This window comes from Hippopotamus amphibius, chromosome 11 (assembly GCF_030028045.1).
Source record: "Hippopotamus amphibius kiboko isolate mHipAmp2 chromosome 11, mHipAmp2.hap2, whole genome shotgun sequence".
Classification (NCBI taxonomy): Eukaryota; Metazoa; Chordata; class Mammalia; order Artiodactyla; family Hippopotamidae; genus Hippopotamus; species Hippopotamus amphibius.
In genome coordinates this window covers 34,059,799-34,303,591 of record NC_080196.1, presented here as the reverse complement: position 1 = coordinate 34,303,591, position 243,793 = coordinate 34,059,799, and the positions used below count along the sequence as shown (strand labels likewise).

Here is a 243,793-nt window from a genome sequence, read left to right as displayed (position 1 = left end):
GTTTAATCCTCAGACCCCTTGTCTTTTCTACCTTCACCCACTCCCTTCATGATCTTATCCAGCCTAATGACTTTAAATACTAGCTATAAGCTAATGAATCCCAAGTTCAAGTTTCTAGCTAAGATGTATCCTTGAAATCCAGTCTTGTGTATCCAACTGCCTACTCAACATCTCCACTTGGATTGTTCAACAGGCAACTGAGACTTAGCATGTCCAAATGCAAATTCCTGGTTTCCAGCCCTAAATAGTCTTCCTAGGTCAGTCTCACCCATATTAGTGAATTGCCAAGTGTTTTTTATTTTATTTTGTTTTATTTTATTTCATTTATAAAAAATTTTTTGGCTGCGTTGGGTTTTCATTGCTGTGGGTGGGCTTTCTCTAGTTGTGAGGAGCGAGGGCTACTCTTCGTTGTGATAACTTGGGCTTCTCACAGTGGTGGCTTCTCCTGTCGCGGAGCTCAAGCTGTAGACCCATGGGCTTCAGTAGTTGTGGCACATGGGCTTAGTTGCTCTGCGGCATGTGGGGCCTTCCTGGCCCAGGGATCAAAACTGTGTCCCCTGCATTGGCAGGCAAATTCTTAACCACTGCGCCACCAGGGAAGTCCCTGGCTGAGTGTTTTAGACTAAAATCCTTGGCATCATACTTAACTCTCCTCTTTCTCTCACATCCCATATCCTGCAAATCCTGTTGACTCTGCCTCCAACTGAGAATTTGTCCTCTTTCCACAATCTGACCTCTAACACTTGGGTCCAAGCCCCACCATCTCCTGCCTGGACTACTGCAACAGCTTCCTAATGGGTCTTCTATTATCATGTAGCAGCCGGGGTGATTCTGATAAAGTGGAGGCCAGCTAAATGCCATGTGGCATTTTAAATTGAATCTTGAAACAGAAAGAAAAAAAAAATCATTAGTAGAAAAACTGGTGAAGCCTGAATAAAGTCTGGAGTTTAGTTTACACAAGGTACCAATGCTGGCTTCATAGTTCTGACAAATGTACCACAGTAATGTATAAATGCATAATGTTAACACTAGGGCAAACTGGGTGAATGGTATATGGGACCTCTCTTTACTATCTTTACAACTTTCCTGTAAATTGAAAATTATTCAGGCACTTCCCTGGTGGTCCAGGGAGTGAGACTCTGTGCTCCCAATGCAGGGGGCCTGGGTTCGATCCCTGGCTGGGGAACCAGATCCCGCATGCATGCCACAACCAAGAAATCCACATGCCGCAACTAAGAGCCCACATTTCTCAACGAAGATCCCGCGTGCTGCAACTAACACCCAGCAGAGCCAGAGCAAACAAACAAATAAATAAATTTTTTCATCTTTATTGGAGTAAAATTGCTTTACAACGCTGTTAGCTTCTGCTGTATAACAAAGTGAATCAGCCACATGTATACATGCATCCCCATATCCCTGCCTCCCAAACCTCCCTCCCACCATCCCTATCACACCCCTAGGTCGTCACAAAGCATCGAGCCGATCTCCCTGTGCTCTGCAACACCTTCCCACTAGCTATGTATTTTACATTTGGTAGTGCATATTTGTCAATGCTATCCTCTCACTTCGTCCTGGCTTCCCCTTCCCCTCTGTGTCCTCAAGTCTGTTCTCTGTGTCTGTATCTGTATTCCTGCCCTGCCACTAGGTTCATCAATACCATTTTTCTAGATTTCTATGTATGTGTTAGCATACAGTACTTTTTTTCCCTCTTTCTGATTTATTTCACTCTGTATGACAGACTCTAGGTCCATGCACCTCACTACAAATAACTTAATTTCGTTCCTTTTTTATGGCTGAGTAATATTCCATTGTACATATGTGCCACATCTTCTTTATCCATTCATCTGTCGATGGACATTTAGGTTGCTTCCATGTCCTGGCTATTGTAAATAGAAAATTATTCAAAATAAAAAGTTTATTTAAAAGATAGAGGTCAGGGATTTTCTAGGTGGTGCAATGGTTGAGAATCCGCCTGCCAATGCACGGGACATGGGTTCGAGACCTGCTCTGGGAAGATCCCACATGCTGCGGAGCAACTAAGCCCTTGGACCACAACTGTTAAGCTTGTGCTCTAGAGCCCATGAGCCACAACTATTGAGCCTGTGTGCCACAACAAGAAAAGCCACCACAATGAGGAACCTGCACACCACAATGAAGAGTAGCCCTTGCTCGCAGCAACTGGAGAAAGCCTGTGTGCAGCAACAAAGACCCAACGCAGCCAATAAATAAATAAAACAAATAAATAAATGAATTTATTAAAAAAAAAGGATAGAGGTCAGATTAAGTCACATCTCTGCTCAATACCTTCCAGTGGATCCCATCAGACCTTGTTCCCTACACTCCCCTCCCTGTCTTGCTCTGCTGCAGCTAAATTGGCCTCTGTGTTGATCCTGGAACACATCAAGCATGTTCCTTGCCTCAGGAACTTTGCACTAGCTCTTCCCTCTGCCTGGAATGCTCTTACTCAGATATTTTCATAGTTCACTCCCCCATTTCATTCAGTCTGCTGTTCAAATTTCATTTTAGTAAAGAGGCCCTCCCTGGTTATCCTATGTAATAACACCATTCCCACCCTTGGCATATTTCCATTACATGACTTTATTTTTCCCCACAACACTTTTCCCACCTGACATGTATACGCATTAGCATATTTATATATTGACTGGCTCCCTTTACTAGATTATAAACTCCACGAGGGGAAGGACTTTGCTTTTCTTTACTGCCATAACCCAGCTCCTGATTTATCATATCACATCTTGTACTGTTTAGCAATGAATTTGTTTTTCTGTCTTTATTGTGACTTGGGTTTGTTCCATGGTCAGGGTGCAAGATTTAGATTGATGGTGTGTTCACTGCTTTCTCATAACTTGGAAGAAGAAAATAAGATGAATTTTCTATGGGCCAGGCCCTTCCATTTAATCCTTACCACAACTCTGAAAGATAGGCATTACTATTTTTTTTTTTTTACAGGCAACACTATTGTTCTGGTTTTGTGGATGAGGAAGGAGGAGGTACAAGCAGTTAGGTGACCTCCCCAAGGTCACAGAGCTAGTTAGTGATAAAGCCAGGGTTCTGACCCAGGCTGGCCTTTGCCCTGTGCCAAGCTATTGATCTAGGCAGCTGTGCAAGGGTATAGCAGATTGTGGTCTCCAAAGGCGGCTGCCACAAAATCTCCCACTCCACATGCTCTTCTTATGTGACTTTGACTCCTCCCATCGAGAGGTAGCGTCTGTATTCCCTTACTTTGACTTTAGACAGCTTGTAACTATGGTGGAAGTGATGCTGTGTGACTTTTGAGGTTAGGTCACAAAATATGATTCCAGTTTCACCTGATTCTCTTGAAACACTTGCCTTTGGAGACCTGAGTTGCCGTGTAATCAGTCTGAGTGCCCTGAGGTCACCGTGCTGTGAGGAAGCAAACTAGCCCCAGTGGAGAGGCCACATGGAGAGGACCTGAGTCTACGTGGTGAACCAGAGAGGCCCAGAGAGCCCAGCTGCTCCAGCTCCTGCTGTTTCAGCTCCAGCCACTGAATAACCACAGTTGCATGAGAGACAAAGTCAGAACCGCCCAGCTGAGCCCTTCCTGAATCACCCGCAGGAATCTGAGAGATAATACAGTGATTCTTGTCTTAAGCCACTAAGTTTTGAGGTGATTTGTTATGTTCGGTGATAGATACCTGGAACAAAGGGAGTAACAAAATGTCAGAAGCATTCAGTGGGTAAGTCCCTTATTTCTGGCCCTAAATTTCCCTTGTAAACAGTGGGTCGTAACTCAGTGGTTGCTAAGGATGGTTCCATCCCTGATGATTGGTGCTTATCCATAATGATGCCACATCCCTCATTGTCCATTTTTTGCTGCCTCCTAATATCCAGTCATTATCCCATCACTCCATTATTCAGAGAGAGAACACTAACACCCCACCCCCCACCCTCTGACACCAAGAAATGCCTGTGGATCTGCTGGGGAAAGGAGATGGGCACCTCTGGCCTTAATCTGCTTGAGATGTCTTGAAGTGGAGGTGCGGTGTAGTGAAGTAGAGTGAACAGGATTTGGAATCTGGCCGCTGATCGGCATTGGCTGTGTGACCCCTGAGAAAGTCTCATAATCTTTTTGGGCATCAGTTTCCCTGTTTGTAAAATGGGGAGAACAGTACCAGCCTTCCTCTCTAATGGGGTCACTGTGAGGGTAGAATGAGATAGTGTGTGTACAAGTGTAGTTATGTGTACAGGAGGTGGGAGAGTGGAGGCTGGGATGAGTAGTTGCTGAGGCTTTGCGGGGGGAAGTTCCTGGTAAAGTCAATTCCCTGCCTTGGAGTAGGAGAAGGGGTTAGTGGCAACACCAGTGATGGAAAGTTGAACTGGGCTGTGCTGGGGCTTGTTTCTCAGCATCTGTTTTCATTCCAGTATATTTGAGAATCCACCCACTGCTGGGGTGGAAGCACATTGACATAAAAGACACCATTGAGTCCAGGCTTCATTCTCTGCAAAACTCTTTCTAACACGCTCACCCCTTGCCTATTTAACAGTCACCTAAGAAAGAGGGCTGTCTCACTTCTTGGATTTCCAAGAACTGCCCCCCTGAAACAATTACCTATTTCTGGAGACCCCACTACTCTCTGGGTAACAGAGGCTTCAAACCTTAAAGCCATCCTTGCCTCCTCTCTCTCCTCCATTCCCTTGTTCAGGCTGCTCACCAAACGTTGTCCAATCCTCCTTCTCCTGCGACCCTGGGTCCATTTGGTCTCACTGTCTCAGTCCTTGTCTCACCCTCCTCACCATACCAGACTCAGGACAAGCGTTTCCTACCTAGTCTTTCAGCTCCAGAACCACCCCCTCCTCCCACGCACATGTTCTGCAGGGCATCTTGAGGTTAAACGCTCTGCCTCAGCATCCTTATCACCTCCCTCCCTGGCTCAGCAGCCTGGGATTGCTCCTATTACTCTTCAGGCCATGTGGTGTCAAGGCAAGAGTACCAGAAGCTCCTTCAAATCCTGGCTCCATCATCTGCAGCTGGGTGACCTTCAGGAGATAACTAACTTCTCTGAGCCTCAAGGTCCTAGCTGATAAAAGAGAGGAATATCCTATGTATCAGGCACTGTTCTAAGCACTTTATGTGCATGAACTCATCTGAGCCTTATGACTCTGTGAGGTAGGTACTATGCTTAACCCAGTTTTACAGATGGGGAAACTGTAAACTCACAGAGCACTTCAGTCATTTGCCCATGTTTTGCAGCTAGTTAACTGCAGGATACAAACCCAGGTAGACTGTGTCAGAGACCCTGATCTTTTTATTTTATTTTATTTTATTTTTTTTGCCACGCCTTGTGGCATGTGGGACCTTAGTTCCCAGACCAAGGATCGAACTCATACCCCCTGCAGTGGAAGCACAGAGTCCTAACCACTGGACAACCAGGGAAGTCCATCAGAAACCCTGCTCTTATCCTTGGGAAAAGTGACTGGTATGGGTTGTCTGATGCTAATAAACTCTTGGCTTCAATTTCTGCTTCACAATACAACTCAGTGGCTACTCTTTGGCAGACTTTGCGAACAGGTTGGGCTGGAAGTCTGATGACTTTGGCGTCCTCCTAAACCTGCCTGAATGGTGGCCTCCTTCAGATGGGTGCCAGTAGACATCGGAGGTTCATTTCTGGCTTTAATCCCAGACTCTAACAGTAACTACTGCTCTAGAATACCCTGGTCTCCCAACCCTCTGGATTCCCCACTTTCCTGAGCATTTCCTTTCTGAGTACCTGCCAATCACTCCCTCCTCCAGGGCCCCTAGCCATGTAGATTCATCTTTCTTGGCCTCTCAATCCATCATCTTGGGGGTGGGTTCCCAAGTTCCCCTCCTCTCTCCCCTAACCTCCTTTCAAACCAGAAACGTTGTGTACTACCAACACCAAATGAGGGTGCAGAGACAAGAGAACACGGAACAAGAGAAGCCCCTCATTCAATGACCCACCCATGATATTTCTCTTTCTCCCTGTCAGAGCCTAGCATGTGGTCAGGAGCTGGAAGGGACCTCAGATGCTCAGTAAGCATTAGTCAAATGAGTGCATGAATTAATACAAATGAAAACAGGTACTAGACCTTGACCTCAGGCAGCTTACAGTCTAGCAGGGCAGGCACACCCACGCATCACCTACACACGCCAAGTAAACAGGGACCAGATGCACTCATGGGGCCTGGACCTCACGGAGACCCGAAGGTATGCAGTCCTGGCCCCTGTCCTCACCAGGTAAGGGACAATCATCTGCCTGCTTGTTTGGTCCTGCCACTGCCTCTTCAAGACAGTTCTGGTCAGTCCAACAAGTTGGGTCTGCAGGTGGGCACTGAATGGGCGCAGAGAGGGAGTCAGGCATATATGTGTGTAGTCCCACCCTGTGCTGGGGCTTTCTGCCAGCACTGGGCCCTGAAACAAATGCCCTTCCCCTCTGGTTGTTTCCTGACCTCCACTCCCACCTCGTCCTCATAGCAGGAGTTGGAGGCAGCTGCTCAAGGCCTGAAATCTAAACCAGCTATTGTGCCCCTCCTTTTGGCTTTGTTTGACTGCAGGGGGCGGGGCGGGGTGGGGGGTAGGGCTTATTTGTGCCTCAGGGGCTGGAGTGCCAAGTCCCAGGCCCCGGAATGCCATGCTTGGGGTATCTGGAGATACCTGCTTAGGGAAAGGGGGGGAAGCTGGATGAGGGTAGATGCTGACTATGGGCCTTGGGGTTAGTTGAGAAGTGGCAGAGGGGGTTGCTTTGCCCTCTGATGGGCTAAGTGTGCAGTCATGCAGCTAGTGTTCAAATGTCAAGAGAGGGGATGCATCCATCTGGAATCATGAGAGTGTGCAGATTCCTGTGCACAGGCCTGGAAGGGCAAGAGGTTCACCTATACCCAGAGCTATGAGTGTAAAGCACAGCAGTACCAAGTGTTCACACAGCTACCCAGTGCCCATGAGGGGATGGGGGAGGTGATGGCCCAGGCAGGTCCTACTCCAGCCTCTCCAGCAGCTGCTAAAGGAGCCATCCCAGGAGGTTTACCTGAAGCTGCTGGGAGCTGGGCCTCCTCTTTTAAAATTTCATGTATAAACAATTACTTGGTCTATGGGACACCACGTACATTCAAGGCCAGGTTTCAGGTTCAGACCTGGGATGGAGGGAAACCCTTCTGATTTGGCAAAGAGACAGGGCATGGCAGAACTACCCAGCTGCTATCAGGTCAGAGTGAAACTGGGCCTGACAAATGGGCCCTGGCACCATCCAGAAGAGGGAGGTAAGCTGTTGCTGCTACACCTTTTGAGCTTTCCCAGGACTCAAAACTGAAGCCTGAGAGGGGAGGCACCTGCCCAAAATCTGAGTGGGGAGACAAGCCCTGTCCTCAGGGAGTCCCTGCCTTAGAGTTGGCAGAGGTGGGACTCCACCAGAAGCAAGAAAACAAGACTTGGTATCATATAAAGATGTATGGGATGTATATTTTATTTTATTATTATTTTTTTGATGTATATTTTAAGGTGTTTTTTTTTTTTACTGGAAATATTTTTATTTTGGTAAAATACATATCACATTTGCCATGTTAGCCAACTTTAAGTGTACAATTCCTTGACATTAATAGTGATCGCCAACATTCACATTGTTGCGCAACCACGGCCACAAACCAGCTCCAGAATTTGTCATCTTCCCAAACTGAAACTCTATACCCAGTAAACAGTAACTCCCAATCCCCCATTCCCCAGCACCTGGCAACCACTGTTCTATTTTCTGTCTCTAAGAATCTGACTACTCTAGGTACTTTATATATGTAGAATCATGGAGTATTGGTCCTTTTGTGACTGGCTTATTGTATGTAACACAGTGTCTTCAAGGTGTGTCCATGTTGTAGCATGTGTCAGAACTTCCTTTTTATGGCTGAGAAGTATTCCATTGTATGTATATACCATATTTCGTTAATCCGTGTATCCTCTACAATTGGGTGGCTTCCACCTTTTGACTGTTGTAATAACGCTGCGGTGCGTTAGCATTATTGCACATATCGGTGCAGAAATATTTATTTGAATTCCTGCCTTCATTAAGATTCTTTTAAGAGTTAAGTGGCTTTTAAGAATATTACAGAATGCAAGATCCTACCCAGTTTCAAGGCCTTTAAAATTATATTTCTTAGACTTCCATCAAATTCAACATCCTGAGTTAGGAAAAAGACATTTATACATAAGAAAAGCTTACCCACCAGGGTGGCAGCTGTGAACTTCTATTAATAGACAGAAGAGTTAGGAAACGAGTATAATTTAAATCTAGGGAAGCAGACTATGTTATCACCTCTTGAGGTTTTGAAAGCATTGTCAAAACAACCATGTAAATAGGGTTCAACATGTCTAATCAGGTCATAAACCAGAAGATAGGCAGCCTCCCAGCTTTAAACTACTAGTAGATAATGTCAACTGCAACCAAAATGGCTGAATATGGTTTTAGGCCCTTCGAGCTAACATGATGAACAGTTCCAAAGAGTATGGGGCTGAACTCAGGGTGGTTTCAACTCTTTTCCCAACAGTTTCCTCCAATACCTGGCTCTCAAATTGCTATCTTATTCCAAGACCCACTTCTTCCTTTTTTTAAATTTTATTGAGGTCTAGTTGATTTACAGTGTTGTGTTAATTTCTGCTTCACAGCAAAGTGATTCGGTTATACACATATATGTACATTCTTTTTCATATTCTTTTCCATTATGGTTTATCACAGATATTGACTGTAGTTCCCTGCACTATACAATATGACCTTGTTTATCCATCCTATATATTAGTTTACATCTGCTAATCCCAAACACCCAATCCTTCCCTCCCCCACCCTGCTTCCCCTTTGGCAACTATAAGTCTGTCCTCTAAGTTTGTGAGTCTGTTTCTGTTTCGTAGATATGTTCATTTGTGTTGTATTTTAGATTCCACACATAAATGATATCATATGGTATTCATCTTTCTCTTTCTGACTTACTTCACTTAGTATGATAATCTCTAAGTCCATCCATGCTGCTGCTAATGGCATTATTTTGGTCCTTTTTATGGCTGAGTAATATTCAGTTGTGGAGCCTGCCTGCTGCAACTAAGACCCAGTGCAATGAAATAAGTAAATAAATATTTTAAAAAAAGCAAAAATAAAAACTCTGGAGGACTGTGACTCCCTTTTTTTTCAAAGGTATATTTATGTTTACTGACACTTTCCCTGTTTACAAAATATAAACATAAATCATTTTTCAGATTTATATAGCCTGAGTTTGTTTATCTGACAGTCCATGGGCCTCCCTCTCCCTATGGATCCCAACACAATCTCAGGAAAGGTAGAGAGACAATCTTTTCTCTTTCTTCCTTCAGACAGATTCCTTTTAGTAAATAGTAAAAGTCATGTTAAAAAAAAATCTGAGTTTGTGGTCTTTTATCACAACAAATGTCACATTTTGAAAATATTGTATGGGCAATTTAAAGGGAACCATGAGGAAATGTACAATGATTGGGAAACCTTATTTGAAAAGCTCTGCAGGAACCAATATAATCGATTCCTTTTGTATGAGTTCATTAAATTAATAATAATAAAAAGTTCAATGGGATTGAAAAACATGGATGAGATGAGAAATGAAGATGACTGATCCCTCCTTCCAGTGGCCTGGGACTCCGCTGAGGTTTTATTTGTTGTGTTGTTAGAGGAGTAAGTGCTTGAGGCCAGTTCCACCAAGGGACAGACCCAGCTCCCAACCCTTGGCCCAGGGAAATGGGACACCTCTCCACACTGAAATGTTGACGAGCTGTGGAGGGGAGAATGACAGGGGACCAGATGGAATTCCTGGACAATTGTTCCGTCTGTCACCAGAGAAGACAGGCAGGAGGGAGCACTGGATAATTTACAGAGGAACAGATGCTGAGGCTCCTCCGGAACCATATGGTCAAAAGAGGCCTGGGCTCGGGGTGGGTATCGTCTTTAGATCTGAGTAAACTCCTCAGCCTCCTGCCCATCCTATTTCCTCTACCTGAACTGGGGCTTTTCCAGGAGAGTTCTGCTCCCTGAGGTCCTTGCTCCAGAGTTCCACCTGACTCTCATCCTACTCCCTCCCTTCCTTGATGAGCCTGGCTTCTGTCTTCGCTCCCATTCCTGATATGGCCAAGTCTGGCCTTGGGGACTTGTGCCTTCCATTTCTGCATTTCCCTATTTTACAGTATTTTCAATCCCTTTTCCCCATGACTACATTCCAAAATCCCTCTATCATTTATCTCCACGCCATTTATTCATTCAATAAAGATTTACTGGGTGCCTACTATGCCAGGCATTGTTTTAGATACTGGGGATACAGGAATGAATGAGAAAAAGTCCCAGAGCTCTGGAGTTTGCATTATAGTGGGAGATGGTCAACAAACAAAGAAAAATATATGTCAGACAATGATAAGTGCTGTGAAAGAAAACATTAAAATAGGGTAAGGGAGAGTGATTGGGGGATGTTGTTTTAGACACGGTGGCCAGGGAAGGCTTCTCTCAGGTGGTAACATTGGAGCAGAGACACAAATGGGAAGGAATATCTGGAGGAAGAGCATCCCTGGCACAGGCAATAGCAAACCTAAAAGCCCTGAGGCAGAAGTATTCTTAGTGTGTGGGAATGTAAATGCTCTGCTATTTACTTGTGAAGCATTTATTGTGTGCCAGCCACCTGCTAGGGAATATGAAGATGTAATCAGACATAGTTTTTGCCCTGAAGGAGCAGCAGTTCAGTGAGGGGAACAACATGTAAATAAATAATTACAGCACTGAATAGCTACAATGAAGTTATGTGTAAGTGGCTAGAGATACCCAGCAAAAGAAGCACCAAATTCAATCTTGGAAATTGGGGAAGGCTTCCTGGAGGAGGTGATAATTTGAGTTGAAGCCTGAAGGAGGAGTAGGAATTCATAACACAAGGGGAGGAGAGGGCTTGTACATTTTCAGCCCTCGTGGCCTGAAAACAGACCAATAGGGAACCTGAAGTCTCCGGGAGAGGTGGGAAATGAGGCTGGTGAAGGGGTGAAGAAGCTGGGTGTGGCCGATTTCCCTGTGGCAAGCTGAGAAGCTACCTTTCATCTTTCGGGTGATGGGGAACTAGTGCTACAACTCTCTCACTATATTTTTGTGCTGTTTTCCCCCCATTCTGTTTTATTTTTTGTTTTTTGAATACCAGAATCTTTCTCCACCCTTCTCGCCATCGCCCTACTCCTGACACCTCCCTCCTTCTGCTGCCAAGCCGCCAAACCCTGCTGTTACAAGTTCCCGGTCCTTCCACCTAGTCCGGCGCCGCAGTTCCCACTCGTAGGCTCCGCCCCTGTGACCACGCCCCCGATGACGCGCGGCGCCTAGTGCGTGGGGATTCCCGCAGCGGTGGCCACTACCCGGCCTGCCCCGCGGCAAGATGGCGGTCTGAAGGCAGTGGGGAGCGGCGGAAAGTTTGTTGTGGGATTGGAGTGGTCGGGCCGGGAGTCGAGAGTGACAGGGGATCGTGGGGACACCAACATGGAGTTGGGGCGAAGGAAGGACTAGCTCCAGGGTTGAGAAGAGGAAACGGAGTGGTGGAAGGTTGGAGGCGGAGAGAAAAAAAGGAGCTAGGGATGGAGGGGAGGGGGCCTGGATTCCAGTGGTAGCCATGGGGGAGGGGGTTCGAGGCGGGCGAACCAGAAGTAAGTGTGCAGCCCCGGAGAAGCAGAGTCATGAATTGGAGCGGAACTTCTTAGCGGAGTGTTAAAGCCTGGAGCGTGAGGCGGAGGCCCGACCGTACCAGGCCGGTAGGAGAGAAGAAAGGGGTCTTTTCCGTGGAGGATAGTAGGGGAGAGGGGAAGAGAGACCTGAAGTATGCTGGGCAGGTTTGGTAAGGAGGGAGCTAAAGCCAATCAAATGACCCTCTTCTAGACTTAGGTCAGCCTTTTCACAGTTCTTATAGCAACATCTGCCCCAATTTCAGCTGAAGACTCAGGGGTCCCAGGGACTGGAAGAAATCACAGTGCCTACTTGGAAAGAAGAAGAGGTAGCGATTTGCCCCAGCTCAACCCCAGAGCGGGTAAGGTGGCCTCCGGTGACAGGCTGGCATGCTCCTTGGGAGCAGGATGCATGGGCTACGAGTGCTGCTGAAAATTATTTAATCTGAGAAGGGCACTGTTCTGTAGAGGCTGCCCTTTGCCAGTGGTTCCTAAGTTAGTGTTCTGTTTCGATCTCACGCAGATTTTTGAGAATTGGGTGTAGAGTTGAGTCTTGTATGCCTTCACCTGTGCAGGTGAACGTGGGCAAGAGCCTAGAGATCAGGCTGAAAGTATTTTAACACATCCCTGTCATAAGCAGTTTCATTCATGCTCACTGTATTTTCTTTGCTCTCCCCACCGCATCTTCAGCTTGGTATCCTGCTGGAAGTGGAGATTTGTGGGTGACAGATGGTGGGGAATCATAAGAAAACAAATTTCTGGTGGTCACTAACCATTTAGGTACCTGCTGTCACCAATTCCTGAATTCACTCTTGCAGCATGTCTGCCTCTTTTGATCTTTTCTCTTGGTAAGAAAGGCTTATTAGTGTTCTTTGGGGGTGTGGATTTGGTGGGTAGGTAGGGTCAGAGGAGGGAGGAAGGCAGGTTGGGATTAGGGAGGAGAAACCCAGATCAGTTTATGGTAAGAGGTCAAGTTGACTGGTGTAAAGCTCTGCGAATGTTTTTCACATCATTTTGTCCCTGAGACCCCTGATATTTGAGAGCTGCTTTACAACCTGGACCAGTGTGGTGATGGAAGGAAAGGACTGTAGAACTTGCCCCTTTCTCTTCTAGTAGTTTTCTTCTCTTCCTTTATATTCTTCCCATCAAACCACATTTTAAAAAAATCAGTTTCATTAGCAAAACTAAGCATAGCTTGAGAGATGGTGGACTTGGGGTTGTAGAAAAGAGAAAGGATCTGGAGCTACAGAGTGCTGTGAGTATGGGCCTCACTTCATTTGATGCGCTGTGGTTATGCACAAGCCAGAGTTGGGAGCATGCTTCTTACCGAAGCCTGTGTCAGGGCCAGCATCTGCTCCATGATTGGACTGGCAAGTGTGGTTCGATCTAGGATTCCATACTAACCATCTCCTGCTTCCCACTCCCACCCCATCCCCACCCCCAAAAGGCTGACACCAGGCAGACCAGCCAAATCACTGTAACCAGACTAGCTTCAGTACCTTCAGGTATCTGAAGAACTGGTGTTATTTAGCTGTGACTTCATTTCTAGAAGGTTGAGAAACTTCTCTTTGTGAGAACAAAGGATGCCCCTAGGAAACCGTGATCAGCAAGGACAGTGTGGTGAGCGCACAGAGAGGTTAAGAGCACTGACTCTGAAGCCAGATTGCCTTTGTTCAAATCTGGACTCTGCCATTTGTAGCTCTGTGACATTTAGAAATTGCACAGCTCACTATGCCTCAATTTTCTCATCAATCAAGTGGGGATGGTAAGAGTGCCTACCTCATAGGGTTGTGTGAGGGTTAAAGTTAGTACGTTAATGTATTTAGAACAGTGCCTGACACTCAGTATGTATTTGTTGTTATTATGCTAGTCAGATCTCAGCAGTAATTTCTGCTTCATGTTTGAACTTGGTGTCTGTCTGTGGAGGACCTGTGCTGGTTTGAGCTGCTGTCCTGATGTTAAAGAGAACAGGCACAGCTTTTGGACAGTATAGATTTTGCGTGTAGTGAGAATATCCTCATTAAGCCATTTAAAGTGATATTTAAAGCTATTTAAAGTGATTTCCTATTTGAAACTGTGAGGCTGTAGAATTGTCTAATTTGCAGTTGAGCGATAATAATAGTGCTTATTGAATACACTGTATGTACTTGGCACTGTTTTAAGTGCCTTATGTGTATTAAGTGGTTTAATGCTGTTAGTATCCCCATCTTGCAGATGAGTAAGTAGAGGTGCAGAGTGGTTAAGTAATTTGCTCAATGTCACCCAGATAGTAAGTGGCAGAGCTGGGATTTGAACCCAGGCAATCTGGCTTCAGCCATTGAGCCTTTTTTTTTGGCATTTGTTATGAAGTTAACTTTTAAATATACCTACTGGCAATGCATATCTCTTGTTTGCTTGTCCTGATGGTTAGGTATATACCCATATTGTAGTAAAAAATTTTTTTTATTGTTTAAAAATTGTTTTAGGAGCTGAGCTCTTCATCCCAGCTCCCTCCTTCCTCTTGGAGATAGTAACTGGTGCAGGGACTGGTGAGGGAGTGCCCTGTGCCACGTTAGCCAAATCTGGACTCTCTCTTCGTGATTCAGCTTGGTGACTGCCCTTTGGAAACCTTTGGGCTGGGTTGGATGAGCAGACAGAGTGACGTTGGGATCCATTCTTAGCATGCATTAAAGGTGTGGGTGTGTGTGTTAATGTAGACATAAATATAAGGCTCATTTCTGACTATGATTACTGATATGAGCAACTGAAGTAGCCATAGTATTCAGTTCATAGATGGTCTGGATACATCTTTTAAAAATAACAAGTAGCAAAGTACACGGGAGGGGGAAAAATGTCGCATTTTAAAGAGCTCCCTCCCTCTAATGTGAGAGGAAAATGGAAAATAAATGTGCTTCTGCTGAAGCCTGTGTTGTTGAGGAAGGCCCTGCTGCCGAGCCCAGGTCTCTTTGCTTTTAGCCACGCAGGAGGCCCGTGTACAGCCTTGGGGCAGAGGTGTGCCCAAGGATTGACTGACAGGTTTTCCTTTGCCCTGTATCTTCCCCTCCTTCTGAGTCATGCATGTCCTGTCTATTTAACATGCCCTCAGGGCCCATCTTTTTCTTCAGTAAATGACTCTTCACTCTGCCATCAGGGTAGGCATGTGCCTGGTGTCAGGGACTCACGAGCTGGGGTTTGCCCTGGGAATTCTGACACAGCCCTGCAATGAACTTTTCTATCTGTTGTGGCACCTGTGATTTTGAGAGTTGGACAGCATCTGTCTAGTCTCTGCTCCCCTCTGCCATCAACAGAGGAGCCATGTATCTCAGGATAACGTACTTTATCTTGACTCGTGCCACAGTCAGCGTGCTGAAACATGTTATCTCTGTAGAGTACACCTTTGTGTTTTGGTAGACAGCCTCAGGCTTTCTAGATTCAGGTCACATTTTAGCAAATGATTGAACTTCAGGGTGAAGGCTGATGGATTTTGAGCTGATTCTCCCCCTTTAGCGTTTTCTTTTTGTTGTTGTCTAAATCAGTTTCTTCTCATAACACCCTGTATTCATATATTACCTTTGAATCAAATCCCTTCACCTCCTTCTTACCACCGTATTTTGAGTGCCAAGGACCTGTGGGTAAACTGGGCCTTCATTTCTCCACCTGGATTCAGCCTCGTAACAGCTCTCTAAACTTATTCTCTGTAGCTTCTGGGCCTTTGCACAAGCTGGTCGTGCTGTCTGGAATGCAGACATTCCAGACTCCCTTTGCCTTCCTTATTGCTCTTATTGTCTCAGTTTAAATGTCACTTCCTTTGGGAGCCCACCGCCCTTTACTGTCCTCCCTCTGTGCTTGCTTCTTTTGTATTTATTTATTTATTTATTTTATTGGCTTGTTGGGTCTTTTTTTTTTTTTTGCTGTGTGCGAGGTTTCTTTAGTTGCGGTGAGTGGGGGCTACTCTTCGTTGTGGTGCACGGGCTCCTCATTGCCATGGCTTCTCTTGTTGCAGAGCACAGGCTCTAGGCGTGTGGGCTTCAGTAGTTGCAGCACATGGGCTCAATAGTTATGGCTTACGGACTCTAAAGTGCAGGCTCAGTAGTTGTGGCGCACGGGCTTAGTTGCTCCGCGGCATGTGGGATCTTCCTGGAGCAGGGATCGAACTCGTGTCCCCTGCATTGGCAGGTGGATTCTCAACCACTGCGCCACCTAGGAAGCCCTGTGCTTACTTCTTTTTTAACATTTAGGCTGTATTGTGGTTGTCTTTTTACTTGTCTTACTCTCACAATACTGTAAGTGCCCTGAGAACAGATACTGTGTCTTACTATAGTTTTCTAGCATTTAGGACAGTGCAGGGCACATAAGAGGTACTTTATAATGCTGAGGTGCATATAGAATGAATGAAATGTGGTGGGCAGTCTCCCTACTCTACCATGCTGCTCTAAGACTATTTTCCTTTTTAAAAAAAAGTCTCTTCCCTTAGAAAGGCTGTGGTTTCTCCTCTGTTTGGGATAAAGTCCACCCTCTTTAGCATGACATGCAAAGAGGTTCTTTACACTCTGGCCCAAACTCAGCCCTCTAGCCTGAGTTGCTACCACTCTACTTCATCTGTCCTGTGTTTCCTTGCTTCCGAGTTTCCTACTGCTCCTGAACCTTTTACTTTTTTATTCTTGCCTGTGCACTTCACTCTCTGCATAATGCTCACCTCTGTCCCTGAAACTCTGCTTATCTCCTGAGACCCAGCTTCTCTGTCTTCTCCCATGAGAAGACTTCCCTGCTTTCCTTTCTTCCTCTTGGTCCCCACAGCACTTTGAACCTCTGTTCTGGCCCTTACTGTGTGTTGTGTGGTGATTGCTTTGTTTACATGTCTGTCTCTTTCACTGAGCTGACCCCCTGTAGAGGAGGGACCCTCCCTGATCATGAGGTAGGGGGATAGGGGAGACTGGGAGGGTGGGGGTGAGGGGAGTTGGAAGTAGGATGAGCAGTATGGTAGAGTCTGGTTTTGGATCTGGGTTTCGGTCCCGACTCTGCCCCTTACCAACTATGTGACTTTGGGCAAGTTGCTTAATCAGTGGGATCCCTGGTCTTGTCCCCTATAATATGAAGGAGACATTGCTTTTTTTGCAGGAGTATTAAGCATTAGAGATAATGAGTTCATAGCCTATAGCCAGGAGTCTGGCATATGAAGGATACTCAGTAAATATTTGTTAAATGAATGAATCCCATTTTGGAGAACTCAGTGGATAAGGAAAGGCTTTGTTTTATGCAAGCTGGACTAAGCCTTTTGATTTTTGCCAGGTGGCCAGGAACATTTTTGAGGTGGGAGTAAAATTGAGTCTCCTTTTTTGTGATGAAGCAACAAAAAAGGTGATATTGGGGATGGCGTCAGTGTGCAAAATACGATTGGCAATACTGCTCCCCATCTGTGATGTTGAAGTGACTCCTCTGATGGATTGTGACATGCATGCGAGGTTGGTGATGACCTTGTGGATACAGGTGGGGGCCGGTTGGTGGTGGATTTGTAATGTAGTTAAGGCTGGGGATGACTGAATGGGGTGTTTGAGGATCCATGTTCCCAGTGTTTTACAGACTGTAAAATGTTGGGTGAAGCTGGTGGAACACATCTAGGTATTGAGAAAGCCAGACTTCTTGTCCTAGTTTTCTTAGGGTTTCGATGATCTTCTTGTGCCCTGGAATAGGCTTAACTCAGGTGCTCCCCAGAAATGGGGCTGGAAGCTGAGAATTGCTGTCCATTCTTTGCCTTTTTGTTTTCAGTATAGTTGATGGAAGTAGTTCTTAGGGCAGCAGTTCTGAGCAAACACCAAAGGAATTTGTTTCCAGAAGTCTAGACCTCTTAATTGTATAATGCCGGGTGGTGCTCCAGCGTGAGTTTACAATCAGAGGAAGATTTGTCTGGGTTCTTGCGAGGTCAGCCTTTTTGTCTGGTCCTTAAACTCCTGCCCCAGCCAGGTGCCTTTCCTCTTTGCTCTCCGCGCACTCACCACACTGTGATGCAGGAGGGCAGTTAACCTGTCTCTCCCCACTGAGGGGCAAGTTCTTCTTTCTTTGAAGCTTCTTAGGGGCAAGGTCATTTATTGAAGCCTGAGCGTTTAGTTAGACCCTACGTAGTAGGCGCTGAGCAATCCTGGTTCCCGTGTGACCCAACCCAGTCCTTCCTTAGACTAAAGCAGATAAGATCTTTCTGGCAAAACTTTTTGAACTCTCAGGAAGGAACGTCCTGCGTAAACAAAAGGCGATAGTATTAACAGTCGCATTACTAATCATTTTCCAGGGTTGAGTTGATGTGGTTAAATGATCTTCCAGGTGCTTGGCTTCTGCTGTCTCCCTTTTCAGCCTTATGTTCTAATCATCCATCCCTAAGCCAGTAAGAAGGAGTTAAAAGAGGGATCGAAGTACACACAGGTGTATTTTCTTGCTTAATTAGTATACTGTAAAAAGTCTTTGGCTGCTGGTATCCTCTTTGTTGTTCATTAAGCTCCTTTTAGCGCCCGCTGTAACAGGCTTGCTTTTCTCTTGTATCACTGGTCCTGTTTCCGCATGCTCCACACTCACAGCCGGGACTGCAACCTTGTTAGTGCCTAGATGAACCAAAAGGCTGAAACCAGGAGGCAGGAGTGGGTTGAAGGCGCTTTCCCCGGGCTCAGCCCCTCGTCCCGTGGTGTGGGGTGCACGCTGCAGTGTGGCACATCTTCATGGCGGCATCTTGGCAGGAGTGATAGGCTGCATTGTATGTCAGGCAGGTTTGAGAGGAGAGCGGGTGAGCCAGCTGGACTGGGTTGTGTTGTGTGCTTTTAGGCTTCAGAGAGACTGAGTCCTGTGGAGTGTCCATGAGTAGAAGAGTGAGACCTTCTTTGTTCAGTCTGTCTCATAGACCAGCTGTTTGCTAGGTGACATTTGGCATCTATAAAGAACATGGCCCCCTATTTGTGAAGAGCTTCTGTGCTCTCACAGGAAACTGTGGCAGGGAACTCCCTGAGGGGAGGGACTGCCTTGCGGGAAGTCAGCCTAGACCCGAAAGCCCTGTGCTTCTACTCAGCCAGCCGGTGGGGTAGAACCCTGTGCTTATCGCCTTGGGTACTGAGCAGTGACCTCTCTGCACCTTCGCAGGTAAGCCAAGTGGGGAATTCAACCTCAGAAGTCTTTGAGGGGCTTTACATCAGGGCAGAGTTGCTGTCGCTTTCCTGTGGCTCCCTGGAGGAGACAGCTTTCCAGGCTTTGCACTAGAATTGGATATGGAGGGTTCTGTCCCAGTGTGTCTGTGGTCTTGGGAAAGTCACTTGTCCTCTCTGTCACTTCAGAATGAGAGAACTCCACCTGTTCCGTGGGCCTCACTAGGCTTTAAGGATCAAAGGAAATATAATGGAAGGGAAAGCACTTCTGGATGGTAAAGCACAGTGCAGTTGGAGAGATTTTGCCCATTTGTTAAGGAACTGTATGTTTTCCTCATAAACATAATGTATGTCCTCCTTTAAAATGCTCATCATACAGAAAAATATATAAAATTGAAAATAAAGTAAAAAGACCTCCCCTTTCTTCCCCCACAGCTCCTGTCTAAGCCTTTACGCAAAGGTGGGGAACTAGTGTTAACCATGTATCATGTGTCCTTCTGATTGTTTTTGTGTACTTCCAGGCATTCCCCATTGTGTATTGCCTGTAAAATAAACAAAACTCAATAGTAATACATACTGTTCTTCAACTTGCTCTGCCCTCCTAACAGTTAACCCTGGGGCGGGACTTAGTCCCTGTTGGAGCCTTTGAGGAGCCTGCTTGCAGTGGTTCTTGGGGGCTGGCTCCTTGGGAGGGATGGAGCAGCTTTCCTAGAGGTTCTTGCCGCAGCAGGCACCCTGCTTATCTCTGTAGGATTGTCTTTTATTCTGGGACGACATTTTCTGGCAGGAGTGCCCTTGAGTGGGAACCAGGGTGGGTGCAAGCGTGACATGGGCATCGACACTTCCATCTCACGTACGTTTCTCCCCTTCACTCTTCTTTCATCTTTGGCTGGGAAGGGAGTAGCCTTAACCTGGTTTCTCAGCCCCTGTTACACTGCAGAGAGAGTCTCCCCTGGTTTCTGGAACCTTGGATTAGCCAGGTCACTTGCTGTTCTACCTTTCAAAAGCAAACCAGACCCAACTGGTATTTGTTTATTTATTTGTTTGTGTGTGTGGTGAGGATGTGGAGGGTAGCCTGCCCGTGGCCATGCTTCCTTGCCAGTCCAGGGAAGAGGTCAGAGCCCAGAGGAAGAGCTGTCATCTTCTCTGTCAAATGGTTATCTCACCCTTCGTGGTCAGGCCTTGGCCTTTTGACCTCCGGGGCTGTCAGAGCGATGGCGGGGGGCCCAGTGAGGAGGCAGTTGGGAAGTCTGTTGGAGGCTTCTCCTGTCTGTGTTTATCATTGACTTGGGCTGGGGTGAGGGCCAGGCCCATATGTGGGGCCAGGGTGGTCTCTGTTCTCCCCTTCCTATGCGGAGTCCTCTCATCATCTGCAGGCCTTTCAGACAGAAGGGGGATCCTTCTCTTGCTGTTTCGCTGCCAGCCCTTCTCTATGAATCATAAGCAGTATTTGCATGTGTTTGCTATTCCTTTTCTGCGGATCCAGGGGCTGCCTTTGGGGGTGGGGGGTGTCTCCGGGACGCCACTGCTGTGGCACATTTGCCTTGAGATCTCTGAGGCAGGGTGCATCACTTCCCCTGAGTGGTTCTGGAGGCTTCAGGAAAGAGTGTTCCTTGGGCTAGCTGTGTGGGAACGCTAGCTTCTCTCAGGGTCTGGGGAGCCTGGCGGTAGCACAGCCCTGATCCTTGCTGTGTGGGTTCCTCTGGGGCCAGCTCCCTGGGAAGCACCATCCCCTGGCCCTTTGGGATACTGAAAGGTGGCAGTGTGTCACCCGTTCCCTTGAGTGGCCCAGCTCTGGGTCAGGGCACACACTGCCCCATTGTACTGTGCTTTCCATGCAGCTCTTGTTGCAGCCTCCAGTCCCTGAGCCAGTTCCCTTCTAGCCCCTTTCCTCAGAGCCCTTGGGAGGTGGTGGGCTGAGCTCTGCTGGCACAGGCCTGGGCTGGGTGGCAGCTGCAGCTGTGGGTGGTTTTGTTCTTACAAGAAGCTTTCAGGGCTCTGGTGCAGCCTGGCAGCAGTGTTCTGGGACTAGGTGAGACAGGAGAGCTGCCCCCTGGTAGCCGTGCCCCCCTTCCACAATGGTGGTTCTCTCTTTCTGTTGACCAGAGAGCCTTATTCCCTGGGGTCACGAGCTGGGCTCACTGCTTGGCAGGGGGAATGCTGTATTTCCACGTGGCATGCTTTCCGGGGGGGAAGAAAGCCCCTGAGGGTCTAGTGGTAAGTCTGGAGGAGCACCCCTGTCAGGAGAGTGCAGTGTGTACCCTTGGGCATCCTGCAGCTTGGCAATCCTTCTGCTCTCTCTTTGCAGCTCCGGAGTTGGGCTGCTCACAAACCAAGCTGTCTGTTTGTATGGAGTGCCTGGAGGGCGTCTGCCATGAGTCTGTCGCTAACCGTGCTAACCAGGAGAGCTGGCTGGCTGGGGAGAAGACACTAACCCTGTGAGTGTGACCTGGGCCAGCTAACCTGCCCTGAGGGTGCCGCCAGCCACGCCTGTCTTCTCCCTGCCTCCCTCTGGCCTGTGCCTCCTCCCCTTCGCTTACATCATGCCGTCTCCTCTGCTCCTTGTCCTTACTACTGGGTTCCCTCCATTTTCCCAGTCTCCTTGCTGTGGGTGGGGCTGGGCACGGGCACCTGCCCATCTGCCAGCCTGCTGCTGGACTCTGCCCCTCCTCCTCCCCTCAGTCAGTACCGTGCCTCTCAGTTCTCCCTTGCAACAGCATGGTTAGCATTTCTGTTTAATCTGCTTTTAGCAGCACGGAGTTTGAGCACATCCCTCAGTTACCATGCTGTTGGTCTCATTCCTCAGAGACAGATGGAATGAGAGTAGGAAGGGAATTTTCTGCTAGACCAGATAGTTTCCTCCTTTTATCAAAAGGAGGAAATCCAGGGGGATTCCCTGGGGGTCCAGTCGTTAGGACTCGTCACTTTCACTGCCGTGGCCTGGATTCAATCCCTGATTGGGCGACTAAGGTCCTGCAAGCTGTGCAGCAGGGTGAAAAAAAAAAAAAAGGTGGGGGGAGATTGTAGATGGTGTCCCCATTATTCTCATCCCAGGATAAGAACTGAATTTAGGATCAATTGCAGGTTCTTCTTGGGGGTGGGGAAGTTGAGGAAAGCCTTGGCCTGGCTGTGGGAAATTGCCTGGGCAGAAGAGTGAGGTTACTTAAACTGAAAGCTGGAGCGCAGAACCAGGTGTCCATCTGAGATGTAGCGACTGTTGCTCTGGGAGGTGGCGTGGGTGGAGTTAGTCCCCCCACCGCCTTCCCTGTCTGGAGTTTCAGGTGGACTTTGACAGAAAAGAGCTGGGAAGGGCGCCTCAGCCAGAGGGCGAAGGACCTGGCTTTGGACTCCGCAGTGGGCCAAGGAGAGGCCTTGGGCTCAGCCTGCCATGGAGAAGCTCCTGACAAGCTCCCTCCTCCCTCCAGGCTTGGAAAGGAGAAGAGGGGCCCAGAGGTAGCAGGAAGGCTGATTGCTCGGGGCTCCCTGGTGCTCTGCACAGGTAACTCTGTAGACCGAGACTGTCTCCGGCCTCTGGAGGCAGTGCAGGGTGGGGTGGCTGGATGGGGGAACTTGAGACCTGGAGGTCCTCTAAGTGGATCGTTTCCCTTGAGCCAGGAGAGAGATGTCAGGGAGCTGCCTGCGACCATGGGGTGGGCGTGTGTAAATGGGAGAGGGTGTAGGTGCTATGTGGATGTGTAGGGACCCTGAATAGGGATGTAGCAAGCTGGAGGGGTCTGTGGCTTGGCTGTGACCAGGAGAGCAGAAGGGGCGTGGAGCGGAGGGCTGCTTCAGAGCCACCCTCACTTTGCCCTTCCTTAGGGAGGACGTGGGGACTGAGGTCAGGCGCTGGTTATGACCCTGGGGAGGTTTTGGCCTCCTTTGGGTGAGGGTCGGTTTGCTTGGTCATTATCAGTAGTTTTTTGCCCCTTTGTGCCTGTCAAGTGTTTGCTTGAATGAGAGGCCAGGTGGATAGACTTGAGGTATTTACTCAGGTGGGGAGCCAGGTGAGCTCTCACAGGTCACCAGCACTAGTTCTGAGGCCTCAGGATGACCCTGGAGCAGACTAATTCCCACCCCTTCTGGCTTTTAAAAACCTGTCAGTCTGTTCCGCTTAGAGCGGCAGGGGGCCAGGTGAGGGCCGCAGGCAGCATGTCCCAGGAGGGTGAGGTTGTACTTGCCCAGAGGGGTGGCAGGCCTGCCTGGGGGAGGGGCAGCGGGGCTGGTCTGGGCACAGACTGGCATCTTCCAGCCTTGTCATCGGCCCAGAGCAGAGCCTGCCTGGGCCCCACCCGTGCTCTGCTGGCTGCTTGCCTGCCACGCGCCCAGGATCGCTGAAGGCTTTGCTCAGGTATCTCAGGAACAGCTGCGCCGGAACCTGGGGGCCAGTGTGGGGAAGGCTGAACCCATCTTGCTTTGGTAGGATCAGCTCACTGTGTGGCTGTTCATTGACAGTCGAGGTGGAGAGGTGGAGAGGAGCCGTACTGATGCGGGGGGTGGGGTCCTTATGGGCAATCTCAGGGGCCCCTGCTGGGTCACCTGGTTTCAGGGCTGGCCCTTGCAGGGTGGTGGTTTGTTTCTTGGGCCTCAGCTGGAGGCAAAGCCTGAATTTCAGAGGCCTGAGAAGCAGCTGGACTTGCACGGCAGGGTTGTGTCCTGCCCCGAGGCGCAGCTTCCTCCAGGCCTGCAGGGTTCAGAGACTACATCAGGGCTCAGCAGCTGAGGACAGTTCCCTCAGGGGAGGCACTAGTCCCTGTGATCAGACATTCTTGTTTAGCGGTTGATGAGGGGCTTCAGGAAAGACCCGTGTTTGTTTTTATTATTTATTTATATCCTGCTGGGTTACGGCAGCACACGGCATAGCTGGAGTATTCTGAAAAGGGGCCAGTTTTCCTTTCACTTTAAAAGCAGCAATGATTGCTGATGTCCACTTGACTTTCTTTGGGTGAATTATGAAAGAAGAGCTTTAATGATTTTTGTGGTGATGTGTGTGCCTTCTCTGATTCAGAAGATTGGGTTCATTGGTGCCTCAAGGTCCTTCACGTGCTTGATTCAGTGACGGGAACAGAGAAACATCAGTAAGGTCAGAAATGGTCTGAGCCCAGATAAACTGTTGGGGCCATAATTTCTTAAAGAGAATGTGGGTGATGTGGGGAGTGGGGGAGGCAGGCAGTCTCTCTGGGCAGGCAGCTGAACTGGGCGGGTGGAGGGGGTGTAGCGCAGAACTTGGGAGGTTAGAGGAGACCTCCAGTGGGGGAGGGCAGAGTTTGAAAAGCCAAAGAGCCACATCTGTTTTTGATTCAATCCTGTCTCCCTCTGCTGGGCCAGTGTTGAGGGGATAGCCTCTGAGCCCTGGATGCTGGGACCTCTCTTCCTCTCCTGTACCTTTGACTTTGCCCTGGGGCTTGGGCAGAGCCACAGAAAGGATGGCAGAGGGAAGTAAGAGGGTGTCCTTGGCTCTTGGAATTGAACCTTTTTGCTGCTGTCTCTGTGGGTGTTTACAGGGAATAGGAGAAAGGATAGTGGTTTGGAGAGAATAGAATTCTGAAGAGGTTTCTCCTTATCCTACTCCGTCTCCAGCAGCGTCATCCCTGACCTCGATGGAGACCCCAGGTCACATACGCACACTCTCCATATCCACAAAGGGGAGCGGGTAGGAGTCCCATCTCCTGGTTTGGGAGAGATGCTTGGCAGATTTTTTGTCCTTTGATTAAAGGGCACCGCTCGGCCAGCTCCTGGCGCACATTGCGCCTTGTATCTGTCTCTGATACATGCTCTGCTCAGCTGTTCAGTGGGTTCACAATGCAGGTTCGTTGTGCGTGCCGAGTCCCATTTCTAATGAAAGTAGACTTTGTTCTCTGGAGGCAGCTAATCGTGCCCCATGGGCTGTAATCAGGGAGAAGGTATTTAATACTGGGCAGGCGGCAACAGGCGGCCTGCGCTGACTGGCAGATTGCAACATGGCAATTACGAAGCTGTCACCGCCCCCCCCACCCGGCCCAGCAGATACGGGGTTGAGTCTCTCGGAACTGATTTTTGAGCAAGTGAAGAATGAATACTATGCAGGAGAGGGAGGAGGAGGCAGGGCTAGGTGGGGTGGGGGCAGTGAGGAGAGCTGCTTTCCTTTCTCGCCTCACCTCCACAAGATGGGGAGGGGTTACTGCTGCTCTGGCTGTTTCCCTCAACAGTGTCTGCGGGTGCAGCCCGAGGAGGCCCGGACCAGACTGGGTCAACCAGGGGTTTTAACGTAGGCCTCAGCCTTTCTCCCAGAGCAGAGCTGTTCTGTAGTACAAACCCAGCATGTGATCTGGTACCTCACATCCTGAGTCATCTGCCTCCAATTCCTTGAAGCTCAAGTAGTTTGTGGTGAAGGGTGGGATTCCTCCCTGTCAATTTCTAGCCCTTCTAGAAGACTCTCTTTCTTGGAGGTGCCCTGGAGCCAGCTCAGCATCCAGAGGCCAAGGCCGCCTGTTTGCTCCTCGTGGCCCTTTCTGAGTTGTCCAGCTTTCCCTTGGGGGCTCTTTTTCTTGACATGGCATTGGGAGTCCTCCTTGGGCTGAGACACTCCAAAGCAACCTGGGAATCTTTGGGTGAAGGAGATCTGGCCGGTGGAGGCTGCATCTAGTAGCTGGGTCTTCCTGGAGGGACTGCCCTGCTGCCTTCCAGCTCACCTTTCCTTTTCTGCCAGCTTGTGGACCTGCTGTCCAGCTGCTTCTCACTTTGTTCTGCAGTGCACCTGGCATTGCTCTCACCCAGCCTGCCAGGGCCATCATGTCCCTGTTCAGTGCTGGAGTGGTGGTCCCCTGTAGGCTGGATCTGGGGCACTTAGCAGATCTCAGGATTTGGAGCGAAGGCCCCAACATGTACTGGAATTTATGGACGCGGGGCAAGAAGTGGCACGGACTCTTCCTCGTGGACTTGTGTTGGGGTCACTGCAGACTCCCTGGTTGACTGTCTCCATAGTGGGCATTGTCTTCTGCTTCCTCAGTTGGGAGTCCTTTCCCTCCCTGTGACTCTGACGCATATGAAAAGAGCAGTCTCTGGCTGGGAGAGAGAAGCTCCCGTCACTACTGCCGTTCATCCCGGAGTCTGAGCCTTCACTTAACGATCCATCTCACTGCCAGCCACATCCACACTGTCTCTCTCCTCAACAGGCCAGAGTGTCTTGCCATGAAAGCCCTGGGGACATGTCCTGTGGGGCCAGGAGGTCGAGATGAGGCAGGTTGAGCTTGTAGGACATGTGACAGCTAGAGCTGGGGCAGCGGGGCATGCAGTGAGGCCACTCTCTCTCCGCACAGGTAGAATGACCAGATACCTGGGCATGTCAGTGTCCTCCCTGCCTGCCCACTGCCCACACAAGTGTCCCAGTGCCTAGAGGACAGCGTGGGCATTGGCAGGAATAGGGAAGAAAAGAGGCTGAGGATAGACAGGGTATGTAAAGGGGCCTGCAGGGAGACAGGGCTGCTCCGCTGACCGGGGAGCAGGTGGGGAGGGAGCAGGGGCCTGGCTGCTCTGTAGGGAGGGAGGCAGAGGCCAGCTCTGGAGCGGCCTCAGCGACTGTATCTCTTACTCCTGTGGCTCTGGCTCTTCCCCCTTTTTTAACTCACACACACCCCCACACTGAGACCCCCTGAGTATCGGAACCCAGGTGCCCAGGCTGGCTTGGGGCTTTCTGGGCCTCTCCTCTGGGCCAGGGGAGCTCCTACCCAGGGTCGCACTGGAGGGGTAGCCCTGGGGAACCTGTAGGGGTGACTTGTTTGCTCCCCCACACCTCAGGAATGTGCTGTCCCTTGAGGCCTGCCCGGATTCCTGCGCAGGGAGTCAGCTCGACACAGCCTGCTGCATGTGCCCTGTGGGGACACGCTCTGCCTCACCATCAAAGGGCTGGGGGGGCGGCTCGTGCCTGCTGCCACGCCCCAGAACCCCGTGCCAGAGGCCAGGCTGCCCAGACAGGGGAGGGAGGCCGCTCCTGCTTCCCGCCCTCCCCACCCCCTCACCGTGCTTCCTGCCTCAGGCCCTGTTGGAATGTGCCAGGAGTTGTGGCCAGGGCATGTCCTGACAGCAGGAGCACATGCTTTAGCCCGCAAGGCTTCCCTCAGCCCCCGGCTCTGGTTAGGTAGACGGCACAGCGGGATTGTTTATGCCCAGAAGGCCACCCGAGGTTACTGCCTCCATTGGTCCCTGTGGTGGCTGCTGCCCCCGTGCTGCAGCCCAGCTTATTACAGGTGGGGGAGAGGTTGGAACCCCAAGAACCTGGAGGGAACCTCAGAGGTCACTCAGTGCAGCCACCTCTGTGCAGATGAGAGGGAGGAAGGGACTTACCCAGGGCCACGCTGTGTGTCAGACTCAGCACTTAGCCGGGAAACCAGGCGTCTCAGCTCCCCAGACTGGGGCTATCTACACAGAGTTTCACAGCCCAGGCACTATTGACATTTTGTGCTGATAATTCTCTGTCATGGGAGGCTGTACCTGCAGACTGTGCCTTATAGGATGTTTTGCAGCATCCCTGGCCTCTACCCACTAGGTGCCAGTGCCACCCACACCTGGTGTGTCAACCAAAAATGTCTTCAGACGTTTGCCAGATATCAGGGGTGGGGGGAAGAGGGGGCAGAGGAAGACCAAAATCACCCTGGCTGAGAACCGTCATTGCTATAAGATGCTGCCTTTTCTGATCTTCTGTCTTGGACCTGCCCCTCCTCATCGCACCGTCTGTTCACCACCATTACCCACAGAACTAATGTTTTGGCTCCTTCTGGAAACATTGCTAGGAGTTTTTTCCCCCAGCATCTTCTTGGGCTTCTACTAGGTTTTTTCCTGGTGTTCTCTTCTGCGACCCATGTCCCCCAAATCTCTTAGTTGCTTCTAGACTCTGAGAAGCCTGGGAGATGAACAAGACAGATATGGTGTAGGATAGGGACAAGACAGGACCAGACCTATCCAGGAATCAGGCATGTGGTAAGCCTAGACCATGAACACACACACAGACACACGTGTCTCCTCTGGGCCTGTGACACAGCTTTCATGGGGAACCCAGTGCTTCCACTCCTGTCCAGCCTCCATGGCTTTCCTGCCCAGCTCTCCCTAGGGGCACTGACAGGCGGCTGACACCTGGTTTCCACTTTCTTCCCTTCTCTGGTTTCAGGAGCTATTGGCTAGAGGAAGTGGTGGGGCTGTGGGATGCGGAGAGCCGACCGCTGACTCCTGGACAGCGGAACAGGGAGAGCTGCCGACAGACAGACGGTATGTTCCTGGTGAGGCCTGCACCCCCACTGGGCTCCCTCCTGGGGAGGCTGGCAGGTGAGGGGGCAGCAGGCAGCCCCTCTTGGTGGGGGCTGGTGAAGAGTGGTGGAGGCCAGAGTGGCTTGACCTTCAGGGCCCTTGACCTTGGAGACCACCCCCACCCCTCCACCCCCAGAAGAGCCCAGGTTGGGCGCACATCTCAAACCCTTACTTCCTGGTTATGATTTTTTTTTTTTTAAAGCTAACATTTATTGAACGTTTCCTGAGTGTCAGCTCCTGTTGTTAGTGCTTTACATAATCATTAAAACAATCCTATGAAATTGGTGCCTTTCTCAACCCAGTTTAGAGCTGAGGAAACTGGTGCTTGGAGAGCAGCTTTTCCTCTTAGGGTGCCTTCTGAGCCTGCAAGGGCAAGGGGTGGGCCTCTCCTTGGGCCCAGTCTGCACTCCCTCACCCAGTCTCTGGACCCTGCCTTTCCCCTCCTCTGTCCCTGCTGGACCTGGGCTCCCCTTCAGCATGCCCCTGACCCATGAGCACTGACACACCAGAGTCCAGCCCTTCGAATGACCCCAGCAGCAGCCCAGGCCTTGTCTGCCTGCCTGGTGGCTCCTACGTGTGCTCCTTTTTCTGTAGTTCAGAGGCCTCTTGCCACATTTCTGAGCCTCCTCCTTCCTTGTTCCCCTCAGCAGGTTGAGGAGCTCTCACCTCCCAGAATGACCAGTGCAGCCCCTGCTAAGAAACCCTACCGGAAGGCACCACCCGAGCATCGGGAGCTGCGGCTGGAAGTTCCTGGCTCCCGGCTCGAGCAGGAGGTGAGCAAGAGTGGTCCCCCTGTCCTGGCTGGCAGATGCAGGCCCATGAGGCAGGGGTCTGGCTGTCCTAAGGGGACATCTGGTCCCCCTAGTTAGGGTGAGGATGTGGCATTGCTGGTACACACTTGGGCTCTCAGCTGCAGTACTGTTGGTGGGGGCCATGTAGACTCACAGGGGGCGGCTCTGACACATGTCCATGTGTCCAGGAACCCCAGAGTCTTTGTAGCTCAGCAGAAGTGATCCCACGCAGTATTGTTCTTCATGCAAGAGGCAGCCCACCAGACAGAGGGGTCCCAGAGGAAGGCCTCTGGTCTTCCACTGGTGCAACAGAGCCACTTAACTGGCGGCCCTTCTGGGGGCCATTAGGAAGCAGTGCTCCAGCTGCTTGCCCCAGACTAGCTGTTCTTCGCCGTCCCCGAAAGTCGGGCCCTCCTCCAGCTTTGCTTTGTCTGGCTGACACTTATGAACCATGTGCTCCCTGCTAGGAGCTGCATTAGATTCTCAGGAGGGCTTCTTCAGGCAACTGCATGGTGTTCTCTGGGTTGGTTTTCCTCCCTCATTATGCTGCAGGAGGGCACGAGCACTGCATTTAGGCCCCTTGCTGCCGCGTCTCTACCCCGTTGCGTGTGTGGAACGCACTTAAAGGACCTGAGAGATGGCAGCGCGTGTCGAGCATCACTCTGGTCAGATTCAGGGCAGAAATGCCATCCATGACTTGCCCATTTTCAGTTCAGGAAACATGAAATTAAAAGGCCAGACATTGTGCTAGGTACCACCCACTGGGCATCCCCCTGGTTTTGTAGATGAGGCCGCTAGGGTTCAGCAAGATTGGCGTGACCAGTGTGTGGCAGAACAGGGTCAGTCCAGGTGTCGGCGGCTCCCAAGGCCATGGCCCAGGCCACCCACCCACCTCGTTGTCCTGCCTGTGGTTGGCATCCTGAAGCAGCCAGGCCAGTCAAATGCTGCTTGACATCTTCCTCCTGCCATAGCACAGGTCTGCTCTGCTTTGCGGTTGGCTGAGCTCTGACTCTTGGGCTTGTGACCAGTGTGGAGGCTTGAGGGGGATGCGGCAGGAGGGGGAAACCAGGACAAGATGTTTCACATGTCTCAGTCAGGGTTAGCCCGAGGCTCTGCTTCCCCTGTGCGCTTGTGCCTCCCGAGCCTCGAGCCTCCATGAGGGCCTGGTTCTGCCTAGGGGGCAGAAGGGCTTTGTCAGAGCTCAGAACCCTACTCTAGCTCACCTGGCTTCGTCACTTCTCTGGAAAGTCTTGGGCCCACTGCAGGGCCCACTAGGAGCCCAGTGAAGAGCTGAGAGGCTCTCTTCAGCCCTGGGAGAGGTAGCATGAGTACCAGGACTCATTTGCAGTTGGCTCTAGGATTAAGAGGGGTTGGAGCTAGCGTGGGTAAGGGTGAGGGTTGGAATCTGGTTGGGGTGGGAGAGAGTAGGCTGGCCTGGGTGTTACTGGATTGCCTCCATCTCTCCGCAGCCCACTTCTGCTCTGAGAGTCTCTGGGCTTCAGACATGGCCCTTTTCCAGGGCTACTTGGAGGGGGTGGGGAGCAAGCAGGAGGCCAGTAGTCCAGAGCTGAGCCTCAAGCTTCTGTTCTTTTGTGCCCAGGAGCCCTTGACTGACGCGGAGAGGATGAAGTGAGTACCCGCTGCCTGAGAGCCGGCTGTGCCTCAGCTCTGTCCCTCTTAGCTGCAGGCGAGGCCGTTGGTACAGTTGGGCTTTTCCTTGGATTAGGTAGAGGTAAAGGTTGGGGTGGGGTGTTTTAGGGACTCTGGGAGGAGACTTAAAGTTTTGGATATTCCTTCTGGAAAAAGAGTTTTGTTCCATGGACTCCAAGAGAACCCGGCATCAAGGAGGTGGATGGCTAGGAGGGGCCTGCTCTTGCCAGAGAGCCCTTCCCCAGCTCCTGGCCCTCCTGTGCCAGCCGCCTCCCTGCAGCCCTGTCTGTCTGCTACACGAGATCTCTGGAGAGGAGGGCAGCTCTAGGCTGAGTTTCCAGGGGATGAATAATGGAGCAGCTGAGTGTGCAGTGGGGAAACTGGAGCTGGGGCTTGCTGGCCAGCTGGCTGGGGCTGTAAACAGAGACAAACTAGAAACTGTAGCCCCTGCAATTCCGTCTTCTCGTTCTTCTCCAGTGAGTGGGGCAGCCTGTCCTCTACCATCCCCTCTGCCTCCGCCACCCTCCAAGCTGAGCTGTATTTCCAGGGCCAGGAGGCCTATGGGATACGCTGCCCCAGACTCAGACTGAGTCTCAAGGAGTCCCATGCCCGCAGCTCTGTCATCATGTCACCCCTACTCCTTCCCTCCTGAATCCAGCCTGGCACTCTGGGGTGGCCCTTCTACCTCTGATGCCCCCCTGCCCTTGACCCCTCACCCTTCCAGGCTTTTGCAGCAGGAGAATGAGGAGCTTCGCCGGCGCCTGGCCTCAGCCACCAGGCGCACTGAGGCCCTGGAGCGCGAGCTGGAGATTGGGCAGGAGTGCTTGGAGCTGGAGCTGGGCCAGAGCCGCGAGGAGCTGGACAAGTTTAAGGACAAGTTCCGCAGGTATGAGAACGAGGGGCTGGGACACGCATGCACGCATCTCCCTGTTCATAGGAGGTTGGCCAGGAGAGGCTTCAGAGATCATCTGATTCTGATTCGAAAACTGAAGTTCTGGGAGAGGCACTTGCCCAAGATCCCATATCAAGGAGGGGCTGAGCAGGGTCTGAAGAACAGGATCTTGATCCAGGGGTCTGCCTTGTGTCCCTCTGCAGGCTACAGAACAGCTACACAGCTTCCCAGAGGACCAACCAGGAGCTAGAGGACAAGCTGCACACGCTGGTAATCTGTCCAGGAGGGCAGCTTGGCTGGTGCTGTGCTCACAGCCTAGCAGGGGGCTGGGCCTTGCCAGGGGACCGCCACCCTGCCCTGGGCTCAGGGAGGGGGTGGGCCATGGTGGCGGGGGGGCCGCAGTGTGCTGTGCACGTCAGGACTGTCTTAATGCTCACACTGTTTCTCTTCTCTCCTCGTCTTCCCCTCATGCTGCCACCGTTGCTGCCGCACTCTCCTCTCAGGCCTCTCTTAGCCACAGCTGGATTTTTGCAGTTGCGTCTGAGTTTGTGTGTTTTCTCCCTTGCCCTTGCCTCCCCCTTAGCTGAGATCTGGGATTGCAGGGGCCCAGCCATTGCCCTCTGCCCTCTCCTTTCCTCTTCCTCATGTGAGGCCTGTTCAGCAGTCAGTGCTTCCCTCCTGGGGGACAGCTGGGGAGCCTGTGCTTGGCTTGAGCAGAGGTATTGATTGATGTCACCACTGAATGCTCACAGCTTCTCGGCTGCAGTGACAGCAAGCTTCGGCCATCTGGGGGAAGGGGGCCAGTGGATCCGGTCCATGAGCTAAAATTCAGGAGACTTGCTTTTGAGCTGCAGCTCCCTCCATGCTCAACTAGATAATCTCACAGGCACCCCCAGCTGCCACCCAGCCCCACTCCCTCCCTCCTCCCTCTTCCCAGCCTGATCCTGAAAACAGCAGCATAGGCTTCAGCCCCTGGGTTTGCACAGTTCTTGCCTCTCAGGTACCAGCTGCCTCGCCTGGTGTGTAGGAGCCCCTTGAGTCCCCTCCAGGGCCAGGCAGCTCCTAGACTGCTCTCTCCTGGGCCCCAGTAGCTGTTAGTCATGCTCGGAAAGCCCCCACCCCACAGCCAGCCTGGACTGCAGGAGAGGTGTCCCGTCTCCTTCTCTCTGTCCATCGTCTGTCTTTACTCCATGTGCCTTGGCTGCCCCAGCACCTGTGGCTTCCTGTGTCTCTGGGCTGGGAGGAGGGGGAGGGGAGGAAGGGCTGGCTAGGGTGTAGGCTGGGTTCACCCTGAGTCTTGTGCCTCAGATCAAGAAGGCTGAGATGGACAGGAAGACACTGGACTGGGAGATCGTGGAACTGACCAACAAGCTGCTGGATGCCAGGAACACCATCAACAAGCTGGAAGAGCTCAATGTACGGGTACCTTGGGGCCTCCCTGCCTGTGCCGCTGTGTCCAGGCCCCACCCTGGGCTGTGCCCGGCTCTTAATTGTGTCTGTATCTGCAGGAGCGGTACCGGCTGGACTGCAACCTGGCTGTGCAACTCCTGAAGTGCAACAAGTCCCACTTCCGTAACCACAAGTTTGCTGATGTGAGTAGAGTGCCCTCCCTGCCAACGCCCATCTGCCCTTTTTAGGACCCCTCCAACTCCAATTCTGTGCCTCTTTCTATCCTGGTGCCTGCAGCTCTCTGCTTGCTGCTTTGCCTTCCCCTCGCCTCCCTGTGTCCTCTCAAGCCAGTCAGCTCGGCTGCTGGTTGGTGTCCTGTGTGCTCTCAAGGGCCCATCACTAGGGGCAGGGCGGGGACTGGCCCTGTTGGTATTTCTGGAACAGAGACAGGGAGAGAGGATCTCATTTTCCAGATCCCATGCAGGAAGAAGGGGGTTGCGAGGTATGGGCCATAAAAATAGTTGAGAGGGGCAAACTCTAGACCCCAGAGCTCAGGCCCAAGGTTAATGGGGCCTACAGAAGGAGTGGAGGTATTTCCAAGGCTTCTGGTCAGTACTGATTCTCAAGCTTGTGTCTGGTTTGGCAGAAGCTGCCGCTGAGATGGGGGAGTTAGACGTTTGAGACCATGTGGGCCCTAGCACCAGTTCTGGGGTCAAATCCTGGCTGTGTTAATCAAAAGCTTCAACTTATTTTACCAGTACGAGCCTCAGTATATCTGTGAAATGAGGATAGACCTGGGCGTGCTGTGAGAACTGGTTGATAGCAAAGTGCCCGGCACACGGAGGGCCTTTTACGTGGCATCATTATTTTTGCCCTGAAGCAAGTTGTCGTAGGCTGGGATCATTCATGTCTCTCCTCCCTTGTCTCACTCCTTTACCCCAGCTGCCCTGTGAGCTACAGGACATGGTTCAGAAACATTTGCACAGTGGTCAGGAGGCTGCGAGCCCGGGGCCTACCCCCAGCCTGGCCCCGGGGGCTGTGGTGCCCACCTCAGTCATTGCCCGTGTGTTGGAGAAGCCGGAGTCTCTCCTGCTCAATTCGGCCCAGTCAGGCAGCGCCGGGCACCCCCTGGCTGAGGATGTCTTTGTGCACGTGGATATGAGTGGGGGTGACCCGGGTGACCCAGCCAGCCCCACAGCTCTGGGCAGCCCCACCCCCCAACCCAACGGGGAGTGCCACTCTCTGAGCACTGTGGGGGGCTCCCCAGAGGAGGAGCTGCCCTTGCCGGCCTTTGAGAAGCTGAGCCCCTACCCCACCCCATCTCTACCGCACCCGCTGTATCCTGGCCGCAAGGTGGTAGAGTTCTCTGAGGATAAGGTGCGGATCCCTCGCAACAGCCCCTTGCCCAACTGCACGTACGCCACCCGCCAGGCCATCTCCCTGAGCCTGGTGGAGGAGGGCGGTGAGCGGGCACGCCCCAGCCCAGTGCCCAGCAGCCCTGCCTCGGCCCAGGCCTCCCCCCAGCACCAGCCCAGCCCCGCCCCCCCGGCACTCAGTGCCCCAGCCAGCTCCGCCAGCTCCGAGGAGGACCTGCTGGCCAGCTGGCAGCGGGCATTTGTGGACCGCACTCCGCCCCCGGCCACTGTGGCCCAGCGCACAGCCTTCGGACGGGACGCGCTGCCTGAGCTGCAGCGCCACTTCGCTCTTGGCCCTGCTGGTGGAGATGAGGAGGTTCAGGCACCTTCTTCCCTACCTGGTGAAAGTGGCCTTTTGCTGCCGACAGAAGCTGACCCTGGCTTTCCCAGGGAAGAGGAAGAGGAAGAGCTGAACCTGCCCATCAGCACTGAGGAAGAGCGCCAGAGCCTGCTGCCCAGTGATGGTGGCACAAAAGAGGGGCCTGGCACTCCTCACACTGAGGGCAGGGCCTGGGCACTCCCCAGCTCCAGCCGCCCCCAGCGCAGCCCCAAGAGGATGGGGGTGCACCACCTGCACCGGAAGGACAGCCTGACCCAGGCCCAGGAGCAGGGCAACCTGCTCAACTAGGGCCCTGCTTGCTTTCCTGCCACTGCTGCACTGGGAGTGCAAGGCGCCCCAACCCTTGCAGCTCAGGGTCCCCACCCAGCCAGGCCCTTGACCTCTGCTCCCTGTGTGGATAGGGTCAGGCTACACCAGGCCTTTCAGCTACACTGACTGTAACTGGTACCAGCTTTCCTTATGGTTTTTGCCTCCTGGAATATTTATTCTCCAAAGGTAACATGTAGCTGGGGCTCTTGACCTCTCTTCCAGTCAGCCCAAATTGGTCTGTTCTGGGGAGCTGAGGGGTTTATTACATCAGTGTTTATCCTTCATCTTCCTTTCATATCCACCAGTGTTTTGGTTTTGGTTTTGGTTTTTTTCGGGGGGGGGGGGGGGGTCATTGGGATTATTAACCTCTAATTTCAATTTTCACCTGTTTCCCTCTCCCCCCAAATCCTCTGCATGAGCTGTTGCCTTCAAGGGGCCTGGCACAGCAGACCCTCGGGGGATGAGGGAGGGGACTCACTCAGGGCTCCCCTCAGCTGTTTCCTTCCTCCCTCTGGAAGGGAGTAGAGGGTGGGATTCAGGGGCCTCAAGCTGGGTTCTAGGTGAAGCCTGGTCCCGCTCCCAACCTTGGCTCTAGACTGTTACTCTCAGCTTTGGAAAATTTTCATGTCGATAACTATTTTAAAATTAAATAAAACTATTTTACTGGTATGGCCTAATTTGTCTGTTAATGACCGTCCTGCCATTATTCTCCCCATTCTTGAAAATTCACAGTCCTAGTCATGTCCTAGTCTTTGCTACTGACTCCTCCCTACCCCTACTCTGCCTAGGGCTTCCCTGGGCACGGCATCAGGTGGTGGGAGAGGGCGTACCTCAAGTAACCTTGGCAGGGCCCCTGAGTCCCTCCTTGAGGTAGGGTCCAACCCAGCCTAGGGGGCTCTTTACTTCAGTTATGATCCTTACAGGGCCTGTGTAAGGTGTCACCCCAGAACCCAGGTCCTAGAGCCGGGCCTGTTTGAGACATTTGGGGCCAGTGGACGCTGCCTGGAGCTTGGGCTGTGGGGTGGCACTGCCCCCTAGTGATGTTTAGTGGTAGTTCCAATTCCTCCCCTACTGCCAGCCCCCAGTGACCAGAGCCACACGCCACGTTGTCGAGTTCATAAAATCTCTTCCGAGCCAGCGGGCTGCAGCCAGAGCTGCCAAAAAGTCCAGACGCATTGCCTTGGGTTCCAGTGCCCCCAAGGATTTTGTTTAGTCACAGCTTCTAGAGCCTCCCACCATGCTGCCAGGAGCTACCAGAGCCCCAGGCACACCACCCCCCACCCTCCTAAGCCCCAGGGCCTGAGCCTGATATCTGGGGCAAAGTGCTGGAGACACAAACATAATGATGTGCAGAAGCCCAAGTGGAGAGTCACATCTCCGTCTCAGCCAACAGACTGTCCCCTAGTCCTGACGTCATTAGCACCATCTGAGAGCTGGGATCTGCGGAAGGGCAGAGGGGTGTTCAGACCACCATGCATTCCTCCACTGGGGACCACAAATAGAAGTGGCCTAAGTTTCCCACACCCACTCTCCCTGGTCCCAAGCCTCTTCCAGACCTGGCTCTGATCAACCCTTGGGGCTCTTACCACTGGGGCACATCCAGGAGCTACTGCCCCTCTGGTGGGCAGCAGGCTCCCGTCCTCTCTCTCTTTCCTGGGTGTCACCAGCCCCTCCTGCCACCTCCTCCTCCTCCTCCCCCTCAGAGAGGAGGTCACAGATCTGCTGCTGCAGCTCCGGGCTAATGCTGTTCTCAGCCAACACCAGACTCCGCAAAGCTGTGGGGTAATTTTCCACCATGTCCAGCAGGGTCTGCAGTGGGGAAGAGTATGGAAAAGGATGAACACAGTTAAGGCGGCTCCTCAGTGTGTCCACATACACACTGGCTAACCTCAACCCCTGACCCATCCCCAAACATGCAGACTGCTTACCTGAGCTGACTGGTTGGTGAGCCCTGTGCCCTCCAAGTCTAGGACCTCTAAGGTGCGGCTGGAGGCCACAGCTACGGCCAGCATCCCTGCTACGTGGTCACCTGAGGAGACAGCACACATGCACACACTCACCTGCAGTCATGTGCAGGCCTGCTAACCCTTCCTCCCCACAGCCTCCCCATTGCCCTGACAACCTTAGATTCTACCCCTAGGCCAGGAAACGCTGGTAATTGGTAGGTGGCCAGGAGGGAAGCACAGTGACTGGCAAGTGAATGGGTGAAGCAAGCCAGGCCCAGGGGTGGTGATTGATGGCTGCTCTGTTCTACCTGTTGGTCATCTGGTCGTCCACACAGGTGGCTCCTCTGCTTCCATCCAGAAACCCCCTTTTTGTTTCCTTCCCCAGTGTGGTGGTTACCATGGCAACTGATGGCCCCAGGTTCTTGGATGGGGGTGAGGGGTGGTGAGAATCAAAGGGGCCTTTACTGAGCCTCACCCAGGGGGTTGTAGTCCAGATTGAGGACGCGGACCTGGGAGCTGTGGGCCACAGCAATGGCAAGGCGGCTCCAGCCCTTAGGGGTGATGCCAGGGTTGGCGCTCAGCGTCAGCTCCTTCAAGCCTGGGCAGTATCATATGGAGAAGCCAGGATGGAAAAGGTCAGGCCTGTCTCAAGCCCCTCCCCCACCCGGGGATCTCTGGGGTGTCCCTAGTGACTGAGAGCCACCCCACTCCCTCCACAGAGCTTCAGGGACATTAGCGACCCATGCCTTTCCTGCCTGCTGCAGTCTAGATCCCTGAGTCTCCCTCCTGCTCAGCACTCAATCCTTCTCCCACTTGAGAGGATTTGAAAAACATTCTCACCCACACAGTCAGAGCTCTTGTCTCTGGGCCGCGCCCCCTGCCCTCTGCACTTTGCTTTTCATCAAGGCCACAGCAGCCCATGCCTTCAGCAGGGCCCCGCTCACCAGACTTGGCCCCGTCAGGGGGAAGGAGGCCACAGATGAGGTTGATAGCTTCATCACCCAGCATGCAGTCCCCCAGGTCCAGAGCCACGAGGGCAGGGTGGAGGGCCAGGGCTGGATTCAGCAAGGCCAGCCCTGCATCTGTCAGGGGGCTCCCATGCAGGCTGGGGGTGAGGGGGTGAGACAAGAAAGCAGAGGTTACTGTAGTCATCTGTAAGGGGGAAGGGGCACCGCCTCTCTAATGGTGAGCCCTAGAGATGAGGACATTCAGTCATAGCACTTGGGAGAGGCCTTGGGAAGGAAGAAAGAAAATTCTAGATTCTTAAAGAATGCAGTTAGAAGGCGAATTCAGTTTCTTTTCTGGGGCAGGGACTGGGAACCAGATTAGAACACAGAGAATGGGTGTGTGGGTGATGTTTTGGACAGAATGTAGGGGCAGGGATCTAGTCCTCAGGGGAGTATTCCTTCTTGGATACTGAACAGCTGCCCCGGAGAAGTCAGTGCAGGCGATTAGACTGGGAGGTACACGGGCCCTGCCAGGAGGGGGTGGGTATTCTATCTCACTTGGGGTGCGGCTGGTGTTCAAAGCCTGGAGATGAGGCAGGAGCTTGGAGGGTGTTGTGGAGGCATGGGCAGAGGAATGAGGTGTGTGAATAGGGGTGAGAAGGTAGGTTGGTGCAAAGACAGGTACAAGTAGGTTTGTGGAGGAACAGGAGATGGCAGGGGGAACGCGAGGAGGGGTGCAGTGCCGGGGACCCCTTTTCGAGGGAGCGCACTCACAAGAGGGACTGGATGGAGCGGTTGGTCCGCAGCGCCTCCGCCAGCTGCTTGATGCGGCTGGGGCTGGACACGACGCCCAGGTTAAGGTTGAGCTGCGCCAGGGACGTGGCCCCGGCCAGGGCCCGGCAGATGCGGCCGAAGTCGCGGTCGCAGAGACGGCAGCCGCGCAGTGAGAGCAGGCGCACGGCGTTGTCGCGCAGGCCGCGGCAGATGTCCCGCACCTCGGCGCCTGACAGCGGCTCCCCCGAAATCTGGATGGAGCTGGGCAGCATCGTACCCACGGCTGGGCCTCCGGGGCCGGGGCCGGGGCCGGGGCCCGGGCCGCGGCCGAGGTTGGCGGGGCCGCGGGCGGGGTCGGGGCCGGGGTCGGGGCCCGGGCTGGGGTCGCGGACGCAGCGGGGGCAGAGGGGGAGGCAGAGGCGCGGGCGGCGGCGGCGGCGGGGGCGGGGGCGGGGGCGGCGGCGGCGGAGAGGAGCGCCGGGGCCCGGGCGGGAGCCGGCCGGGATTGCGGAGGCGCCGAGGTCGCCGGCGGGGCTGACACCACGCGGCGCTGGGGCCGGGGCGGACCGTGCCGTCCGTGTCTGGGCGGCGGGCCGGGGCGCGCGTTCCCGGGCCGGGCGGGCGCTGCTCCGCGCTGGTCCTCGTCCCTCGCGGTTGCGGCGGCTGCGACCCAAGAGCCTCGGTTTAGGACGCACGGGACCGGTCTCCGCTCGGAGGCCGCATCGGTTCCCTCCCTTCCTGCAGCCCAGCTCTCCCTACCGCCCCGCAGGGAGAGCCCGGGGCGGGCGGGCCGGCGGGCGGCGGGCGGCGGGCGGCGGGCGGCAGGCGGCGGCTCTGGCTCAGGCTGAGGCGCCGGAGCGGGCGGCGGGTTCCCATGGCAACGGCCGCGTCACCGCCTCTCGCCCCGCCCCCTGCCCGGCCTAGGCCACGCGGGCCCACGAGGTTTGCGCTCACTGGGCGCTCAGGAGCGGTGGGGAGTCACTTCCCCTGGGTGTGGGGCCAGACGACAGGTGGAAAGTAGCTGGCGGGGTGGAAGCCTGGGACGGGCAAGGGATGGGGAGAGGAGAATGGAGGCACGTCACGCGGAGGTGGCGTTGGAGACTTAGCGTGCAGGGTTCTTTCGCTCATTTTCTCGCCGTTCCCCGTTCCTAAGGGCCAGAGCCTCGGTGCCTTCGCCTGGATTCCGGGTACGCCCCCCCTGCTCCCACCCCCTCGCCCCCGCCGCCGCCTTGCAGTTTGGAGGTCCCTAGGGCCCTTTAATCCGCGCCGCGCCGCGCCCCGCCCTCGTGACCAAAGCCGCGGCGTCTGCGGGGATTCCAGCCGCGAGGACCCCCCCCCCAACGTGCTCCTCGCCAAGATGGCGACCTCGCGGCGGCGGCCCCCGAGTTGCCAGGCACAGAGGCACCCCGAAGGGTCTTTGGAGCAGGTGAGCCGCAGGTAGATGCAAGGTGCTGGTGCCGTTCCTTTACCAGGTGATTAGGGCACTGCTGATGCTCTGACGTTCTCAGTACCCGAGACTGGAGTAGCCAAAATGCCACTCCAGCAGCAAAAGGGGATGCCAGGATGAGCAGCCTGGAGTGGTTGTGAGGCCGTGGAAAGTGCGCTGGAGCTTTCAGGAAGGGCACAGTGCACAATACAGGCATTGCCCTCAGAACTTTGTCCACTTGTGATAGTGTAGGGGCCTCATATCACATAGGGTCACATAGGACAAATGAAGGGCACATCTTTCATAGTCCCTTTATTAGAAGGGAAAAATGTTGACCCAGATTTACTAGGGTAGTGAATTTTTAAAAAATGAATATAAACATAGTGAAGGTAAGTCAAAGATTCTGTTCCCTCCATTAACCACCTGAATTAACTCCTTCAGTGGAACAGATTAAATGGGTACTGGGGGTGGATGGTGCTGTGCTTGGGGTGGTTATTGCTTTTAAGAGTAAGCAGCACTCTTGAAGGACTGAGAGAACTGAAGAAAGCATCCTCTGGCCCCAGTATAAACAGGGCAAAGCCAAGTTTGGCTTCAAATGTGAGCTCCCACAGAAAAATTAGCATAAGGGCCTCATGATGACATGGTGTTGAGTCTGTAAGTTTTTGTCCAATTGTCACTGCTCCACAGGCACCCCAAGAGTGAGGCTTAGCCCAGACTTACGATGGGTGCACTGTTCCATCAGACTTACAGTTCTTGAGTTTGAGGCCTCCCTGATGCTGCATGGATCTTGTGCCCCCTTGCCCTGGGGGCAGCCTCCATATTCAGTCTGCTTTCAGTGTAGTCTGGGCTGTCCCACTTTCATTATGTTCGGACAGGGGTATAATGAAGGGAGCATGTGACATTACTGCTACTCACAGAACCGGAAAGTGTACAGGAAGCCAGGTGGCAAGGAGGACCACTGGAATGGGTAGCTGCAGTTCCAGGCTTCAATCAATATTTTAATTACCAAGTCTATATTTAGCAAGACAATGTGGGAGAGAGAAAGAGGAAAGAAGGGGTAGGTGGTAAGAGGACCTCTGAGGAGCTGACCCACTTTCTACACTGGCTGCAGAGCCCTGCAGTCCTGGTCAGGAGTTCCTGGCCTTGTGCCCTTCAGAAGCCCGCCAGGCATCAAGGAGGTGCTTAAGTGGCTATAGCTCTGTGGCAGCTGCAGACCCCATCAAAGAGACACAGGTCATCAGTACTGTCCTTTAATCTTCCTCTGCTTCGCAGCTGGGGGAAAGGGGGTCGGCCAGGGATTTCAGGTGGGGTCAGTGTGACTGTAGGGTCATCGCGACAGCCTTGGCTGTGGCATTGAGCACGGTGGTGGGAAGCCTAGCAGCAGGGAGCGCAGCGGGGATGTCTCTGGGGACCCTCTGCATGGGCGGGATGTTGGGGCCCTCCAGCGTGTCCAGGATCCCTGAAAGAAGGAAGATGGAAAGTGAGTGAGGGTTGGTGGGGCCCTGCCCTCGGCAGCTGTCCTCCCCCTCCCCCATACCCAGGCCCTCTGTCACTTACCCTCTACCACCTTGTGGTAGGCAAAATGCAGATAGAGCAGGAAAAGCATGTGCAGGGTAGCCAGGGTGCCACAGAGGAGCAGCCGTTGTGTGGGGCCCACAGTCCGTGACACCAACACTGCCACCTAGGGCAACAGGAATACAGCTCAGAGGGCCTGCTCCAAGTGAGTGGTGTGGAGAAGCCACTCTTACCCAGAGCAGGACCATCTTTGGGCTCTTCCCTCCCATTCAGAACCCTTTGTGGGATTGGGTCTGAGCTCTGGGCTGTTTTCCCAACTCCCTGGGAGGATAGCCCACCCCTGGAAACCTTCTGCCCAGCTTACCATGCGCAAGGTGGACAACCCACCCACCAGCAGCCAGAAGAGGTAGAAGAGGGCATGGAGGTGGATGTTATAGGTGATAAACAGGACAATGCAGTGCCCAAAGAGGCCGTAGCCCTAGGAAGAAGGAAGGTGGAGAGGAAAATCACTCAGGCTGGGCTGGCCTCTGGACCTTCATGGGGACCCTGGGAAGTAATGGTCCACTGGCCAGGGCGCCCCAGGATAGATGCAGACCAAAGCCTGGTTGCTCTTTTAAGACCACCCTTGCCCACCACGTGCTGGACTCCTTACCAGCAACGCCAGCATCTGGAGCATGGTGATCTGGGCGTTACACAGGTAGGCGAGGAAGTAAATGAAGGACGAGACGCCCAGCCAGTACCCGAAGCAGGTGCCAATGGCTGTACCCATTAGGGTGCCCTCCCGCTGTGGGGTGAAGGCTCTAATTAGTCCTGGGAGGCCTCTGGTCTCAGCCTCACCCAGGGCCTTCCTTAGAGGCTACTTCTAATTCAATCCACTGTCTCCTTGGGCAGCTTTCAACTCATTTCAGCCACCCTCCCCCCAGTCCCGTGTCCCGCTTACAATAATGGTGTCAGACGTCTTCATTCCATGGAGGAGGATGGCCACCAGCGTGAAGACAAGCATGAGAGGTCCATAGAGCTCACCTGCGATTTTCTGTCAACATACCAATTCACTCAGGCTGGAGGGTACAATGGCTCTTCTGTTTATGCCTTCCCAGGCTTTGGCTGGTGGTGCCACCCTCTGCCCTAGTGCCTCCCCCGGCTCTTCCAGACATGCCACCCCCTATTCACCTGGGGGAAGCTGACCATCTTGATAGGGATCATGGATTCCAGGAGCCTGGGAGGGGAGAGGAGACATGAGAGCAGAGACAGCACTAGGCTGTGAGGTTCTGGAAAGCCTGAATCTTAGTCACCTCACTAACTGAAGAGAACATGCTGGATGGTAAAGGGAGAAGAGAGTAGTACAGACAGACAAGGAATTGAGGAAATCACTTTCTTGCCCCTGAAAATACTTCCAGAAAGAACACCCTCTGATGCTGTGCTGATGCAGCAGCAACATGGAGAATTTAGAGAGCCCCGCTGGGCCTTGGGAGAGGGCTTGGCCACTTATTTATGTGACCTGCTCCCCTTTAAAAGAAATGCAAACCTTAGCAGAGAATGCCCCAAATTCAAGGCTGTGATTGTAAAGCCCTGGGAAAGGTTTAGAAGGAAAGCTGTTACCTGAGGGAACCAGTGTGCCTCCTGCCTCTTCCTGCTTACCATTCCTACAGGCACCACTGAGCGTTTTCTTGAAAAATATATTTGAAGTGGTATGAAAATTCCAGGAAAAGGAATAAAAGTGCCCACTTCTTAAGTAACTAGCTCCTAATAATACCTTGGATCTTGACTGGATTTTACTTCCTCTGAGAAAGTTGCCTTATCCAACCCTCCAGCCAACCCTGGGTCAGGTGTCCCTCCTGCATGTCCCTTCATGGCCAATGAGTGCTCGAGGGCTGCACTCCAGGGTAAGGCTCCCATCTATCTTCACCACAGAATCAGACACAGCCACTATAGTGCCTGCTGCAGAGCAAAAGCTTAGTAAATACTTGCTGAGTGGTACTGGGTATTTGATAAGCACTGGCTGAATTAAAGGATAAACAAAGAACCAAACCAAGATTAAATCCAGTTCTTGAAAAGCCATTCAACAACTATGTACTGATATTCCAGTTCAGAGACTGTTCTGGTGCTGGGAATAAAAAGGTAAACAAAACAGAGCCTGCGTCTGAGGAGATCTCTGGGGAGACGGACCCAGGAATAACAAAGTACAGCACTGCTAAAGTATCATCTGTTAGAGGAAAGCACAGAGCCCTACTGGAGCACCAGGAAAGGACAAACTGGGAATGGGGAGCAAAGGAAGTGACATCTGAGCTAAGCTTTGAGGGAAGATGAGTAGTTTCCTAGACGGAAAAGAGGAAGGCAATGTGTTATGGACATGCCCTGTTCCATGACTAAGAGGTATGATGTGGTTGGGTCATGAAGAGGGGAGTCTAGGGGTCTGGTGTCTGGTTGTAGTTTAGATGAAGGACTAGGTGTTAGGAGGGCAGCTTCTGTCACGAGGAGGATCCTCACCTGCTTCGCACCTGGGCAGGCTCCACATCAAAGTAGGGTCTCAGGATGTCGATGTTGGCATACAAGCTGAAGGCCCTGGAGGCTTGTCTCTTCCCTGCCTGCCACATCTGAAGCAAGGAAGACGGGTGGGGTGGGAGGCTATTGTGAGACTCTTGGCTCTATTGCTTATTTTCTGTTGGATTTCTACATGGTTCTAACTGAACTTCACCAACACCAACTCCAGAACCAGGGGCCTCCTAGGTATACGTTTTCACCTGTCAGGGAGTCCGTCTTGCTTACCTGATCAGCCACCTGCCGGCTTAGCTGTCCCTTAAAGCCCTTCATGCCCAGGAACTCCCCATCCTCTTCTTCAGCAGCAGCTGCATCAGCATCCACTTCCTCCTCACGCAGGCGCTGATGCAGCTCACCCATGTCCTCGAAGCTGGAGCCTGAGGTGTCATCCATGTTCTCCATGTCAATCACAGCTGAGCCCCCGCCCTGTGAAGACGACAGATCCTAGAGTGCAGGACCTCACTGTTCCATCCGTTAAGTCCTTCTCTGTTCACCACTGAGTTTGGGGCTCTGTTCTCCCACTGCTGGGGATATGGCTTGGAATTACCATAGATCATGCCCCTCTCTTCCCCTCGTTTGCTCTCTGGAACCCTTGGTTGTTTGGCTCTCTTTTCTGGCCTGGGAACCCTATTCCCTGTCTTCCATACACATCTTTCTCCTACCTTCCCTACCAAAGCCCCAAAGGGCTGCAGAGTACCTATTTCCTTTGTCTTTCCCAACCCCCAAACAAGGCTGTGCGCACACAGTGTCGTTCTGGCCAGTGAATCCCGCCCACCCCCAATCCCCCTCCCGCCCCCCGCCATACCCGACCCGGACCGACCTTCTAACTTGTGCGGAAAGCAAGAGCAAGCGGGCCCAGAGACCCGAGGCCCCCTGCCCGGAGTACCAGTCTGGACCTTTTAGGTCAGCACTAGTCCCACTGCCCTTCGTGTACACGAAGGCCCAAAGAAGAGAAAAAGGGTTGCAAGTGGAGCAGACTTCCAGGCTCCGAGGGAGCATCCCCATGACACTTCAGGACGGCTGGCGGCCCTGGTGCTGCTGGCAGCCGGAGCCATGGGGCCATTACCTGGATGTTTTCTTCGAACCCTCCCCATTCCGGGCCAGCCGCGTTGCGGGAGCCGCCGGCCGGCGCCGCCGGAGTCGCCATGTCCCTCGAGGGCTCCCGTCGCTAAAACCCGCGCTAGTCCCGCGCAGAGGAGGAGTGGGAGAGACGGGGGCCTGAGATAAGGACTGGTTCAGGGACACGAAAGAAAGATGAGATGGGCCGGAACGCAAAAAAGAGAAAGCCGGATGTTTGGCCCAAACTGACTTCCGGTAGCTGAGGACGTGGACGGAGGCGGGGCAGAGTCTCGCGATATTTAAGATTCCAGGCGGTGGTGCGTCTCCTCGGAGACAGAGGAGGGCGACTAGAACATAATCACCAGTTAGGTACCCTGGTCACGTGGAGGAGTTGAAGATGGCGGCTGCCCAGGCTGTGGAGGAAATGCGGAGCCGCGTGGTTCTAGGGGAGTTCGGGATTCGCAATGTAAGCCTTGTGGCTTTGCGCTCGGGAGGAGAAATGAGAGCGGAACAGGGATGAGTTGGGGTCAGAGTGGGGACGGGCTTGGCCTCGCTGCCGCTTCGCGGACAGGCTCGTCTTTCTTTGCTGTAGGTTCATACCACCGACTTTCCCGGTAACTATTCGGGCTACGATGATGCTTGGGACCAGGACCGCTTCGAGAAGGTGGGTGGACCTGGAGGTGTCCGGAGAGGGTATGGGGATCGGACTTTGTGATCTGAGCAGCCTGTGCCTCGGTAGCTGTCCTTGTGATGCCGGACAGGCTAAATTAAAGGTCCAGGTTCTTGTTCTACCCGCCCAAGAGGATTTGGACAGGGAACACACAAAAAGTCACACACAGACTCTGAGGCGTAGAGAGAAAGAAAGAAGCAATTTATTAAGGGGCAGAAGCGAAAGTACGCACTCAGAAGAATGCGGGCGTCCTCGCGAGTGAGGAGCACACCCGAGGGGCTTTCTGAGCACCCCACCCCCTTTTATTTCATTTTAATTCCTCGAATGGGTACATGTTTCTTTGATTAGGGGCGGAATATTCATTGTTGGGAGAATGAGGTGGGATCTTCATTGCACCTGGTTACATCAGTTTCTCTTGCACGTTCGTCTCCTAAAGCCACCGCACTTTTTTTTTTTTTTTTTTTTTTTTTGGCACACGGGCTTAGTTGCTCCGCGGCATGTGGGATCTTCCTGGAGCAGGGATCCTCTGCATTGGCAGGCAGATTCCCAACCACTGCGCCACCTAGGAAGCCCCACCACCGCGCTTTTAAAAGCCATTTTCCCTTACTAGTCAAGCGCCAGGTGCGGAAGGTTGTATAGCAGTCAGCTGCAGCCTGTGCGTTTTTATTGCGCATGCTCGGCCAAGCTCTGTGGGTTTTCTCGTCAGGGTTCCCTATTCAGATGTCACAAAGCTTAATCTAGGTGTAATTTATGTTCTTGTTGCTGATGCCATTCCTACATGCTTCGTAATCTCATTAAGTGCAAAAGAAGGAGAAGAGGTGGCTTTGCCTTTTGCCTAACGTCTGTGTATGAGGAGGCTGTCCTTGGGTTCGTCCCTGTCTTTCCTGCCGCACTTGGGGTTCGCTCCGTATATTGAGCAATGTGCTAGGTACTCGGTGTACACGATTTCTTCGCTGTTCTGTGAACAAGATGTTCAGTTTTGTTGAAGAGCGTGCATAAACAAATGAGTCCAGTGTAATGTGGTAAAGGCGGTTGAAAGCAAAAAAGGATGACAGGGATGGGGTGGGGTATCCCGCACAGGCACTTAATTCAGAATGAGAAGAGGGGAGAGAGGTATGGAAGATTTCTTGAAGGAGATGACATCTAAGTTCAGCCTTGAATGATGAGCAGAAGCTGAGAACAGTGGAGGGTGAGGAGTGTCCAAGCAGTTCATTGTTGCTAGAATATAAAGTGGGTCAGCGTGAGTGGTCGGCAAGACTGAAGTGCATTTTAGGCACTGTAGGTGATAGGGAGCTTTTGAAGAGCTCTTAAGCAAGTATGATCACATCTGCAAGCTTCATGGTTGGGAGAGAATGGATTTGAGGATCATCATATGGGGTGTGCAGATTTGTGACAGAATTGCACAGGAAAGCTGAGGCTGAAGGCAGAAACTAAGATTGTGATCATGGAAATAGAGCACAGGGGAGACAGAAGGTAAATTTGGTAGTTGCTTGGATGTGGGCTGTGAGGGGGGGTGTAAAATTACTTAGCTTGTTGGTGAACTGCTTTGATGGATGGTGGTGTCATTTAGTGATGAGAAATGGGTCTGGGGATGGGCAGTGTTGATGCATTGTTTCCTGTGGGTGGAGAAGGCTAGCAGGCTAGTAGGATATATAAATATATGAGATAAGAAGTGAGATACAATTTGGAGAGTTGTTTGTAGATAGTTGCTAAAACCATGAGTGCGGATGAGGTCACCCGGGAGAGAGAGAAAAACTTGGGAAATAGTAACATTTATATAGTAGGTGCGAGATTGTGAATTTAGGATTGATCAGAGAAGGAAGAGAACAGAAGATTGGTGCTCAGAAATCAAGGCAGTAGAGTGTGGAAATGGGATTCTCTCAACAATGTCAGATGCAGCAGAGGTGTCTAGTAAGATAAGCATTGAGAAATATCAACTGGACTGAGCCATATAGGAGTCTGTTCTTTAGTAAAATAGCCTCTGTGGATGGCCCGGCTGGAATCCACATTGCAGACGGTTTTATTTATTTATTTATTTTTCTTTTGCAGACAGTTTTAAATGAATGGAAAATAAAAATGAAGACTTTTCCAGAAACTAATAAAGGATTGGGGGAGAAAGGAACATCTAATGAGGGATATTTGGGCAAACGGAGGTTCTTGAGGGGACTATCTGGGGGCGGGGAGGTATATTGACTATACAGAGAGCAGGCCTCATTTAGTGTTTTTCCTGTCCCTTTAGAATTTCCGTGTGGATGTGGTACACATGGATGAAAACTCATTGGAGTTTGACATGGTGGGAATCGACGCAGCCATCGCCAATGCTTTTCGACGCATTCTATTAGCTGAGGTATTGGTGGGCACGGTGGCAGAGGTGGAGTTGTGTGGGGAAACCTCACTTGTAGAATTGTCTCAAGGGGTATTTTTCCTGCAGTTTTGCTGAGCATTCCTCCTGCTCATTCTTTGTAAACTTTTCATCAAGCATTCTTCTAGGAAGAAGTCTCTATCTCCCTATGTCAGAAGGCAGGGAGTAGATGGGGCGTCTACAGGGTCTTTGTAGATGAGTGCCTCTTTTCTTTTTTTTTTTAAATTTTATTTATTTATTTATTATTTTTTGGGGGGTACGCCAAGTTCAATCATCTGTTTTTATACACATATCCCTGTATTGGTGCCTCTTTTCTTGGGCAGGTGCCAACCATGGCTGTGGAGAAGGTCCTGGTGTACAACAACACTTCCATTGTCCAGGATGAGATCCTTGCTCACCGCTTGGGACTCATCCCCATTCGTGCTGATCCCCGTCTTTTTGAATATCGGAACCAAGGTGAGGGTTTGAGAAAATTAAATTTTGGGGAAAGAGGGGTAGCTCTCTGAAGTGGATTCTAGAATTAGACTGCCTGTGTTTGAATCCTTGATTGATGACTGTATGACCTTGGCCCATTACCAATCTTTTGGTACATCAGTGCTGTTGTCTGTGAGAACACTTGCCCTAGCCTTACTAGGTTTGCCAAGAGGATGAGAGAAATGTATTGGGTTGGCCAAAAGTTCCTTCAGCTTTTAAGTAAAAATAAAAGACATTTTTCATTTTCACCAAGAACTTTATTGAACAAGATATTCACCGTTTTGTTCCACTACCTTCTGCCATTTTTCAGGCAACTTCATAATTCCATCTCCCCAAAACTTTTTATCTTTTTGAGCAAAGAACTGCTCCAGGTGCCTTTTACAGTCTTCCAGGGAGTTGAAGTTTTTTTCCATTAAGAGAATTTTGTAAAGACTGAAATAAATGGAAATCCGAAGGTGCAATGTCTGATGGATACAGCAGATGAATCAGAACTTCCCAGCCAAGCTGTAACAGTTTTTGCCTGGTCATCAAAGAAACATGATCTTGCGTTATCCTGATGGAAGATTATGCGTTTTCTGTTGACTAATTCCGGACACTTTTTGTCGAGTGCTGCTGTCCGTTCGTTTAATTGGGAGCAGTATTTACTGGAATTAATCGTTTGGTTTTCCGGAAAGAGCTTATAACACAAGACTCCCTTCCAGTCCCACCATATATACAACGTCACCTTCTTTGGTTGAAGACTGGCCTTTGGTGTGGTTGGTGGTGGTTCATTTTATTTGCCCCACTATGTCTTCCATTCCACATTATTGTATCCACTTTTTATCCCCCGTCACAATTTGTTTCAAAAACAGAACATTTTCCTTATGTTTAAGTAGAGAATCGCATGCAGAAATAACAGCCAAGAAGGTTTTTTTCACTTAAATTATGTGGAACCCAAACATCAAAGTGATTAACATAACCAAGCTGGTACAAATGATTTTCTGTGCTTGATTTGGATATTTCGATTATGTCAGCTGAGGTATAACGTTGATTTTTCTCAGTTAATGTCTCAATTTGATCGCTTTCAACTTCAACTAGTCTGCCCGACCGTGGAGCATCATCTAGAGAAATCTCCAGCACAAAACTTCGCAAACCACTTTTGACACATTTGATCAGTCACAGCACCTTCTCCATATGCTGCATAAATCTTTTTGTGCATTGCAGTTGCATTTTTACCTTTCTTGAAATAATAAAGCATAATATGCCAAAAATGTTGCTTTTTTCCTTCCATCTTCAGTATTAAAATGGCTACAGCAAAATGCACCACTTTTGATAGGGTTTTTTTTTTAATGCACAATACGATCTAACAAAATTGTTTCAAATGAAATTAAAGACAACTAAGCGCTACGAGAGATCTTATGGAAAAAACTAAATGAACCCTTTGGCCAACCCAATACGTAAGGCACTCGGTGTAGTGCCTGGCACTGATGTCCACTAGCTCTTTAACAGCCCCCACCCCCTCCCTTTGTGCAGGAGATGAAGAAGGCACAGAGATAGATACCCTGCAATTTCGGCTGCAAGTCAGGTGCACTCGGAATCCCCATGCTGCTAAAGATTCCTCTGACCCCAACGAGCTCTATGTCAACCACAAAGGTGAGTACCGGTGGGGTGAGGAAGAGGGCCCCCCGTTGGTGGGTGCTAATTTTAGGGGTCGGGTCTGATATGCTTCCTCCTACAGTGTACACCAGGCACATGACATGGGTCCCCCTGGGGAACCAGGCTGATGTCTTCCCGGAGGGCACGATCCGACCGGTACATGATGATATCCTCATTGCTCAGCTGCGGCCTGGCCAGGAGATTGACCTGCTCATGCACTGTGTCAAGGGCATTGGTGAGACCCTTTGATTACACTGGGGTGAGGTACGACTAAGGGATTCAGCCGAGATGCCCCCAACAGGCAGAAAGCCAATGGGCCTTTGCTGAAAGTAGCTTAGGGAATGTGAAGGGTCTCCCTCCAGGCTCTGAGTTCCCTCTTCCCTCCAGGCAAAGATCATGCCAAGTTTTCACCTGTGGCAACAGCCAGTTATAGGCTTCTGCCAGACATCACCCTGCTTGAGCCCGTGGAAGGGGACGCAGCTGAGGAGCTGAGCCGGTGCTTCTCACCTGGTGTTATCGAGGTGCAGGAAATCCAAGGTATGGGATTTAGGATGCTGTTTAGGTCAGGACCTAAAGTGTATTTTCTTTGAAGGTAGCAAAGAGGGATAAAAGTTCTGGGCTCATGCATTTATAATATGGTTTGTTTTCGTTAGGTAAAAAGGTGGCCAGAGTTGCCAATCCCCGGCTAGATACCTTTAGCAGGGAGGTCTTCCGGAATGAGAAGCTAAAGAAGGTGGTACGGCTTGCTCGTGTTCGGAACCATTATATCTGTGAGTTTCAAGTTGCGGGGGGAGGGGGCGGGTGGTGAGAGGTGGGGGTTCTTTGGTGCTGCAGCTTCCTTGCAGAGTTCAGATGTGGAGTCTAGCGATACCATATAAGGAGCTTTTGTAAGCCCTCCTGGGCTAAAGTGTCTCTCTGGTCCCCAGTCTCTGTTGAGTCAACAGGAGTGTTGCCACCAGATGTGCTGGTGAGTGAAGCCATCAAGGTGCTGATGGGAAAGTGCCGGCGGTTCTTGGACGAACTGGATGCAGTTCAGATGGATTGAGGCTGCGCTGGACTTGGGATGGCTGGGATTGGATGCTCCTGAGGCAACCTGAAGATTTAGGTTCTGACCTGTCCCCACAGGACTGGCGTAGAGAGCCCAGTGACACTAGGGGTCCTGAGTTTTCTGGGGACAATTCCAGCTTTATTTCCAGTCAATACATTTTGTTAAATGTGCCACAAAATGTGACTTCTTTGCCTTTGTAAAAGGCCTTAATGTAAATAAATTCACAGCCAGAGAAAGATCCTTTTGTTGCAGACCACTTCAGTTTTCGTCCAAAAATATGGGGCCTCACCTCAGAAGAGATTTGGCATCATTTAGCAGTTAGGTAGGAACATTGGGCTCAGACATCACTGCAGGTCAGGGCCAAGTCCCTCTTAAGCTTCATGAGAAATGCCAAATGAGGTGATTTCTGGGGGCACAGCCTGAGCACAGAAAAATACTATGTGCTGCTTAACCTATTTCCTGGATACCAGAAGTTCCTGAGAGAAAACACTGGTGCTCTGTGGCAGTCATGTCACATTACTCTCACGAGCCCCACAAGGAGGAACAGCAGTTCCCCTTGGAAAGCCCCTCTGGGTTAGGTCCATGGCCACCAGTGACAACACTGAGAGGATGTAAGGGCTGCCTAGTCTACATGTCAGGAATAGAAAGCTCGTTCTGGCTGGCATGCTATTTCAGAGAGCTTGACAGAGCAGGCCCACCAGTCACAGTTCTTCCTGTCCAGCTCCCTTAGCAAGATGCTCATGTGGAACAGTGACCCTGGAGTATGTCACCGGTTTGAAAAACAGATGGGGCCCTTTCTGTATGAAACTGAGATTTTTACTGACATGCAGATGTGCTTTAGAGTTAATGTTTCTACAAAAATGTTCTATAAACAATAGAAAACTTCTAGCATGAAGTCACAGGATGTTAAAAATATTACAACACAATAAATACAACTATACCCTCCACAGCCCCACTGCAGAGAAGAGTAGGCAACTAACAAGTTTGGAGGGATACATGCTGAGATGGCCTTCACAGTGGACAAGAAGCCCAAAGCACCACCCAGGAAGAGGGGACGGACCAAGTCTGTGCTGTAGAAAGCGCTAAATGGGACTCCAAGTCGTCTCCCCAGCTTCACCTCTCCCTGACCCGCCCCTGCCTGGGGGCCACACCAGCTAAAAGCTGCAGCTTCAGCCCATGCTGCTCCACCGGTCCTCACCGAAACCCTGGTCAGTGGACTGGAGAGATCCCAGGCCTCTGGGGAGCACATGGACACACTCTCTAAATGGGTTCCACATGGATTAACTAGAGTCCCACATCTGTGTCCCCTCTGCTTATAGGGCCATCCAGTGATGTCTAGAACAGACGGGAGACTCACAATACAGGTTGCGACAGGAAGGCGTATTCCTTCTTTTGGAAATGGCCCATGAGGGAAGTGACCAGGGCCCTGAAAGACCATGAGATTTTTGAAGGCACCTGGACTGAGCTAGTCCTAGGAGAGGAGACCGGCCAGTGGCTTTGCTAGCTGCTGTCACAGATGTAGCCTAGTTGGTCTGGATTATCCTTAAATGCCAACGGCATCACGTGACATTAGATAGGGTACTGTGGCTCTTGTGCCTGAGTGGACTCTGGGAGCTGGGGAAACCACAATGAGGGGTCATTCATGGAGGGACAAAATGTGTGAGCTCTAAGGGATGTTAGCGCTACAGACCCTGGCCCAGCCCTGGTCCCTGAAGGTACTAACATTTGATACTGTGCCCAGAGCTTAGCAGTGGCTCAAACCATGGATCCCATCAGGTGACCAGATTCTTGCTCAAAACCAAGTGGGAACTGGCCAGATTCAGCTCAGCACCCAGCACCTGACCCAGATACGCCCCTGGGGGATGGGGGAGGTCCCTGTCAGCCCAGCAGCAAGGGAGCTCAGTGGAACTTTCAATGATCCAGGAGAAACTAGTAGTAGTAGTTCAGGGCTGAGCCCTTGCCGCAAGCCTGGCTAGTTGCAGCATCGGGTATAGCGCCCCTAGTTACCACTCTGCACAGGTGTATGGCTGCCTGGGGGCGGGAGGGCCTGGGGGGAAGGGCCGCTCTGCTCTAGCTTTTCTCTCTTGGAAAAGGCAAAACTCCAAGTAGGATGGGAGTTACCTGGGAAATCTAGACAGAATGGTATAAGCCCTAACTCCCTTTCTTGATACTTTAGCATAATGACTTCTGGCCCTGCACAGGGCCCACTCTCTCCAGCTCCAGACCTGGATCTCTCCAGGCTGACAACGGTGAAAAGTGAGGTGGCAGTGGAGAGGGGCCTAGAGATTAGCTACAAAGGGGAAGAAGAGATGACAATAAAGGTCGAGGAAGGATGCCCAAAAGCTTGATTCAGGGTTCAAAGATGGTGGCCAGGCCGCCCTCCTCATTGTCCAGCACCTCTGTGTCCAGCATTGGCTTTGTTTTTTTGAAAAGTGAGGGAAGATTCTTAATGTGAACTTCTTTTCGGAACTGCTCGCCCAAGGGTTTCTGTGGAAGACAAATGAGAAAGAACTAATGCTAGGTCTTGAGTAGTGGGTTGTCTTACAGATCATCTTACCATAATAGTCATGGCTACAGCTGGTTTCTGGTTTGCCTGTACACATGGTCTAAGAAGACCACAAAGGTGGTTGGGAGCACTAAGGAAGGTGCGTGACCTACCCCAATGCACCCAGCAATGAGGCGTTTGAATTGGTCCTTCCGACGCTTGTCAGCCACTTTCTGCAGAGAGGGGTTCAAAAGCTTGCAGTCAAACTGGTCCAGCGAATCCTTCTGAATTTCAGGGATCTGCTCCATCACAGCTCTTATCTCCAGGTACCTGGGACGCTGAGAAATAGGGATAAACCCACTCAATGGCGTAGGCTTGGGTCCCATCACCTTCCCAATTCCCCGCCACACCCACGTCTCAGGGGCAGCACTAGCAATCTGGCAGCTGCCTACATTTACGATTAAGGCCCAAGCGACTGGGAGCAGGCTGTGAGGGATAAGCCGCAGCCATCCTGCCCCCAGGCTTTCTCCACTCACCAGCGCCTCATATATCTGGAAGGCCAGGTGGACCAGGGAAGCCATGCAGCCGTCGTGCTGCCCATGTGTCTGTAAGCCCTTCAGCACGCTGGTGAACAGCCACGTGACAGCATCTGCGAGCAGTGTCCCTGACAGCACCTGGGGAGACAGCTGTGCTTAGGGCCAAAGGGGGACTCTCTGAAGGCCCCAGCACCCCATTCCTTCCAACTTCAGTCATCATGACCCAACCGTTTCTTAAGGGGCAAGGAGAAAGGGTGAGTAAGCATACTTGTTTGAGGAGAGGCCAGCAGAGCTGAGTGGTCGTCCTCTGGCAGGACAGAGTATCCTTCCAGGCCAGGGAATTGAAGGCTGTAATTAATAGCGCTGTACAAACATCCTAAGGAAAAGGATGGAGGATTACAATGGGAAAATAAGCACACTTTCTGTATTCTTGTGCATCAGGAGCTACAGTTTTAATAGGTAAGCAGGAAAATGATAAAAGCAGCTACTAAAGAGATAGGGGTTCATTTCCTCTATGTCTATCAGGCCATCAAGAAAAGATAAACCAACCAATACAGAAAAGAAAACTGATGTACAGGAAGGAGATGGAGCTCAGGCCTGAGAGAGGCTGAACATCAGGGACTGGCAGCAGTGTGCTTGTGTGTTTTTCTTCACCTTTGCCCATGCCAGCATGGGAACACCAAGGCCTTGTGCCTTTCCCACTGTTTTCTGGGGGCTTTAGGTACCAGAAACTTTAACTCATATAAAGAAGTATTACCAAAAAACCCTCCTGATGGCATCAGAAAGTGAGAGAAGTGAAGCGAGCTCTCCCCAGCTGGGCAAGGAGAAAATCTCACCTTCCCCTCCACCCACCTCATGCTTCATTAGACATTTTCCCAGGTCTGTAAGCTCTGCCATGGCTGAGGGGGTTACCTCTGTGGCCATCATCTCTTCATCTGTAAGTAGAGAGCAGAATGTTAAGCTCCATCCTTTCAGAATAGAGACCATCTTTTCTGACAGAAGCCCACAGAGTGAAGGAGACGTGAGTATCTTGGGCTGACTGGTGGTTATAGGTACTGGGACAGCCCCCCAGCCTCATGAAGGTAGACGCCCCTGCCCATGGCAGATCTAGAGATACATCTAGCTGTTCATCTGCAAATCAAGGGATTTTTCTGGACAGTTACTTAAAAAGCTGAAATATTTCATTGTTGAACAAGTATTTGAGGAAACACTTCAACAGACACTAACTTAGCTACTGAGAATATAATAAGAATAGGACAAAGTCCCTTCCCTGTTGGGAGTCAGGGAGTGATCAGTGCTGGGAAGAAAGAGCAGAGGAAGAATCTAGAGGCTGCTGTTGCCATTTTTGATAAGCTAGTCATAGAAGACCTCTCAGAGGTGACACCTGAGGAGAGACCTGAATAAAAATGAGGGGATGGGCCAGGTACACTGTTGGGAGAACAATCATTCCAGGTAGAGGAATTACTGAGTGCAGAGGCTCTGAGGTGGGACTGTGCAGGGGAATAGAGGAAGGGGGCCAGCATGGATGGAAGCTAGATGTACAAAGTCTCCTCCACACCAGACTGCTAGGCACACAGCTTCTATGGGAACTGACCTGGTTACAGAAGTAACAATATTTAGGCGCTGAAGGGCTGACCTCCAAGAGTTGCAACAGGCTCACTTACCATCTCCATCTGCAGGGGGAGCAGTACCGTGGTCAGCACCTTTCTTTGCGACACAGCACACCGCTAAAGCAAGAAAGCAGGGTTACTGGGCTTATCACCACCAGATGACAGCCATCTCAGGCCAGTGGATCCCAAACTACCTCTGGGCAAGTGAGGGCAGGGGGAGGTGGGATACCGTCCAGGCACAAAGTCAGCTTCACCAATAGAAATAGAGGCATTTGACCAGAATGCGTTCTGGTCCCTCTTTAAGTTCAATCAACTGGAGGGAAAATACAGAATTATCTGAGAGTAAATGACCAGGAGAGGATGCCTGATATGTATACTTGGTCTACTCTGAATTGCAAACAAATGAACTGACCAAAAAATAAAAAAGAAATATAACTACCTTCATATCTAAGAATTAAAAATTTTTCCTATTTCGACAAAGCTAGTAAGTTATTCCTACCAATAATTCAAATTCCTCCTGCTATTTTAGACCATTTCCTCATATTCTGGCCTTAGTATGAACAACTATAGTTCATTCACAATTCATAAAGTGTCCTTAAGCTGACTTAAAGATTACCTAGTTTCTACTTAATTATTTTTCATCAATCTGTCAGTGTTGCTGCAAACATGGTAGGTGAGTGACCAGTTGTCTTTCCAGAAAAAGTCTTGTCTTCTGCCCCTGGTTCCCATGCCACTTACTGATCAGGTCCATGACTTCTCGGGTTAACATCCTCACCAGTTGTTCCTCCAGCATCTCTTGAGACTCTGGGTTTTCATCTGTCGTTTCATCTTCTCCACTGCAGAAAACCAAGTGCCATGGGAATGCAAAAGCAGCAGTGACCCTAGCCAGACGCTCTGCCCCACTTCCTTCTCCTGACTTCCTCTGGTCTACATTCCACTCAAACGTCAGGAATGGGCAGCAGTGATCCACTGAGGGGCACTGTTACTTGTGACTATACCATTGGCTCGAGGGGACTGGATCAAAATCCTAAGTGGGTAAGAATGTCTCAGCATTCACCTAAGGCAGCTGAAGGTACCCCGAGAAGGCTTCAGCTGTCTGCCTAATGGTCACAGAAAAGCCATCTACCATCTAGGCTGAGAATGACTGTAACCCACTACTGTTCTAGCCCTGGGATGGCAGAGTCCTTCCTCCCCCATGTCTATCTCCTCCCACCCCAAACCTGGCTGCCAGCTCATCTGTCAAGCAAGAAGAGATATTCCCTTACCACAACAGGCTCCTCTGGTTGATGACTTGCCATTTTTGGGAAAGCCTCTGGGAAGCAAAGAAGAAGTAAGTGCTACACTGGGGAGAAGGTTGGAAAAGATAATATCTAAGGGCCACTTTATGGTTAGAATTAGCTGAGGATGAGTCCAGGTAACAATGACAGAAACTTGGGATACCCCACAAGGTTTTTTAAAAAACCACATAAGGTTTCTGTAACCTCTCTCACACCAACGACAAGGGCAGCATATCAAACACTTCTTTACTTGGAAAGGATCAACGACATTTTAGAATTCCTGAGTCTCTCTGGACACACCTATTCTCTGCCCAGCTGGTGCCCCTGCTTAATCTCAGAGTCAGGGAAACAGACCCAGGAAAAGCACTCCTCTGATCACCTCTCCTCAGTTAACAGGAGGACAGGAACAGAATCTGAGTCTGCAGGCAACAGAACCAGTTTAGTTCTTGGGGGAGCTGCTCCATCCAGGGCAGCAAGGATGGGACGACTGTGCAGCCATCCTGGCAGGTCTAGGAGACGATGCTTTCAGGAGCTCTTGACTTGTGAGACTCATGAGAGGCCACCCACTCTAAGAGACCTCTTTGTTACCCTTTCTTGACCAATCTCTTACCATGTGGAGGTAGGTGAAAAGGGGTCCAAGGATGGGAGACACCAGGGCTTCATAGTGCTCCGGGGGACAGAAGAGCACCAGAGGCTTCACAAAGACCCATGCCACAGCAGGTTAAGAAGCTTTAGCACACAAGCACACACCCCTGTCATTCTAAAGCACCACTCCCCTGCCAGGCTGGAACTGTAATAAACTCTCCTATATTATAACTTCAGGGAAGAAGTATATTCCCAAAAACAAATGAACAAAAACAAAGAGTCTGAATGACAATGCAGCATGAGAGTGCTTCTTCAAACAGAAGCACCTGACAAAGTACAGAAAAGGGATGAGCTTCATTTTTCATCTTTCCAAGAAACAGGATGGTAAGAATTTCCCCTAAGGAGATAGAGCTTTCAACACCCCCTGGACTACTTTCAGGTTTTTCCTTCTATTTACTTCAATCTTCTTGTCTTTTTAATGTGGTTACTATATACTAACAGAAACGTTTCCATCTATTCCATACAGCTCAGCTCTGCCTCCCCTGGTGCTTCTGAGCTGTTCCTGTCTTCAGTCTTCTGGCCCTTTGGGATATCTAGGGACTTTTGAAAGGATATGAAGCATGGGTCTGAGCCGGTAGTCAGGAATATTGTTCAAGTTGACGAAGGCAGAGCTGAGCAGCTGGGTGGCCAGGTGCTCCACGGTGTAGAAGTCCTGCTGCATGGAAGGGCCTGCCTTCCCTAGGATATGGAAACTGTAAAGGAAAATCATGGACAATGTCAAATCCATTATCTGTTATCGCCAGCCCTCATTGCCCTGGGAATTTCTCGTCTACAAGAAGAGCTAGGAAAGCAATCAATTGTATTTCCTTCTTAAGAGAACTGTAGCTTAATCGGTATACTTCGAAGATGTGGACTTAATCTTCTATCAGAAGTAAAAATAGGGCTTCCCTGGTGGCGCAGTGGTTAAGAATCCACCTGCCAATGCAGCGGACATGGGTCTGATCCCTGGTCTGGGAAGATCCCACATGCCGTGCAGCAACTAAGCCCATGTGCCACTACTGAGCCTGTGCTCTAGAGCCCACAAGCCACAACTATTGAGCCTGTGCATCGCAACTACTGAAGCCCATGTGCCTAGAGCCTGCGCCCTGCAAAAACAGAAGCCACCGCAAGAAGCAGCTCACGCACAGCAACAAAGACCCAATGCAGCCAATAAATAAGAAAAAAAAAAAGAAGTGAAAGTAACAGCATCCCCCCTTTAATGAAACTTCTTGATAGCAGATTCAGCATCTTTTAAAAGACTGATGTTGGTACCCAAGATCAACATTAGCCTTTCACTACTTCATAAGTAATATGGATTTGCAATGGAGAATCTTTTGTTAGTTGGCTGATTTAGAGCACTGTGTTAGCGAGGTCAGTGCCCTGGGAATGCTGGCATACAGAAGGACCAGTACCCCCTCATCCCACAACCAGGACCCCAAGACAAAATATGGCCAGCTACCTCCCAGTGCCCATGAGTAAGTGGGCTATGAGTCGTGAGGGGTCTGAGAAAATGCTTCTCCAGCACTGTATCTTCTACTTTGGTCTCATCATTTTATGCACTGGAAACAGCCAAGTTGGGCATTAAAATATCAAGTCATGGCTAGGACTAAAGGCACACGTGACAATTAAAAAAAAATGCAGGAAGCCAGTCTGTTCATTTTGATTTGACACTAGAATCATTAGTTTCTTGTCAAGTTCTTTCCTCATGTTACCTGTACATGAGAATGCTAGATCAGATGTCCAATCCAAGGCCATCCTATACCATGCATGTCTAGCAGGAGAATATGAAAGGCAGCATTGGTTCCTTACCAGTTTTCATAGAGGGTGCAGAAGAAACGCTGCATTCTTTCTAAGACTGTTTTGTAGACAGGAGAGTCATTCAGTTCCAAGAGAGGCTGAGGTAATCCTACAGACAAAGATGGGTCAGGAACCTGCTGCTCCACTGCTGAGGGTCTCAACCTGCCAACATCCTCCCACAGGCAGAGGTGGTTTAGGGGGCAGGGAGGTGCTAACAGCTTCCCTAAAGTGGCTGCTACACTGTGTTTGCAGGGAAAGGCAAAAGCTATTTAAGTGTCCAGGTCTGAGTACTCCAACTTTTGCCAGATGGAATTTGTACCAAAACACACAATGATAGCCCCAAATGATCTCTGCTTAAAGCACTGGGAATGTCCCCATTCCTTTTTAGTCATAGAACCTCTTTTTCAAGCAAAATTTTATGCAAAAGCCCAACATGTATAGCAGATCAAAATGAAACCCACTTATCTCAGTATAACAATTGCCTTAAAAGATCTATACTTCTAATCAGAGGTGATTTTCTTTCCAATCTTGCTCCAGGTTGGAAGCTGCCAGAGGGAACTGTTTGTCCATTCTAGTATGTTTTGGTTGGTCATACATTTCTACAGCAGGAGTTCCTGGCTTAATTTGAATAACTGAAGGGGGACTAGAGGGGAATGGGTAGTGAAGCAACACCTAATTTTTATATTCATAGCAAGACATTTCTTGGACATTCCATTTTTACTGGTGTCTCCAACAGGGAGCTTAAGTGTAGTGGTGCCAAAGGAAATGGCCCAGGATTATTTAGGCCAACAGACAGACATGGGCCCTGGAAAGATAAACTAACAGTCTTCTTTTCATTAAGTCATAGCTGAGGCATGCTCGCTAGATTGCTTACTCATGGCCAGGCCCAGGCAGAGGTGATAGCCGGGGCCAAACAACCACTGTCGGGGCTGTGATGGTGAGCCAGCCTGAAGCTTAAGAGATAAGCACAGTGTCTCTAGCTCTGCTTCTACCAACTGCCCTGCTCTCTGTGTTCCAGCCACACAAGTCACCTCTCTATTCCCTGGACACATCAAGCTCTTTGCTGCATGCCTCAGGGTCTTGCACCTGCCACTCTGTCTGCCTGGAATGCTCAGCATCTCCTTTTGCCCCAACCTGGGTGGCCCCCGTTCATCCTTCAGGTCTCCACTGGGAGGCAATCTTGTGACTCCTATCCAAGACTGGGTCAGGTCTCCCAATAAACACTCTCACAGTCACTTGCCTTCACAGCACATATCACAATTAGGATTGCAAAATTATTTGCTAATGGGAGAAATGAGTTAAAGAAACATTCTGATCAAGGTAAAAATTGGGAAACCTGGCTCAGAAACTATTCCTTAAAAAATTGATAATGTATAAAATATTTTACTGATTAAAGCTATTTAAGCTTAATTGTTTGAATACCTTTTCCCCCCATATACAATAAAGGTAGGAAAGTATGCTAATATCCTTCAGGTCAAAAACCCATGGTTTATTTATAATCTAAAGACTAACTGGCTGGCAGCTAAAGTGAAGGAGGCGGGTATGTGTGCTTCTGAAGACCTTCTCTGCATGGTAAGATAATGAAGTAAACACACTTGTTCCTAGAGAGCCTGTAGGAACTCCATATGTGCATTTCTGAACAAACAGGTGGTCAAGGTAGTGCCACGTAAGAAGGTGACAGAAGGCACACTGAAGCTGCGTTAGAAATAAGGTGAACTTCAAGAAAAAAAAAAAGGTTAGATTTCTTACCTAAAATAGCAGATTTTTCTGCTTCAAGCATATCTAGAGCCCTTGTGAAAGGTTCTGCCATTTTGGCTAGCATTTCTGGTGCATATAAAGTATTGTGAGTTCTGAAAAAAATAAGAATGCTATGTGAACTTTTCTTAGTCTGCTGAAGGAGAGAGTGGGTTTCCTCTTGTAATTCAGTGATGCTACATTTCCACATAGATACCTCTCTGTCAACACTATTCGTGGCAGTGGAATTTAAATGTTTCCCTGGAGAAGGGGATAGACTTGAAGCTATTAAGATTATTTGTACAGTATACAACACCTAACAGCAATCAACCACAAGAAACGAATTCTGAGAGAGCTGGACAACATCACAGTCTAAAACTGGAAAGCAAAATTCTTTCAAACCTGAGACAATGCCTGGGCACTCCCAGTTTTCTGACAGCTAGTGACAGAGGATGAAATGTCAGAGGCATCGTGGTTCATAGACAGGAACACAGAGCAGGTAGTAATATACTCCCATTTTTAGGATGTTTTATCTCTGATCCAAGAGCATGGACCCAACAATGCTCGGACAGCTGTTTAGTCTCCTGGAGGCACATCTGCAGCTCCCAACATGAGCATCTGTTTCCCACCAAAATGACTTACCTGAGCAGTTATCGGCTTTGTTTGACTATGGACCTGAGCTACCTGCCTTCCACAGCAATGGCACCATTGAATAATCTAAAGCCAGAGAGCATAACTACCTATTTTTCTTTTAAAATTTAATTATAAAACATTTCAAATGTATAGAAAATTACAGAATATAACATGGACCAGCAAGATTAAATATTTAAGACGAACACTGAACAGATCATTTTAGACCATCCTTATTTTTTAAAAACCCTCAATAACCTTTTTCTAAATACAGCCACACGCGTTCATCAGTATATTTGTTTAAACTGCCTTTTTGTGACTGGCTTATTCCACTTAGCATAAAGTCAGGGTTCACTCATGCTGTAGCACATTGTAGAAATGCCTTCCTTTTTAAGGATGAATTATATTGCATTGTTTGTTCAGACCACATCTTACTTATCCATTCATCCACTGATGGACACTGGCTGCTTCCACATTTTAACTATTGTGAGCAATGCTGCTATGAACATGGTGTATAAATATCTCTTTAAGACCTGCTTTCAAAAAAAAAAAAAAAAAAAAAAAAAAGACCTGCTTTCAATTCTTTTGAGTATATACCTTGAGCTGGACTTGCTGCTTAATATGGTAAGTCTATTTTTTTAATTAATTAAAAAAATTCATTGCTGCACACGGACTTTATTTGCAGTGAGCAAGGTCTATGCTTCATTGCGATGCATGGGCTTCTCCATGTGGTGGCTTCTCTTGTTGTGGAGCACAGGCTCTGGGTGTGTGGGCTTCAGTAGTTGCAGCACATAGGCTCAATAGTTGTGGCTTGTGGGCTCTAGAGCACAGGCTCCTTAGTTGTGGCACATGGGCTTAGTTGTTCCACGGCATGTGGGATCTTCCCAGACCAGGAATCAAACCCATATCCTCTGCATTGGCAGGTGGATTCTTAACTACTGTGCCACCAGGGAAGTCCCAGTAATTCTATTTTTAATTTTTAAATGTTTTTATTTTTTTGGCTGTACTGCACAGCACAGCTTGCAGGATCTTCGTTCCCCAAGCAGGGATTGAATCTGGGCCCCCTGTAGTGGAAGTGCAGAGTCCTAACCACTGGACAACCAGGGAATTCCCACTATTTTTAATTTTTTTGAAGATCTGCCAAACTGTTTTCCACAGTGGCTGAATCATTTTACATTCCTACCAACAGTGTACAGGAGTTCCATTTTCTCCACATGCTTCCTAACACTTATTTTCTGATTTCTGGATAGTTGCCGTCCTAATGGGTGTGAGGTGATTTCTTATTGTAGTTTCTTAAAACTATTTATTTATTTGGCTGCACTGGATCTTAGTTGTGGCATGTGGGATCTTTGTTGCTGTGTGTGGTACCTTTTTAGTTGTGGCATGAGGGATCTAATTCCCTGACCAGGGATTGAACCCAGGTCCCCTGCATTGGGAGTGTGGAGTCAACCACTGGACCTCCAGGGAAGTCCCTCTTACTGTAGTTTTGTTTTGCATTTCCCTAATGATTTGTGATGTTGAGCATGTTTTCATGTGCTTATGGGTTATTTGGAGAAATGTCTATTCAAGTCATTTGCCCATTTTTGTTTTTTTTTGGGCACACGGGCTTAGTTGCTCCGTGGCATGTGGGATCTTCCTGGAGCTGGGATCGAACCCGTGACCTCTGCATTGGCAGGCGGATTCTTAACCACTGCGCCACCTAGGAAGCCCTGCCCATTTTTGAATAGGATTTTTGTCACTGCTGTTGAGTTTTGGAAGTTCTCTATGTATTCTGAATATTAATTCCTTACCAGGTACACAATTTGTAAATATTTTTCCCATTCTTGGGTTGCCTTTTTTACTCTGTGGAGAGTGTCTTTTGATGCACAAAAATTTTTAATTTTTCATGAAATTCAATTTTTGTTACCTGTGCCTCTGGTGTCATATCCAAGAAATCATTGCCAAATCCAATGTTGTGAAGCTTTCGTCCTATGATTTCTTCTACGAGTTTACTGTTTTGGTCTTACATTAAGGTCCTAGATCCACTATGAGTTAATTTTTGTATATGATGTTAGATAAGGGTCCATCTTCATTTTTTGCATGTGAATATCCAGTTTTCCCACTGCTTGAAAAGACTGTCTTTTCCCCACTGAATGATCTTGGCACCTTTGTCAAAAATCATTTGACTATATATGTGAAGATTGCTGGGCTCTCTACCCTATTCCATTGGTCTATATGCTTGCCTTTATATCAGTATCACACAGTTTTGATTACTGAGGCTTTGTAGTAAGTTCTGAAATCAGAAAGTGTGAGTCCCCCAGTTTTCTTTTTCAAAATTGTTTTGAGTACTCAGGGTCCCTTGAGATTTCATAGAACCTGCAGAACACTTTGGGTAGTATTGTCATTTTAATAATATTAACTCTTCCAATGCATGAACATGGTATGTGTTTCCATTTATTCAATTCTTCTTTAGTTTCTTTCAGCAGTGCTTTGTAGTTTTCATTGTCTTTCACCTTCTTGGATAAGTTTATCACTAAGTATTTTGTTCTTTTTTATGCTACTATAAATGAAACTGTTTTTGTAAGTTTCCATTTCAGATTGCTTATTTTTTGTGTATAGAAATGCAGCTGATTTTTGTGTGTTGATTTATATTCTGCTACTTTGCTAAATTCATGTATTACTTTAAGAACTTTTTTGGTGTAATCTTTAGGGTTTTCTACATATAAGATCATATCAACTGCAAATAGAATTTTACTCCCTTTCCAATTTGGATGCCTTTTATTTCTTTTTCTTGCCTAATTGCTCTGGCTAGAATTTCTAGCAGTATGCTGAATGTTAGAATCCTTGCCTTGTTCCTGAACTTACGAGGAAAAACTTTCAGCCTTTCACCACTGAGTAAAATGTTTGTTCTGTGTGTGTGTGTGTATACACACATACGGCTTTATTTATTTATTTTTTTATTTTTTGGCACACAGGCTTAGTTGCTCCACGGCATGTGGGATCTTCCTGGAGCTGGGATCGAACCCGTGACCTCTGCATTGGCAGGCGGATTCTCAACCACTGCGCCACCTAGGAAGCCCGACACACGGCTTTTATTATGTTAAGGTAGTTTCTATTCTGTTGAGTGTTTTCATCATAAAATGGTGTTGAATTTTGTCAAATGCTTTTTCTACATCTATTGAGATGATCATGTGTTTTTCTCCCTTGCTTTTGTTGATGTGATATATTACAAAGATCAGTTTTCTTATGCTGCACCATCCTTGCATTCCAGGAACAAATCCCACTTGGTGATGGTGTATAATCCTTTTAATATACTGCCGAACTGCTAATGTTTCCTTGAGAAATTTTACATCAATGTTCATAAAGGATGTTGATCTGTAGTTTTCTTGTAGTTTCATTATGTGGCTTTGAATCAGCGTTACGCTAACCTCATGGAATAAGTTAGGAAGTGTTCCTTCTTCAATTTTTTGGGAAAAATTTGAGAAGGATTAGTTCTTTAATTGTTTGATAGAGTTCATCAGTGAAGCCATCAGGTCCAGGACTTTTCTTGACTCAATCTCCTTACTAGTTACAAGCCTATTCAGATTTTTTATTGCTTTGAGATTTAGTCTTTATAGATATTGTGTTTCTAGGAACTCATCCTTTTCATCAAGATTATCCAATTTTTTAGTGTACAGCTGTTCATAGTACAGAGTACTGCTTTTTATTTCTGTAGAATGGTAGTAATATCCCCACTTTAGTTTGATTTTAGTAATCTGAATCTTTTTTTCTTAGTCCATCTAGTTAAAAGTTTCTTAATTTTGTTGACTTTTTTCAAAGAATCAACTTTTGGTTTTACTAATTTTCTCTATTGTTTTCCTATTCTGTCGCTGCTCTGATCTTTAGAATTTCCTTCCTTCTGCTAGTTTTGGGTTTAGTTTGTACTTTTTTTAGTTTGTTAAGCTGTAAGGTTAGATTGTTGGTTTGAGCTCTTTCTTTTTTTTTTTAATGTAAATTTCCCCCTCAGCACTGCTTTCATTTCATCCCATAAGTTTTGGTTTGTTGTCTTTATGTTTTCATTCATCTCTAAGTATTTTTTCTTTTTTTTCTTTTAAGAACTTTTATTGAGATACAACTGACATACAATAAACTGCATATAAAGTGTACAATTTGATTTTTTTTTCTTATTAGTAATGTATATATAGCAATCCCAATCTCCCAGTTCATCCCCCCCACCCCCTCCACCCCTGCTTTTCCCCCTTGGTGTCCATGTTTGTTCTCTACATCTGTGTCTCTATTTCTGCCTTGCAAACCAGTTGATTTGTACCATTTTTCTATATTCTGCATATATGTGTTAATATATGATATTTGTTTTTCTCTTTCTGACTCACTGCACTCTGTATGACAGTCTCTGGGTCCATCCATGTCTCTACAAATGTCCCAATTCCATTCTTTTTTTTTACAGCTGAGTAATATTCCATTGTATATATGTACCACATCTTCTTTATCCATTCCTCTGTTGATGGACATTTAGGTTGCTTCCATGTCCTGGCATTGTAAATAGTGCTGCAATGAACACTGGAGTGCATGTGTCTTTTTGAATTATGATGCTCTCTGGGTATATGCCCAGTAGTGGGATTGCTGGGTCATATGGTAACTCTATTTTTAGTTTTTCACGGAACCTCCATACTGTTCTCCATAGTGGCTGTATCAGTTTACATTCCCACCAACAGTGAGAGAGAGTTCCCTTTTCTCCACACCCTCTCCAGCATTTACTGTTTGAAGATTTTCTGATGTTTTGGTTTGTTGTGTGTTATGTTTTCATTCATCTCTAAGTATTTTCTAATTTCCCTTGTGATTTATTCTTTGATCTGTTGTTTACAAGTATGTTTATTCATTTCCATAGTTTTCATTTTCCAGCTTTCCATTGTTACTGAGTTCTAACTTCATCCTATTATGGTCAGAGGTCATCTGCATGCTATCTTTTAAAATCTATTGAGACTTAATTTGTGGTCTAACAGTTCTATCTTGGAAAAATGTCCTGTGTGTACTTGAAAAGAATTGTTGTTGGGTAGTGTTCTGTATATATCTGTTAGATCTAGCGGGCTTATTGTGTTATGTCCTCTACTTTCTTATCTCTGTCTAGGTTTCCTATCCATTATTGTAAATGAGATATTGAAGTCTCAAACTATTATTGCGCCCTTCAATTTTCTCAGTTTTTGCTTCATATTTTGATGGCTGCTGTTAGGTGTGTAAATGTTTGTAACTGTTATATATTCTTGCTGTATATATTTTTTAAATTTAAAGTCTATTTTGTCTGATATTAGTACAACCCCTCCTGCTCTCTTTTGGTTAATACTTGCTTGGAATATCTTTTTCCATCCTTTCACTTTCAACCTGTGTTTTTGGATCTCGAGTCTCTTACAGACAACATTAAGTTTAATCATGTAAGAAAGGACTTACTTCTGTCAGTATGCTATATTTTTTGTCCCTCATTTCCTGCATTACTGTCTTCTATGTTTATCTTGTTTTGTTGTTGTTGTATTTAAAATTTTTCTCTTGTGTTTATTTTTTGTAGTGCAGTATTCAAATTCCTTTCTCATTTCCTTTTTAAAAAAAAATTCAGATATAGTTGATTTACTATATCAGTTTCAGGTATACAACCTAGTGATTCAAAATTTTTTAAGATTATACTCCATTTAAAGTTTTTATAAAATACTGGCTATATTCCCTGGGCTGTACAAAATACCCTTGTAGCTTATTTATTTTATACATTGTAGTTTGTACCTCTTAATCACCTACTGCTATCTTGCCCCTCCCCCCTCATTATTATTTGTTTGTTCTCTATGTCTGTGAGCCTGGTTGTTTTGTTATATTCACTGGTTTATTTTTTAGATTCCACATATAAGTCACTAACAAAGTATTTGTCTTATTTCACTTAGCATAATACCCTCCAGGTCAATCCATGTTGTTGCAAATGGCAAAAATCTCATTCTTTTTTATGGCTGAGTAGTAGTCCATTGTAGGCATACACCACATCTTCTTTATTTACCTGTTGATAGACACTTAGGTTGCTTCCATATCTTGGCTACTGTAAATAATGCTGCTATGAACACTGGAGTGCATGTATCCTTTTGAATTAGTGTGTTCATTTTCTTCAGATATATACCCAAGAGTGGAATTGCTAGTTCATATGGTAGTTCTATTTTTAGTTTTTCGAGGAAACTGCATTTTCCTATTATCTGGAATAGTTTGTCTAAAAGATAAATGGTATCATCCTCAAAGGACTGGTGGAATTTAACATGTAAAAATCATCTAGGTCTGGAGGGTTTTTTTTAATCTAACTACTGGCATAATTTATGATTTAAATCTTTTTAGGTTTTATATCTTTTTGAGTTAGTCATAGTATGTTACAGTTTTCCCTGGAAACTGTTCATTTTTTCCTTGAGCTTTCAAATTTACTGATGCTATTATTGGCATTTTTTTAAAAAGTTTTATTTTGATAATAAATTTCTGAGGTGAAATTCATATAAAATTAAACATTTTAGTGTACAATTCAATGGTATTTAATACATTCACAATCTTGTGCAACCACCAACCTCTATCTAGTTCCAAAACATTTCATCACCTCTCCAACCTCCCACTCCCACCCCCACCTTCCCCTGTACCCATTAAGTAATAACAGTTAATTTCCATTTTCCCCTTCCCCCCTACTTCTGGGAACCACTGATTTACTTTATCTATGAGATTTACCTATTCTTGGTATTTCATATAAATAGAATTATATAATATGTGGCCTTCTATGTCTGGCTTCTTTCACTTGGCATAATGTTTTCAAGCTTTTTCCATGTTATAGCATGTAGCAGTACTTCATTCCTTCTTATGGCTAAATAATATTCCATTATATGAGGATACATACCATATTTTGTTCACCATTCACTGATGGACATTTGGGTTGTTTCCACCATTTGACTACTGCTATATAGTGCTCCTAAAACATTTGTTAACAAGTATTTGCTCAAGCACCTGCCAGCCATTCTTCTGGTTATATACAGAGGAGTGGAACTGCTGTGTCATGTGGTATAACTTTAAGTTATGCTATGTATAACTTTCTGAGAAATTACCAAACTTTTCCATAGTGGTTGAATCATTTCACACTCCGATCAGCAATGTACAAGAGTTCCAATTTCTCCACATCCTTGCTAATACCTATTACTTTCTTTTTTTTTTTTAACATTTTTTATTATAACCGTCCTACTGGGTATGATTTGGTATCTCATTATGGTTTTAATTTTCATTTCCTTAATGACTAAAGATGTTGAGCATCTCTTCACGGCCTTGTTGGCCATTTGTATATCTTCTTTAGAGATATGTCTTTTCAAGCCTTTTTGCCCATTTTGATTACATTATCTTTTTCTATATGTCTATCCTTCTCAGTACCAAACTATTTTGATTTCTGTAGCTTTGCAGTAAGTTTTGAAATTGAGAAGTTTGAGTCCCCCAACCTTTTTCAAGACTGTTTTGGCTTTTCGGGGCCCCTTGCAATTCCACATGAATCTGAGGATCAGCTTTGTGCAAAAAAAAAAAAAAAAAAAATGCTGCTGGAATTTTTTTTTTTTTAATGTATGTGTGTATGTATTTACCACACTGCATAGCATGAGGGATCTTAGTTCCCTGACCATGGATCAAACCTGTCCCCCCTGCAGTGGAAGTGTATCCTAACCATTGGACTGCTGGGAAATTCCCGCTGTTGGAATTTTAATAGGGGCTGCATTCAATCTGTAGGTTGCTTTGAGTAATATTCCATCTTAACAAACTTAAGTCTTCCAATTCATGAATATGGGATGCCTTTTCATTTAGGTCATCTTTAATTCCAGGAATGTTTTTTAGTTTTCAGTGTGTAAGTCTTTCATATTCTTGGTTAAATTTATTCCCAGGTACTTTATTCTTCTGAATGCTATTGTACATGGAATTATTTTCTTAATTTCCTTTTGCAATCATTCATTGCTGGGGTATAAAAATGCAACTGATTTTTGTATGTCGATCTTGTATCCTATAACTTTGAACTTATTTATTAGCAGGAGTAGTTTTGGGGGTTTTTTAGGGGGAGGGATCTTCTATATCATTTGTGCATGTAAATAGTTTTACTTCTTTTCCAATTTGAATGCCTTTATTTCTTTTTCTTATCTAATTGCTGTGTCTGGGACTTCCAGTACACAAACAGCAGTGGTGCAAGTGGGCATCCTTGTTTTGTTCCTGATGACAGAGGAAAAGCTTTACATCTTTCACCACTGAGTATGATATAAGCTGTGGATTTTTCATAAAGATAATTTTTCATGTTGGGAAAGCTCCCTTCTAATTCTAGTTTGCTAAGTGTTTTTATCATGAGAGGGTGTTGGATTTTGTCAAATACTTTTTCTGTGTCACTTAAGATGATCAAATGGGTTTTTTCCTTTGCTCTATTAACATGGTGCACTATGCTGATTTATTTACACTGAACAACTTTCACATCCTTGGGATAAATCCCACTTGGTCATAGTGTATAATCCTTTTAACATGCTGTTGGATTCAATTTGCCTGTGTTCAGTGAGGCTATCTGTAACTCTACCTTAGCCTGTATCTCCTGCTATGTGGAGACCAAGGGTTGGTAAGTGGTGCCATTTACTTTCTTTTTTAATGTTTTTTATTTTATTTATTTATTTATTTATTTTTAAATTTATTGGCGCACTGGGTTTTCGTTGCTGCGTGCAGGCTTTCTATAGTTGTGGAGAGCGGTGGCTACTCTTCATTGCAGTGCACGGGCTTCTTATTGTGGGGGCTTCTCCTGCTGTGGAGCACGGGCACTTGGCACATGGGCTCAACAGTTGTGGCTCTCGGGCTCTAGATCACAGTCTCAGTAGTTGTGGCACATGGGCTTCGTTGCTCTGTGGCATGTGGGATCCTCCCAGACCAGGGCTTGAACCCGTGTCCCCTGCCTTGGCAGGCAGGCTCTTAACCACTGTGCCACCAGGGAAGCTCCGCCATTTACTTTTGAAAACTGCAATTGGCCATCTTTTTAGTTTCTGAATTAAGTTTTTCTTGGTCATTTAGGAAGATGGCTAATACTATGAAATGATCTCTGATAAAATCAGTTCTTCTCAAAAAGAAATTCATAGTCTTAAATTTGATGGGGAACAGATGAGCTGTTTATTTTTTATTCTTTAATGAAGTGTGACTGTGATCCCGAGATACAATTTAAATAATAGAAGGGTTAATGCATCATATGTCAAATGTCCCTGATGCTACACAAAGTCTTATATTCCTTATAATCTCTCCTCCTGCTCCCCTTCACCAAGGTGGCAGCGCCATGGTGGCTGCACCTATAACTCACAAGCAGTGGAAGGAGAACTCAGCACACACTGCTCTGCTATCTATGACTCCAGGTCAGGTCTTCATAAGCAGGAAGTCCTACAAGCCCTAGTAATCTTCAGCTTCCTGAAATATCATGTTTCCTGACACATTTGCAAGTTAGAGCACTATGCTTCCACACTAAGAGGAACTAGTTATTGCTTAGCAAAGAAAAAGACAATCAAGTAATAAAAGTTTTGTTTTGCACTATCTGTACCTATCTGAAATATTCTTAGTATCACAAACTAAGAGTGGCATACACACAGATATATATTATTCAGCCATAATAGAGGAGAAAATCTTGCTATTTGTGACAACATGATGAACCTTGAGGTCATTAAGCTAAGTGAAATACATCAGACACTGAAAGACAAATACAGTATGATCTTACTTGTATGTGGAATCAAAAAAACTAAACTCACAGAAATAGAAGTTTGCTGGTTGCCAGACGAAGGAGATTGGGGCGGGGGGGGGGGGCGCGGAGAGGAATGGGTGAAAGTGGTCAGAGGTACAAACTTCCAGTTAAAAAGATAAATAAGTTCTGGAGATGTAATATATACAGCACAATGACTATAGTTAATAATACTGTATTGTGTATTTTAAAATTGCTAAGAGAGATCTTAAAAGTTCTCATTACAAGAGAAAAGAAATGTGTAACTATGTGAGGTGATGGATGTTAATTAAACCTACTGTGGTAATCATTTCACAATATATACATATATCAAACCAAAAAAAAAAGTATAATCACTATGCTAAACAAGACTTCCCACATACAAAGATTTCAATAAAACATATAGAAGATATATGGAAACAATGTAACAAACTTTAAGTTAACAGAAAAGTTGTTCTAAACAGATAATGAATGATGATAATGAACCTTCTGAGAACCAGAGAATTCTGCTCCCCACATCTATCCTCTACACAACCCACACTGTCCAACAGAAATAAAAAGTAAGCCATATAAGCCATTTAAAATTTTCTAGCCAGCCAAACTTAAAAAAAGTGAAAAGAAACAGGTTAAACTAATTATATTTTTATTTAACCCAATACATCAAAAAATCATTTTAATATGTTAGCAACATAAAATTAATCAGATATTTTTACATTCTTTTTGTACTAAGTTTTTGAAATACAGTGTGTGTTTTACACCTACAGTTTATCTCAATTCAGACTAGCCATATTTCAAGTGCTCAGTAGCCAGCCACATGTAGCTAGTGGCTACCACACTAGACAGTGCAGCTCTAACACCTTCAATTATCAGACTGTTTGACAAGGAATTAAAACAGGAGTTTAATTACAAGGAGTTAATACACAAACTGGTAGGAATGTAAATTAGTACACCACTTTAGAAAACTATTTGATTCTATCTACAAAAACTGAAAATATGCATACCTTATAAACAAGAATTCTACTCCTGCATGTAGGATTCTATTCCTACCCAAGAGAAATTATGTATATACCAAAAGACATTTACAAGAACATTAACAGCAGCACTTGTGATAATAAAAAAATCCTGGAAACTACCCAAAAGTCAACCAACACTAAATGGATAAATGAGTTATAGCATATTCACATGATGGAATACCATACCAGCAATGAGAATGAACAAGCCACAGCTACATGCAGTAACATGGATGACCTCACCAAAATAATATTGCACAAGAGAAGCCAAGATACAAAAGAGTGCATGCTTCTGACTCCATTTATTAAAGCTCAAATGAGGCAAAATGTTAAAGGTCAGAATAGTGGTTACCCTAAGGTAAGGACTGAAAAGAGATTTTGGGTAAGGTTGTTTCTTGATCTGGGTGCTGATTACATGGAGGTGTCCACTTTCTCAAAATTCATCTATCTGCACTCACAATTCGTATCCTTTTCTTATGTATATTTGTACCCTTAACATTATACTTCAAGATAAAATTTACTACAAAAACAAGGCAAAACTCTTAACTGATCCAGCTGCACACCACTCAAGGAATCTAACTACTCCGTAACTGTAGTCAACATCTTTCCAAATACCTTTTGATTGATTTTGGGATTTTCCAAAAGCACTGAACTCTTACAAAAATATGAAGATGACAGTCTCTTGTTTCCTCACCTGACCAGGGATGAACCTTGTTTCCAGGTCTAGGTTCCCACCACAGGGACTCTGGCCACAAGCCTAAAAAGTCAATGAGTCTGTTGCCATCTGACTTCATCACTTTCACATTTCTCTAAGCTACAGAAGATCCTTTTGGCTTTAAAAACATCAATATGGGGCTTTCTAGGTGGCGCAGTGGTTAAGAATCTGCCTGCCAATGCAGGGGACACGGGTTTGATCCCTGCTCCAGAAAGATCCCACATGCTGTGGAGCTGCTAAGCCCGTGCGCCACAACTTTTGAGCCTGTGCTTTAGAGCCCGTGAGCCACAACTATTGAGCCCATGTGCTGCAACTACTGAAGCCTATGCACCTAGAGTCTGTGCTCCACAAGAGAAGCCACAGCAATGAGGAGCCTGTGCACCACAACGAAGAGTAGCCCCCGCTCACTGCAACTAAAGAAAGCCCACACACAGCAACAAAGACCCAACACAGCCAATAAAAAAAAAAAGAAGTATTAAACACATCAATATGGAAACAAACTTTTCCTTGGCTAAATATTTTACTACCCTCCCAACATGCAAACCACACTTCTTTTTGAAATCTTTTTCCTCCTTTTGAAATCAGAACAAAATATTGTCTATTTCCACAGACATGTCCACAATGACAACTTGTTCAGACACTCCAGCCCTCCAATTTTGTCAACATTAACTGAAAACCTTGATTCTTAAGCTTACAGTCCAGCATGTCTGTTGCCAGCAGAGCATCCCTGAGACGTGAGTAACTTGGTCTGCCCAGTTGAGACTCTGCTCTTACACCCTGGGTAAGAGGTCGAAAAGCAGTGGAACAGAGCTCTAACCTGACCTCAGAAACACTATGAGATGTAAAAAACAACCACATTTTGCTTTGGCCAGTAGGAACTGATTCTCTCCAAAGGCTCTCTTTCACCATAGAGAGCATCTATCCCTGAATCATCAAACATACATCAAGTAACCAACAAGCCTAGACTTGGCCTACTTCTGCTTGACTATATTAGCTCATGTGATTTATAACAGTGATTCTGAACCTTTAATGTACACACAAACAACCTGGGGATCTTGTTAAAATGCAGATTCTGATTTAGTATGTCTGGGGTGAAGCCCTAATTCTGCATTTTAAACAAGCTCTCAGGTGATTGCTGATGCTGCTGGTCTGAGGGCTCAGCTTTGAGAAGTAAAAACCTAGGACTCTGATGAGGAGCATGTTATCAGGCCTTCCTTTGGCATGTTCAGGCACTGGATGTTTGGTCCACTGAGATCACAGTCACTACTGACAAATTCAGATTAGCTCATTTGAATACCTGACCCAGAAAAGCACCACTATAGAAAGCAACTGCCCTGCTACCAGTGAACAATTCCTTTAGTGGCAAAACTCTAGACCAAATAAAACTTAAAGTAGGAAGAGGAATCAAGACGGCGGAGTAGGAGGACGTGTGCTCACTCCCTCTTGCAAGAGCACCGGAATTACAACTAAGTGCTGAACAATCATCGACAGAAAGATACTGGAACTCACCAAAAAAACACACCCCACATCCAGAGACAAAGGAGAAGCTGCAATGAGATGGCAGGAGGGGCGCAATTATGTTAAAATCAAATCCCATAAATGCTGGGTGGGTGACTCACAAGCTGGAGAACAGTTATACCGCAGAAGTTCACCCATTAAAGTGAGGGTTCTGAGCCCCATGTCAGGCTTCCTAACCTGGGGGTCCAGCAACAGGAGGAGGAATCCCCAAGGAATCAGACTTTGAAAGCCAGTGGGATTTGATTGCAGGACCTCCACAGGACTGGGGGAAACAAGAGACTCCACTCTTGGAGGGCACACAAAAAAGTGTGCTCACTAGGACCCAGGGGGAAGGAGCAGTGACCCCACAGGAAACTGGACCAGATCTACCTGTGTTGGAGGGTTGCCTGCAGAGGTGGGGGGCAGCTGTGGCTCATCAAGGAGACAGGGGCACTGGCGGCAAGGGTTCTGGGAAGTGCTCACTGGTGTGAGCCCTCCCAGATTCTGCCATCAGCCCCACCAAAGAGCCTGTAAGCTCCAGTGCTGGGTAGCCTCAGGCCAAACATCAAACAAGGTAGGAACACAGCCCTATCCATTGGGAGACAAGCAGATTAAAGTGTCACTGAGCTCTGCCCACCAAATCGGATTAAAGTCTTACTGAGCTCTGCCCACCCAGCCCTACCCACCATCAGTCCCTCCCATCAAGAAGCACACACGAGCCTCCTAGATAGCTTCCTCCACAAGAGGGCAGACAGCAGTATCAAGCAGTATCAGCAGTATTTCATCTTGTGGAACTGAAAACCACAGCCACAGAAAGACAGAGAAAATGAAAAAGCAGAGGACTTTGTACTAGATGAAGGGACAGGATAAAACCCCAGAAAAACAACTAAATGAAGAGGAGATAGGCCAGCTTACAGAAAAATAATTCAGAATAATGATGGTGAAGATGATCCAGGGCTTTGAAAAAAGGCTGGATGCAAAGACTGAAAAATTTACCAAAGACCTAGAAGAATTAAAGAGCAAACAAACAGAGATATGCAACACAAGAACTGAAATGAAAAATACACTAGAAGGGACCAATAGCAGATTAACTGAGGCAGAAGGGCGAATAAGTGACCTGGAAGACAGAATGGTGATAATCACTGATGCAGAAAAGAAGAAAGAAACCCAAGGAGAAACACACCAAGACATATAGTAGTCAAATTGACAAAAATTAAAGACAGAGAAAAGTTATTAAAAGCAACAAGGGAAAAACGACAAATAACATACAAGGGAACTCCCATCAGGTTAACAGCTGATTTCTCAGCAGAACCTCTACAAGCCAGAAGGGAGTGGCATGATATATTTCAAGTGATGAAAGGGAAAAACCTACAACCAAGAATACTCTACTCAGCAAGGATCTCATTCAGATTCGACAGAGAAATCAAAATCTTTACAGACAAGCAACAGCTAAGAGAATTCAGCACCACCAAACCAGCCCTACCACAAATGCTAAAGGAACTTCTCTAAGCGCAAAACATAAGAGAAGGAAAGGACCTACAAAAACATAAACAAAACAATTAAGAAAATGGTAATAGGAACATACATATCAATAATTACCTTGAATGTAAATGGACTAAATGCACCAACCAAAAGACACAGACTGGCTGAATGGATACAAAAACAAGACCCATATATATGCTGTCTACAAGAGACTCACTTCAGCTCTAGGGACACATACCAGGGACACACTTTCAGACTGAAAGTGAGGGGATGGAAAAAGATGTTCCATGCAAATGGAAATCAAAGGAAAGCTGGAGTAGCAATACTCCTATCAAATAAAATAGACTTTAAAATAAAAAATGTTACAAGAGACAAGAAAGGACACTACATAAAGATCAAGGGATCAATTCAAGAAGAAGAGATAACAATTATAAATATATATGCACCCAATATAGGAGCACCTCAATACATAAGGCAAATGCTAACAACTATGAAAGAAGAAATCGACAGAAACACAATAATAGTGGGGGATTTTAACACCCCACTTACACCAATGGACAGATCATCCACACAGAAAATTAATAAGGAAACACAAGCTTTAAATGACACAATAAGTCAGCATGATTTAATAGATAGCTATAGGACATTACAGCCAAAAATAGCAGATTACACGTTCTTCTCAAGTGCACATAGAACATTCTCCAGGATAAACGACATTTTGGGTCATAAATCAAGCCTCGGTAAATTCAAGAAAATTGAAATAGTATCAAGTATCTTTTCTGACCACAATGCTATGAGATTAGAAATCAATTACAGGAAAAAAACTGTAAAAAACATAAACACATGGAGGCTACACAATATGCTACTAAATAACCAAGAGATCACTGAAGAAATCAAAGAGGAAATCAAAAAATACCTAGAGATAAATGACAATGAAAACACAATGATCCAAAACCTATGGGATGCAGCAAAGGCAGTTCTAAGACGGAAGTTTATAGCAATACAATCCTACCTCAAGAAACAAGAAAAATCCCAAATAAACAATCTAACCTTACACCTAAAGAAACTAGAGAAAGAAGAGCAAACAAAACCCAAAGTGAGTAGACAGGGAGAAATCATAAAGATCAGAACAGAAATAAATGAAATAAAAACAAAGAAAACAATAGCAAAAATCAATAAAACTAAAAGCTGGTTCTTTGAGAAGATAAATAAAATCGATAAACCTCTAGCAAGACTCATCAAGAAAAAGAGGGAGAGGACTCAAATCAGTAAAATTAAAAATGAAACAGGAGAAGTTACAATGGACACCACAGAAATAAAAAGCACCATAAGAGACTACTACAAGCAACTATATGCCAATAAAATGGACAACCTGGATGAAATGGACAGATTCTTAGAAAGGTATAAGTTTCCAAGACTGAATCAGGAAGAAATAGAAAATATGAAGAGACCAATCACAAGTAATGAAATTGAAACTGTGATGAAAAATCTCCCAACAAACAAAAGTCCAGGACCAGATGGAGTCACAGGTGAATTTTATCAAACATTTAGAGAAGAGCTAACACCCATCCTTCTCAAACTCTTCCAAAAAATTGCAGAGGAAGGAACACTCCCAAACTCAGTGTATAAGGCCACCATCACCCTGATACCAAAGCCAGACAAAGATACTACAAAAAAAGAAAGAGACCACTATCACTGATGAATTCAGATGCAAAAATCCTCAACAAAATACTAGCCAACAGAATCCAACAACACATTAAAAGGATCATACACCATGATCAAATGGGGTTTATCCCTGGAATGCAAGGATTCTTCAATATACGCAAATCAATCAATGTGATACACCATATTAACAAATTAAGAAATAAAAACCATATGATCATCTCAATAGATACAGAAAATGCTTTTGACAAAATTCAACACCCATTTATGATAAAAACTCTCCAGAAGGTGGGCACAGAGGGAACCTACGTCAACATAATAAAGGCCATATATGACAAACCCACAGCAAACATCATTCTCAATGGTGAAAAACTGGAAGCATTCCCTCTAAGATCAGGAACAAGACAAGGATGTCCACTCTCGCCACTACTATTCAACATAGTTTTGGAAGTCCTTGCCACAGCCATCAGAGAAGAAAAAGAAAAGGAATCCAAATTGGAAAAGAAGAAGTAAAACTGTCACTGTTCACAGATGACATGATACTATACCTAGAAAATCCTAAAGATGCCACCAGAAAACTACTTGAGCTAATCAATGAATTTGGTAAAGTTGCAGGATACAAAATTAACACACAGAAATCTCTTGCATTTCTATACACGAACAATGAAAGATCAGAAAGAGAAATTAAGGAAACAATCCCATTCACCATTGCAACAAAAAGAATAAAATACCTAGGAATAAACCTAACCAAGGAGGTGAAAGACCTGTACTCAGAAAACTATAAGACACTAATGAAAGAAATCACAGACAACACAAACAGATGGAGGGACATTCCATGTTCTTGGATTGGAAGAACCAACATTGTGAAAATGACTATACTACCGAAAGCAATTTACAGATTCAATGCAATCCCAATCAAATTACCAATGGCATTTTTCACAGAACTAGAGCAAGAAATTTTGCAATTTGTATGGAAATGCAAAAGACCCCGAATAGCCAAAGCAATCTTGAGAAGGAAAGACAGTTGGTGGAATCAGGCTTCCTGACTTTAGGCTATACTATAAGGCTACAGTGATCAAGACAGTATGGTACTGGCACAAAAACAGAAATATAGATCAATGGAACAGGACAAAAAGCCCAGAGATAAACTATGGTCAACTAATCTATGACAAAGGAGGCAAGGATATACAATGGAGAAAAGGCAGCCTCTTCAATAAGTGGTGCTGGGAAAACTGGACAGCCACATGTAAAAGAATGAAATTAGAACATTCCCTAACACCATACACAAAAATAAACTCAAAATGGACTAAAGACCTAAATGTAAGGCCAGACACTATAAAACTCTTAGAGGAAAACACAGGAAGAACACTCTTCGATGTAAATAACAGCAGGATCTTTTTTGATCCACTCCCTAGAGTGATGGAAATAAAAACAAAAATAAATAAGTGGGACCTAATGAAACTTCAGAGCTTCTACACAGCAAAGGAAACTATAAGCAAGATGAAAAGACAACCCTCAGAATGGGAGAAAATATTTGCAAACGAATCAACAGACAAAGGATTAATCTCCAAAATATATAAACAGTTCATGCAGCTCAATATCAAAAAAACAAACAACCCAATCAAAAAATGGGCAGAAGACCTAAATAGGCATTTCTCCAAAGAAGATATACAGAGGGCCAAATGGCACATGAAAAGCTGCTCAACATCACTAATTATTAGAGAAATGCAAATCAAAACTACAATGAGGTATCACCTCACGCTGGCTAGAATGGGCATCATCAGAAAATCTATAAACAGTAAATGCTGGAGAGGGTGTGGAGAAATGGTGGGAATGTAAATTGATACAGCCACTATGGAGAACAGTATGGAGGGTCCTTAATAAACTAAAAATAGAGTTACCATATGACCCAGCAATCCCACTGCTGGGCATATACCCAGAGAACACCGTAATTCAAAAGGATACATGCACTCCAGTGTTGAATGCAGCACTATTTACAATAGCCAAGACATGGAAGCAACCTAAATGTCCATCAACAGATGAATGGATAAAAAAGATGTGGTACATATATACAATGGAATATTACTCAGTTGTAAAAAGCAATGAAACTGGGATATTTGTAGAGACATGGATGGACCTATAGTCTGTCATACAGAGTGAAGTGAGTCAAAAAGAGAAAAACAAATATCGTATATTAACACATATATGTGGACTATAGAAAAATGGTATAAATCAACTGGTTTGCAAGGCAGAAACAGAGACACAGATGTAGAGAACAAACATGGAAACCAAGTGGGGAAAGTGGGGAGGGTTGGGGGGAATGAATTGGGAGACTGGGATACCAAATAGTACACTCTAAATATATGCAGTTTATTGTATGTTAAATGTATCTCGAAGTTCTTAAAAAAAAAATTAATTCCTATATAATATTAAACATCAATTTTAAAAACCAAAAAAAAAAAAAAAAAAAAGAAAAGAAAAAAAACTTAAAGTAAAAAGTAAAAACTAGGGAATAAAGTACAAAGAAGTAAAAGAACACAGAGGAGGCTCAAAATGAGAAAAACCATTTTGAGATGACACTTGGAATGCAAGACTTATATAAGTGGGAGCCATTGTTATTTTTAAAAAGGAGAGCCCCTCTAGGAAGAAACAAGATCTAACCTCTTATTTACCACCATATGATCTGAAGAAACATAAACAAATTGAGCTTTTGAGATTTTTAAGATAAAAAATTTTAAATACAACAGAAAAACCATTATTCCGACTCACCTTATAAGGGCAAGCAAATTGTCAAGAAGTTTCAGAATCTGTTCTGTGCAGGGGTTACGGAAGATTGGATTTCCAGTGGGTGTGTAACCCACCACAAATCCCCCAGCTTTGGCCTCTTCTAGGTCAGCGGGCCAGCAAGTTCGTTTCACAACACCCAGAATGCTATACACACAAAAGCTCATCTATAGAAAAAGATAAAAATGAAAGGTAAACAAAAGGGGATGAAAAGACAAAAATGCTATTAGATATTTGCAAGATTATGGCAAAAATTATACAGAAGTCAGAGAGAAGGGAAAGACCCCACCCACCCTCATTCCTGTCCCTTCCCTTAAGGTCAAGTCCCAAAGGGACTCCTTCAATGCCATCTTCAGGACCAGTGTTAGGCTCTAGAAGCTTCTCTTTCATGAGCATGTCATTGCAGAGGCTTTAGTGACCCTCTTGCAGGACCCCAATTAGAAGGTGGCTTGGACATGCTTCAAAACAGTGCTTACCCTGCCAACATTTCATCTTGTTTTGAGGTTGGCCTTGCACCCTCCAGTTTAGGCCTTCATAGATTTTGCTCTATTTCTCACTCATAGTACTATCTACCAACTGACTACTTGCCAGGTTAATTAAGACTTCTGCCATAATGGAGCCAGGAAAGTTGCTTATTTGAATAGCAAATTACTGGAAAGTCTTAGATTTGCAAGAGAGCAAAGGCAGGGAGAACCCACTCTACAGACCAAGTTCCGACCTACTTCCTCATTACATCTTCACTCCTCTGAGCTAAAGATCCTCAACGCCAAAATAATGACTTCATAGAAAAGACCACCTGCTCTGCTGTGAGCAGTAACTAAGAATACAAGACTAAAGAAGAAAAGAAAGAAGATGCTAAGGGAAGTGGAGATTCCCAGGTTTCTCATTTGTATACAAAAAAACAAAAATCTCTAAGAACCTTGGACAAATGACAACACTCTACTCCTATCCCGGGAGAGGCTTACTCACTCGTGCACGGTTTAAGCCACAGGGATCCTCCAGGCCCGGGTCACAGCTTTTCCGATCTGCACCCACATAGGCGATAAAAGCGTCAACATCTGACAGCACTCTAAAGGTTGGTGCGGGAACGACAAGTTACACCATGATTTTAAGCAAGGATAGTTTCTTCCTCAAGAGCTGTGATTATCTGACCCCCAAAGAGCAGTTGTTACAGTGAGAGGAATCTAATCAAATTAATTGCCAGCTGTCACGTGAAGATTTATTAAACTTCTCTTCCCACTTTTAAATATTAGAGACACTTTAAGAATCAAAAAGGATACAAACTTGAGAACGCTATGTGGCACAGAGAGTTGTCTGTGCCACTCCTACTCTGTACGGCCCCTACTGGCTGTTCTCACTTCTTTACATGTGCTGGAGCTGCAACTGGACACCACAGCAGACCTCATTCTGTGGCCTCCTGACCCATGCTATCTATCTTTACTCGTTTCGTCTCTGTTCCTATGCCTCTGCAGAGTAAGGTGATATTTTTAGCACTTCACTTACAGGACTGCTTTTAGAGGCCTTCAGGTGTCACTCATAGTGCCATTATGCCTCGATATCCTTACACCCCAACCCCAGGCATAGCTCTTGGAAGAGAGCTCTTGGTACTTAAGTGCAGCAAAGGATCTCCCCTACCTGTGCATGTCTTCAGAAAGCCAGATGCCGGCCACAGGTGCCATCAGCTCCTCTAGGAACACCTTCTGACGCTCATAGTTCTTGAACTGGTTGCTAATGAGAACCAGGGCTTCCATGAGGGCACACTTCTCCATCTGTGTCAGGAGCAGCTCATTGGAGAGGAGCTGCTTCACATGGTTGTACAGCATGTCAAAATTGGGCTGCATTTCATAAAGAAAAAAACCCAGAGGTGGTGAAGGTCTGATTTTCAGGGAGTGGCAGGTCACTCAAGCAAGGTAACAAGAGGACGAAGACATTCCCAGGACAGTCAGGCCAATAAGACTGTCACTTAATAACTGAAGTATAACACTCTTCTTTTGTCTGAAGAGGCAAGGCAATTTAGGCTTGAGTATCTGGGTAACTGCACTTTCCCACTCTACAACTGTGAAAACCATCTGTCTTTTTTTCTATATCAACTTTTACAGTACCTTCATGGACAAAGATCAGTTTGTTTTATATACATATATATTTGTATATTTTAGAGAGAGAGAGAGGAGGGGGAGGGAGAGGGGGAGAGACAGACAGATAGACACAAATAACTGCTATGTATTCAGAAAAGAAATTTTTGGTTAATTTGTGATCCGGAGTAGTGCTCAACTTCTTATAGAAACCCTTTAAAAAAGGTTTGGGTTAGCACCCGGCTTCTCTCAAGACTCAGCACATCACTTGGCAGGGGTGGTTAAGAACATCACAGTACGGTAAAGAGGTGTACACTGACAGGGAAAACCTGGTCACCCGGGTGGAAGAGAACTATTCATTTTGAGGCAGTATATTCGCATTTTTTAACTCCACTAAGTAGGAGAGGAAGAAGACACCAACTTCAGAACACTTGTACTAATACTAAAGTCAAAATTCCTAGTTTTCCCCTTACGTGAGGTATTATTAGGGGTGGATTTACAGAGAAATGTACCCAAACTCGGCACATCTCAGTTGCTACTTGACCAGAGTCCAGGGCTTACCAGCACAAGCTGGGGGTAGTCACGACACATCTTGATGATGGAGGAACAAGCATGTCTCCTCACATTCCTCACCGCCCGGGTCCTGGGAGCCTGGGAAGAGATATTCAATAAACTTAAAGCCACTTTTAATACAATTTACAGATGCTGCAGAGAAGCACATAAATATCTCCTTCAGAGGTAAATTCACAATTTTCACAGCTTTGGGAGTATAATGAAGTGACATTTATAGTTACCATGAATCCACGTGCTTACTGACTGTCCTAGAGTTATCTCTAATGCAAAACACCCCATCATATGACATCTCCTGCCTTTATTAACCCCTTTGGCTTATGAAAAAAATCTACACTAAGTGTTGGGTATTCACATTTTTGTTCTTAAGGCGTTATAATTGGTAGGTTGAATTAATGGTCTTACCTTACTTTCTTCAACAATTTCAAAAGTGACAGATGAAAATAGCTAAGGGGAAGAAAAAAGGTCAATAATCAGTACCAAAAGCATAAAGTATTTTTAAATAATAATTATAATGTTTCTAACAAAATCCCCAAAGTGCAAACAATATGGTAACAAAAGGGTTTTCAACTGGCGTTACAAAGTTTCAGATGTTCATTTTCTCAGATAACTATACAAGGGGCTTGAGATTCACAATTTTACCAGTAAACACTTTACAAAAATGGTCACAGAATCCCAGAACAATCCGGGCCATCACCCAAAAACTCAGCCATGGGTACATCTTTCCACTTTTATTAAAAGTTGAGTGGTCTACTCTCCCTGATTCTATTTCGTATCTTCCCACTTACTCCTAACCCCATGCAACGTGACTGCTGCCCTAGCCACTATGATGCAATAACACTCTAATAAAGGTCTAATCCAGGAACCCAATGGAGATTCTCCAATTCTTAGAGAATTTCTGTGGCAACAAATGAGTCCACATTTTTGAAATTCTCCTGGCCTTTTTAGCACAACATTTTCTCCATCTCTCTCGCCATCCCTTTGATCTTCTTTGAGGGCTCCTCCCTCAAAGATGGTGATTGTCAGGGTTCTCTGCTTGTATGTCGAACTCTATACACAACTCCTCTTTGCTAGGGCTTCACCTCTACTATTGGCATTTCTGTGATGGCGATGCCTTAATTTTTTCTCATAACTTTCTGAACCTAGACCTTTAACCTCAAATAGCCAACTCAGCGCGAGATGTCTCCACTTAGATATTATATGTATACTTCAAACCTAGTCCTACAAAACAGCTCACCCCTTCTCTTCCTTGCTCCTACTCTCCTTCTGGTCCAATATTCTCACTCAGGTGGTGCTCCATCTCTCACTAGTCACCTAAACTGGACCCCGAAACCTTTCCTCTTACAAATCCCCTCCCAACCTGACAGCACACGCTGATACCACCTCCTTCTGGTACCCTTTTCCATTTCTCAGTGTACACATTTACTAACTGCAATGCTATGTAGGTACCACATCTGTCTATGTGCCTTCCTCCCCAAACAGCTAGGTGCTAAAGGACAAAGCTTTCCTACTAGCATGGTGCCTGCTCCACAGTAAGAACTGAGTAAATATTTGATAAATGAATAAACAACTGTTTATTAGCTTGTCTCATATACTTACAAAAACAGATACAAAAAATAATTAGCTTAGAAATGCCAAAATAAAGTTTACAAAGGAGAGGGAATTTACCTTAGAGAAGACCTGGGACAGGAACTCTGGTCTGTAGGTGACAAATGGAAAGAGTGCTGAGACATTAGTGAGGACACAGGACAGGATGAGGGGATCCTTGGTGTCAAAGTTCAGGACCATCTGCAATAGCTCTACTCCATCATTAACAGGAATTTCCTGTGATACAGAGATGAAAAGGAGGTTGACATAACTGAAAACCACTTTTGCTAAATTTCCTTCAGACTCTGTAAATACAGTTGTCACACGTGCTTTTATATACTGCCTTTTAACCCTTAAAATTCTAAGCATTACTCCATGTTATTAAAAGTTTTCATAAATGATGCTGCCATTATTAGGGATGTAGCATTACCTATGACTAGAAATTGAACAAACACAGAATGCCATCATTTCAAACTGAAGTGAACATAAAAGCAGATAAAGTTAATGATCCTAAGATCTGATGTGCCAATGTGCCATTTATGAGAAAAAGCACTATATTTCACTTATCTTCAAGGGACTTAGATTCTTTCTACAACTAACCTAGAGTGAGCTAAGATGAATGACCCCAAAATAAGGATCCAACTATTTTGATCTAATTAACATAGTTAATATAGTATATGCTGTTATCCAGGTTAATCAGATTATTCAGGAAAGAGGGACACAGATCAGTCTTCATGAATATTCTGGTCTATATGCCATAAATTGGCAAATATGTCTTGAGATTTTCCAATTCAAGGTTTCCATCACTGTCCTTGCAATAGTCATCCTGCCTATGGTTCACTGTATTATCAGGCTCATCTTACTATCCCCTTAAAACGAATACTAAATGTTGCAGGGCTTAGAGTCAGAGAGACCTAATTTGGGTGCCAGCCCTGCTATTTATTATCTATTTGACCTTGAGCATGTTATCTACCCTCTCTGAATCTCCTCTTCTGTAAGAAGCACACTCACATATTTTCCTATCTCTCTGCCAGTTTTAAAAAGATCAAAATTATTATGCAATCAGCACAGGAAACACTTACTTCTTTATCTAGTGTTCGAAACATCTGGTTGATCACACTTTCCAAAAAAAAGGTCATGGCTTCCCACTGCACAAATGAAGGTGAGAAGATGGAGCAGAGGCTGCCTTCTCCAGTTCCAGCTGTAGGAGAACATGGTTTTAAAATACACTCACAGTTATAAACACTGTACAATCACAGAAGACACAGAGACAACGGGACTGTAGAAACCACTAGATAATTTCACAGTTGAAGGAACAAGGTAATCTAACCCTTCTCGGCCTGGGAAAAGAAAAGGAGGAAAAGCAGAAAGGGATCCCTACCCTGCCAGTACCTCTAAAAACAAACTGTCTGAGCCTTGTCTGCAAAGCCAGTTTGACTACTGAATGAGAATATGCACGTAAGCATCAAAACCAGTGCCTGGCCAATTAGAAGCAATTGAGAAATATTAATTAATTTCTCCCTCCCTCCCCTTTTATAATCTGTCCATGGGAATCTAAATAATTAACATATCTAAGACCATAAAGAATCCTTCCAACGAGGAACTGATATAAGATGCAACATGTTGCTTCACATCCAGCAGCCTCATGACAATTGCAAGGGCCGAGTGCAGAGAATTGTGCCACCCTCCAAATTCACAAGTATCATCAAGTTCCCTGGTGGTCTAGTGGTCAGGATTTGGTGCCATCACTGCCATGGCCTGGGTTCAATCCCTGGTCAGGGAACTGAGATCCCACAAGACGTCGGACACGACCAAAATATGAAAAAAACAAAACAAAAACACAAGAAAAGGCAACCCTCAGAATGGGAGGAAATATTTGCAAATGAATCAATGGACAAAGGATTAATCTCCAAAATATATGAACAGTTCATGCAGCTCAATATCAAAAACAAACCCAAACAAAAATTGGGCAGAAGACCTAAATAGGTATTTCTCCAAAGAAGACACACAGATGGCCAAGAGGCACATGAAAAGCTTCTCAACATCACTAATTATTAGAGAAATGCAAATCAAAACTACAATGAGGTATCACCTCACACCGTCAGAATGGGCATCATCAGAAAATCTACAAACAAAAAATACTGGAGAGGGTGTGGAGAAAAGGGAACCCTCCTGCACTGTTGGTGGGAATATAAATTGATACAGCCACTATGGAGAACAGTATGGAGGGTCCTTAATAAACTAAAAATAGAATTACCATATGGCCCAGCAATCCCACTACTGGGCATATACCCAGAGAACACCATAATTCAAAAGGACACATGCACCCCAATGTTCACTGAAGCACTATTTACAATAGCCAGGTCATGGAAGTAACCTAAATGTCCATGACAGATGAATGGATAAAGAAGATGTGCTACATATATACAGTGGAATATTACTCAGCCATAAAAAGGACCAAAATTGGGTCATTTGTAGAGACATGGATGGACCTAGAGACAGTCATACAGAGTGAAGTAAGTCAGAAAGAGAAAAACAAATATTGTATATTAATACATACATGTGGAATCTAGAAAAATGGTACAGATGAAAAGGTTTGCAAGGCAAAAATAGAGACACAGATGCAGAGAACAAACATACGGACATCAAGGCGGGAAGTGTGTGTGTGGGGGAGGGGCAGGAATGAACTGGGAGATTGCGATTGACATATATACATTAATATGTATAAAATAAATGACTAACAAGAAAAAAATATTAAATTGTACACTTTAAATATATGCAATTTATTATATGGTCAATTATATCTCAATAAAACTCTTAAAAAAAAAACCACAAGTATCATCAAAGCATGTCACTCAAGCAGCAAGGCCCCTGCAAAATGAATTACAAATTTCTTTTCTTGCTTCCATACAGTGTTCACATTTATTAGCTTCATCTTGGTACAATATATTTGGGCCTCCATAAACATTCAAGTTACTAGATAATAGGGACCTTCAGAGTCAATTTGTGAATACACAAAACTACATGTTAAATCCTATGAGTGCCATGTAACTCGTGTACTTGGTAACTGACCATAGTGTGGAGCTTTTCCAAACCAGTGACTTACACCCTCTCCTTACAATCCTCTCACGCACTGCATGCATTAATAAGATAACAAACTGAAGATACAGAGCACAGAGAAGTTACCTGGCTTATGCTTTTGGGTAGAGGGGGGTTATTTTGATTTTACATAAAGTGGCATTTCCCACAGGCTTTGAGGGGGCTAAGCGATACGGGAAACCCCTACACTGCTCCTGTTGTGCCTAACAAGCCATTCTTTCCGAGTTTAAGAGAAATGCCATGCGAAGAACTTCACTGAGGGGCTTCCCTGGTGGCGCAGTGGTTAAGAATCTGCCTACCAATGCAGGGGACATGGGTTCGAGCCCTGGTCCAGGAGGATCCCACATGCCGAGGAGCAACTAAGCCCATGCGCCACAACTACTAAGCCTGCACTCTAGAGCCTGCAAGCCACAACTGTTGAGCCTGCATGCCACAACTACTGAAGCTCGTGTACCTAGAGCCCATGCTCTGCAGCAAAAGAAGCCTCTGCAATGAAGCCAGTGCACCACAACGAAGAGTGGCCCCCGCTCACTGCAACGAGAGAAAGCCTGCGCAAAGCAATGAAGACCCAATGCAGCCAATAAAATAATTAACTTTAAAAAAAAAAAAGAGAACTTGGTTGGAAAGCTATAAGTTAGGTCTAGATGTAATTTGTTAAGATGGTGCCTGAGGTGAAGTGATAAAACCAACAATAAGCAATTGTTGACTCTGTAAGAAAAGAAAAAAGAAGGCAAAACTGATAGGGTCATGGTTTTATCCTAATTTAAACAGAGTGAAAATCTGGTATTACATCTGCTTTCTCTGCCTGTGTGTGCAAATGAAAAGGCTCACTGTGTAGGATGAAAACTGGGCAGTGAGTAAAGCTATTTTTGAACATTATTAGCATACTGTTTTGAAATGTGGCTCAGAGGTTTATTTCTATGTACAGTTTTGATATACAGAAATACCATTTGGAAAAAAAAACCAAAAAAAGTCTTACAGTTCATGGATCCAGTATCAACAGAAGTTGAGAGCTGATACTTCAGCCACTCCCCAGCCATCTGGAAGCTAGTCTTGGGATCCAAGCGACATGCTAACCTCATTACCTCTCCTTGTTGGGCCCGAGAGGCTGCCAAGAGAAAGACATGAATCAATAACCGGCATATGACAGATATTTAGTTAATTTTTCTTCATTTATCCATCCCAGGAGGAAAACGTTCAAGAGATTTTGTTTTGCAGACTAATGCTCTGAACCTAAAAAACGTTCAGTAAAGCTTTGTTAACAAATTTAGAAATTTTCAAAAATAAATTCTAAGAAGACACCATACTAGCTAGATACTAAAAGTGGTCTCCCCTTTCTGTTGGAATTAAAAGGAGGTCAGGTTGGTATATATGTAAAACTATGGCTGCTGAAGAAAATGGTCTGGCAGTTCCTCAAAACATTAAATATGGAATTACCATATGATCTAGTAATTCCCTTCCTAGGCATATGCCCAAGAAAAATAAAAACATGTCCACTCAAAAACTTGTACCCAAATGTTATAATAGCATTATTCTTAATAGCCAAGAAGTGTAAACAACTCAAGTATCTATCAACTTATCAATGGATGAACAAAATGTGATATAGCCATATAATAAAGTATTACTGGCGATAAAAAGAAATGAAGTGCTGATACATGCTACAACATAGATGAATTTTTAAAACATTACACTAATGAAAAGAAGGCCGTTACCAAAAACAACACACTGTATGATTCCATTTATATGAAATGTTCAGAATAGGCGAAATATAGAAATAGTAAGTAGATTAGTGGTTTTCCAGGGCTGAGCGGAATGAAGGGATTGAGAGATGACTGCTAATGGTTACATGGTTTCTTAGGGTCACGAAAATGTCCTAACATTAACTGTGGTTGTGGTACAACTCTGAAAATACAAAAAACCCCCACTGTATTGTATACTATAAATGGGTGAATTGTATGATAAATAAATTACTGCAATGAAGTTGTTACTATAAAAGGGGGGAGGGGACTAAGTTACAGAAAACCCACAACAGAATTAGGAATTGTGGGGTTTTCCTCTCTTCTTTTAGAAAAAAGACCCACAATGTAAGATGGTATTTAATTCTAATACATATATTAAAAAAATGAGCGTGCACAGTTACTATCTCTAAACATCAATGTCCAAAGACAGAGAGACAGAGAGAGAGAGAGGGAGAGAGTGAGTGTGTGTGTGTGTGTGTGTGTGTGTGTGTGTGTGTAAGAGAGAAAACAATGCCTGGAGTAAGTACGATCCCAGCACTCTCTGCAAGGTGCAAATGGAGATTAAACAGGCTGCTGTCCAGACTTGGGGCCCTTTGATACAGAACCCCAAGGCTCATGCACCATGACTCATTACACTAGATGTCATTCTGAGACTGTTGGGAGAAATTCCAGGCCAATTCACTCACAGTTGAAGAAAGCATTGAAGTCCTCATCGCTATCGAAATCAAATCGAGAGTATTCGCAACTAGGGCTGTCTGTCTTAGAAGGAAAGCCCATCTGGAAAGAGAAAGATAATTGGGGTCGGGGATGAAAATGGACCCACCAAGAGTCTTTAACTACAGCAACTCAAACACTTTTTATTTGTTTAAGAAGAGTTAAGGGTTTCCATGATATATTCTATGATAAATAACTGCTTTTGGCCTACCCTCAAGTCCACAATTTGCTCCCAGTTGGAATAATCCTGGAAGTGGTAGAAATAGAACATTTTTATTTGATACACTCTTCCAGGTTCCTCAGGGAAAATTAAATTCTGGAATTAGTTTAAGGTCTTTGAGTATAAAGATATCCCAAAACAAAATGCTAATACAGCAATTTAATAAGTAAAAGAGTTGAAACAACTTGTCTTTTTAAATGCTGGACCCTGGGAATAAGTATGTGACTCTATGTTTCAATCAAAAAGCACTGAAGACTGCGACTGCAGAGAACTGGAACATGGTGTGCTATGCGCTAGGTGAATCCGTTGAAGAAATATAGGGGGCCCTTGAACCAGTCCCATTCTCTGATCCTCTGAATCAAGATGAAGCATCTGTCGCCTGCAAGAGCCACGAGCAGGTCTCAGAGTATTCACAGGCAACTCTCTGTTAGGTAGTGAGCACTCTACCTCCACTCTCTCCCTCTTCTCATTCACCTTCCTCTCACTTGGCCCTCAGAAAGTCAGATATTACTTCCTCTTGGAATCATCCTGACTCCACCCTCCTTTCTGCTTTTAACCTCTGAAAAGCAGTGATCATATTGTATAGTCATGGTCACTGCTCTTGTCCTATCACTTCTTTTTCCTAGCACTTAGCCTGACACTTGGCATATAAGTGCTCCAAAATATGAAAGAGTAGATATTTCTTCTTGAGGAATAAAAGACTAATATGCCCAAGGAAAGGATCTTAGCGACCAAGACAGAGCTGTCAATGATGCCATTGAAGTCTTATGATGTGTATTTACCTACATTCCACATTTTAGATTCCCACTGCATACCTTGACCAAGTTAGTCATAGAAGCACGAAGGTATTTTGGTATTATTGCTAACAGCAAAGGGTCACGGGATAGGATCTCATGCCGGAAGAGGGCTCCCCAAGTCATCTGAGTTGAAGAGCGCAGAAACTAAAGGGAAAAAAGAAAAAACTCAGTTTAAGGATTTGGGTTTTATATAACCAAAATTATTACTTAGCTCAGCAATTATCCATTATATTCTTCCATGGAAATAAATCTCTCTAATACTTTGAAACTGCCCAGACTGTAGTACAGCAGTAACGACTGCTCACTATGGACCATATGTTGTTAAGACAGACTGTGGGTCAGGTGCAATTCCCAGAGTATAAGCTGAATTCTACCACTTTCTCTTTTATGCAAGAAAGGATATAGGAACCTCAAGATGATATTACAAGGAGAATCTTGGATTGGATAAAATTAATTTTATAATACACAATTAATCAGGCTTTTGTACTTAAAATACCTTTAGTGGCAAATCACCTGGGACGTACCTCACATCTGACTGAGCGTTATCAGAATGATACTACCCAAGGCGTAACTGCTGACCTAGACTGCAAGGCTTAGCTCGGGAAGAAGACTCAGCAATTTTCTTAATGAAATGCTACTAGAGTTATTCCCTAGGATCTTAAGAGTCATATTTTATACTTCAGCTTCTAATGACTTCAGGCCATAGTGCTTGATTTTGATTTACCTAACTAAAATTTCGAGAAGTCATCTCCATAAAGTTTACCTGACTTGGATGAGTTGTGAAAGCAAGAAAAGATTCCAGGTATTTTCCAAAGTTTGCTGGTGTTTCTACATCAGATTCCACACCCTGTAGGACAAAAAGACCACCACATTAATGAGGCTGATGGGGAGGTCAGAGTAGAGAGTGGAGTCACAAATACAGACAACTTATACCCTCAAAAATTTCAGACTGAAAGGACTTTTTGCTTCCTTGTGGCCTATGGAAGGCATCATTTCAAGGGCTAAAACACAGGAAAGCTTCTTTACCTCCTTAATCATCATCAGTAAAACCTATTCTGCAGTCAAATAGTAAAACAAAAGAGTATGCATTTCAGAAATCAGGGTATTTCTTCAGACCTGGCCTAGTCACATCTCTGACCCAAGCTATTAAATAACCACTTGATGGTACACAACTTATGTCTGAAGTTCCATCTTCTCTAGCCATTCAAGCCACCACAAAAAGGCATAACATCAAGTGCAAATGTTAACATCAAGTGCCAATGTACCAGTATCCTACCTTTTAACGTGTAAGACTGAGTATTAAATATTTCCCTAAAGACAGTTATTTCCAGGTCAATCAGACTAAAGTTTTCTTTTATGATCTAATAATATATCCTTTAGATTTGGGAAAAGGGTTCTTTATTCAAATCCATAATGTTTCATGACCTAATAGGACTTCAAAGGGTAATGTACTTGACAGACTCAAAGTTTTACAAGTACCAATAATAATATTACCAGTAATAACAGTAGCAACATTGATTTTATGGAATAACAGATGTGAATGTTTACTACTGATATTAATAACTGACTTGTTTAAAAAAATCTATATCATTCAAACTCAATTAAAATAATTTAATCTATAGAATTATAAGAAATAACTTATAGGGAAATGCCCCCTCAGGCTAAAATCAATGGTATGTGTCACTCCTTATACAAATATAACTTTCTGAATCCTCTCCTCAGATGGCCCTGAAACTCTCCAGAAAGTGCTCACCAGCAATGCACACAGCTGATTACCCAGTGCACATAACACCTGACAGAGTCTCTTGAGGAAGACATAGTGTTTTTCTACCAAGCCTCCTCCATCAGCAGTCCTGTAAGATGAGAAAACGGTATGATTAGCAGCACATCAAGAGCACCAAAGAGAGTCCCACAGAATGGAGCTGTATATGGTCTGTGCTTCAACATACAAATTTCAGTTGACTATTAAAGTTAAAAAAAGCAAAAAACAAAACCAACCCAAAACCCTCAAACCAAACACTGAAGGATCAATGAGGAATAGGGTTCAATGCCATCTCATCCTTCAAGAGACACTAATCTGGGGTCTTATGAGGTCCTTGGGTATTCTGGGATAGTGTGGTAAACTCAGAGCATGACTCCACAAAACAACGCATACACGTATACGCATAAAAAACTGCACAAAAAGACACTGGCTGATACTGAGGAAGGACTTAGAGAGATCTCTAGGGGAGCACATAGTAATTCTTCATACTACTGACAAAATCAAAAGGACTATAATCAAGAGAATGAAAAGATAAGTGACAGACTAGGAGAAAATATTTGCAAAAGACACATCTGATAAAAGACTATCACCCAAAATATACAAGAACTCTTAAAACTCAATAAGAAAAAAACTCATTAAAAAATGGGTCAAAGACCTTAACAGACACCTCACCAAAGAAGATACACAGATGGGAAATAAATATATGAAAAGAAGCTCCACATCAAATATCATCAGGGAATTGCAAATTAAAACACGATAGCACTACACACCTATTAGAATGGTCAAAATCCAGAATACTGACAACACCAAATGCTGATGAGGATGTAGAGCAATAGGAACTCTCATGCATTGCTGGTGGAAATGCAAAATGGTACAGCCACTTTGGAAGACAGTTTGACAGTTTCTTACAAAATTAAACGTACTCTTACCATACAATTCTGTAATCACACTCCTTGTTAATTACCAAAAGGAGCTGAACATGTCCATACAAAACTCTACACACACATGTTCAAAGCAGCTTTATTCATAACTGCAAAAACTTGGAAGCAACCAAGATGTCCTTCAGTAGGTGAATGGATAAACTTTGGTATATCCAGACAATGGAATATTATTCAGCGGTAAAAAGGAATGAGCTAACAAGCCATGAAAGACATGGAGGAACTATAAATGCACGATACTAAGTGAAAGAAAACAATCTGAAAAGGCTACATACTATATGATTCCAACTATGCAACATTCTGGAAAAGGCACAACTATGGAGAAAGTAAAAAGATCAGTGGTTGCCAGGAGTTTGGGTCGGGGAGGAGGGATGAATAGGCAGAGCACAGAGCATTTTTAGGGCAGTGAAAAAACTCTGTAAGATACTATTATGATGAATACATGTTATTACACATTTGTTGAAACTCAGAGAATGTACCCATAAAATGTATAACACCAAGGTGAACCCTAGGTAAACTATGGACTTTAGATGATTATGATGTGTCAATGTAAGCTCATCAGCTCTAAAAAATGCACCACTCTGGTGGGGGATGGCTATAATGGGGGAGGTGATGCATGTGTTGGGGCAGGGAGTATATGGGAAATCTCTGTACCTTCTGCTGAATTTTGCTGTGAACCTTAAAGTGCTCTAAAAAAACAAATTTTTTAAAAGGCTATTAAAAACATAACTTGGTGTCTCACTTCGCCAAGTCATTTAGTTCAGATCAGTAATCACATGCTATTTTAGAAAGCAAATACCTCTTTAAATTAAAAAAAAAAAATTTGGTGGCAAAACCTGATCTAAAACGATGCAGGACAATTCGCACTAACAAGAATTAATAAGACAGACTTCCCTGGTGGTCCAGTGGTAAAGAATCTGCTCTGCAATGCAGGGGACGTGGGTTCAATCCCTCATTGGGGAACTAAGATCCTATGTGCCTTGGAACAACTAAGCCCACAAGCCACAACTAGAGAACATCCGCATGCCACAACTAGAGAGAAGCCCACAAAGAAACATCCTGCATGCTGTAACTACTGAGCCTATGCACTCTACAGTCTGTGCGCCGCAGCTAGACAGAAGCCTGTGCCCCCGTGCCCAACGAAAAAATCCCGCATGCCGCAACTAAGACCCAATGCAGCCATAAATAAATAAATGTGGTTTTTTTTGAGGTACACCAAGTTCAATCATCTGTATTTATACACATATTCCCGTATTCCCTCCCTCACTAAATAAAATGTTTTTTAAAAGAGAGAGAAAAGCTAATGTTTATTAAAAAAAAAAAAATTAATAAGGACTGTGTGGACAGCAGCCATATCAGCTGTGTTCTGGAGGCAGTAGTGTATAATGTAAAAAGCATGGGCCTTGGGGTAAGAAAGACCTAGGCTCTAGTGATGTTGAAGGGCAGTGTGGCATCATGGTTTCTAGTGCAGGCTCTGAAGTCTGACCACCTGGTTTGAATCACAGCTTTACTAACCAGTACCAGTAGCACAAACGAGATGGGACACCTCAGCGTGAATGTCATTGTCTCTAGGAAACTAAAAAATGGGCCTTGGAAACAGTAACTACAGTGGCCACCCAAAAGACATGTTATTAATTCAATGAACAGGACTCCTTAAAAATAGACCTGCAGTATCCACAGGAAAGAAGGCCATCATAAAAGCTATGTTAGAATGGACAGTAAGAAATTTTAAGTAATATATCTGTGTCTCACATCTTTTCCTTTGTCCTTGGCACCAAAAGTGAAGAGTACTGAACAAAAGTGGGTGTTGTGACAGTTTCAACTACTGTAATACACAGTTCTACCTGATTCCCTGGTGAAAAGCAGATATTAGGAAATGCTTTAACACTTTCCAGAGCAATTAGAAGAAAACAAGCAGAAGCCATTACTTCAGGACCTAGAATGTGTGTATAGGTTTTATGTAGATACTTCACACTGACCACATTGCTCCTGCTGCTTCCTAGAGCCTCAGCATTTCAGGCACTGATTACTGACAAGGAGAGAGGGAGGAGTGTCTCAAGTTCTGCAACCAAGGAAGGCCCCGGGACAGATCCTAGTCAGATCGGTGCATTCTCTGGCCTAGTCGCCAAGGCTACTAGGAGACTTAGGGATCATCAAAAGCAGACAAAGAGAATCAAGGACATGAGCTGTCTAGGGAGAATGGGGAAAACTGTGAATGTGAGTAGGTGCTGAGTCAACAGCCACAACTTATTTCCAGCATAAGGTCTTCAAAAAGGTGAAACAGTCCCTTTAAGAGTGCCTGATTTTCCTATTAGAGACAGTCAACTGATTGCCAACAGCCAGACAGGAACTTCGGATATATTCAAATAAGATACAAAAATGACAAAGAAATTAGAAAACACATAGAAAAGTAGGTACTCACTGTGCAGCAGAGAGTATATAATGCATGGCAACATCTCCAAATAAGACCATCAAGGGCTTCCGGTCTTCCAACTTGCCCTAGACCCGATTTTAGGGAAACACAGGTAATACAAACAATGTTATTAAAAACCTCCAAGTACTAACAACTCCTGTACCTGTATAATCAAATACACTGACTCCCTAATTTCTCACACAACCCGGGGGCTAACTGAACACTAGAAAAAAGTGAACTCTTTAAATCCAAATCTGGATAAGACTTATATTTTAAAATGTGTTGGACAATAATGATATGAAAGCAAAGTAAATTACATCTGAAAATAACATTCTTATGGAGAAAAGAATCACGATCCCATTTGTTAGCCGAGATAGCTATAAGGCCAGTATAGCCACCTTCTACAATTCTTTCACATAACACTATGTGAGTTTTAAACTTTAACATTACACTTCTATAGTTTCTTAACCAAGATTCACAGCTGTTTCAAGAACCAAGTGGCCCTACAAACTTCTATATATCCTGCCAATGGATTCCTAGGATATCGGCAAACTGTTGTCCAAAAGGTTGGAGGTAGGTAATTAAGTTGGTGTCAAGTAAAACAAACAAACAAACAAACAAACAAAACCAAACCTTTAAATGTCTTTCACCACCCTTCCTTGGTGGCACAGTGGTTAAGAATCTGCCTGCCAATGCAGGGGACATGGGTTTGAGCCCTGGGCCGGGAAGATCCCACATGCCTCGGAGCAACTAAGCCCGAGCGCCACAACTACTGAAGCCCGCACACTGCAACAAAGAGTAGCCCCTGCTCTTCGCAAACAGAGAAAGCCCGTGTGCGGCAAAGAAGACCCAATGCAGCCAAAGATAAAATAAATAAAAATAAGTAAATTTTAAATAAACAACTGTCTTTCACCACAACATGGAATTAAACACACATATGCCTCCCTCAGAGACTGAGGATCAAAGTCAGTTTGAAGTGGTAACTTACTTTCCTGCTGACTGCGATGAGAAGACACTCAGCTGCTCCCAACTGAAGTTCCTGTTCATTCAGAAGCAGGCACAGCATCTCCAGGAGTTTACAATTTTCAGCAGTAATGTGACTCATGGACACCCAGTCAATGTAGCCCGCTAGAGTATTCAGTGCTGCGACTCCTACTCGACAGTTTGCTTGGGCCTACATGAAAAGAAGTAACTTTTAACCATTAAGTCCTCACTAACAGAAAAGAAAGATGTGGTTATACCTGAGCTCCTTCTATTTCTTAATTCTAAAAAGAAAAACAATTAAAAAAAAATGTACTCATGAAACAGTTACTGATAGGCAACTCAAAGGTTTTCTTCTCATACACAATCACTTCTCAAACAATGGCATTCTCAATGCCCGACAGTAAGACCATATTGGCATACGTGGCCATTTTACATCCTTCAAGAAATCTCAGATATTATAATTTTAACTCCTTTCCACCATAGCTCAGTGATCAAATAAACCAAGGCTGAGGGAATTCCCCGGCAGTCTAGTGGTTAGGACTCCATTCTTTCACTGCTGAGGGCACAGGTTTGGTCCCTAGTTGGGGAACTAAAGCTCCTACAAGCTGCGTGGTGCAGGCGAAAAAAAAAAAAAAAAGAGAGCGAGAGAGAGAGAGCAAGAGAGAGAGAAAAAGGAAAACAAAACAAAAAAACCAAGGCTGAGGTCACCCTCCACTAGGTGTATGCATCCCTGTACCTGAAAGCCTCAAAGATGCCTCCTTCCAACTCCACCAAGAGCTCTTACCTTTGACTCCTGAGAATTATCTGTCTTCTGAAAGAAAAGAAGTATAAGGATCTAATGTTTTTAATGAGCAAAAGGCTATGTAATAACTCTCCACCCCCATAATCTAGGCCCTTGAACAATGTTTTCAAATAGAGACTCAACTTTTAATCTTGGAAAAGAAGACAACTTTACAAACAACACATAACTGATATTTTCCCAAAGGAGGACAGGTTATTTTAGTTTTAGCAGTATGACAAAAAGTTAATATTTAAAGAGCTTACACAAATTTATTAGAACATTAAGATCCACAAGGACAGTTTCAAAGCACACAGTTTACAAAGAAATAAAACTAACAGATGAACAATGAAGCAGGCTCAACATTGCTAGTGATGAAAGAAACATAGTTGAAAACAAAGTATTAGCATTTTTTCCATATTAAGAGACAAATTATCACTGGCAAAGGTATATTGAAATGATATAATGTTAATGGAAAAAAAGCAAGAAAAAATTAAAATGAGTACAATTTATGACCATGTATGTATGGACATAACTGTAGGAAAACCACAAAAACAAAAACATTAAATGCTAAATAGACCAAAATAATGTCTGTTCAGTAAATTATACAATTTATAATTTTACAAGCAGGTATAATAACTCCTGAAGTACTTGAAAACTGACCACCATTCGTATCATAAAGGGTTTGTTTTACAATTCCTTTTCTCACCTTTCAAAAAGTATTTTTTCTAACAAAGAACAAGTATTAACCCTTCACCATCAGTGGTCAAGGAGAGGTGTTAATGGGGCAGAGATGAGTAGAACCCTCTCACCAGCATCTACTGATGCTGCCCGAGAAGGAAAGGGATCCAGGCGACAACAGCCAAGTCCAGTCTTTACCCTCTCTTCCAACAAATCCTGCATTCCCATTCGGATCCTATCCTCCTGCCCCCTGGGACCAGTACAGGAGCCAACTGATGGGATAGGGAGAGTAAGTCTACTCATCCCATTCTTGTTTACCATTCAGCCTTTTCCCTAGGTGGGAAGGTGAAGGGATGGAAGCAGAGAAGGAACTATGAGGAAACAGAAGTCTCAGGTTCAAGAGATATCCCTTGGTGCGCTGTAGCCTGGTTTAACAGATGGAGAGAATGGAAACCAAAGCTAAAGAAAAACAAGAGTGGATATGTTTCTAACTTGTGTCAGACCATCATCAATCGGCCCTGCTCGGGCATGTTGGCTAGATTTCTAGGGCATCAATGCATTCCTCATTTGTTCACTTCTCTTAGGGATTAAATCTCCTAGGGGAAAATGAAAAGAATATCTCTTTCACCCTCAATACACACAGGTTTTTAAATGCAAATACTTTGATATTTTCTTTTGTAAAATTTGGGGAGGTTATTTGGAGGAAAGAGTCCATTCTAGTAAAAAGAATGGAGTGTGAATTTCACTACAATCATTGATTAGGGGATCTTCAGTAATTACTCTCTGAAACTCAGTTTCCTCATCCATAATATGGAGACAATACTTTCTGACTCTTAGGGTTGTTCTGAGGATTAAATAACATGCAAACCACAAAAAAGTATGTGGCACACATTAGGTAATCATTGTGAGTTTCTCCCTACCCTGACACCAATACTACCTTGACATCATTTGTGTTAGTATCTAGTGCTTCCCTGAAAACAGACTTAAGGAAGATGCCAGGGGCAGAAAACTCCTGGCAACTCAAATTTTAATGAATTTTTTTGTGTGAAATAAGCATGTATGAGGATTCTAGATTAGGATTCCAAAACCTCAATACTACTGACATTCTGGGTCAGAAAATTCTTTACTTTAGAAGACTGTTTTGGGCATTATAGAATGTTTACCAGCATGGCTGGCCTCTACCCGTTAGATGCCAGTAGCAACCCCTAGTTGTGACAACCTGGGGGGCAAAATCACCTCTACTGTTAAGAACCACTGTACTAGGTTAACTTTCACAAGGCTTTCTTCTAAAGGCTCTCTGCTAAAAATGACAATGATTGGAAATACAGTAGCTGGCTTGCCTTTTTCTGCAGAAGAAAAACCTCATCAGGAAGAAATACCAGGAATCATGTAATCAAGATTAATAAAACTTGGCACAGTTTCCACTGCAAAAGGACCAAGACTAAATGGCACATCAAAATTTAACAGGGATACTATCCTGACCTATCAGGAATCTGGGTTTTCAAAGATTAAGAATCAACCTTCAGGGAGTTCCTTGGTGGTCTAGTGGTTAAGATTTGGTGCTTTCACTGCTGTGACCTGGGTTCAATCCATAGTCAGGGAACTCAGATCCCACAAGCCGCACAGCATGGCCAAAATTAAAAAAAAATAAAAATAAAAACAAAACCTTCATTAACCTTCATTTTTAGACTACTTTCTTAGGACTTTTCTTACTATAAAAGGAATTATTTTTTCTAGTAGGTATGGAAACTCATTGAATTGAGCTTCTTAGAAAATTAATTCCAGTTTTTCCTGTCATCTGTTTCTTTTTTTGCTTACAAAATAGCCTTTTCAGGGCTTCCTAGGTGGCGCAGTGGTTAAGAATCCACCTGCCAATGCAGGGGACACAGGTTCGATCCCTGCTCCAGGAAGATCCCACATGCCACGGAGCAACTAAGGCCGTGCGCCAAAAAAAAAAAAAAAAAAAAAAAAAAAGACCAAAATAGCCTTTTCATTGACTGAATTAAACACCCTAGTTCCTTGCTGAAGGATTAACTTTAAAAAACAAAGAAACCCAGGCATATTAGAAAACAGAACTTCGGGGAGGGGGGATTCATCCCTTACCACTTGTTGGTACTTGTTTACATTTTCTTGAAGTGTGTTGAGTAGAAAACTGAAGATTCTTTCCATGTTCTGGGTTAACGTTTGCTGGATATCCCTTCTTCTTTGAGGAGGTAGTGTCTGAAAGGTCACTACATCCTCTGCCAGTCGCAAAAGGATGAACATCACTAATTCTGTTTGTGTTTCCTATACCAATAGAAAGAAGGTAGTTAAATTAAACTGAAACATTGTTTCACTATAAATATGATCAAAGACTCTTCTGCTGACAAGACAGACAAAGAAACCAAAAAAACCCTGAAGAGCAAACAAAAACCAAAACCGGAATTGATACAGCTGTACTGCATACCCCTTGTTTGGAAAGAGTGTCCAATTCTACCAGCATGTCAGGCCAGTGCTGTGGCCACTCCCGCTTGATCATTTCTACTACAATTCGAGACAGAACATCTTTAATATGGTTCTCCTCTTCCAAAATGTTCAGTGTTCCCTGAAAAAGAATAAGAGATATTAAGAGATCCGTAAGACTGAATTCAAGGGAAAAAACTGGGCTGTAAAAGTGTACAAAACTCAGGAGCAGGCCTACTTTTAAACCAAACATAATAAACAAACCTGTTCTTCGTGTCTGAGTCACCTGTCCTGCATTCTCACTAATCATCCTTCCCACCTAAAGCTTAACAGAGGGCTGCATCAGCTAATAAAATGGCTCTCTCATGGAGCAAGGAAGACATCACTGCTGCTCTTCTCCTTTACAAGCTGAAGAGACTCTCTCATACTAATTGTTCTCATTTTGTAAGAAGGCCAGGTTGGAAGAGTATGGAATTAAGGAATACATTGAGAGGCTGATAAAGTGGGAGAATAAGGAGCAACCAAATATTTTACCAATAGTTCTAACATTAGCAGATACAGAAAGACCATTACTGGGATTCTCTTCTGAAGCTTGATATCAAGATTAACGAATTATAACTTCTATCAAGTTTCCCCAGAATTAACAAAATACAAAGCCTAGCTAGTTAATAATTTAGAAGGGATTTTTTTTTAACTAAAGACACTAGACTTTGAGGATGTAAAGGGGTATGAATTCCCCTTTTCATGCCCTTTGTGAAAAAACATAAAATGTTGTGGATTCTAAACATGTTTAAACTCATATTCTAACTCCTGAAACAAACTCATTCAGCATATTTTTTATTGCTAGTATCATAAAGTAATTCAGTTTAGAATAAAAGGAAACAAAGAGCAAAGTGTAAGCTAATTTAGAGTTAAGACTCTTATTCATTTGCTTTAAATGTTTAATCTCTCTGCCCTGTCTTCATAATTTTAAAAACAGAAGTCAACACATAAGGGATTAAGTAAACCCAGCAAGAGAAACGTGATGAACTATGATTTCTAGTGATGGTGGTTCTTTTTAACTTGAAGGTAACATTCAATACTATACAAAGCATGCTGTGTGACCTATGTAGAACCAGTGAATTTTTACACAAATGCTACATTGGTAAAATCACACTTTGTCTAAACTACCTCAAAAACACAAGTCTTCCAACCAACCATTCCTTACATTTGCAATCAGCTCCATGACACTGTTCTTCAGATAGACCTTCTCCAATCGAGACATGCTGTTCCACCGAAACCTGGCCACCAAAATGCATAAAGTCAACAGAAGCAAATTAGAAGTCTTCTCTTCAGAAGAGATCAGCTTTGACTCCTGTGATAAAATTATGCTGGTGATTTCATTAAGAAATTATACTTTGGATTTTGTATATTTCAAAGAATGGAAACAGTCCACATTTAACCAAAATGCTAACAGAAAAAAGAGTTTTATATAGGCAGTAGTCCATGAATTAGAATCCACATGGGATTTGTGCACAGATGAGCTTTTCCCCTTGATTTTATTGACAGACCAAAAGCAAATATATACCTGGGACAAGTGCAACAATGTAGCTGATTTTCAGAAAATAGAATCTGAAAGCACTAACTCCCTTTCTGCACTGGCTTACAAAGTAATAGCACAATTCCAGAAAAACTGTGGTGAAATCTTAAAAGCTGATTCTTCTGATAGCCACTGGGGGTAGGAGACTCAAGTTAGGAAGGGTTTTCAATGATTCTCATATAGTCCTGCTTAGAATTTGCCATTTACATTCAAACTTAATAAAAAAAAAGAAAAAAAAAAAAGAAGAAGAAAAGAAAAGAAATTAAAGGCACACTGCCTAATCAGAGATTTATTTACCTATGCACTGCATTATTCTAAAAAGTCTCTGAGGTCCGCTGGCATATATTAGGAGCTCAATAAATGCTAGCTAAACGACTATGAGCTACCCCTTGCAGAATGCTTAGTATGTACCATGCACTTTACACAGATGAAGGAACTGGAGAAAGGTTAAGTCCTGAATGAGAGCTACTGTGAGGCTGTGATAACCTCTCAGGAATCATTCCTTTCTCCCTGGGGATTGCTCTTTTCTACTCACCTAAAGAGTACCTCTATGAGTTATGCAAGAAATAGATACACAATTCAGTGGTAAGGTCCCAAAGCTCCTTACTTGACAACATGTTCCAGGATCTGAAGGCCAAAATGTCTGACGATGGCAATTTGTGTTTTCTCAGCCAACCGCAAGCCACAGGGGACACATATAGGGCACTTTTCTTTAAACTCCTCACAAAACTGAAAAGAAGAAAAGTTAGTGTTTGCCTTAGAAGCAAAAAGAGAGTAGGGACTAAAAAAAAAAACAAAAAATCATCTTAAACTCCAACTTGAGCTATATTTGTAAGCTGCAAAATCTAGATCAATATTATATGAATAAATAACTGATAAACATTCCTTTCACTTTGACAGTTCCAAATTTCCCATGCAATGGCCAATTAGTGTTGGAAAAAAATAAATCTGACCTAAATGAGTAAAAAACTGTTAGAGATACACCTCTGAAATATACAGATAAAATGACAATTTCTAGGATTCGCTTTACAAACCTTTGGTGGGGGGAGGGATAAAGCAAATGTGGTAAAACCTTTACCGCTGCTGAGTTTAGGTGATGGGTATATACAAGATCACTGTAGTGTTCTAGGTTTGTGTCTATTTTTAATATTTCATATAAAAGACAAACCAACAGAACCCAAATATTTCTGATTTCAAATCTTCTGGCATACATCTATATATTGTAAAGTTTCCTCCAAATGATGCGCACTCTACTTTATGAACTTAAATCTCTTAAAATACGCACAGCACAAATATTTTTTCCTATTGGTCATTTCTCACAGCCCACATACATTGTTTGATGAGAGAATAAACTCCAATTGTATTAGCATCCCCATTTGATTCGTATTAGCATTCCCAAATTACACCACAAAAGTCAGTTCCTGTAGCAGAGCATCGGGCAGTCAAGAAAACTACTTTCAGGAAACCAAAAGGCCCTTGTTAAAAATGCAAAGTAAGTGGTAGAAGTTCATCTTTGCGCAAAACAGCCTAAGAATATCACACCATAAAAAACATGGGGGGTGGGGGGCGGTGAGAATTAGGCCAGAAATACCCAAGACACAGAAGTAGGTTAGGCAGAGGTGTAAGGGTGTCAGTAAAGGGGCACTAGAGGGGCTGGAGCTCGCTTAGGGCGGGTCAGGAGTGGGTCAGCAGGGAAACGTTTAGGGCAGGGGAGACTATAAAGAATGTGGCTAGTGTTGGGGACGGGCTGGACACGTGCGCCACGGGAAGGCGAGGGAATGGAGGGGTGTGGGGTTTGGGGGGATAAAGCCGATGCAGCCGGCTGTGGAGGGGGGTCGTGGTACGGACAAGAGTAAACAGAAGTGGGGAGAGGGGAAGGAGAGGGCAGTGGGAAGTGGTGGGGAGATGAGACGGCCACAGAGAGCTGGGGACGAGAGCGTCCCGGGAGAAGGGCAGGCGCCGCGAGCACAGAACGCGGGGAGTGGGAACAGGCGCGGAGAGCGGCGAGGGGAGGGCCCCCGGGGGTCGGGGACCGAGGTCCAGGGGCCGCGTGGGCGGGAGACCGCCAGGCTTGTGGGCTGCGCCGGGAAGGCTGGGGCTGGGGGAGGGTCTCGGGGCAGGCCTGGGGCGCCAGACCCCAGCTACCTTGAGGGCTTCTAGCCGGTAGCGCTGGGTGGAGCTGGGGTCCATCATGATGGTCACCGCTTTCACCAGCTGCTCGCACAGCGCGTTCACTTGATCCATCGACATGGCTAGTGCCACGCGCCTCAAGCGCGCACCACGGCCGTCCCGGGAGCACGAGGCACGGGCCGCTCCGTTGGCGGGACCACACGCTGGTACCGGGCCGCGGCGGGCTGAGGAGGGCGGGGGGAGTGAGTGGCGAGCGGGAGGAGGAGCGTGAGCCGCAGAAAATCCAGCCGGGAAAGAGCCGGCGCTGCGCACGCGCCCGACCCGCCAGTGCGCATGCGCCCGCGGAAGTGGCAGCTCCCTTATGACGGTTGCGCTTTGATGGGCGGAGCGAGAGACTTAGGGGCCGCGGTGCGCAGGCGCGTCAACGGTCCTCGGCTGCCCGCGCGCAGTGTAATTGTCAGGAAGGCTGTGAGCCCGTCTAGCTGGCCAAGGCGGGACACGCCCGGCTGTGCCGGCTGCTGTCCGGGCAAGGATCGTCTGCGGCGCTAGGTCCTTTTCTCCGTCCGACGGCGCATAAATCTCCCTCGAAACCGACTGATCCGTTCCCGGTAAGGGAACAGATATTCAAGACCCCTTCATTGTCCTTCCAGTGGACACCGAGCCCAGCATCGGCGGCGTCGGCGGGTAGCTGTTTTGCCAGGTGTTGTCACATTGGTTAAGAGAATTTAGAACCGTTCGGCATCTTTGTTTTTAGACTTTTCATGTTGCCTTGGCTATTGGTTGTATAATATAGCAGTGACTGGGGACAACATTGGGCCGAAATTAGTGAAATAGAAATGCTTGCTCACAGAAAAGGCCCTGGTACGGCCTCTTAAGAGGATTTTCCTGTGGGGGAAAAAATGGTAGCTCTTAAACCTCCCTCTTCGCACGTACTTGTTTTCCTTGGATGTGTTATCACGTGATGGGCACCAAACTTGTTTTGTACAGATTGAGGTAAATAGAGATCGTTAAAGATGAATAATTGCAAAATACCGAAGGTTTGTGCGGTTTTGGTCCTTTGAAGTGCTACATATATGATATATATATAATAATTTATATGACTACAAAGCAGTGTAATCCTTATTCCCAAAGGAGGATTTTGGCAGAGAGTATGTTTCATTTATCATCTTTAAAGAGCCCTTGCTTTCTCCAGCAAAATACATAAACTGAAAACTAAAACAGTTAAAATCTGAATGTCCGTTTCGGTGTTTGTATATTTAGGAAATGTTTGCCGGATTTAAGTCACTGCTCCCTGTTCATACTTCACTTCTCGTTATTTGTATCTAATTTAGCACTTAGGTGTGTGACAATTTATTATTTTCAATCTGGCAATATATTTTCCAGGACTACACAAAAGCCACTTCAAGGTAAAGTGATTTCTGGCATGTGATGGTTTTAGTTTACAAATATTTGAAGTGTTACATTCTGCCTGTTTTAGGTGAGTGGGCTTTGTAAGGAATTAATGCCTTGAATACTCTGATTTTTTGAATTCGTTATTTTCTTCCCTCTAATCTTCCAGCTTTATAGTTGCATGACACTTTTTTCAAGGTGAATGTTAATTTTTGACACTTTTTTTTTTAAAAGGAATATAGTTGAGTGCTTACTCAACTGTATAACCTGTGTTCTCTCATATTTAAATCATGAATTACTGGTGTTTCCACAAGTATCTTATTTACTTTAGGCCAGTGGTTCCCAATATCTGCTGCATATTACAGCTTTTAAAAATCATGATGCCCAGGTCACACCCATACCAATTAAGTTAGATGTCTAGTGATAGAGGCCAGAAGTCAGTAGTCGTGATTGACTTAAGACTGGTTCCTAAACTGGATCCTGGAACCAAAAAAGGACATTAGTGGAATAACTGGTAAAATTCAAGTAAAGTTTATAGTGTGACTATTATACTAATGTTCATTTCTTAGTTTTGATAGTTGTGCTGTGTAAAATGTTAGCATTAGGGGAAACTGGGTATAGAAGAACCCTACTATATTTGCAGCTTTTCTGTAAGCCTAAAAGTATTTCAAAATAAAAAGTTTTTAAAGTTCACATGAATGCTTTGAGGTTATATATCATTTTCTGCTTCTCTTTTCCATGAACTTATATTTGAAACTTGTATATCAACTAGATGAACTGTTGACTTTATCCCTCTGTTGATGTGCATTGTGGCTTTAATTTGCATTTCTCTGTGACTAATGATGTTGAGTGCATTTTCATGTGCCTGTTGACTATTTGTTTATCTTATTTCATGAGGTGTTCAGTTCTTTGGGTGGAAATGGGTATTTTTTAAAGCTTTTAATATTTATTACCTTTCTAAAGTTGTATCAATTTATTATTCTCCTGCCAGCAGTATGTGAAAATGCCTGTTTCATTATTGTTAGTGTCCATGCTCCCATGCTTATGGTAATTCAACAATGGAAGAATGGAAATACAGTTTTCTTTGGCCCTTTTGATTCAATATCCTTTCTAACGGTCCATAAAATATTGTCTTACAGAACAATGGCTAATGGACAAGACCGGGTAGTTGCTCTAGTGGACATGGACTGTTTTTTTGTTCAAGTGGAACAGCGGCAAAATCCTCATTTGAGAAATAAACCTTGTGCAGTTGTACAGTACAAATCATGGAAGGGTGGTGGGTATGTATCATAGTAATTGTTGTAACTCTCAACTACTGTTTTAATCTATAAAAACACTTGGCATTATGCTAGGTCCTGTTTTTGAGAGTTCTGAACTGCTGTGTTTAGGAATGAATAGTAGCATCAGTGACCAAAAAGTTTCTACTGTTATGTTTATAGCTTATTCATCATGTTAAATTTTAATTTTTTTTGCTTGTGATCATATAATATTTTTCTGTTCCCCTTTTTTCCTAACCTTAGAATTGTTGCAGTAAGTTATGAAGCTCGTGCATTTGGGGTCACTAGAAACATGTGGGCAGATGATGCTAAGAAGTTATGTCCAGATCTTCTACTGGCACAAGTTCGTGAGACTCATGGGAAAGCTAACCTCACCAAGTAAGAAGAAAAGCTTGTTTAATGGGAATGGAAGAGTTGGAAGCGTTTCACGAGGCTAGGAACTGATTTCTAATTTGTTTTGTGTAAATAACATCTGAAAAAGTTGCCTTTAGTCAGCCAACTTTTCAGTGCAGAATGACAGATTATAATATTGTGTTTTAGGAACAGTTCAGAATCATTATTACCTGTAATAATTGCTACCCTTAATACCCTTTCAATTCCTTAATTATTTACAAATTGGTTGTTATAATTAAAACTTAATTCCACTTCCCATGTTCTCAGGCTAAAAGCCTGAAGCATTTGAAGTAATTAAATTGACTGGGAAACTAAGAGTTTTTCCAGAGAAGGTTGGGACTCAAACTCACATTCTAGTGCAATATCTAGAATTATTTACCCGAATTGAACAGTCTCAAAGGAGTTTAATTTCTCTGTTTTTGAACTGAGCTATCTCTCCTCAGATTTTAGAAAGTTAGCCTTGGAATGGGAGGCATTAGTATAGGCATAGCCAAGTTAGAGGTAAATACAAGCCTCAGCCATTATAATAATCCTAATAGCTGGTATACAGTGAACATATGTCATATGCCAGGCACTGTGTTAAATTTGGCATTGGCAGTGTCTCTTAAATCTCACATTGTTATAAGATAGGGTCTAGTATTTTCCACCTCACCCCACTCCCCAGTCATCCCTCCCACACACAGATGAGGGACAAGTCTAGAGAGATTAAACAATATAAGTTCACACAGGAAGTAGAAGACTGAGGATTCAGTTTTTTTCAGATCTCCACGTTCTCACAGTACACTGTACTGTGTGGGGTGGTGTGTATTGGGATCATGCTTTGACTTGGGACTTGAGGTATTCCTGAATTCATCTATCAGTTAGAAGTCAAAAGGTGGAGTGTTACAGCCAACCTCACATTGGAATTATTGCCAGAAAAGAAGACAGATTTGACTGAAGATTAATACCATAACCCTAAAGTAGAATTAATTCAGCTAATGGACATATGCTGTGTTGTATTGAATAGAATTTTATGCTGGGAAAAGACAGTGTAACTTCCCAGAAATATAGTTGACTTCAGAGTGCGATTTTGAAAAGCCACACACCACCAACTTTAAACTGGATCATTTATTTTGCTCTTAAAATCTTCATCAAATAATGAACAAAGGCAGTGTTAGAAAATTTAGGAATAAGTTTATAGGCCAGAGAGTTATTAAGCCTGATAATTTCAAATTATTATTTTAGTAATTAACCTGAGATGCCAGGTTATAAAAATAAAAATATGATTTGCAGAAACATATATATACTTAGTTTATCAAATATTCTTAAAAATACCGTGGAGTAATTTACTTAAGAGTCTGTGAAGGAACACCAACTACTGCAATAGAGCATCCTTTCCTTGCTCTGTATATGTGTAAGTATATTGTGCTCTGATGCTCATAGGTACCGGGACGCTAGTGTGGAAGTGATGGAGGTAATGTCTCGTTTTGCTGTGATGGAACGTGCCAGCATTGATGAGGCTTTTGTAGACCTGACCAGTGTTGTTCAAGAGAGACTACAAAAGCTCCAAGGTCAGCCTATCTCAGCAGACTTGTTGCCAACCACCTGCATTGAAGGGTTGCCCCGAGGCCCTACAACAGCAGAAGGGACTGTTCAGAAAGGTACTTCCATAGCATCATATTACTTCTGCTTCCTGCCTTTGGAACCTGCTTTGCTTGGTCACACTGCTCCTTCTTGGATTGATTGAAAGGAAACTTAAACTACAACGTGAATGAATCACAAGGACTCACATGGAAGGATATGCAAATTTTCTTATCTTTCCAGGTATATGAATGTTGAGAAGCTGTGAAAATCTGTGTAAAATCAAGTTTCTCTTCAGACATAACTAGGACAGGTTAAAGTTATCAGTAGAAGGCTGACTGAGCACTTTCATTATTTGCAGATTAACTTCTGTTATTGTAACTTGGTTCATAAGAAGGGTGAGCTTTTTTAAGGGGATCTCAAGAACTGGGAGCTGAGTTACTCAAAATTTCTAATCAGTTCACAGGATACGGTCATTAATGGGCTGCTCCAGGCCTCTCTCATTTTACTTATTTTACTTCTTTTCCCCTTCATAATGATTCCTCCCATTCCTTTCCTACCCCACAAACCCTCTGGTACTCACTGATATAGATCTTCTTAAATGTAAATTTACAATATTACTTTGTATATGTGCTTTTAATTATTTTTATTTGTCTGCTATTATCATTTTTTTCATTTATTTATTTATTGAAGTATAGTTGATTTACTATTATGAGGGTGAATCAAAAATTATCCACACTCTGGTTATATTGAAACTTCTATAAATTCTACAGCCAGGATGCAGATAATTTTTGACTCACCCTCATATATTAGTTTTAGGTATACAGCATAGTGATTCAGTATTTTTATAGATTATGCTCCATTTAAAGTTATAATAATGGCAATATTTCCCTGAACTATAAAAATATATCTTTATTGCTTATTTATTTTATACAGAGTAGTTTGTATCTCTAAAACTCCTACCTCTGTCTTGCTCCTTCCCCGTCTGTCTCCTCACTGGTAATCACTAGTTTGTTCTCTATATCGGTCAGTCTGTTTCAATTTTATTGTATTCATTCGTTTATTTTTTAGATTCCACATATACGTGATAATATACAGTATTTGTCTTTCTTTGTCTGACTTATATAATATGTGCTTTTAAAACTTGTGCTTTGGGACTTTACTGGTGGAGCAATGGTTAAGAATCCTCCTGCCAGTGCAGGGAACATGAATTCAAGCCCTGGTCCGGGAAGATCCCACATGCCGCAGAGCAGCTAAGCCCATGTGCCACAAATAAGCCCGTGCGCCTAGAAACCATGCTCAGCAACAAGAGAAGCCACCTCAATGAGAAGCCCTCACACCGCAGTGAAGAGTAGCCCCCTCTCACTGCAACTAGAGAAAGCCTGCACACAGCAACGAAGACCCAATGCAGCCAACAAATAAATAAATTTATTTTAAAAAAAAATTGTGCTTTTTAAGCACATGAAAAGATGCTTAACGTCACTAATTATTAGAGAAATGCAAATCAAAACTATAGTGAGGTATCATTTCACACCAGTCAGAATGTCCATCATCAAAAAAAAAAAATCTACAAACAATAAATGCTGGAGAGGGTGTGGAGAAAAGGGAACCCTCTTACACTATTGGTGGGAATGTAAATTGGTACAGCCACTATGGAGAACAGTATGGAGTTTCCTTAAAAAACTAAAAGAACTACCATATGACCCAGCAATCCTACTCCTGGGCATATACCTGAAGAAAACCATCATTCAAAGATAAATGGACTCCAGTGTTCATTGCAGCATTGTTTACAATAGTCAGGACATGGAAGCAACCTAAATGCCCATCAGCAGAGGAATGGATAAAGAAAATGTGGTATGTATGCACAATGGAATATTACTCAGCCATAAAAAAAGAACAAAATAATGCCATTTGCAGCAACATGGATGGACCTAGAGATTGTCATACTGAGTGAAGGAAGTCAGACACAGAAAGACAAATAAATGATATCACTTATATGTGGAATCTAAAAAGAAAAAGCATGCAAATGAACTTATCTGTGAAACAGAAGTAGAGTCATGGATGTAGAAAACAAACTTATGGTTACCAGGGGATATGGCAGGGAGGGATAAATTGGGATATTGGGACTGGGATATACACACTACTATGTATAAAATAGATAACTATTAAGAACCTGCTGTACAGCACAGGGAACTCTACTCAATACACTGTAATGGCCTATATGGGAAAAGAATCTAAAAAAAAAAAAAGTGGATATATGTATAACTGATTCACTTTCTATACACCTGAAACTAACACAACATTGTAAGTCAACTATACTCCAATAAAAATTAAAAAGAAAAAAAGCTGTAGTTGAGTATAAACTGCATTAATTTGCTGTGAAATAATGTTAAAAAAAAAACTTGTGCTTTTTAATTACAAGATAGTATTCTTTTTCTTAATTTTCTTTCATTGGTGATTTTATAGATCTATCCATGTAGCTGTGTTTATGTGTAATTGATTGCTTCTGATTGCAGCATAATCCATGGTATGGATTTTCCATGTTTACAGACTCTTCTCCTAGTGATGAGCTCATTGGTTGCTTCTCGCATCCTTCTGTTTATATGATGAATGTCCTCATTAATCCTCTTTTGTACCTATGCAGGGGTTTCTCTGGGATGTATTTTCAGGAGTGGACTGCTAGATCATAGGGTATACACATACACTTAGTTTCACTAAATACTGCCAGATTGCTCCCCAGAATAGCTGTAACAATTTGCCCTACCCTGACAGTACACAAGAATTCCTGTTTTCTCCATATCCTTACCAGCAATTGGTATTATCTAATACTTTAAAATATTTGCCAATGTGATGTCTATAAAGGGGTATGTTTTGGGGTTGTTTTTTCGTTTGTTTTTGTTTTGTTTTGTTTTAATATTTATTTATTTGGCTGCTCCAGGTCTTAGTTGTGGCACACGGGATCTTCATTGCCGCGTGCAGGATCTTTTAGTTGCTGCATGCGGGATCTTTAGTTGTGGCATATGGGCTCTTAGTTGTGGCATGTGAGATCCAGTTTCCTGACCAGGGATTGAACTTGGGCCCCCTGCATTGGGAGCACGGAGTCTTAACCTCTGGACCACCAGGGAAGTCCCTGTTTTGGGATTTGTTTTAATTTATGTTTCTCTATTTACTAATCGAGGTTGAGCTTCTCTTCATAAACTTGTTAGCCAATTGAGTTTCTTCTTTTGTCAATTGCTTATTTATAATCTTCTCCCAATTTTTCATTGGATTTCCTGCCTTTTGTGTATCCTAGTTTTCGGTCCCTTGTCTGTTTTTGACTCTTCAAATATCTTTTCCCAAGTTTGTCATCCATTAACTTTGTTTATGCTGTACTTTGTTGAACAAATTCTTCTAGTCCTTTAGTTTTTCTCGATATGGTTTGTACATTTTGAATCTCATTTTAGACATCCATTTCTACCAGATGTTCGTTTCTAAAGACATTTTTCTACATTTTCTTCTATTTGCCTTATAGCTTATTTTTAGGTATTTTAACTATATAGAGTTTATTTGATTTAAGGTAGGGAGCCACCTTAATTATTATTCTTGTACTGACTTAGTTTTCCCATTTATTATAATCCATTCTTCTTCAACTTCTCATGTATTAGTGGGTCTGTAGTATCCCATTAGTGTCTGCTTCTGTAATATGTCATAATATTTTATAAGTACTCCCCTCTGCTTTTGTTTTTCAAAATTGTCTTGGCTATTTATGTACCTTTATTGTTCATATATGTTTTAGAATACATTAGTTGAATTCCTCAAAAAATCCTGGGAGTTACATTAAATTTACATGTTTAGAGAGGATAGTTATCTTAATGTTAAATTATCCCATCCATAAGCATTTCACCAATTTTTAGGTCTTTATTTATATCCCTTTTAGTGATTTTTATTTATTTTTAAAAATTTATTTTGTTGGAGTATAGTTGATTTACAATGTGTTAATTTCTGCTGTACAGCAGAGTGATTCAGTAAGACATAAATATGATTCTTTTTCATATTCTTTTCCATTATACTTTATCACAGGATGTTGAATATAGTTCCCTATGCTATACAGTAGGACCTTGTTGTTTATCCATTCTATATACTATAGTAGTTTGTATCCACTAATCCCAAACTACCAATCTATCCTTCCCTCTGCCTGAGACAACCACAAGTCTGTTCTCTATGTATGTAAGTCTGTTTCTGTTCTACAGATAAGTTCATTTGTGTCATATTTTAGATTTCACATACCTTTTAGTGATTTTTAAAATAAAAATTTTGATTTACATTTCTGCTTCTTCTGAAATCTGGAATCCAGTATGTTTTCCTTTTTCTTTCTCATCTAAACTTTTAATTGATGTAATATACATAAAGTATATAAATTTTAAGTGTACACCTTGACTGATTTTTACAAAGTAAACCCACTTGTGTAAGCAGCACTAAGATCAAAACGCAGCATCAAAACTCTAGAAGCCACCTTTGTTCTCCTAGTCATTATTCATCCCTCTCCCCCCTCTCCTATACAACCACTGGCCCGATTTCTATTTAGGTTATTTTAGAACTTTATAAAATTGAAATTGTGCAGTATATACTTGTCTTGGTTCATTCACTCAACATTGTCTTTGTGAGATTTATCCATCCTGTTGTATATAGTTGAGTTTCTGTAGTATTCCACTGTATGAATGTACCACAATTTACTCATTCTACTATTGATGGATATTTGGTTTTTTTCCAGTTTTGGACCACTAAGAGTAGTGCTGCTATGAACATTTTTGTAAATATCTTTTGGTAAACAAATGTATGCATTTCTGTTGAGCATGTGACTAAAAGTGCTCAGTTGTGGGCTTTGCCTATATTCAGCTTTAGTTTGCCTGTACTCAGCATTAGTAGATACTACCAAAAGTTTTCCAAAATGCTTGTACTGATTTATAATTCCACTAGCAATATATGAGAGTTCTAGTTGTTCCACATCTTTGTCAAGACTTGCTTTTTTCTTTTGTGTTTTAGCCATTTTGATGAGTGTATAGTGATATATTATGGTTTTAGTCTGCATGTTCCTGATGTTAATGAAATTGAGCACCTTTTTGTAAATTTGATGACCATTCTTTCATGAAGTGCCTGTTTAAGTATCTGTCCATTTTTTTGGTTGAATTGTCTTATCTCGTTCATCTATAGGCCTTCTTTATGTATTCTGGATATGTCATTATCAAATATATGTATTGCAACACCTTCTGGTTTGTGGCTTGTTTTTCGCTCTCTCTCTCTTTTTTTTTTTAAATTTTTTGGCCACACCATGCAGCATCTTCGATTTTAGTTCCCTGTCCAGGGATCAAACCCATGTCCCCTGCAGTGGGAGTGCGGAGCCATAATCTGGACCACCAGGGAATTCCCTTGTTTTTCACTCTGTTAAGGCTTTTGATGAATAGAGGCTCTTAATTTTAATTTGGTCCAATTTATCTTTTTCTTTATGGATAGTATTTTTTAATGTCATCTTTACCTACCTCAAGATCATGAAGAAACTCTCTTATATTATTTTAGAAGCTTTATTGTTTTGCCTTCTACACTTACTGCCCATTATGTTTGTGTCTGTAGGATATGAGGTAGGGATCAAGATTCCTTTTTTTATTACGAGTATCCAATTATAATATCTTTATTAAAGCATTACTTTTTTTCTATAAAGTTGCATTCATTATGTTAGTTCCTAGATGCATTAATTTTTTTAATTGCTATTATGATTTTGCATTTTTTTCTATTATGTTTTCCACTTCATTATTGATGTATAGGGGAATGGTAAGTGATTTTTTGGTAAGCTCATCTTTATTTACTTTATCTATCTGATAAAAGCTTGAGATACAATGTGCATGAAAGTGCTTTAATAAATAAAATATACTTAATGGTTAAAAATATTTTTGTAGGGATTTCCCTGGCGATCCAGTGGTGCTTTCACTGCAGGGGTCACAGGTTCGATCCCTGGTCAGGAAAGTTCTACATGCTGCATGGTATGGCTGAAAAACAAACAAATTTCTTAGACTAGAATAAAATTAGGGCAATAAAAACTTGCTTTATGATAATATTAGATTATGGTAATTCTAGATACCAGGTAGAAGAGAATCTGAGTCTTAATTTTTTTTTTAATTCAAGTATTATGAAAGTGGAATTCAGCTGGATCTCAGAGAGCAAAGATTCTGCATGTAGAGGCTTTTTAACACCTTTTTTGTGCACGTTTTCTAGTACTTTTGATAATGGCTATATTCAAAACAATGTATCTATTCTCCCCTTTGTAACATGTACTTTAGCTTTATTTTGTAACATTATTCTTATTTAGAAGAGCCCTTTTAGTAAAAATCTTTGAATGTTGGACATTAACCAAAAAGATACAAATCTATAGGAAGTTAACTTCTTGGGGGACTTGTAAAGGCAATGTTATTACTTGCAGAAGCAATATAGATTTGTTCAGAAAAAGCTCCAAGTGTTTAGTTTATTTCTAGTTACAGTGGTGAATTTTCCATGGGTTCCATGCTTTAAAGTAAGATGTAAAATATTAAAGTTTAGTTTTGCTGTCAAACAGTTGTATGTTGCCTTTAACATGTTGTATTGAAGGGTAGAGGTAGAACTATCCAGGGAAGCTTATGGGAAGGATCGTTGAAGAATTATTTTATTCTTTGATCCTGATAGCAGAGTTTATCAAGCTGAAGGCTGCAGGTCTTTTAGTTCTTTAGGGAGAATACAGTGGACAATGAAATGTGCCACTTAAAGGAGGCAAAGTTGTGGTACATTTGCCTTTATTGATTTATTATTATTATTATTATTGGGCCAGAGTAAGGAAGGATTTTTTAGTTTGCTGTGTTTTTGTTTTTGTTGGGTTTCTTTCTTTCTTTGGATTTAGCTTTGTGTACCACATTTTATTATGTGGCTAATTTTTTAAAATAAACATTTGGAATTGGTTTTTTGTTTGTGTGTTGTTTTTAAGTCTTTACTGCATTTGTTACAATATTGCCCCTGTTTTTAAGTCTTGGCTTTTTGGCCACAAGGCATGTGGGATCCTAGCTCCCCCACCAGGGATCAAACCTGCACCCCTGGCATTGGAAGGCGAAGTCCCAAGCACTGGACCACCAGGGAAGTCCCTGGAATTGGTTTATAATACTTTATTATTCCCTTCCTTCTGCTGACTTTAGGTTTTGTTTGTTCTTCTTTTTCTAATTCTCATAGGTAGTAGGTCAGATAGATTGTTTATTTCAGATTTTTGTTGTTTTTGTTGTTGTTTTTGGCCACACCACGCAGCATATGGGATCTTAGTTCCCCTACCAGGGATCAAATCCATGCCCTCTGCAGTGGAAGTGCAGAATCTTCACCACTGGACCACCAGGGAAATCCCCGAGATTTTTCTTGTTTTTTTGAGGGAGGCTTATATTGCTATGAATTTCCCTGTTAGGACTGCTTTTGCTGTATCCCATAGATTTTGTGTGGTTGTATTTGGTCTTATAATACTTTAAATTATTGGTTGTTTAAGGTTTTTTTTGAAGGCTATGTGCCCTTTTGGAAACCTGTTGAAAGCTATAGACCCTTGCTTGTCTCAGAAAAATAACATATCTATATGTAAGACAGTTTTGCATGCAGTTTTCAGGAGATTCACAGACGCTCTGAAACCTACATACCTTAGAAGAAGATCTATTATTACACATTCCATTGGTTTTGGGGGGCAACTCATTGTTGAAGAGCTCTCTGGTGAAGATGATGGTACATACCTTTGTTGGTGGTCAAACATTACTTCAACTCAAATGGACATGCTCCTCTTTCTTCTATACCTATCTTTCTTATGTTTTTATAAAATGCCAGGGTTTTAAAGAAGTCTTATTTCTGTATGAGGAAATAAAAGGTATTCATATATGAAGGAAGAAGTTGCTTCATTGTGTCCAGTTTAAATATTAAGCTTCCAGATGCAGTGATATCATATTATTAAGAGTTCTGAACAGTACAATGTCTAGGAACTGATTTATGACGATATTTCACATCATACTCTTGAGTCTTCATATGATGTGTGCAATCAAAAACAAAACGAAAACAAAAACCCATAACAGAAATTAGCTTATCTAAGTACGTATATCCTTCCAGAATTATTTTTCATGGATGTGACGTATTTCAAAGCTAGAAAAAGAATCCAGGTATTTGTGAAGTTTTGATACTGAAGTTCCCATTCAACTTTACCATCCTGCTTCTTAATGGGTCCTACTCAGCCATGCTGCATTTGCAGCTTTGTTTTTTCTGTTTCTAAAGTAGTTATCTGTGTGGAAAGTTTAAGTAGTAAGATTACTTAAAAATAATACTCAAAAGTTGGCAGAGTGAAAACTTTCCCTTGGGGGCCATTTTGTAACTGGTTTGTGTTAGCTAAAGAACTCATTTGTTCTCCCTTTGCTTCCTCTTAATTCATTTCTTTCTAAGCAAATATTGAACATGTGAATGCATATAACAAGAAAGAGTTGTATAGTAGTATAAAAATATATGATTGAATCAACTGTCAGGGACTTCCCTGGCGGTTCAGTGGTTAGGACTCCATGCTTCCACTGCATGGGGCACAGGTTCGATCCCTGGTTGGGGAACTAAAATCCCCACGTGATGCCCAGTGCAACCAAAAAATAAAGATAAAAAAATTTTTAAAACTTAAAAAAAAAAAAATCAATCAGCTGCCAAAGTTGAGAGCTGTAGGAGTTGGATAGACTCCTTGCAGGCTTTGAAGAAATAAGCTGCCAAATTGTAAGAGGGCCTTTGGAGAAGTCCCCATGGCTGTACTCTGAGAGCTGCCCTCTGCTGACAGCCAGCAAGAAAGTGGGGACCTCAGTCCTACAGCCACAAGATGATAGATTCTGCCAATGACGAGAGGGAGCTTGGAAGGCAATAATCAGCTCATAGCACAGAGGAAGGTACATCTATTATCAGTATAGGGACTTCCCTTTTGTACTTATTTTCCCTAGAGCCGTGGACCATAACTAAAGGTTTATCAGTTTAATCCTAAAGGTTTGGCACAAATTACCAATGCTTATGACACTTTTATGACAGTTCTAGTCAACATTGTACTGGATGTACAAGATGGTACAATCAGTACAGGAGAAGAAATAGATGTGAAGGAAGAAGGAAACAGGTGACATGACCATGTTTATAGGAAATCCTAAGGAATCTTCCCACACACACACCAAAAAAAAAAAAAAAACCTAGAATAAGTGAGATTAGCAAGGTTGCAAGGGACAAAGTCAATATGCAAAAACTGACAGTATTTATATATATTAAAATTTAAAATGGGAAGTTGAAATTTAAAAGGCAGTAGCATTTGCAATAGCATTAAAACCATGAAATTATTAGAGAGATATTTAACAATATATGTGGAAGAACTAGTTCAGTGACAACTACAAAACATCACTGAGAAATTAAAGATGAAATCAATGAAGAGATCATGCTCATGGATTGAAAGATTAAATGTTATTAGTGTTCAAATCTCCCCAAATTAACCTACAGAGTCATTGCATTCCCTCCAAAATTCCAGCAGGATTTTATAGAAATCGACAAACTGATTCTAAAATTTGTATGGAAATGCAAGCGATATGAAATAGCCACACAATTTTGAAAAAGCACTAAGTTGGAAGACTTAACACTACCTGATTTTAAGAGTTAACTATGGCCTTCCCTGGTGGCGCAGTGGTTGAGAATCTGCCTGCTAAATGCAGGGGACATGGGTTCGAGCCCTGGTCCACATGCCTCAGAGCAACTAAGCCTGTACACCACAACTACTGAGGCCGCGTGGCACAGCTACTGAAGCCTGCACACCTAAAGCCCATGTTCCGCAATGAGAGAGGCCTGCGCACTGTGACAGCACTGTGACAAAGTGTAGCCCCCCCGCCCCCACTTTCTGTGACTAGAGAAAGCCTGTGAGCAGCAACAAAGACCCAATGCAGCCAAAACTTAAATAAATTTATTTTAAAAAAAAAAACAGTTAAATATAAATTTATGGGGACTTCCCTAGCAATCCAGTGATTAGGACTTTGCACTTCCACTGCAGGGGGCAAGCGTTTGATTCCTGGTCAGAGAAGTAAGATCCCATGTGCTGCATGGTGCGGCCGAAAACAAACAAAAAAGAAGGTGGCCTAGGCAAGACTGAAAAAAACCTGAATAAAATAGAGTGGGTTGCAATGGATACGTGAAATATTTTGAAGTGGGCTGTTGTAGCTAAGTAACTATAATAAAGGGGAATGAAAGAAAAGCCAATATTAGATTTTAAACCTTTAAGAGAAATAGGGAATTCTTTGGGAAAGATAACCTTTGGGGAGGAAGATATAATAAAGGTTGACTTTAGTAGTATTTTGTTTGATACTATAATGAAAAATTCAAGAAGACTTTTTCTGTAGGGAGGTGGAAATAAGGAATTAAAATTTAAGAATTTGGGGATAGGGATTAAGATTTGCATAAGCAAATTGAAACATAATCCAGTACCAGTTCACCAAGAGAAAAAGCATATATAGAGAGAAGAGGAGAATGTTACTCAGTATTCACAGGGTGTTAGAGGAAGAAAACAGGCCAGCAAAGGAAACAGCAGCCCTCAATAGTTGGAAAATACTTCTGTCTATGTGCTCATCTTCCTCCTCTTCTCCATATATTTGAAGCTTCACTCTAATAACTCTCCAAGATACTTTGTATTTTCTTGCCTTGTTCATACCTCATTATAGCCTCTTTAAACCAGCATGTGTGTATTTCCTAACTTCCTTGTTATATAATATTTTTTAAATGCTTTTTCAAAAAATGCTTTTTCAAAACTGTAACTAGTTCTAAATTGGATGGTAAGATATTTTCAAGGCCCTAAGTACAAAGCTACATCTAATTTAAATAGTTTGTCAAGAGAATAAATCTTCTAGTGCCTCTGATTGGATTTAAGCTGTTAACTGGAACCAGTCTCCAAAGATATATAAATGCTAACTTAAGTTTATATTGAAGCGTGAGATAATTCTAAATATTTTCTAATTGAGTAACAATGGAATTCTTGGCGATGTGCTAAGGGAAGTTGGAGGAAGCAAGTTCAAAAACTGGAGAGGGAAAACAGATGTACTTTTAAATCATTGCTCATGAAAGACAATACAAAATATTTGTTGGTTATTAGAGCTTATCAGGTTCAGCCTATGCTGGAAGGTAAGGCTGCCGGAATCGGTAGGAAGGAGAAATTGATCTCTGCTGTGATACTGAATTGTCTTCTAAAACAGCTGCCATTTTTGGTGAAAACCTACATATCTAAAGTACCTGAAATCTAAGCATTTCTGCATTAGATAACACAATTAAATAAAACCCTGATTTTTAAAAAATGTCTGTTACCTCTCAATGTTTCCAGAGGAAATGCGAAAACAAGGCGTATTGCAATGGCTTGATTCTCTTCAAACTCATAACATCACCTCTCCAGACCTACAGCTCACGATGGGAGCAGTGATCGTGGAGGAAATAAGAACAGCCATTGAGAGACAGACTGGTTTTCAATGTTCAGCTGGGATTTCACACAATAAGGTGAAGGCTAATAGTAGATTTCAAAGAGAAACGTAGATATCTGTAGTTAAACACAGCAGGGATACGAACAACCGAAAAAACCCCCAGTGGGGATAGATGTGAGTGGGGCATTTAAATCATTACACATATACTTTGAAAGGGGTTCCTCTTTAAACTTCACATTGAAGACCAAATAACACCCGAAGGAATTCTTTAACATGGGAATTGACACCTGTACTTTCCTAAGAAACAGGTTGAAAATTTTGCTGGAAATGGTTATTTACATAATTGTATCCACAGTATTTCCTTAAAGACTGAACTACCTGAAAGGAGGAGGTGGGAGTTCCCTGACAGTCCAGTGGTTAGGACTCCTCGCTCTCACTGCAGGGGGGGCGGGAGGGGGAGGGCGGTGGTCTGGGTGCAGTCCCTGGTCAAGGGACTAATGTCCTGCAGGCCACATGGCACGGCCGAGAAGGAGGAGCGGGGGGAAGACCAAGAAAAGGAGGAGGCTAGTCTTTGAATTTTATATATGAACCTATTTTCTTTTAAGTTGCTGAATATTCTAGTATTATCTCACTTCTCATGTGGAGTTGCCTGGGTGTTCTATGCTTCTGTTCTATGCTTTCTACTTAAACTGCAGTGTGGCCCTGGGATCTTCATCCCCTTTGGTCTAGGCTCAGTAACTGGGCATTGGCTGATTGTTCCTGGTTACTTACTACCTTCTCTCCCTCCTCAAGGAGAGGAAAGTTCCGCACTGTGAGGCTTGTGAGATCTTAGTTCCCCAACCAGGGATCAAACCCCAGGCCATAGCAGTGAAAGCACTAAAAAGTCCTAACCACTGGACTGCCAGGGGATTTCCAAGAAAAGGAAAGTTGCCAAACTACCCAGCAGAGTTATGTTTTTTTTTTTTTTCTGGTTAGATGGAGGGAGAGGAAACCAAAGCCTCAATGTAGTGATTTAAACTAGACTAAATGTGCCCTAGTAGAAGTTTCAGAGAATCCAATGAATTTGAAGAGTGATTTTATATTTTTCCTACCAATTATAAGTTGTGAAATTATACCACTGAAGTACCTTATTCTTTGAAAAGACTTCTCAAGGTTTTTTTTCATTTTGAAGTCTTATTTAGTATGAGAACATGTTTGCTATTGGACAATGATTTTGAGCCTAATCTTTATCACAGATACTAAATGATGGTAATCTGTATTAAATCCAGGAAGCTAAACGGATTAACCATTAATTAAGAAATATATATAAACTGTGTAGGGTAAAATTAGTTTGTTTTAGTATTTACTTTCTTTCTTTTCTTATAAATATTTATTTGGCTGTGACAGGTCTTAGTTGCAGCACGTGGGATCTAGTTCCCCGGCCAGGGATCAAACCCAGGCCCCTTGCATTGGGAGCATGGAGTCTCAGTCACTGAACCACCAGGGAAGTCCCCGTTTTAGCATTTTCATATGGACACACTAAGAAATGCATCTTAAGTCTCTTCTGTAGCTTCTCTACTTTTTACCCTCTTGAAGTAGGAGAACCTTAAGGAATAGATGAGGGTGGAAAAAAATGACTAAAGAAAAACTAAGAATAGAAGATGTGGAAAGAACAATGAGGATAATGATAGTGGGTCATGTTTTCCACTGTGGATGGTGTGGGACACCAAGGTTTGGAGATGTCTTGAGTTTCTGATTTTGTTTTTGTTTTTAATGTGGAAACCATTAGTTACAGCCCTTAAGCTGTGCCTTGTGTATGTGTGCATATTTGTGTGTTAATATTTACCAACTCTGTGTGGGTGTTGACAGTGATGAGTTTTTTACACTTTCCATGCTCCAGGTTCTGGCAAAACTGGGCTGTGGACTAAACAAGCCTAACCGGCAGACCGTGATCTCACTTGGGTCAGTCCCACAACTCTTCAGCCAAACGCCCATTGGCAAAGTGTAAGTATTCAGGGAGCACCATGGATTTCACTTCTATATATGTGAAGGCCCTCTCTGGTTGTAGTTCCTTCTGTTCCTTAAGGATTGGAGCCAAGGAAAACAGGTACCATGGAGATAGGAGGGAGATGACACAGAAAAGTTTGCAAACACATCGAGTTTTTTGTTAATGAACTTCAATTCCGGATTATTTGTGGAAGATACTTAATCCTGAATTTTAAAAAATGAACTGATTTTTAGCCACATGTTTAACTTCCTTCTAGGTTTTTTATTCAAGCCTGTTACTAAACAACAAATAGGAACTTTTCTTTGTTCTAATATCGTAGCAAGCTGTTCAGGTCCACTGAATTGCTCCCAAATAAAATTAATAACTGGATTGTGCATACCAACTGTGTGTCCTTGACAAGGGCTTATAATATTGTTGGACAAGAAACAACTGTTCAAAGCAATAGTGAAAGTGCTATCGTTAGGACTGTGTGTAACTGCTAAGTGAATTGTACAGGTAGTTACTAAAGCTCATAAAAGTCATCTGAGAAGGACTTACAAAAAAGGCATGGGATTTTGTTTGGAGATCTGGCACAATTTGGAGAGTCAGATGAGAATAGAAGAGAAATACCAATTTGGAGAAGGTTTTAAACAAAGAGAGAGAAAGTATAAGATATTTTCAGTGAACTGGGACATAAACTAGTTTTGCTGGACCATATCGAGGAAGCTAAGTGATGGAAAAAGGACTGAACAGATAGGTTGAGGACAGATTATTAGATGTCTCAAAGGCCAGGCTGAAGAATCTTTACTATATTCTTAAGTATAAAAGGTTTTAGCTATAGAAGGGGTTTGTTTTGAAGGTAGAATTCAATTCAATTCAATTCAATTCAATTCAATTCAATTCAATTCAATTCAATTCAATTCAATTCAATTCAATTCAACTCTATTCTATTCTGCCTTGCAGCTTGTGGCTTCTCAGTTCCCAGACCAGGGATCAAACCTGTGCCCCCTGCAGAGTCCTAACCACTGGACCCTAGGGAATTCCCTGGAGGTGGAATTTTAATTCCTAAATGGGACAGTAGATCCTAATTAATGACTTTAATACTAACTACTTAATGACTTTACCCTTGTGTTTATGCTATGATTAATCTTTTTCCCAGGCCCTAACTCCAGGAATACTGAATTCCCAGTCATCTAGTCTTATGCTAGAAAATCAATAGTTTACAGGATCATTGTGTGTTCTCATTTTCCCTGAACCTTCTGGGGAGCTTCTTACACAGGCAAAATGTTTTATATCTACTGCTAAGTATATACTTATGATGTGATCTATAATTTTTTTTGTCTTTTTTTTTCTTGTTGTTGTTAGCCCTAAGCTTGGAGGAAAGCTAGGGGCCTCTGTCATTGAAGTCCTGGGGATAGAATACATGGGAGAACTGACCCAGTTCACTGAATCCCAGCTCCAGAGTCATTTTGGGGAGAAGAATGGGTAAGTGATTCCTAATACTTTTCAATCATAACCTTGTGGATATGCTAAATTCAAATGTAGCACAAGAGCACCAGGTAAAATCTAGACCTATTTTTACCTTAACATTCGCTCCTCAAGGTAACTGCATTGGCCCTTTTTCTTTAAAATTTTAGATCACTATAGCCTATCAGTCTAGTTTCCTAAACATACCTAAATAGGTTGGTAGATAGGAACTATTACTTTGAAGCTTGGATATACATATGTACATTTGTGTTTGCTAACATGCGGATAGTCCCTTAAAATCCTTGTATTTCGGCTTAGTAAGCACCAAAAAAACCAACCAAACAAAAAAACCCCCAGAACTTGGGGATATGAAATCTGTGGCTTGGTGAGCACTTTCCCAAAAATACAAACGATGACATGGCTTTAGAAAGCATAACCAGTGTTCTCCTTGGCAATTTATCGTACTGGAATTCATTGGGAAGGGCGAGGATTCTGTTAGAGGCGAGGTAAGACTTAATTTTGAACAAATTTTTCCTTTCTCATGAAAAGGATAAAAGGTAGTATAATATAGCTATTTTTTTTTTTTAAACAAGAATAATCATTTGCTTTCACCTTAAACTTTTTTTTGCTGGTTTTATTAGATCTTGGCTATATGCCATGTGCCGGGGTATTGAACATGATCCAGTTAGATCCAGGCAAATACCCAAAACCATTGGCTGCGGCAAGAATTTCCCAGGAAAAACAGCTCTGGTAACTCGGGAACAGGTAGGCAGATATTCTTAACAGAAGATTGCCTCTTTTAAGGGAGTTGGTGGGTAGGTTCTGGTAGCTGTGGAAGGTTTAATAAGTTGGATGGGAACTTTACACTGTAAAGTATGAAGGGAAAAGACTTTTTGTGTGTAATGAAAACTGATTAGTTTAACTTGGCATTTTATTATTTTTCCCCCCTTTCTTCCATCTAAAAAGAAATAGAATGGAACTGATTGAAGTTCGAATGGAATTACTCATTTTTTGTAGGTGAAAACTTAGGAGGCCAGGATATTGTGCCTCAAGTTTGTGTCTTTTTTCTCAAAGCTGGTACGTTTGAAATTCACCTGATGGCATGCCAGCAGGAAAAGAAAATGAAAAATCTTGAACGAGGGCATATCAGAGTACTGAAGATTTCTATGATCTGGTGATCCTTATGGGGGAGCCTTTGTTGCACATTTTGATTTGGGGCAGAACTGAACAAAAGCACCATTTATTTCTATGATAAACCTAGAGTCTTTAAATGAAAGACTAAAGTCTCAATACTCTTTTTTTTTTTTTTTTTTTAGGTACAATGGTGGCTTTTGCAATTAGCCCAGGAACTAGAGGAGAGACTAACCAAGGACCGAAATAATGTAAGATTTTCTTTCTTTATTCCTGGAGTGAGTTTTGGGATGTAAGTACCAGTTGTTCCTTACCTTATAGAGTAGAAGCAAAGATACAAAAAAAGATACCAGCTAGACAATTTTAAGAAATCTTTTATTTTTTCCCATAAAACTGCCATAAAACTCAGCATGATTTTCAAAAGCCTAGATCTGTGAATATAAGACCTGACTATTCCTATCTCCCTCATTACCATTTGCTTTTACTTTTTTTGTGAATTATCTAAATCCTACTGCAACTCTGAATATACGTGGATCTTCATCAGAGTACAGAACCATTAAGCAGGACGTTTAGGGATTGAACTGTAAGTTATTGGGCTTAAACGTGGTCCATGTGACAAAGAAGTACTCAGTTTTAGAGACAGAGTCTTAAGTCAAAGAGTAAACATCTGGTGATTAGTTTATCTTCTTTCTTTAAAGAAATAAGAGATCTATTTTTGTTTTCTTCCTTTTCTTTTTTGGCCGTGCCATGCGGTTTGTGGGATCTTAGTTCCCCAACCAGGGATTGAACCTGTGCCCTCGGCAGTGAAAGTACAGAGCCCTAACCACCGGACCGCCAGGGAACTACCCCCTCCACCCCAGAAAAGCTCTATTGATACATATATATTTACATACCATAAAATTCACCCATTTACAGTACACAATTCAGTCGTTTTTGTATATTTCAGAGTTGTTCAACTATTGCATGATCAATTTAAGTACATTTTCATAACCCAAAAAAGAAATCCTATACCCACTAACAGTTACTCCCCCATCCCTAGGCAACCACCAGTCTGCTTTCTGTCTCTATAGACTTACTACCCTGGACATTTCGTATCTATGGAATAATATAATATGTGACCTTTTGTGACTGGCTTGAAATCTTTCAATTAACATAATATTTTCAAGGTTCACCCATATAGCATCTATCAGTACTTTATTCCTTTTTATGACAGTAATATTCTGTTGTATGGATATACCACATTTTATTTATCAATTCATCAGTGAATGGATATTTGAGTTGTTTCCATTTTTTGGCTATTATGAATAACATTGCTGTGAACACTCATGTACAGGTTTCTGTGTAGACATGTTTTCATTTCCCTTGTATGTATACCTAGGAATAGAATTGCTGAGTCACGTGGTAACTCTGTTAGCATACCAGACTGTTGCTGCACTATTTTACACTCAGCAGCAATGTAAGAGGGTTCTAATTTCTCTATATCTTTGCTGTTATCTTTTAAAAAATTTTAGCCATTCTCGTGAGTGTGAAGTGGTAGCTTATGGTTTTCAGGTGCTTATTGGCTATGTTTTTATTTTCTTTGGAGAAATGTCTGTTGAGATCCTTTGCCCATTTTTGAAATGGATTGTCTCTTCATATATTTTCATTTTGAGTGTGTTTAACTCTAATTTATATTGGAATATAATTGATTTACAATGCTGTGTTAGTTTCAGGTGTACAGCAAAGTGAATCAGTTTGTCTCTTTATATTGAGTGTTAAGAGTTCTTAATGTATTCTGAGTATAAGGCCCTTGTCAAATATATAATCTGCTAATATTTTCTTCCATTCTGTGGATTTTCTTTTCATTTTCCTGATGGTATTGTTTGATGTGTCCTCTCCTGTTGAAACATCAACTGTATACTGTCAGGAATCATCTATAATTACCTGTTTGCCCCTTTTTAGCTGAGGTGGTGGTAAATGTTTGTTTGGTAGGCAACATAAAGAGGTTGTGTTATGGGCCTATTTGACTTTGCCCACTAGGTGTCGCTCTGTTCTCATCTCTTTATTCTCTAATAGTCTCTGCCCTCATGTCCTGTATCTTCCCCTAGCTCACTCCCTCTAACCTCCACTCTGCTGGCCTCCTCCCCGTTTATTTCACACACCAAATAAATTTCACTTTTTGCTTCTCCCCAACTACCCTATCATATCAGCAGCCTCCATCACTCTCTGCCTTACTCTTCTTTTTTCCACTGCACTTTGTAGTCATTTCTATTACACAGCTACTTCTTTATTATACGTAGCTCCTACTACAAGATAAGATCCACTAGGGCCTGGACTTTATTTTGTTCTCTCCTGTATCTCTAGATAGTACCTGATACATAGTAGGCAGTTAGTTATAGTTGAATGGTTTTAGTCAACAAGGACTTCTTTGTAATTGCCAATTTGTATTCTCTCGAGATTTACAAATCTGTATAAATTGTATTTACAAAATGCACAATAATAAAAAATGTATTTTAACCTAGAAATTAGTCACTTCTCTTGGTTTGTTTGTCTTAGGGGTATTTCTTCTTACTAGAATCTTTTGATTTTGAGGGGATCCCTATGTATACTTTTTACTTTCTTGCCTCGACCTTTATTTCTTCATTTGCTTTACATCAACAGTATTCAGATGCTTAGACGTCACTGAAAAGTGAATCAATGATCTTGCTCTCCAGAGGCAGGCTCACTACCCTGTATCTTCTACAGATGGGCTGTAAGGAGGTGCTAGCATAACAGCATCAGAGCAGATTAAAGAATAGATCCACTACTCAATCTTGACACCCTTTCAATGACTTACATGAACCTTTCCTTCAGTCACAAAATAGAATATAGTATTATAAGTATTTAGTATAATCTTCCTGCACGGACACCATAAAAACAAAAGGAAACAAAACAAAACATTCAGGAGAATCCATTTTCATTTATTCTGTCCTGTTCCCATCACCTGTCAAAATATCCTAGATATCCTAATATTCCATCATCCAAATTATGTCTTCTCCAGTTACTTATACTCAGAAACAGCACATTTAAAAAAATTAAGCCTTTTTCCAAACCATTCTGTCACCTTCGTTCTTTCTTCTCCCACAGTTCAGTATATAAAATCCAGATGCTCAAGGTAACTTTAGTTCTGTCTCAATCCTTTTACACCCACAGAATGGCAGGGTGGCCACTCAGTTGGCCGTGAGCGTTCGCGTACTGGGAGACCATCGTCTCAGCAGCCTGCGCCGCTGCTGTGCCCTTACTCGCTATGATGCTCACAGGATGAGCCAGGATGCGTTTGCTGTCCTCAGGAACTATAATACTTCAGGAACCCCAACTGAATGGTGAGTTTCCTTCTAGCTCATCTTCAAGACTATACCGTCTTTATTTAAAATCAGTGGGTATAAAGCTTTTCGGCTGGGGTTGGACACAGTAGAAGCACCAGAAACAAGGCAGCTTAGCTGCAGCCTCTTTGCCTACATATGGTGCATTCCAGTACCCTGGGGTAGGTTTGAGAGGCAGAGTGAACCAATACTATCCCTGCCTTTATCAATTTGCTATAGTCAGAATGACCAATTGTACTTGGGAGTACAGAACTCAAGTTCCAGGGGTCTTCTCCCTTAACTGCCTGATGGTTCTTCATCTTCCTTGACAATGAAAGTGACCTACGCTCACCAGTAATCTCTATCTCACACCCCAACTCAGTTACAAGCTCCACTGGTATAATACCAAATGTCATAATAATAAACTTCACTTCAGCTGGCCATTAAAAATAACCAAATATATACTTCCTGGTATATTTATTTTCAAATATTGAATGGTTTTATGGAACCAAATGATAATTGTGACATTATGTTCACATTAAACCTTATAAACTGACAGACTGTAACAAATACTACTCACCAAGAGTGTAAAATATTGACAGGAAGTGTAACGTTATCTGTATAAGACTGTCCCAAAGCATGAACGAGAATAGTGAGATACTGTCATGATAACTTTTTAAATTAATTAGTTTATTTATGTTGGCTGCACTGGGATCTTAGTTCCCCGACCAGGAATCAGAAGTCCCTGTCATGATAATTTTAAAATTTACCTCACTGAGGGACTAATCTGTATATAAAAGCACATTTCATTTTCTGAAATTCAACTCATGAAAATTTATTTGGGAAATTAGACATAATGGGGAACTTTATGACAGGAATTTCTTGAAATATTTCTGACACCAGGCTAGATAACCACAAGCAGTTGTGAAATTTCATTCTCTAGAAATTCCAGGGACTTCCCTGGTGGCGCAGTGGATAGGACTCCAAGCTCCCAATGCGGGGAGCCTGGGTTTAATCCCTGGTCAGGGAACTAAATCCCACATGCATGTCGCAACTGAGAGTTTACATGCCACAACTAAGGAGCCTGCCTGCTGCAACTAACACCCAGTGCAACCAAATAAATATAAATTAAAAAATTTTTTAATTAAAAAAAAAAGAAATTCCAGAGTTGAAAGTCTGTCAGAGTTCAGGTTCTGTTTAAAAACAGAAGAATGCATAAAAGGATTTCTTTCTAAAGTCCTTCCAGTCTAAATATTCTAAAGCTTTTTTGTTGTCCTGAATAGTTTCTTGCCTCAATCCTGAATTTCAGCAGCCCTGCAGCAGTATCTTAAGAAAACAATAAACCCAGCTGTCAGGGGATGCAACTTACATGTCTGACTTGGTAGGTGTTGACCAAAGTCATTCTCAAGGTGTGGTCCTAGACCAGCAACATCAGCATCCCCTAAGAACATGTTAGAATAGCAAATTCTCTGCCCATCCCGTATTAATCCAATACACCCTAAAGTTTGAGAACCACTGCAGTAATAGTTTCCTTTTGTGGTAGAACCAGAATCCCAGTCATTTACAAACTGAATCTGTGACCTGGTGCTAATCTTATTCTTTTACTTTCTATACAGGTCCCCTCCCCTTACAATGCTTTTCCTCTGTGCTACCAAATTCTCTGCCTCTGCTCCTTCACCTGGCACAGACATCACCGTCTTCTTGAGCAACGACCCAAGTTCTCTGCCAAAGGTGTCAATTACCAGTTCAGAAGCTAAGAACCAGGAAATTGGCCCAGCAGTGACAACCACTAAGAAAGCAACCACTTCTCTGGAATCATTCTTCCAGAAAGCTGGAGAAAAGCAGAAAGTCAAAGAAGCTTCCCTTTCTTCTCCTACTGCAACTACGCAGGCCCCCATAAGCAATTCACCCTCCAAGCCCTCATTGCCTTTCCAAACCAGTTGTACTTCAGGAACTGAGTCCTTCTTTAAACAGAAAAGTCTGCTTCTAAAGCAGACACAGCTTAGTAATCCTTCAGGAAAACCACAGTCTAGTCCTAGAGAGTTACCAGACTATCTTCCAACAGAGTATCCAGACTGTGCCCCTGTCTGTGAAAAGGTGTTAAAGCCAGAATCCTCCAAAGCAACTCCTCCAGAGATGGATTTGGCCCAGAACAGCCTAAGCAGCCTTGCTTCTTTAACTTCCATGTCTGCTCTAGAGGTGGCTCAGAAGGCAACCACTACCTCCAGTCTTCTGGCTGCTGAGGACCAAGTGCTCTGCGAGAAGTGTGGCTCTCTGATACCTGTATGGGAGATGCCAGAACACACGGACTATCACTTTGCATTGGAGTTGCAGAAATCCTTTTTGCAGTCCCATTCCTCAGCCCCCCAGGTTGTTCCTGCCAGTTCTCCTCAAAGCAAAAGAATTCCCAAAAGCCCTTTGGCCTCCAATAGTAAACGCCCTAGGCCCGAGGGCATGCAGACATTGGAATCATTTTTTAAGCCATTAACACACTAGTGCTGCCCTCAGGCTTGCTGCAGGGTTTTAATATATTATCTGTAACCTGGGAGATGGAAATATGTCCACTTCTCAAGGAAATTTATAATTTCATGAAATTTTTAATAAGAAAAATAACCTGGTTAGATAGTGAGTTAAGGCTCCCATCTCTTCACAGACATGGATTCTAATCCTATTGCTGATAGGGAGGTTAAAACTCATCTTCCAGAGATATAACTGTTTTGAGTTTTTAATTGTTATTAGTCTTTAGGGAAGCAGGGTTATACAGTTTAAAATGTCTGGGCCTTGGAGCCTAAGAGATCTGGTTCTGAACCTGGCTTTGCCTCTGGGAATATGGCCTCAAGCAAGTCACTTCCTGGAGCCCTGCCCCAGGAAGATACCACATGCTGCTGAGCAAGGAAGCCCGTGCGCCACAACTATTGAGCCTGTGCTCTACAGCCCATGAGCCACAACTATTGAGCCCGTGTGCTGCAACTACTGAAGCCCACACACCTAGAGCCCATGCTCCACAAGAGAAGCCACCACAATGAGGAGCCCACGCACCACAATGAAGAGAAGCCCCTGCTCGCAGCAACTAGAGAAAGCCCATGTGCAGCAACAAAGACCCAACGCAGTCAATAAAAAAATAAATCCAATAAGTAAATAAATTTATTTTTAAAAAGTTGGCACAGAAAAGAAACTGAGTGAAAAAAATAAAAAAAAAATTTTTTTAACATGAGGTAAAGACCTGTTTAGGGCAGGACTCTGTACATAGAAGCTACTCAATAAATACTGAATTTCATTCAAGTAAACCCTATTATAGCCACAATTTTAGCCACTGGCCCTTCTACCACTTGCATTTTGTTCTAATGTGGAATGAGATTGTTACGGGACCAGTTCAGGAACTCTGTTTAGATGGGATAAGTCATGATCAGAACTAGGTCATCTCTAGGACCTTGTTACTACAAGTGTGCTTTTGAGGAGCAGCGGCGGCACCACCAGGGAACTTGTTAGAAATGGTCTCAGCTTTACCCCCACGCCTACTGAATTTATATATTAAGAAACTTGAGAAGTACCGATCCAGAAGACATTAACAGCCCACCAGGTTTGTAGAGAGCAATGTCATTTCCTTAAACCCTAAATACACATTTAAGAGGGAAGTGCTTGGGCCTTCAGGGTAGCTGGCATGTTCATCTCTTCCCTACTGAAGTGTGAATGTTTAGCTTAGGGTTTTAAATGAATTATTGAAGCTTTTTGCACTTGTCCATGTTTATAGTACTGTATTCTTTTTTTTTAAGGTTTTAAAAATAACATTTATTTCTTAAAAGCTAACATGTATAATAGGAAACCAGTGAACACAAGAAGCAAAAAACAAGTCATCCATCACCACAAGCAGTTTACTGTTTGACGTGTCCTTCTAGGTCTTGTTTGTGTATCGTACTGTATTCTTAATCTTCATTCTTATGTGTGGCAAGTCAGTTTTGGCTTTTCTGATATGGGAAACTGATTACACAATTAAAGATGAACTTTGAAGATGAACTGAGTGATGGCGGCAGAACAGGAGGGTAAGGAGGGTGGTATACATAGTCTCCCTTCCCAAATATGTACACAAACCAGCACTTTTAGGCTTATTTTAGCTTATTTATAAATTGGGGGTCTGTAGTTTGAAGAGGATACATTTGCAAACCACTGTGTCTAACAAATTACTTCTTCCTCCAAAAATACTTCCCACTTTTGTGGCAGTTAAATATCTAATAAAAGATAGTACTTACTGTGTACATGGCTCTTTCCCTACTAGATTTGTAGATTTCTTAAAGGCAAGAATTCTTCACAGTGCCTTGCATATAACAGGTGCTTGATATTCACTGGATGAAACATATACTGAAAATTTTAAGATTATTGGAACTGTAACAATAAAAATGTACATACTACTTATACACCTTTTTATGCTCCTCAATATTGCATTAATGTAGCAAAGTGCCTCAGTAGTTCGTGAAGATGTCTCTACCATTTTCGAAACCTCCTTTCCTAATCTAGGGAGAAGTTTAAAAAAAAATCTCCTTTGGGTGCTGTACAGATCAAGTTGAACAAATCTTTAACACTTCAGTTGACTGGAAGGAATCATATAGAAAAGTAATGTGGTAGAAACTTTGGTTTCAGTGATCTTCTAGAGGCCAAGACAGGTAGTGGGGGGGAGGGAGGAGGAGCACTAGTGAATAACTAATAAAGACAATACCAGCAGCACACCTTGTTTTCTTGAGAAAGCCAGCCCTGCCCCAGCATACTGGCAATGAGCCTGTGGAGGGGGCAGCAGACAGACGTGCCGAGGTCAGCACCTTTTTTCTGACTATAACCTTCCCTCATAGCGGTTTAGAGCAGTTGTACAGAAAGAAGTAAATGGTTCTTAGTTCCCAACACCAGGAAGAAATTCTTCAACCACAGGCTTCTTAGTAGCAAGTTAAACCAGTGATATTTAAACAACAGCTGAGCCTGACCGGTAGGAAGGTGATCACTTTAATACCCTGAGGGCAGAATACCCACGGGGTCATGAGCCCCAGTTATCATTAAATTTCTTTTGCAAGGATCAGTACCGAAAATGTAGTCCCTGCTTTTTGCTTTTTTTTTTGGCTGCACCGCACAGCAGGCAGGATCTTAGCTCGCCCACCAGATATCAAACCCGAGCCCCCTGCAGTGGAAGCACAGACTCTTAACCACTGGACTGCCAGGGAAGTCCCTGTAGTCCCCGCTTTTTGCAGTTGACTTTAACCTTGGGCCGTATTTCTCCATCCATAAAATGTGGTAGTCAGGTACTCTGAACACAAACAGGAAGAAGGGACAAAGGTTTCACCAGCTGGCCTTCAGCTCCAAAAAGCCAGTTTAGACTATGTAAACCTTACTTCAGGCTCCTTTGCATTGCTACTCGTCATCAAGTAGCCGGCACACATATATCCAAATCTCTGACAGGGCACAGTCATCAGCCTCCCTACCACTGTGACCATCAGCAAGTGGCCAGCTCCTCAAGTACAGGGTGGATACCTATCTTAGCTGAAAAGGCGGCAGTTTCACTTTCTATTCTGCTCACTCAAACAACTGTGCAAAACAAGCCAGAATACTTGAGTCACAGCCCTGGAACACTGATCACAAGTTGGGGAGAGGAAAGGAAGCTGGGTGAACGATACCAGATGGGTTCCTTCCCCACTCAGGGCTCAGCAGCGTAAGGGTGTTGCTCGCCTCTGATCCTGGAGAGGAATCCAGCTCTGGAAGAGGAGCCTGGGTCTTAAGCATAAGCACAGGTGTGTTCAATAAAACATTTTTATTCTGTACAATATATATATGTGTATTTAAATATATATGTATGTATATATATGCAGAGAAACCTCAACCAAATCCCTGAGTCCATGGGAACCCAGGACACTAACAAAGGGAAAGGAGGGAATCTGTGCCCTAAAGAGTAGGAAATATGGCAACATCTTTCCCTTTCCTCCAGGTTCCCTGCAACAGAGGGAAAGGAATGGTCACTGCAAATTACTAAAAGAGAGGACTTACATGGGGGCAGGAAGAGGGGTGGGGATGTCAGGAAGGGGAACGGTGGGTCAGGTCTTCAGCCACCAGTCGGGGACTGTGGCAAAACATCCTGTTTGATCCAGCATTAAAATGAACAGATCACTGCAGAGGAGGGGACGAGACTGATTGACATGCAGCTGACCTTCGGTATGCCAAGTCTTAGCCTGGCAGCCCCACACCTGGGCCAGCACAACAAATAGCACCTGTGGGGCCTTTGAGAGGCGAAACCGGGGATGTGGCCCTTGAGTAAAGAAGGGAAGGGAGAGAAAGCTGAGGAGTGGACCTCATGTCTCAGCACAGGGTGGGAGCACTGCCATGCCCTGTCCCTGCGCCATTTCTTCAGACCCTGGACCACCAGGTGGCCAGGAGCAGACGTCTTTTGTCCACAGTCAGGTAGAGATGCGCAACTTACACGGCCGTGAGAAGAGGTATAGAAAAAGGAGTGCTTTCGAGGACCACTCCCAGTTGCTCTGACAATTCCTGATGTTCAGGGACCACACCAGCCACTCATGCCCAGTCCTGACAGCGGGGCCGGCGTGGCGGCGGACAGCTCCCTCCGGTAGACAGGCTGTAGGGTTGCCAGGCTTGACGAGCCAACCAGGTGGACACACAGCTGCTGAGCACAGCCATGGGTTCTCCTGTCCTCTCCCTCAGGACTGCCCCTCCCTGGCCACACCAAGCTTGGCATCTCTCCAGAAAAGGTGGCAGGGAGCAAGCAGTAGAGAGCACCCCTCACTTCCTAGCCTACTAACACACAGAGCCGCCAAGGTGAGGGCAGTGTGGCCGGAAGTCACCTTATGTATTGTAGGGACAGCCGCAGAGCTGTGCCTGCCTGGAGGAGTTCAGAAGCCCATGCTGGCCTGGGCCTCTCCTGCTGCAATGGCTTGCACATCAGTGACATGGCCGATGCCCTTGGTGACACCCTCCCGGAACAGCAGCTTGGCGCCCACCTTCAGGTACTCTGGGTGTTTCAGGAAGCGGAAACGTACCACTGCCTTCTCCCCTGTCCGCAGCTTGTCCTGCAGCAGATAAGCGGTCACTGGCCCTGGACAGCGCCTCCTGTCTCTACCAGCCTTGGCTCTCCACCCTCGGGGGGCCTAGCAGGGCTCTACCCACCCCAAGCGGGGCTTGGTCCCCTTTGTGGGATAAGGGAGTTCTTTACGAGTCTGGGGACAGGCTTTCCTCCTTTCTGGAAGCAAGAGAATTCTGACTTTTCCCCGGGGAAAGGGGGGCATGGCTGGGTGCCTCTCACCTTGGCGTGGATCTTTTCCACCACTGCTGTCTGACGAACGTTGCCCACGTGTACTGTCACCTGGAAGCCTCGCCGGAAGGTGGTGGCGTGGAACAGCAGGACTATCTCTGCCTCGAACACTGAGCAGATGGTGGGATTCATCTCGGGGCTCACCATCACCATGCCCTGGGGAGGCACAGCCCCAGATCCAGGATGGGCAGACCTTACATTAGTCTCTCTCCCCAGCCACCCTCAAACCCTTTACAGCTCCTCAACTCCCTCTTCCTCTAGGACTTCAAACACAAAGACCTCAGAAGAAGACAATACTGAAAACCCTTCTCTTTGAGGGAACCCTTCCTTATCCACCTTTTGGGTCCTCTAACCCTTCTAACGCTTAGTGTTTTCGGAGTCCTGGACACTCAGTTGCCCCACAGCGACTCACATTTAGTGATCTGTGCCTTATGAGTACCTTAGGCCTTTTTCATACACAGACAGTCTGTGTAAGCAGCTTCTTTGGTTAGAGACCATGTCCCCCTCGAGTTCCCCTGAAGCACTTAGACAGGTGCTTCTCATTCAAGTAGCCAGCCTCCCAGGCATTTCTCTTCGCGTTCTCTCTCCAACCCACCCTCCCACCTCACCTTGCGAAGGAGTGCTCGGTCAAAGTCCCCGAGGGCCAGCGTGGCAGCCTGACCAGCTCGCAGCACACGACAGGCAGAGCGGTTGCGCTGGATGCTGCATACTCTCAGCTCCAGGAAGCGGCCGTCGTCCGTGGGGCCCACCACCAGCTGGTCCCCCTCACGGCAAATCCCACTGCAGCCCAGAGGGCAGGTGGCACAGCATCAGTCTAAGCCCCCCTGCCTACTTCTCCACTGGGTCCTTCCCTTCTAAGACTGAGTCCCTCCGGTGGGGGAAAGAGACCCTCCATTCTGACTGGAAAGTAGGGGAGATGACTGCCTAGCCCCGGGCCAGAGTTCAGACAGAAGACTAACACCAGGAAAGGCTGGCAGTGACCCTGGCAGACAGGTACCTGCGGATCTGACACTGAACACTTGATCCCTCAAAGAGCAATTATCCCCTTGGGTTTTCCATCCTCTGCTCTGGAAAGAGTCTTAAGGGGCCTCTCACTTCCCTAGTTGGAGATGAAGTCAGGTGATGCACTCTAGTTTTCTTCCCGGGGCCAAGACCCCCACTTCTCCCCCAGGGGCCTGGAGAGTCCTAATAGGCAGCAATACTGTGTCTTCCCTTATAAGCCAATACACAAGCTTTCTCCAGCTCCTCTGATGGTGAAAGCCTAATCTACAAACAAGCACATCCTTCAGATGGGCTACGTTCAGCTCTGAGGTCTCCTTTGGGCTATGATGTCTTCCAGAGTTTGAGTAAGTGAGGGCCGAGCGGATGGGTAGCAAGAAAGGCAATTCACCTGGAAAGTGTCCCTCCAACAACTGTCCCCACCTCTGGTACTGTGTAGATTTCATCCACCTGAAGCCAAAGAAGATTCTCTCAAGGGTTGGCAGGTCCAAAATTTCTAAACAGACTCGGGGCTCAGAATTAGTCCCTCCCAGTTCCCCAGCTCACTGCCCGTGCAGACGGCCAGTTACCTGGAACTCCGTCAGCTGCTGCATGAGTTCCTCCTGCTCTTTGCTGTTGGTGAGTGGAGGCAGAATATTCAGAAAGACTTTGAGCAGGTCTAGACTTTCTCCAGACACGCTGGACAGTGTGAAGATGGGGGTGACACTGTAGAGGGAGGCACAGAATGAGTAGGTGAGGAAAAGTGCCAACAGGAAGCAGAGACGGGAGCCCCGTGCATAGAAAGGTGAGCTTCCCTCAGGGTGGCAAGGGACTCCTCTCTCCCAATGTTCTCAGGAGCTCGGGGCCCTCTCTCTGTGAGTCACAGAGGGTGACATGTGAGACCCATCCCAGAGCCCTGGGAGATGGCAAACGCCTGGCACAGCACTTCGTTTCCAGGGTCCTAGGTGTCAGCAAAGCTGGCTTGGGGGAAAGGTCCAGCCTTCAGCAAAGACTCCCTCCCACAATTCCAACCTCAAAACGACAGAAATGAGCCAGAACTGGTCTGGTCCTTGGTGGGGAGGGGTACCCCATGCTTCGGGGCCCTGTGGCAGCCTTCCCTGTGGGTTAGGGCTCTGGAGTGAGAAAGGCTTACTTGGGGGACTGGGCAAACTGCTGGGCAGCAGTGACGGCATCATCCTCGGAGGTGACCAGCATGGGGACCTTGTGGCAGCCAGGCTGCTTGAGGACCCGCTCTAGCTGGCGTACCGTCCTCTCCACTGTGGTCTTGGCACACAAGTCCACCTTGCTCACCACGATGAAGAAAGGCACCTTCAGGGCCAGTGCCAGCCCCAGATGTTCCCTTGTGGTGCCAGCTGCTCAGAAAAGGCAGGCAGGAAGCAAGAAGAAGAGTTAGACTGCGGGAAGGAGGAGAGAGCAAGAGGAGAGATGGTCCGGCTCCCAGATTTAAGGAGGTCCGGGGCAGGAGAGTGGACACCTCCCTCCAGCCCGTCCCTGTCCCGAAGCCTCGTACCAATCCCAGTGTTAGCACTGACGAGGAGCAGGGCACAGTCGGGGCAGTAGGAGGTGAGGCCGAAGATGGTGGTGTGCAGGTACTTGTGGTGGCCTGCCAGGTCGATGAAGGTGATCATCTTGGAGCTGCTCTCACAGATCTCTTCTGCCGTCCGTGAGTCACTGTAATTCACCACCTGGCCCGGAGCCCAGGGCTCTCAGTGCCCCCTGCCAGCCTCCCCAACCCTTCAAGAGTTTCCAGGACCTAAACCAGTCCCTGGGTGACCCTGCCTCTTAACCCTGAGCCCCATTTCACATTTAGTTCAGTTGACTCCCCATTTGTTTTCTAAGGAGGTCAGAGCTGGTTCAGTGCCCTCAGGGCCTTCGTCTACACTATTCCAGAGTCTCCACACTCTGCCCTCAGACTCTGTCCTTCACCACTACCATCCCATCCTTAGAGTCTGGTCCCACTGGGTCCCGTTGATTGCATGCACCTCTCCCTTGCTGTTAAAGCCCAGGATCTCGAAGCTGATGCTGGAGGTTCGGCCAGACTGAATCTCATGCAGGTGGCGGAAAAGGTTGAGCCGAGCCCGGCCCCGCCCATTGTCCAGCTCTCCCTGGGTCAGGACTCCAAGCAGAGTCGACTTCCCTGAGTCCACATTCCCCAGGACGGCCACACGGAGGTCGAGGAACTGCGGATGAATTGTCAGAGGTCAGGGCTCCAATCCCTCACCTCTTTCTACTGAAAGTTAGGTCAAAGGCAGTGGGACTCTCTGGGGACCAAACGATGAACTGGACCCTCCCAGGGTCCCAGGCCAGGGGAGAGCCCACCACCACAGGGTCCTCCCGGGAAGCATGGGCGTGAGAGGCAGGGAAGGGGGTGGGCCCACCTGTTGGTTGTCAGGGACCTTTCGTACCAGCACCTCGGTGATCTTCCGGGGCATGTCGCTATCGTAGTCCACTTCTCGCTCCCGGAGAACAGTGATGTCTGCCCCTACCCTGTCACAGCAAGGCCAGAGCTGCCATATCTCACCCTTCCATCCCGCGTCTGGACCAGTGGCCTTCTCATACCTCCCACAGAGCTTCCCAACACCTTACTTCACTTCCTACCCCCCTCCAATCCACCCCACATCCACAGCTCCCTTTACACAAACTTTAAGAAGCAAAAAAGCCTGGATCCAATGCAGAGGATCCCAGAAAACTAACCCTCCCCACTTCAGCCCTTTGTCAAGAGAAGGCAGGCCCTAGGTGACTGGGCATGCGTGGGTCCAGATTTAGGGAAAGGAGAACCAAGAGGAAGGGGAAGCATACTTCTCCGCCATCCGGTGCAGGGTCTTGAGGGAGGCCCGCATCTCCTCCTCAGCCAGCCCCACCAGCAGCCCATTGTCTTCTACCCCAATTTGGTAGACGGCCTCACCGCGGCCCTCCTGGAGCCGCCACTTCATCTGGGTCACCAGGTGCTCAAAACGGTACTGGGATGGATTCACCAGCTTCAGCTTGGTGAAGTATCATGAGAAGGTAAAGTCAGAGATGCTCCTCCTGAACCCACATGCTCCCCAACAGTCCTGCTGCAAGGATCAGGGCCTTCCCTTCCCTCTTAACCACCCTCATCCCTGACCTCCTCTAACAGTGAGTCCTCTTCCAACAGAAAGAGGTACAGAGCCCTTACCCTGAACCACATCTTTAAATTACTATAGATCATGAAGTTAGAAGGATCTCAAAGAAATCTTCCCACGCCAGCATGGACAACTTGACCCTCCCCAGCCTAAGACTCACTTTATATTCGATGTTTCCATCTTCAGCCTGAAAAGAAACAGGGAGTAGTTACCACACACTGTCCAGACCTAACCCCTAATTCTCCTTGGTTCCCACTGGGGTCCAGGCAGCTAACTTAAGAGGGCAGGAAGCCTCAGCTGCACCTGCTTAGGCAGGTGTCTGTCAAAGGTCATGGCGGACCGGCCCTCTACTCAGTCCCAGCGTGACCTCTCTGAAGGAAAGACCTCTGAGAACACAGTCAGTACTGGAACCCTGAGTCCCTCCGTTTTTGCTCACTGGTAGCATGGCCTTCCTAGTTGCACAGTCCCCCCTCCCTGCCCTCTCAGGCCTCAAACTGCTGTCCCCACACGTCTTATGTCTTCTCCGTGTCCAGGCTGCTGAGGCCATTCTTTGCCACTCGTCTGAGAGACACCATTTCCTCCCTGCCCGCCCCTCTCAGCTGATGACATCAAGAGTAAGAGGTTGCAAGAGGTTCTGGAGCAGGGCCAAAGGGTGAGCTCAGCACGGGTCACTACAAGCCAGACGAGCAAGGAGCCCAGGTGAAAGAGAGGCAGGGCTCCGAAGTTGGAATTGAGAGGAAGAGAAGAAACTCAGAAAATATAATGAAGGAGACAAACGCCACAAATTAGACTCACTGTGGCTTTTCCCTTCCTGTCTCTTAACCCTCATGCCTCAGTTGAGGTGAAATCTTGAATCCATTCCACAATCTCCTCCTCTTCCCTGTATCAGGTGACCCAACACAGAAGCATCCTGTTGCCTGAGCCTTCCCCTCTCGGGTACAAAAGAACATGAGATTTGCCTGTTCTGCACTTCTCCACTCCTCCTCCCTGGCCATTTTATTTTTCTTCTCCCCTTCCTGGTATCATTCCATCCCTTCAAGGCCCTTTGACTCCCAGGGTCTTACAGGTCTTCATCCATAATTTCCACCGCAAGGAGTGTAAGGGAGATCTTTTCCCATCAATAAAGACCTTCCTTTTTATCATTTTGCTGGAGATGAAGAACTAGGATGGGTGGCTTTCAGAAAAGTGGTACAAGTATGATAGTCTGGGCTAATGGTTCTCAAAGTGTGGTCTAGGACAAGCAGCATTCACATCACCTGGGAACGTGTAAGAAACGCAGACTACCAGGGCCACCTTTGACCTACTGAATCAGCAATCCAGGTGATTCTCATACATGCTAAAGTTTAATAACCACTTGATGAGGCTCTTCCCCTGGGTCCTCCTTTTCTAAGAGGGACAAAGGAGCAGTTATTGTCTGCCTTAGGGACAGATGGAGCAGGAAGGTGGAGGCTGTCCCCACTTCCTTATAGGACAGGCAAAGGGCAGGAGGACTAAGCCTGACTGTTTTGGGGTCTGGGTGTGTGTGGGGGTGTGTGTGTGTGTGTGTGTAGAGAGGGAACATATTGCTTTTTTCCCCAAGTACTCCCCTCCTCCCCGGGGAACAAGTTTAGAAAACTCTAACTTCGCATCCCAGGATGCAGTCTCCCTTCTCCTGTTGCAGCACAGGGAGGGGACCAGGGCATTTTACTCTGCTCTTCCCCAAAGGATGCAGGTGGGATCCCCTTTCTCCACTTCTGAAATTACCTAGGTCTGAGTGGGGAGATCCTCCCTCCCCACTCTTCCTCGCTGGGGTCCTAACACCGGAGGGGACGCCCAGTCTCTCTGTCCCTCCTTCCTGGGGTGCTAGGACCGGAAAGAAGGGTTCTCCTCTCCTTGGGGTCTTGACACCGGAAGGGGGTACTAATTCTCTCTGTCCCGCCTTCCTGGAGTCCCGGGACCGGAAGGAGGGGTTTCCTCTCACCCCGCCACTTCTCAGGTGCTTACCTCGGGGGGCAGGTACGGGGGGTTGTTGGCTTTGCTCCCTCTGTTCCTTCCGTTCTTCTTCTTCCCCTTTGGGCCACCACAGCTGCTGCTGCCGCCGGCGCCCCTAGCCTTGAGGGTTCCGCCCACGGCCGGGCCCCCTCCGGGCCGGCAGCAGCCGCCGAACAGCTCCGATACCCGCGAGTCCATCCGCCGCTGCCGCCAGCACCCCCGCCTGGCCCCTCCCCCCCGCCGCCGCCGCCGCCACCACCACCGCCGCCACCGCCGCGCCTACTGCCACTGCCAAGTCGGGCCAGCCAGAGGAGAGCGGGGTGGAGCCCTGGGCAGGCCACGCCCCCACTTCCCTGGCCTCCCGGTCGCGTCAGAAACAGCCGCGGGGCACCATGGGATATAGAGCCCTCAAGCCTGAGAGCTCCCTGGAAAGAGCTCGTAGCCGCCCTACAACTCCCAGGCGGCATCGCGGCGCAAGGGGGCCGCGAGCGGCTTCGGGGCGTAGGCAAGGGGCGCGCCTTTGCGCGCAGAGGCCTAAGGGAGCTGTAGTCTGGTTCCCAGTCTCCGCGCTCTGAGCAGGTCTCTTCCTGGGGCCTGGTGGTGGGGCAGTCACCAGAGGCGGGGGGCTTACATCAGAATCGAGCTTTGTAGGCGCTCCTGGGTTTGGCCCCTAACGCGATCCCAGACAACAGGTTTTGGATTGGAGACCTGCAGAATTCAGAGCGACTGGTCCCTTCGGCCTACTGGCTCCTCCCGTGCCTCAGTTTCTCTCTCGACGGCCGGCGTGCCGTCTGGGTGAGTCAGGACCAATGCCAGGGCGGAGGCGGATGGTGGTTAGCCTAATTACGGCTTTTATTGTTACGATGATTATGCCACCTTTACACAGTAGTCACTGCTTTACTACCAGGCTGGCACCCTCCGGGGGCTGGTTTTAGCTGCCCGAGACACCGCGGTGGCCCCGACACGAGGCCCGAACCCATAAACCAGCCTTGCAGCGAGTGCCTGCAGCGAGCATTACCCCTCCCCTTTGTTTTGAAGGAGAACCAATCCGGGAGAACCGAGTTTGGTTTTAAAACTGCCAGGGCTGTAGGAGGGGCCTGGCCCCTACTTGGGGCGGGGCTGGGGCTCAGGTTACGTCAACCACTGCGAGGGCGGGGGAAGTTGCCTGGAATAGAAGCTTGGCCAAGGGCCCAGGGGATTGTTGACTTTTGACTTTCTTGCCAAGCTGTCATCTCTCTTGCTTTTTAGGGCTCTTGCAGTCAGCAAAGAGTAAACACATTCGGTGACATAAACCAGTGTACAAGACACTAGAAAGGCAGAGTGGAGAAGCAGTTAGAGTTGCTGAGCTGGGAGTCAGGACGCCAGAGTTGAATTCCCAGCCCCGTGGCTCTCTCCTGACTCACCACTCACCTATTGTATGTCCACTTCCCCTCTCTTCGCAAACAGCGAGACTCTCATACACAGCCCAGAAATAAAACAGCCTTTCCCTCCAGACCTGTTTTCCTTGGAAAACTAGAAGCAGCAACAGTGGCTTACCTCTGGTGTTCCTTTCAGGGGTTCAGACTTGGTGGAGTCCATGGCGTCCCCCCAGGACCACAAGGAGAAAGGCAAGTTACTGATCACGTAGTTGCTGTCCACATGGTATAACTCCCCAAACTGGTGGGAGCAGAAGGATCAAAATCTGCAAAAGGGCCTAGCAGACCCGGCCAGTTATGTGGTCTTCAGTGGTTGAAAGCACATGTGACTTAACCCTGTTCAGCTAAAGGAAAGTTTTGCTGCAGAGGTCAGCGGTAGCCAGGGACACAACCCCACCAGGGAAGCTGCTAGTTAGGGGCTGAGTGAGAGATCTGAAGAAGGATGGGAATTGGAAGTGAGAACTAAGGCTGTTCCCCCAACATTATCACCACCCACCAGCTCTGGGGTCTCTTGATAACCAGGGCCTGCTGCACTCGCCTGATAACACTTGTCCTGCCATCATCACAGATCTTTCAACCAGCCAGACACACACCACTTCACTTCATTCTTTCCAATTCCCTTGTCTCCTAAGTGGAGAACTTCTTTTAAGAGATGGGAAGGGATAACCCATTCTGATATCCATTCTGAAACAACCAAGTTTACCACAAACAGGAGTGAAGGCTGGCACAGGAGTAGGCTGAACAGGGATGTCCTGTCCAGGAAGAGATCAGGGTCCTGGGAGATGGAAGGTGGTGTATGTGTTTAATTTCCTGGAGGAGTTGCTTATGAGGTGCTTATGACGTGGTTGCCTGTGGGGTAAATAATGGATGTATACACACAGACTTTTTTCCTGGTATGTAATTAGTCATTCATTCTTTGTGTATAGTACCTTTACGTACATTTTAAAGTCAGACTTAGCAATATTTTCCTCTATCTTTTCTTGGTTTTGTGTCATGTCTAGGCCAACCCCACTCCTAAATTTTGAATTATTCTCCAATATTTTCTTCGAGGAGTTTTGAGGTTTATTTCTATGTTTAGATGTTTAATTGATTTGGAATGTATCTTTATGTAGGATGTGTAATAGGAACTAATTTGATTTTTTTTCCTCCTAAATGGATAGGGAGTTGTTTCAAGTTATTTGCTTTGAAAAGTCACTCTCATTATATACTAAGATCTACATATATATTGACCTGTTTCTGGACTCTCTTCAGTTTTATTATTTGTTTATTCCTGAGCCAATACCACAGTATTTTAATCATTATACTTTTATGGTATGTTTTGATCTCTGGTCCCTACTTCCTGAAACACACTTTTCTTTTGGCCTCTATCACCTAACACGTGTCTATTTTTCTTTCTGCTTCTCTGGTTATTCCTCAGTCTCTTCCACAGATTCTCTCTGTCATCCTCTAAACATTAGTGTCTTCAGGATCCTTGCTCATTTTTATTCTATACAACCTCCCTCCGTGATCTTATCCACCCCCATGCTGATGACTCTCAAATACACATTTCTGTTACTATTGGTGTTCCTAAATATCTCTTCACGGTCCAATGGAACAGCAAATCTTTTAAAAGCTGAACTCATCTTTTCTCCTTACCCATACCCCAATAAAGCTGGTCCTCCTCTGGTGTTCCCTCTTTCACTGAATGGCACAGCAGGCCATAGAGTTGCTGAAGTAAAAAACCTGCTTGTCTTCTTGACAGTCTCTCTATCCCTCCTCCTCTTCCACGGATTGACCACCATGCTCACTGGACCTCCTAAATATCTCTAGGGTTCACCCAGTTCCCTCCACCCCACTATGACTACCCTAGTTCAGGTCTTTTTCACCATGTTTTGTGTAAGATGTTATGGAAAAGTCCGAACGAACTTTTTGGCCAACCCAATACTTGGGTAATTCTAGTTGCTAGCTCTAACTGGTACGCCTGCCTCCTGCTTTATCCTCTCTGTAATCTAATCTCTACACTGCAACCAGTGTACAGATTAAATTTATAAAATGTAAATGTAATCATGTCACTCCCCTACTTAAATCTTTCAAAGTTTCCCCCATCCCCTGACAGGATCAAGTTCAAACGCTTTAACATGGCTTATAAAGCCTTGCAATGATCTGGCTTCTGTCTGGCCATTACAGCCTTAACTCTTCATAAGCTGAACTCTTTTTATTCCTTGACTAGAGGATGCTTTTGTGTCTCAAGGTCTTGTTAAAAAGCAAAATTCAACTGAAGATTTGAAGATCTAATTGGCTTTATTTAACAATTCATGAATCAGGCAGCATCCTATCTAGTATACACAAAGGCACTCTGAGGGGCTGTTCAAAATGGAAGACTTTTATAGAAAGGGGGGCAAGATAAGGATACTATTAGCAAAAGGGAAGAAAGGACTGGTCACCTTCCGTTAGGGGGAATGTCGGGGGACTTATCTTGCAGGTTACCTCACTAGTGCTGACTAGGAAATTCCAGACTGGTTAGTTTAGAATTCCACTCCAAGAGAAGCTGAAACTGCTACTAGGTTAGGAAATGAGTCTTGGTGAGATTTAGCAGAAGTGAATCCTTGTGGGGCTTGTTTCTTTTTAACAGCCTCCAGGACCACCAGGCCTTCCTCTTTACCTTTACTCATCCTACAGGGCACAGTTTCCTCTGGGACCACCCCTCACTCTCACCCCTTCTAGGTTAGGCGCTCCTGTTCTTCGCGTCCACTGCCCATGCACACCTTACTATATAATTCATCACACTGCATTGAATCTATAGGCATTGAACCCTTTGAGGACAGCGCCTGCCTCTGGCTTCTTCCCCGCAAAGTCTCCAGCACCTAGGACAGGGCCTGGCACGAAGCAGCTGCGCAGCGAATAGGGAACGCAGGAAAGAACGGATACGTGCGTGCGGGTGTCCTTTAGAAGGCAGCGCTAAGTGTCTGAGAACCCGTGGTTTCCCTATGGCAGAAGGGCTCAGCGGACTCGCCGGACGGTGCTAAAGAGGGAAGCGCGGGGCTCAGTTCCGCACCCAGCCCAGCCTCTGCCACACAGACCCGGCGCCCCGCCCACTTCCGGGCCAGCGGAACCGGAAGTGGAGCCGCGGGCTTCCCATGAGGCTCCGCGGGGCGCCTGTTCAAACCGCATTGAGAGCGGGGAGGAGGTCGTGATGGCGGTCCCGGAGACGGAAGTGCATTCCCCGGCCGCAGTCCCTGGTAAGGCGTGGGGTCTGGAGCTCGAGGAGTCTGTTTCCTCCCTACCTTTTCTTTCTCCAGTCGTTTAGCCCCCGGGCCCTTTCACTGGCCCGTCTTCCTTGTCTCCATTTCCCGGCTTTCCTCCCAGCTCTGACTCGGCCCCGTCGACTCCATCGCCCCCACGGCCCTGGATTCCATTGGTTCACCCCCGTCTTTTTTCGCGGCGGATTCTGGGCTCTGCCTGACTACAGTTTCACTCAACTCGTTTTCCCAGATTAGGGCCTCCACTTTTTGAGCAGAGCCCCAGTCGCTTCCCCCGAAATAGTCCATCAGTCCCTTCCAAGTCCCGCCATCACTTAAATTACCTTAGGCGTCTGGGACCCGGCACCTCTGAGCCACCGCCCAGCGGGAAATTTGCGGAGGGAATCTGCATGGGTCGGGGTGTCGCCTCCGCAGTGGTGGCTGATGTCGCCACAAGGGAATGAGAAGACTGGCCTTGGCCTTCTAAGTTTTTCATTTTCCTCTCTTGTCCCTCTGTGCGCCTACCAGATTTGGAGTGGTGTGAGAAGTCGGAGGAAACCCACGACCCCAAGATAGAACTACTTGAGACCACCTCCCCCCAAGAACCTCCCAGCCCTTCGGAGCCCCTTCGCCCCAGAGACTGCATGGTGCCAGTGGTGTTTCCCGGGCCTGTCAGCCAGGAAGGGTGCTGTCGGTTTACTTGTGAACTTCTAAAACATATCATGTATCAACGCCAGCAGCTCCCTCTGCCCTACGAACAGCTTAAGCACTTCTACAGAAAAGCTTCGCCCCAGGTAGGCACAGGCTTTGGGAGAAAATTGGTGGGAAGACTTTGTGGCTATTAGATGGTAGGCATGTAAAAAGGGGGTGCTAAAGAATCTTCAGGCCTCTCAGCCTAAGCAGCTGCAAGGGATGTTTCAGCCCTATGGCTTCAATCATTCTACCCACTCTAGGCTAGATAGTCTAACCTTCCTGCTTTTCCTCTTTTTCTGAAACTCCTATTGTGTGTTGCTTTTGGACTTCATGAACTGATCCTTTTAGTATCTCTTCTCTCTAAATCCTCATCTCTTTGTTTCTGTGTTATACTTTCTGTGGGACTTCCTTGAGTTTATATTCTAAAACATCAATTTTTTTCTTTTTTGGCAGTCATAATCTTAAGAGCTTTTTCGTAATTTTTACATGCTCCTTTTAAATTGCATCCTGTTGTTTCCTGTCTGTATGAACTTCTTTTACTTGTGGATATCAATTATTGTATTTTTGAAGCTTTCCTCTGTCCCTGGCAGTGTCTCCGTTTCTTCCAGATTCCTTTCCTATTTATTTGTTTTGGTCTCTTTAATGTTAGAGGCTTTTATTTGGTGTCTGATGAATATTTAAGAACAAGTCATTGAAAGCTCTGTGTGCATGGCTGGGCCTGTGAGCTAGCTGATAGCCTTGAAGATATTGGGTGGGAATGTGGTGGTAGTGATAACAGGAAAGAGGATTATTTGGTCTAATAGCGGTGATTCTGGAGTTGTCTTCCAGTTAAACACGGCAAATTGAACACATGTTTATTTGTGCTCCCACCGGAAATACTACTAAATGAGAGAAAAAGGAAGGAAGGAAAGAGAGAGAGAAAGAGGACTTCCAAAACATTCTATCTGTATGGAGAAAATTGGCAGGTGATCTAAGAATCCTCGCACAAGTGTTCACTCAGTCCCCAAGTATTCACTTTTGTATTTTGCGGTGCTTAAGTGGACGGTTCTTAGGAGTCCTCTTTCTCCTCCCTCCCTCCCTTCCTACCATTTGCCATGTTTAACTAGAGGATGAACTCCAGAATTTATTAGACCAAATAATCCTCAGTCGTGTTATCACTCTCAGCCCAGCAAAAATTTGCCATCTGCCATGTCATCACATCTTCTTGAGTATTTTAGTTGCTAATTTCTGGATGCCCTCCTGCTTCAGAACACTATGTTTGCTGTTCTAAGTGTGGAAGAATTATGATTTTATACAGAGAATATAGTTTCCTTTTTGATACATTGCCCTCTGATAAAACCCAATGTCTTGCCTCTGGCAGTTCACTGAACTGGAAATCCAGTCCCATAAGTCTACTCAATCCCAGCAGGGTTCTTCAGAGGTCATTAGCATTCCCTTACCTTGCAGAACTTCTCTGTTACCATTCTTTGTCCTCATAGGCAGAGGACATGGTGAAGAAGAAACCCTGGGCCACAGCTGAGGCGAGCAGCAGGAAATGTCAACAGACCCTGGCAGAACTGGAGAGTGTCCTCAGCCACCTGGAGGGTCTCTTTACCCGGACATTAGTACCACGAGTGCTGATCCTCCTTGGGGGCAATGCCCTCAGTCCCAAGGAGTTCTACGAGCTTGACTTGTCCCGCTTGGCCCCCAACAGCATGGACCCGAGCCTGAGCACAGCAGCTTGTTTGCGCCGCCTCTTCCGAGCCATTTTCATGGCTGATGCCTTCAGTGAACTGCAGCTTCCTCCACTCATGGGCACCATCGTCATGGCACAGGGTCACCGCGACTGTGGAGAAGATTGGTTTCGACCCAAGCTCAACTACAGAGTGCCCAGCCGGGGCCACAAACTGACTGTGACCCTGTCCTGTGGCCGACCCGCCATCCCAACTACAGCCTGGGAGGATTACGTTTGGTTCCAGGCGCCAGTGACACTGAAAGGCTTCCACGAGTGAATGGGAATGCTCGTCGTGAGCACAGTGGCTAAATTGTCTTTCCCCCTGTGGCACCAAGTCAACCAGCTCTTGCTTGGAGCCATTTAATTTCTGGTGAGAGGAAGGGTCTATCCCCCTGGCTGCCTGCCTGCCTGCCTTATGCTTCCCAGTGGGCTGATGGGATGGCTGGGGCTCTCATCCTCATCCCTGGACAAGCATCTCTTTGCATCAAAGGCCGATTTTCCCAGAGGCTGCTGGGTCAGGGGTCTCTTTTGGGGGTTAGAAAGCAAACGTGGGCCCGGAGACAGATATCCCTATGGAGGTGACCCTTTTCTGCTTTTTTGCTGTGGCCTTTCATAATTTTTACCAGGGACAGAATGTGGATGTGATTCGTGAACTTAAATATAAAATGAATGGATTCATATTAAATTTTCCTGAAACTCTTAGCTTAGAGAGACTTTCCAGGCTTGAGGCTAGAGTATTTTATCTTCCCCCTTGGCCTCTTATGCTTCGGGTTTCCTTCCTTGATTTTTTTTAACTAATGGTTCTTTCTCTTCATCAACCTCAGGCCAATCTGGGAAGTTAAGTGCCTTAACCAAGGTTCTATAACAGTTTGATATCAGAGCTGGGACTAGAGTGCTCATCAGCTGACTCCTACCCCAGTGTCCTCTGTTTGCCACACGGGCATGTGTACCCAAAGCAGAGGCCACACGGGAGAAGGGAGCTGAGAAAAGAAAACTGAGAGAGTCTTTGCAGAGCCTGATTGAACCATAGGCTAAGGCACCAGGACTGCCCTGTAGGCCCACTTCTCTGAGGCCGAGTGTCCCTTCTGGAATTCTGGCCTTGTATCTCTGCTGCAGTTACGTGGTGGCTGCTGGCAGTACTGTTGGCCATATTGACCTCAGGCAAACCCTGCCCTCCTGCCTGTGGCTGGCTGTTCCTCCTCAGCGACATCTCTGGCTTGGCCATCCTGATCCTTGCTGTTGTTCTCTCCAGCTTGATGCTGTCCTGACTACTAAGCACTGATGCTCTTTGTCCCTGAGAACATCTGCTTATTTCTTGAAAGTAAGTTGAAGACAGAATACTTCCCCTGCTGGTGTTGGAGATAGGGGTGTGTGTGTGTGTGAATGTGTGTAAATGGGGACAACATATACTATTTTTTATGTTTTAAGAAGAATATTTTAGGTTTTTATGTTTTAAGGAAACAAAAAAAGTTTACATTTTATCATAGGTTTTAAGCACTTTACATACATTATCTAATCTAATAACAGCAAAGTTCATATTATCATCCCCATTTTATAGATGAGGCTTGGGGAGATTGAATAACAACTTGCATAAGTGTTGAAACCTGGATTCAAACCCAGTCCAGCTGGCTCCAGAGGCTGAGTGCTTTACACTGTGCTGTACATTCTGTGTGATTTTACTCTAAGATAATTAAACAGGGTTTGCCTAACTGAAGGTGGTAGAATTGGAAAGCTGCAGGACTTCCGTCTCTGGCTTCAGATTGTGTTTCCTGACATGGAACCTGCCATTTATTGGTGCTGAGTAAATATGGAATCAATGCAAACAAAACATTTGAGTTCTTTTTTATGCTGTGTCCACTTGAGGCGTATTCCACCAGCTGGACTTTATGCTGTTTGTGTGTCTGATATTACCTTACAGAAGAGCCATAGGGCCATATCTCCCACTTGGGAAGGGACAGGCTGAGGGGTCTGCCTAAAGGGAGGCAGAGTTTTGAACAAGGGAGTTATAAATTGTTTTGAGATGGAAGACATTAAGCCAAGTCAGATCCCTCAAGTACTGCTTTCAAAAGCCTTCCTAAACAACATCTAGACAAAGTAATTATCCAGGTAATTTAGATACTTCTCTGTCGGCTTGGCATTGGGGCCCAGGTCATTCTGATTTCATGAATCCTCTCCGAAGGAATCCAGAAATTAAAAGAGCAGTTAATAATTTCATCAGTAAATCCCATCTCCTTCCCTGACAACAAGCCTTCTGAGGCAGCTGCTTATCTCTTTTAAGCTTGGCTGGGCACTCCAGAGAGGGATGTGAAGAAAGAATATCTAGCCTGGGGAGTGAAGAGGCCCAGCTTCCGTGGGGTTCTGGCCTTTCATCTGTTGCTACTATTTGTGCCTAAAAGCAACAGTTGTGGGGCTCGAGGCAGGTAAATGTAGGTGGTAGGGAACATGTAGTTGTTAATGTTGTAAATGAAAATGTTGATGGGAAAGTGTAGTCTGTAAAATCACCCATTTTGTACCCCTCTTCACACCCTCCTTTCCCAAGGTATGGCCCTATACCTTGCCCCATTGCCTAGGGCCCCCACCCTTGCTGCGTGGCTTGTGGAATCTTAGTTCCCCCACCAGGGATTGAACCCGGGTCCTCAGGCAGTAAAAGCGTGAAGTACCAACCACTGGGGACGAGCATCTCCCGCCCTAGGTCTTTGTTTGCCACTTAGCTGGAACAGTCCTATGGAAGGGAAAAATAAAGACATCTGTGAAGACTGAAGAGTGGAATGGATGGACCCCATTCTGTAAGACCTGGCTTTGCGGGGGATTAATTGCCTTGGAGTCCTAGAGCCAAGAGGATTTCAAATTCTTTTCTTCATAGATAATTCTGAGGTCAAGAAAGGACACGATAGTAGTGAAATAATATAGCTAGCGTCACTGTTGTATTTTTCTTCTCAAGCCCCCACTGCATGTACAATGAGGACTCAGTAAACAGCAACTGTGTGGAAGGGCTTAGGGGAAGCAAAAATATCCCCGGAATTGGGCTTAGTTGGGACCTTCCAACCTACCTACTGTATCCTACCTATTCAGGGGGAAAACCACGCCGTTGCCATGACAACTGAACACCTCCTTTCACCTACTCAGGAAAGGAAGCTGGAGGGAGCTAGTGTACACCCAGGCTTTTCCAAAGGGCTTCGTGGGAAGAAGGGCTGGCAGAAAGCCCCAGAAGGCTGGGCTGCAGGAGGTCGGGTGCGTGAAATCCTGCTTCCGGTTGGGTGGAGGGGTGGAGCTTTGGGTCTCCATGGACACGGCTTCTCCTAGCAACCTGCCAGGCCTTGAGCAGAGCCGCTGGAGCGATGGACACGGAGAGCCTCCTGTTGTCACTGGAGCTGGCGTCCGGTAGTGGGCAGGGCCTCAGCCCAGACCGTCGGGCCTCGCTGCTCACTTCCCTTATGCTGGTTAAACGCGACTACCGCTTCGATCGGGTTCTTTTCTGGGGCCGCATCCTTGGCCTCGTCGCCGATTACTACATCGCGCAGGGCCTGAGCGAGGACCAGCTCGCACCGCGCAAGACCCTGTACAGGTGGAGGTGGTGCCCGGGGTGGCCGAGGCCGCAGGGGGATACAGAAGAGAGGGCTAGCGGAGGCCGCGAAGTGGTGGGTGGGAGGTAGGCTCGAAAGGAGCGGGGTCCAGGAAGCGAGTGGGTGAGGTCTGAGAGGGCGGGGCCCTGGGAGGACACGTTGGGCGGGGCGCCAGAGAAACTTAGAGACTGGAGGGTTTATAATAGAAGCCCGACAAGAACGGAGGCGGGGCAAGAGGAAAGTTTCTGGAGCCTGAAGACGCGGAGTAGAAGCCAGGTGGCGGACCTGGCTTTTCAAAGAGTTCAGTTTGGAGAAGGGTCGGAAGCCTTGGCGTGAGGGCGGGGGCGGGGAGCTGTTTGGAATTGGGTCGTAAAGCATCTTCGGCGCAGGTGTTGGCTCACAGGAGGCACACTAGCAAGTAGTGAACGAATGCGGAATGGGTGAGAAGGGATTTAGAACTGAGGAAATTTCCCTGAACACTGCAGTAAAGGGCCATCCAGCTTCTTTTTGACTACCCCCGATGTTGATGGGGAGCTCACCATCTTACAAGCATTCTGTTCAGGCCGCAGGAAGTTGGAGATGGAAGTTGGAGACTTCATTTATCTATCCATGCATCAATCCAACATTGATTGGTTGTATCCTGTGCTAGAGTTGGGATTAAAAAATGGCTAAGACTCACCCCTATCTCCAAGTTGTTCACATCCTAGGGAGGGAGACCAAGTGTGTAACCCAGCAATTACAGCACAGTGTCTTACAACGAGGACAGAGGTGTACACAAAGGGGGACCAGGTTGGGACATTCTCCTTGAGAGCAATTAGATGATGATTACTGAGATTTGAGAGAGGATCAGGAGTTCTCCAGGAAGGTGTAGGGGAAAGGCATGCCAGTTAGAGGAAAGAACTCAAACTTACTGGCTTGAGCTGGCTTTCGGTGTTTGGGAGAACACTGGGCAGACAAACATGACAGTGGCAGGCTAGGGTGTTATGTTGAACTGGATGGTGAGGCCAAGGGGTTTGAACTTTGTCCACAGGCTATGGGGAGCCACCGAGGGCCTTTAAACAAGAAGTGCCTGCTCAAACCTGAGTGGGTAGAATGGTCTGAAAGTGGGTGAGCATTTGGAAGTCTGTAGCAGTGTCCAGATGAAGGGGGACTGAAAGGAGGCCGTAGCTGAGGGAATGGAGGGGAGGGGCTGGAAAGATTTCAGTGGCTAAATGGGGAAAGGTGAAGAAGAGGTCAAGGCTGACCCTTCTTTCCAGCTTAGGTAGCCAGGTAAGTGCTGGTGCCACCCACTGGGAGAGAATTCAGGAAATACTAGGGAAGGCCTAGTGAATTTGGTGTGAGGTGCCTGTGGAGCAGGGTGGTAAGGAGGCATATAAAAGTGCAGATCTGGAGTCCAGAAGAAAAATTTGGACTGAAGATAGAGATTTGAATCTCATTTTATTCCAATAAGTTTTTATTTCTTCAGCACCTAGTATGTGCCAGGCACTGATCTAGGCATGGGGAATTCAGTGCTAAAGGAGACAAAGTCCTTGTCTTCAGGGACTTTATATTTTAGTGTTAAGTGGGGGAGGGGAGACAGACAATAAATAAACACACACATATACTGCATACACTTAGCATTGATGCTAAGTGCTAAGGGAGACGGAGAATCCAGGATGGGGTACTATTATAAATAGAGTGGTCAGGGATGACATTTGAGAAGACACCTGAAGCAACTGAGAGAGTGAGCTATGTATTTATCTGAGGGAAAAGCATTCCAGGCAAGTGCAAAGGCCCTGAGGCAGGTGTGTGCTTAGTGTATTTATGGACCCCTGTAGAGGCTAGTGTGGCTAGAGAGGAGTGAGTGAGGGGGACCATTGTAGGACACGAGGTCAGAGAGGGGCTGAGACAATCGTGTGGGGCACTGTGGGAACTGTAAGGACTTGGCTCAATGGGAAGTCACTGGAAGGTTCTGAACAGAGACATGATCTGGCTTAGGTTTTAACAGTCAGGTGGGGACTAGACTGAAAGGGGAAGCAGGTATGGACATGGGGAGACCAGTTAGGAAGCTGCTGCAATATCCGGGCGAGAGTAGATGGTGCCTTGGATGAGGGTGGAAGCAGTGCAGGTGGTGAGATGAGAGGTGGCTGGATTCTGGATATCGACCAGGGAGTAGCTGGTGTTCTGGGAGTCAGGTAGGTGAGACTGTGGAGAGAAAAGAGGGGTGAGAATAGATCCTTGGAAGTACTTAAGGCACTGGGGGAGGGAGAAGGAAGATGTCAAAGGAAATAGAATTGGAAATGCACTTGTTGGCTTTTAGGTCCCATGGATGACCTTCTTCTTGGGGTACCAGGGGCAGAATCGTGGTGCAGTGGTCAAAGAGTGAAAGTGAGGGGGGGAAGAGCTCCTGCAGGGCAAATTGTTCTCGATTACGGTTCAGAGTTGGGGAAGAGGAAGGAGGGACATGAAAGGGGCATTTTCTAGAGGGGCATGGATTTGAGGGCTGTTGTTTTAGAAAGCTGGGGTGTTTTCATGTTGTGAAGGAGCCAGTGGAGAGTGAAGGGAGGAAACATGATCAGAGAGCAGGCTGGGGATGCAGGCCCTGCGTGGATGAGGGAGGAGGGGGAGGACACCCCCTCCTGGCAGGATGTGAGAAGGAAGGGAAGACCTCAGAGGAGGAGAGCTTCTTGAGCCTGGGCTGGGCTTTCCTGCGAAGTGAGGGGAGATGGCCCTGCTGTCCACTCAGTGGGCAGGCTGAGTGTGAATTTGGGGCCCGCAGGAGCAGAGGCACCTGCAGCTGAGGAAAGTTCAGCTTCCAGAAACTCACCCAGGATCTCACAGTCCAGATATCTAGGAAGAAGCTCTTGGAATCGTGGCATACTGAAGCTTTTAAAAAATGAAGTTGAATGTGAATTTCATCACATATGGGGTGGGTGCAGCATAGGCACTTAGGGCTTGTTAGGAGAGAGAGATGACTCCCAACAGCTCTTCTTGGGCCTCAACCCTTGGGAGAAGGGGCGGGGCAGGAAGCTGACGTGAGAGGGGAGTTAGAATCAGTGTGATGGGGTGTTGTTGGCAGCCTGAACTGCATGGAGTGGAGCCTCCTGCCCCCTGCCACAGAGGAGATGGAGATGCAGACGTCTGTGGTGAAGGGCCGCTTCATGGGGGACCCCTCACATGAGTACGAACACACTGAGCTGCAGAAGGTGAATGAAGGTGAAAACGTCTTTGAAGAAGAAGTAGTGGTGAGTGAAGATGAGAGGAGGAGGAGGGCCTGAACGAAAGGGGCCTGGGCCATCCAAACCCCAGCCCAGTGGACACTGCGGTGGAAACAACAGTTATCATCGCTGCCACGAGGGCCACCTGGGCCTGGGGTGCTGGGTGTGTCAGGCCACTGTGTCATCCCATCGCTTCGTCCTCACAGCTCTGGGAAGTTGGTACACTACCTTCCAGGTGGTAGAGAGGAGGAAGCGTAGAGAGGTTAAGTGACTTGCCCAGGGTTACATTTCTCCTGAGTGATGACAGGGTGGAAAGTGGGTGGGCAGCTCTCGGGAGAGCCGGTTTCCAAGTTTTAGCTCTGACAATCGATGCCACAATGAATAAGCTTGTGCGTGTGTCATTTCCTGTGTGTGCACTCAAGTTGAAGGATCAACTCCTAGAAATGGGATTGTGCGGTCAAAAAATAACCAGCCCAAGTTTTGAAACTAGACAAACCCGGGATTCGAAACCCAGCCTCTGCACTTGAACCCGGGTGATACCAAAAGTCTGGGTCTAGGTCTGTGATGCTTCAGCCACAGCCCCCTGCCTGCCTGACAAATTTAACGTCCCCTCAGTTTTATTTTTGTAGAATTGGGTTCATTATGTTTGCTTCACAGGCTTGTGCAGATTAAATGAGGTGACATATGTAAAGCCCCGTGCCTAGACACTTATTAAGCATTAGTTTTGATCTCCTCCTTTGTAAGTGATTCTGGTCAGCAGCGCAGGCGACACAGGTGGCCGAGTGACTCTGGGGCTCCCAGTGACGTCTTCCCTGTTAAGTGCTGCTTTTCCCCAAACATCTCTATGAAGTCCTTTTGGTCAGGGTTGCCCTCGACATTGATTAGAACGAAATTTCATCTGCATAAAAATGTTATAGTATGGGGTGATGCTTGAGAAATAATGTTACGTCAAAGGGCAGGATGTGAAACTGTGTAAACTGTAACTCTAATTTTCCTTTGAATATAGGCATAGAAAAAAAGAACAGAAGGAAGTATACCAATATAGTATCAGCAATTACCTTTAGGAGGTGGGATTATGAGTGGTTTTAATTTTCTTAGGTATATTGTAAAATATTTCCCTATTACCCAGATCGTCTACAGTGAGCGTGATAACTTTTATATTTTAAAAAGGCAAAATAAGCAACATTAAAATAGGATGATAGAATGGTTTGTGTCTGGAAGGGTACATACAAAACCGTTAATGTTGTCTGCCCCCATTGAGGGCAACTGGGAGGCCAGGGATGAGGTGAGAGACACTGCTTTTTTTTTTTTTAAAGTTTTAAATACTGCACTCACCACAAGTGTGTATTACCAATTTAAGAAAGGAAGGGAGGGAAGGAAGGTGAGGGCTCACCCATCGTGCTTTTCCATGGACCTGGCATCTAACCGTGGTGACCCAGATTAGATGGTCATGAGGAGGCCCTTGCACCAGGGGTGACTGGGCACAGTGCCCTGCGGGATGGCTCATCTCCTGTCTCCTCAGGTCCAGATCAAGGAAGAGACCCGCTTGGTGTCCATCATTGACCAGATCGACAAGGCTGTGGCTGTCATCCCCCGAGGAGCTCTCTTTAAGACCCCTTTTGGACCCATCCACGTCAATCGGACCTTTGAAGGTGAGTTCTCGGGCATCTCTTAGAGCTGGAAGGCATCTCTTCCTAAGCATAGTTGGACACATACCTGGGAGTCCAGGGGAAACTGCCCACTTTCTCAGAGAAAGGATAGCTGTGGCCATATCACTTGGGAGGATGTGCCCAATGGCCTGGCATCTGTGCTTGGCACGGGTACCCAGTCACTGGACCCTGACTCTTTTATGGCTGAGGGTGGGGGAGCATCTGGCCACCTGGGTCTGGGACTTTGTGTGGGGCTGGGTTCCCTGCCTTTCCTACCCTCTCCCTCCATGGTCTGTCCTCATTGCAGGATCTGAGCCAAGTTCAGGTTGAACATTGCTCCCTTTTCGCCCTTCAGTTCCCCATCAGTAGCTGACTGAGTCCTCTGCAAGCCCCTCTACATGGTCCCCAGTCATAGAGGAAAGGGGCTGTGGGGTTTGTGGATGACCATCCCTTCCTACTGGCCTCCCTTTTGTAGGACTGTCCTTGTCTGAAGCCAAGAAGCTCAGTTCCTACTTCCACTTCAGGGAGCCTGTGGAGCTAAAGAACAAGACCTTGCTTGAGAAGGCTGACCTGGACCCCTCCCTGGACTTCATGGACTCCTTGGAGCATGACATCCCCAAAGGTAACAGCCTGTCACTTGGAGGATGTTGGATTTGCCCCCAGGTCAGAGCAGTGGGCTGTGCCACCTGCCATTCTCCTCTAAGAGTGGGACCAAGGGCCTGGGTAGGAACTGAGGGTTCACCGTGTGGCCTTGAGGGTGGGGCTTCCCCAGGTCCCAGTACAGGGCTCAGTTCCTAGTAAAGAGTCGGTAAATATTTGCAGACAAAAGGATTGTCTTCCCTGTGCTTCCACAGACAGGAAGTCTCTCAGTGTTTCTTTTGATTTTCATGCCAGCCTTGAATGGAGGCAAATTGGGAATCTTCTCCCACCCAAAACATCTCTGAAAACACCCCTGAAAATACTAGCCATACACACATCTCAACGGTTAGTTTTGGGGTTGGATCCAGTGCTTGGCACACAGTTGGTGCTCAGTGAGTGGGTGGTGACTGACCTGCTGAGGCCACCTGCTAAGGAAATGAGTTCTGTACCTTTGCCTCTTGCTATGTGTGTTGTACTTTTTAATCATAAAGCATACAACTTCAGAGGCCTTCTTGCACTTCAGAGCCCACCTGGCCCAGGGACACAGCCAGCAGTTGGTGGGGTCACAGAGACCCCATTTCCTTCCTGGGCTCCACCAGTAGAGATAAGCTTGTCCTCGGAAGATGCTCTTGCTTGGATGCTGCATCCCAGGACAGGTGCCAGGCTCTGGGCATTTAGGGGCCAGACCCAAGGCACTGACTCAGCAGCCCTGCTTCTTGCCCTCCCCTTGCTTGGTGTTCTGAGGACTGGAGGGATCTCTTGTTGATGATGGCAAAGATAATGATACTGGTAACTACTCATAAAAGCAATGACACTGCTTATTGTGTGCCAGGCATTGTACTCAGTCCTTCCCATGCCTTAGCTCATATTAACCTTCACAGCTGACCTATGAGGTAGATGCTATTATTATCCCCATTTTACAGATGAAGAAACAGAGGCTCAGAGAGTTAAACCCAAGGACACAGTAAGTGTTAGAGCGTTAGACTCCAAGGCTCTGGCCTTGACTGTGGTGTCAGATAAATGGTGTTTTGTTTTCAGTGGACAGTGGGAATGGCCGGACCATAGTTCCCCCCCCCCCCCCCCACCGCTAGGGGGAAACCCTTCTGAGGAGCAATGAGCAACCCAGTTGGGCTGGAACTCAGGGTAGGGGAGAGGTGGCAGTAGTGGTTAAAGGAAAGGGATCTGGAACCAGAAGGCCTGTGTTGGAATCCTGAATCTGTCACATATTAGCTGGGTGACCTCAGGCAAGTCCCCCAATTTCCTTGTGCCTCAGTTTCTAAAAGGGGAATAATGATGTTTTCCACCTCATTGGGTTGTTATGAGAATTAAATGACAACACATATGCAAAACATTTAAAATAGTGCTGAACACACATTAAGTAAGGAGTCAAGTAAAAATTAATAATTATTACTGGTCTTGTTTTTGGTAGCAAAAAGGCCTTAGAGGTGGATCAGGCAGGCCTAGGAGGGCCTAGGAGGCCAAGGGGTAGCAGGTGCAGACCAAGGCAGTAGGAGCTGCTGGTGGCTCATGAGTAGGTCTGTGATAACAAGGCAGTCATGCATGGATGCATGGAGAGGGGCAAGTCAGGGATCTGGAGGCTGTTTCAGGGCTACTGCAGTGCCCCAGGGGCCAGGTTGTGGGTTCCAGGCTGTGGGTCCCAGAGGGGTAAGAGCTGCCAGCAGAGTGGCTACTCTGGCTTCCACCACATGGGGGCGCCAGAGTCAAGCCTCCCTGAGCATAGAAAGGGGGTCCTGGACCTCTGGGGGAGATGAAGAAGTTTTATAGGGATGTGCATTTCTCAGCCATCAGACACACTTCCCAGACTCTGCATTACCTCCTCCAACTCTTTGCTCCCCACCTGACTAGGAGCCAGAGTGGGCTGCACATCCCCAGTTGATAAAGGGAGCCAGGAACACTGTGGTGGTGGGACCCAGCACCAGGGGCTGACTGGTGGGCTGAGAAAAGTCCTCTTAGTGCCCCCAATCTGGGGGCAGCAGCCCCTCCTCCATGATTCAGAGTGTGGCAGGAAAGCTCTCCCTCCATAGCCCTGGGTGACTAGGGGGCTAACACAAGAGCACCTCCTCCCCCTTGGAGCCTAGACTTTTTGCCCTAATGGTGGGCCTTAGGGCTGAAGGGTCAACCAATGATTCAACATCCCAGTCCTCCTCCACATGTTGCTTTGTCCTTAGTGCTGGAGCCTTAGGGGCTGAGGGCTCCTGGTATCTCCTGTGTGTGTGGGCCTGAGGGGAGGAATCCTGGCTTGACCCTGGGAAACTCCACAGCTTCTGGGCCTCCATCTCCCTTCCCCCCAGAGCCCCCACCAAAAAGCCTTCAGGAAGTCAGGCCCAGCTTGGGGTGAAAGTGTGGATGGTCAGGGGAGAGCAGACACTCTGACTTTGCTCCCAGACTCCCTTCCTTATTTGCCAGTGAAAGAACAGTAGGAGCTGCTGGGAGGCTGCCCCACCAGGCAGACAGCAGCCGGAATGGCTGGGCTGCTAAGTGAGGCCAAAATCCCAAGGAAGAGTTCCCTGGGACACCAGCACTGGCTGGAGGGGTGGAATTTGGGAGATGTTTTCTGTCCAGGTAGAATCAGTTTCCTTTCTGGGTCTGAGGCAATTGTTCAGGGGAACTTCGTGTCACCTTTGCACAGGTATGGCTTAGGCTGGCCCTGTCCCTGGGACTCCTGCTTTCTGTGCCCATGGGGGTAGGCTAGGGGCTCATCAGCTGGTCCCTGGGCCACCCCTGGCTGAAGAGAGGATGGGGAGGGATGTTTCTTGGGGCCACTAATGCCCTCCTGAGCTGTCCTGCTGTGCCTTGGGGTCGGCAGAGTTTTGTGGGAGTAGGGCTTCGGGGGCAGAACCATCCTCCTGCCAGAAACAGGGCAACAGCTAAGAGTTCTCTGAGCTTGGGCTGCTGCCAGGTGAGACATGGAACACCAGGTCAGGACGCCAGATTTCTAGGCAGTACTCTGCCATTCAATGCTCCTTAACCTTCCGCTCTACCAGCAAACAGCCACTGAGCAGCTACTATGTACCAGGCACCGGAGATGCTGCTGGGAACGACACCATCCTTGCCTCACAGAGGTTTGGGAAGATGAAATGGAACAGAAATGTAAAATCAAAGGTGCCTCACAAACGAAGTCATAGGTGTCCTGGGAAGCAGAGCGAGCAGAGTGAAGGGCAGAGCGCCTCTCCTTGCTCAACTCTGGGCTGGAGCTGACAGATCTCAGAACTGCTGGGCGCCACGCTGCTGGGGCTCCAGCACAATGCCCAGTTCAGGCAGCAGAGGGCAGCAAGGGGCCTGCCTGCCCTGGAAAGCAGCGGGGGACGGGGAGACTGCATTGGAGAGGGGTGGGGAACACGGTGTCCAGGATCAGCCTTCTCCTGGGGGGTGTGCAGGTGGGCACCTCCCTTCCAATCCTGTGGAAGCCTGGGTGAAAGGTGCCCAGTCTTGTGGACCAGGAGGCCTGGCCTTGCTCATCATTAGGACTGGGCACTCTTCTGCCTGGAGCCCCGCCCTGCCCCCACTCCCTCCCCGTACGCTGTGGCCCTTGGTATGGGGAGAGTGGCTGCTCTGAGAAGGGGCCCATGGCTGTGTGTGTGTGTGTGTGTGTGTGTGTGTGTGTGTGTGTGTGTGTGTGTGTGTGTGTGTGTGTGTGTGTGTGTGTGTGTGTGTGTGTGTGTGTGTGTGTGTGTGTGTGTGTGTGTGTGTGTGTGTGACAAGTTGTGTGGTGCTATTCTGAGGAGTGGATTTAAGCCATTTGCTACCCTGGACAGCCCTGAAACCCAGCCTGGTCCACTCTCATCTCAGAGCTCTGCTGCCTTTCTTCCTGGAGAGCAGGAGAATGTAGCTATGATGAGATAACCCAGCCTGAGGTTTCCTCGCTACCTAGGCAGGTGAGACCTCGGAGGCCCGGAAAACTCAGGACTTCCTGCTGATGCGGGAGGGCCCGTTCCTGATTTCCGCGCTTAAAGCTCACCATATCCTTACAACTGAGCGCTTGTGGAGAAGAATGGCTGCCAGGGGACCGGAGGCGAGGTCTGTGGAGACTTGGGAAAGACCGGGGGCTGTGAACTACACCACCAGGGCGGCTGCTTCCCTGAGTCCCACAGGTGGTGGCTGGCTGGACCCGGCCTTTCCAGCAGTTGCAATGAGAAAAGCGGGTGAAGGTGACAGCAAGCGCCTGGCTTCCCAGGTAGACGCTACGTGACTCCTGGCACGTTGAGAGTGTGTGTTTCCTGGGCGACAAGCTGCGCCAGGGACAAGGAAAGGACAGGAGTGTGACAGGAATGCAAGGGAGGGAGGAGGCAGTGTCATTGGCTGGCCAGCCGCTCACATGCTGCTTCTGGACTTGGCCAGCACCCTGGGTCTGCTTGGCATGGCCCCCCCCCCCCCGGTGGGGGCGCTGTGTTTCTCTAGCATCCCCATCCGTTTCTCCTTGCTCTTGGCTGGGGTCAGGGGAGCCCCTGCTGATGAGCCTGGGCCCCCTCATCTCCTGGAAGCAAACCCTAGGTGGGCAGGCTGGTGCCAGGGGAGGCCAGGACCCAGCCCTTGTCCAGGGTGTGCCAAGGCACTGGCGACAGGCAACTGCTGAGAGTGGTTGGGGCTGGGGGACTCCAGTTCTTTCTCCAGGGCAGCATGTGGCTGCAAGTTGCCCTCCCCAGGTGGGCAGAGCCTTTTTCAGTTTGAAGGGGCTGTGAGGCTGTGGGCTCCAAGGGCGGCGAGGGACTCCCCTGATGACGCTCTAGGAACTGGCAGGGGAGCTAATGCGAGGGATCTTCTGGGGGTCTGTGCTTCTGGCCAGAAGCTGAATGCAGGGTGCTGGGAACACTTTGTTCTGTCACACCCCCTCTCCTGTTATCCCTGGGCCATCTGTTTTCTGGATGAGTGACTAGGAAAGCAACAGACTAAGGCTCTAGAACTCTGCAGGCAGGTCTATGAGGTGGAGGTATCCAAAGGAAAGCTGCAGCAGCTAGGGGAAATACTCCCCACTTCTCTAACCAGGAAAGATACTGGCCCCCCACCCCCACCCTAGGCAGGGCCCAAGCCGGAACTCTGGGAACCCAGGAACACCCTTCTTTCTTCTTGATGCTGTCTGGCTGGCACGAGTGGGCCTGAGGGAGCAGGGTCAAGCTCACACTGTGCCTTCTGCTTCATCATCTCATGCGTGGGTGGTGGCACTTGGTGCAGGTCACCGCACAGTGCTGAGATGGCCTCTGGGTGGCCTCTCCCTAAGCAGGCCAGGGCCAGCTGACCTACACACCCCCCAAAAGCTCTGGCTTTGACCTGGGCGGGTGCTGGCATCAGGGCCAGGGGTGCCTGGTGGTCAGGTCTCTTGGATTCAGGGTGGCCCCCTGGTGGGTGAGGCTGCTGGGTGTGGAGTGACCAGGGTGGGCCACGGTTGGAGGAGGCCTGGGAGCAACGGGGCAGCGGGAGCCAGGCGGCCTGAGCTGGCAGCTGATGAAGGCCTCGGTGCAGTCCTCAGTGCATCACTGGCTGGTCCGGCACCAAAACCTTCAAAGCATTTGCCTTTCTGGCAGGGCCTGGAGCAGAGCTGCGGCTGGGCCGGGAGAGGCCTCTGCGCAGGGGAATAGAAGCTCCAGATCTGTATCCAGAGGCGATTTTCCCAGGCTCCTTCCTCCCACACAGCGGCTCCCTCCCTTGGTTCTGGAGCTGGATCAGGCCCTTCCCGCCAAGTCCTCATGGCTGCACAACTCAGCCCCGGGCTGGGCTGCTCCCGTCTGGGGAGCAAAAACCAGGGCAGAACCCAGGACAAAGGCTCATTAGCTGCAGCCCAAGTCCCCTCCCGCCAAGGATGGCTCCCAGTCTCCCGGCTGCCAGAAAGGGCTATTGAGCTGGGAGGCCTGAAACGGCCACACGTCTATGTGAGGCTGGTCAGGTCTCATCCATCTCAGAGCAGAGGCTTCTGGGCCTGGCGGAGGGAGATCAACATGACAAACAGAGGTGGAGTGCAGCAGGACTGAAGGCCGCCCGGGAGCACCCCTGTGCAGGGTGAGGGGCCGGGAGCCTCCCCTAGCCTGGCCCCAGCTCCCCTCCGCCTGTGCACTGTGGTTCGGCTTCCTCCCCCACGCAACCTTTCACTAGACTTGCTGACAGAACGAAAAGGACTGCTTTGAGTTTTACCTCTTTTCATTTCCTTTGCCCTCCCTCTGGAAGTGGTTTTAATGAGCACTGAAACGGCTCAAAGGCAGTCAGGAGGAGTAAAGTGCCGGGATAATTAAGCTGTCTTCCCTTTTCCCAGCGGAACCTTACTGCCAGGGCCTGGCTGCGCGGAGCCGGGGCCTCTGCCTCCAGGCAGGCCTCTGCCTCCACCGTGCCCAGGCCTCGCCTCCTGCCCCTCCTCAGGGTCCTGGAGCATCCAGATGGAGAGGGGCAACGCCCTGGTGGCACTGCGCAGCCTGCTGTGGCCAGGCCTCACCTTCTACCACGCTCCTCGCACCAAGAACTACGGCTACATCTACGTGGGCACTGGCGAGAAGAACGTCGACCTGCCGTTCATGCTGTAGGAGGGCTGCCGGGGGAGTCGGTAGAGTCTAAATAGTATTTTCACAAAGTCCAGTGAATTTGGTCTGTTTGTCCCGTGCTGCTGCTTCTCCTCATCTCCGCCTCCATGTGGTGTCCAGGCTGAGGAGAGGCCCAGCTCGAAGCACAGCAAGTGGCAGAGGGCTGGAATGTGCTAACAAGGGGGAATGGTGGGAGGAAACGGCTGGGGGAGAAGGTGACAGCCAGCAGCCTCTGCGGAGGGCAGCCTCTTGGACTGGGCCGGGCAGCCTAACTTACGTCCTCCTTGCAGCCACAAAGCGAACGGCTGTCAGCAGGAAGGGAGCCTGTTTGGCCCACAAACTCCCTTGCTGCATTCACGCGGCCCGTCACGAGAGACCCGTAGCTCAGTGCTCGGTAACTGGCCAGAAACCGGCCGAACCCCCCACAATCCCCAAACAGTGAGCGCACACTCAGTGGGTGAGTACAAGCCTGGTTTATAACATTCCTGTGAGCAAAGCTCTTGTCCACCAGCACTGAGCCCAGGCCGGTCACAAGACCCCAGCAGCTGCCCAGGGACTCTACTGCCCTGCCTGCCCCCAGCTCCCAGCTCTGCGGCAGGGCAGGGCCAGGGCACTGGTGTTGGACCTGCTACCCCTCATGCCATCCACATCGGAGGAGCCGGGCCGCCCTGGTGGGATGGGGCGGGAGTGCAGGACAAGTTCAGGCCTGGCTCTCGGGAGGCCCTGCTCTGTCAGTGATACAGCACCAAAGGCCTGCTCGAGTAGCAGATGTTGTCCTTCAGGAGGGGGGACCCCACAGCCATGCGCACCTTGTTCCAGCGGTGGCCTTTGTTGTAGATGGGCTTGACGGAGCGGGGAGACCAGCGGGTCAGGTACCTGTGGAGGGAAGTGGGGAGGCAGCTGTGAGGGCTGGCAGCCCATGCTGCGGCTGGGACCGTGGGCACGGCCTCCTCGGGCCCAAGCCATGCTTGGCCAACCAAACCCTTTCACCAGTTTTCCCTTCTTGAGGAGAAGGGGCTTTTCCTGGGAGCAACTGCCGAGTGTGCTGTAAACAGATGGGCTGGGCTCCTGCTGCTGCAGGCGTGTGTGGCCAGGGTCAGGCAGCCCAAGGCCACGTGCTCCCTTGATCTTCATGAGTCGTCAATGTTTGTATCTGCTGGGGGAGGAGGCGGAGGAAGAGGCTGCTCAGAGAGCAGATCATCCCTCTCTGGCCCGGTCGTGGGGAGAGGAGAGGCTGATGTAAGGGCCTGGAGGAATCCTTCCCTTTTCCCCACTTGGCTGGCTCTGCCACCCCAGCCCGCAGGGAACAAGCCTGGGCGGGCATGACTGGTGCAGGATCCCGGCCCCTTACCCGCCCCAAGATGGGGGCCAAGGGTGAGGGCCCATGGGTGCAGACCTAGTTCAGGAAGGTTCCTGTAAGTAGGGGAGGTGGGGGGAAGGTGGCTGCCGCCCACAGTCCTCTGGCCTCCTTTGGGGATGGCAGGGCCCTGACAGTTCCTGGAAAAGTGGCTCATGCCGGCTGGGACTGGGGTTTACTCCGTCCAGAACGAAACCTGGATCCTGTCCACAGAGGCCCACCCTTCGTCCTGAAAGCTCAGCCATGGCAAAGGCCAGGATCCTCCCCTGCTTCCACACTAGGTTAGGGCTCAACCCAGCCGCCTCTAGAGACCCTCAAATGAGAGGTTTTAATGAAAGAAAATGAATAACCATGGTGGAGAGTTTTCAGATACGAGTGAAAAAAGGACTGCTGATTTATACATTCCAACTGAGCTCCCCTGGACCTCTGTCTTCTGCTCTGAGCTCTGAGAGGAAGTAAAAGCTGTGGGGCGTGTTGACATCCATGCCACGTGCGAGGTGGGCAAGCAAGAGAGGACTTCCCCACATCCACGGTGGCTGTCATCGCCCCAGCAGGGAGGCCTCTGTGCAGTGGGCCGGCCCCAGGGACCCACTGCACAGAGGCCCCGGCCTGTGGTAGTGCTGGGACCTGGCAGGCCCCTGTGCTGGCATCTCCCAGGCATCAGACGGAGTGGCTGAAGAGGCGGGGTGTGGGAGCAGGCTCCCCCACAGGGGTGCTTCTTGGGTTTGAAGACTGCAGAAGATCCCAAGGCTCACCAGGCTCTCCAGAGTTGCTGCCCTAAAGTCCCCCTGCCTCTCCCACCCTGGAGAGACCCCAGCTGGCCCTGGGCCAGATGCTTGTGCCACAAGGAGCAGCCAGCTGGTGGGGGAGGGGGCTGGGGGCCTCCGGTCGGTTCTCTGGGAACACTCCGGCTCTAAGAAGAACCAAGGCTCCTTTCTAATCGAGCTCCGTCCCCCTACCTCTCCTGAAGGGGCAGGGAAGGAGGATGCATGGCTCCCCGGGGCCTGGCAGAGCCTGGGCCAGTGCATGGCAGCTTAAGGACCTCTGGATGGAATCCTAAAGTCCCTTGTAAGGAATCGACCTCCTTGTAGCCAGGAGTCTCTCTCCTCCCCAGGATGGCCTCTTGCAACCCAAGAGCCCCCACACGTCATCAATCCCGTGTCACGTTAAAGGACACCGGATATATGGGAGGGAGCCTGGCTTTGCTTCAAAGGCCCGAGGGCAGGAAGGACTGTGTCCTCAGGCCTGCTGCTGTCTCTTAACAAGGGAGGGTGGGGGTGGGCTCAACCCCCAAATGGTCCACGGCACATTTGGGAAAGACAGGAAGAGGTTAATATGTCCCGTTCCCCCGGGGCTGCTGGCAGATGGCCCAGTTAGCAGTGTGGGAGGTGCAGGTGGAGACGGGCCAGGGTGCTGGCGAGGCGTCAGTGAAGACCCGGCTCTGGCCCTGCACCCCCAGCCCAGCAATCCATGGCTGGTATCTGCCTGGCCTCTCATCCTCCATGGTTCTGTTGGGGATCAGCCTAGGTGCTGGGGGTGGGGTATCTTGCTCTGCTTTAACCATAGAGCGCAATTCCAGTGGCAGTGGGAGAGGCTGAAGGAGGGGGGTGCTGCTGATACGGGAGAACAAGAAGAAACACCAACATTAATTTTACAGACCTGGATCTCCTCTCCACAAGGGCATATTATAGTTCTAGGAGTATGTGAGTGTGGGAATGTCAGAGACAGCTGTTTGAGTGTTAGACAGGAATCTGTTCCTACACCAGAGCGGGCCACCCTGCTCAGGCTGAAAGGCAGACTGATTGATTCTGGCATCTAAGGGCCTTCCTCTCCTCCTCTACAAAACCTCAGGACCTCATGGGATGCCATGTGCAGCCGTGCAGCTTGTTAACTGCAACTCTAGAGAGCACCATTCACAATCTAGTCTACCTGGATGCTGCCTTAAAGTTTTGCAGTGTACGATTTGCACAGCTATATACAGTGGCCATACCCCCAAGAGCCCTCCCATTTCTATTTCTAAGGCCTTATTTTGCCCTTTAATAACCCCAGTGCTATTACTGAAAGTTTGTAGAAGTGCTCTGACATTCCCATGGCAACCCAGTATGATGTCATTAACAGAGGATTAGCACATTCTAATGCCCAACCAACAAACCTTCTTACTCTTCTTACTGGTGTGCTAAGTGCCCTACTGGGAAGGGACAAAGAAAGAGGCTGAGGCCGGCAGGGGAGGGTAACAGAGGCGTGCACAGTGGTGGGACTGATGGGGTGGGTGCTCAGGCTGGAAGGGATGCAGCGCTCCAGCTTTCCTGAGCTATGGGACGAGCTCCAGGAGACGGTCTCCCTAGCCCAGGTTTGCGTACCTGTTGAGTCGGGGTTTGCTCTTTGGAACAAATCCTTCGGGAAGCTTAGGCCTGTGATTTGGGAGCAGACCTGAGTGGAACGAAAAGCATTTAAGAGGACAGTCTCTGCAGCTCTCTTGCAGCTCTTGGGGGCTGGAGGGAGAGCCCAAGGGGGTGGGCGGCTGGCACTGGCAGGTGAATATAATGAAGCCTCTGGATTCCTATTGCCCTTGCAGGGGGGCTGGAACACGGGGCAGCTGGAGGGTGGAAATGGTGCCCACAGCCCTCCGCCCCTTTTAGCCAGAGGTGCCTTCTACCTGCTCGGTGGGCCATCTTCACACACTCCTCAATCTTTTGGTGCTCTTCCTGGCACAGGCCTGTGACCCTTCGGGGCAGCATGCCCCCGTGTGGCCGGATAAACTGACTGAGCAGCAGAACATCCTAGTGGAAATGAAAAACGGGGGACGAGGGTCATCTGGATAGGTGCTTGCTGCCGGGGAGCCAGGGCCGAGTGGCCTCCAGGGCAGACTGCTGTACCCCAGCACTGCAAGAGGCTGAGAATTCCCTGGGAACCGACCTGAGACCACTCCCTCCATACAGAGCATTGCACGTGGGCCTGCTATTTCCACCCTAACAAAAGTTTAATCCCAACTTAGCAAGATCTCCTGACCCCATTACCAATCCCAAGAGTTCTCAGCTCCTCCATGAAAGAGTCTTCTGGTAGACTAGGTTAGAGAACAGGAACTCTTCAAGAAGGTTAACAAGCTTTCATGCACCCACAGTATCTTTCCTGGTGATGAAAGGTGTGTTCTCCTCCTTGGGTGAGGTAGAGAGTATGTCATGTATTTCCACACAAGAGGGAAAACCAGTACCATTTCCGTCCCTAAAGTCTACAGCCACAGCCCAGAAGACCCTCATCTCTAGATGCAATGTGGAGTAGCAACTGGCAGCGTAGGCACTGCCTGGGTTTTGTACCCCCAGAGTGTGCAGCCCAGCTCTGATACTTACTGGCTGGGTGATCTGAGGCTAGTTCATTAACTCTGCCATGCCTCAAATTTTCTCATCTGTAGAACAAGGATGAAAACAGCACCTACTTCATAGGGAAACTGTGCAAACTAAGTGAATTACGCCCTGTAGGCGCTTACACACAGAGCAGCACCCCGTGCAGCTCGCCTACTGTTGTTCACTCTTGTCATCTCTCTTGTGAAACAACAGCTCTAGAAGAGCTACAGCAAACAGGGGTCTTTGTAGCTCCACTATGGAAAGAGAGTGATGAGTCCCCAGATCACAGTGAGGACTCTCCAGACGCGCCCTCATTATAAAAGGAGCGAAGCCAAACCCAGATTCTGATTCCATCCCCTTGGGAACACGGCCCCACGAGACTGGGCTCCAGGGCCCTGGTGGTCTGAACTGACCGCAACCAGACCATCAGCTGAGTCAGTGACTCCGCACCCTGGCTGCACACGAGAATCACCTGGGGAGCTTCAAAAACGAATGATGGCCAGGCTCCACCCAAGGCCAACAGAATCACCTGGGGTGGGGCCTGTGCATTTTTAAAACTTCCCCTGTGATTCTCATGTGCAGCTAGGGTTAAGAGCCTCTGGACAAAATGCTTCTGTCTTGATGGCTCCATGAGATGCTGCTTAAGCCCACAGGGAACACGAGCTCCAAGACAGGCAGACATGTGTGTCTGGGCCCAGACTCACCTCGTAGTTATACTTGTGTTTCAGGTTCCAGCGGCAGATGGGGCACTGGCCGGAGGGGTTGGGGGGATCTGGACTTTCCCTGGGAGTCCCTGTGATTCGGCCTTCAATCTAGGAGGCAAAGAAAGAGAGCTTATGAGGGAGAGGGCTGTGTGGAGCCTCTGGTCCTCGAGCAACCCCCCAAGTGGTAGGAATGCTGGTAAGACTTCATCTCTGGGGGCCTCATGGGAGTACCTAATGGGTCTCTCTGCCTGAACCGTAGTGCTGATTCCACAGCTGCTGGACACTGGCCGCAGAGATGGGTCTGGTGGCCTGCAAGGGTAGTAGAAACTGAACTTAATGCTGGTGGCAAGAGGGAGGGGCTTGCTGTATCAGCTGAATGCTACCTTTCCTTCCTCAAAAAGACAAAAACTCCAGAATATTATGCTTCCCTCTCTCTGCTTTGGGAAAAAGTAATAAATGCACATGGTAAAAAGTTTCAAACTGTGCAAGGATGTGGAGTCCAAAGGAAGTCTCCCTCCCATCCTGCATATCCTTCTCAGAGGAAACTGCAGGTTCCAGCTTCATCTGACAGAGGTAAGTCTATGCCAGTGGTTCTCAACCAGGCGTGATTCTGCCTCCCAGGGGACAATGGACAATGTCTGAGACATTTCTGATCATCGCTGTGGGGGGATGGGGTGCTACTGGCCTCCAGCAGGGAAGCTGCTAACCATCCTACATGCACAGGACAGCCCCTACAACAGGGAACCAGCCAGCCCCAAATGCCAACAGTGGCAGGCTGAGAAAGCCAGTCCAGGCCTACACAAGCAGACAACTGGGTGCACTCCCTTCCTCCCCTCTCTCTCTAAAAACACAGAGTGGAGGATACATTCCCCTGCCCTCTCTTTTTTTTCAATAATTTTAATTTTATTAATTTTATTTTTTTGGGCTGCATTGGGTCTTCATTGCTGCATGTGGCCTTTTCTCTAGTTGTGGTGAGTGGGGGCTACTCTTCATTGAGGTATGTGGGCTTCTCAGTGTGGTGGCTTCTCTTGTTGTGAAGCATGGGCTCTAGGTGCGTGAGCTTCAGTAGTTGCAGCACACAGGCTCAGTAGTTGTGGTGCATGGGCTTAGCTGCTCCGCAGCATGTGGGATCTTCCTGGACCAGGGCTTGAACCCGTCTCCTGCATTGGCAGGCAGATTCTTAACCACTGCGCCACCAGGGAAGTCCCCCTCCTCCTATCACTCTGGATGCCACCTTTCAAACTCTGCTGAGGCCATGTGTGAAGTGACCTCCGCCATGGCTGCTGTATCCTGTGACACAGCCTTGGAATTACTAAGCGCAATAAGCCATGATCTGGGCATCAGCTCCAACTGTAAGAAGGGGAGTTTAGAAAGCCTTGCTGATTGAGGCCACGGATTATCACAGTGAGGTTGGGACAGGCCTGAGAGGCTTTGGGAGGGAAGCAACATTGTCTCCCAGGGGAGAACTGGCAAAAGGCAAAGGAAGCAAGGCTTGGCTGTGCAGGGTACTGTTACTGCCTTTCTGCCAAGGCCACCACAGCTATGCCAGAAATGGAGCGTGTGCTAGGGAAAACGTGCGGGTGTATGGAAGGACTTGGGAGGGGTCAAGGTGGGGCTGGTGGGGGAGAGCTGACATTCACTGACTCCCCACTGTAGACCCGGCTCTGTGCTCATAACGGTCCTTATGTATCATCTCATTTAACCCCACAGCCTAGTGTGGGCGGAATCATGATCTTAGTTTACTGATGAAGAAAGTGAGACCCTGGAGGGGGAGTAATAACCAAAGTCAGCCACGGAGCGCCTCTCCGGGCACAGCTGGGCTCCCTCTGCCAAGGGCTCTCATGGGGCCACATACATCTATGTTCATTCCACCAACAGCAAATTCACACCCCACAGGAAAACACTCTTCACACTCAAAAGCCAGATGTGTTTCTCTCCACCAGCATGGATTTTAAAGGTTGAAGGCTTGTTTCGGCTTTAGATAAAGGCAAGGGAACCAAAACAAGGTGCCCTAAGGGAATGGGAGCCCCCTAGAAAGAACTGTTTTGAAGCTAAGCAGTGAAAAGGCTGAGGGAGTGCTCTGCAGGAGATCCAAAGAGGGAACCCTAAAGGCTTGTCCTGAGGATAAGGCCTTGGGGAGGACTGAGCTTGGCTTGCTGCCAAAGGGTTAAATCCCTGGTTGACATGGAAGCTACAAAGGCCTCTGGGAACTCTGTGGAGTGGTTGCGGATTTCTTGGAGGCGTGGCACGCCATGTGAAAACAACGTTGTCTTTTAGGGATTATAGGATAATCTAGGCCCCATGACTCCCAGGGGAAGGGAGGTGAGATGGGCCCAGTGAGGGAGGCGGGGAGTGGGTGGGTGAAGAACTGTTCCAGCTTTCTTACCAACAGACAAGGCAGAGCACCAGCTGTGAGCACAGGGCCCAGAGAGTGTCACCTTCTAACTACATCACTGAAGGAGTAGCTTAGTCATTCTAGGCAGAAAGGAAAGACACTGAGGTCCAGGCTCCTGGCCTGGGGTCAACTTACTCTCTCTAGTCTTGCCATTACCTTAGTTTCCCCTTGGGAAAACTGACTTATCACCTGCCAAAGAACGTATCAGCAAATACCTCTGAGCCCTCGTCATACAAAAGGCCACTTTAATCAAGTAACAGATGCCTTAGTGCAGGCACAGCGACTGTTTCTGATTAAACACACTCTCGCACACAGGTTGAAAATAGTAGACTGTGGGATTTATGGTCACAGAGGGAGTGGATCCTGAAGCCAGGAGTCCAGTTGGGGCCCCCCACCCTCCCTCAGAGGAGCAGCAAGGAAGCGCCAAGCGTTAGAGGTCAGAAGCGGCCAACTCGATGATACTTACCATGGTCGTCTTCCCTTCTTGGACCTCCACCACTACAGAGATAAGGGGAAAAATGAGGTCAGCCGTTTCATAAGGAACAGGGAGTCTCAAATAACAGCTCAAACTCCACACACACAGGAAAATGGAGCCCTCGCAGTGCACGCTCCCACAGCCCTGACCCGGAAGAGGAAGTGTGCAGGTTCACCTCCCAGTGCCAAGGCTCTCTGCCCTTGAGGCTGGGTGGGAGCACGCCCAGATGCCCATGTCATATCATCTTTCTGGGATTAAGGGTCTCCACACTGCTTCTGCTTTTCTAAGCTGAGATTCATCTTGGTTCCATCCAAGGTACTTGGCAAGATCTTGCCCTGCTGTGGCTAGCAATAACGGCCCAGGATCTGGGGGTGGGGAGGCAGAAGCCACTAAAAGGCCTTCAAAAACACCCACTGCACGTGTTCTTTCATGAAGAGAACCAGACAAACATGGTTCCTGACCCTGACGAGTCTGCAATCCAAGATACAGCACTGGACTAACACTGCTCCAGGGGCCCCACAGTGGATAAGTAATGAGACCGGTTCACTCCTGAAACATCCTGAGAGCTTTGTGTTAAAGCTGCACAAGGGCAGCTGTGTGAATCGAATCCTCTCCTCTCCCCGCAGGAGTGCATTTTGTTATCCACATTGGAGAGGGGTGACGGGAGAGATGGGAGTGAGAGGCCTGTAGATACAGGGTCCGGGCAGAATTTCAAGGAGAGTACTGCAGTGCCACACCGACAGGGACTCCCTCAGCTCTTCGCTGAGGCAGTCAGAAAACCTGAGGACAAGACAATTAAGTTGCACGCATGTCAGGCTGTACATATTTCCTCTTATCTAACTAGGATGCAGAAAGACAACTTCAACAATATCCAAAGGAAGAACCAAGCTAATAACCCACATTCGGCAAATATAATCAAAGTTCTTGGAGATTCTCCCTTCGTCTACTAATTTCTTTCTTTCTTTTGTTTTTTAAAATTAATTAATTAATTTGTTTATTTGCTATATTGGGTCTGTTGCTGCACTCAGGCTTTCTCTAGTTGTGGCGAGTGGGGGCTACTTTTTGTTGCGGTGTGCGGGCTTCTCGTGGTGGCTTCTCTTGCTGCGGAGCACAGGCTCTAGGCGCGCAGGCTTCAGTAGTTGCAGCACATGGGCTCAATTGTTGTGGCTCACGGGCTCTAGAGCGCAGGCTCAGTAGTTGTGGCGCACGGACTTAGTTGCTCCGCAGCATGTGGGTTCTTCCCAGACCAGGGCTCAAATCCGTGTCCCCTGCATTGGCAGGCAGATTCTTAACCACTGCGCCACCAGAGAAGCCCCTCCTAGTTTCTTTAGAAAGAGAGAAGCCATGGCTTTCAGCACAGGAACTGGCCCACTGCAGATGCTCCATAAATGCTGGGGAGCAAAATACTTGTCCTGATGCCCTTCATGATGCTAATTACTGTAACGGAAAACGTAAGTGCACATAGCTGGGCTGCAAACTGTCTCCCCAAATACTAAAACCATATTTTAACAGCAGCTTGGCTACCACAATTAGTTCTACTCAGCTCTAGCCAAGGAAAGAAGTAGTACAGATTAGAAAGAGCCTAAGGTTAACTTTGTGAACCTAATGAAAGTTATGGACCTCGCCCTAGAAACACATCTGTAAGTGTACACACAGTTAGACACGGATTATAGGAGGCTCCCAGACCCCTGCAGCTATGCACCTAAATGGTAATACCCCTGCACTTCAGTGGTGGCAGGAGGTGATTTTCTAAAGTTTCTAAAATAAACATGTACTGCTTTTGCAATAAAAAACAAACAGTAAAAAGAGAATGAAAATGTCTTAGAAAAAAAAGTGTGGCAATTCTAACACACCCGGAGGCCCACAGCAGCATCTGTGATCACTGAGTTCTGTGACCGAAACTAAATTGGACACAGACTGCCTGGAACTGTCCCCCGTTTATTTTCTGGACATGGCCATTCATAGACTCATTACGCCAAACAACCAACCTGAGAGCCCCTCACTCCAACTCCACACACACAAAGGAGTAACAACAGCCAGAAAGGCCCCAAGGCTTTCTCCAGAGAACACTGTATACTTATCAATTCAAAGACAAACTAGGTTTCTCTCCCTAAGAGAAAATGCGTCACCCCACACACGGATCTACTTGTTCCGAACAGAGACCAGCCTAAACGGGATGTGGATGAGACTCAACCTGGTACTCAGTCTGGAGGCCAGTACAGCTGCAGGGAGACGGTCACTGCACCGCATCAGCCTATAAAAGTAGGGGGGCAAAAGGGCCCAGCCCCAGCCCAGCAGGGCTGCCAGGCACCCTGGAAACTTTGCAAATTTGCAAAAAACCCAGTTGGAAGAGGGACGGAGGGTGACCCAGTATGAGCAACAACAGGTGGGGGGTGAGTTTTTAAGAATCCCGACAGGAACCAAAAGGAGAGACCCACTCTGCTACCACTTGAGTTGGCGTGAGAACAGTGCCCTGAAGTGGACAAACATGTGCTTCCCTTCTCCGTGGAGGCACTTGGGTCCTAACCATGAGGTAAACAAGTCTAGCCAAACACACATCACTCCCGGCAAAGAACCAAACCCTGAAGTCATCCCACTGGCCCCTGGAAGAGAGATCAAAGCCTGTGGCAAGCTCCACTGCTCACGAGCTCCCCACACAGCAACTTGGAGCCAGCGAATCATCACACCGTAAGTCCGTGGCTAAAACAATAGGCAGATGCTTATCCAGCAGAGACAATCTGTCGAAGGAATGACCTGAGAACTCACACAGGACAGAGATTGATCAGGGCGGTGTCTCAGTGCAAGGGCAGAGGGCCCACTGGAGCCTGAAGAAGCCCTAGTAGATTTCAAGCCTCTGAAAACAGGAGATAGGAATCAAAATAGTATTGCTTTTCAGCGCGCATACAGAAACGTCAAAACCAAACAAAACCTGAAATCCATTTGTCCCTGGCCTCCTCTCCATTCAAGAGAAGTGGGGGTGGCTAAGAAAAGCTGGACTAACAAAAAACTGTTAGTCACTCGCTGAAAACTTGTTTAGAAAAAGACAGAATTGCTCTTGTGTTTCGAGATATGGCTGTATCAAGTAAACGAAGGAAAGATATGAAGCAGTTTTCTAAACTAGGATTAAGGGCCAAAATCTTCTAAGATAGGCACTTCTCATACACATCAAATAACCTGTGCCACAGGAGGCAACAGATGTGCTGAGCACGCGAGGAGTGCACGGCTGGGCTCCACCCACCGTGGACAGCTGCAACCTAATAGGAGACACAGTCTTTGCCCTAGAGGAGAAAAGAGAACTAAACCAAGCATGGGAACTTCACTCTAATAAAGTCCATGCCTCGTAAAGAGGCCCTTCGAGTCCTTCAGTAAACACTCGCCTAGGATGGAGTCCAAGATAACTGAGTTGTAACAGTCTAGAGCAAACAGCATCGCGGTGAGATTGCAGTGAACGCAAAAAAGACTTTGATGGCCACATAAACACAGACACAGTGAACTGCTCTGAGGTAAAGACCCAATTGTTTAGTGAAGGAGGAAGTGAGGAGAGCAGCATGACGAGGAACGGAGGGCACTGCTGCAGGAAGTTCCCAGAGACCAAGGTCCTGCTTGGAAAGGACCCATGGAAACCAAGTCCCAAGCAGAGTACGAAGGGATGGAGTAACCAAATGGCAAGGTGGCTGAAAGGTAGCACCAACGATCTTAGGGTCAGGGAGTAGAGGGCATGTCTGGGAAGTGTGGCCATTGACTACTTTTCTCAAACTCCTTCCTCGCTCAAGCTCTGCTCCCTTCTGTTCATCTTTAATTCTGCCACTAAAATTTTCTGATTCTCTCATTACCTACCCCTTCCTTTTTCCTTGGACCTCTGAGGGAATGTCCCTCTGCACTATCCTTCAAACGAGGAGTCTTACTGCTATACAAAAATCTCCTTCCACTAGCAGGTCACTCTGGACTAAGTCTTTTGAATTCTTTAAAACCCCCAACTCGCTCACTCCTCTCTCAAAGCTTTTAGTTACAGGGCTGCCTATCCTGCCAGGCACATCCTTGTCTGAAATGCTAAGTCCTCCAGAAAGCTTCCTTTGCTAACTGGAAAAGATGAAGAAAATTCCCTTCAACCTTTACTCATTTCAACACACTGCTCTGAGGGTCTGACTGATCATTACTGTTAACTCAGATAGGCATATATGTTTATTTTTCTTGTTTTAAATGCATTTCCTTCACAAGGGCTCTAAGAATGACAAGGCAGGAACAAGGTCTAATCTTTGCTAGGTCTGACAGTGTCAATCATGAAAGCACTAAATGGTCTCCAGCAAGTTAACTGACAAGAGCTTTCAGGGAAGGGAGGGAACCACAGGGAAGCCCTGCCATGGAGTACCAAGGTGATGGTACTGGTGGAGAGGGAAGAGTGCTGGCTGTACTTCCAACTCCACCACTTACTAGCTGTGTGATGTTGGGCAGCTACTGAACACCTCTGGACTGGATTTCTTTATTTGTAAAAATGCCAATAATATCCACCTTTAAGGATTGCTGAGAAGACTGAATAAATGTACATGGAAAACCTAGCACAGTGCTTGCAGCAGGCACTTAGCAAACCACAATTTTCATTTTTTGTCTTCCTTTAGTCTTATTTCTTCCATAATCATCTTCTTTGGTTTTGTGTGTCCCTCTGTCAAACTTTAGATCAGGCTTTCTCAACAGCAGCGGAACTGATATTTCAGGCCAGGTGTTCTCTGTTATGGAAGGCTGCTCTGTGCAGTGGAAGATACTTAGCAGCATCCCTGGCCTCTATCCACCACATGGCAGGAGCACCAGCTATGACAATCAAAAACGCCTCTGGACATTGCCAAATGTTCCCTGAGGGACAAAACTGTCTCCAGTTGAGAATCACTGCTTAAGACAGAGAAGCAGGAGCAGTGGTGCTGAGTGCCCATGAACTCTGACTAAAATTAAGTGCTATCTGATACTTCGAAAAAATAGAATGCTTGAATATTTTCAGCAAGATGCCCACCTTCCTCTCCATGACTTTAAATTCTATGTGTACAATATTATTTATGTGTCAAATATACCAGCTGGGACCAGTCAAAATTAGCTACATGTGTAATTCTTTATGCCTCACACATAATGGATAGAATAACAAGGTTTTTTTTTTTTTTTTTTTTTTCCTTTTAAAGGTTTTGGAGGTAGGTAGTGCTCAAGAAAAATATAGAATAGGGTAATGCCTTCATGTAAGAGCACATCGATTCAATTATTTACCTTTTAGGTCTAACACAGAGAATACCAGGTTATGGCGAGGAAGACTTCAAATGCCCATCTCATCATATAGCCCATCATTTCACAAACTCTCCAACTGAAAAATTCAAATCTCCAATATTCCTTTGTAAAAAAACAAAACTATTCCTCTTGCCTATCCTCTAGGAACATAGCAAAGAATTGTTTTCAACTTTCAGTTTCATAAAGGATATGTAAGTTGCAGCTATTAGTGTTTGACACTTGGTAGATGCCCTCAAAAATGTTATCGGCATATGCCTATTTTACAGCACGGGAACAGATGAAATACCTTATCCAAGTCCCTTTTATTGTCAGCATGATCTCTTTGGTGTCCTTCTTTATCAATGGATTAGTTTATCTAATGTTAACCAGGCAGTATCTGGATTTTATTGTTCTTTCTAGCAAACGTTCCATCTTCCCTTCATAGCTAAAATTTTCAAACACACCTATTTTCATTTCTTCATGAACTATCTTTTTGATTTCCCCAAACTGGGTTCCCAGTCTGCCATTCCATTGAAATTGCTGTTTGAAAGCTAAAAAAAAGAGACCTTTTCTGAGACAAATCCAATGCTCTCTTCATTAGGCACTTCTTTCTGGACTTTTATGCTCCCCTTGGCCAAAATGATCACTATTTTCCTCTGGATACTTCTCAGCTTTAGTTAAAGGATATGCTGGTCAACACTATGGCAGATCTTGAAAACACACACACACACACACACACACACACACACACACACACACACACACACAAAACCAGTTCACTTCTTTTGCACATCACTCATCCTTTCCTAATTCCAGCAGTGCACAAAGGAAGGCTATGTCCTGAAAGGCCTTTTCACTCTCTGCCAGGTTCCATCCTTTTATGAGCCTATTAAAGACACACCTCCCTCATGAAAACTTCCAATTCGGTTTGCTGTTTCCAGTAACCGAATCTCCCAGTACTTCCTCATGTAATACCTAACTTGCATTTACTGGAGTGGATCATATCCTCTTATTAGAACCTAACTTCTCAGGAAAAGGGCTGTATTTTTTTTTTTTTTCCTCTAAAATCCCCTGACAGTCTAAAGTACAGCACTTGGCCTTCAGTAAGCTCTCGGTTCAACACTAGAATCAGGTTGCCTTTCCAGATTTAAGATTAATGAAAAGCAAAACCACCATCCAGCACATGCCTCTGTTACAGCTGTTCAACGGCCTTTCCACCTTAGCTTCCACCTCTCAGGGAGACTAGTAGCCCGGGCAGAAGAAGCTGCCATCAGATTATAGCATTTTCAGATGAGAAACTGTAAAGAGTGGCCTGGGGGAGGGTATCTAGATTTCCTTCTCTGACGGCACCGAAATTCTTTAGTGAAGGAAGCGGCGGTTCGGGGAAAACGGCAAGGACAATTAACAAGCAGACCCTAACCAAAAACTTTTCTGAACCCCGGGACAGCTTTCTCTTCTGCCCCTGCTAACTAAGCAGGCCTTTCTCTCCGATCTCCATCCCCCCGCCCCCACCCATGAGGACACTCAAGACGGGTGGGAGATCAAGATAACAGCATCAGGGTCTGGAAAGGAACTGCAAGCACTCTCGGAGCGCAAGCATCTCTGACGTTTCAGAGCCGCGTGAAGGAAAGGTAGGGAGGGGCGCACGGGGGCAGAAGGAAGCAACCCTCGCTTCTCTTCTTCAACCTCGGGAGGTCACCAGGACGCAGGACTCACCTTCCCTGAACCCGCGAGTTGGAGGCCGAGCCCAGATGCTCGCGGCCGGGCCTGCCAGGAGCCCTCGGAGCAGCCTTCCGCAACCGAAAACCAGCACATTGAGCGCCGCCATCTTGAAAACCAAAGCTGACCTCTTGTGCACTTCCGCTTCCGGAACGGCGCGCGCGCAGCCGCAGTGGTGGGCAGGAAGTGTGCGCCTTGTGGGTTTCCAGCTCCGTTACTCTTGTCCGTTACTTGCGTTTCCACACTTCTGCCGGCTTTGAGCAAAGCGGAGAGGCGTTGTGTGGAGCCTGTGCTCTATTCCGAGAGTCTAGGGAGGTCTTAAGCTTCTGTCTGCCAGTCCTCGAAGTCTCCAAAGTCTCTTTCGTTCCCGGGCGGGCTTCGGTAAAATCACATGCACTATCCCTGTTTCTTTAAAACTTTTTCTATTCTGCAAGTGAGATGTGGATTTTCAACTTCTTGAGGCTGGGCATAAGTCCGCACCAGAAAAGTTGCAATGGTTAGGAACAATGGTTCTGGAACATCAGGTATCCCGCAGACCTGGGATAAAATTAATTACCCCACCCCCCGCCCCGCCTCCGCCACGGTCCCCCCTCAGTTCCCCCCGAATCCCGCCAAGTCTTTCATTCTCATAACTTGGCGCTTCCCTTTGGCTCCAGGCCGTTTGCACAGCTATTTCCTCTGCCTGCTCTGTGGCTGCTGGGAAACTTATTTCTCCGGGCTCAGCTCAAACTTCATTTCCACATTAGAGTCTTAACTTCTCTGTTACTGGTTCTCAGCACCGGATACCTCTCCATCTTAGTACCCCGCTCAGTTTCAGTTTTGCATGTGTTGGTGTAATGTGTGTCTCCCCACCAGACTGTAAGCTCCTTGAAGGCAAGGACATTGTTTTTTCTTGACTCTCATATCTCCAGCATTTAGCACAGTGCTTGACATAATGAATACAATATATACTTGTTGAATGAATGGGTAGAACATATTTTATACGGTTTTTGTGAGGATAGGGCAATTAGTGAGATGGCCTTGTGTTAGGTACTTTTGACAAGTTTGACATTCTTGCCTAATAAGGAAGCTTATAGTACCAAAAAGAAAACACAACTGCCCAGTTTTCTGTGTTTTGGATTTGCAGGATGTATAGAATATTCCCCTAGAGCTACATAAGAAAGGAAAGCCATTCACAGCTCAATTCTTCCACATGGTGGTTAGGGTATTCTTTTCCATACAGGAAGGGGGATTTTCTAGCTATCCTACTCTGATTCATAGATGGGAAAGTCAGGCTCATTAAATGGCAGGGCACTTCCTGATGAGGGGGAGGGAAGGAGTCCATCTTCCAGTTGGGACTGTCATGCTGGTGGACTAAGAGGATGTAGAGCAGCTGCTGTATGGGGACCTTGAGGGGTATCGCTGGAGAGGAGGAGAGCAGCAGAAACGTGGCATTGGGTTTCCTTAAAACATTGCATTCAGCAAAGACAGGTCCTGCGAAGAGAGGTCAATATAGATGGGTGAGACGGACACATGGGTTAGGACTGGAGCAGAGAGTTTTGGTAGTATGTAGAGGTGTTCTGGCCAGGATCAGGAAATCATTGGCTGTCCTTGTAGCTTCTACTTTCCTTCTGTACAGATGACCTTGAGCCCTTTCTGCTTATACCACACCTCTTGTTTCTTTACAAGTCCTCAACTTCTGGGGATCCACTGGGACCAAGGCAGTAACAGAGCCCCACTCAAGGTTTGTTTTGGACATAGTGAGCTGAATTATTTGAGTGCTAACCCTTTCTTCATTGTCATATCCTAATTTAATATAACCAAATTTTATTTAAAAAAATAACATATTTTCTGCAATGACAAGTAACATGTGATCATTGTAAAAAAAGAAACAAAGAGAAAAGAAATATCTATAATCCAGAGATAAGCATTATTTGCATTCAGCAAAATGAGATAATACTGTGCATATTCTTTGTTTTGTAATATCTTATTTTTCTGAATTCATGCGTAATTAGCCCCATGAAAAAAGAATTCTGGGAGACCAGACTTGCTCAAGAGACTAGCCTTTACTTTAAAAAAAATTTTTTTATTGAAGAAAGTATACAAGTTATCAGTGTGCAACTGGAATGAATTTTCATGAAGGGAACATGTTACCCACACCAACAAGTAGAACATTACTAGCACTCCCAAACATCCCCTTCCAGGCACTACTCCCCCAACCCCCTGCCCAAGGGTAATCATTTTCCTGACTTGAGCACCATAAATTACTTTTTCCTGCATTTGAATTTTATTTGCATAGAATCTTATGTGACGTGAACTCTTTTCCGTCTGCTTTCAACTGCTTAGCAACATCATGTTTGTGCTATTCACCTGTATTGTTATATATTGTCATCATTCATTGCCATATAATGGTCCACTGTGATTTTTCTACAATTTACTTATCCTTTCTTTGGTTGATAGGATTTAGATAATTTCCAGTTGGGATTGTTACAAATAGTGCTGTGATGCACATTCTTGTACTTGATTTTTGGTGAACACAAGAGCAAACTTCTCTCGGGATATATCTGGGAGTGGAAGTATTGGGTTATAAGATATGTGTATACTCAGCTTAAGTAGATTCTGCCAAACAGTTTTCCATAGTAGTTGTACCAGTCCCAGTTGTTCCACATCCTTATCAGTATTTGATATTTTTTGCTTTTCATCTTGGCCATTCTGCTGAGGAAGCAGTAGGATCTCATTGTGTATATAATTTACGTTTCTCTGATGCTTAAATGAGGATGAGTCACTTTTCATATGTTTACAAGCCGTCTAGCTATCTATCCTCATTAGCAAAATATCTATTCAAGTCTTTGACCCATTTTAGATTGGGTTGCCTTTCTTATTGGTTTGCAGAAGTTCTTTATATGTTCTGGCTACTTGTCCTTTGTTGGATATATGTATGGCACATGTCGGCTCCCTCTCTGTGGGTTGTCTTTCATTCCTCTGTGTTACAGCTGACCCTTGAACAACATGGGGTTAGGGCACTGATCCTCTACGCAGTCAAAAGTCCAAGTGTAACTTGTAGTCAGCCCTCTGTATACCAGGTTGCCCTGTATCTGAGCTTCCTTCATATTCATGTGGAACCAACCAACCGAGGATCAAGTGGTACTGTAGTATTTACTATTGAAAAAAATCTGTATAAATGGACCCATGCAATTCAAACCTGTGTTGTTCAAGGGTCAGCTGTACATTTTTTGATAAGCTGTGTTTTTAATTTTAACATAGTGTAATTTATTAGGTTTCTTTCCTTTGTGGTTGGCTTGTTTGGTTTCTTATTTAACTTTTTTCCCTTGTTAAGATCGTGAAGATGTTCTCCTATGTTTTCTTCCAAAAACTTTATTGTTTAACTCTCACATTAGATCTAAACTCCTCTGGAATTTTTTTATTGTGTGGTCTGAGATTGGGATTAAGATTCAGGTTTTTTTCCCCATAGTGATATTTAACTGACCCAGCATCATTTATTAAAAATATCCTACTTTCCTCCATTGCATTTTTATCTGGTATAGATCTATTTCTGGAATCTCTGTTTGGTCTCTTTTTCTGTTCTTTAGCACTGTTTAAATGGCTGTATACTATTTCATTGCCTGGCAGTAACATAACCAATCCCCAATTACTAGGCATTTAGGTTGCTTTTAATTCAAACACATTTTCTAAGACCTATCTCCCTACTCCAAAAATAGCACCTTTTATTTCACTAATGAGTCGTATATACCCCTGTACCCAGTTGGATATGTCATCGTTTTTGTCGTTGTTGCTTTTTCAAGTACAACTGTACGGTGGGATATAAGGGAGTGAGGGCCCTTCTCTGGGGGCTGCAAAGTGGTAGTTGCCACCCAAGGGATATCTTTTCAAGAGCTAGTGTTTCAGGGGCTCTTGGCAGAGTCACTCTCATACATGGGAAAGAACCATTTCCAGCTGCAGTAGCAATCCTGGAACTTGAAGGGCAGCAGTGAGACTGGGTCCACCTGCTCCTCCCAGGAGCCCAGCCCCCTTGCTTCCACCCCATTTTCCAAGGAAATCTTCCTTCTATCCCCCACCCCTTGTCCTGGACCCTAGATCTTGAATATGGAGAGAACTCAAGTCCCAAGTAAACCGTCCTAATGAAGATGTTCAGGGAAACATTCATAACAGATGAACCCAGAAATGTTCATTTTGCCAAGGAAAACTTTAACTCGCAGCAGAGATGATCTGGTCTAAGTGACTTGTTGCCGGCTGACAAGACAGCTGGCTCAGGTCAGAGCAAAAGCAAGAGTTAGGAAACCATGGGTGGGTCAGCATGTCTATGGCTTTGGGGCTGAGGAAGTTCTGGTCCCAGCTGTGGATGAGTGTGCTCTTCCAGCCTTCCTCCCACCTCGCCCAGGAAGAGTGGGTCAGAGCCAAGAGCCACACAGATGTTCAGATGTTCTCTGTGAACGAGCAGAGGCAGCGAAAAGGCACGGGAAGGTGGAGAGAGCTGATGGGGCAGAGACAGGGGTGAAAGGGGGCTGAGAGAGAAACTGGGAGAAAGGGCTGCCAGAAGGAGTGATGGTCCTGTTTGCCTTCTCCTAGTTAATGTGGTTTCCTTACAAACCTCCTGCTGATTCCAGCTGGTGGACTCAAACCATAACAACACTGTGACCCGGGCTGGGCGCCTCCCAACAAGGGTCTGGTTTCCTCTGCAGCCGCTGCCCCTCCTCCCCAACTGGCTTTGTGCAGATGCGAGAAGGGACAGCACCTCAGTCGGGTTTGGGGTGACAGCCAGGGACAGCTGGCTTTGGGCTCGCCTGGCTGCTCACCTTGGTTTCCCACGACCTTTAAAAAAGGGCAGTTCCCTGCCTGTTTGGGCTGCTGCCTCCAAACAGGTATGAGTGGGGGTGGGTGAGGAGATCTTGACAAAGAACTGCTTGCTCAGTGGTGGCCTCTCTAGCTACAGGTGTGCCTTGTTTGACGCAATGGGCCTGGAAACAATCGGGGTGTGTCCCAGAGGTCTTGCTCATTCAATACGTTCCGTCAGGTTTTCAATGTTGTTTCTTTTCCTCACCAAGAGTTTACTCTGTCCAAGTTATTCATCTTACTCCTTATTCCTTCATGGATTCGTTTGGCCAGCAAGTTTCAGTTGAACAGCTACTATGTGCCTTTCCTGAACAAATGATTACATGCATCAGGGGAACACTCTCCAGGGGTGAAAGCTCTTGTCTGATAAAGAAACATTTTATAAACTGGATGATTAGCCTTGGGTTTATTTGCTTTCTCTCCCCTCCCACCTCTTCCCTTCAAAAAATTAAAAAAATAAAAAATAAAACACACATTCAGGAAAAGTGCATAAAACTTAACTGTACCATATAACAGATTCGTTGTAAAGCAAAACTGACTCATTTCTATGCTGGATCACCAGGGCATGCTACTGCCCTGTTATGGATAAGGGGGGAAAATACAAAAGAGAAATGGGATTGGTGAGAAGCAGCTTTGGGGGCCTTCAGCACCCCAGAACCTTTCTGGAAAGTGAGGCCGGAGGAAGGAGGCCCCAGACAAAACTTTGGGAGGAGAGAAAGCCCGCGGTGTCCTTTGTGTGCACTCCCCAGACCCAGGCCAGAAGCCTCTCCAAGTGAGCGCACCCTAGTCTGGACCCCCAGCACTTGGCTGGCATTCACCTCACCTCAGCTTCAGCCAGTGGTGGGGGCCATTGAGACCCACTCCACTCAGTTTCCTCCCAAACCAAGCAAGCCCTGGCTGTGACGGGGCATTTCTGCAGAGGGCTGGTTGCCCTTTCAGAAAAGGTCTTTATGTCCCTGTCCGGCTGAGAAACTCATCAGATTTCTTTCTCCCAGTGCCTCAATTCAGCTATTGGATAAGGGGAAGGTTTTTAACCTCTTAGAACACTTTGGAATTATTGGCATATTTTTGCTAAATGGGTATAAAATGGCACGTAGGGAAATGTTGTCCCCTGCACACACATGGGGACGCCTACAAAAGCAAAAGGAAGGAGTTGCAGACTGAAAATCAGGCTCTGTTTTAATGAACTGGCAACCTGAAGTCAAACACTCACACTCTCTGGGCATCAGTTTCTCCATCTGTGAGGAGTCCTGTCTGGTTCTAGAATTCTGGTTCTGTGAACTCTCCCATCCTTGTAACCCAGGTTAGTAGAGTTCAGTCTTCAGCTTTCACTTCCCCACTCTGCTCTCTTTCAGAGTCTCAGACATTTTCACCCTTCGGCTTTCACCTTGAGGCTGGTAAGTCCAAAATCCACAGCAATGCTTCTTTGAGCTCCAGCCTCTGGCTCCAGCTGCCTACAGAAATTTTTATTTGGTTTTTCTGAAGGAGCTGAAATACACACCATGTCTAACTAAGGCCACCATCACCTTCCTGATAAATGCGTCAGGGCGGTTGGGCTCCCTGTTGCTCAGAGTCATCGACTGCCCTCGTCCAATTTCCAAAGTTTTCATAAGTTTCATGAATTTCAAAGTTATTTCATGATTTCCCCCTCCTCCTTATCATTTAAATTTCCACCATCTTCTAATACCTCAATTTGCCCATCACGTTCAGTTTCCCCATCTCCAATCTACTCTACTGCCTCTGTCTGATTTTCCTAAACACCCCAATCACTTTCCTGGTCCATCCTCATCCGCAGCTGGTGTCTGAATTTGCATTTATAAGGAACTCCTGGAAGACTAAAGTCTGAGCACTGCTGACTAAGGGGAATAAAGTCCCAACTCTGCAGCTGGACACGAGGGGCCTTCCGTGACATGCCTCCCCTCCCCTTCCCACTCTTCCTCCCTCTTCTCCCTCACAGACTCTTAAAACCCACCCCTGCTCATTTGCCTTCCCTCCTCCACCTCCATCATGTTCCTCTTCAGGAGTGCCCTCCCTCACCTCCTAGTCAGAACCCCTCACTTCTTTCAAGGCATGGCCCACCCATCACCTCCTTTGGGGGGATTTCTTCCATCTGCTCTTTCTGCATTCTCTCTCTCTCTTCCCTTCCTGCCACTTCAGTGCTTGTCTGCCTCCTACCTCTGGCTCCTTAGTTACATGCAGTCCCACATTAGCCAGGACTCTGAGTTGTGACAGTCATCCTGTTTGCAGAAGGACATTTGCTACGTTTTAGAACCAACCTAGGATGGGCAGGGTTCAGTAGGGCCTCGGGATACCTGGAGTCGCAGACTCAACCACCTCCAGGCTCTCCGGCTCTTCTCCCCTCCCCGTCTCTGTTTCTTTCTGCACTTTGCCTTTATTCCCTCATTGTTCTCTCCTTGCGAGGCTGCCAGCAATTCCCAGCCTTGAGGCAGAGGTTGAGTCACTAAGATTGGCAGGCCCCAGTGGAACTAGATGGAGAAGCTGCAGAAAAGGCAAAAAGAGGAGTTTCCCCAAAGCAGGGAAGTGCTGTTTCAAGAGAAAGGGAAAGTGCTGGACAAGAAAGCCAAGAAATGGTCACCACTGTGTTAGTTAGGAGTTGGGTCAACTACACATGACAGAAAACTCCAAATAGTAGTGACAATATGGCAAAGAACTCTGGAACCCAAGACCCTTCTAGCTGGTTGCTCTGCTACCTCTTAGTCCTATTTGATGGCGTGAGCTCCAGCCATGCTCTCCATATGGTCTAGGGAACAGAAAGGAGAAAGAAACAAAGAGTGGCCTGGGAATTCCTTGGTAGTCCAGTGGTTAAGACTCCGAGCTCTCACTGCCGAGGGCCCGGATTCAATCCCTGGTCGGGGAACTAAGATTTCACAAGCTGTGCAGTGTGGCCAAAAATAAGTAAAAAAATAAATAAATAGGGAAGCGGAAAAAAAGAAAAGGGACTTCCTAGGCGGTGCAGTGGTTAAGAATCCTCCTGCCAATGTAGGGGACACGGGTTCGATACCTACTCCGGGAAGATCCCACATGCCGTGGAACAACTAAGCCCACGCGCCACAACTGTTGAGCCTGTGTGCCGCAACTGTGCACCTAGAGCCCTTGCTCCACAACAAGAGAAACCAGCAAAATGAGGAGCCCACGCACCACAACGAAGCGTAGCCCCTGCTCTGCGCAACTAGAGAAAGCCCGTGTGCAGCAACAAAGGCCCAACGCAGCCAATGAAAGAATGAATGAATAAATACATACATACATAAGAAAGAAAGAAGAAAGAATGGCCCAACCTGCTCTCCTTGAAAGGGAATTCCGATGCTGGGATGACCCTTCAGGGTGGACTCAAGCAGGAACAGGAGGGCCGGATCTTTATATCCTGATGACAATCAGCTGTCAGATGTGGGCAGCTCACCTGCCCTTCAGCCAGGCTGTCTCCACAGGGGTTGGCAGCTCAGGCCTTTCTGCCTGCAGCACTCTCCGCAGCTGGAAAAATACACCCTTTATTCCTGAAGTGGGGTCCGAACAGTACCTCATGGAGTCTGCCACAGAGTGGAAGGTGGGTGGGTTCTAAGTTGCCACTGACCAGCCGGGTCAGCGGGGGCCTGTGCATTCACCTCACGAAACCTCCGTTTCTCCTCTTGTACAAAATGATGTCTGGGGAGTCACCAGGTGTGATGGGCTGAGGGTGATGGGAGATGGTAGGAGCTCTGTTCAAAAGCCTGATCTGAATCCAGAGGTGATCCCCAGGTCCTCCCATAAATCCCCCGCCTTATCTTTGTTGCTGTGGACATCCTCAGAGGGCCAGGAGATCACTTGGGTCCCAGGCCAGGGATGGGCATCTAGGTGAGAAGGGGATGACTTTAGGGAGCAGCTGGCCGGGGCCCCTGGGGAGCTCCACTATTTGGGATTGTTGTCCTCAGAGTCTTGGAGAAGTCTGGGGGGTGGGGTGGGGTGGCAGAAGCCACACAGTGTTTGTCAGAGACTGAATGTTTGTGTGCTGCCCCTCCCCCCCCATTTATATGTTGGAGCCCTAACCCTCAGTGTGATTGTATTAGGAGGTAAGGCCTTTGGGAGCTGATTAGATTTAGATGAGTCCTGAGGGTGAAGCCCCAGCCATGGGGTTAGTGGCCTCATAAGAAGAGGAGGAGACACCAGCGCTTCCTCTGTCTGCCTTGTGAGGCTACTGTGAGGACAGGGCCATCTGCAAACCAGGAAGTGGACCCTCACCAAGAACCACATGTGTTGGCACCTGGAACTTGGACTGCTCAGCCTCCAGAACCGTGAGAACTAAATGTCTCGTTTTTAAGTCACCGTCTATAGTATTTTACCACAGCAGCCCACCCTGAGTAGGACAGTGGTCGTGGGAGAGGGGGCAGGGGGACAGCTGAGAAAGCCTGGGGAGTCACTGCTGATAGGAGAGTCAGGTCACCTGGCTCTCAGCGCTGGGTCCACCACTGACTGGCTTTGGGACCTGGGACATGTCCCCGGGCTGCTCTGGATTCCAGGGACCTCATCAGAGAGTGAAAGGTGGGGTGAGAGTCTCTGAGGTCAAGTCTGACTGGATGGCTCTGTCCCTCTGGAGCTGAAGTACCTTCTTTGCTCTCTGTCCTGGGGCCACAATGGGTGTGGGAGAGGCTGGGAGCTAAGCTTCCTCCTCTTTTCCTTCATGCTGGCCCTGCTGTCCTACAGAAGCCACTGCAGGCCCCTCAGGCAGGCAGCCTGCCCTTGGGTGGAGGTGGGTGGGGTGGAGGTTGGAAGGTGCTGTGGGCCGCGAGAAGACCCCAGGGCTAGGAAAGGGCAGTTGCCACACCCCCTCAGCACTGTCCTTCCTGGCTGGTGGCAGCCTCTGGGTGAACTTTGGATCTGACAGTTTCTGGGTGAATTGATTAAAGTTAAGGGAATTAATAATAAAAGAATGTGAAACTAGATTTTATCAGCGACACGGGTTTCATGACCACGTGGTATGTGCTCTACGCACAGCTCATGGGGGGGGGCGGGGCGGGGCGGGGGATGTCTATCATGTTTGGAAACATGCCACCTTTTCCCTTTACTCAGTTTCCTTTTGACCCCTGAGAAGAGTTTCGTTTGTATTTATCACCATGAGCTACCAAGCTTTGGAACATGAGAACCCAGCGGAGGAAGTGGAGCCAGCCTCTCTGCTCAGTCCTGCGGGTGGTTGGGAGGCACTCGGGTACAGGGTGAGGAAGGAGGCCGTTTTTGCTCTCCCCTTTGTAGCCCATCTGACCTTTCCTTCCTCTCTGAGAAGTTGCATGTGGGCTTGAGTGGAGGCCAGAGGACAGATAGGATGCTCTCAGGGGGGGCCTCTAGCTCACGGCTTCCACGTCAGGTTGGTCCTTGGATCTCCGTGGGGACCGTACCACAAGCCCAGCTGTCCCTGTCCCTGAAGGCCTGTGCATGTCGCCTGCCTCCGGCTCCAGGCTCCCAGATCCGAGGATCTCTGACTGGTGGACTCACCCTTGTTCTCACACCAGTGCTGGGAGGCAGGAAAGGGCAAGCAACGAGAGTTTCTCTTTCTGGAATGAGCTCCCAGCTCCAGAGAGGACTAGTGACTTGCCCAAAGTGACCCAGAAAGTTAGAGAAAGAGTCCCAGTCAATCAAGTGACCTGTATCCAAAAATAGAGGCATTGTATCAATATTTGCTCTTTCTGGTTGGGAGGGGGGAGGGGCTGGAAAAATTCTTTTTGGCTGGTCAGGTAGTCTGGTGGGGCAGAATATTCCTTGTGGTTCTTCCCGTGATCACCTAAGAAGTGCCTGCTGTGCCCCTTCCTGCCCCCCGCCCAACCTGCCCCCCCACCCCCAGCTGGTGGGGGTAGGGAGCAGAATCCAGGAAGGAGGGAGGGAGAGGCCAGGACGGGGAAGGCAGAAAGGGAGGAAAGGGCTTGGGGACAGAGGGAGCTGGAGAATGAGCAAACAAACAGTGTCCTGGAAAACAACTTGCTTCCCCTTTCCAGGCTCCCTGCCGGCCTGCCTTCCCCACTGGAGATGGTAATTTAGAATAACGAGTCATAATTTGATTACATTCTCTTCCAGCTTCGCTGGGTAAACAAGGGTAAACAAGGATCTCCCGTGGAAGGAAGGGACACGCGTCCCAGGCTCTGGCACACTCCCTGGGGCCTGGACAGGGGCTCCCCCTCCTCCTGGGTACGCCTGAAACATATTTGAGCGGCTTCGCCTGCCCCTCCCCCCCATTTTCTACCAGGGTTTACGTTCTCTGTCTGTCTCCTGCCCCCTCCTCCCCCTCTTCCTCTTGGCCCTCCTTAGTAATGTCCTCACCCTGAAGACTGCATAGCGTGTAAATATTTAAACTCATCTATTATTTCCTGTTTATTAGTACTGTAAATCCTGAGTTCATTCATTGTGCATCTGTCTCCCGGTACCGACTCGCAAGCAAAGGGCCTGAAGGCAGGGCTGTGTGTCCACCCTTCCCTGGGAACAGCCTTGCTCAGGCCTATGGTCAGTGTATCACCAATTCTGGCTGTGGTTTTACTTATTCCACATTTAAAACACTGTCGTAAAATATGCCTAATATAAAATTTATCATCCTAATCATTTTTTAAATTTTTATTTATTTATTTATTGGCTGCATTGGGTCTCCATTACTGCACATGGACTTTCTCTAGTTGTGGCGAGTGGGGGCTACTCTTCATTGCTGTGCGTGGGCTTCTCATTGTGATGGCTTCTCTTGTTGTGGAGCACAGGCTCTAGGCACACGGGCTTCAGTAGTTGTGGCACATGGGCTCAATAGTTGTGGCTCGTGGGCTCTAGAGCTCAGGGTCAGTAGTTGTGGTGCATGGGCTTAATTGCTCCGAGGCACGTGGGATCTTCCTGGACCAGGGATCGAACACGTGTCCCCTGCATTGGCAGGAGGATTCTTAACCACTGCGTCACCAGGGAAGCCCCTAATCATTTTTTTTTCTAAGATTTTAATAGTTTTAGCTTTTACATTTTGATCTTTGATCCCCTTTGAGTTCATTTTTATACATGGTGTGAGGTAGGGGTTCCACCTTCATTGGTCTGCATGTGGGTATCCAGTTGTATCAGCATCATTGTTGAAGACTAATCTTTCCCTATTGAATTGACTTAGCACCTTTGTCTAAAATCAGTTGATCACAACATGAGAGTTTATTTCTGGATTCTCAGCTCTATTCCATTGGTCTGTAAAGTCTGGCCTTATGCCAGTACCACATTGTCTTGATTATCGTAGCTTTGTAGAAAGTTTTTCTTTAATTTTTAATTTTTTTTTATTTTTATAAATTTATTTGTTTATTTATTGGCTGCTTTGGGTCTTTGTTACCGCACACGGACTCTCTCTAGTTGCGGTGAGCAGGGGCTACTCTTCATTGTGGTGCGCAGGCTCCTCATTGTAGTGGCTTCTGTTGTTGTGGAGCATGGGCTCTAGGCTCTAGGCTCTAGGCTCTAGTTGTGGCACATGGGCTCCATAGTTGTGGTGCATGAGCTTAGTGGCTCCGAGGCATGTGGGATCTTCCCGGACCAGGGCTCGAACCCGTGTCCCCTGCATGGGTGGGCAGATTCTTAACCACTGCACCACCTAAGAAGTCCCTGCAGAAAGTTTTGAAATAGAAAAGTATGAGTCTTCTGATTTTGTTCTTTTTCACGATTATTTTCAGTATTCTGGGTCCTTTGTATTTCCACATGAATTTTAGGATCAGCTTGTCTACTTCTTCAAAGAAACAAGCTGGGATTTTGATTGGGATTTTTAAGAACTATAGGTCGATTTGGGGAATGTTGCCAGCTTAATGATACTATGTTCCACTCAGTGAATATGGATGTGCTTCCACTTAGGTTGTCTTTCATTTCTTTCAACTATATTGTATAGTTTTCAGTATGTAATTCTTGCACTTTTGTTAAATATTCCTATTTCATTCTTTTGATGCTATTGTAAATGGAGTTTTTAAAAATTTCACATTGGGATGTTCATTTCAAGTATTCACAACTACAATTGATTTTTGTCCATTGATTTTGTATCTTGCAACCTTGCTGAACGTGCTTATTAGTTCTAGTAATTTTTTAGTGGATTCATTAGGATTTTTCATATGAAAGGGCCTGCTATGTGCAAATAGAGAATTTTACTTCTTCCTTTCCAATCTGGATGTCTTCTATTTCCTTTTCTTGCCAAATTGTCAGGGTATAACTTCCAGCACAGTGTTAAATAGAAGTGGCAAGAGCAGACATGCTTGTCTTGGTTTTGCCCCTAATCATTTTTTTAAACAATTTATTTGGCTGCACCAGCTCTTAGTTGCGGCATGCAGGATCTTCATTGCCGAGTGTGGGGTCTGGTTCCCTGACCAGGGATCGAACCTGGGCCCACTGCATTGGGAGTACGGCATCTTAACTACTGCACTTCCAGGGAAGTTCCCATCCTAACCATTTAAAAAAAATATACTTATTTATGTATGTATGTATGTATGTATGTATGTATGTATGTATTGGCTGTGTTGGGTGTTCATTGCTGTGCACCGGCTTTCTCTAGTTGCAGTGAGCAGGCGCTACTCTTTGTTGTGGTGCTTGGGCTTCTTATTGTGGTGGCTTCTTTTGTTGCAGAACATGGGCTCTAGGCGCACGGGCTCAGTAGTTGTGGCTCGCAGGCTCTAGAGTGCAAGCTTAGTATTTGTGGCGCACAGGCTTAGTTGCTCCACGGCACGTGGGATCTTCCTGGACCAGGGCTCGAACCCGTGTCCGCTGCATTGGCAGGTGGATTTTTAACCACGGTGCCACCAAGGAAGCCCCCTAACCATTTTTTAGTATACAGTTCAACTGTGTAAAATACATTCATAATGTGCGACTATCACCACCGTCCATCTCCAGAACTCTCTTCATCTTGTAAAGCCGAAACTCTGTACCCATCAAGCGCTAACTGCCCATTCCCCTGTCTCCCCAGCGCCTGGCAACCACCATTCTACCTTCTGTCTCTCTGATTTTGTCTACTCCAAGTACCTCATATAAGTGGAATCATACATTTGTCTTTTTGTGACTGGCTTATTTCACTTAGTGTAACATCCTCGAGGTGAGTCCGTATTGTAGCGTATTGCAGAGTTTTCTTACTCTTTAAGGCTGAATGATATTCTGTTGTGCGTATAGACCACATTTTGCTTAGCCATTCTTCTCTCCGTGGACACTTGTGCTGCTTCCATGTTTTAGCTATTGTGAACAATATTGTGTTGAGCATGGGTGTACAAATTAGCTTTTTTTTTTTTTAATAATAAAAGCTACCTATCACTGATTGCTTACTATGAGCTCAGAACCATGTAGACATAATCGCTTCATTACCACAGGTACCTTCTGGGTGGCAGCTATTCACTCCATGAGGCTGAGAAGCCAAGTGATTTGCCCAAGGCGAGGACAGGGGAGTGCAAGGACCAGCGTCTGTGCGTGCTCCAGCCGTGATATTTTACTGCATGGTGTTGATGAGGGGCTTGAAGAAGGAGGCCAGGGTGTATTACCTGCCCTGCACCCCTGAGAAAGGGCAGACACTCTCCCTGACCCTCTGCTCAGTTTGAGAATCCATCCTCCTGTCCGCATGATTCTGTTAGGCAGGTGTCTCCCTCCAGGGTGCACATTAGAATCATGTGTGGAGATTTAAAAGCAGACGGCCCCTAGGGCTGGAGCCCAGGCATCAGTCTTTTTTTTTTTTTTTGTCCGTGTCCCAGGGCTTAGCAGGATCTTAGTTCCCGGACCAGAGATTGAACCTGGGCCCATGCCACGAAAGAACCAAGTCCTAACCACTGGACCTCTGGGAAAGTTCCCAGGCATCAGTCTTTTTTTTTTTAAAGTTTTTTTTGAGGTAAAATTGATATATAACACTGTATTAGTTTGGGGTATACAACGTAATGATTTGATATTTGTATACATTCTGAAATGATTGCTACAATGTGTCTAGTTAAAATCCATCTCCAAAAAATAATAAAATAAAATAAAATAAAATCCATCTCCACAGATACTTACAAAAAACTTTTTTTTCTTGTAATGACGACTTTTAAGATCTGCTCTCTTAGCAACTTTCAAATACCCAGGCATCAGTCTTTTAAAAAAACTTCCCCACATGCTTCTCGGTGCTCCCTGGGTTGAGAAGCAGTGGGTAAGAAGATAGGAGAGGAAGGGGACAGAAGGATAGCCCCCCCCCCCGCACCCAATTCAGCCTCTTTGTCTTCCTCTGTGGCCCCGCGCACCTACCCAAGGGCATGAAAACCCCAAGTCCAATGGCTCAGAACCCCTGGATGCCTCCTTCTCTGCCTCCAGGAGTTCTGTTTAGTGTGTGTGAGCCCCACAGACAGGATAGCCTGGATACAGGGCCCCGTGGGACCCCAGATGGACCTATGAAGCCCAGCCAGAGCCTAGAATGAAAACAGTTGCTGATGCTCCGCAGGCTGCCAGCGCTTCTGTCACCTCCCATCGGGGTGAGGGCAGTGAAGTGGAGGGCAGGGGTCAGTACGTCACTAGGAGGGTGGGGAATGGAGGGAGTGGGGTGTACTGGGGCCCCACAGGGCGGGGCCAGGGAAGTCATCATCCATCCCTGCCCCCAGCCTTTTCGCCATGGCTGTAGCACATCTCCCTTTGGTGTCCCTGCTGCAAGCCCCACCCATCCCCGCAGTCTCCCTGAGCTCCTGTTAAATTCAGGGTGGTATCCGGGCCTGGAGAATTTCTGGGTTGGGCTCTGTCCTAAGGTGTCTAGCCTCAGGGGCTGCTTGGTAGGGGCACATTAGGGTGAGGGGGCTCTGTCAGCCTGTCCTGGATTTCTTCTGAGCCAGCCTTGAGCCAAGAACTCCAAGGTCCATGTGGGAGGATCAGTTGGTCAGTTCCCACAGCAACGTGGAGGATGGGGGTAGGGGCACAGCAGAAGGAGGCCTGCCTTGGGCACTAGAAGACTTGGGTCCGACCACTGCCGTGCTTCGTGACCTTGTGTAGTCACTTCTCTTCCCTGGGCCTCAGCATCTCCATCTGCATTATAAAGGGGTTTGCCCAGATCCTTGGTTCTCACTCACTGCGCATTGGAATCCTTTGGAGGAGCCTTAAAAACTACCCTCGACTGAATTTCATCCTCAGAGATGCTGATTTAATTGGTATAGGTTGTGGTCTGAGTATCAGGATTTTTAGAAGATCCTCAGGGGATTCTAGTTTATAGCCAAGTTTGAGAACCACTGTTCTAAATAACTGCTTCCTGACCACAGTCCCATCATGGCATCCATAGAACAAGATAGTGTTTGTTCTATGTTACCAGAGGTGACCACTGAGGGGACTCCAGCTGCCCACCTGCCTGGCTGTCCCTAAGGACTGCAGGGCTCAGTGTCTCTGTATCAGCAAGAAATTCTTGTGTCCTTCCAGCTCGAGTTTATTGCCTCATTGGTCCTCCACTGGAGGCATACATGATGTTTGTGTTGAAGTCCCAGGCAGTTTACAGAGTTATAGGTTACACATGGGGCATCTTCTTGGAGCATCAATTTCCTAGAAGATATTAGGAGAAAAATTATGATTCACCTTGTAAGTAACTTAAGACATTAAAAAATATATAATGACAGATATGCATGGCTATATTCTAGAGTGAAGCAAAGCTCACATATATTTGAAGCTAAAAGATCGGATGTCAAAGAAATTTGACCATTGTGTCAGGAGGCATGGGCCGACTGTACTCCCTGACTTGGATGACAGTTTGAGGAAAACACTGGAGGAGACTTGAGTCAGTCTATGCATTGGTACATGGATCAGAGGCGAAGAGAAGCATGAACTCCTGACAATTCAGGAAGGCTACCTGGAGGAGGCAGCATTTCAGGGAGGTTCTTGGGGAAAGGGGAGGAAGAAAGGAACTGGTTGGAAGAAGGGCATGGCAGGGGCTCTGTAGAGCCTGCAGCAGGAATATAAGCTCAGACAATGTGTTTCTTGCCTTTGGCCTATGAATTTAAGAAAGTCCCCAAAGATCCCTCCTGGGGGACACACCTACGCTGGTCCACACCCTTGAGGCTGACCTGGCCCTCAGCCCGCCTGCCTGGAGCAGCTGGTGCAAGATTGCAACACCAAGGCCCTCTCTCCCTTGCCTGGCTTTAGTGGCTGCTGCTGAGTCATTATTGCAGAGGTACCGCTGACCACCCAGGCAGGAGAGCAGCCCAGTTGCCCTGGTGTCCTGCCATTTCCTCCTGCCTATTGCTCTAGTCCCCAGGCCTGAGAGAGGCCCTCAGTGCTGCAGGGTCGGGAACAGGCGCAGGGAGGGAGGACCTGAGTCTCCCCTGTTTCTCCTGTGAAGTCTACCTGGCAGACTGCCCTTCACCCCTCTTATCCCTGCTCCCCATCCCCGGTGGCTGGCAAGAGATTGGGTACAGCCCAGAGAGACCATGGGAGGGGCACTCTTTCCAGTGGTGAGGGTGGGTGCCTCAGGGCCTGAGCCCTGGGTCCTTTGTCTGGTAGCCTGGCGATCAGAGACGGGTCATGAGCCCCAGGTGCCACCAGCTTCTTAGCAGAGGGGCTGCTCTTTCTCCTTGGCAACTGGGCCAATAAGGCCCTGGGGCACGGAGCATCCTCTCCGGGAATGAGGACTGACCCTCACTTCTGTTCACCCCACCCCAGGGAGGTAGCATGGCATGCTTGTTGACAACATGGGCTGTTTGTAAATTCGCTGTTTATCCACCATTATTTCCTAAGTGCCCAGACAGTGCCTGGCACATAGTAGGTGCTCTGTAAGTATTTATAGTACAAACAAAAGGAACCTGACTCTGGATTTGAATCCCCTTGGTAGATACTGTGGGATTTCTCTGTACTTTATTTGCTTCATTCTGTAAAATGACTGTAATAGAACCTACTTCATAGGATTAACATGTATAAAGCCTTGAGACAGTGCCCAGCATATGCTAAGCACTCAATGACTGTTTGCTGTCATCTTAAATCTCACCTTATTTTCCAGTCTCTTCTCCCCCATGAAAGGCCCCCTTCGCTCTCCTCTGAGCCCCTGGTGGAGTTACAGTTAATAGCAACGGGGACCAGCTGGACCTGGCATTAGCCAACTTTGGGGCCTAGGGCAGCATCTAGACCAGCCATGTGTGGGCTTCTCTTCCTTTCTCTTTCTTTAATATGCCGTGGGTGAAACATGGTTCAAACACATATAGACAGGGTGCTGTTTGGTATGAAGGGCAGGAGGGGCTTTCAGACCATGAGGTTGACCAACAAGGCCCAGGGTTCCCCCCTTTGGATCCTTTTTCCCCCTGACAGAATGATCTTTCCAAGCCAGAAAGAAGACCATGTGACACCATGTGGTTCTCTGTCTCCCGCAGCATAAGCCCAGGACCTTGCAGGGGCCTGAGCAGCTCCCAGCCCTCTGCTCCTCTCCGCTCTCCATCTCGTCTGTGGCTGTTACTCTTGGGCTCCACAAGCTGGTCACCCCAGGCGACCTACCCTCCCCAGCTGGCCTGCAGTCCCTACAGTATAAAGCATATGGTCTCCAGAGAGAGGCTGCCCTGGCCGCCACACAAATGAGATGGCCTCAGCGCTGCCTGGAAAGCTCATCCCGTCCCCTGCTCCCCCTGGCCTCATTTATTATTTTTTTCAAGGTTCAGCTCAAACATTAACTCCTTTAAGTACCCTTGACGGTGACTCCTGCATCCATCGGGCTCACATATTTCCTTCCCAGCATCTAACCAGTGAGGACCCTCAGTCGGCTTCCTTGTTCAGGCACCCCTTTCCCCACTAGATGGGTAACTTCTAAGTGGGCCAGCATCCCTGGTGCCTAACGTGGGGCTTCCGGTGTTGCGAGCTCAGGGAAAACTTATGGGAGAAGAATGAATGGATTTCTTAGGGTGTGTATTTACTGGTACACATCAAAGCTGAGGGTTATTGTACCCGAGGAGGGTGTGGGGCCCTTCTGGTGGGCTGGGACACACTTGGGAGCGTGGCTGATTGGTGGGAGGGGCCAGGCCACTCCGGGCTGCGGTTGGCTGTCTGGGAGCTGGAAGGCCCAGGCTTCTAGTCTCCTGCCTACTTCCTGGTAGCCTTGTCGGGGCCTCTGCCTGCTAGTCAGGGATTTGGGGTCAGATCGACATTTGTCTCTCTTCAGGAGTTCTGTTGCTCCCATCTTTAACCTCTGGCATGGGCGGCTGCTCAGCACTGTAGCCATTGAGGGACCCCCAAACATAGACTTCTGCCCTTAGGGCTCTTAGCTGAGGTGGGAGTCGGAAGATGGTGAACACCTTGGAAGGTGATCTTGTCCAGCCTCTGGCCTCCAAGCAGGTCTAGACTGAGAGTGGTCCTCCCTTTCCTGGAAAAATCTCTGCAGAGGGAGATTCTATAAGGCCTTTTCCCCAACTTTCAGCCCCAGGCTCTGACTGGGCTGAGCCCTTCCATCTCATTTGTGTGGTGGCCAGGCCAGAGTCTCTCTGGAGAGCATCTGCTTTACATTGTGGTCATATGAGACAATTTAAATAGTTGGGAACATATGCTCTGGGTTCAGACTGTGTTTTAAATTCCAGCTTTGCCACTTGTTAGCTGTGATGTTGGCCAAGTCCCTTCATTGCTCTGTGCCTCAGTTTCCTTATCTGTACAATGGGGATAATATAGGATTGTTGGTAGCTGGTAAGGTTGTTGTGAAGATGAAATGAGGTAATGCATGAAAAGCTTTTAGAGGAGCACCTTGCACGTCGTAAAATGTTCAATTAACATGAGCTGTTATTGTTACTCAGCAGCTGCCTTCCTGCTCCAGATCTGGCCCATGTTCCACCCTCCCTGTCTGTCTTTCCACATCCACACACACACAGTTACCTCACCAAACCAATTCAATGTGACGGGCATTTCCTAGCCGTGCTCTGTGTGTGAGGTCTGAGCTGTCCTGTGCTCGGCACTGAGGGAGGAGCAGATGGGATAAGTTGGAGTTCCTGCCTTAGGATGCTGTGAATCCCTTGGACACGTGATGTGGTGTGCACAGCAAGCACCCATGAGGCTGGAGATAGAGGATGAATAAGGCAGGTTTCTGCCTCCAAGAAACTCACAGTCCAGATGGGAGGCTGGTGTGGAAACAGACCTGGCAGAAAAACGAAAGGGCCATTCAATACAGAAGCTGCTGCCACTTTTTCTGCTTTCTAGGAATGTACTATGTTTCATCTTGAGGAAGTGGTTGTTTTGTGGGGAAAACACAGCAATGGGCCCTTTGGGTGAGACAGGCCTGACCCTGAGTAGGTGAAGATGAGGTCAAGAGAGAAAGTTTTGCATATTGTAAGATGTTGAGGAAACTGGCATCTCTGAGGCAGCTGGGCAGAGAGGGGTATGGGTAAGGCCCTATAAAGAGGGCCAGTGGGTGAGGACCAGCAAAGACATCTCTAGGCAGAATGAAGTCTCATCTTTTTTATTTTTTATTTTGGCCATGCCATGTGGCTTTCGGAATCTCAGTTCCCTGACCAGAGATGGAACCCGGGCCATGGCAGTGAAAGTGCTGAATCCTAACCACTAGACCACAGGGGAATTCCCAATGAAGTCTTATCTTGATTTTAAAAAATTATTATTTTTTCTTAGTAGGTAATATATTTGCATATTTCAAAATTTTAAGTGTACAAAGGTGAAAACAATGAAAAATCTCCCTCCACCCCTGCCTCCAGCCACTAAGGTTACCATCAGTTTCTTTTTAAAAAAATTTTTTTTATTTATTTATTTGTTTATTTATTTATTTCGTTGCACCAGGTCTTAGTTGTAGCCAGCGGTCTCCTTAGTTGCAGCTGGTGGGCTCCTTAGTTGCAGCACGCATGTGGGATCTAGTTCCCCGACCAGGGATCAAACCCGGGATCCCTGCATTGGGAGCTCAGTCTTAACCACTGCATCACCAGGGAAGTCCCTACCACCAGTTTCTTATGTGGCTTCCCAGAGACAGTCTATGTACATACAGCAAATATATATAAATCTATGGTTCCTTCCCTTTCTTTCGCAAATGTGTCAGTCACAGTATCCTGCGCCCAGCTCAGTATTTACTTAGTGATCACTGCTTGGGCAGCAGGGTCTTTCGCATAATTTGCTTTTTTACAGCTGCACAGTGTTCCATTGTGTGTGTATTGGGGCTTATTTACCCAGACGTCCATTGTTTCACCTCAATGTTGAAATTGCTTCCTGGTCTGTGCTGTACTTTTCCACCATACACTTGAAACTTCACTTAAGTCTGCCACATAGATGTAAGCCTGGTGAAGCTTAGGAGCAGGTCACCAAATGTCAGAGGGTTTCATGAGGAAAGACTTGGGAGAAGCACACCGGCCCCCCACGCCTCACCACCCTAGCCCTCAGAGATGTGGGGAAGGACTCTGCAGGTGGAGGCTCCAGCCTTGCACTGGATGTTATAGGAAAGGGTAAGCCAAAGAAGTCCAAGGTCAAGGAGTCATCCAGATTTGAGATGCCCAGGTTACAAATAATGGCAACATACTGTGTATAATTAGAAATGCAGACAATATGACGGTGCGAGCAGAACTCCAGCCAGAGGTGGAAGGGACCTCAGAGACCACCGAGCAACTCCTACCTCATAGTCGCAATAATACAAGCAGTTGACAGTTCTGAGTCAGGCAGCATCCTGAGTGCTTTATATCTACCCACCCGTTTGCTCCTCACACGAACATTTGAGGGGGACGCTCTCACTATCCCCATTTCAGTTAAAGGTGTTGAGACATAAAGAGGACACATCACGTCCCCAGGTTCACAGGGCTGCTGGGTGAAGAGCTGGGAATCAAAACCTAAGAGCCCGGAGTTTCCAGTCTGGAGCCTGTGCTCTGAAACTTCCCAGGTTCCCCCGCTTCACAGGTGAGGAGACGGAGCTGGGAGGGGCAGTCACACAGCAGGTGGATGGCAGAACCAGGGGGAATGGAAGCCAGGACCCCGTTTAGGACCCTTCCTCCAGCATGCTGCCTCAGTTTGCCTGATGAACCCAGAGTGGAGCGTGGTGGTGTAGGGGGAGGGGCCAGCAGAGGTGTGGCTCCGGGCGGGGGGAGGTGCAAAGAAAAAGGCCGTGGTTAGTTCTGGGTGGTAGTGTGGTGGGGACAGCCTGGTGCTGCTTGGGGGCATGCTGAACACCTGACGTTACAGGTTGGTCTGGGCTGTGTCCCAAAGACCTCTACCACTGACTCAAGAGATGTATGACTCTTGGTGCTCTTCCAACTGTGGTTTGTCCACTTGGTGGCTTTTCTGTGGCCCAAACTGACTCCTTGCGCTGTCCCCAAGCCTACGAGGTCTCTCTCTCCCCACCTGTCATCAGTAGCATCGCTTTACCACATAAGCAGGACCCACCGTGTTTTTGGAGTGAGGGGCATTTACTCAAGAAAACAAAGAAACCACATGTAGGTTAAAACTGTGTATACAGTGAGGACTCCATAAACGTCCTTGGTGGTCCCCTGTCGAGATCTAATGAAAGTGATTTGGGAATCAAGGATGATGGCTTCAGGACTCTCTGACCTCTTCCAGGATGGGACACTCTCAACAGCTGCCCTGATTAGCCTAGGGAAGGACTTGCCGTGCTTTGACCCTCAGTCACAGCCCAGGCATCTGTCTGCCGCAGCTCTGAGCCCACCGCTGAGTCTGTCTCAGGTTGAGACATCAACACCCCTCCAGCTGAAGACTGTAAGCAGGGCAGCGTCCTCTCTGCTCCCACCACACCCTGCGTGCCCTCCCACGGCTCTGCTTCTGTTGGCCTCACCCAGGCACTGTGAGCATCTCGAGAGCCTCTCAGCCTCCCAGCCCCTCACACAGCGCCTGGCACTTGGTAGGCACGCATTAAAGTCCATGGCACTGAGGAGTGAGCCCACCAGCCCACTGATCTGTCTTGGAGGACTGTCGTATCCTCCTCTGTTCTCTAAGTCCGGCCCTCGCTGAGTCCCCCATTCCTGGGAGCTTGTAGTTCTATCCAGTTTGCTTTTTTTTTTTAAAGCAGCTTTCTTGAGGTGAATTCACATACCATACAATTCACCCACGGAAAGTGAGAATTCGATGGTTTAGTCTCGTCGCAGAATTGTGCAACCATCCCCACAGTCCGTTTTAGAACATTTTCACCACTAGCCCAACCGTCTTTTAGCTGCGCCCATCCTCCTCAGCTTTTAAACACCCACAGTCTTCCTCAACTTAAAAAAAAAGAAGCCTGCCTTGACCCTGCCCTGCACCCTCTGGCCATTGTGCAATATGTTTCCCTCTTTCTGTGACTAAACTTGAATGAGTGGTTCACACCCACTGCCTTCATTTTCTCAGAATCAATAAACATCTTTTAAAAAGCATCTACAAGGTACTATGCCAGAAGTTTACATATACATCATCTCATTTAATCCTCATAAACATTTTTTAAGCTGCGAATTATTATCTCTATTTTAGCCATGAGAAATCCAAGGCAGAGAGAGAGAGAAAGTAACTCGCCCAGTGGGCTTGGCCAGGATCTGGTTCCAGGTCCGTGCGAATCCAGAGTTGGTGCTGTGCTCTATTGCCTGCGGTCAAGTGCAGCTGCACAGTCCAACGGCTGACCTTTTCACACATCACGTGGGCTGGGTGCTCTGCACATCCTACCACCCCTCAGATGACCTTGCTGTGCCAACGAGATTGATGCTCTTCATGCCAGCTCATTCTCTTCTCTAAGCCTTTATTCAAACCGTTCCTTCCACCTGGCATCATTTTCCTTCTTCCTTTCTTCCTTGGAATATCTGAAAATCTTTTTTTTCCCCCTTAGATCTGGCTCAGATCTACTCTCTTCTTGAGAACTCCCTATATTGAGCTTACTCACTCTTGAGGGCTATGGCTTTTGTTGTTCCTTATCTAACAGCTTGGTCTTGTTGCTGAAATGGTTTTAAATTTCCTGGGACTTTGGAACCACATTGGTACCCTACAACCCACACCTTGCTGTGTTATGAATGGAGCAGATGCTCAGTAAGTGTTCTAGAAGTAAGGAAGGAGGGAGAGAAGAAAGGGATGGAGGGAGGAAGGAAGGCAAGGAAGGAGGGCTTGGGGGTGATATGGCGGTAGTGATAGTGGGTGTCCCAGGAGATATGGATGGGAAGGTGTTTTCAACCGTGAAACCTATTTTAAGGCTAAAATAAAACTGGTGTCCTAGCAACAGGCCTCACATATGCTGTGTGCTCAATGATTACTGTCTGTATTAAGTTGAATGACCTCCACCCCGACCCTGCTCCTGGAGATGGTACGTGCGTCCTCTGCTGGGTAAGGATTCTCCAGAGCAGGGCCCATGTCTGTCCCTGATCACTTTGCTGGGCTTAGCATAGGGCCTGATACAAGGCAGACCTCCAAAAATGCTTAGCAAAAAAAAATGGCTTTACCTGTAGCTCACCTGAATCCCCCAAGATGTGCTGTCCCATAGGTGTCTTCGGGATATATACCAGCTCAGTCACCTCATTCATTCAAGAAATACTCATTAAGCATCTGCTATGTGCCAAGCATAGTTCTAGGTGCTTGGGATGTGGCAGTGAACAAAACAGATACATTTGCCTGCGCACATGGCGCTGGCACTCTAGTGGCTGAGAGAGATGATAAAGCAGGAAACAAAGAAGTATATCATAGGGTATATTAGAGACCCATAAGGGCTTTGGAAATTAAGAGTTGAAAAGGATAAGGGGAGAAGATTGAGAGTGTTGATGGAAAGGTGGTTACAGAAACAAATAGTTTGGTCAGAGTGGGCCTAATTGAGAGGTGAGATTTAGGATCAAAACCTGAAGGAGGTAAGGGAGTGAGCCATGAGGATGTTTGGGGGCAAAGCATTCAAGGCAAAGAAAACAGCAGGAACAAAGGCCCTGAGGCAGGAAAGTGCCTTGAATGTTTGAGGCCAGTGCAGCTGGAGCAGAGGCAACAGGGAAGGTGGTAGGAGGGGAGGGAGGGGGCAGAGGTCAGATGTGTGGATGCTGGAGCCCATTGTGAGGGCCTGGCTTTTACTCCCAGCGGGAAGTAACACTGGGGTATGTTGAGCCTAAGAGGGAAGAGGTTGGCTTGAATAGGGTCAACTCTAACTCTGGTGACTGTGTAGAGAGTAGACTGTAGGGTCCAAAAGCAGAAGGAGGGAGACCTGTGAGAGGCCCCTGAAGCAAACCAGGAGAGAGGGGATGGCAGGTCGGTGGTTGGGAGTGGTGGGGTCTGAATATATTTTGAAGGTAGAGCCAACAAGCCTTCCTGATGGTTGAAAGTGAGATGTAGGGGAGAGGTGTCAATGGCGGCACCAAGATTTCTGGTCTGAGCCATTTGTTGGAAGGATGGAGTTGCTATTAGCTGTGATGGGGAAGCTCTGAGTGAAGGGAAAGATCAAGGGTTTGGTTTTGGGCATGTTGAGTTTGAGACCCTGGTGGGCACCTAGGGGGCTCTGGCGCGTAGGCAGTTGATTGCTCAGGTCTAGAATCCTTTGCTCGGGGTGGACTTGGCTCTTTAACACCTGCGCACGGCTGCTGCCAAGCACAGAGGGTGCTGGTCCCACGGACTAGGTCTGCACAGTGCAGGGGGTGGCCCTGTGTCTGAGGCGTGGTTTCCTCATTTGCAAGACTGGTATAATCATACTCATTTGGGGAGTGTCGAATGAGACAGTAGACATAAAGCACTTAGCACACTGCCTGGCACAAAAGAAGCCCTTGAATGGTTGTGAAAAAATAACGAGGCGCCAACCTGGATTGGCTACTGTGGACCAGTCATCAAATGGGTTAAGGGGGCGTGGAATGAGGGGTGGGGAGAGGAAAGGCTAAGAATGAGGTCAGAGCCCGGGGGATGAGGGGGGACGTGATTTCATTGTTGCAGGGGGACTGGAGCTTGTCCACCAGCAGGAAAGGGTGGGTGCAGGGCCATCCAACTGCAGGTGCTGGATCGGCTCCTCAGCTTGGGACTGAAGAGCCATGCTCCGAGTGTCCCAGCCAGGATGATAACGGGCAGGGCAGGCTGTGTGGTGGCTGGGGACACTGACCTTCTGCAGTAGTACCCATAGGAGATATTAGCCAGTCCTTGGCTTTTTTTTTTTTTTTGCTCTGCACGGGCTTTCTTTAGTTGTGGTGAGAGTGGGGGCTACTCTTCGTTGTGGTGCGCAGGCTCCTCATTGCTGTGGCTTCTCTTGTTGCGGAGCACGGGCTCTAGGCGCGTGGGCTTCAGTAGTTGCAGCACATGAGCTCAACAGTTGTGGCTCACGGGCTCTAGAGCACAGGCTCAATAGTTGTGGCGCGCAGGATTAGTTGCTCTGCAACATGTGGGATCTTCGCAGACCAGGGACGGAACCCGTGTCCCCTTCACTGGCAGGCGGATTCTTAACCACTGCACTACCTAGGAAGCCCCATTCCTTGGCTTTTTAAAGCCCGTGTCTTCTAAGGGGAGAATCCAGGGTTTCCTCGGTTTCTCTCTCTCTCTCTCTCTCTCTCTCTCTTTTTTAATATGTATGTATTTTTATTTGGTTGCACCGGGTCTTAGTTGCGGCAGCAGGTTCCTTAGTTGTGGCACAAGAACTCTTAGTTGCAGTTCTGCATGTGGGATCTAGTTCCCTGACCAGGGATTGAATCCGGGCTCTGTGCATTGGGAGTGCAGGGTCTTAGCCCCTGAGCCACCAGGGAACTCCCTTCCTTGGCTTTTCTTTCAGGCCCAGCACATAGCTTGGTGTTTAGCAAGTCTTTAATGAATGTCAGCATCTGTCCTTCCCTCCATATGTATAAAACAGTGGCTAAGAAACCATATTGTCCAGAATTGCTGTGATGATGACATGCAACAGCGTATAAGGAAGCATCTTTGCAGCAGTGATGACATTTAACCCCCAGGATAACTGAGTTGCAGAGACATTCAATAATCTTCCCAAGGCCACAGTTACTAAGGGGTGGAAGGAGATTTGGGGCAGTCTTCCTCAGCAGGAGGCCTTCAGCAAGTTTAGAAAATGAGGAGGGCAGAGCTGGGCAGAGAGGAGGGAGAGTCAGGCTCCATCTGGGTAGGGCACGGCTTTCAGAGCAGGTCCAGGCATGGGGTGGGTGAACTGGATGCAAGCACTAGTGAGTGAGACCCCAGAAAGTGGGGCAGGGTGTGGAGTGAGGGGAAGGCATGCCATGTAGCTTCCTGCAGTTCTTAGAGAGCACGAAGCCAATGATTTTGGGTGTGAACCAAATCAGGGAACCCTGTGGCAGAGGAGGTACCACCCTCCCGTTGCACAGATGAGGCTGCTCAGACCTGGAGAGGGTAAGGACCTTGCTCAAGGTCACACAGACCAACAGTGATGGAGCCAGGGTTGTGACCCAGCTTTGCTCAACGACAAAGGCTGCCCTCTGTCCACTGCACTATATGGTTGTTGTCAGGACTCCCCAGGCAACAGGGGGATGGATGATATCAGATGCCTTTTTGCAGATCTCTTCCAGCAGAAACATTCTCTCAGTCTCTGTTCCCTGGTCTCGCTCCACACTCTCCCTTGGCTCCTCCTTCTCTCTTCCCTCCTCATTACTCAACCCCTAGTAACCCCCAGGGCAGGCAGACTGTCTGCAAGCTGGGGGAGGAGGAGACCAGCTCTTCTGGGTGACTCACATGAACCCTTTGCAGCCTGAGCGCCTCCCTCCCACCCCACCAACATGGTGGGGAGGATCCCCCTCCCCCACCCCATCCTCTGCAAGCATCCCTGGCTGAGGGGTCCTTCCCAGAATTAGCCACCAAGAACAGCTGGAGCAGGGAGGGGGAGGTGGGAGAGGGGATGGAGGCTAATAGCTTCCAGATGTGCCAGGGCACGAGAGAGCTGAAAGAACCTCTGGTCCAGTGGTCTCCTGCTGTGGCTGGGAGGCTGGGATGAGCTGGCTCTCGTGTCCCGGACTTCAGAACTGCCAAGGCAGCTGGGCAGATCCCTACTCAAGAACCACATGCAAATCCGTGTGCGCAGAACAAGGGAGACTTCCGTGCCGCACCTGCAGGGGCCCCTGGGAAAACCCCTGTGGCCGAGCTCTCTCTATGCCTTTCTTTTTTTAATTAACATCCAACTATTACTTTATATTACTATGCTTAAGTTATATGAAAGAGACAACTGAGAAGTTCTATGCTATTTTGGGAAAAGTTTCCAATCAACACCAATTATGTGGTGACAGATAACTAGGAATGGTGACATCTTTGGGTCAAGACTAACAATGAAGCATGGGCTCTGGTGCTATGGTTCATCTCCAGCAAGACCGGCATGATGGCCAGCACAAGCACACGGACATGGAAACGTTAGGGCTGGTCCCCGATTCGGATCCCTTCTCTAAAGCTAGCCAATCGAGGAAAATAACCGGGTTAAAAAAAAGTTTTAAAACGAAGCCCAAGTAAGTTTAAAACTATACTCTTGATACATTTTCCTTCCAAAGTTTACACAAGCACATTTTTCTCTAATAATGTTAATCCTAATACCATCGACCTGGGCTGCACTGCCAGTGGTGGAGGCACAGAACAGGGGCCGGATCCAGAGCACTTGGAATCAAATCCCAGCTCAGCCACTTACCAGCTATGGGACCCAAGGCACACTGCTCAGCTCTCCTGGCCATGCGATGGTTTCTACTTCCTGAAATTATTATTAGGGTTAAATGAGTTAATCGATGCAAAACACAACGCCGTGCTTGGCGTGTAGTACATTCTTACCATTCAGAGAACACCTACCTTGTTTCAGAAGCTGTGCCATTTTATCCTTGTAACCTGGAAATTAGCTATAAATACCCCCATTTTTATGAGAGGTAATCGAGGATCAGAGAGGCTAAATGATCTGCCCAGGGTCACATGGGTGTTTAAGTGGCAGGGCTGTGACATAAACCCAGACCTACTGGACCCTGAAATCTAGGCTGATTATACTGGGCCCCTCCCTGCATGTTTCTTTACGATTTTTCCATCAGTAGTAAATGGTCCCAGGACCTGCTGGGGACTGGGGGACGGGGGCGGGCATCAGGTTCAATCCTACTTATCTGAAGGGAGACATTCAGAAAGATGGGCAGCAGTTTGGGGGTTTAGAGGGGCCCTGGAAGGAGAAGCCAAGTGCCCTAGAGAGGGCGCTAAGGACAGGAGATTTCAGGAACGTGGGATGGTGGAGGGGGAGGGGGGTTGTTGGTGGGGTTGGGGGTGGGACAGGGGATCCAGAGGTTGGAAGGAGTCCAGGTTGTCCTGGGGTGGCCTCAGAGTGCCCAGAGCCCCCTGAGCGAAACCCCAGGGTCTGCCGACTGCTCTTCTTCCTGGTGTGTGTTTCTTGCTTTGCCAGTGCTGCTCCCCTGCTGCACGTCTTCTCTTTGGCTGGGCGGGGTGGTGGAGGGTCTCCAGAATTCCCCTTTGTGGGATGGAGAGGGCAGGAGGAGGAGGACTGAGAGCGAGGGGGCTGGAGCTGGCCAGCAGGGAGGCCCGCCATTGGCCCAGCTCCCAGGGCCTGGGCCCGAGGAGGGAGCTGCCTGCCCCTCGCCATTCCCTCCCCCTGCCCCCCAGGGCTCCTTGGCGCCTGAGCCTGCCAGCTGGGTCCCCGCCAAGCCAAACAGCTGCCAGGGGGAGAGGAAGAAGCATTTCCGAGCAGAGAGGCCCCTGTGGGCTCCAACTCAAGCCTAGAATCCCCCTTTCTCACCGCCAAGTGGAACGGGGAGTCTGTGCACATGCACGCGTGGCACCAGGGAACCTGGGCCCAGGGGTGGGGGGTGGGGGTGGGGTGGGTGGGAGGAGGCCTGAAAGGCGAGGGGGCGGGGGGGGGGCGGGGAGGGGGCTGGTGTCCGGGAGCAGGCCTGGGAGGCATGGAGGGACAGGGGCCATGACCGTGCCAGGTGTTACGGGGGAGCGGGGGGGGGGGGGGGGGGGGGGGGGCGGGGAAGTTGGGGAATTAGGTTTGCCGCCCTCAGGTTGGGGAGGGGGCGTAGGGATTTGAATAGTTTTTCCCCCAAATTTATATCCACCTGAGACCTCACTGTGCGATCTTATTTGAAAATAGGGTCTTTGCAGATGTAATTAAGGTAAGGATTGAGATGAGATCATGCTGGATTAGGTGGGGCCCTAAATCCAACAAGAGTGTTCTTAGAAGCAGAAAAGAACATACGGAAACCTGTGGGAGAAGGCCCTGTGAAGACGGAGGCAGAGATGGGAGCCCTAAGCCAGGGAATGCCTCGAGCCACTGGAAACTGGAAGAGACAAGGGAAGATGCTCCCCTAGAGCCTTCAGAGGGAGCGGAACCCTGCTGACACCTTGCCTTCAGACTTCTGGCCTCCAGAAGGGCAAGATAATACATTTCTGTGGTTTTAAGCCACCAAGTTTGTGGTAATTTGTTATGGCAGTTCTAGAAAACGAATGCAGGGAGGCATATGGCAAAAAGGGGTTGGTGGGGGTTGGGTACGCCAGGGCTTGATAAGAAAGCCTTGGAAAACAGGATGAAAAAGATCTATTATTCATGGCTACTCTTCTGTGACAGGCATTTAATTTTTTATTTTTTATTATTTTAATTTTTTTAAAAGGTACATGTTTTCTTAATTCTATTTTTAATTTTTAAAATAAACATCTATTTATTGGCTGTGTTGGGTCTTCATTGTGGCACGGGCTTTCTCTAGTTGTGGTGAGCGGGGGCTACTCTTTGTTGTGGTGTGAGGCTTTCTCATTGGCATGGCTTCTCTTGTTGCGGAGCACGGGCTCTAGGTGTGCAGGCTTCAGTAGTTGCAGCACGTGGGCTCAATAGTGGTGGCTTGCATGCTCTAGAGTGCAGGCTCAGTAGTTGTGGCCCTTGCACTTAGTTGCTCTGTGGCATGTGGGATCTTCCCGGACCAGGGCTCGAACCTGTGTCCCCTGCACTGGCAGGCAGATTCTTAACCACTGCGGCACCAGGGAAGCCCTGCCAGGCATTTTATTTTATTTTACTATTTTTTTTTCATTTTATTTATTTATTATTATTATTTTTAAAGATACTCACCTCAGTCTTTACAATGACCTTGCCAGTAAGAATTATGATTCCCATTCTACAGAGAGATTCAGACCTATGTTTGTTTCATTTAGTTGGGATTCCAATATTGGATCCTCCGTCTCCTAAGCCTGGCCTCTTCCCACCTTCTCCCAAGGGAAGCCTCAGCAGTTTCTGGGCCAGATGATGTACTTTGAGTTGGAGGGAAGGTCTCCAAAGGTTCTGGGAGGGGAACATATCATGCCTCACTGGGGAACTGGGCGAGGGGTCATTACCTCATTGCTCTGGGGCCTTCTGTGATTACATGCCCGGGATACTCTTTACTCATTGCTGTCCTTGGAGGCCTCGGGGACATGTCTGATGGTCTAGCCGTGTCCTGAGCTTTAGGGGGGGAAATGCGTCACCCCTTTTCACCTCGTTCCAGCTGCTTCAATCACCGTTGCCACCTCCGCTGTCATCGCCATCCCAGCAATGCCTCCACCTCTGCTATCACTTCCAGGCCTCTGTCACCACCATGGTCACCTCCACCACTGTGAGCATCCTCACCATCACCGCCATCAACACCACCTCCATCACCACCACCACCATCAAAACTGCTAGAATGACCGCAACGGCTGCATTCAACGCCATCACCTCCCTCACGTCCCCTCTGCCCCTTCCGCCCTCACCACCACAACGGCCATCATTACGTGAAATAACGCAGAGGTAAGAGGCGGGAAAGGGACTCAGGGGAGAGTTCCTGTGACGGACCGCTGAGCAGCACTTAGCGTGGGAGGAGTCGGAGTTGGGATGAATCTGGCTGACAGATGGGATCAGTAGTGGCAGGTGCCCAAAGTTCAGCCTTGTGAGAGGGGAGGTGAGCCTGCCTGGCTGCTGTAAACACTTAGTGGGATAGGCTGTCTTCGCAGGCGTGGCTTTGGGTGGGTGGAGTTTATTTGAGTGACACATCCCGGCCCTGCCTGGCTCGTGCTGGTCTTGAGGGGATGTGGATTTTGGCGGGTCCCTGGCTCCTGGCCACCTGCCTGGCCTGGCCGTGGCAGTGAGGTCATGAGACTGGCGGTACCCAGAGCACTGGGCGGGTGGGGAAGGGAGGGGGGCCCGCCCTGGCTCGGAGAAGAAGGCCTCTCTACCGGGGCGTACCCTACCAGAAATGATGATGTAAGCAATTTTCACCCCACTCCTCCAGACTCCCTCCCCTCTGCCTGCCCCTCACTAGCTGTGGGCACCCTCTGTTCGGAGTTTCTCTTTCCCAGGAGACACCTGGCTAGTCACCTGATTCGGCAGCCTGCGGGAACACAGGGACCAGAAGGCTCTGTTCTGGGGGCAGGGAGAGAATTGACTATTGGAGAGAGTTATCCCATTTCTCCACTTAGCTAGGCAGCCCCTCCTGCAACATTAGGCCAAGTGTATGTGTATATGGTGGTGGGGGAGGACAGCAGAATGTTCCAGAAGCTCAGGTCACAGCTGCTCCCCTCACCCCTTGCCTGCAGGCCCAGCCACCTCAACTGCCAGTTCTGGGAACAGCCTCTTTCGATCCTTCCAAACCCCTAAACTGCCCAAATGCTTGGCTAATCCCATCTTCTAGGCTTGCACTTGAGAGCTTTGGAAGTGGGAAACAATACTATCGCAGGATATGTTTATCTCTGCATCAGGCGTGAGAGCCCGGCAGACAGGCTGGCGACTGGAGAGGCCAAGGGGCCACTGAATCTCAGAGACCGGGGATTGGAGGGTGGGGTTGGTGAGAGCGCGGGGAAGGGCCCGGGCTCTCCCCACACCCTGGGAAGTGGGTGTGACGGAGCTGCATCTCACTTGCCCCTGCAGATCACTCCTCAGGGGAAGGCCTTTTGCTGGGTTAGGAAAGACTTTGGCAGGACATGGAGACCTTTAGTGACAGCCGGTGTTTATTGAGTGCTTACTACATATCAGGCCCTTTCCAAGCACTTTACATGTCAACTGATTGAGTTCCTTCAATATTGCTGTAAGATGAGTACAATCACTGCATCACTGCTATCCGTATTTTACAGCTAGCATCCTCTATGGCTGGGGGCAAACCCTTGCTCTCTGGCCTCTGTTTCCTCATCTGCCCTTTGCAGGCATCAGACTGAACCTGCTGCTCCCTGAAGGCTTTTCCAGGTGACATTTGGAGTCAAACTACCTGTTTGGAACTACTCCTGTTTCTCGGGCCTCCCTGGGATCAGCCTGGCCACTGGGAGGGGCTGGCGGTGTGGGGAAGACAATGGCCCGGAAGACCCCTGTGTGTCTGGATGGCTCTTGTGTGGCCCTGTGGCAGTGCCTCTTTGATTCTGCTCTGTCAAGAGGAGCATGGGTGTCACAGATCAGAGACAATAGCCAAATGTGCTTGCTCACCCACAGACCCCATCTGGGTGTTGGCGTGGAGGTGAGAGGAGGATCTGCTGGGATCCAGTTCCCACCAGCTCTGGATTCCCCCTGGCCTCCCCCAACTGTGTCCCCTCCCCCATCAAAGGCAGTGGTGGGGACAGGGCAGACTGTCAGCTCTCACTACCTTCCCATCTGACTCTCTCACCCCGCCACACCACATCCTAGACAGCTTTTCTATTTACCCAGTAGACATTTACTAAGTGCCCACTATATGCCAGGCACCATGCCAGGTGTAGCAAGACAGGAACGGATAAACCTTGATCCCTGCCCTAGTGAGGTTTAATCCCAAACCAGTCCCCCATCCCTTACCCTCCATACTTCATCTCTTAGGCACGTCCTCATGCTTTTGGGGGGTCACCAAGTGGAGGACAGAGGTGGAGAGAGGGATTCTCTGGGGTCTGGAGATCAGAGAAAATATGGGACACCAGAGAAAGCAGCACGAGTTGGAGACATCAGGCCCTGGGACCCCTTTCTTCTCATGGCTGCCTGGGCCAGTGCCTGAGTGGGAAGGGGATGGTGAGTACCACCTTCTTCCTTGCTGGAAGAGACTCCCAGCAAGATAATAGCCTATTGGCTGAGCTGGAATTCTGAGACCCATTAAGGCTAACTTGGCTGGGCTGAGGAATTTGTCTTTATTCTAGACTGCCATGGGCTTAGGTACAGATCAGCAGTTCTACTATTAAAGAAGGGGAGATGGATAGAAGGCTATGACACAAGGACTTAGCTGGGTGAGAGATGGGGTGGTGAAGACTGGGGAGCATGCCAGAGAGAAGGACTGGCATGTCTGGAGGCCCTCAGGCAGGCAGGCAGGATACTGAGAATAACTCAGTGACTCAGTTTCTGGCCTGATTAGCTGAGTGACTGGTGGTTACATTTGCTGAGCTAAGGGACCCTGGAGAAGGAGCAGGTTTGGTAATCAGCACAAGTTCAGTGCTGGACCAGTGGAGCTGAAGGGCCTGTGAGCCATCTATGTAGTGAGGCTCATGGAGACGTGGGTCTGGACTCAGGAGATGGGTCTGGTCTGGAGATCTATGTTGGGAATTGTAGGCACGTTGGTGGGAGCAGTAAAAAGCGAGAAGAGAAAACACCAAAGGCACAACCCTGAGAACCCTGGGAAAACGTTCACCCTCATTTTGTGGCCTCCTGGTCCCTGTTTCTCCTTTGGGGTATTGTCTTTCTGCCATCTTGTGGGGCGATAAATCAGATGATCTGCTCGTCCACTCTAGAGTTTAGAAGGATCCCTAGAGACCTGTTCTATCAGACCCTCCCTCCCACCTGCATGGGATGGCCCAGGGGTGGCCACGTGAGCTGGACTCTGCTGGCCAGACTCTCCCTTGGGACTGGGTATCTTGAGGGTCCTGACGCTAGCATGGAAGAGGTCTTTGGAATTCAGCCAAAGTAATTTATGTCTACTTTCCAAGCGAGGTACTCCAGCCTCCTAGTCCATTCCCTGAGCTACTTCCTCGATATTTTTCCAATAAATGCTTTTTTGGGTGGGGGGGGCGGGGCTTATAAATGGCAGAGTTAGTTTCTGTTACTTGCAAACAAAGAAGAGCCAGCAAAGGAAAATGAGCTGGACGGGTCTTCGGAGGGGCCAGGGGAAAACAAGGGGAGTGAAGTTTCACAAAAATAAGCAAAAGAGTATATCTCGAAGGAAGGAGTAGCCAGTGGTGTCAATTTTTATTTAAAAAATGTCCAGTATGTCTAAGTAGGCATAGGAGGAACAGGCATGAAGGAGACACAGCTGTTCACAATGATTCACAATGGGGGGGGCTCTGATAGGTCTTCGTTTCAAAGGAAGGAGCCTAACTCATAGTCACTTAAGGCAAGAACGACAAAGAAGTAATTTATTGGCTTATGGTCACTGAGAAGTCCAGGGGTGGACCTGTCTTTGGCACAGCACATATAATGTCATCGGGACTGGTCTCAGCTCCCCTGAGCCGGCTTCCTTCCCAGGCAGCTTCTGACAGGCGCACATCACTTAGCAACTCCAGGGCAGAAAACGGTTCTCCTTCCCAGCGGCTTCAGTAAAATCCCAGCATTGGCTCTGTTGGTTTGGGTCATGTGTAACTTCTTGAACCAATCAGGACGTTTCGGCGCTTGAGTGGCCAGGCCTGAATCACCTGGTTCCGTCCAAGCCATTTCTATTGAGAGCCTGGGTGTCTCCCCAAGGAAATCCAGACACAATGATCAGAAGAGGGAGTGGGTCCCGGGCATGGACATCAAATGTGCAGCCCAGTCTAGCCGGAGGAGGGGTACGAGAGCCGGCCAGATTTGGATCCCTGGGCCATCCCTGGAGGGCAGGGGGCAAGGCCCAGGGAGCCACGTTTCCCCAAAGCAGTGGGTACTGGGCAGACCTCAAACATGAAGGTGGTCCTGGCAGTGCACAGATGCAAAAATAATAAAATAGCTTGGTGGGTGCGTGAGTGGATGAGCTCTGAAGTCAGAAAGTTGGGTTTGAATCCAAGCATTGCCATTGCTAACTTTTTTTACTTCTGAGTCTCAGTTTCATTTCTGAAAACTCCATTAATAACAGAGGTAGAAATAGGGCCTGCTTCTTAGGATTCTTATGAGAATGACATGGAATAATCTATATAAAGGTTTAGCTGTGTTCCTGGAAGACAGGGAGTGCTCAGTGAATGTCTGCTATTGTTATAGTGGTCTTGGGGGTGCCCTATGCCCTGGAGAGGGGGGCAGGCAGTCTTTGGAACCCCCTTCTTCATGCCATCAGAGTCTCCCCGGTTTAGGCCCCAGAATTCTCTGATGGGCTCTGTCACAGTCCAGCCGGATTCCAGTCCCAGGGACTGGGAAATCAGTGGGTCCTGGTGGCAGGGTGGATCCCGATAGGGCTGGGTGGCGGCACTGGGGAAGATGCTGGAGGGTCAGGGATTGAGGAGGAAGAGCTGGGTGAGGAGGGTGAGATAGACCAGGAAGGTGAGGTCAAGGGGAGGAGTGATTTTGGGCAAGAACCAGCAGGGGTCACTGCAGATCTAAGTAACCTCAGGGAGGTGGCTGGGCCACCCAAGGGCCTTCTCATGTTACCACCTGCCATTGTAACTATCACCGCCGGGATGCAGGGCTCTGGCCAGCTCTGGGCAGAGGGCTTGGGGTTTGACTCATGCAGTTGTAGGAGGCTGCCTAGGGCGTCTGGCCTTGCTGCCCTCCGGGGCCTGTCATCTCTCTTCCCATGGCGGCCCTTCATGGTTGGGTGTGTGCCTGGCTTCCCGCCTCACTGGACCCTGAGTTCCCACAGTACCTAGAAAGTGTCTCTGGGAGATGCTTCCCTATAAAGAGCTCTGGGGCCAAATGTGTTTCCGCGTCTCACTGCTCTCAGAAGTTCTCAGCCCAGACTCACACGTTGGAGGCTCAGAGCAGTCCTGGGGCAAGAAAACCTGTCAGACTTTGTTTAGCCCAGGTCTCCTGTGCTGATTCCTTCGCCACAATGCTTAAGGAAACACTGGTTTAAGGCATCGTCGGGGGCGGAGGGCAAACGCCCCGGCGAAGGTTACTGTGTCAAGCCCATCCCCCCTTCAACTGCAAAGTAATATGTAACATGTGTTTGTTGTAGAGAAACGGAAAAAAAGTGCAAAGAAGAAAACTACCTCCTCCACCTCCTGCTCCTTAGAGCCACCTCAAAAAGCTCTGGCCACAGCCCTCCCTCTTCCTGGGGAGGAGGTGACCATGGGCTTTCACTCAAGGCACACCCAGTTCTATTGGGGGAGAAGCCCCATCCGAGTAGGGCCCTTTCAGAGGTCATCTCGTCCAATCCTCTGTCTCCACCCTGTGTAATTCCTGCCTCCCTTTCTCATAAACATTCTGAGAAGAAAAGAGGATGTTGGTGGTGGTTCAGAGGGTGTTGAGTGGCATGGAGGGCAAGGGGTATCTGGATCATGAAGGTAGAGGGAGATCTTCCTTTATAGGTGGGGAAACAGGCTCTGAGAGGGGATGTGACCTGCTGGGGTTTCACAGTGAGCTGCTGGTGGAGCCCGCAGAATCCTGGCTCCTGGCCAGGTGTCCTGCTCCCCCAGCTCCCCACGCCAGGAGCTTGTAGAGGGGCCTGTGCCCTCCGTGCAAGGCTGTGGTTTCCTCTGTGGGACTGTCGGGCCACCTGGGGTGTGTGGGTGCCATGTGCGCGCACCAGAGTTGTGTAACAAGCTCTGGGCTGTGTGCACGCGCTTGGTAACCTGATGCAACAGGGAAGTTGTGGTCCCGTGAGCTGGGGTGTGGGTGCTTGGCTGGGGCCCAAACCGCAAGGAGTATTTGGCTTGTGGCTGCGGAGGCAGGGCATGGGGGGGGGGGTCGCAGACTTGTCTACGTCAGGGCTTGTCCATCCCTGGGTGCCCACATCCTGATCCCTGTGGGTACGAGGCTTGAAATGGGGCGGCCTGGTCAGCTGATGCTGGAGGGGGGGTTGGGTGCAGGGAGGAGGGCCTTGCTCCATCCTCATCCTGTTTGCCAGGATGCCTATTGAGGTGGGGGTGGGGCAGGTGGGGCTTTCTCCCTGTGGTTCCATCTCACCAATGTCTTCCTGGTTGTAACACCCCCCCCCCCCCCACAATCCTGGAGCCCTCACCTCCGTTCCAGGTCATTCCGCACAGCAACATCTGTCTCAATCCCTCCACCCTCCTGAGTCTCCCACCCCCATGGTCTTTCCCGCACGTTCCCCGCTCCTGTTGAGGAGAAGCAGAATGGCAGAGGATAAAAAGGACAGCTGCTTTATGGCCAGGCCAGATTTTAAATACCGCTGCCATTTCTCAACCGGGTGATCAAGAATGATCTGTATTCTCCTTCGGCCTCTGTGTGCTCATCTGAGAGATGGGGGCAGTGATATTTCTACCACAGAGCTGTTCTAAGGGGTCCTAGGATGTAGGGAGGGACTCCAGGAATGGAAGTTGTGCTTTCATTCAGTCTCACGTGGATTGAGCATCTGGGCACGCTCACCCCCTGCATCTTCATTACCAGATGGGGCAGTGGGCACTTTGGAGAGCCAGGGGCCCTCGAAGGGGATGGCCATGAAAGGGGATGGCACTCTCCCACCTACCCTGTGCCTGGCGAGGGCCTCAGTGGACACCTGTAAACCCTCCCTCCTCTCCTGTTCCAGAGGGAGGTAAGACAGGTGTGTTTCTCCTGTGCCACCCCGCCCGCTCCAGTCCTTTAGAGAAGCAACACCTGTGGAGGTAGCCAGTGGGCGGCAGGGCTGGGGGTGGGGTGGGGAGGAAGAGCATCTGTGTTCAGTGTCCTCACCTCCATCCCTGTTTGGGCTGCATCTGGCCCCCTGGGGCTTCTCCCCAGTGCTCTCAGAATGCCTTACTTCTATATCACTTTATCCTACACTGACTGCTTGCTGTTTTGATGATCTGTTTATGTATCTATTTAAAAAAATAGATAACTTACAGTGCTTATTATACGCCAGGCTTCACATGTGTTATCTCATTTCGTCCTCATGGCAGAGGTGGGTGTAATTGTTATCTCAGAGAAGGCCCTGCTGAGATTCAAATAGATTGCACTGTCCAACCTCAGTCACTACCATATCAATCTGTTTTATTTTCTTTAGAGCCTTGTTCATGGATAGTTGCCTATCTATTTACGCATTGGTTTGCCCATTGTCTGTCTTTCTGTCTAGAAGGTAAGTTCCATGAGGGCAGGGACTTCATTTTTCTTATTCACAATCCCAAAGCCTTGACTGGTGCCTGATGCATGGAAGATGCTCAGTAAATATTCCTGGAAAGAAGGAGACACTGACCCACTCAGTGGAGACGCCTTGAGCGTGTGCTGTGTGGTTGTTCATTTCTGTTTTCCCTGTGCTGCCCAGTACAGGGCCTGGCCCAGACACAGTGCTCAGTAAGCAGTTTGTTAAATGAATAAATGAATGAAAGGAAGAGAGTCCAGAAGATTCAGTTGTTGCTTCTTTCTCCTCCAGGCTCTAAGAACTAGTGGAAGATCTTCAGCCACAGGAAATACGGGGGAAGAATATATTCTTCCTGGATCTCTGTTTTGGTTTCTCTGTGTGATTTTGTGTGTGGGCACAGACTGGGTACACAGGGGGAAAAGTATGAGAAAAAGACTGGAGACAAAACAATCCCTGGGAAACGACTGCTGGAACAATTGCTTTGTGTCCAAAGGCAGGAGGAGATATAAACAGAGTGTATGTGTGTGGCCCAGAGGAGGCTCCTGGTAAGTGATAAATAAATGAGTGGGTAAGTAAGCAGAGTTGACTACACAGTAAACTCCTTGAAGGCAGGCCCAGGCCGTAATTTTCTTTGTAGCTCCAGCCCCCAGTACAGGCCCAGAGTTTGCTATGTTTGCTGAATGAATGAATGAATGTTAGTTCCAAGGAGCAGGGGAATGAACAGAAACGGTGGGTGCTGCAGAGGGCCCCAGAGCCCTAGTGGACCCGACCACGGATGCAGATTCCAACCTCTGGGTCTTTTTCATAGGAGTCAGGGCCCGAGAAGTAAGGAAGGGGCCTGATGAATACTAGGAGCCTGGCTCCCCCCATTCATTCTTTTCAGGTGATATGCCTGGGATACTATGCAGATACTAATAATAGTTATAAAAAATAATCAGAGCGCGTATTTACTGAGTACTTCCTATGTGCCAGGCTCTGAGATCTTTAGGTAATTGAAAGCTTACTTGGTAGTGAATACACTACCATATGAGGTAGTGTACTATTTCCATCATTTTATAGAGCAGGAGACTGAGGCACAGAGAGGTTATGTAAATGTAAAGGTCACACAACTAGAAAATGGACACACAGAAGCCCGTTGCAGCCTGAGACGTCTGGTAGTTGTCCGAAGATTCTTCAATCACTATGTCAAGTGACCACAGATGTTTCTTTTTCTTCATATGATGAAGATCAGGGATCTAAACTTATCCGAAAAGCTAGAGAGGCACCATTTGTCCCCACTGGAATGGCAGGTTTTGCAGCAATCGTTGCATATGGATTATATAAATTAAAGAGCAGGGGAAATACTTAAATGTCTGTTCACCTGATCCACATGCGCATGGCAGCCCAAGGCTTTGTTGTGGGAGCAATGACTCTTGGTATGGGCTATTCCATGTATCGAGAATTCTGGGCAAAACCTAAACCTTAGAAGAGGAGATGCTGTCTTGGTCTTGTTGGTGGTGCTTGCTTTAGTTAGACATCTCATATTGAGGTTATATGTTTATGTTGAAAATAAATTGTTTGGGTCAGACAATTACATGGTAATTTGAATATTGGCTTCCTTTCTTGCAGGCTTGATTTGCCTGGTGACCAAGTTACTGGTGACCAAGGTCACTAGCTAGGTCATTCAGGGGAGTCGGATTAGCACAAAAGAAACGTCACTTTTAAATGCACTTGATAGTGGTACAATGTCCACCTTCTTATGAAATTAGTTCTAAATAGGACAACATGCCAATCCTGACAATGCTCCCAGTTGCTGCAGAATATCATATGCTTTTGATGTAGTGTAAGAATCCTATTTACCCCAGTTACTTTAACTCTTTCTGACTGACTTGTGGACTGAGTACTGTTTTAAGGGCTGGCTGGCTCTCCAGGAACCCTTTCAAAACAGTGCATGGAATACAACAGTATAAACCTCCAGGCAGTACATGTGTGTTTTTAAACCAAACCTAAAAAGCTGGTAACAGAGCTGCTTTGAAGTAGTATTTATTTCAGAATCATAGTTGTAACCATGAGAATAACTTAATTGTAGATCCCTGTCTAGCTCTTTTGTAATTGCAGAATTATATTTTGCTGCTGTTATATTAGAAAAATTTTTAAATGTCATTTTGAAATAGAAGTTTATATTTAAATGCTAATGGAAAGGTAAATGAAGAACACTTTTTAAATGTGAGTAGTATGTTTATTTTCTCTATGAGAAACATAAATGGTAAACTAAATAAGTTGCCTATAATGGAAGTGATTTATGAGCAAGCTGGTTTGGTCAGACATAATACAGACTTTGGTATACTACAGAATGCTTTGTCATACTTGTGAAATTCTCTTGTCTAACCTGAATTTACATTCCATGGTGATAACGTGGTAAATGTAGTGATATTAAAGTAAGTGAACACACACACACACACACACACACACACACAAAGAAAATGGACACACAGTCATTGCCCAGGCTCTGCTGGGGATAGCAATGCTCCCCACCATGTGGCTAATAAATGATGTTCTCTGGGTCTTGCTCTGGTTGCATCACCTCTCCAGGCCACAGTTTCTTCATCTGTAGAATGGAAACAACGTTGTGATATGCTAGGAGATGGAAGTCAGAGGACGTTGCCAGCTGTAAAGGGGCTACAGGCTCTTTTAATGGGAGTTGTCCTCCTCCTGCTCGTGAATCAGCATCATTTTCATCATGATTATGTTCATGATTATGACTGTGATCATAGACTAGACTTGGCCTCCTGCCATTAATATGCCAGGCTAGGCTACAGTACTGGAGACCCTGCCGAGACAGACAAGCCCACTTCCCATCCATGTGTAATTGTTGTCTGATTTGACCTCCACTTATCTTGTATTTCCATTTTTATTCTCTACCCTCTAAGCTTTGACTCACCTCCAGTCCATCTTCTTTTTCCTTAATCAGTACAACAGCTTCCCCACTGGCCTTCCAGCCTCTGGGCTCTTCCCCATCCCCATTCACTCATTTGCTTAACATGTAAATCAAAACCTGTTATCTCCTGCCCTCATGCCAAGAACTAACTCTGTACTCTTTTTTTTTTTTTTTAAATGAAATGAGAGGCCCTTGGTAATGTGGCCCCTGGAAAAACTTCTCTTCCAGCCACCACCAATGCTCTACAGCCATGCCTATGGCTGGCAGTTCCTTCTGCCTTGCAGGTCCTTCCCCACTTTACCTCCACAGTGAATGCCTACTTATTCTTTTTACCCTTCAGAATGAAAAAGGCATTGTTGCTTTTCCTGGTTATAAAAGGGATGCATGCTCATTATAAATAATTCAAACAATATAGCATGCACTAGAAAAAAAGGTAAAAAATGGACATGTTTCCTCTTCTCACATTTCCAATAATTAGAGCACTATGGGTATAATCATGAATTTTTTTCTATGCATGTATACACATATATCTTTAAAAATGTATAAATACACACATACTGACAAAAATGAAATCATTCATACTATTTGATAACCTACTTTTTGCCCTAAATGAAATATTTTTGACATCTTTTCCAGTGAGTAAGCAGTATTACATACTAATTTAAAAAAACTTTTTTTATTCTTTAAAACTCAATTTCAGTTGAAATGTGTACTGTCCTGGAAGGCTCTCCTGGTTCTTTACTTCTCCTCCAGTCCCCGTATACACTGCCCATTCTCTGAGGGCTCACAATACCTTGTACCTCTTTCTTTGAAACCTTTCCTTCTTATAAGGATTTGAAAGGCAAAGGCATAAAACAATAACTATAAATCTATGTTAATGGGCACATGATGTATAAAGATATCATTTGTGGGCTTCCTAGGTGGTGCAGTGGTTAAGAATCTGCCTGACAATGCAGAGGTCACGGGTTCGATCCCAGCTCCAGGAAGATCCCACATGCCATGGAGCAACTAAGCCCGTGTGCCAAAAAAAAAAAAAAAAAAAAAAAGATATCATTTGTGATGGTAGTATAAAGAGGGAGAGATGGAGATGTAGGGAGCAGAATGTTTGTATATTGAAACTAAGTTGGTATTATTAAAACTAGCTTTTGTAAGTTTAAGATGTTAATTATAATCCTAAGATAATGACTAAGAGAACAATAAAAAAATATAAAAAAGGAAAAAAGAAGGGTATCAAAATGGTACACTACAAAAAGTCAACTGAATAGCCAAACAGGCAGTAACAAAGGAATGGGGGAAAAAGACCATCACAACAACAACAGCAGATAAGACATACAGAAAACAGCTAAATGATAGGAATAAATCACTTTAAATCAGTAATCACAGTAAATGTAAGTAGATTAAACTCTCTTATTAAAAGGCAGAGATTGGATTTAAAAAAAAAAAAAACGCATTCTGCTGCCTACAAGAGACTCACTTTAGATATAATGGCATAAAGAGATTTAAAGTAAAAGGGTGGAAGAAGATATTCAATGTAAATAGCAGCCAAAAGAGAGCTGGAGTGGATATATTACTTCAAATGAAATAGACTGTAAGTCAAAAAATATTATGGGTGACAGAGAAGGACATTATAATTAATGAAGATTCAATTCTGCAAGAAGATATAACAATTATAAATCTATATATACCTAAAAACAGAGGCCCAAAACATATGAAGCAAAAATTTACATGACTGAAGGGAGAAATAGACAATTCTACAAGATTAGTTGGACACTTCAATACACAACCTTCAATAATGGATAGAACAATTAGAAGATCAATAATGATATAGGGTACTTGACCAACACTATGAACCATTAGACATAACAGACATATACAGAACACACCATCTAGCAATAGCAAAATACACATTCTTCTCATAATTAAAACTCTCAATAAACTAGGCATAGAAGGGAATGTCCTCAACATGGCAAAGGTCATATATGAAAAATCCACAGCTAACATCATATTTAGTGGTAAAAGATAGCTTTTCCCCTACAATCAGAAACTAGACAAGGATGCCTGCTTTTTGTCACTTCTAGTCAACACAGTAATGAAAGTTTTGGCTGGAGCAACTAGGCAAGAAAAAGAAATAAAGGACATCCAGCTGGAATGGAAGAGCTAAAATTATCTGTTTACAGATTTCATAATGTTACCTTACACTATATATAAAAATTACCTCAAAATGGGTTAGTGATCTAAATTTAAGAGCCAAAACTTTAAAACTCTTAGAAGAAAACAGGGGAAAATCTTCAAGACCTTGGATTTGGCAATGATTTCTTTAGTATGATATCAAAACTCAGGGAACAAAAAAAGAGAAGGGATTAATTGAACTTCATCAAAATTAAAAACTGCCACTGAATTGTACACTTCAGATGGTTACAATGGTAAATTTTATGTTATATCTATTTCACCATAATAAAAGAAGTTAAAACAAATGAAACTAAAGTGGTAAAAAACCTCTTCAATTTCAATTCAGATATTTACTGTATGGTTCTCCCTCCCGCCCCCTGACCTGCTCCCCCTTCCCCCCACAGTGCCCCTCATGGTACCTTGTACACCTCTATTTCCCATTTATAAGATCATTATTTATTTACAAATTGGTTACAATTTGGCACTATCTCCCCGACCCCACCATGAGTTCCCTACAGGTGGTAGCACAGTGTTTGGGGCCTCAAGCCCTGGAAACTGAGTCCACATCTTGACTCTATCTCTGACCACTGTGTGACTACTGGAAGGTTCTTAACCACTCTGGGCTTTTACATCCTCATCTATAAAATAAGGGTGATGATAGCACCTACCTCATAGGACTGTGGTGAGGAGTCAATGAGCTCATGCCCCTAAAGGTCTTAGAAGGATTCCTGGCACACAGGACATGCTCAATAAATGTAGCTATTATTATGCAGGCCAGGCAAAAGGCAGATGGCTATACAGTTTGTAAAATGAATGTTGAACAACAATCCCTGCTTTCCTCCCTGCCAGCCCTGAAGACTAGATAGATAAAATCAATTTCTGTGTGTATATATTTGAATGTTCAAACAGGTGTGTATGTACCCAAGGATGAGGAGAGGTGGGAGCAAACTCCTGGCCCCTCTTCCTTGGCCTGTCCTCCTGGGCCCTGGCTCAGTACACCTCCCAAGGCCCAGCCCCCGACTCCCCTCCTTGCTGGGCTAGGGCAGGAAGAAGAGACAAGCTTCCTTCTCTTGGTCCTTGGGTTATTGTCCCCAGTGGCAGCAGGAGCCCCTCTCTTCTCTTCTCCCTGGTTTTGGCCTATCCTTAAAGTGGGACCTTGGGTGTGCCCAGGTTGGGGAGGATGGGAAGGGCTCAGATTTGGGGGTTAGAGTCAGTCACTGCTGCCATATCAATCAGGGCCCTTTCATCAGCCAGAAACTGCTGCACCAGGCTACCCAACAAGTCCAGACGGGGGTTCCCTGCCCCTCCCCAGCCTGCCCCTCTTGCCCCCCTTCCCCAGCTGACAGTCACTCTCACCCTTCCCCGGATGCGGATGCGGGGGACAGGCTGGGGCAAGCCAGGGACACACTCAGTTTCTCTTCCCTGCTGCCCCTCCCTGGGGTGATACCCACCTCCACCCCTCCCTCCACCCCATCTGCCCTGTCTCTAGGACCTGGTTGGGGTAGGGGCTGGAGGGGTGGTCAGGAGAGGAGTTCGCAGGAGACTGACTGTGGTCAGACCTGAGTTTCTTGGGCAAGATGCTTTAACCAGAACCCTGGAACAGCAAGGTGGGGTTGGAGGGGCCTTGCAGCACAGAGTGGGGAAGGCACTCACCCAGGGTCACACAGTGGCTGAGCCAATATTAGAAGCCAGAGCTTTGGAAGCCCATTTTTCTTTCCCTTATCCTGCAGCCTCAGCTTCCCTATCTGTGTATTGAGGGACTGCCTAGGGGTCTCCTGACTCCTTTCTGGCTCTGACACTTGGGCCTGGCAGGGTCTTTCCTCTTCCCTTCCTTGTTTCTCCCTGTTGAGATGCTGGAGGAGGTGGCTGGGGTGGGGTGAGGGAAGAGGGTCCTTCCAGCAGATTCAGCCTCTGTTTTCTTTTTTTTTTCTTTCTTTCTTTCTTTTTTTTAACAGAAAATTATTTTTATTGATGTATAATTGACATATAACATTATGTTAGTTTCATATATGCTCCATAACAATCTGATATTTGTCTATACTGTGAAATGATCACCACAGTAAGTCTAATTAATATTCCTCACCATGCATAGTTACAATATTTTTTCTTGTGATGAGAACTTTTAAGATCTACTCAGCCTCTGTTTTCAACAACGTAACCCCCTCTGCCAACTAAGAGACCAGAGGTTATTGCATGGGGAATGCCTGCTTTGGGTGGTGGCCAGCTGGGTTCTGCTGGGTTCATAGCTGAGTGCTCTGCCCACTGCACTGTCTAGCCTGGAGACTGACAGATGTCTGATGCTTGATTTCTGCCAGGATGTGATTGTTCAAGGCAAGCCCAAGGTATGGGGAGGGTGTGCATGGGTATGGAGGCAATAACCTGGACAGGACCCAGGGGAGTCGGGAGTCAGGCTCCCAAACGGGGCGGGTAGGGGAAGGCTGGCTGAGCCAGTTCAGAATCATGTATCTGGGGATCTGGAACTCAGGGTTGCCCTGCCCCAGCCCCTCTAAGGGTCAGGACCTAGGCTGGATTGTGCAGGGTTCCCAAGGTCAGAGAAATGCTTCTCTTCCCCTTCTGACTTCTGATTGCTCTGCTTGAAGGAGTGAGAGGGCCTCACTATGATAACAGCCAGTGTCATTCCCTTTTGGCGAGCATCACCAGACAAAGCCATGGGTAGATGGGGGGAGGGAGGTGGTGGGAGTCCTGGAGTGTGTTCTGGGACCCCTGGGCTCTTCTCCTGATTCCAACCTCCTCCCATGGGCTGTATGACTTTAGGTGAGTCACTGGTGTCTCCATCTGGACAATGGGTCCCTGCCCTGCCCTCTCTGTATAGCAGGTGGGTGTGGGAATCTCCAGGAAAGAGAGGGTGTGTCTCTGAGACAAGATAGTCCTTCAGCATCTGCCCATCCCTCATCCCATGGCCTGAGGCAGCTGCTGCCAAAAACAAACAAACAAAAAAACAAAACACAACTGTCAACCAATCTTGAGTCAGAACACCTCCATCTCCAGAGAACATCTGACACAGCAGCATGGCCTTGCCCTCAGGGAGCTTACTGTCAAAGCCAGTCAGCCCGTACAGGCAGGGGCAGACGGAAGCCCAGTTTAAACATGAGGAGGAGTGAGAGGAGGAGCCTGCATAGCCACAGCCTAGATGCCGCGGCTGCCCAGGTGTGTTTGTCTCATAAAACCTAAAGGCCTTCCTGATGTTCCCAAAGGCAGCCACGTCCTCTGTCCTTCTCTCATTTCCTTCTGCCTTACTACCTGGTGAATGTCTTGTGTCTCCCAGAGGGCTGGGAGTGGCTTGAGGCCCTTGGCTACTGCTGTTCTGGGGCCTGGTGCAGTGTCTGTACATCAGAGGTGCTCCTTCCACGCAGGCAGGGATGCTGGTGGAATCTCATTCTCACGTGCTGCCCCGGTCCCTGTACAAAGCCCCTGGCCTGCGTTTGTCCCCTGTGATGGGGACTATTACAAGGTCATGGGCAAGTGTGTTTTGGGAGGGGTATGGGGTCCAGAAGAAGAGAGGGAACAAGAAACACTGTTGCAACCAGACCCTGGGTGAAGGGGAGAAACTCAGAAGAGGGAGGAAGGCAGGGTGTCTTAGAGGATCCCTGGAGCTGCAGTCTACAATCCTCCTGGCTTGAAGAAAATGCTGTGGAGATAGGGTGACCTCAGACATAGTCACATCCAGAAAACTACCCCCTATATCTTTCCTGGCTCTCTGTCTGGCATGGGGGTTGAGGTCCTAGGACTCTCTGGGAGAAAAGGCCTGGTGCTTGGGGACTTAGGAGATCTGAGAGAGGACTTGGGGTCCAAGGGAGGCTCGGTGAGGTCTAGCAGGGGCACATGGTGAGGGGGGCAGGGCAGAGGAGGTCTTGGACAGTCGGTGGGCCTGAGCGGTGGGATTGCCTTGGGTATTCTATTCCCTATCCTCACCCTGTCCCTCATAGAAAATCACCTGATAAAATTCAGGATTCCCGGTTACATTTGAATTTCAGAGTGTTTGGCTCCAGGACTCCCCTTTTGCACAAAGAAGAGAGAAGAAATAACAAGTAGTTTTTTAGTACATTGCATGGGCCAATGAATGTCCTGTATTTTTATTTGCTAAACCTGGCAAGCCTACAACCACATTCACATGGGCACACCTGTCTCCCCCAGGCTGCCCGGAAGTGGGCTAGGCCCAAGTTCTGGTGGGCTGGTCACCCTGCTCCCAGCCAGGCTGGGAAGGCCCTGGGATGTGCTGGGTTGGTGTCTGTGGCCGCAGGTACACACAGGGGCTGTGGTGAGCAGCAAGGCCGGGTGTGTGTGGGATGGGGGAGGGGAAGTGGGTAGTGGCAGAGCCAGAGACAAGAGAAATTTTTTTCTGTGGGTTCCTGTCTGTTCCCCTTCCCAGACTCACCACCACTTAGCGCCTGAGTCACTGGGGGCAGGGGCTGGGACAGACCGAATTTTTCCACTCAGCCCCCCAGCCCTGTAACACAGCTCACCTGATCAGCCCCACCCACCCAGAGGGAAATTCCAGTTCTAAATCCTGTCCGGAATTCTCACTCTGGCCAGCACACTCGGCACGGGGGGTTGGGGAGCTTCTGGGGTGAGGAGACGCCTCTGGGACTCCCTTCTGCATAAAGAAGAGAGAAACTTGCTGAGGACACAGCTGGGACAACGTTGGGGCTGGGCTTGGGGACAGGAGGGCTGTGAAATCTGAGGCTGAGGCCAGGACAATGTGTAAAGATTTCTCTTGGGGCTTCCCAGGTTCAACTGACATCAATTTAGACTGTCTCCAGCCCTCCAGTGTGTGTGTGTGTGTGTGTGTGTGTGTGTGTGTGTGTGTGTGTGTGTGTGTGTGTGTGTGTGTGTGTGTGTGTGTGTGTGTGCGCGCGCGCGCGCGCGCACGCGCGCGCGTGCCCTTCTCACCCAACTGCGGGTGGTGGAAGGGCTGTAATTACACAGTTATTGTCAATATAAAGCCCATATTCCTTAGCCCAGTGTTCAACGCCCTTTGTGTCTAGACTTCAAGATATCTTCGCATGGTTATCCACTGCTGCTCTCTTCAGTGCCCTGGGCTCTCATCCAGGTCCCCAAACTCAAATGCCTACAGGGGCCAGACAGGTAACTGGGGACAAGGGAAGTGGACTGGACTGCAGGGGGAGGTGTGCTGCTCAGCTTCTCAATGGTTGTTGCATTTCTGGAATTTAAGACTACAAAGCCCGGCTTCCTCCACCCCCTACCTCATTGTTTACCTTCTGGCTCTGGAGATGGACTGCGCCTTTTTCAAGGATGCTGTGCAGGCCAGCGCGGGTGGGCCAGACAGAACACGTCTGAGGCCCGGATGTGGCCCATGGGTGCCAGCTTGCCACCTCCCTATCTGGTCAAATTGTACCTGTCACGGTCCCTCCCATTCCTGCCTCTGTGCCTTTGCTTACGTTGTTCCCTCAGTCTAGAATGCCTCCTGCCATCTCCGGGTGTCCAAATTCTATCCATCCTTGAAAGTCCAGCTCATAGGTCACCTCCCCCATGAAACCTCTGTCACCCTTGCCTTGCACTTTCTCCATCCTCTGTCTGTACATCTTTTTGAACCAAATCACTTCCTGTTGTATGTTAAGGTTATTTATAGTCCTGCTGAATCACCTGTAGAGGTCAGTTCTGTGGTCAGTTAGCTTCTGACTGTCTTGTACAGGGCAGTAGTTCAATAAATCATTGTTGAATAAATGTCAAATGGATGAATGTAAAAACCCAAACATCCTTTTGAGTCAGAATTGGGCTCAGATTGTGGCTCCGCTCATTTATTATAGCTGTGTGACTTACTGCAAGTTACTTTGTCTGAGCCTCGGTTTCACCAGCTGTAAAATGGGCATATTAATAGTGTCAACACCTGCTGGTGGGATGAAGGACAAATACGTTAAGGCACAAAAAGCACTGAGAGATGCGCCAGGCAAATCCAATAAATCGAAGCCATCCTCCTCCTCATTCCTATTATCCTTATAATTACACAGCTCAGATGCTGCCTCCTCCGTGAAGCCTTCCCCAGTCCTGCAGCTGGAATTAAGCTCTCCCTCCATCGACTTCCTACATGTATTTTGCTTGCCTTGTGTTATAATTAGTAGCCTATGTAACAGATTCCTCGACCAGGTTGTCACCTTTTGGAGGGCAAGTCCACGCCTCACTGATCTTTGTGTTTCTCAGTCACTCATGCAGCAGTTACTGAGTGTTTTCCAAAGCCAAGCACCGTGCTAAGGAGCTGGAAATATGCTGGTGAAAAGCTATGTCCTTTATAACACTTGGCGCCACGCCTAGGTTAGTGTTCGTGTTTGCAGAGGCCCTCTTCTTCTTGCCACCCAGGGTCCCCCAGCATCACTGTGGGGGGGGGGGCTGGAATGGGGTGGAGGGGTGGGGGCCCCGCAGAGCCCAGGCTCAGCTGACCACTGAGGGGCAGCTCTCCCCACGGTGTGCTGGGAGGGCAGGGCTGAGCTGGTACTAAAGAAACAGCGAGCAGTCTGGGCATGGGGTCACCTGGTCTCCCTGCCTGCCCTGTGTCCTCCAGGTGGGGACTGAGATGGTTCTAGCAGGGCAGGGACCAGCTCTGCTCCCCAACCAAGTAGAGACCCCCCCATCCCCCACCTCCTGGGTCAGCCCCTAGTTCCTGCACCCCTGCATCCCCAGAGACACTCTGCTTCAATGTCAGGATTCAGGCTCCATACCCAAGAAGCGATCTGGAGAGATCATTGTGAACCAGACATTTAAGTGAGTTACTACCTTTCTAGGTCCCAGCATTGGTGGGGGGTGGTTGCGCTTGGCTGGTTGGTGGGAGCACTGGGTTGATTCCCGGATCACTCCTAACTCCCTGTGGGACCTTGGACTAGCCCTGTACCCTTTCTGGGTCTGAGGCTCCCAGGCTGTAAGCAAAGCAGTGGTGTGTACTGATCTCCAAGGCTCCTCCCATCCCTAAGAGCCTTGAGATTCTCTTCTGGGGGTCCAGCCCCGGGGGCCAATTCCACCCTGAGAAAAGGGGTCCCAGGGATCCCAGCCCCAGTTCCCCAAGCTTCAGTCTTGGGACCCAAGTGCTCAGTCCCTGCCCTAACCCCCCACCTGCTTCCCTTCTACCACCTCCATTTGCACATGGGACTCAGCTCAGTGTCAGCCCAGGCAGCATTCCCTGTGTCCTTGTACCTCACCCCCCCCCCCGCCCCTTTGCCTGGAGGCATGGAGAGAAGGGAAGGAACCTCTGAAATCCACCTGTAGGGGTGTGTGGCAGAAGACAGGCAGGAAGCACGGGCTTCATCCTTAAGGCCCACAGCTGTGAGTGGGGATTCTGAGCATGCGTGGCTCTGGTAGGCTCCGGCTGCCGAGTCCTGGCGGGCCGCGGCCAGGACGGGCAGCCGTTATTTGGTGTCCCACGTGCAGCCCAGCAGAGTCCATCAGCGAGCCTCCAAAGGCAGGGCAGTGGGGAGGAGGTGCTGAAAGAGGCAGCTTGGGAAGCTCCGCATGGGACCCTGGACTCCCTCCCCCACCTGGGGCCAGGATGAAAGCCCCCCTCCCTAACCCCGTAAGTCCCTGGCCCTCATGAAAGACCCTAATCCTCCAGCCCCCGCTGCAGATTCGGAGGCCTCCACCCACAGGTCTGGAGGAGAGGGAACAAGTAATGGTTTCTCTGTCTCTTTCTTCCTCCCCCACCAACCAGGCTGGGCTTGCGCACCTGACCGAGTGCTCAGTGGGCACCTGGGGGCCACCAGCATCCCTGGATGGAGCTTCTGGAGAGTGGAGGACAGAGAAGGTGGGCCTGTGAGAGGAGGAGTCCTGGGAAAAGAGAGAAAGAGGAGGAGGTGGTGGCAATGTTCTGACCAAGTGGGAGAGTCCCTGGCAAAAGACACTTCTCCCTTTCCCTCGCCCCTTGCCTCCCGGAGATCCCCCACTGAGGGGAGCCCAGAGGGCGGCACGGACACCCAGCTCAGCACCTCTGCTAGGGCAGGGCCAGGTCGGGGGCCCTCGGGCCTCAGTTTCCTCGGCTCTCCAGGGGGGCTGGTCCCTCCCTCACTTGCGCTTGCCTCCTCTCCTGGGCCTGGCCTGAGGGCAGAGGGGAAGTCCAAGGGGAATACGCTTTGGTAGGTAAGCGTAGCAAGTGCCGGAGGAGGCCGGGGCCAGCGCTTGCGATTGGCTCCTGGTCTGGATGGCCTCGTGCCGGCCTGCGCGTTGTTTCCAATGGCCTAGAGCTTCCTGGAGAAATGTGGGGCAATCCTGTTCCTTCCCTTTTACCTCCATTCCTCCGGGGATCTGCTGAGATCAGCTTCCCAGGGCTCTTCTTTCTATGCCGCCTAAAAAGGGCTGTTTGGAAGGATCAGGGTTCTCCGCGCCCACTCATCTCACCGTGTCTCGTGGGCGTCCCCAGCTGGGGGTGCTGGGGTGGGGGAGGGCTGCTGGGAGCTCTGGGGAGAGAAGACAGCCTGTCCTCAGGCAGCCCCCGGGCTGATGGGTCCATACACAAACTCCACCCCCAGAAACAGACTTGGAAACAGAGAAACATGCACTCTCTCTCATCTCCTATTGACTGAAAGGGGCAGGTGATCAGTTACGTAGACCATGGACGTAATCAACTATATTTCATCAAATGCAAGACAAACAAATTACGTACCATTAAGAAGAAAGAACACTGCTAATTAAACTCTGACACAGTGACTTCTTGTTATTGACCGCAAGGCGCATCCTGATTCCAGAGATGTTAAAATGTGAAAAATGTGTGTCAGAGAACCAAAATAAAGTCAAAAACATTTCTCCTGGACACACATTTTTTTCTGCGTTTTCACATTTTTTCTAGATAGTGGTGTTTACTTAGAAGGGTTGTTCTGAGGTTTATGAGATTAGACGTATAAAGCCATCGGCAGAGGGCCTGGCATGCAGTAAATGATTACTAAATGTGAATTCTTGCTGCTGTTGCTATTAAATGTACTTGAATTTTATATGTACACGAAAATCCCTTTTGCTAATTTGGTGTTGCTCTAGGGGCTACGGTCTCTGAGTAGAGGCAGAGGAGCCAGGGGAGCCGAGGAGGCAGCCCGGAGGCGGCACGAGACCAGGGCTGAGATCTGTGCTGTGTTTATGACCCTCATGGAGTCACCAGAAGGCGGCTGAGCCCAGAGGCCGCAGTTGCCAGTGTCTCAGAAAAGCACCACCCCGACTCCTTACCCCATCAATCAATCAGTCAATCAATCATTCAATCAATGCATTCATTAAGACGTTTATTGAGCGGTGACAGTCCCCGCCCGTGCTAAGTCCCCTCCTCCAGCGGCCCCCACGTGGCCGGCCTGGCCCCTGCCTGTTAGACGCATCCAGGCCTCAGTTATTCGAGCTGGCACATCAAAGGCAGGTTGGCCCTGACCCGACATCAGGGGCTTTTCACCGTGGGTCAGCCCAGCTCCTCCCCCTCTCTCCCCCAAAGCGGGTGGGGTGGGGGAATCTTCATTTCCCAGGCGCTTCTAGGCCTTTGTAGAGGCTGTTCTCTCTGCCAGGTCACCTTTAGCCCCGTTCTGTGCAGAGCCTCACTCTTTCTCCTTTGTCACAAAGAGGTTTGTTTCAAGCCCCTTCTCCAGGAAGCCTTCTCTGAACATGCCTGCCCCCCCCCGCCCCCCCCCCCCCCCCCCAGCTTCCGTGCCCTATTTCTTAGTGGACTCAGGACATAGTCTGTACCCGTTGTATGATCTGGGCTTTTCTCTTGCTTCCATGTCCCTGCTTAGACGGCCAGATGCCAGCTGTGTAAGGACAGAGCACTAACTGCCCCTGACTGTGATTCTGAGTTCTCATCTCCCAAGCCCACACGGCGTGCCCATGGGAACTGGGCACCACGATGAGCCCTGCCCTGAGCCCTCTCAGCCTGCTGGGCTATGACATCCTCCCCTGCCACCCCCCAAGCATCTGTCTCACACCCTCGCATCCCAGACTCCTCCCGTGCCCCCCATCTGACTGGAGTATTCCCCCTGAGCAGGGAAGGCTGTGCAGTAAGCTCTTGGGGGGAGCCTTGTGTCCCCCCAGCCACAGAGCACTGGCTAAACCCTGTCCCCACTCCCCCTCCTACTCAAGTGGACCCTGGGTTGTTTATTGTTCAAGTGCGGACCCCAGGGGCCAAGGCCTTTCCCACACCCAGGTCTGAGCTGTCTCGTCCCCAGCTTTCCAAGAACAGGCTCCGTCGAGCGCACATGTTGTGAAATGATCCTTCTGAGCCCTCGGAGGGATGAGGCCATGTGTGGGCTGAGTGGTCTGCTGCCGGCTGCCAAGGGTCAGGCCTGGGACCTGCACGTGCTGGGAGCCAGGACTCAGGCGGCAGCCTCGGGAGGGCCCACCTCCTCCCTGCACGTAGCCTTTAAGAGCCGGGAAGCGAAGCCCCTCAGGCTGCCCTCCTCCTCTCCTCCCCACCAGGGCTTCTCCAGAGGAGAAGACGCAGGGAAGAAAACGGACGTTCTGGGCTGAGGGGCAAGACCAGGAATATGATCTGTGGGTCCAGAGAAAATGAAAATGCAGGTCCTTTGTTTGACAGCAGAGCACTGAGCGGAGCAGGAGGGCCCGACACACGTCCTGCTGCTGAGTCCCAAGCTGTGCTGAGAAGGTGTCTGTGGCCTGAGAGGAGCACGGCCTTTGGCACCGCCCCCTGCGAAGGAGCCTGGGGTGCTGTTCCCTGTCCAGGGGCCGTCTCCAGGCTCTGCTGCCCTCGGGAGGCCTTCTCTCTGCCCTGGGCCCTCCCACTCAACGTGGCCTCCTGACTCATGTCTGAGCCTCCAAAAATGTTTTCTGTCCCCTAAATTCTCTTCCTCCAGAAAGCCTTCCTTTCCTGTCTAGACCAGTTTTACCTGCGGATCGTTCCTGGGCTGCATACCCCTTCCGGGCCCACTCATAACTTTGCCCTTGAACTTCTGGGTATTTATATGTTAGTATAAGTTAGAGAGAGAGCACAGCCTCCTTCCTCCCTTGCCTGCAGTCTTTGGGGGGAGTCTCCCTCATCAGACTCTGGGCTCCCTGAGGACAAGTAGGGCCTGCCTTCAGACTGGGGGCTCCCTGGGGTTAGGAGCCTTTCCCGGGGCCTCCCCCAGGCTTGCTTCTGCACACCGGAGGCTCTCTGGACATTGCACTCAAGAGGGGACCGTGCCCCGTGGGCTGTGTGCCTTGTGGGGGGTCTTGCTTCTCGTTCTCCACCACCTTCGCTGTCCTTTCCTGATCAGGGGCAGCAGATTCTGTGAGGAGGGCCAGTGGGGAGACAGAGCCGGGATGAGGGGGGGAAATGGGGGCATCGGGGGGCAGTGTGGCCCCCCCCCTCCTCCCAGCAGGGCCCCAGAGGAGAGGAGGCAGCATGACCTCCTTCCTGTGGCCTCCCCCTCGGGGTGTGAGGGAGGAGGGCTGGTCTTAGGCTGGGGTGAGGGTCCTGAGCAGCCACTCAGCTGAGGCGGGTCACTCGGAGGCAGGGTTTGCGGCATTTGGGCCGCAGGAGAAGGGAGAGAATGTAAGGAATATCCTGACTCAGCACTTGCCATCCCATCCGCCCCACCCCAGGATAGGCGTTGGGGGAGGACTGATTTGATTGCTGAGAACATGCAGATGGTGGAGGCCTATCTGCCCCTCCCTCCCTCATTGCCATGCTGAGTCCCCCTGAACTGTGTTTGGGGAGGAGACTGGGGACAGAGAGAAGTCAGGAACACTGGAATCCCCCAAAGATACTGGGGAGTCAAGAAAGGCAGCTGAGGGAGGGGGGTGGGGTGGGAGGGGTGCCTTTTGACATTGTCATAGCTGTGAATATCAGTGACATGCCAAGGAATGTCCTATACATGGAGAGGTTTACTCCTCTGTGGGGACAAGCTGGGGGACAGGATGAGGGGAGGGCTTGGCTAGGGAGTAACGTAGGGGAGGGGAAGGGGTATTAAGAGTGAGCAGACAGTGGCCAGAGCCCTGGGGCCAGCCAAGTGGGAGGGAGATAGAAGCCTGCTTTAGCAGATTCTAGAGCTTTCCATAACTTGATTATAGGCTTCGTTAAGGCAGGGACCGTCTCATAACATCTCTTAATTATCTGACAACCCCTCCGCAGGGCTGGGCGCATAGTAGGCATTCTGCCCAAGCTTCCTCTTGAGCATGCTTACATTATTTTTAAAGTGGTCTTGTAATAGCAAGTCCCCCAAATCAAATTCACACCCATAATCACGGCTATTTACATTTCTTCTTGTACCTTCCAGCGTCTTTATAGGTATACACTTACGTAAGGCTGACTTATGTAAACTCAGCCTGAGTTAAGCTTTTCCAGCAGCCTTGGCAAGAGAGAGCCCTGGCTGACAAGGTGTAAACGCGTGTGTCACGCTCTCTGCTCCTTCGCTCTGAGGTAACCCTTGTTCACGGGCAAGGAGAGCTGTGACACCCTCACTAGGCAGGTTTCCGTCCTTTCCCGTGTTTACATTGCTGCCAAGCAGATGCCTGCTTCATTTATCTCCTGATTTGAAAGGATTCTGACTTATGTAAAAATGGACTTATGTAAGATTTGCCAGAATGGAATACTGATGTGATTGGGGACTGTACGTATGCGGCAAGCGTTGGTTGACTTCGTGTGCAGATCGCCAACCATCTTGAACTGGAAAGACTGATTTTAACATAGAAAAAAAAAGAAACCTTCAAAATATAGCAGAACTCCAAAGGACAGTTGTATGACGGTATCAATCATTTGAGAAAATCTGTGAAGGCAACAATCTATGATGAAGTTAGGAACAATTTGAAATGAAATCTCCTGTCATTAACCTCCACAAGTATCTACGCAAGTTTGAAAGAATAGCAGATGTATTCGGGAATCATATTCACTCGACTAAGTGAGCAGAAATGTTCATTGCAGTGTTACTATTTAAAGCGGAAGAACTAAGATCCATTGGGGGAATTTGTAACCTGGGTACACGATGCCACTATTTAACTGTCCTGTGCAGAACTGTGGGGGGCAGTGCAGGTGAAAAATGGGAAGGGAAGACATTAGAACACAGCATTTCGCTGGTGAGAATTCAGCGGTGCTTGGGGGGAGGAAAGGGGAGGGTGGGTGGGTGGCAGGAAGGAGCTACGCTGACAGTCTCAAATCTGTAGGTGCCGTAATTCCATTCTGAGAGCACATAAGTTAGTGTCTGGCCTTGAGTTCTGGATAGGGGTGGGGAGAGGAGGCAGGCACCAGCCAGATCATGCAGACTCCCATGGGCGATGCTAAGCAGAGGTTTCTTATCTTTAGAGAGGAGAATGCTTCTCTGGGTGCGGCGAGGAGACTGCTGGGAAGTTCTTCCCTGTGCTGACTGAGATCCTTCTTGCTGTGTTTTTGACCCATCCTTTCTTCATTTCTCTCCATTTTATAGAATTGCTCACTGTGCCCAGGGCAGCTGAGTCTAGATCTTCAAACTGCAGTTCCAGGGACCCTATTTCCCAAACCCCAAATCTGGGCCTGAGGTCTGACAAGTCCCAGAAGAGCCGTGGGGATTATGAAGCTGGAGATATAATCAGGGCCATCCAGGCAACCAGAGCCTGAGCAGAGAAGCTGGGGACCCACTCCTACCTCCCCTCCCTGCTGCGACCTCCTGCCTCCTGCCTCTGGGAGCAGAGAGCCATCAGCTCAAGCCGTCCCGGGGTCTCCGTAGCATCCTCCTCTGGGTGCTCCTCCCAGAGCAACGTGCTGAGAAAGCACTTGTGAGGATGGGGGCAGGGGTGGGGTCAGGGGTCAGGGTGCTTTTTAATTTCTCGTTAGCCATGACAGCTGTAGAACTCAAGCAATTAAGGAGGAAGACTCCTCCAGGATGCCAGAGGGCCAGCCCCCCTCGCCGCCCCCCCCGCCCCAAGGCTGTGCACATCTCCCTCCCTTCCTCCTTTTCCGTTATGCCCCTCATCTTCCGTGGTCCCCCGCCCCGCCCCGCCCCCGCCTTCCCCCCACCCCCCGCCCAACTCCTGCCCCCGCACGCGCATGCGCACACACATAGAGACGGCACCTCTCTAGGCCCGGAAATTGTGGGCTGCAATTACAGGGAGGCAAGGATTGCAAAGGGGTCCCCTTCTTTGGGCTTCAATAAGGGGAACGCGACAGATGCAGTGGGGAGAGTCTGATGGATCTAGAAGATGCCTTTCCCATCGTTCACTCCTGGTGTTGGTTGGACTTGTGGAAAAGGGATTCCACTCCCTTTGGAGTTGGTAATGAGGTTGGCAGCATGAAAATGACCAAGGTCATAGCAGCCTTCCTTGCGTTTCTTGACTGAGTGACCACGGCTCCAACCCAGCCTGACCTTTGGGGGTGTAAGAAAAGGGTCTCAGGTGGGATGGATGGGAGGAGCTTTTTTTTTTTTATTATTATTTTTATTCTGTTAAGATCCTCAGGGCATTCGACATCTCACAAATTTCCTCTCCATCCTCTCACTGGGGATTCCTTCCAGCAGCCTGCTCCGGATCCTGCCCATTTCCTGGATTCTTGTTCTGTTCCCAGCTGTGGCGGGGAGGGTATGGATGTTCAATGCTATTCTTTTATTAACATCAGTCCTGCTGCACGGGCGGGGGTGTGTTTTTGGATGCCGGAGCAAAGCAATATCCCGGTCCAAATATCTCACTCCATCCACCGGCTGATACTGGAACCCCCGCCATTAACGTTTGCTTCCTTTAAGGCTATCCCCATGTTAAACTGCATAGACCCTTGGGAAGGGAACCCCTTTACTGTGAACAAAAGACCTGCCAGCTGATATAGATAAAGGAGTAACTGGGGTGGGAGGTGCATGCTGGCCCGGATCCCAGGGGGTGGGGAGGGGTTGAGAGTATTAGGTTTATAGAGAAGAATAGACATGCTTCACAGCTTTCCCCTGCTTCTGATTAAGTCTTTAGAACGTGGGAGAATGACAGTCTGGGCTGGTCTTCTTTGACCTAGAAGAAAAGGAAGCCTTTAAATTCCCATGGTCATGACTGTTATCATCAATAGCCTCACACAGACATGGCAAACCAATGATGCTACAAAGAAGCTCAACACATGGCCCTTGCCCTCAAGATGCTCACAGCCTGACGTGGGGCACCCAGCTCACCTGAGTGACCCACGAGGAGCCTAAGGAGGTCTTAGAGAAAGGGCTTACATTGCCAAGTGTTGTCTTAGGGGGATTAGCCAGGTGGTGGACTAAGGAGGATTTGAAGCAGGAAGGAGGGAATGGTGAAGCTCTTTGGGGGCCTTTGCCTTCATGCAGGTGAGAGTGGAAGAAGCCTCAGTTAGGCTGACAGTGGTGGGAACATGAAGGCTGGGACTTAATGGAGGGGCGTTTTGGAGAATGAATTTCTAGGACTCCAACTATGGGGTGGATGGGAGAGGCGGGAATTGAGTGTGAGTCTACGGTTCAGAGCTTGGGTACCTGGGTGATGATGGTGTTACTGGCAGTGGAAGGGAAGGTCTGATGGAGCTGTGTTTGGAAGGTAGGTGAGTTCTATTTCAGCATGTTGCATTTGAAGATGTCATTCCCCGCCCCCCCCCCCCCCCCAGAAGAGGGCAAAACATACCTACACAGAGTGTAACATTTTCTTAAAGAACTTACACATATATCAGCAATCCTTCAAAGTGGTAAGTACAAGAGGCTAGACAGTTTTCCCAAATAGCTTGCCTTTGATCAAAATGTTTTACCCATTTGCGGAATAGTTCCTGGGTGCCCACCTGGCACCTGGCCCAGTCTTGTGGAAGGACAAGGCTGAGGGGTTTTGCCTTCAGGGGGCTTACTATCTAATTGGGGTAACGTTAAAGTAAAACTCATAGAAAGGCTCTATGTACCTATGACTTCCCATCCTACTACGTATTAGTTGTCTATGGCTGTATAATAAATGACCAGCAATTTAGTACCTTAAAGCAACATCCATTTATTAGCTCACAGTTCAGTAAGTCAGAAGTCTGGCATGGTTGACTGGGTTCTCTGCTCAGGGTATTATGAGGTCGAAATCAAGGTGTTGGCTGGACTGAGATTTTATCTGGAGGCTCTGGGGGAAAGAATCTACCTCCAAGCTCATTCTTATTGTTGGCGGAATTTGGTTCTTTGTGACTGTAGGACTGAGATTCCATTTCCTTCCTGGCTGTGCGCCAGGGCAGGCTGCTTGCAGCTCCTAAAGGGTGCCTCTATGCCTTGCCACACGGCCCCCTCCATACTGAAGCCATCAATGGAACACCAACGCCTCATGCTTTAAAGCTCTGACTTCTGTTTTGACCAGCCAAAGAAAACTTTTTTTCACCCATTTTTTTTATTGTGGTAAAATACTCATAACATAAAATTTACCGTCTTAACCATTTTTAAGTGTACCATTCAGCTGTATTAAATACAGTCACAATGTTGTGCAAACATCATCACCATATGTTTCCAGAATTCTTTCATCTTACAAAGCTGAAACTGTATCCCCATTAAATAATAAGGTCCCATCCTCCCCTCCCCCTGGCCCCTGGACACCACCATTCTACCTTTTGCCTCTGTGATTTTGACTACTCTGAGTACTTCATGTAAATGGAATCATACAGGACTTGTCTTTTTGTGACTGGCTTATTTCACTGAGCATAATGTCCTCAAGGTGCATCCGTGTTGTAGCATGTTAAAGAATGTTGATATGCTGAGCGACAGTGCATTGTATATACAGACCACATTTTGCTTATCCATTCATCTATTGATGGACACTTTGATTACTTCCGTGTTTTAGCTAATGTGAGCAATGCTGCTATGAACATGATGTACAAATATCTCTTTGAGACCCTGCTTATAATTCTTTTGGGTATATGCCCAGAAATAGCATTGCTGGATCATATAATAATTCTCTTTTTAATTTTTTGAGGAAACATACTGTATTCCGCAGTGGCTGTATCATTTTACATTCCCACCAACAGTGTGCAAGGGTTCCAATTTCTCTACATCCTCACAAGCACCTTTTTTGTTTGTTTTTAAAGAATTGCTTTATTTTATTTTTATTTTTGGCTGTGTCAGGTCTTAGTTGTGGGATCTTTGTTCCGGCACGCGAGCTTCTCTCCAGTTGCAGCGACTGGGCTCTCTAGTTGAGGTGCTTGGGCTCAGCAGTTGCAGCTCACGGGCTTAGTTGCCCCTCGGCATGTGGGGTCTTAGTTCCCCGACCAGGGATTGAACCCGTGTTCCCAGCATTGGAAGGCGGATTCTTTTATTTCTTTCAAGAGAATTCCTTTTAAAAAAAAAAAATTTATTTATTTATTTGGTTGTGTCAGGTCTTAGTTGTGGCAGGCAGGCTCCTTAGTTGCAGCAGGTGGGCTCCTTAGTTGCAGCATGTATGTGGGATCTAGTTCCCTGATCAGGAATTGAACATGGGCTCCTGCATTGGGAGCGTGGAGTCTTATCCACTGGACCACCAGGGAAGTCCCACGAACGCTTGTTATTTTCTGGGTTTTTTTTTTGTTTGGTGTGTGTGTCCTAATGGATATATTAGTGGTATCTCACTGTAGTTTTGATTTACATTTCCCTAATGAATAGTGATGTTGAGCATCTTTTCACATGCTTATAGGCCATTTGTATATCTCTGGAGAAATGTCTTTTCAAGTCTTTTGCCCATTTTTGAATTGGGCTGTTTGCTTTTCATCGTTGAGAAAACTCTACCTTTAAAAGGTTCATGTTCAAACTGAGTGAAGTAAGTCACACAGAGAAAGACAAATATCATATGATATCACTTATATGTGGGATCTAAAAAAATGGTACAAATAAACCTATTTTCAGAACTTCCCTGGTGGCACAGTGGTTAAGAACCCACATGCCGCAGAGCAACTAAGTCCGTGCACCACAACTACTGAGCCTGTGCTCTGGAGCCTGTGAGCCACAACTACTGAGCCTGTGGACCACAACTACTGAGCCTGTGCTCTAGAGCCTGCGAGCCACAGCTACTGAGCCCAAGTGCCACAGTCACTGAAGCCTGCGAGCCTAGAGCCTGTGCTCCGCAGCAAGAGAAGCCACCACAACGAGAAGCCTGCGCACCACAATGAAGAGTAGCCCCCCGCATGCCACAACTAGAGAAAGCCCGAGCGCAGCAATGAAGACTCAACGCAGGCAAAAATTATATAAATAAATTTATTTTTAAAAGAAACCTATTTACAAAACAGAAATAGAGTCACAGATGTAGAAAACATACTTATGGTTACCAAGGGGGGAAGGAGGGGGAGGGATAAATTGAGAGAATTGGATTGACATACACACACTGCTATGTATAAAATAGGTAACTAATAAGGACCTACTGTAGAGCACAGGGAACTCTACCCAATACTCTGCGATGACTGACATGGGAAAAGAATCTAAAAAAAAAAAAAACAACAAAAAACAGAGCGAGAGAGTGGGTATACATATATGTATAACAGATTTACTGCTGTACAGCGGAAACTATCACAGCATTTTAAATCAACTCTACTCCAATAGAAAAACCAAAGTATTTACGTGACTAGGTCCAGCCCATCGGGACAGTCTCTCATTTCTAGAGTCAGCTGTGCCATATACTATAACCTAATCACAGGAGTGAAGGCTGTCAGATTCACAGTCCTGGGATTATACAGAGTGTGTATACAGCAGGTGAGGAATCCTGGGAGACCACCTCAGAGTTCTCCTTACCACACTCAGAAAAGGTGCCTGGAAAGAAGTTGCCTGCCCTTCAAAGTTTCTACACAACACCTATTAGACTTTACATGTTCTGACCCCTAGCTTCCTCTCTCTCTAGTCATTTAGACATTCTCACTTTTTCTCAAAAAGACAAGTAGGTTCCATGGGTTTCCCTGTTACCACTGTGGTTAAGAATCCGCCTGCCAACGCAGGGGACACGAGTTCGATCCCTGATCTGGGAAGATCCCACATGTCTCGGAGCAACTAAGCCTGTGTGCCAAAACTACTGAGCCTGTGCACCACAACTACTGAGCCTGTGCTGTAGAGCCCGAGAGCTACAACTACTGAAGCCTGGACGCCTAGAGCCTGTGTTCCGCAACGAGAGAAGCCACCAGAAGAAGCCCTCTTGCAGCAACGAAGACCCAAAGTAGTCAATAAATAAAAATAAATACAAAAATTTATTAAAAAAAAAAAAGGCAAGCACGTTCCACCTTCAGGTATTTTGTGCTTGCTGCTCTCTCATTTTGTGGTCTTCTCCCATATTTCCGCCAGGTCTCTGTTCAGAGCCAGCCCTTTGCTGAGCCTGTTTGAAATAGAAATATTCCCACCCAGCCTGCTCAGTTTCTATCCCCTCTCACCTTGCTTTATTTTTCTGCATAGCATTTGTTACTACCTGACGTCTTATACATGTTAGCTGCCTACTTATTTATCGCCTGTGTCCTTCGACTAGAAGTCAGCTCAGTGAGGGTGTTAACTTTGTTTTATTCGCTGTTCTATCTCCAGTGCCTACAATAGTGTCCAATGCTTGCAGGTGCTCAATATTTGCTGAATGAATGATTGGATGTGTTTTCATACCTACTGAGAGCTTTTGAAATGCAAAGTTTATTCCGGAGCACAAAATAGATGAAAAATCGT

At 47.2% G+C, this 243,793-nt stretch overlaps 10 protein-coding genes across 38 annotated transcripts; 5 read left to right on the top strand and 5 right to left on the bottom strand.

The window, feature by feature from the left end:
- The first annotated feature begins 11,350 nt into the window (after positions 1-11,350).
- TJAP1 (tight junction associated protein 1) lies at positions 11,351-35,512 on the top strand. 16 transcript variants are annotated; one of them, XM_057700297.1, is made up of 12 exons: positions 11,351-11,431; positions 11,944-12,039; positions 21,086-21,215; positions 22,203-22,276; positions 27,917-28,014; positions 28,701-28,826; positions 30,445-30,473; positions 31,219-31,380; positions 31,590-31,656; positions 32,695-32,802; positions 32,895-32,978; positions 33,718-35,506. In XM_057700297.1, exons 6-12 carry the CDS (start codon positions 28,728-28,730, stop codon positions 34,816-34,818), a joined length of 1,650 nt encoding a protein of 549 aa, XP_057556280.1. In that variant the 5' UTR covers positions 11,351-11,431; positions 11,944-12,039; positions 21,086-21,215; positions 22,203-22,276; positions 27,917-28,014; positions 28,701-28,727; the 3' UTR covers positions 34,819-35,506. The 16 variants fall into 16 exon arrangements, with proteins under 16 accessions (XP_057556280.1, XP_057556281.1, XP_057556277.1 ...); XM_057700296.1 differs by lacking the exon at positions 22,203-22,276 and adding an exon at positions 27,631-27,729 and having other exon boundaries at positions 11,388-11,561; XM_057700292.1 differs by having other exon boundaries at positions 11,388-11,561.
- A 468-nt stretch (positions 35,513-35,980) lies between these two features.
- LRRC73 (leucine rich repeat containing 73) lies at positions 35,981-38,819 on the bottom strand. The gene is made up of 6 exons (XM_057700284.1): positions 38,507-38,819; positions 37,730-37,890; positions 37,261-37,383; positions 36,768-36,868; positions 36,426-36,648; positions 35,981-36,279 (listed from the first exon to the last, which is right to left on the bottom strand). Exons 1-6 carry the CDS (start codon positions 38,776-38,778, stop codon positions 36,209-36,211), a joined length of 951 nt encoding a protein of 316 aa, XP_057556267.1. The 5' UTR covers positions 38,779-38,819; the 3' UTR covers positions 35,981-36,208.
- Positions 38,820-40,928: 2,109 nt separating this feature from the next.
- Positions 40,929-45,294, bottom strand: YIPF3 (Yip1 domain family member 3). The gene is made up of 9 exons (XM_057700525.1): positions 45,052-45,294; positions 44,214-44,411; positions 43,935-44,041; positions 42,618-42,663; positions 42,388-42,480; positions 42,100-42,231; positions 41,812-41,925; positions 41,490-41,613; positions 40,929-41,391 (listed from the first exon to the last, which is right to left on the bottom strand). Exons 1-9 carry the CDS (start codon positions 45,130-45,132, stop codon positions 41,243-41,245), a joined length of 1,044 nt encoding a protein of 347 aa, XP_057556508.1. The 5' UTR covers positions 45,133-45,294; the 3' UTR covers positions 40,929-41,242.
- A 76-nt stretch (positions 45,295-45,370) lies between these two features.
- On the top strand, positions 45,371-57,758 carry POLR1C (RNA polymerase I and III subunit C). Of its 3 annotated transcripts, none has more exons than XM_057700679.1 (9): positions 45,371-45,510; positions 45,637-45,708; positions 47,954-48,061; positions 48,400-48,532; positions 50,063-50,182; positions 50,268-50,420; positions 50,573-50,722; positions 50,839-50,955; positions 56,707-57,758. In XM_057700679.1, coding segments are annotated over exons 1-9 (924 nt in total). In that variant the 5' UTR covers positions 45,371-45,441; the 3' UTR covers positions 56,709-57,758. The 3 variants fall into 3 exon arrangements, with proteins under 3 accessions (XP_057556662.1, XP_057556660.1, XP_057556661.1); XM_057700677.1 differs by lacking the exon at positions 56,707-57,758 and adding an exon at positions 51,112-51,469; XM_057700678.1 differs by lacking the exons at positions 45,637-45,708; positions 56,707-57,758 and adding an exon at positions 51,112-51,469 and having other exon boundaries at positions 45,379-45,510.
- On the bottom strand, positions 51,563-105,598 carry XPO5 (exportin 5). Of its 4 annotated transcripts, none has more exons than XM_057700674.1 (32): positions 105,333-105,598; positions 103,795-103,916; positions 102,816-102,888; positions 101,613-101,750; positions 101,270-101,452; positions 98,492-98,518; positions 97,712-97,897; positions 96,733-96,809; positions 93,364-93,463; positions 92,374-92,457; positions 91,629-91,754; positions 90,566-90,656; positions 89,120-89,248; positions 86,124-86,242; positions 85,123-85,278; positions 83,860-83,901; positions 83,446-83,535; positions 82,448-82,647; positions 81,782-81,881; positions 80,798-80,979; positions 61,312-61,430; positions 59,575-59,671; positions 58,342-58,478; positions 57,752-57,849; positions 57,130-57,176; positions 56,603-56,700; positions 55,919-55,981; positions 55,107-55,189; positions 54,523-54,630; positions 54,255-54,392; positions 53,892-54,056; positions 51,563-53,720 (listed from the first exon to the last, which is right to left on the bottom strand). In XM_057700674.1, the coding sequence occupies exons 1-32, from the start codon at positions 105,435-105,437 to the stop codon at positions 53,583-53,585; spliced, it is 3,621 nt and encodes a 1,206-aa protein (XP_057556657.1). In that variant the 5' UTR covers positions 105,438-105,598; the 3' UTR covers positions 51,563-53,582. The 4 variants fall into 4 exon arrangements, 3 of the variants coding, with proteins under 3 accessions (XP_057556657.1, XP_057556658.1, XP_057556659.1); XM_057700675.1 differs by having other exon boundaries at positions 61,312-61,412; XM_057700676.1 differs by lacking the exon at positions 98,492-98,518.
- Positions 105,599-105,768: 170 nt separating this feature from the next.
- On the top strand, positions 105,769-133,545 carry POLH (DNA polymerase eta). 3 transcript variants are annotated; one of them, XM_057698127.1, is made up of 11 exons: positions 105,769-105,925; positions 107,846-107,986; positions 108,227-108,361; positions 109,799-110,016; positions 121,317-121,486; positions 123,290-123,393; positions 124,742-124,861; positions 125,485-125,608; positions 126,160-126,225; positions 129,146-129,315; positions 130,911-133,545. In XM_057698127.1, exons 2-11 carry the CDS (start codon positions 107,850-107,852, stop codon positions 131,788-131,790), a joined length of 2,124 nt encoding a protein of 707 aa, XP_057554110.1. In that variant the 5' UTR covers positions 105,769-105,925; positions 107,846-107,849; the 3' UTR covers positions 131,791-133,545. The 3 variants fall into 3 exon arrangements, with proteins under 3 accessions (XP_057554110.1, XP_057554109.1, XP_057554111.1); XM_057698126.1 differs by having other exon boundaries at positions 105,769-106,017; XM_057698128.1 differs by lacking the exons at positions 105,769-105,925; positions 107,846-107,986; positions 109,799-110,016 and having other exon boundaries at positions 108,244-108,361.
- A 1,522-nt stretch (positions 133,546-135,067) lies between these two features.
- Positions 135,068-142,901, bottom strand: GTPBP2 (GTP binding protein 2). Of its 2 annotated transcripts, XM_057698129.1 has the most exons (12): positions 142,681-142,901; positions 140,858-140,884; positions 140,393-140,577; positions 139,972-140,080; positions 139,576-139,773; positions 139,104-139,278; positions 138,726-138,945; positions 138,163-138,298; positions 137,985-138,043; positions 137,203-137,374; positions 136,586-136,750; positions 135,068-136,352 (listed from the first exon to the last, which is right to left on the bottom strand). In XM_057698129.1, exons 1-12 carry the CDS (start codon positions 142,864-142,866, stop codon positions 136,176-136,178), a joined length of 1,809 nt encoding a protein of 602 aa, XP_057554112.1. In that variant the 5' UTR covers positions 142,867-142,901; the 3' UTR covers positions 135,068-136,175. The 2 variants fall into 2 exon arrangements, with proteins under 2 accessions (XP_057554112.1, XP_057554113.1); XM_057698130.1 differs by lacking the exon at positions 142,681-142,901 and having other exon boundaries at positions 139,972-140,075.
- A 3,983-nt stretch (positions 142,902-146,884) lies between these two features.
- On the top strand, positions 146,885-150,405 carry MAD2L1BP (MAD2L1 binding protein). The gene is made up of 3 exons (XM_057698041.1): positions 146,885-147,301; positions 147,830-148,095; positions 149,473-150,405. The coding sequence occupies exons 1-3, from the start codon at positions 147,256-147,258 to the stop codon at positions 149,983-149,985; spliced, it is 825 nt and encodes a 274-aa protein (XP_057554024.1). The 5' UTR covers positions 146,885-147,255; the 3' UTR covers positions 149,986-150,405.
- A 2,581-nt stretch (positions 150,406-152,986) lies between these two features.
- On the top strand, positions 152,987-165,341 carry RSPH9 (radial spoke head component 9). Its single transcript, XM_057700164.1, has 5 exons — positions 152,987-153,273; positions 156,330-156,495; positions 157,991-158,120; positions 158,593-158,739; positions 165,123-165,341. The coding sequence occupies exons 1-5, from the start codon at positions 153,047-153,049 to the stop codon at positions 165,281-165,283; spliced, it is 831 nt and encodes a 276-aa protein (XP_057556147.1). The 5' UTR covers positions 152,987-153,046; the 3' UTR covers positions 165,284-165,341.
- A 398-nt stretch (positions 165,342-165,739) lies between these two features.
- MRPS18A (mitochondrial ribosomal protein S18A) lies at positions 165,740-180,653 on the bottom strand. Of its 6 annotated transcripts, none has more exons than XM_057700167.1 (6): positions 180,513-180,653; positions 173,544-173,575; positions 170,683-170,790; positions 169,294-169,417; positions 168,998-169,067; positions 165,740-166,156 (listed from the first exon to the last, which is right to left on the bottom strand). In XM_057700167.1, the coding sequence occupies exons 1-6, from the start codon at positions 180,622-180,624 to the stop codon at positions 166,012-166,014; spliced, it is 591 nt and encodes a 196-aa protein (XP_057556150.1). In that variant the 5' UTR covers positions 180,625-180,653; the 3' UTR covers positions 165,740-166,011. The 6 variants fall into 6 exon arrangements, with proteins under 6 accessions (XP_057556150.1, XP_057556148.1, XP_057556149.1 ...); XM_057700165.1 differs by having other exon boundaries at positions 166,014-168,250; XM_057700166.1 differs by having other exon boundaries at positions 166,014-168,247.
- Positions 180,654-243,793: the final 63,140 nt, after the last annotated feature.

What these genes read in the sequence shown, in the direction of transcription:
- YIPF3 (XM_057700525.1), bottom strand. Translation starts at nt 45,132, where the DNA reads ATGGCGACTCCGGCGGCGCCGGCCGGCGGCTCCCGCAACGCGGCTGGC. An exon ending in AGATGGTCAGCTTCCCCCAG is followed by an intron (nt 42,481 to 42,617) that starts GTGAATAGGGGG and finishes GTATGTTGACAG; the next exon opens with AAAATCGCAGGTGAGCTCTA. An exon ending in AGACGTCTGACACCATTATT is followed by an intron (nt 42,232 to 42,387) that starts GTAAGCGGGACA and finishes TTCACCCCACAG; the next exon opens with CGGGAGGGCACCCTAATGGG.
- XPO5 (XM_057700674.1), bottom strand. Translation starts at nt 105,437, where the DNA reads ATGTCGATGGATCAAGTGAACGCGCTGTGCGAGCAGCTGGTGAAAGCG. An exon ending in ACCGGCTAGAAGCCCTCAAG is followed by an intron (nt 103,917 to 105,332) that starts GTAGCTGGGGTC and finishes TCTTCTTTTCAG; the next exon opens with TTTTGTGAGGAGTTTAAAGA. An exon ending in ACTACCCCCAGCTTGTGCTG is followed by an intron (nt 82,648 to 83,445) that starts GTAAGCCCTGGA and finishes TATGAAATGCAG; the next exon opens with CCCAATTTTGACATGCTGTA.
- MAD2L1BP (XM_057698041.1), top strand. Translation starts at nt 147,256, where the DNA reads ATGGCGGTCCCGGAGACGGAAGTGCATTCCCCGGCCGCAGTCCCTG. An exon ending in TTCCCCGGCCGCAGTCCCTG is followed by an intron (nt 147,302 to 147,829) that starts GTAAGGCGTGGG and finishes TGCGCCTACCAG; the next exon opens with ATTTGGAGTGGTGTGAGAAG. An exon ending in ACAGAAAAGCTTCGCCCCAG is followed by an intron (nt 148,096 to 149,472) that starts GTAGGCACAGGC and finishes TTGTCCTCATAG; the next exon opens with GCAGAGGACATGGTGAAGAA.
- POLH (XM_057698127.1), top strand. Translation starts at nt 107,850, where the DNA reads ATGGCTAATGGACAAGACCGGGTAGTTGCTCTAGTGGACATGGACTGT. An exon ending in GGGAAAGCTAACCTCACCAA is followed by an intron (nt 108,362 to 109,798) that starts GTAAGAAGAAAA and finishes TGATGCTCATAG; the next exon opens with GTACCGGGACGCTAGTGTGG. An exon ending in TAACCAAGGACCGAAATAAT is followed by an intron (nt 126,226 to 129,145) that starts GTAAGATTTTCT and finishes TTACACCCACAG; the next exon opens with AATGGCAGGGTGGCCACTCA.
- TJAP1 (XM_057700307.1), top strand. Translation starts at nt 28,728, where the DNA reads ATGACCAGTGCAGCCCCTGCTAAGAAACCCTACCGGAAGGCACCACCC. An exon ending in GCTCCCGGCTCGAGCAGGAG is followed by an intron (nt 28,827 to 30,444) that starts GTGAGCAAGAGT and finishes TTTTGTGCCCAG; the next exon opens with GAGCCCTTGACTGACGCGGA. An exon ending in GCCACAGCTGGATTTTTGCA is followed by an intron (nt 31,920 to 32,694) that starts GTTGCGTCTGAG and finishes CTTGTGCCTCAG; the next exon opens with ATCAAGAAGGCTGAGATGGA.
- RSPH9 (XM_057700164.1), top strand. Translation starts at nt 153,047, where the DNA reads ATGGACACGGAGAGCCTCCTGTTGTCACTGGAGCTGGCGTCCGGTAGT. An exon ending in CCGCGCAAGACCCTGTACAG is followed by an intron (nt 153,274 to 156,329) that starts GTGGAGGTGGTG and finishes TGTTGTTGGCAG; the next exon opens with CCTGAACTGCATGGAGTGGA. An exon ending in GGAGCATGACATCCCCAAAG is followed by an intron (nt 158,740 to 165,122) that starts GTAACAGCCTGT and finishes GCCCCTCCTCAG; the next exon opens with GGTCCTGGAGCATCCAGATG.
- GTPBP2 (XM_057698129.1), bottom strand. Translation starts at nt 142,866, where the DNA reads ATGGACTCGCGGGTATCGGAGCTGTTCGGCGGCTGCTGCCGGCCCGGA. An exon ending in AGGTCCCTGACAACCAACAG is followed by an intron (nt 139,774 to 139,971) that starts GTGGGCCCACCC and finishes ATTCATCCGCAG; the next exon opens with TTCCTCGACCTCCGTGTGGC. An exon ending in CAGTTTGCCCAGTCCCCCAA is followed by an intron (nt 138,299 to 138,725) that starts GTAAGCCTTTCT and finishes CTCCCTCTACAG; the next exon opens with TGTCACCCCCATCTTCACAC.
- POLR1C (XM_057700677.1), top strand. Translation starts at nt 45,442, where the DNA reads ATGGCGGCTGCCCAGGCTGTGGAGGAAATGCGGAGCCGCGTGGTTCTA. An exon ending in GCTCTATGTCAACCACAAAG is followed by an intron (nt 50,183 to 50,267) that starts GTGAGTACCGGT and finishes TTCCTCCTACAG; the next exon opens with TGTACACCAGGCACATGACA. An exon ending in GCACTGTGTCAAGGGCATTG is followed by an intron (nt 50,421 to 50,572) that starts GTGAGACCCTTT and finishes TCTTCCCTCCAG; the next exon opens with GCAAAGATCATGCCAAGTTT.
- LRRC73 (XM_057700284.1), bottom strand. Translation starts at nt 38,778, where the DNA reads ATGCTGCCCAGCTCCATCCAGATTTCGGGGGAGCCGCTGTCAGGCGCC. An exon ending in TCACCAACCAGTCAGCTCAG is followed by an intron (nt 36,649 to 36,767) that starts GTAAGCAGTCTG and finishes TCCCCACTGCAG; the next exon opens with ACCCTGCTGGACATGGTGGA. An exon ending in CTCCTGGATGTGCCCCAGTG is followed by an intron (nt 36,280 to 36,425) that starts GTAAGAGCCCCA and finishes GCCCTTCCGCAG; the next exon opens with ATCCCAGCTCTCAGATGGTG.
- MRPS18A (XM_057700165.1), bottom strand. Translation starts at nt 180,624, where the DNA reads ATGGCGGCGCTCAATGTGCTGGTTTTCGGTTGCGGAAGGCTGCTCCGA. An exon ending in AAGAAGGGAAGACGACCATG is followed by an intron (nt 170,791 to 173,543) that starts GTAAGTATCATC and finishes TTTGCCTCCTAG; the next exon opens with ATTGAAGGCCGAATCACAGG. An exon ending in AACACAAGTATAACTACGAG is followed by an intron (nt 169,418 to 170,682) that starts GTGAGTCTGGGC and finishes CATTTCCACTAG; the next exon opens with GATGTTCTGCTGCTCAGTCA.